We start from the raw sequence: 284,965 nt of genomic DNA on the forward strand, positions 1-284,965 counted from the left end.
TGGTAGGTCTTCTCAAGGTAGCTGAAGCAACCTGTAAAAAATAACATTTCCAAAACAAAAATGGTGGGTTAAATTAGATCTTTTGTTTGTTTGTTTGTTTGTTTCCCTTTCTTTCTTCTATTCTTACTGTTTATTTGATCAAACTGTACTGAATGGCAAAACATCCCTCTGATACGTCTGGCTCCTGCTGAGCATATTAGCTTATCTGGCTCTTAATCCCATCTTTTACAAAATTGAATGCTGTGACAAATCACAGCATTTCATACTGTTTTAAGTTCCTCAGTTCTAAATTACTTACTTTTATTTTACCTTTGTTAAAGGACACAAGTCTTAGAGAGGAGATAATGACAATGTCCAAATCTAGGAGAAATAATGACTGGTAAGAAACGGAACTTTAGTATGTGATTATAAGACAATGACAACACAATGTCAGGAGAAGCTTTCAGAAATGAAGGTGTAAATCACAGAATTAGCCAGGACTGACTTTATGCCTTGTCCAGCCTACAGCAGTGGAAGTGTAACTTCTAATGCTTTAGATCACTTCAGCCAAGTGCATATATGGAAAATAGCACTGCTTAAGTAACACAGATGTTCTTTTACCTATCAGATAGCCATGAAGGTGTTTTTGCCTAAAACTTTTAGAATAAAGAGAATAAATAAGAGACTATGTCATTGTTCTCTTAAGGAAAAGCAGTGCTAAGAGTAATACACACATGTGATCAGGCACTTTAGCAGGATATCCTCCAGCTATCATGAATTTAATATATTAACATTTTTCTTATTAAAAAAACATTGCATCATGAAACTGCAAGCTCCATATCAGCCCCAGAGTATAATACCAACACTAAGGCTAATACAGCAGCAACAACAACAACAACTACTTTCCTGAAGGTCATTCAAGCAAGCACTGTTACTGCAGTCATTGTTTCTGTTGCTGAAGCAATGAAAGAGACAGTGGAGGAGCTAATACACCTCTTTGAGTGAAAACAGTCTTGTCAAGGACCACCCCACCCCGGACAAGGCTGTTATGCTACTGGCTCCTCCAGAGAAATACCAGGTAGTATCACCTCAGGTAACCAACATGTTTCAGCAAGTGATTAAATGGATTATAGCCTCATATTACAAATAAGAGGGTCATTTACCCAACACTCTGTGACTGAAAGATTTAAGTTTCCACTCTGCTAGAAGCCCAGTGATTCTAAAATATAAGTTAGTACTGGAGATGATAGATCTATTTTCTTACATATTTAAATGTAAAAATCTTCCCAAGGCAATAAGTAATTACAGCATTTGCAACTGCCCTTTTAAAACTGGGTATGATATTTCACATATCACTTAAATGATAGCTCTCTCTGTGCAGGAAACTGGGAAGAAGCAGCAGATACCTTCAGTAAACTAGGTATGAACAGATAAAAAACATTAACCCCATGCTATGAACACTGGATATTTCCAAAGCAACAGAGATAGTAGTAACTGGATATAATTTTGAAAGGCTAACTCTCAAACTATTTTGGCAGTGAATGATTGACATGCTCTATTAAAACCCTGCTTGATGTCAGACAGCTCTGCTTCTCACTGTTGTTCCAAGTTTCCCATTTTCCTAGCTCACACCACTGTGCCCTGCCTGCCTGAGACAGAAAACTGCAGTAATTATTGGTGATTACTGTGATAAACTCAGCATTAATGATGTACGATGGTGTCAGCACTTACATTCATGTATCACCTACCTATAGTCCCTGCAACAATAGTGATTATGTTCATGATTGATACATTCACTTTGTATCCTTTTAGATCAATTCAAAAGGCAAACCCCTATTGGTCATCTTTATTATAAACCTGGCTCGTGAAAGCCTTGCTGGTGTTCTCAAATCGTAGTATCTCCTTATGCTGTTTTTATTTTTCCAGGTCTTTGAGCAACAGTTTTGCATTAGGCCATATATCCTACATACCAGGAAGAACGAACGTATGGGCATTACCACCTCTATATATTAACAGCAAGCTGAAATTCAAAACTCCTTCACTCAGTCCCCGTTCAATTTTTATACTACTGAAATTCTCATTAAATCAGTTGGAGTTTTACCTCAATGAGGACATGAGAGTGCACACAAGGATGATCTGGCCCCACGTGGGAGGTCATTTGGGTGAAGATTGTGTACATTAGGGTTACTGACGAAGGAGTGAAATAACTGGGTAGTTCAGGGACTGCTAATGTTTTGTTAAGGTTTCAGTTCTGGAGTACTGCTGTCTAGAATATGACCGATGGTGGTACCAGGTGACCGCTGTTCAGTGACCCATAAAAGATGAGCTTGTTGTAGATGTCAAGTCCTTGGGACCCAGATGTCCAAGCAGGAAAGGTGAGTGGTGATGGTAGCAAACCCATCGGAGTCCTGCTGAGGGAACACTGAGCGAACGCTGAGCCTGAACTCCCAAAGTGATCGCTTCACAAGGTTAGGAGGGCCCTGGCACTCCCCAAAGGAATTGCCCTGCTTGCAGTTACAACCTTTTATTTTCCAGTGCTGGTGGAAACCTGTGCTGTTAATTAACCTCTCATTTATAGCTGATGGAACTGCTCCTTTTTTGCTGTGGGGACATAGGTATGGGCACACTCTGTCCCTTCCTCGTGTGAAACCTGGTGAGGTAAAGCCAGCCACCTAAACCTTGGGATTACCTCCCTGTTGCACATGTGACCTGAAGTAGATTCTTCTGTTTCTTTTAAAATGAAATTGTTAGGGAGCAGGTTTAAAAAACAGTAGAAAGAAGCCTTCCCCCAGGGTATAACTGCACTCATTGCCATGGGTTTTTTGGGGGGTTACAGTAGTAAAAGTTGCTCCAAAAACAACTTGATAAAATCACAGTAAAAATGTTCCTCCAAGGACTGTGTCAGCAAAACAGAGCTGAATGCAAACTCAGCTTGTGAAATCCCTAAAATGCAGGTGGCAGGAAAACTGAAGCGCGTATCAGAAGTAGTAGTTTTCTATACTTGTCTTCTTTTCATATTTTCACTAAACGTGGAGAAATGACCACTCAGAGATATAATTTCTTTAACCTTAGAGCTGAACCAGTAGTTATATTCTTGTATTACCTCCCAAGAAAGACAAAAGTGGTCTTACGTCCTCTTTCTGCTGATGTGTAAAGGAGACCTGAATTATTTCTGGACACTGAATTTGTTTGAACTTTGAGATCTTATAAAAATATAGACTTTTTCTTTCTTTTATTTTTCCCTATCTTTGGAGGTTATCAAGGATGCTTCAAGAAAGATGTAGCATTTCGCATGAAAGTTATATTGATATATTTCCTGTATTTCCTCCAAAATGTTAGCCAGTAGATTTGATGTATTTATTATGGACTTCTTCCAAAATACTGACCAGCAGAGCTGCTGTATTTTCTACAGACTTTCTCCAAAGCATTAGCCAGCAGACATATGTAGGCGTTAGCAAACATAAGCAAATGTATGTAAAGATGTCTTCATTTTTAGTCTTCTGTTTCATTATCTAGCTCTTTGGAGCCACTGTTACTTTCTGGTTCATACTGTGGTTTTGCTAGGCAAATAGGATTTGAAATGTATATGAGTGTACATGTGTAGGACAGAACGGGAGCCTTTAAAGATAGTATCTTCTTTACAGATGGACAGTAAAAAATCACTTGATTTTCCTTTTTTATTTCAGTAACATTTTATTCGTAATTTCAGAGATTGTGCATTAACCGGCTCATTTTCATCTTACAAGCAACAAGTATTAGAAAGGTATGTTTCAATATCATCCTGATAAAGCCCCTCCAAAGAAATACAATTTAGTCTAGGTTACAAGTCCAGGTGTGAAACACTGTGCATCGTTAGTCGGGTTTCTTCTGGTATCTTGAGGTCCTTCATCAGGGAATGATGGGACAAGGCACAACCAAACTTGTGTATGGGACATATGACAGGTTTTGGCATGAGCGGAGTGACTGCTTTCTTTTTAATGAACAAGCCTGTGCTCGTGACTGTCAACTGCTCATCAAAACAGTTTAAATTCAAAGCTTGACACATGCACACCACAGCACTAGCATTTTCCTGTTGCAGTTCCATCTGAGAACCCAGGCAAGATTACCCGAATATTTTTCCTTAATACACAGAATACTCATTGCAGGCTAAATTTATAAATCAGTATCATTCAAACATATGGATTTAATCCCCTACTACAGAACCAGCTACAGTCTGATTTTGCCTCTCTCCAAAGATGGAAAAAATAGACAAAAAAATTAACATCTGAATCCCTTATGTCAGGTCCTAGGTATAATTACAATTTATATACATATATAAACAGAATTTAATTTCTCAGACTGTACTCTCCCAAAATGTATATTTAAAGCTCATTGCTGCATTATTGAAGCACATTTAATCTATACTTATTTTCTAGCTAACTTATCTTCCTTATTTTTCTTTGTTATAAATGTTTTACTACATTGTTTGGTTTGGGTTTTTTTTTTTCATTTTGCTAGGCACTTGCAAAATCAAAATCCCCTCAGGTAAGGACATAGGATGAGAATGTTAGCTCATGAAAATTCAAATGCTTCACCTACTCCTTTGCTACACTCATTTCTTCAGTGCCAATTTCTTTAAATACTTATCTGAATTTTCATCCAAAAGATTATTTTATTTCTTTTTATAATAAAAAGCTTCAAATGCAAGGATTTTAGTTTTGAAAACAGAATGAAACTGAACATAAATTACTGAAAGAAATTTTTATTTTCCCCTGAAATTTCCAGTAAAATAACACATAGATTGACACTGGATGTTAGTAAGCTGCTACTTCAGCTTACTGTGGCTAGTTGGCATCAAACATTAGATCCAGCAGCAACTATAAATGTGGAAGACACATATTAAATGCTATTTTTAGGCCATTAGTAGTTATTTCTTGTATGGTCTTTGCCAAAAAAACTTGCCTGCATTATTGTTAATCTGACAGCAATGAGCTGCAAAATACAACCAGAAAGGCTATAAAACCTGCTTTCTGATGAAACCACTAAGGTTTTTTGTGGTATTTAGATTACTTTCAGCAAAGCAATTGAGTAAAGAAAGTTTGAGATTCAGCGTTCTATAGTAAGCACTCAATAGGCCACAAAATAATGCTTTCACATTAATCAATTTGGCCTTAACAAACATGTTTTATTTTATATTAGGTTTGTAAGCCATGTTGCTTCTTTTCATACCCAGCAACCTTGGGATAAAGGTCCCAGGCAGTGAGAGATTTTGCTGTAGGCCTTGATATTGCAAAAAGACCCCAGCCTCTATGAGCAAACATAGATTTCTTGGCAATTAGACTAGCTGAACTAAATTCTTCTCTGACTTGATTTATAAATTCACCCAACTTAATTTGCTGATAGGAAGCTGAGCACTGTACCTAGGTCATTTGGTCTGATTTATATCAGAAAAGTGTACAAAAGAAAATGGAGCTTCTCTATCTTGCTCTTGTCCTTTCCTAGATTCCTGTTACTATATAACAGGCATCCTTTTCCTTTAATTACCTTTTTCACGGCTTGAGAGCTTTGATGACTTGATTAAGCCTTGCAGTGCAGTTCCAGTCCCTACCCATCTGATTAATTAGCCCAAACCTTATTAACTTCCTAATTCCAATCAATAATGTACTGATGCTGAACCGTGCAAGGGCAAACTAAGGATAGCAATTTTATCTGAAGACACAGAGCCATGTAAGGTTTGTTCTTTTACCTATACTTCTTCATAGCTGCAAAATTAAAACTACCTGTCAAAAATATATTTGTACAGGGATGCATTTTGTCACCACCTGTCGCACCTTAACTGCACCTGCAATAAAACTTATAGCGACAGAGGCATATTGGTGGCACCTCTGTGCTGACGTGCCTTTTTCCAAATACTTAGCAGTTGCTGGTGGAGAATGGTACCCAGGACATAGGGGTTGTAGTCTCCTGCACAAAATGCACAGACCCCTGCCCTCTCCGCAGCCTCCCTCAGCGTGTCTGGAGGCAGGGAGAGCCAGCTGGTGTATTTTACTTTATTGTAATGATGCCAGTGGAGATATTTAAATGCTGAAGGGTTATTTCAGCAACTGCCAGCACAGCCAAAACAGCACCCAGCTAAGTCAATGCAAGTTTAACTGCGGGTGGGTAAAACGGAGCTGGGATATCGTGGCACTTCTTCTGCAGCCCTCAGCTCCTGTGCTCCTAACTCTGTCACTGCACTGGTGCTGGAGGCCTAAACGCTACCCAAGTCTAGGCAAAAGCAAATCAGGGTTTTTTTCTTCACTGGCATCATCTGAATGTACTAGCAGAGAATTCAGCACAGCCAGAACAGCTGCAGAAAACATCAGGTAACTGTTTCTCAGGCTGCAACTTTCCCACTCAGGGATTGACCGTTGCCACCATTTCACATATTTTCATTACGAGTGTACATTAGACCTAACTTTCACAGTCAGTAGTTGGTATTTTGTTAAATTTTCTCTCAGCAGCATTGGCAGTGAAATGGCATTTGAAGATGCCCAAAAGTCTGACCGAGCAGAGATTGCACATTAAAGTATCTGTACCTGTTATTAAGACAAGCATTTCTCTTGTCTTTGTTCAGTTCCTTTGAGTTGGTTTAGCTTTCTTCAACTACTAAGAGGGGGGAGAAAAGACCGTTCTTCCACCTGTAGTAGATAGTCCTGGCAACAGCAAAGATGGTAAAAGGTACAGCTTACAGCACACTTCTCAGCAATGCAAACTACTTCACGTTTGCATCCTTGGAATTTAGGATAAGAGTTGGTACCTAATATTGATGCTTGCTGCTGACTATGCACCATTTATTCTCCAAGTAGAAACACACAACTTCCAGACCAAAAGCATCTGAATAACAGACCTTAAAAGCACTGTATTGTGCTAAGAATGTCTGCAAGAGAGGAGCTGCACAGGTAGGATAGCCGGTGGGAGGACACAAGGGCTTCTAATTAAATGTCATTGTTATTCTTATTTTACTGGGTTTTCATTTTCTGATCACATGAGCAGCTTTTTTCTTCTCAATAATGTCTGCCTTTCTAAACAATCTGTAGTACCAAGTACCTCCATTATGCTTTTCACAGGCCACTAACAACAAACCACAATTCTCTGTACAGTGCATTGTCTCCGAGGTAGTGGGTATCAAGGACTCTTAATAGTGCTGTGGTGAGGATCAATTGTTCAGTTCTACAGTGCAGGAGTGTCTCCTGGGCCTTTCAGTGCCTGCCTTGCCTGTCTTTGTGTATAGTATCGCTGATGGGGAGTGACATTTCTTTCTTAGGGAACCTTCCATTAGAGAGGCTGCTTCCAGGCAAATCCAATGGTGGAGTGTTTGGAAAACAAAGCATGGGCAGAAGTGGGCTTTTATCACGTTTGGTCATGTGATTGGTAAGGAATCAGACACTTTTTCTGGTACTTAATAGGAAACTCTACAAAAGCATTTTCAGTCCTGGAGTATTACTATTTCTCTGAAGTTTTAAACATAAATACCTGGCATCTCACTATCAGGGTGTGATGGGTTAACCCTGGCTGAACACCAGGTGCCCACCAAAGCCATTCTATCACTTCCCCATCCTCAGCTGGACAGGGGAGAGAAAATATAACAAAAGGCTTGTGGGTCGAGATAAGGACAGGAGAGATCATTCACTATTACCGTCACGGGCAAAACAGACTCAGTTTGGGAAAATTAACTCAATTTATTACAAATCAACCAGAGCAAGATAATGAGAAATAAAACGAAATCTCAGAACACCTTCCCACCACCCCTCCCTTCTTCCCGGGCACAACTTCACTCCCGGATTTCACCACCAAGCCCCCCCAGCGGCACAGGGGGACAGGGATGGGGTTTATGGTCATCACACGTTATTTTCTGCCGCTTCACCTCCTCAGGACGAGGGCTGATCACACTCTTCCCCTGCTCCAGCGTGGGGTCCCACCCACGGGAGACAGTCCTCCACGAACTCCTCCAACGTGGGCCATTCCCACGGGCTGCAGTTCTTCACGAACTGCTCCAGCGTGGGTCCCTTCCACGGCGTGCAGTCCTTCAGGAGCACACTGCTCCAGTGTGGGTCTCCCACGGGGTCACAAGTCCTGCCAGAAAACCTGCTCCGTGGGCTCCTCTCTCCACAGATCCGCAGGTCCTGCCAGGAACCTGCTCCAGCGCGGGGTTCCCGCGGGGTCACAGCCTCCTTCAGGCACCCACCTGCTCCGGCGTGGGGTCCTCCATGGGCTGCAGGTGGAGATCTGCTCCACCGTGGACCTCCATGGGCTGCAGGGGGACAGCCTGCCTCTCCAGGGTCTTCACCATGGGCTGCAGGGGAATCTTCGCTCCGGCACCTGGAGCATCTCCTCCCCCTCCTTCTTCACTGACCTTGGTGTCCGCAGGCTTGTTTCTCTTACATGTACTCACTCCTCACTCCGGCGGCTGTTTCTCCCCGTCCCAACTTTTTTCCTTCTTAAAAATGTTATCACAGAGGCGTTACCACTATCACTGATTGGCTCGGCCTTGGCTGGCGGCAGGTCTGTCTTAGAGCCGGCTGGTATGGGCTCGCTCTCTCTCGAACACAGGGGAAGCTTCCAGCAGCTTCTTACAGAAGCCACCCCTGTAACACACCCCACACCCCCCCCCCCCCCGCTACTAAAACCTTGCCAGACAAAACCAATATACAGGGTAAATTTCCTAATACAGAATTTAACAAAAATGCCTTCATGTCTCTGCCTTTGCTAGAAGGTTTACATTAGCAACTAGTATTTGGCGATCAATGGCTTCAAGCTACCTCTTACAGTTTCATAAAGGTATGAAATTATGGGCTTCATGTGTCTGTGCTGAGATTTATACAATAGGCAGAGTTAGGCCAGGGTAGTAATTGTGTAAGTGTTATCTTAAAACAAAGCTGTAGATGAAGTTTCTTCCCCATGCAAACCATATCTACCTGCAAGCAGATCTGATTTTGAACTCCCCCTTTTTGTACCTATGTAAAAATCCTTCTGTATGTGTGCTTGTGAGTTTTGAGTCAGCATCATGCTAGGGGTGTGAAGGAAAATACGAAGACTTCAGCTTTACTAATGATGGTGTTTACTGAAGAAGCAGAATGTGTTTTCTTTTTCCTTACATTAACACAGCCCTCCAAAGCCATCCCACAAATCTTTGGTTTTCAGCCTCTCTTGGGATATTAGGAGAAATCAAGCTGTAGCTGGGGACAGCAATGGATATGTGAGATATAGGACTGCTCATTTGTTAGTATTTTGAGTCACATCGCCCTGGAAGGAACCCATGAGGAGCTTAACATCACAGCCTTGGTGGCTAAGCACCAGGAGTTAGGAGGAAGCATCTGCAGGAGAGGCCATACAGCCTCACTGTGCCTCACCTTCCCATCTGCAAGCTGGAAAGGAGCGGTATGCTGATAAACCTGAACAGAGGACTATGAACTCCAAGGAGGTGAGCAACATGACCCAGTTTCACCGGCAGGCAGTTCTGCACAGCTAGGGAAGGTGTGAGGAAATTATATTGTTGCAGAGTTAAGGTGCAAGTCAAATTCCACATTAGCCCAAATTGTGAATGCTTTCTCCTTTCTGCTAAGGTTCACAAACACGTGGCCACAGGGCAGGGGCAGGGGGCAGGGGCAGGGGGCAGGCGTGCTTCCCTGGTTGAGATAAGCATTTTCAGCAGCTTGCAATAATCCTTTCATTCATTAAACCGCACTGAGCAGATCTGCGCAGTCTTTAAAATGAAGTCAAACCTGAGGAGAAAGGGAAGTGCACCTACCTAGACTGATCGCACAAAGGCAGCACGGGCCCTCGGCCTTCCTGTGGACCCAGGGCCGCCTGCCCCAGGACACGCACCGAGGCAGGAGGCTGGCTGCAGCAGCCAGCGTGTCCGTCCTTGAACGGGTCACCCGGGCTTAATGAAGGTCCATTCTCCCCCGTCAGCAAGGGGTGTTGAGAGGCAATGGGACTGCAGGGGTCTTGGCACCCACAGCTTATAGAGAAGCGCACAGCTCTCCAGACACTTCTGGCTTGTTGCGTTTCTACCGTGCTCAGGGTCAGTCAAGAACTGCAGGCAGCCAAGGCCCAACACCCATTGAGCCTCTGATCCGCCTCACCCCATTATTCCCACCGCCCCGTCTCCCTCCTCTTCTGTGAAACACACTCTTTGCCTTGTCTCTTCCCTCCTCTCCTCCTCTCGTATTATCTTCTGTCTTCTCCCCACCCTCCATTACTCCCTTGACCTTTACTTTGCTCTGATAAGACACCTAAAAAACCTGGCCTCGTTTTCACAGATATTCAGGTAGCAACTGATACCTTCTACCTGTCCTTTTCTTTTCATTACCTGTTCTTCTCCCTTTCCCATTACCCCTCACCCCACTCAGAAACATGCAAGCCAGATAACCCAGGACACACAGACAGCAATCCCGCCAGCAGATAGCACTGAAAGAACAATCAGCTCCTGCTGCCAAGCCCTTACATATGCTGCAAAGTGCTGTGGAGCTGAGCACAACTGCCTAGAGCAAGGGGAGAGGACAACATGGGTTTGGCCAGGCGTACAGAGACTGCCATTCCTTCCCCAGAGTCAGTGAGAGGCTGCTTCATCCTCTCCTTCCCTTCTGCGCAGGCACCAATTTGCAGGGATGCTCTCTTTGTCCCGATACTGTCCCGAGCATGGTGGCCACCACTTCTGACGTTGGGCCCTATTGCTTCTTAGGGGAGCCATGCCCTCGGGGACTATACAGTGAGGCTCTTCCTAATCGTTGGGTGGGGATATGCTCCTGACACCCTGAACGGCATTATCTGATCTGGTATGCATTTCCCTGCAATGCAGCCAGACTTGCCAGCTTCAAGTGATCACAGAAAGGGCCTTTTACGTTAGGTCATGTGGAAGATTTCTATCTAGTGCAATTGGGAAAGGAACAGCTCAGGAGAAGGCTTCAAGGACAGCCCGTTGCTCCCTGGGCCAGAGGAGTCAGGATGGCAGGAACCACAACATGGGGCTGATTCTGCCAGCCCAGACCTTCCTCTAGGCACCCCAGGACTGTACAACAATCTAAGTAATTACCAACAGTATTTATTTAGTAGTTACTCAGTAAAATGTGATATTACTATATTACATTTGTTTTCTCAATACTCTTATCACAAACTATATATCCCTTTTCAATCCATGTCATCCAGTTTCAATAGTAGTTGCTGAAATTCTTTCCTCATGTTCCTTGGAACTGCAACAAACCTGCCTGGACACCTAATACTAAAGCTCCTCCTCAAATTATACATTCTTATATCAGGTGGTTATTTACATGCCAAAGCATTCATAGCTTAAATGGAGTGAACCTGTTTATCAATTACGGTAGCACCATCATGTGTTAAAATATTTTTCACTCTTCAGGTGTGTCGGCGGGGGGGGAGGGATCCAATAGAACAAATTACAGAAGAGTAGGAAACTAGCTGGTTATAGATAAAAGAAAGGCAAAAAAAAAAAGTCTTGTATTTATTTTCCCTATGTTCTTTCCTTCAAGTATGTGGAAATGTTATTCTAAAATACATACAAGCAATGAGATATAAAAAAAAAAAAATTTGCAATAAGAAGGAAAGATCTGGTAAGCGTGGTATCACCCTAAAAACAAATGAAATATTTCAGGTTAGGCTTCATCTCACTTAGCATATATTTTAACAAATGGATTGCAGCATATAGAGGACAATGAAATTCCCCTGTTCCCTATATCCCAGGGGCCTGAGCTATAGCTTTCATTCTAGGATGTTAATGGAAGATTCCTAACCAGGCTGGGTTTACTAAAACAAAAACAACTCAAGGTCACACTTCTTAGGATGAGATATGTTCAATAGAATCACTGAAAAGGGCACATATGTTCCATGCAGATGTACTTGCAAATGTACTTACAGATGTCAATCATATATGTTCTTACTTTTTGAAACCTGAAGTGTAATGATGGTATATTTATGTTAAAAGGCATTAAAAAAATCAAGAAATCAATTTCTGGCAAGAAGCCTTCATATGAGGAAGAGCAAATGTTCTTTTCAGCTCTTTGGGTCCGTTTTTTTTTTTTTTTTTTTTTTTTGGCTTACAGACATTGTGGTAAAGTACAGCAGGGGCTTTGTAACAGTTTATTGATGAGGAGTAGCAAAGGACATCTGTGGTCTTGAAAACCCACTACCAAGGCAAAAAAAAAAAACCAACAAAAACAAACAACCTCAAAACCATGAAGTGAATTTTAAAAAGACCATAAAAAGCTCCCGTTCACCCCTCCTGGGGTCTCCCATGGGAATTCTTCAAAAAGTTGCCCTCTTTTTTTTCTGTTGGGATTTCCTGTATCAGTAGGAAACCAGTTGATCCTGTGGAGCCCAGAAGAATTCAGCCTATTCCTTAACAGGTAAAACATGTCATGACTGGAGGAAGCAAAATACCCAAGTGCTGTACCTGGAGCACTACACTTTTTCATAAGAAGAGTAAAATTTTTCTCATATGGTGATGCTGGTCTCTCATTTCTGTGCTGATCCACGACATTCCCAAGGCAAACTTCACAGACATTGGGAAGTCCAGTCATGGAGGACCAATTCTAGGATTTACCCTTCAAAGCCGTGTTTTTCTCCAAAAGAAACCTGCACTGTCCTGACCATGCTGGACAGAGAGAGGCAGTATTCTTGAATCGTTGATAGAAAAAATTCAGAAGCAGAAATGCTCAGTTAAAATAATGAAGATTAACAGAGGTCAGAATGGCAGTCTGAAGTCTGGCTAAAACATAAGAGACTTTGATCTCCAATGCTAGCAAAACAGTGATATTTCAAAAAAAAAAAAAAAAATTGTATGTGTATACACACATACACACACACACACACTTCTCCAGTCTTGTAACTACAGACTCATTATAACAGTGTCACAACAGCTTAAAAAGGCACTAGTATCACGGTTTTATTAGACTGTCTTTATTTTAACATAAAATTAATATAAAAATTCTGAAAATTAATGTGCTTACATTATCTTTAGTACTGTGAATTCACATATATAAAAATATTTGTTAAAAGCTATCAACGTGCCTATTTAACAAAGTAAGTCCTGTGTACGGCAAAATATGAAGGAAAACATGATGTTCGTTTCACTTCAGGTTTCATGTGCTTTATTATTCTGTTATTGCAAGTTTAGGCTTTTAAATCAGGTAGCACAAGAAGTTGTGTATTTTGTGCAGCTCTGGTGAACTGCAAACCTGAAAATATATGACATTCTCATTGTAGCTTATACATTTTTACTGTCCTTACCTCAACGTGCCTTTCTAAACACCCACACGTATCTTTACACACAAGAGGATTAAGAATCAAGATGGTCAGGAGCAAAGAAGAAAACAGTAATTTAAGAGCTTAGGTTCTAGCGTGACAAGTATTTAATACAGAAATAAAGAATGACATAATGAAGCTTTCCTCTTTTAAGAAATGCTATCTATGTACCTTATGCCATTGTTCTCAGGTGGGAAAGGAGTACTGACAAGGTTGTTGTCTCCCATTGCCCCATCCCTAGTTATCTTTTAATCCAATCCCATATATAAAATAAGGCTAAAACGTTGATGATACATTGGAATGAGAATTACTTGTTTAACTCTTCTGTTTAATCTCTTTGGATTCTTACAGTACATCCACTGTGATACAACCTGATCAATCTGTAATACAATTTTTTCTTCTATAGGAACCTCCCCTCACACCTGTGGAAGGTATTCATCAAGCCCATGTGTTCAGCAGTAAATATTGTAATAAAAATAATGTGAGAAGGTTGAAATGCAGGCCAAATATTAATTGGAATACCTTCATTCATCTTTGGTTTTCAGGCTTGTGTTGAATTTGTCATTCATTCAAAAGCTCCACCCTACCTCGAATGACTCAAGTTCTACTTGTCACATTTTTACATCAGAAATATATAAACCAATATATCTGAAGTAATAGCAACTAAAAATATTAGCACTCAGAGAAGAGTCTGAGCCCCTCTGCCCTAGGCTATTTTCTTTTCAGTGGCTGAGGTACAGAAAACTCAAGCAAGTGGTTTTGCAATGGCCCTTGAGTGTGAGTGGCATATGAAGGGAGTAGCTACTGAGTATTATGGAGGAAAAGAGGTGTAACAGGCCATAAGTATTTCAACAAAAATATTAGGGGTCTGGGTTTTTTTCTTTTTTAAGAACTGGCTAATAAAGGAGCAAATTCTAAGCAGCATAATTGAGTGACAGTAGGGTTTTAATCAAGCAATTCAGACATCTGTCCTTCTAAAGACCATGTATGTCTCAGACCTTTTCCCATATATGTGCTAATTATAATCTTGAAAGTTTAAGTAGGTACAAAGTTGTGTCAATTTGTTCACTATTTAAAATAACAAAAGGGCTTCATCTCCAAGGAGAAAGTCTGCACAAAAGGAAATTCAGCAATGCAGGAGAAGGACATTCCAAGTATAACTAGAAGCCTATAACAAATAACTTCATTAAAGAGGGGGAGAAATGCAACTGAAAGCAACCTGCCTGGGATATTCTGAACAGCTACTAGAGCCCCAGCTTCAATGGGGATAGATGCCCTCCACTGACCAATTCCAATGGAAGGAGAGTTATTAGCTTAGCAGACTATTAGCTGGGTTCCTGAGCATGGTTACAGAGGCACATATACAGTGATCCAGCAAAGGGCATCGCATGTAAATGCAAGCTCTGCCCTTGGAAAGCCAAAACGAACTGAACAAATGGGATTAGGAAGACATAGGCAGCAGGACAAAGACAAGGACCTGGCAGAGACTGGCACACCAAAATGTTCCTTGCTTTGGACTCAGCCAATGAAGAAATAGTAAACAGTGATTACAAATGTGTTGATTTGCTGCTTAGGACACTGAGATTTAGAACAGCTCACTCGCACTGTGATGTTCCTTTATTGCTCTTTTTCCCCCCCCCTTACACTGGGAGAAGCCATGTGTTGTGGAGCACGTAAAGCAACGGCTGGTCCCAAGCAGCCTGTAGGGCTGACGTGTGCTGCAGCTCCCCTCCAGGCCATGCACTGAGGTTCCTTACCTTGGAGAATATGCCATAATGGGAGAAGGAGGCAAAGCTGGCTGTGGGAAGTCTGTTTGTGTCTCACTTTTGTATAGTAATTTTTCAGAGGTCCATTGACACGGATTTGGCCTCTACTTTTGGCATCGGTCTCTGCAGTGCAAGGAAGAGAATCTAGCTGATCTGTGGCTCTATCTTCCATTTGGAAAAATAAGAATTGCTATCCTCATCTGTGTTTACAAAAGACTCTGAAGTTCTAAGGACAAAACGTGTGCATTGATATCACATTGGGACGTTAAAATATACCTATTCTAGCTTTCCCAAGTTTCTGACAGTGTCCATCAGCCCTGCTCCCACTTGTACTGCCTCGAGAAGAACGCTGTTTCAGAAGAGAAATCACCGAGTAACAGAAAGTCACCCAAATGGCTCCACCACCTCCCTCTGTTGCAGGCTTCCACCTTGTCCTGGCTGCTGTAACAGGGCCTTGGAGAAGGTGGCAGTCAGAAGTCAGGAAGAAAGAAGCCTGGAAGAGACCAACCTATACCAGAGCCTGCCCTACACAGCTGGGAGCCAGAGGTGCTGCCAAGACCAGCCCAGCCCGGCTAGAAACTCCAGGATTGGGGTCATTGTGCTGCAAAGGAGCCATTGTAGTGGAATCAATAGGGACGTTTTAAAATACCTTTACATGTCAATTCTAGTGTCAGAACAGAGTAGGTCAAAGAGGGTTGACCCTCATAGCAGGTTAAACTCCTGAGGGTGGAGATAATCTCACAGCAGGAAGGGAGGAAAGTGCTGTGCCCGCCTGGGCCAAGATGCTTTCACGTTCCCCATCACCAGCTGTAGGCTACAGAGCCGACCATTATCAGAGTCATTGTCATTATTATCTTTAAATCTGCTGCCTCGCATTCAGGCACCTATCAGGAAAAGACCCAAGACCCTATTAGTGCAGGCAATAAGTCCCCAGAAGGAGGGGAGGAAACTCGTTCATAGATAAATTCACGTTCCTGCTGGCTACATTCCTATCAGCTTTGTTAATTCTGAAGTGACATTTATTGGTAAATTAAAGTTTACCACCCTTTCCCATCAATCAGCTGGTCAAGTCTCCTACCAGAGGGGTTTTTTTTTATTGCCACACACAATAATTTGCCAGGCACAAACACGATCTGCTGGCCCGGGGGAAGCTGAGCATCAACCCTCTGTTCCTGTATGAAAACCGTGTGCCCAAAAGGCACCACTGCCAATGTGTCCTGGGTGGCTCTGTGATATCTGCCTTCCTGCTCTCAAGCTGCAGTTAAGGAAGTCAGCACTTTCCTATCAAACATATTAATAATCATTTGTGAAAGAATGTCACTCCCTCCTCAAATGATGCTTCCAAAGAACAGGATGCCTAAATAATAGAAAAATCCTTTACCTGGAGGAGAAGCTTACATTGCAAATGCACGTTGGAGATTTGAAAACAGTGGTTCAAAAAAACCTGTGTACTTTACTGATATAAAAAACGTGTTAGAAGAGCCACGAGTGTTCATCCCTCACCTCAGCAAGTCAAGTCCCTCTGAGAATTGAATTCCTCAAGCTGATTCAGAAATATTTCACCCTTGGTCTAGATGGCTGGTCACAAAAGACAATATCTGGAGGTTCTCATTTGTAATTTTAAGCTAATTGAATATTTTACCAGCAACTGCATAAAAGACAAAAAGAAGTAATAAATACATTGCTATCCAAATGAATGGCAAAGGGTGGAAGCTCACAATAGTCCTATAGCTGTTCGGGGCAGGGGGGCGGGGACGGAATGAATGTCTAAATTAGATGCAGCTTTAAGTAAAATAATCCAAACTCATGAAATTGAGTGTGAAGAGCACAGTCTTTAAGGTGATGAATAGTACTAAAAGACCTCCTCACCCCTCTGAAGGCAGTTAACTGAGCTGACTGCCTCAAGCTTTGACACCTTTAAATGTCATGTTTAGCAGGGGATAGATTGAATTTGTAAAATCTTTGCCCTTTTTCTCCAGCCATACATTAATCCACTAAACCGTGTAATTCTTTGATTTTCTTTTATTCCATACCCTGCAAGCGATGACAAAAAGAGAGCAGTGAAGAGAATGACATTGAACTAAAGTAAGTTTAACTCTGTCCCTTGGCAGGTGAGAGAGGTGGGCAGGGGGCTGCTGGGTGACAGCCTCGCATCAGAATAGTTACAATAGCGGGTTAAAAGCTCTTTCTTACAGCCCCCCGGGGACTGGTATGTATACAGCAACATGTAATGCTGCTGAAGCCCTGGCTGAGGAAGGGACCTGCCCAAAAGCAAGGAGAGGTGGACAACTGCACCGTGTTGGACTGTACATGCAGAAGGGTTTGGGGAGAGGCAGAGCTGTTGGCCTGGTCTCGTCAATGGCCGTGCTGACCCCATCACGGTGCCCAGGCTCTCACAGAGCCATCCAGCTTCGGCAGGACTCGACCGTGCTGCAGCTAAGGCACCGCAGGTTAACTCCGGCAGGTTAAACTTCTGATGAGCTTCTAATGACTGTAAAAACTCCCCTTTGGCCTTGGGTGTTATAACTGTTTATGAGGTTGACCTTTAATTACTCTCTCATGTAGAAATCTTTGATAACATGTCTTTGAAAGCTTGACAAATATGGACCTGCACAGCACAGATCAATACCAATATAGTAACACTACGAAGTAGAGCAGCTTCCACAAAAGCAGATGCTAAAATGTATTACCAGCAAATCTGCTTCAAAGGACTTACTTACCCCTTCAGCTGGGCACTGTCTGCTTTTTCACACTACAGAAGGGTGTAGAGAATGTAAAAAAGAAATAATGCAAGGGATGCTGAATATCAATGCAACATGAAGACTGGAACGGGTATGAACCACTATCCCTCTGGGGCCCCAGGGAACCACGGCTGTCATCAGCAGTAGGACAAGAAGAGTGGCTGCCATCTGCCATTGCTGTGAAGTCTTCTGCTCATCCTCCATTCAGATGGGGCTGGGAAATAAATTGATGTTGTTGAGTAACTAGTTTGAAAGTCACGGCATTTCTCGCAAAGAAGCTCTAGCAAATTCATTATTTTTTGCAACATGAATGCCATCCAAAGAAGTAACGATACTTGGAGTGGACAGTTATTGGTTCTATATTCAGTTTACTTGAATGTTCAGTATTGCTTGATTTTTCAAAAGGACATTTTTAATAGACATTATACATATGTATGGGCATACCTACATGTAAACAAATGCACATATATGTGCATATACATACACACAAATACAAAACAAAGAGTCAGTAATATTCTGTTGAGAATGGTGAATATGCCTGGAAAATACCTAGACAGTGTAGAGGAGGCGGTTATCAGTACAGCCATAGAGTTGTATAAAGCAGAAGCAAATAGGAATCTCATAATCCAGAATACTTCATTTTGATTTTAACCCACCTAGTATAACTCCATTATTATCATGCAAGTTTAATACCCCGTGTCATAAATATTATGGAAATAAGTTGTTTTTTTGGTATGACAATGATTAAAAGCACCGATCTGTATAAACACAATATGCATCATCTTTGGCCATCGCTATACGTTATACAGAACCGCCATTTGTTCTAACCTAATGAAATTCTGCTGTGAGGAGGTTGAGGCCCAAATGCATAGATTGAAGAAAAAGTAAAGATAAAATTTAAAAGTTTTTATAACAATTTTGATTTCCTTATTGCTGCTAGAAAAAGAAGTGATCCATCTACCAGACAGATATAATTGAAGTGTCACAGACCAAAAAGTTTCATGGATTTGGAGGAAGTTTTAAATGCTACCAGTCACTTCTTAAGTTTTTTTTGTGAATTTCCCCCAATTAAATTGTTTTCTCTTATTCAGAAGAACAACTGTTCTCCCTTAGGCCTCCCATAGAACCTTTTTGTCATAACAACATCCCAGCCAAAACAGCTCCCATGAGACAAAATCAGTCAAAGCCATAAAAGAAGAATGTTTTTGTCATGCCAGGCCCTACTGCTCATGTCTTACAGTTACAAAACCAACAGCAACTGAACTGGGTTAGACAGACCATCTGAATAGATCTGGCCAGTTACTCTAACCAAAATCAACATACCTTTTTAATTTGAATATTGCACAGTTACAAGCTATGTTAACATGGTGATCATGGTGTCATAAGGGGGTAGAAACACAAAACAAGCTTAAAAGCCCTAAATCTAGGTGCCTTCCCCACACAGTTAAGCTCAGAGTAGTTTTCTCTGAGGCTGCCGCCCTGCCTGCAGATCTGGCACCTCAACTCTCTCCTTGATGGAAAGAAACTCAAAAATAAACTACCTGAAAGGCTCACTCTCCATCCCTCCTTTCTCAAACATCACAAAATATTAGGCTGAGCACACCCTTGGGAAGGGGTCTGGGGGGACAGGTAAAGAACCCAGATGCTTGGGCAAATAACAAAATGCCTCTTTTCCAGGAAGTTTCCCTTTTGCTGACACGTTTTGTCATGCTGCATTTTGTTTTGTGTGTACTAGAGTGACTGGGTGTGGCAACCCTTTAGTTCCAAAACTAAGGGAAAAAGGCTTAGAAGAAGAGGCATGAGTTAAATAGAAACTTACTGTGGTAAAGTAGAGTGATAAATACAGTAATATCCATACAAGAGTTCATACCACCCTTGACTGTAGGGCCATTAAAGTCGAGAGAAAAACTCATTTTGACTAGCAAAGGTCTGGATCGGCCTTGTTACACTGTGTGGAGCAAAGACGCCCAGCAGAGGCCTGTCTCAGCTCCTCTGGCTTCAGAGCCATGCTGTGAAGCCTTCTTTTACCGCCAGCATGGGGAAGGAAGCCTTAGACAAGGTGGCTTTAGACACACTAAGAAAGCAAGATCCAAGCATTGCTGCCCTCCAGGGCAGGGCTGTCTCTTTCTCAGCAGTGCACATGGCTTACGGAGGGGAAAGCCCCCAGCCCCACCAGAGTCCTTCAGTGCTGCCATCTCCAGCACTCGCTGTTCCTGTCTTGCCTGTCCCCAGCAGCAGCAAGAGCAGGATGCTGCCAGCCTGCGTTCCCACTCGCTGCTCGCTGATGGGTACATCGGTGGGAAACAGCCATACATAAGGCTGCAAGGGGAGGTTCAAGAAAGTGAACGGATTCCCCTTTAGTTGTTTCCTTGGGGTTTTCGCATCCCTGAAAAAAAAAATTTTTTGAAAAAAAAAATCCACTTTTCATTAAGAGTCGTTTGAGTCTGTTGGTGAAACTGATACTGCAGAAATACACGTTCCTGTGTGCTGCCTTCCTGCTCCGTAATGGCTCTTGCATTAGGGACTGGGGGGTAGGGGCTTCTGTTGTCCATTTACTTTAGTAAAGATTGCTATTGAATGAAACCTTTAATGGGGCATTTATGCTCCCACTCAGCTAAGAGCTCCGAGCTTGTGGTAGAGTAGTCTTTCCCTCCACCTTGACAGCTATTAGAGAATCAATACAGGTAATCCCTCAGCTGGTCATCAGCACCCACCGGCTGGGGGGCTGCCCCGGCCAATGCCATGGGGTCACTTGCGGGAAAGCGAGACTTCTCTGGGGAATGGCCTGCCACCACATCCCCACCGCTGCCGCGCCGGGCCAGTGTCCTCCAAACCACGCGGAGTCCTACGGCCCCGGAGGGAACGCCACCAGCTTGGCTTGGATTAAGCCAAAGGATGGACTCAACCCTTTCTGCCTCAGAAGGAAGGGCTCCACAGCTTGATTTCGCTTCAGGGGTTATCTGTGAATGGCATTTTTTGGCCAGTATAACCCAATTCATCCCTTTCCCCTTCCTTGATAGGCAGAGGACGTTCTTTCTGCTCTGCATTTCTGCTAATGGACCAAGGTGTCTCCTACTGGTTCTGCTCAGGTCCTTGCTGTCAAAGGGAGAGAAACTGCATTTTCTCCACTGCTACTTTGCAGACTGATAATACCATAGTTTGCAGGACTGTGTGGCGTTCTCACACTAAGGCATGCAACAGTGCTCTCTGCACTACTAAGTTGCTGGGCTAGCCGGAGGTTAGTCGTGTGAATTTAAGCCTGGTTTGCCACTGCTGCAATGCAGCTAAGCTGGAGTTTCCAGGACAGTCCCTACAGCAAGAGCTGCTGCAGAGTGACCAGCTGGGGATGGGGATGGAGTAGAGCCGCTCGGGTCACGCTGTAGGACAGGCAGAGGGGCTGTGATAGTCTCCTCCGGCGCCCCTGCGCACCCCTGGCTGCCAAAACCCAACCCCACGCACCTTCGATGGACAGGCTTTGCAGAAAAGGCATTCACTGGTGGAGATTAAGCCTTTTTAAAGCTTGAGTTAAACACCATAAAAACATAGGCAGTTGCTGGTCCCACTGAAAATCTGGACCTTTGCATGAGGTGAAAAAAAAGGAAAGCAGAGAGCAAAGCCTGAGTCTCCCGCCACCCCTGGTGTGCCCAAGGCCCTGCACTACCTGCATTAAGGAGAGCCAGAAGGGAGAAGGTGCAAGGGGACGTGCATGTGTGAGGAGAGAAAGGGAAACGAAGGTGATGGTGACTGTGTCCGAAGGGGTGAAATAAACCCCAGCGCTTGCTGCGGAGGCACGTAGGAGGCTGGGGACCCTGAGAAACAGCTTTCTGAAGGAGGGCACAGGCAGTCAGGACTCCCCTGGTGAACAATCTCTCTTGTTTAATGGACAGTTTGGCACTAATCAATATTTGTTTGTGGCATTATCTTCAATTCACTAGGCTCTTTGCTGCTTTTTGCCTTCCCTCAGTGGTTAACCACCTCCCTGTCCCCTGAGTCCCCTGGGGAGCGCAGCAGGACGGGGGCAGCAGGGGGATGGGGACCAGGCGCTTGAATAGCAGGGAGATGTAGGAGATGCAGGGAGATGCCGGAGGCAGCAGATGTTGGTGGCCAGGCCTTTTGTTCTTCTCTCTCAAACTCGCCAGCCTGAGCTGAGCGCAGGGACCACCTTTTTTGTTTTTGTCTTGCCATTGTCATTCACCAAGGAGGGGCTTTTCAGGAGTTAGCCTCACACATCCTCAGCTCTCTCCCCACAAAACAGCGAGATTGCCCTCATCCTCTGGTTTCTATTTAGATCACTTTCCATTTAACATTTAAAAAACCCTGACAGTTAATGCAAAGCACTTAAAATCAGCTAGTGTCTTACAGGGCTGATTTCTCTCAACAACTTGACTTGCTGCTCCACTTGGCAGGCCCATTTTTAATCCTAGTTAGGAGAAAGAAGATCCAGGGTGCACACATCAGGTAGAGTTTCTTTAATCCTTTGCCTTGGGGAATGCAGGGAGAACGAGCCCCCAGCCAGGGAAGCCATGCTACAGCCACTGCTTAAGCCAACCTGAGTGGAAAACGTGGGTACCTATTACTATAGTTGCTGTCACGGAAAATGTCTTTTATATCCCATTTTGGTGATGCCAAGAAATGGGGGAGGTGGATCTAGTACAACATGCAAAGCCACAGCCTGGTCCTCCAGAGAGCTGCAGGGTTGTCCTGCTTTCTGCAGCCTCAGCTCAGAAATGGCCAGTAGGATCATCGAGTACCATGGTGTCTGCTCAGGGGGGACCTAGCAGCTGGGGCTTCCCCGTGAAAGGATCGAGCCTTTACAGTTGGCTTGGTCACGAATATTCTCCCTTCAATGGAACTTGCAGTGCAGCCTCCTCCACGCCCGTGGCTTTCTGCACCGTGCAGTCATCCTGGGAACCTGCCAGACGAAAAAGCGCAGTGTGCACACACACTCCCTCCCTCTCTCCACTCCTGATCTGTGTGTACAAATACCAAAACCCCACGGCTGGTTGAGCTGGCCAGAGCTGCTCATTCCCCAGGCCGTTGCCAGCATGGCCACAGAAGGTTCAAGAAAGTGTGCAAATCCCAGGGGAGGAAAACCTCAGCACACAGGGTACACGTACGCTACAGGGGCATTCCCTAATCTAAAGCTAATCTCTCCTAAACCCCGTCTGGCAAGGACAGCAATATGTTTGCACTAACAATCACTGCATTTCCTTGGCAGACTAAAATCTGCCGCAGGCTGGCAGGGCAGCTCAGCCTGCCCTCCCTCCTGCTCCCTGCTGCTTTATTTCTCCCCAGCCTGCTGTGAAGTGTGCTGCTGGCCAAGTGCCACCCCCACTGCGCCCCCCTAGCCCCAGCCCAGCTGGGACTCGCTATTCAATAGAGAAAGGACGATGCTATAGGGTAGTTAAATGCTATAGGGTAGTTAAATGCCTTTTTTAGTGCTCAATCCGGATCCATCATCTTGCTTGCAAGTGGGAGTGAACTCAATCCAGAACTGAATGGCCTCAGCTTCCATGAACTATTGGGACACTTACAGCCCAATCCATCAAGACACTGGGTGCCTTTGACTTCTAATGCAGTCAAGCTGCTACCCAGCAGGACAAGGACTAGAAAGCCCGGTAAGAGACAGTTTGACTCTATAATGACTTACAAATGATGCAGAAAACACCCTTCATCCATTTACTAGTACCTCAAATATACAACTCCGATGCATCTGGCAGAAAACGACCCATAGCCCTTTAGTGTCCACTATAGCCTCCAATAATTTATTTTCATCCTTTGCATGAATGTCATTGTAATAATCTCAATTAGCATCGAAATTTACGTACACAGGTTTAATGTGCAAGACAACCAGTACCTTCAATCACAAGTACAAGCGAAACCCTTCACATACTGTTTTACAGACAACTCAGCAAATACTGTAGAACAGTGCCAACATTTTAGTACAAGATATTTAGGGGTTCTTTAAGCAGAAGAAAATGTACACAACTAAAAACACTACAGAAGATGCACTGCTTAAATAAATAACCTTCATTCACAAAAAAAACAAGGAAATCACCTCCATGGGAAGCTAATAATCCATTTTGTTGCACTTCGAAGCCATTCCTAGTCATAACATTTATTTCATTACTAGGTAGCTGATTTCACCAAATCCTGAGATATTTATGGGACTGAACCAGCAAAGCCTTCACACACAGAATTCATATTTCTGTTGGCCAGGGTTCTGTACGCTTGGGGGAAAACACCTCCATACAGGCAGGCAGCTGGAAGCAAGATTCAGTTCCCCCACCTGTACTTCAGCATGGTTTGTAGACATGAACATTGTGATAACTTTCTGCTCAGGAATGAATTTTACTTATTTAGAGCTCACCAGTTCAGCCCTCAATATGTACAAAATTCAGCCTGCTGTATTACAGTAATATTTGATATCAAAATAAGAAAAAAAAAAAACCAGAAGAAAATGTGATCTTCACTCTACCCTAAACCCTACATGTATGTACAGTACTAATGGCTTGCTTATTTCAGATACTGCCTGGTGCTGGGCCTCAATATTTTACATACAAGTAAGTGGTTCTATAAATATTTAAATATTTTTACCATGAAAACAATGAGGACAGAGCAACTTCAGGTGCAATAAACCATATAAAAATTAGTGCAAATCAATATATTTATAGATACAGTATCTGCATGATATAATTAAATGTGCAGGTAAAGATTCTTTTTCTAGTTCGACGCTGTATTTAAGGAGATTGTTGATGTTGGCACAAAATAAAAACTTTTCTCTTATACTTCCGTGTAAAGTTCTTGTTAATCCTAGCCGATCTAGGATATTAAAAGAGAATCTTATCATCCCTGTAACCTCAAACTACCTGTGTTAATCAACCAGGCCCATCAAAGGCTTCCATTATCCCTCCTGAGTGCAACACACAGTTCCACTAACACAGGGAGCCCCTCCCAGATGCACAGCCCCCTGCCAATCATGCTGGCCACTCAAGTCATAAAAAACCCTTCTGCACTAATTACAGCACTCCCTATACCCAGTGGTCCTTCAGCACAGGCTTTTTGCTAAGCCTCCATCAAGTTGAGATTTTACATTGCCAGGGAATGCCATTATGTTAAGGATTCTTAAAAATTCTGAAAATACTTTGCAAAAATCAAGGTCTAATCATCTAAGGTTTTACACTGAAATTCCTTTACCCATTGTAATATGCACTTGAGACAGCTTTGATCTGGGTCAAAGTTTGTTGGTATGAAAGGCCAGGACATCTACAGTGTTATTCTGAGTCCTTCTGGTCAGAGTACAAAAGAAACAAAACCAGAGCTCTCAAGAAAAGGATCCCAGGGTACATCTTCTCACCCATAGCCAAATGAGCAGTTCTCTCTACAGCAAAAAAAACCCAGCATTTATGATCAAAGACTTCCCTTTTGCTAAAAAGAAAACCTCCACAAATCACTCCTGTACTTGCTTGGTCAGTGAGAAACGGAGGGCGACACCTTCTAGTCCTTCCATGGAGGCGAAGGCATTCCTGCAGGCTAGGGAGGGAATTTCACGTGCAGGGAGTTCTGGGGTCTGAGAAGTCCTGGTATCACCTATCCTACACTTTAAATCTTAAATTTAGGACAGGGGAATGGAGTGCCACTACAGCAGCCATCCTACGTGGAGCCAGGAGGAAACGGAGGGGCCCAACTTTCATCACAAAGGCCCACCTGGCCAGGACAAGAGACAAGTTCAGTGAAATTCAGACAGAAGAGCCCACTGGTGGGATCGTGCCTGCTCCCGAGACCACAAGACAATGCCTCTATGAGGCCACTTGACTGCTCAAGGCCATTTGATTGCTCGTGAGGCACCTGAGAGCTCACTGGTGCTTGGGAATATCTTCACATTTGGTCCTCTAAACTGTGAGATGGCAGAGCCAACCTCCATTATCTCCGCTATCTGGCAGGACAGACCTGCAGCTGACAGGCCTGCAGCTATCTCATCACACCCTGCTCCTCTCCCCTGGGCTAACCAGCATGCAGCATCCTCTGGAAGAGTTGATCTCACTGCCCTGGAGCTCCCTGTGTCCCAGCAGCTGAACAAAGGGATTTAAATACCCCTATGTTGGTCCAGCAGTCAATATATCTGAGGCTGTTCACATTTAAATAGAGCATCGTTGAAAGACTTGCATATTAAGGGGAAGTAGACCCCACACTTGGTCATGTGTCCAAACAAAACGAACAGGTTAAATCAGCTTTGGGAAATGCGCTTGATAAAAACAACCCTCACACAAGCTTTGGTACCAACCGCATGAGGCAGTCCATAGACGTGGTGCATTAAGAGATGCGGAAGCACTCCTCATGGTGATATTTGTGTACAAAAGGTTCAGGGCGGATGAAATTCCCTCCTGCCTGTGTTTTTCCCTTTTGTGAAAATTAGGGTACGGGAGGAGCGGAAGGGAAAGGTGGGGTAGCACATGTTCAACTTCAACCCAGTGTGGTATCAGGGTACCCAGGCGAGAAACTCCTGTCCCCTGGACTCAGAAATATGCCCAGGGTCCAGAGACTGGACATACCCAAAGTGTCTCTGTGAGGGTAAAAATCCACCTCTTGCGGCGTGCGCACAACCATGCAAAAACACATGCACATAGACCGATACACACATGAGCTAAGTCCAGGCCACTTCCACAGGGCTCTTGACTAATGAGCGGCATGAATCTTCATGTGGAAGTGGTAATCCTCCTGCTCCGCGAAGTGCTGGCCGCACACCGAGCAAGTGCAGCCCTTCTCCTTGCTGTGCGTGCGCCGCACGTGGCTGTCGTGGGCTGCGTGCGAGGCGAAGGCTTTGCCGCAGTGCTTGCACTTGAAGGGCTTCTCCCCCGAGTGCTGGCGGATGTGAGTGCGAAGGATGCTGGATGCCGTGAATGCCTGAAAGGGCAGGGATAGGAAAGGGGGGAGGAGTTGAAAGTAATCCGTTTTCACATATATAATCCCCAGGTTCAGCTAACCTGTCAGAAGCACCGTACCCTGAAAACAAGTTCTCAAATAGCTCACATCCTCAGGTAATTGGAGAAAAAACAAAAACTCCCAGTAATGAGGAACCAGAAACCAACAGCTATCGTTATACAGATGTGGCCAAGCCCATGGAGTTAGATGAAGCTCAGAGAAAGATTTCTGACCTGAGACACCAGTAAATACCTTCTACATGTCAAAGGATAAGAAGTCAATACTGTCCTAATTAGCTTTGCAGCTCCTTTGTGTTTGGGAAACATAATGCAGGTTTTCCTTTCAGTTTTCATTTTCAAAGTTAAACCCTTTCATGTTCACATACACTGGCTTGGGATTCAGCTGCCAGACTTCATCCATGCAGTCCAGCATCCGTCTTTTGGAATTTCATTTTCTCCGCTCCATCATACTCTGCTCTTCCTTCAGTCAGACCTTCCAGTCTGTTTCCCCACAGACACACACTTGAGTAGCAAAGTATGCACAATGACCCTCTGCCCCCTCGTAAAGACTCCTCCTCCATTTGGGGAGAAAACCCTCTCACCAAGACTTGAGCAGGAGTGTTGCAAAGTTGCCCACTTTTCCCCCATTTTTTCTTTTCCCAAGAGAGACACTATCAAGCCCTTCACTATTTGTAGACCCCACAAAATAAATCCTCTTTAGTACCATTACGTTGCTGAGTCATCACAAGTAAGTTTTCACAGCAAAGAGCAATACATCTCAGATACCCTTTCACTAGGAACCTTAGAGCACAACCGGATCCGAGATTCCTATAGGAAAGTCCCTGGAGGTGTATATCAAGAGACCCAACGTGTGTTTGAAGGCCTGAATGGTGGTCTTGGCCCAATACTTTTCCTTTAATCTCAGGATGTCATCCAGATAGTGAGCAAAGGGGCAGGGAAAGCAAAGGTCCCCTGGAGCCCAGCCACAGTTAGAGGTAGAAGAGCCAAAGAGGAATCATGACTGCATAGGAAGAGCAGGTGAGGACGCTTTAAAATAGCCCCTGGTTTCCCAGCCACAGAAGTGACGGCTGTGTCCCAGGATACCTGCAGCCTGAGGACCAATGTTTTAATCTGATCCAGTCTGCAACAGTCCTACCAGAATGGCTGGGGGCTGGCCAAGGGTCCCACATATCCTAGAGATCTGTTCAGAGAGCAACCTGTGAAGCTCTGACATCTCTTCCTGTGATCAGAAGATTTAACGGACGACATTTCGTCCTAAACTCTGCCTACAAGTGTTCAGGATGCCTGGGAGAGAAAAAAATATAACAGCCAAAAGGAGCTTCTTCTAAGGTTCTTTACTACAGGACACTTCAGCTCTGTGTTAGTCCAGCCAGTCATACACAAAACTTCTCTCTCTCCAAAAACAGGAGCACCTTACTACATGCTGACAGTGTTTCTGCATTGCAAGGACACCCCATAGCACCTGAACCCTACCGATATTCATCCAGCCGCAGCCTGTACATCTACCCTTTCTCTGCTGGGACAGCTGTCACTGCTTTCACAAGGAGAGCTCACCTGAATCATCCCTGCTGTGAAGGGTAGTAACAGCTGAGCACATTTTTGATCAGTGCTGTACAGCTCCATTCGTGTTCTTTTTCAAATGAAGCCTCCACGCCCAGTTGCACATCAATGGCCCTGTTACTTCAAGGTAAGCAGTCACAAAGTCATATTGTACAGGTTCAGCTTATGTGCCAAATCTGTTCACTGTACTCCAGAAGCAGTGTCAGTAATATCGAAAACTACCTATCTGATGGAAAAGGGGAATATTTGATCTAGCTATGTGCCTTGGATGGTATTTGAAATTCTCTCAAGCTTTCCTAGACCTTATCCTTGCAGCAGCTCCCTGGGCTGGGCCAAAACACAAATTCTACATCCAATGGAGACCAGACCAGACCAGACACTGTTTCTTCAGTGTCAGCCAGCCCTGTCACTTCAGCTCACAACTGTGCCCAGAATATATACTTGCTCATTTGGTTATTGACTTAAATAGAAGGCATTTTATTGAAAGAAAGCAGAAAAGAAACAGAAAAATTGAAAACAGAGCATGGAAAGAACCACCCCTTCCAGGTGCAGTGTGATGCCGAGCACAGCAGAGGACAGACAGTGGGACGGGGCTTTGCCTTACCTTGTTGCAGTAGACACATTTGTAGGGGCGCTCCCCGGAGTGAACCCTCATGTGTTTGTTCAGGCTAGAGGACTGAGAAAAGCTCTTCCCACACACAGAGCACTGGGGGGAAAAAAAGGGGATAAAGTTAAAAGGAAGCTCACAACAGCATAGCTAGAAAGAAAAATAAGGTATGTGGATGATGTGTGCCTGTATTTTCCTACATGTATTTATGTATGTACATATTTTATATACATATATTTACATATTTATGAATATACAAACACAGTAGTAATTTAAGCAGTAACAATTTGAAATACAGTCAGAATTTTAATCTGGTTTTAAGAACAGATTTTTTTTTTAAAAAGGACAATCATGCAAAGTTTCAAAGCTTTTTTGTGTGTGTGTCATTAGAATTGTTTCATTAAAAAGCGTTCCTCTTGAGAACATGAACATAAAACATTGACTTTCAGTAATCAAAATCTGAACATTCCTGTAAGATCATCACTTTTCTTCAAAATGTAAATCAAGCTCCAGTGGCTATCTTTAATTTTGCACAAAAGATACATTTCCCCCTACACTAATTTGAAATAAATTATCTTTCATAACTTAAAAATAAACTAAGCTATGACTGACCTTTTTTACTGATGCACTTTCCATCTTTGCTTTTTGAGTTGACCTGTTCTCATATAAATGCAATATATACACAACAAGTTTATCTTCCTGCTGTTCTAAAGTATTTCTTTCATATGCATTCCAAAATAAACGCGAGGAAAGGAAAGGAAAGGAAAGGAAAGGAAAGGAAAGGAAAGGAAAGGAAAGGAAAGGAAAGGAAAGGAAAAAGAATTACATGGTATTTAATACCTCATATTTAATAGAATGTTTTTCATCTGTTACTAAATCAATGCAAAATTCTGACATTGTATACTGCTGATTTAGTTATAAAAGTTTTCCTGAAAAATCCACATTATTGCAGGATGATTTATTTATAAAATAGTGATTTGGAGGATTTTCAGGACTGATTTAATTGTGCCATTTCAAGCACTGGAACTTGCCCTTCCCAAGCCTTCAGGAAAAGTCTGATTTTCTACTCTTGGCACTCCTAGAGAAAACTGATGCTACAGAGAGGTGTTTGGTGGAGATGAGGAAAGTTATCTCAGCAAAGGTTTGCTTCCATCAATTGAAAATCTGCTCCACCTTGAATGTAGAACTTTAAACTCCTGTTTTGTCCAACAGACACGGATGTCTGTCGGTTCTCAGCCTGAAGGGGGTGGGAGTGAGGGACGTGAGACATCGTCTCTCCCGATCCTGCACAAGCAGAGCATCTTCAAACACAAGTTAGCCCCACACTGTGTAAGAAAAGTAGCAAAACCCATATGCAAACATCCAAAAAGCCCAGGAGAAATACTGTTTCTTTTCAAACTCTCAACGAGGCTGTGGGGTTTATTTTCCCAGTTTAAATCCATTAGATTTCCAAACTCTCCCTGTGCGGGCAGAGCCGCCCCACCAGGCAACTGGAGGAGGGGGAACATCATCCTACCTCGGCCAAAAACCACTCCTTAATTAGCGTCCCTCCCCGCCCCGCGCCCCGAAAAGCTGGTGGCTGCAGAGACACCCGGGGGCAGGCTCACCTTGTGAGGTCTGTGCTTTTCGTGAACGTGGAGAATATGGATCCTCAGCCTGTCTCTTTTTTCAAAGGATCGGTTACAAAGGTGACAAGGAAATTTGCGGTTCCCCTGGTCCACGCAGCGAGTGTACTTGAGGTGCTTGTCCCGGTAGTACTTGTAGGCAAAAACCTTGCCGCAGTGCTCACACTTAAAGCTCTCCCCGGCTTCTGTACAGCAGAAGGGAAAGTGCCACCTCCCCGTTACACCACGGCAAAAGGGGCTCATCTCAAATCTACTGCCTCGCCAGAGCTGGTGCCCAGCTGGGAATTTTAAGTCTCCGGGTGGGTCAGAACGGTAGGTAAATGGATTTTGGCGATATCATTAACCAAATACACGCCGGATCTCTTAAGCGTTCGCACCGCTCCACTTGCCTTTCTAACGGAGGGGAACAAACTAGAGTCCACAGCCTGATCAAATCATTGGGTTTAGCTACCGACTTCAGCAAAGACAGGATTTCATCCTTGTATCTCCATAAACAGCGAGCGAATGTGTGAAAAACCAGCGCCGAGTCCCACATTAAAGCGTCTCCCCGCACGGAAACATTGCCAGGTATTTCTTATCAATATTGCCTGCAAGTTTTACCTCCCGTCCCAAAAAGAAACATAAATTTGCACGTCTTTTCTAGCGTTTCCAAAATACTATCGAACAGAAACACGTTTATTTGGTTTTCTTTTGTATTTCAAACTGTCCTTAACCGCTGAATTTAGGAACAACAGAGGAAATTTTTCAACGCTTACACATCCTTTTCTGCCTTTAATAAAAGTAACTTTGGCTCAAGCCTTAAAATGAAACGAACGATTTACCAACTGCCTGAACGAGGCACCTTAAGACAACAGATACAAAAACGTCCACGCCAAATTTCCATGCCAATTTGCTTCTGTCCCTTACTGCGGCGCCCAGCCGTTCCCATCCCACACCCGCTCCAGCTCTCCCTGCGTTGGCACAAATCCCTTTTCTCCATACAGAAGTTTTGCTTATAAGGACGGCATACTTTCTGCGCATTATAAGCAGAACGGGGTAATTGCATTTGGCATTTCCTCTGCAAGCAGCATCAGCATTATCGGATCGGAACGACTTCAGCCTGCCCCATTTACCGAGAGTGTTAACTGCATGAAAAATGTCATGAACTCAGGTACGTGCAATCGTAAGAGGAAACAGAACTAAAACAGGAACGCGCCCCCAAGCCCCTCTCCTCCCCAAACGGGACCCCCCCCACACACCCCTCCCCTGCCCCCCGCACCACGGCTCTGCGGAGCCGAGGCAGGCTCAGCCCAGCACCGCCAGACGTTTTACCGCGGCACCGGCTCACCGCAGGGACTGGGAAGCGTTCAAAGTAAAACACGGCCGGGAAAAGGCGCCGCCCGAGCTCCTCTCCCTCCCTCGTCGCGAACCTAGTCCCGGCCAGACAGGGGTCCGCGGGAATAAGAGGCAGTGCCCTTGGAGGGGTCGCCGGCAGGCTCACCTTCGGGTTGCTGCGGGGGTCTCTTGCCCTCCGGCATGCCCTTCAGGCTGATGGGGATGCCCAGGAACTGTACGTAGCAATCGCCGTACCACACCAGCAGCTCCTGCTTCGGCAAGATTTCCTTGCAGCTCTCGTAGAAGATTTGTCCCTGGCACTGGATAGCCGTCAGGTTTTGCTCCTGGGGGAAGCGGGCGCAGTTCACCAGGGACATCCAGTTGCCAGAGGCGCCCTTCCCGTCTATGAAGTGGCTCAGGCGGCCGTATTCAAAGATCTGGAGAGCGGGGAGAGCCGATCGCGTTGGCCCGACCCTTCCCGCACACGTCCCGCCCGCACCGGTCCCACCACCCACCCTGGGCCCAGCCCCCCTTGCAGGCCAGGGGACAGGGGCGGCCGAAACTAGACCCTCGCCCCGACCCCGGTCAGGGGGTGCAGGGGGAGCCCGGCGGCGCCTCCGCTACCTCCCACATCAGCGAGTTGTCGTCGTAAGTCTTGATCTCGCTGGTGTTGACCACTTTGCCTTGGAAAGGGCCGAAGCGGACTCCTTTGGGGATGGGGTCCATGCAGAAGACTCCGAGCTGGGACACGTCCCCGTACGCCACCCGCAGCACCGAGAGCCCTGGGGGGGACAGGGCGGGCTGAGCGCGGCGCGGCGGCGGCGGCGGCCGGGCGCAGCGCGGCGCGGCGCGGCGCGGCGCGGGGGGCGGGCGGCGCCGGGCCCCTACCTTCGGGCAGCTGCAGCGCGTCCCCGTCGAGCGGCGGAGCGGAGGAGGAGTCCGCGGCACCTGCACAAGAGGGACCCCTTCTTCAGCCCGGCGCCGGCCGGAGGGAGCGAGTCCTGCCGCCCCCGGCCGCAGCCCGGATTCTCCCTCCCGCCCCCGGCTCTCGCCCGGTGCGGGCTCGTAACGCAAGCAAACCGCGGGGAGAGGAAGCCCGACGTGCCCCCGGCCGTGGCCCGGGAGCCTGGCTGCCGCGGGACCGCCTGCACCCCTCCGGGGGCCGTCCCCAAACGCCGCCGCACACCCGGCCGCAAGAAGCGACCTGCCGCCCGCTGCCCCTCCTGCCGCCGCCGGCCGCCCCTTGCGCACACGCCGGAGACCCCCTTACCCGGGCTGGCGGGGGACACCCGCAGCCCCGAGATGGCGTGGAGGCTCCCGGCCAGCTGGCTGCTCCGGAGCGCCCCGTACAGCACCGCGTTGAGCTCCTCCTCGGTGAAGTGGTACCTGTAGCTCTGCCCCGCCGGCCCGCCGGCCCCCGGGCTGCGGGCGGCCCAGCGCGGGGGGCTCGGGAAGGACCGCGGGGGCGAGCCCGGGGCCCCCGCCCCGCCGGACGAGCCCTCCCGCGGGGGCAAGGGGGCCGGCGGCTTGAAGCAGAGGGGCAGGGGGAGGCCGGGGAAGGGCTCGGCGGGCGGGGGGGGCGGCTGGCTCAGGAAAGCGGGGACCCTGCTGAAGCTGAAGGGGGGCAGAGACGGGGAGGCGGGGACCAGCCCGCCCAGGGACTTCACGGGCTGGAAGAGGTCGGGGGCCGCCTCGAAGTACGGGGCTGGGGGGAGGAATGAGGGGTAGTAGGGAGCGAGGCCGGCGGGGCTCATCCCGAGCGCGTCTCCGCCGTCTCCGGGGACCAGCTCGCCGGCCAGGGACAGAGCCATGCCGGGCCGAGAAGGGACGGACGGACGGACGGACGGAGGGAGGGAGGGAGGGAGGGAGGTGCCGGGAAGCACACCCGGGTGCTGCCGGCGCGGGGTCCCCCTGCGGGTCGGGGGCGGGGGCGGGATGGAGGCGCGGGGGCCGCCGCTCCCTGCCCGCCGGCGCCGTCGGGGCGAGCCGGCCGGCCGCCGCCGGCCCCCCGCGGCTATATGGGCCCGGGGAGGGGAGGGAAGGCAGGCGGGGGCGGCCCGCCCCGGGGGTCGCGCAGCCCCGGGGGCGGGCTGCCCCCCGGTCAGAGCAGCCCCTACCCCGGGGCGGAGCCGCGGCTTCTCCCGGAGCGGCCGGGCCGCCCCTCTCCCCGTCCAGGCCGGCGGTGTCGGAGGGGGCGGCCGGGGACCCCCACACTCCCCCCCCCCCCCCCGCCTCCCGGACCCACCTCCCCTGCCGCCGGCTCTGCCCTCCGCCTCTCCAAGCCCCGGCCGATGGGTCCGGCCGCAGTCCGGTGGGCTCCGCTTCTCCCCCGAGCAGGAGGCCGGGGTGAGGGAGAGATGCTCCCCACGGGTGAGCGCCTACTGCAGTGGGTGAGCGCCCTGCCTGCGGGCCTCCATGCTCTCCAGCAGGACCCACGGCCCCCGCGCAGTGTCTCGGGGGTTGCAGGTGTGGGTTTGGGATGCAGAAAAGTCAAAAACCACCTCCCAGACCCCGGTGACCGGAACGCGCAGCAGCACTCTCTTCAGCCACTGTAGGTTTCACGGGCATCGCTGAGGTGGTTTTGCTTTAGCTTGGGGCTGCTTGTTGGGTGCCTGGCAGGACACTGGGCTCCTGCTGGGATTTCCCAGGCTCTGTGACCAAGACCTGCCTAGAATGGGACTGGGGGAAGACATCTATCCCTCGCCCCTTGCAGAGGTGCTGGGCCATCCCCTTCTGCAGGGTGTCATCCTGGTTTTTGTGGGGTTTCTCCTTCTTCTAATCTCCCCTTCCTCCCAGGTGGCTACGTGCTGCAATTGCTATAAAAAGGGGACCTGGAAGGGGCTGCAGGATCCCAGGGGCCCAGGTGCACACCTTGCCATTGGAGGATGTCATCCCTGCGGGTGCAGGGAGATGGAGAGACCTGTAGTCCAGGGCAAAACTCCGTGCAGGAGAATTTACTGCAGAGCCCCCCCCTCCTTGGGTACCTCATTCCCTGCCAGCGTCTGGCCTGGGTGACACGGCACGTGCAGGCGTGGAGGGAAGGGACAGGGTAGGCTGTGCTGCATTGCAGAGAGCTTGAGGACTTGCACCCATGGGTCCTTCTCACAGCAAGGCAGCATAGGGCTTCCCAGGGCACAGCACGGCACAGCACCAGCCAAACTGCACACAGGCACAGCTCAGGCAGGGAACAAACACAGCCAGGTCTGAATCCCGGAGGTTTAGATGCCATTTGAGTGGTTATGGTGTGCTATAAAAATTAATTAACATAGCTCCATGTGATCTTCTGTAAAACACTGCCTTCATCCCAAAGAAGGGATGTATCGGGAATCACTTGAAGCAGCCTCAGACAGAGAGATGGTGGCTCCAGACACAGTCGCTGACTGCACTTGACCAGAGGTGAAGCCATTCTTCCAGTGCTTGTTTCTTATCTGGCCTGAGTGAAATGCTCTGAAATAGAGAGTTTGGGAAGGAATCACTGGCTGCCTGGGGGAATGAGGATGTTCAGAGCATAGGACCTCAGGCACTGTAATTCCTCCCTACAAAAACCTTCGATTTGGAACTTCCCCTTATTTTTTTCACTCAGGACATATACAATAAGACAGTAAACACAAGCACACAGCATTACGGAGGGGGAGGGAGACCCAGAACTGATCCAGGCTCTCCCAGCTCCCAAGACCCCTGCTGTAGTCAGCCCAGGGCAGCTTTGTCCCCAAACTTGAGTTTGAACATTTATGTACTTTGCATTAAATGTATTGGGCTAATTATCCTACCTACAACCTCATTCTCCATCCTAACCTCCTTTTGCAAGACAAAAGTACTGAATCCACCAGGGATGACCAATATGCACAAGAGGCTTAGGGAGAAGGTAGGAATGCAGTCTTCTGAAACTTAGCTTAAACAGCCTGATTTTTTTTTTTTTTTTTTTTTTTTTTTTTTTTGTTATCAGTCTTTTTTTTACTTTCTCTGTGTTGTTCCAAACCTCTGTTATTTGAAGACAGAATTGATGGTGTATTGCTTCAGGAAACAGTTTCAGGCAAGCAGTTTAACATTACTTTATTGATGCAGCATCAGTAGCATAAAAGTAGTAGCAGAGTTAATCAGATTTACAGGAATAAGCCTTTGAGCTCTAATTTGCACGGAAAAGTTTGAGTTGCCCTTAGAAATTAAGAGTTGCCAGGCAATCTGGAATCCTTTGGCTATCCGATGTCCAGGTATCACAGCACAGGAAGAGACAAGGGGCTTGTGGAGGAGAGATGCTCACACTGGAGATTCAGGAGAAATGAAACAAACAAACACAACGTGAAATTTTTACATTCTGATCATTAGTTAAATTGTAGACATGCCCAGAAATAAAGATTTTCCTTTTTCTGGAAGCCTGATGACACAGAGCCCAGGAGAAGAAAAGGGCGCGAGGCACCGTTGTCACTGTGTTGCAGATGATAACCTCCAGAGGCTTTCATCCCCTAAGAGGTTAAGGGCATTTATTGCATTAAAAAACTCTCATCATCGGGGAGAGATGGGCTGGGGGAGCAGAAGTGCAGCCGTGCAGAGCCACCTCCAGCAGGCAGGCCAGCCCCGTGGCCAGCCCAGTCCCCGCGGCCCCCGGCTCTCCGGGGCTGCCCCTGCAGCCATCCCTGGGGGCTGCCGGGCAGGAGGGCGGACGGCGACCCTCCGGCGGACGGGATGCTCCGGCCCTTCCTTGGGAACGACTGGGAATTCGACCGCCAAAGCAAGCCGGGGGTTGGTTTTGCTGGCCGTGGCAGGGGAGCAGCTCTGTAAAAATAAAACCAGTTTTGAGGTGCTAGTCCCGACGTGCGTTTTCAGCCTGGCCAGGGAAACAGCTCGCCTCTTCTGCCTGTGAAGAAGAGGGGCAAAGAGAAACACCAATTCACTTTGAAGGGAAATCTCCAGCCCCCACACACTCGGCTCAGCCAGGCGCCCTTTGGTGCGGAGCAGCCCTGCTGCCAGCAGCGGGGGGAGCATCACGAGGAGGGAAAATTCACGCTGAAATTATGGCTACAAAAAGAGAAGCCTTAAAATGAGCCCTGGGGACTCCCTCACAGCCCCGGGCTGCCGGACCAGGAGTGGCTCCCAGGGCTGCTGGTATTTAGCACCTGGCTCAGTGGCACCTTACAGATGTCCCCCGGGCCAGAGCCCCCCACCCAGAGCACCGGGCTCTCGGCAGCCTCCTGTCTTCACCGCCCCCCCCCCCCCCCCTCCCTCAGAGCAGGGAGCCCTGACCAGCAATGTACCTGTGCCTGCAGCTTTTGGCTTTTTGGCTACTGAAGTGCTGCTCGGGTTTTCCTTTGGGACTTTGTTATGATTTTATGGCTTGTTACAAAGTAATCACAGCAGTCTATCAGCCTCCCTCCCCCGCTGAAGGATTTTAGAAGGTATTCCTCCTCCACAGTGATGTGGGAATGCATATTAAAGACAAGCACCGAGGGACATCCCTGCAGGCTGCTTGCATAGCATTCAGTCGCCTAAGTCACCTCCTTGGATTGATCCAGATTTCTTGATTCAAAAAATTGCATCCCAAGGCCTCCCATCCTCCTCTCAGTTTGGACACAAGCTCTTCATCATCACTCCCACTCTACACCTTCCTTACTCCAGACTTAAAGCGCTCCGCCTCCTACACATTCCCAAACACCCAGGTTACACCTACAAGCAGCCCTCTGATCCTCCAAAGACGGCAGTGCCACAGCAGACCCTGATGCCCAGCTTCCCACCTGTGGGCTCCCTGTGCCCTGGCACTTACGCTGGCAGCCAGCTGCAGCATGGAGGTGGGAATCCCAGTCACGGCACCAGATGCTGTCATGGAAATAACCTGAATTGCAATTTAGATCAGGTCAGAGCAGAAGCAGTTTATTGCTATGGCTATAGGAGAGAACAGGGAGCAGCAGACTGACAGCCTCTGCTGATGTGGACTATTAAAAAAGGGAAATCACATATTGAAGTGCTTCAACTTCACTGGTACTACTTGTATCTTTAAATACAGCAGCATTTTAATGATTTCGTCACTAGCTGAGTGACTTCACTAAAGCAATCCATTGCTCTCATCCCATTCCAAATACATTGGGAATAGAAGAGTAACTGAAAAATATGTGAGCAAGAAAAATTTGGAGCAAACCAATCCTGTTGTATAGATGCAATCCTCCCCCCTCAGCTGGGGTGGGCCACTGAGTGGGCACACAAGCAAAGGCAGGAGTATCTGTTCTTGTAGTCTCTCAAAGCCACTTTGCCTGCATTTTTCAGGGACCTGAGTAAATTATTCCAGCCAGGTTCACCATGGGTCCTTCCAGCCTCCTGAGTAGTTGTAGTGTGAAGCAATGAAGTGAACTATAGCCTGAAACTGGGGTGGGAGAGCAACAGGAGCAACATTTTTTGAGCAACAGGAGAGTCTCCCCACATCTCCCACACTACCTTCTCAGGAACATCTCCTAGGGAAAAATCCCTGGGCACATTGCAGGAGCCGGAGCAACTCTGCCTCCCCAGCAGCTGTTATGGGGCTGGGGGGGTGTCTCAGTGTCAGTTGATTGACCCCCCCACCTTCTTCATCCTTAAATATCTCAGACAGTGATGGTTGAGTAGTTCACTTAGAGTGTATTCACTGTGAACTGAAACATTTAAAGCAAAGTTCCTGCTGCCCCGGTGAATGAGGGTGACCTCTGGCTCTCTGGTGGAAGGAGGGTCTGAACATTATTTTGGCCCCTTCCCCTGTGTGGAGCGCCCATCGCCGCTGAGTGCTGCTGCTTTTAGTGCCCAACTTCAGGGGAGGTGGGGGGAACATGGTGTTGGATGGTGTTGAAGCTGTCACTTGGCCTGTCCTCTGTGCCCAAACTGTTGTTGTTCTTAAAGCCAGAGTCTTTTAATGATCCCCAGAAGGGTTCCAGCTCCTCAGGGGAGGAGAAAGTAAAAAACCCCATATATCCCATTGGACGAGGGATTTATCTGAGCATCCTTGGACCTCTTGTTCCACTGACAATCATACTGGCTGACCCTGGGTTGTCCTACCCATCCCGTGTGTGCAAGCGGGATGGTATGCATTTGTCCAATGACAGCAGCCATGAGATTTACATTTCCACTGCGTAGATTATTTGCAGAGTTAGAGGATTGTTCCCTCATAATTCACCAATTTCCTCTGTACCACTGGGTACTACTACTCACCTTTATCAGGTTTAAATCTCTGTAAGTTGAGACTATTCCTCTGCAACTGTGCATTTTCCTTTCTACCCAATTCTTCACAACTTTGAAAGTTCAAACTGCAGAGAGTTCGGCCATAGCCTGACTCTCAGTTTCCCTCCTGCTTTATAGCCAGCACTGTTTATTCATTTGATAGTTGGAAGTGACCTGTTACTTACAGGAGGAGGTTTTGTACATACTCTGGCAAACCTTTCTTTTCATCCATACACTACAACTTTGGATCACTAGGCCTTTAACTTCAGCCATTTACAACTCTTACTGCTCCTCTAATGTTCTACAAACACCTCTTTTCCAATCCACTTGTTCCAACTAACCTGAAGATTTACTAGCATTGGTCCTGTTTGGGTGCCCCCACAACGCTCTAGAAGTTTGCTTACAAACTTAACACTATGGGCACATTAGCAAAGGATCAGTCTCCCATCACAGGATTATATACATTTAATCTTGGAACACTCGCAACTCAGCCAGGCCCTGCTAGCTACAAAACTGTTAAGGGATGTTAGAAGTGGCCGCCTCCTCCAGCAGCCCCCGTCCAAGACCCTCCCGCCTGGCTGCTGGAGACCAGCCCAGCACCCGGGGACCCAGGGTCCCTGCCCAGGCTGGGGGATGTGGCTGCTGCTTTCCTCTTTGCAGGTTTGCCCAGTAGTGAAGCTGAGCACAAATCCCAGAGACATACAGACGCAGGACACATGCAGAGAGGACACTGACATGTCTGATCGCACAGACTGCCAGGGACAAGGTGCTGCCCTCAACAGCATCCACACGTGGTACCCATGAGAGACATAAATGCAGCCAGCCAAGTCTCTTCCTCCTCTCTGGCTGGTAGAGGTGTACGTTCACTGGTGAAAGCACGCACACCCCTCTCTAGGTTCACAAGCACATACACATTCATGGATGACCTGAGTATGGGCACAGCCTTTCTACACGCCTGGTAGCCCTGCCCACATCCCAGCCCTTGTACCCGCTTCACAGGTCCCTTACTTGCTGGCTGGTGCAGCTGGATGCACCAAACACAACCACTCATACACTCGTCCCTCAGGCACTCCACATTCCAGTCATAATCCAGTGTATGCTTGCCAGATTTTACCCTTTCAGGCAGAAGGTAAGCCATGCTCTGTTTCAGCCACAGTCAAGTGTTTTCCTAACTGTCCTTTAAGATGTTCTACTTGATCTTTCTTTTTTTTTTCTTTTTTTTTTTTTTTTTTTTCCTGAGAGTGTCTCAAAATTCTGGTGTGGGATTCTGTTTCTCTTCTGGTGGACTCCTCATGCCAATCAAAAAATACATCCCACTGAAATTGGTGTACCTTAGGTCCTCTGGACTCCAAGACACTCCTTAAAACTTAATCCCTTTGATGTAATCAACTGTGTTTTTTCATGCCCAAGGTAAGTATCCCGAACCAGAGGCTGAAGGGAAGGAGACAAGACACATGAAGGGTCCTTCCTGGTCACAACATCTGGTGTGAGCCCACCATGCTGGCTGAGGTCGGGGTCGTTAGCAGCAGTTCCAAAGAAGGCTCAGACTAGAACCAAAGACAGAGAAGGGTTAATGGGGTCTGTCACACCACCTGAGTCTTTAACTCCTGGGGTAATTTCTTTTGCAGCTGAGAGATGTCCCAAGAGTCTGTCCCTAAGTGGTGCAGACCTCAATGCCCAGCTCTGAAGGACCACTGCTCATACAGGTTCATTCACACGGTAACTCCAACATGGGCCTTTCCTGACCCACCTCTCCTAAGGACTTCATCAATTTGCAATCATTCTTCCCTCTTTTAGCCAAGTAAAGAGTGGGAACTCTTAGTGGAACTCTGGACTGACCTGTATTAATAGCTGGGATTCAGCAGCCCCTGCATGCCAGTGGAGCCCACATATGACCCTTGGCTGAAGCCCCAGCAGGGATTTCAAAAGGTCCTGTACCTTTCCGAGCAGCACTGGGGGTTCAGCAGGGAGCAGCCCGTGCTCCCCCCCGGTGAAGCAGGACGTGTGAATCCCAGTCATGGCACCACATTCTGTCACAGAAATAACCCGAATTGCAATTTGGCTCAGGTCAGAGCAGAAGCAGTTTATTGCTATGGCTATAGGAGAGGACAGGGAGCAGCAGAGTGACAGCCTCTGCTGATGTGAACTCTGTCCCTGTAGAGCAGGTCCACGGTGTACACGCACCTGGAGATGCCGTGTCACAGGCAGGTAAAAGGACCTAAATCATATGTACCTGTTACAAGCACAAGGCCCCAAAACCGCTCAAGGCTGCTCTGGGTTCAGTGCAAAGAGCCAATTTTGCTTTCTTCAGTGCGAGAACTAATTCCTTGTGAAGGTTTCGCCACAATTATTGTTTCAGGAGACAGGGCGAGAGTTCAGCCAAGAGGCCTGCTCAGGCTGTGCTTCGTGTCTCTACTTCCACACCACGGAGCCCAAGAGGCTGAGGCAGAGGGCAGATGGCCCCGGCTCCTCTCTCCCCTTGCTGGAGCCTGAGCCCAAGCACAGGACGACATGCGGCCCTCCTCCCGTACAACACGTGGAGAACCAGGATCGGCAGCAAGCAACAAGCTGGGGAATAATTCAAAGCCTCCAGGCATCCCTGTTCCATCCCCGTGAAAAGTCTGGTCTGCAAGACTCAGCATATGGTTTACCATGAGAAGGACCTTCAAAAGGCAGCGTCACTTTTTGTCTCTTTTGTCGTGACGTCAGGTTAGAAGAACTTGTCTGTATGTCACATGTGCTGGTCTCTGTCAACGAAGCCTGACCCAGAAAGTAAAAGGCAGCACTTCTCTTTTGTAAAGTCAGTTACATCAGAGGTCATCGTTAGCTCACCATATTTAGACTGATGCCAGGAGTTTTAGCCAAAACTGTTATAAAAAATAAATGGAAATTCTTGACATTAATAAATTATAAGGGGATAATCTTGCCTAAAGGCAAAATTTGAATAGGAAATATTTTTCCTCTTACTATGCAGATGTTTTCTCTACTTGTTTCTGACCTCGTATCGGGAAGAAACATCCTCCTTCCTTGCTTTCCTTAACGTGGCAGTATTTTCCTCATATCTAAGGATCACCAGTGTTTTGCTGAAGCCAAGTCAGGAAAACTGCAGGAGAAGCCTTGTTTTTTTAGTAGGAATGGTGAAAGGATAACAGTACCTGGAGGTCTTTAGAATAGTTTTAGCTTCTAAAATTTTTAATATAAAAAAATATAAAGCTTTTTTCCCTCATTAAGCTCCCAGACCAGCCGATCATTCTGATAAAGAAGCATTCTTGTAGCTGCCTTTATTTATTTATTTAGTTTTAATTGACCAGTCAAACATTGCCAACTATCTTATATTAACTGTTAGGCATAGCAAGGAGAACCAGCCCTTAACTCTACTCAGTCTCACTTCAGGCTATTCGAGGTCTGCTTCTGCTGAAACCATCACGAAAATGCCCATTTTGTGCTGACTGTGATATAAAAAAGTATGATTCTCATAATGAACGGTTTTCACATTAAGCTATGTGATAAACATTTTCAATTAATATAGTGCTATAAAGGTAAAAGGACTTGAGAGCAACTAGTTGGAATATATAAAAGCCTTCAACACGGAAAGCCTGTTGTCTTTTTAAAACCTGCCAATCCATCTACCCTCTAGTGCTTTAGTACTACATCTTACACCCTTCTATGAATAAATGAAGACACAACAGAAACACGTTGAAATCTCTAAAGCCATGTAAAACCCGAAGGCATTAAAATTTATTAAATGATGCAATAACAACAGAATTCTTTATTTACAATAGCATTATTTAACATCAAATAAGCAAATAGCATCAGCAAAGCAATATTAACTTGCATAAATGTATTTAAAATTTCTCTGAATATATCTACCTTTGCATAAACTGCTCACACTAGAAATACAAACATCAATGCAGGTGAACAAAGTGATGTTCAGAGTCAACTCCGTTTTGAAAATAAATCACAACCTGAAACACTGTAAGCTTTCTCCTGAAGAACCATAGTTTATATATTGCTTAATTTTACCCTTGTATAATCTTTTCATATACACACATCTCAGATGCAACTTCATGATGAACTGTACAAATAAAACCCACAAATGACATAAAGGGAAAAAATTAAATGACAGTAAATGTTTGAAGAAATGTGTCCATCATCTCTATTGAACAACATAAAGATTAAGTGATGATGCACTTATTCCAAAATTGTACACAATTCACTATACAAATATAATACATCAGACAGCTATGTAGGAATATACAAGACTTAAAAACAGATCTAAGGCATTATGCTAGATTTTAGCATTTTGAGGTTCTTGCACATAGCTTTTACCTGTAGTAAGAAACTTAAAAGATTTTGTTTTAGTCTACAAAGAAACACCAGGGAGAAAATTCTAATTAAAATCAAAGCCACTACAGTAAATTTTCTTTTGTGCAGAGAATGCTTTTGCTCTTAGGCAGCATACTACCATACAAATACTAGAAAACTTTTAAATTCACACCAACAATTAATGGCTTAAGTTGCATTTCAAAACTGATTGTGTATCTTTGGGTTCTGCAAGTGGAGCTGTGCCACCCATTTCATCTGTTAAGCCCATATGAATTCCACTTTTAAACAAAGATTAAAAAATGTATTGTATAAACTGCAAAAACATTGCTTTTAATTAATACAGGCCCAAAGGGATACCGGTGTGGGACAATAGTTTAAAGATTGAGTACAAATTAATTCATTGTAGCAAAACAGCTCACTTCACTTTTTAAACTTACCACATTACATGAACACTTAAACAGGTCGTACGACCGTGTATATATGCTTATTTTTCACACTATGCGCCTTTCACATTTAGTAATGTAAGTAGAACACTGATTAATTGTTCTTTTAACAAAATCCAAGTACTTTCTCCGACAAATTTACTGTATACAGGATGAAAAATACTGATAATGAAGGGAATTGATTTGGCTTTTTTGTTTCTATAGTGATCAATATGATCAGAAGATTCCTTCACTCACTTTTCTCTTTCATTAGTTAAAAGACGACTAAAGTCACGATGAACCCAAACGGAGCCAAAGTGATAGGTACAATCTCCTTTCTTTCAAAATGGCAATGGATGATGAAGTATCATAATCACTACAGATGGTAAGGGTTTGCAGGTCTGTCATGAAATGGGACAAATTTAAACTATTTTGTCCACTGTGAAAAAGAATAATCTATCTGCAGAGGTTACTGTTAACTGAAATTTTAAAACTCATTTACACTTTGTGGTGCAGGAAATGAATTCCTTCAAATTAATAAATTTCTTACATAAATATTTTTTGTCAGATATATAATGCAAGTTTAACACAACTGTTGTAGTAACGAGGCTGTGGAGCTCAGGGCTGACAGTTATTTTGGTTTCCCATCAGCAAGTGAGGATGGCTCAGCTGACTAAATACTCTTGAGTTCATTAACAGAATGGTGACAGCTGAAAAATGTTGCTTCTCCAGAACAGTGGCACTGCCCTCCTTAGGGAAAAACACAACCGTACATTTCCTGGGCTTTCATCAAAAGCCTTCTACAGAAACAGCCTATTTCGAACCACCTTTATCATATTTTCCTCAGCCTTAATATAGAATAGTGGCTATTTTATTTGAACTCCCACCTGAAAACCAAAACAAATTAAATGGCAGCAGAATAAACCTTCCACTCCCAAAAGGCATGGCTGATGAGATATTATAAAATGCATTGCATTTTACATGACATCAAAAAATTTGCGTTCAGGTTAGAAAGTTTGTGGATTAGGGGTCAGTGGAAAGAAAACAGAGGTCAAACCCATCAATTTCTTAATATTTCAAGTCCTCAGAAATTGATGTCAGTTTAATAAAAGATTATTCCAACCACAGTGGGCAAGAAAAAAACCCACCCCCTAACAGTGGCCTGCTTAGTAACAGTTTTTCTAAGATTTGTTACGAAAGGATATAAACATACAAAAATCAAGAATTGGTTCCTACAGTGGCTGCATATAATATAGTTTAGTTAAATGACGTTATGAGCAGAATCACAAGGTTTAGAAAATGAGAAGTCTCAAGCCTACAAATTAGGTCTAATCAAGGCATTGTGATCCTTTACAAAACACTTTTCCAGGAGACACACACGGCTAAGAAGTTATCTAATTTAATACTGAAGTACCTCATTTGGAATCAACTTCACAACATGTATATCTCACAAAAATTATACAAGTAAAACACTTAAGTTTTCAACTTAAATTATTGCTTGTTTACATATAAACTGGATTTTAGGTACCTTACAAAACGTCCTCGTAGTCCACACTGCTTTAAAATAATCAGAAACACATGATAGTGGTGAAGTCTGTAGTGATATCTGCTATAGGTGTTACAGGAATTGTTATTTTCCCAGCTAAGGGGATGGGAACCAGAAATTGTCATGCTTTAAAGCAAGTATCTGGAGCTCTTTGATATTATGCACCAATTCTGTCACTACCATAATCAGTACATGCATTACCATGGAACTTTGCTGTTCAGCATCCAGTAACCGGCCGTCCAGATTGCTGAAAACACACCTAGGGAAATAAAGGGGTAACCTGTTTTTTTATTCTATTAGAAAGAAGAGGAAGATGACAGAGGTCAGGAGAGCCAGGTAAAAAAATCAGGATTTGCTGATTGTTAGGAATTTAATTAAATAAGAATGTAACCAACTTGTATTTTTGGATTCATGACTTGCATTATAAACATTACCACAAAACCCAACCGAAACGCCCTTTATAAACAGCCCTCTCACAGGGTAATTGTCATCTGTTTTACAACTTTAACCCCATTCAAAATTGGTCTGTATAGTTTTCTGCATCGGTTCATCTTCTCTGACTTGTTGTCAGTGGAAAGCGCCCGTTGGAGGTCTCTATATGTACCAGACGTTGCTTCTACACCCTCCTCCACGCCTCCTCTCCGCCCCAAAATGCAGGCCTTAGTCTAAAACACCAGTTTTCAGATGGAACTGAATCCTTTGCACCAGACTGAGTAAGCCAGGGAAAACAAAGCAAAAAAACCAAACCCCCAAGGTCTAGAACTAAACAGAAACAGAACAAGAGCATGGTTGTTTTTCCTTAAATACATACATTTAAATACATTCAATCTGACATGGTTTATGAAAACTGCCTGTCAACATTTACTTCGCAGGAGAGATCTAAGTTGCACTAAGGTGAATGCAGTGAACAGACTGAGCAACTGTCTGTACGCTAGCTTCAGACTGTCAAAGAAGAGGCTGCTCTTCAGCAACGACTGCCCGGCTCCCCTCGGGAAGGCAGGGCTGAGTCCTGTCGGCAGCAGGCAGCCGGCGCTGGCAGCTCAGCTGGGTCACAACAAACAGACGCAGCTCTTCAAACCAGTAAGGATGTGGGGCCGCAAGCCCAGTCAGCTGAAGAAAGGAGCAACCGAACCACTCTCAGGGTCAGCAATATTTCTGCAAAAAAAGAGAAATTGGAGAAAAAGAAGTGAATTCTTCCTTCTGCGATAGTGAAGACGGGTAGGCCAATGAGAGCTGGATGATGGACTGCAGCATCCACTGCCAGCCATACATTGGTGCATTACTTTAAACCCGAAATTTAACTAGAATTTATAAAGCTAGACTATTCTTTGTGTACACTGATACAATTTACCTGAGATTTAATTCCAGTGATATCAGTGGGGGTTTAATTTCACTGCATTCTTAGGTCCTTAATTCATTCCAATTATCAGGGGTATTATAACAACTTGGGATCATCTACCTCTTGTAGACTCCAGCTAAAGGCACAGTAATATGGTTTAAGAGAAGACCCATTCCTGGAGTATGGGCAAAATCTCTCCGTGTTACTGCTGCATCACCCTCAAAGGAAACAACTCCCTTGGTTCACTTTCCCCTCCAAGAATTATAATAAAAAAAAAGGGAACAGAAGTAAAAAAAAGCTTCAGCTACTGATCCCTAGAGATGTTCTTTACTTTGTACTTACTACCCTTGCAGTGTCTTTACACAAACAGCGTACAAGCTGGTTTTGGCCGAGTTGATTATTTTGTACTTTCTTATTTAAAAAAACCCTCAGGATGTGGTTTTCACAGTTGTTTTAAGACTGTGCCTTCCAGTGACTGCAATCTGTGCCTCTCTGCCTTCTTCCCCCTGCAAACTCCTTCTCCCACGGGGCGCTGTGGTCAGTCAGGTCAGAGAGCTGATCCAGGCAAAACCCATTTTTCTCCTCCCCTGGGGCTGCTTCCCACTCATATCCCGTGGCTCCGGCAGCGGAGCAGCTCTTTTCTCGCAGCCTCCTGTCGTGCACAAGGAAGGCCCCATTTACTCAGGGACGGCGCTGGCTGTAGGCAGCTTTCTCGCCAGCCCACGTGCATGCCGCTGGGCTGCCTTCTGGAAGCTGTCTACACCATGCTTTGCGCTTTACCACGCCTTCCTCTGCAATCACACGAGGCCTAGAAATGTACCTCTACTGTCAAATAAAGTCAGTGTCAGGAACCATCCCACGATTCAGGGAAGCGAGGCCCTGTTTTGTACACCTGCTATTTATTCCCAGCCCAGCTGGTGCAGCTGGAGCTCCTCGGGGCTGACCAGCCACGAGCATGGTCCAGAGGCCAACACGGCAAGTCCTCCTGCTCCTGCTCCTCCTCGCTTCATCACAGCGCAGAGACACCACACTCACATCCCTCAAATCCTGGCTAATATGGACAAGCTAAACTTCGGCTCTTCTCCCTGACATGAGAAGGCAGGGCAGTTCAGCGACCCTGTTAGCGCTTTTTGATCGTAAAGTGGGAACAGAAGTGAAAATCCAAAGATGTCCTCGTTTTTAGAGTGGACATTTAGCAAACAGTATCTCTACAGAGACACTAAATAAATGCTTCCACTATACCAGTGACTTAAAAAAAAAAAATTCACATACTGCAAAGTTTTTTTTTAAGAATTTAACAAAGATTTGAGTCACAGGGTGATAAAATACATAAAGGAGGGAGTAAGACAAAGAAGGCACAAGTGTACCTCTAGAAAAACATTCCTCCACTCCTTTTTATTTAGATTTAAACAAAGTAAACAGGACTTTAAAGAAATATGTCAAAGTATTATTTCCAGGCTGATAGTGAATGGGGGAAAAATTGCACAGAATAACTTCCATGGCTGATATACGCAACTTCAGGGTAGAGAAGTAATCTGAACGCCCCAAAGATCATTGACTTATATAAGAGTCCAGCTATAGGGTACTAAGTTAAACTGGACACCCCTCAGCTACAAACAGTATTCTTCAGACATTTACTTTTACACAGGAGCAGGTTCAAGATTTTCTTTTACCGTGTGAAATTAGTTAATACAAATTTGTTCCAATAATGGCAAAAAAAAAATGTATTAAGCTGTTCCAGTTGCAACTGCCTTCAGCTCTACAAGTGAAGGGTACTTTGTGCCTTGAAATCGAGACAGAAAATTCTCTGTCTTCTAGTTACTTTAAAAACAGCCTCTCTGTTAGACATTAGTATCATCCTTGCAAGTCCTAAGCTGTAGAACTTTTATCCTTAACATGTTAAAGTGAAACAGTATTAAGCAAGCAAATTAAAACAGTAAATGTAGTAGAGATCTGACATCCGTAGCTGTACGGATTTCAGCAACAGCATGTTACTTCCTGGTTACTTGACTCTGAACAGAACCAATCCCTTTAAATGATACAGCTGTTGAGATCGATTTTATGAAACATTGAAGAAACCCTTAAGTTTGTCAGATGAGTTTCTCAGCTTTCGCACGTTAAAGCCGCAACCGCCAAGGGATGAAGCACGTTTATCCTCTCCTCGGCTTTCTGGTGACACAGCTTGTGCTTTAAAACAGGAAGTTACATAGGAGTAGTTTATAGCACAGACACTTGTAAACAGTAGCTACTTAACCTCTGTTGCAGTTCAAAGTTCAGTAAAAGGTATTTATAGTGCACATAAACCATCGACATTTTCCTTGGCAGTCAGAGCTACGTTAGTAGAACAAAAGTAAAGTCACAGAGCGCAGGCGGTTGTACCCTTACAAAATGATCCACGAGGCTGAAGAAGCTGCTTTTCTGCAGGTGAGACAGAACGGCTCTCCATGCACAGCCACTGTCTGTCTCACTGTTGTGGCACCGACCCCATTATTTTAATTTTAAACCCCTCAGACTCCCTTGCCCAAAGTCCTGCCACTCGTTTCCTTCCACCTGCACCCTCTTCCCTGGCTGGTCTCCACCCTCTCTCGTAGGTCTCCGGACCTCTTCCGTCACACCCACTCTCTCTCCCTTCGCTAAAGCAGACCAAATCGCATCTTTTCTATTCATCGTCAAAGCGACCGTGAGATGGCTGCGGAAAAGCCTCCCGCAACGCACAGACCCTCCGCTCCCGGAGACAGACGCTCGTCTTTTCATACGAGCCACAAAGGTGTGGAAAGAACTGGCCTGCGGGAAGTTTTAAACGCACCTGTGTGCAAAAAAAAAAAAACCCAGCCCGGGGGGGGAAGCAATGAAAGGCAGGTAGGGTTACGTCTTCCTCCGTCCTTCCACACTCGTCGTTCATCTGGAGACGCTTGCAGTCAAATTGTCTTAGTTTCCCCCATTATCCAAACGTCCTTCCTCTAGCAGTGGAAGACTTTTAAGTTTTGCTACTGGATTCGGCACAGGAGGAAAACCTGTGTACTTCATTCCTCCTTTCCGACTTCGGCACCGCGCGCAGGGAGAAGGAGAAGGAGAAGCCGCAGCCTCAGCCGCAGCCGGGGCAGCGCGGACGGCGGCGCAGGGGGCGGCGCCTCCCACGGCTCCTCCCGCCCGAGCCCCGGGGCGGACCCGCCTCGCCCGCCTGCAGCCGGGAGCTCGGGGCAGAGGGTCTCCCGAGCGAGCGCGCGAGCCTGCCCGCCCCGCGCCGCCCCGCCCCGCCCTCTCGAGCGGGCCCGCCCGCCGGCGGAGGCGCGGCGCGGGCGGAGGCGCGAGCGGCGGGCGGGGCCAGCGGCGGCCGCTAGGTGGCGCTTCCCCCCGCGCCGCTCGGCCCGCCGGCGGCGCGAGGGAGGGGCGAGCGCGGCGGGGTGCGCGCCCGCGCCCCAACGGCCGCCGCCTCGTGCCGGGGACGCGGCAGGTCCCCGCGCCCCGGGCCCGTCGCCCACGTCTCCGTGAAGCGAGCCCCAGCCCGCCTTCCGCTGAGGAGGGGCGCCCCAAAAACCGCCTGGCGCCCGCCAACCCCGCCATGCCGCCCGCCAACCCCGCCATGCCGCCTCTCCTTCGGCACCCGTGCCGTCTGCCATACAAATCGGGCTCGACCCGAGCAAACGCTCATTAATGACCCTGTCAGCTGGAAACGTGTCTGCGAACTAGTGCGGCCCTGCCGCTCTTCTCAGAAGCGGCGCTGTACAGAAGGGGATAAATTAAATAATTCATGAGACTTCTGCCCCAAGGATAATGCAATTGAGAAGCGGAAAAACCACTTAAGGCAGGACGAAACGTGGAATGGGTTAAGCGTGCGGCAGTGCAAATACGAAGCAACGCTAAGTCTCTCCCATCATCAGCAAACAGTCGTGCCATTGCTCTGTAAAAGGCAAATACAACTGTACTGCCGAACGTGACTTTGTTAATTCAATATAACGTAATGTATTCTGTTAATGTAAACGTATTCAGTATTACTCGCTTCAGTAATGCCAGTGGGATCGAAACAAGGAACTTAACACAGGTGTCACCAAAAGCGGAATGAAAAATATTAATTGCAAAAAACTTAATTACTATTACCCTGGGTACTTTTAACTTCGTAAGTAAAAAGAGACCGTATCCGTTCTAGACCACAGTACATTCACAGTTCCCTTGCCTTTGTATGCCTGTGTATATGCCATTTCTTACCCGTGTTGCATCTCCGTCCTGCTTTATCATATCCATCCCAGGCAGCTGGTTTGGAAAAAGATTGCCTCCCCTCATAGCAGGATCATTAACCTATTGGTAACAAGGTATTAAGGAGAATGAGTTAAAAAATACATTAGGAAGAGGGCTCAGAATTAACAAGAAGCGTTATAAACCACTATGCTACTCGCATATACCAACATCCACTTTTGAGGTGACGTTGCAGCCGGGGAAGTGACCACGTAGCTGAGCACCCTTCTTGCGCTGCATGTGTTTGACTCGTACTATTCTGCTTCCTGGTCAACAACAAAGACTTCATTCCTGATGCTATGATGACCCTCGTGCATATTTTACAAAGCAGGCTCCATAAATTAGGTCAGTATTATTTGAAGAGGACAGGCCTGCTATGTAAGTCCTGAAAACAGAAACGCGTAACTACTTTCCTCACCTCAGTAACACGCAGCTTTTCTGCTTGCAAACCACCACACAATTTTTTCAAAGCCTGATGAGATAAAACGCAGGCTGAATTATACCGACTACAGACTTAGTTTTAATGACACTTATTTTTCTGCTTGTAAGCAATGGCAGAAAGATAGCATTAAATGGGAAAATGTGCAGCGGCATGCCTTCCTAAAGCGATGCTCTCAACCATTTTCTGAACACAGCCACGGGAAAGTATCGAAGCTGTGTGTTTCTGCACAACCAAAGGGTCTGTCATGCTTAGTTATGTGGAAAGAGTGGCTTGCCAAATTTACAGCATTGCTTTCTTAATCAAAGGATTAATCTCACTGTGTAGGAACTGGTATAAAATACAAAACGCAGCCCTTCAGCAAGGTTCCGAAACATTAGAAAATCCAGCTTTCCTTAGAAGTTTTACAGGGAGAGAAACCTCTTCCTCTGGAGTCTTTTGCTGACTTGGTTCTCTCTGTTACTTCCCTCAGACTAGATGGATGTGATAATAGTGAAGATATGCCCCTCCAGATTTTGCTGGAAGGCAAAAGATGTTTTTCTGTGTCACCTGCCCTTTAGGAGACTCGTGTTGCCAAGGAGAGGAGATTCTGCCACGGCACTACCTCACTTCAGCTACGGCAACCTGCTGCAGCAAGGGGGGAAGACTGTCTTGAATTTATGACACCGAAGTCTTCTCATTTCAGGTCTTCCTGACTGTTGTTTCTGTTGCTAATTCACCGATTTTACAAAATGTCACAAAGCTAAATGCAATCACATGCAATCACCTAAAGACGTGGTTTCCAATGCTGCCAGAGAGACAAGACTGCAGTTCAATAGGAAAGGTTAAAAAAATATTTTTGCCGTAGGAATTTAGAATCTGAAGAAATTAAGTGGTGGAAGCCTCCTAGTGATGCTTTTTGCTTCTTAATACAAACGGGCAGATTTTTAACCCTGAATGTGAAAATTTAAATCAGAAGGGAAGAGAAACACACTGTTTTGTTTGGAAAGAAAGAAAGTAGACAGCTTTGCAGCTTTATCTATGTGCATTTGACTGAGCAACAGAATCCATGTTTGAAAAGTGTTTTCTGCTATTGATCAACATTCATCAGAATGCACAGCACAAATGCCTTTTCTGTTTGTTCAGTAGACAAAGGAAGGAAAGAAAAAAGCAGAAATAAAAAAATTGTATACTGAATCAACAGCAGCTTTGGAACAAAAAGATGACTGCATGATTTGCATCATGGCAGTTAGGACAGGTATGGAAAAGGAAGATGGTTCCAGGCTGCACGCCACAAAAGCAGCAAAGGCATCAGTGAATTTCCTATCACAGAATCTCTTTGCCAGTGATGATGCAAGAATCCTGACTGGCATGGTATCAGATACAAAAAAAAAAAATCTGCCATTTTGTTATTTGAATACATTTGCTTCAGAAGTCCTTGAAACGAAACACCCCACAATTCACACATCAACTTTTCTGACTGCAATAACAATACAATCAGAAAAAGTACGGAGAAGGACAAAGAAATGGAAGAGTTTTTATAATTTTCTGTAGACAGGTCAAGTGGTGTTATCAAATATGATATCTGACTAAAACAAGACAGAAGGTATTTTACAATTCCTTTGCAATTAAGCACATTAATACAGCCTCCTGCTAATAAGGCAGAATTATATACAAGGTGTCTTTCCTACCACTCCAGAGCTCCTTTCATCTAGCACACTGAACAAAATCAAAATACCATTTCAAGATAACTCTTTGTAGATGCCATGTTAACTTTGGCCTGGGGAGTACTGCCCTGTGCAGATTAATAAACATCAACTCTGAGTGGACATCTAGATAGGGGTTTATTTCATATACTGAAAAGCCTCTACTCTTGCATAGGTTTCAAATTGCTTCTCCGATAGCTCAGTAAATAACATGGATCCATGATGCAAAATAAGCAACAGCCAAAACATGGCAACAGTCCACTGTGCAAACAGGAAAATGAAGACAAGGACACAGTAAGTTGTGTGAATGGTGACTTTCTGGATGCCTGGGGAAGCTGTTTTGGACAGAAGGAACCTGCAGACCTGGCGTCTAGCGTTTCAGCATTCCTGGTAGCAGCCTCCTAGAAGACTCACTAGTAAGAGCAGCCTGAAAAGCTTTAATGTAATTATAAGGGAGTAGATGATAATGAAACAAGGTCTGATCCCTCAAGTACATAAAAGAGTCTCTAAGCATCATAAATAGCAAGGCCTTTTGGGCATAATCTTAATTTTTTACTTGGTGATGCTGGGAGCCTAGGTAGTAAACAAGAGAAGCTGGAGATATACCAGTATGAGCAGATAAACACCGAACTTCGTATTTCTGAGCTCTGGATATGTCTGTATGATACAGTATAGTGCCACAAAGTGACAGGAGACAGAGCCAAACAAGCCTGTTTGGTGCTAAAGGTAAAATACCTACTTCTCAGCAGTTAAATAAGACCAGGCACAGCTTTTTACTAACAGGTAATACATATTACTTCCAAACCCACCCAATAACATGTGAAGTGTTAAGTTTTTTTTCCAAAGCTGGAACACATTCATAGCATAACCACTGTTATTCACTGTGGTTAGAAAGAGATGAGCATGTGAAGTTAAAATTATGTATTATGGAACAAAAAATGGCATTGAATAAGTAAGTAGAAGTGTAGGGTGTAGGTGATAGTATTTAAAAAAAAAATTAAAAAAAATGAATGAAATGGCAACAGTCAGCAGAATTAAAGACAACGTAGTCATTTTGAAAACCACCAGTTACAAGAAAAAGTTCAGTACAGCCTAGGTCAATTGCTAAATAAAGATGCCGAATTGTACAACGCTATGCCCTGAAAACAGAAAAAAATATATCAATTTTAGTATTCAAATATACATTTTTATTTATTTGTGTCTCTCAAAAGAAAATGTGAAGCAGCACAGCAAACATTCCTGAGGACTAAAAAGTACTGTCTTGTGGCCCAGAAATGGCCCTCAGCTGTCAATTGGCCACCTCTGACCTAGATGAAACATAAAACATTTGCTTGCAGAGTTTGCAGATGACACAGTGCTGGGGTGGTAAATCAGGAGGAAAACAGGTTACTGTTACAGAACGAGCCACAGCACTTTGGTTAAACAGACTCAATCCAAGAAATGCAATTTGATGTAGACAAAAGGAAGGCAATACATTTGGGAACAAAGAATGCAGGTTTCATCTATGTAGAATGTGCTGAGGAGGATTTGGGGATCATGGTAAGGGTTTCAGTATGTGCTCTCCAGTGCAACATTGTCACCAATAGAGCCAAGGCAACCCATGGATTGAAAGAGAAATTACAAGCAGAACTTGACTTTACACAGGTTTGGTGCAGTCACTGTTAAATCACCATCTCCCGTTACTCTGTTCCTACTTCTAGAAGGAGGTTACAACAATGGAGTTTAAAGTAGATCCACAAAAGGGACTGATGGGCTGAAAAACAAAATGTTGAGATGGGTAAAGAATCTTAGCCTGTTCAGCTTACTGGAAGTTAGATAAATGCCATCTTGAAACAATATCTTGTAGTCTAACAGGAAGGAAAACCAGTGCGACAACTGTGCCAGTGGAAAGAGTAGTCTGCATGGAAATCTTTGAAATAAACGCAGATTTCTTTCTATAATGCATGTTTCTCAATTCAGGTTCCTGGGAAAATTATGTAGCATGGGCATGCTGAGAAATCAGACTGGGCTGTCACCTTCAAATCCCCACTTTTTTCTTTTTTGGTTTTACTATTGTTTTACTACATTAAATGTGTGCAACAGTCTGCACTTGGGAACTAATAATAATAATAAAAAAGTTGCTATAACTGGGCTTAGCAACTGGGAATATCAGAGAAGGTGACAGATCTGGGAGTATCAAAATTACTTCAGGTCACCAGTATGTGGCAGCTGTAAAAGACAAATGTGATCTGGGGCTATATCTGTCAGAGTATTCCAAGAGAAATGGGGAAGAACTAGTGTTATGCACATGGCTCTGGTGCTTAGGAAATACTGATTCAAACTGGAACAGGTGCAGAAAAGGAAAGGGAATTTAAAGCCTACAAGAAGAGACTGAAACACTGTTCCTTGTTTAACTTCAATCCCAAAACAAAAAAAAAAACAACTTGTCGAACGAATGGCTCTTTCTAAAATACAAGAAGAAAAAAGAGCTATTTAAGATAAAGGACAATATTGGAAAAGTAAATACTCTGTTATCAAATTTAGGCCAGAAAAAGGACGTACATTAACAAGCCAATAACATAACCAGCTTTAAACAGGAATGTTATGGTCTCAGAAAAAAGGTTTACGATATTGTCCACCATAGTAGGAGATGCTGCCTGAAGACACAAGAGGTACTTTCCTGCCAATATTTCTAAGAAAAGTCCATAATTTCAAGTCTGTGTTTGAACAAAATCGGGGTTCAGCTCTGAAACAAACATATGAACCTGTTAATTAAGAGGACTCGTTTGTCAAATACTTATTAATGTACTTGCAAGTTTAATTGCAGGTTGACAAACAGAAATGTTATTTACCTTATTTCAGATACCCTAACTAGCAGTCTCAAATAAAATCGGGTGTGTAAACTTCCTCTCAGCAGAAAAGAACAGGTTACTTACCTATTGATTCAGCAACCTATTTTATACACACCACATTACAAGAAGTGTGGATTTTGTGCTCATGACGGTACCAGACTGATAGCTCTTGAAGCTGACTGCCTATTGTCTGCTACTACAAACACAGTGGCAGTAGAAGCATCTTCCACCCACTGCCCACACCAGCATCTTTCACTCTTATCTCTAGGAAACAGCCGCCTGCCATTCAGTCCTAGCCTCCCACTGATGAGAAAATTAGCAAGGACACTGGTGACCTGCAACTGTGCTACGGGAACTTACCTACTGAAAACAGGAGCTAGATCAGCACGCGCTTTCCACGGAAGTCCAGGAACAATTACATGTGCTAGCTACAGTGGTGCTAGGCCAAAATGGGAAAACTAGATGCAAAAAGTGCTCTCTACCTCATCGGTCACCTTAGTTATCTGAGTGCAGAGCTAAAAACAAAGCCTTTTTAACATCATAATTTCTCAAGAAAACTAGTAAAAGAAACGTAATGGCTTACAGCAGTTACAGCCCAGTGAAGCGGACCTGAAAAACTACTGAAAGTCAAAGCAAATCCTCTAGCTGTCATCTCACATCCTTAAATTCTCACCTGCTCAGGACCCATGGAGGACAACCCTGATGTAGGCACAGAGGTCGCTGAGGTCATGCTGATCTGCCCTGTCATCTGGTTCATGTTGTTCATACCACTTGTGTTGGTTGCCATGGATACACTGATGTTCATGTTATTATTGTACATGCTGGTGCTTGCTTGCTGCCCAAAATGTGGTGGGGACTGTTGTGAAAACATGCTACAGCAAGGAATGGAAAAAGCAATGTGTCAGACTTAGAATGCTGAAGCCACTAAGAAACTACTCTCTTTTTAATATATCTTAAGCTAGAATTTGTATATACTGTAATTTATTCCAACTTCAAAGGAAAAACTAGTTTTCAGCTACATTAGTGTCAAAGGAATAGATTTTCAGAATTTAAGTTCCCATGTCTGTGCACAAAAATGCATGCCTTTGCGTGTGAAACTATGGCAAAGTACAAATCTGTTATGCGTGTGCAATAACAGCCAATTAGCTGTCTAAATGGGCTTTTCACTTATTTTGAATATGTTTGGGAAAGTAATTTTTGGAGGGAAAGGAAAACACCTTTTTCTCCCTCCAGTGTTAGCACAGCACAGGACTGTTGAGCTGAAATTGGATCTTGTCTAATAAGCTTTCTTTTCGCAAAAGAGGTTATTTGCACATATGAATACCAGATTTGCACATAAAATTATGGCAAGTGGGCTCACAAATATAGACATGCAATTGTGCAGAAATTTATTTACCACATCTTAGCATCAGGTTTTGAAAATGTGGCACTATAAGAAACAACATAAAGTCTAAGACAATTACCCTCTATGTTCCTTTAAGGCCATTTCAGAATAACTTAAGGAGGAGCAACTGTGGAAGATCTCATCCCAGATTTTATTCAAAGTCAAGTGCTTTCTGGATAGTATCTTGCTTCCCATTATGTCAGAAGTCATATGAGAGATTTTTTTTTTTACATTTCCTAAAATGCACTTCACTGTTTACATATCAGTTTTTTCTACTCTTTGAGCATAATCAGTCAGTGAAGGAATTACTCCTGACAATGTGTCTGTTTAGAGGATCTGCATTGGACTGAAATACTGTGGAAGGGCTGCTGTGTGTCAGATGGCACGCAGTAACAACCTCAGTATCAATGGCTGACTTTTACTTCCCTGTGAAGCACTGCTCCCACAGCTGAGGAAATCTTTCAGGGTTAACACTCAACCTTGCACTTGGGTACTCCCTCAGGCTGTTGCTGCACACTGTGAGACTTGGTGGAGTGCAATGGCATTCTGGGCACAGGACCAAACTCGGAAAATCCCACCATTCTTTTCCTTCCAATTCCATGTCTTTTCAGGCCACCTAACCACATTTTTAAGTTGTTATCTGGATGGCTGAAACAGTACACTACAGATCATTGTGAATACTCAGTGGGTTGTGTAAATGCATTTGACATGTCTCTGCTGTAGAGCTGCAGTTTAGCAAGCCAACCATTAGTCTTATCGAGCTGCCCCTGCTGCCGTTTCAGCAGAAGCCACAACTGCGGTAGCTATGCCTCCTGCAGATGCTTCAGGAAGACAGTGAGGAAGAGGCACAGACAAGGATGAGGATAAGGGATAAATCAGCTGCTTTAAGGGGAACTTCACCTGGATCAGCCTCATCACTGAATACTGGTGTGTTGGGTTTATTGAATCTTTGTCAACCAGCGGGAAAAAGATCTGTTGCTGGGCTGGGATAGTAAGAGCAGCCTGAGAACTTCAGGATGACAAGAGCGCTGTGCTAGAGACAACTGTGTGCACCCCAGTGTCAAGTGATACAGGCAGTACACCAACCTGATAGCTCCTCCTGTCTTCCAGTGAAAAGCACAGATCTTTGCCATCTGGAAGCTCGTTGCTGCCTACTGACAGCACTCAACGTCCGACCCATTCAATGTGGACAGACTTGATTATTAGAGCTATACTGACTGGGGCATGGGCCTCAACTGAAAAGGTGACTGCATGCATGAGGCATGCTACAACGCTCTCAGAGAATGACAGTTATATGCTGACCACCAGTATGTGCAAGCACTAATGGATTGAACCTGGTTGCACTCCATCCAGCATTTAAAGTGGGAGGTGATATCCAGTCACTGCAGTTCCAGAGCGGTAGGGAATGCATAGGCTCCAGCTCAGCTGATCCAGCCATGTGGAAAGCAGTGTGGGAGCACAACATGAAAATCATACGCAGAAGAAATGCATCCACACAAACGTTAGGGGCTGGAGTTCACTGTGCAGCAGAAGTGCTTCTTAAGGACACAGTGTTTTATCTGTTACCACAGACAAAGCAATGCATTGTATGGATGCAGGTCTTTAGCTATGAACTCACTTTGCCTTGTAGGAAGACAGAATTTAAACCAACTTGTCAAGCCAAATTGAAAAGAAATCTCTTTTAGGATAGATAGTTAACAACAAACAAAAAGCAAACAACTACATAAAACAACCCCGCAAATAAGCATAGACCATAAATGACGCTGTTACTCTGTGTGTTCATTTTCATTTTGTTCTGGATTTACCTGTTTCCACCCATATTCCCTTGTGCCCACCCATTCATCTCCGTAGAGGATTGATAGGCAGGATTAGCCTGAGACTGCTGAATCATGGGGCTTTGAGTATGAGCCAGTCTTGGGGACATCAGTGGACTCTGAGGAGTGGTGGCCCCTGTGAAGCCTGGATCGGGCTGCTGACTAATACCTGAATAAGAAAAGGAGAAATTTAGCCACTGTACATTCAAAGTTAAAACAAGCCAAGAGCTCATACCTGCAGACATGTCTTTGCACAGTCCTACTTATGTCATCTGGAACCTATAACCTTGTGTCTTAATGTGGGATCTAGATTAAAAGCAAGACATCATCAACTAATACTATATGTATAACTTTAAAAAAAATCATTTGGCCTAAGTATGTTGGCTACCCGTGTGTCCTAATCACACAAGTGGTCTCTCCCCTCTACAGACCAAGAGAAAAACACTGGTAAGTGACTTTCCCCCCACCCCCAGAAACTGCATTCAAAACAACAAATAAAACGTATTGCTTCTGTCTAGAAATCCATTTTGGTGAAAGTGATGGATGACCCGTTTACTGCATGGCACCACCTTTTAACATTCAGGCTATAATTTTCAATTTTTTTCTAGAGTTCCTAGAACCTTAGTATCTCTATTTCTGTGTCCCTGCAAAAACAGGTAATGCCATTTTGTGCAAGCATTTAATGATTTTTTAAAATAAAAAAATTACCTAGAGGCAAAGAAAACCTAATTTAAGCTGTAAAATGCCAACTGCGTGCAAAAATTTTGCTTTAAACACAGTCACTTTGGCCTTGTTTAAGTACATCACGAACAGCATACTCAACAGAAACAAGCCACTCTTAATGCTGGGGTAAGAGTCAGGTGGTGTGAAATCTATTCTTATATTCACCGTCTGCATGACTTAACTTCTCTGTATCTTTGTATCATAAAATGGGAATAACATAATGTCTCTTCATTTTCATAAAGCAATTACAAATACGTGGAGGGAAAGCACTATTATGATTTAGAAACTGGTGTGAAGGGTAACATCAGTAAGAGTAGGTAACAAATTTAGAATTGGATGAACATAGTTTGTTCTATCAGCAGAACTTGCACATAACATTATTTAATATAATAGTAATATAACTTATATAATACTTATAGATAAAGAAGCTGTAAAACAATAACCGTATGGAGGCAACTGCCCCATGCACACCCAGAACAAAGTGGTATGCAGCTTTGTAAAACATACAAAGAAAATGGTATTAATTACTGTATTACACACAGGTTTAAGGAGACGGAAGGGAATGCCTTATCTGAAGCTAATTTATATCATTTAAATTCAACAGTTAGTTGTTAATTTTACATTATAATGTAGACATGAAGAATTCTCTTTCTTGGGGAAGAATCTGATATTTAAGCAATATCTCATTATCAAAATTTAAAAAATTACATACAGCTTTGCTTCTGGTCACTTTATGCTGTTCGCCAACATCAGTTCACATCTTCTTCTTCATTTGCACTTTTATCGTGTATGTTGGTTTGGTTAGTTCAGTCAAAATTCAGAGTCCATCAAGGCAATACATACACATGTATGCGTTTGTGTGTGCATACACGCTTTTATCTGCATATATCTAAACAAACACACATTGCACTTCTGCTATTGCTCAAAAAAAGAGCGGTGCTTGGAGAATACGGGGTACTAGAGCTAGGAAAGTAGAAGGCACTACATTGCATTTAAGGACTCCCAAAGGGCCCAAACCTCCATGTATCCCATCGTTCCCAGGGAGCCAGGCAAGGGGCTGTGGGAGGGGGGCTTGGACCCAGCGCTTGGGGGAACACGGGGGAGTAAGGACTGCCAAAATGCACTGGGGCGTGGAACCAGTACCGTAGTTTGGAGGAAACGGAAACTGCTGTGCATTTGCCTGCGGGATCCGCGGATTGCTCATGGTTGCTGGTATGCCACCGGCGGCCACCATACTGGGGGTCATGCTCAATCCCTGCCCTCGCATCATCAGCGTCCGCTGCTGCACCTGCTGCTGCTGCTGCTGCTGCATCTGCCGCTGCCGCAGGTGCTGGCTCAGGATCTCCCGCTGCCTCTGCGCCAGCATCTGCGCGTTGATAGGGCCCTGCAGGGAAAACCACCGCCACCTATCAATAACCCCTTCTAAGGCAACCTGACCAGTGGAGGCATCTCCACTGGAGTAACCTGGAAGATTCCAGCTTTTTTTTTTTTCCGCACCACACAACTAACAATAATATTAAACAGGAGAAAATAATCCTATTAATACTTCTGCTGGAAAAGACTTCCAGCAGTGCAAGAGTCAGTAATTGAAATAATACCAGTGCTTAATGTTGCAGCGATTTGTAATTGCAAATAGAGTAGCTCATTAAGAAAATGCATCTTTCGGAAATGAGAAGCTTGGTTAAAAATGCAGTTATATCGTATCTCTAGTAAACAACCATCCACCCCACGTAAATATGAGAAAGACTCTCAGAAACAAAACAGCAAAATACTTTGTATTATACAGACTGCATTAGCTGTATTCAAGCTTTAGAATTTATTGTATGTATTTACCACATAGCATTAATACTGTATTTAACTGGGGGTGGGGGGGGAGAAGAAAAGAAAATGATTTTTTTTTTTTTTTTTTTTTTTTGAAAGTGCTATTTCTCTCACCTGCGTTGGCACTCCAGGTCTCAAAGACAGATTCATATTGGAGACACTGCTGATCTGATTTATCAGTGGCTGCCGATTCTAAAGAAAAAAAACCCAAACCCCAACACCAAACCCCGAAAGTTTTTAGAAGGAAAACAAGAAAAGGGAAATTTTCTGTACAGAGGTATATACATCTACTTCCCGATCAGGTAGCTTGAGGACCTAGTTTTACATATTCAAGCAGGGACTAGTTTTCCTGCTCAAGTCCTCTTATCATTTACTGAATCCTGTTTATTAAGGAGACAACACACCATACAAGTAACAACACAGGCGCTAAGCTGTTTACCAAACATGCTGCCTTTACAGTTCATGTCCTTTTTGGTTTTGGGACTGGACTGTTGATGTTTACTCTGAATTAGACCCTAACCTGACGTTCGAAGGCAGAAATGATCTTTCCCCTAGAAAAGCATTAATATCTTATTTATTGTACTATGAACCTATAGATTTAAAAACGAAACCAGAAACAACAACTCAAAAAAAGACCAAGGCCAAGGAAAAAAAAGGATGTAGGTAACAGGCAGCAATAAAAGCAATTAGATTGCTGAGAGAGTCAAGATACAACAAACAGAAAAAGACTTATAGAACAAGAAGCACCACGGTAGCCTTGCTCAAAGAATTAGCGAGACCTGGGCTTAAATACTAGGCACATTCTCGCACAGTATTATAGAATGAATGACGGGAAGGTGCAAAAAAAGAACAAGAGAGAGAAGGCGCAAGGTACTGTCTCGGCAAAACTTGTTACGGCCGGTGTTTTCAGTCTGAGAGCGGAATTAGGCCGTAACAAAACGGGGCACGCGCTCAAGACCCGGCCTGTTCGGAGCGAGCTGACGGCACGTGCTGCCTAGGAGAGGTGCCTGCGCTGCGGCGCACGGAACCGGGCACGGAGGGGGATGTACCTGCTGCGCCTGGAGCCTGTGCTGCAGCTGGAGCCGCAGCTGGTTCGGCTGGTTCTGCACGATGCCGGCAGGCCGGAGGCCCGGCCGCGGCTGCATGCGCAGGGCGGCGTACCCCGGGCGCTGCCCCATGGGGTGGAAGCTGGGGTCCTGCATGGGCGCGTAGCTGCCCTGCGCCATTTGAGCCTGCGCTGCGTACTGCTGGGAGAACACCGGCGCCTTCTGCTCCATCAGGATGCTCGACTCCTGGCTGGGGAAGGTCTCCGGGTCGACGGCTTGGCTCTGCAGACGTACGGGAACAATAGAAACAGTTGGCGGGATGTGGCTTTTACCAGGATTATACCAGACTAATTCGGTCACCTTGCAAAACCAACCTTCTAGGATGTGAATGTTTGTAAACAGAAAATTACATAGATTTTCTTTACCTAAATATAAAACTTAAACAGAATTGTGGTTTTGAGTGCCAAAACATATTCATGGAGACAAATTCCTCGTCTCTTTTATTTTTTCTTTCTTTTTTTTTTTTTTTTTTAAACAAGGACCCACAATGTTTGTCATGTTCTTAATACAGCCATTGTATCATTCTGCTAAGGAGTAAAAACCTGACATGCCAAATGCTATATGAAAATCTGTAAATGAAGTGATGCCAGCATATTTTTGCCATTGAATCTGAGATAAATCCAAAGATGTTACGAATGAATAAGGATAAGAAAGTAGATTTTTATCAGTATCTTTAAACAAAATAATGGCTTCCAATAATGATGCCTGAAACTATTACAAGAGTTAATGTGAACAGAGTGCCTAGTTCTTTCAGGGCACTTTTGCACAAACTGATTATCCGTTAGCATAAAAAAGCTAACATAATTCTAAACTGCATTCTAGATACTCCCCTAATATTTGCTCTAGCCAGAATAATTTTATAGCTTATTCCACATTGACCTTGGAAATCAAGTTAATATAAATTTTAGTGCCCTCATCAAAGAAAGACTTTAAGCTCCTATAAAATGTTTGATAGATATTTAAAAAACACGTTCTAAAATGCAACAGTTCTCTTATCTGCAAAATTCTTCAACTGTTTCCACTGAAATATTAATTAAATAGAAAGATATTTACCACTTAGTTTGAAACAAAACATTATTCATATTTTTTTCGTGGTGGTATTCCAAAAGCTATGTCATATTGCATGACAGTTTCACACTGCAAAACTGAAGTTCACCAATAAATTATATCTCCAGCTTAACACCTCACTGAGTTCTGTGTAGTACCAAATAGGCTTGGAGATGGTTTTTGCATGTCCAAAGCAGGACTTCATTGGTCCTATTTCATATCTAAAATGCAGAGCTAGTTCAGAAGTTATGCTCAGGATGCTGATGAGTGCTGGGAAATGAAATAGGTATTCTAGGTTTGTCTGAGAATATTAAATCATCATAGAGACGTACAGCTATTTTTGGAAATACAATTTTGATGCCAGAAACATCAAATGCTAACTTCCCCCCCCGCCCCTTTTTTTTAACCACACTTTTTTGCGTCATCTAAGACTAAAATGGACAAGAAGCAACTGGAAGCTAATAAAAAATAACAGGGGGTTGGGGGGGGTGGGTGGGTGGATGAAAAAGAATAGAACAAATTCATGCTGCAAAGTTTAGAAAGCACATTGGTAATTTTTAAAAAAACCCTACAGTTTTAAGTGCTTGGAATGCAATCAGCTGCTTCAGGTGAAACTCATCCCTTAACACATATTAATCAGCTAAGGGAAAACTACAGGTGAAATTACACATTACAGGTTTGCTCATGCAAAAGTTTGTTGCCCTCATCACACAAAGGTCTTGATCTTGCTCTTCTGCTCCTAGGTCTTCATATTCTTTTTTCTTCTTTCCTATACCTTGTTCCTGGCCGTGGTCTTACCTTTCTCCCACAGAGTTGTTCCTCTGACCACCAGATAAGCAGAAGCCTGTTAATTTTTTGGTTTTGGTCAGGTTAGTTGCATAAAGAGAAGTGGCTCAGCACAGGTCACAAGCAGGACAGCTAGACAAGCGTGCCATGGGAGAGGAAGGAAGACTAAACCTAGGGCTGAAGGAAGCTTTTCAGGTGACCCTGAGCTGTTAGATGGACTTCCACCAAAATATGTAACTCCATCCTAGCTTGCAAGAAGCGTTTTATAATCCCCTTTTTCAACAAACATTTTACCTCCACCTTGACAACATATCCTTTAAATGCAATACCTAATACATGCAATGCAATGTCCAGTATACCTGGCTAACTAGTTCTGGTATTCCTAGAGCCCTGTCGATTTCTTCTAAACCATCAAAATTCCTTAATGCCATGTAAAGCTGATCCAGGAGAGCCCCCTCATCACTTGGTGACTCTGATGAAGGATGATTACACAAGAGATCATCTGGTGAGCTGCCAAACGGTTGCCTGTCAAAACATGAACACAGCGTTGGTAAACAGCTGCTGAAAAACAAGGAATAATACCAGAGGATTAGTACTCAAATTGAACTAACAAGTGGAGACAGAAATTATTTTAATCACTGCCAATTTTGTTTAGAAAACTATTCTGGATTAAAGTTATGTTACACAAAGAAATAACTAAATAGCGTGATTAATGCCTGTCAAGACCCTACAAGCATGGTGTATCCGACAAGTAAGCAAGCAGACCAAAGGTATGCCTGAGTGCTGATTTCATATTACAGGGTCAACAGAGGAGTACAGAAATCAGTATAGAATATAGTCACTGAACACAGAAGACTAAATAACTTTTTTTAACTAACTGTAATTTTGAAATTTAGATGTTAGATTAAATATACTATCACAAGTAGAAAAAGACCTGATTTCCACAGACACTCTTCTTAATTGGTCTTCTATCAGACTAAGCAAGCTGAAGAGGTCATGGAAGGGTCCGAGGACTGTCTGAGCTCGCACAAACCGAACATCTGAAAGAGCTGGCCAGAAGCATGAGGGAGCAGGGGGAAAAGGACATTCCCCTTTTTGTTTGCAGCAAAACACTGCATCAGCTCAACCCATCTTATGGAATTGCACACTTGGGTACCCGTTTATGCACTTGGTTATATGCCTCAGAAGGGTGTCAGCAAGAATTTGGATACTGTCAGGCAGAGTGTGCTGGCTCTATAAATCCTGCTTACCTCACCCCTGAATTTGTATGCAAAGCACACTTACAGTTACAAAGGCAGAATAAAGGTTTGTTCCAAACCCAAAGGACAAAACTTACTAAGAAACAAACTAAATCTTAAGTAACACCTTATCTGCAGCCAAATGACATATTTTTGTTTTGCATTTCACACACGAGCCCTACTTCACACACAATACTACAAGACTACAATAGAAAACATAAAGAGCAAAGCATTCTGCAAGCAAGGGCAGCTACTATATGCACATCATGGCAGAGTCTCATCCCAGATAATTGCTCAGAGACAACAAAAGCTGTCACACATGGAGGGAGGAAACAGCACTATATGTGAACCCTTTTTACATGTCTGTTTGGAAAAACAAAGAAACATGTTTGTGTATTTAGTTTCCATAATGAGATATATGGTTGCCATGGAAGTCTAATCTCGATGTCAAAGCTAAGCAGAAGGAAAGAGCTGCATCGTCAGGCCATACGCCTAAAACCCCAAAGGATGGCATGCAGGAAAACTAACAAAAACATATTCTTTTTAATTAGATCCTGGACTGTAAAGAATAAAAATAAGGATATATAATGATGTACCTTTAAAACATCGCAAAGTATTAATCGTTCTCATATATAGAGGAATTTCTATAACTCTCACAGATGGAATTATAAATCAGTAAAAGGGAAGAGCAAAAAAAAGAAAAAAATCCTTTGAATCAAATTGCTTGCAAACTTTAAAGATGACTTACAAGAAGGGATCTATGACCTGGAAAAATAATCAATGAGGCTAGCCAAAAAAACTCCCTCAAATTGTAAATGGGCATGAATACATATGATAAGAAAAAGTTTAAAACATTTGTCAAATTCTGTATGTTAAATAATGACAATTACTTTGTTTCCCCCCCCTTTTTTTATATACCACAATGATAATGTTTAATTTTTCTCGAAAAGAATTATTTTTACTCACTATTTAACTTTTATCAAATTTAATAGTCATGACAATAATCAGATTATAAAAATACAAATCCCAGGGATTAGTAAAATAAGAAATGGCAGCACAGAGCAATTTGTCATCTCTTTTTGGGTGTAAATGATCAAAATATGGTAACTTTCAGATGCAACACAATTGGAATTTTTTTCACCATCTTCAGCTACAAGGAAATTATGAGAAAAACAAAGGTAACGAAATGGAATAATTATCTGCCTGGCTTGCTGAACAAACATGGCCCTGTATTTTATTTTATGGTGTCATTTTTTAAGTGAATAATTAAGTTATGCAAAAAGTGCTTTTGGCATATGGACACTCTAACTTGGGGAGAATTAGCACCAGGAAACATCTTGAAAAGCATGAAAAGTAACAGAGAAAATGCCACACTTAATTTTACAGAAAATATTTTCAGACATCCATTCATAATGAAAATTAAGACAACGTAGTCCAAAGATCAACCATTTTTCAAACACACTTTTTTCCAACCGCTTCCTCTTAATTTTCTTTTCAGTGCTCCCATTTACTACTGAAAAATATCGCAATTTATGCAATTCAAAATACTTCAACATTTTTCATTTACTTATTTATTCTGTATTACTTATACAGTCCATATATATATACGGTTTCTCCAATGTAAGCTGCAAACTTTTTGGAGAAGACATGGCTCTTTTTTTAAGAAGTGTAAACCGCTTTTCATAGTTTTGGCATTATTTAAGAGTCTTAATAATGAACAAAGTTATTACATTACAGATGAGTTAATGAGTTGTGATCCAACTGTAGTTCTGGTTACCTGAGAAGGAGCTAACTTCAGGGAAGAGGCAGTCTCCCTTTCACTTCATCTTTCCTTCCTCATCTTTCACAGAACTTAGATCAATTAAAAAACCCCAAACAAAACATAAGTTAACCATGTCCTGCACTACTTAAAATGCTACCCCGCTGCAGGAAAAAACAGCTATGTCATAACTGTAAAGGCTCTGGCATTTTCCCACATTTAGCATTAAGTAGAACTGTTAACAATAAGAACAGCAAAATCAGACAGAATGCACACATTAATGCTCGAGAGGCGAAAGTGGTGCCGCTACCCGAAACACTGACAGTATTCACTGTGATACAGAACTTCCAATTCTTCCAACACATGAAATGGCAAAAAGAGCATTTATAAGTATTACTGGAACATGTATACATGTCACGAGCGTAAAATACAGCAAGCATTAAATTGATGTACGTTTGGTGAATATTTTATACAGAACTTTGCTTCCATGAGGTGTATAAAACACGGGCCTGTGTTTTGATGTGACACTAAGACTCACCTGTTCTGATTACCAAAAGATGCCTGATCTATAGGCAAGATGCTGTCTGGCCATGGTGCAGTCTGATTGGGAGGCGCCTGTTGTTGGCTATACTGAGGTCCTCCTATGTTCATTTCCAACTCAGATGGCCCTAATCAAAGAAAATATAACCACATACCTCTTGTGAAAAGAATCTACTTTCATGTTAATTATTTCCATTGGATTATCTATGTTACAGTAAAAGCAAACAAAAACATTAAGACTTCAGTAACATTACACTTAAAAGCATCATGATTCTTTTGTTACAAATTGATTTTAAAATTTGAGTAAATAACATGAGAACCTGAAAGTGGTTTGAAACCATAAAATAGCAGATATGACATCACAGATGCAAAAATTAGTAAGATAAGCATAAAAAAAAAGATAGTATATAGTCAGTATCATAACATACTTGCTTTAAAAGTGACCAAGAGCAACTACAATGTTCACAGTGTTTCCTCTTAAAACCCCCTCCAGTCTTTAAAAATCAAGGGCAACTTCATATCCCCTTTCTTTGGCCACATCACTGTGGAGCTAAAGAGTAGCAGGAATTGTTCATATCCATCCATGTGTTAAAAGTTAGTGTTTTAAACAACTTCCTTCCAACTTTCACTGTGGAACACAGTTCTCGTCAAATCTATAACTGAGTCTTTTTTTTTTTTTTTTTTTTTTTTTTCTGCTTCATCTTTGACAATCCAGTGTACGCCAAAAGGCATGACTCTACGCGTGCCCTGACTTACCCATATTCATGACCTGAGATGGAAGCATCTGCCTCGGGCCAGGCTGGTTGCTGGGTCTCAAGGGGATGCTGGCCGTGGGGTTGCGAATCATGCCTGCTTGCACTGGCCTGTTCATGCCACTAGCTGTGGGCGCACAGGTCACCCTCACAGCAGGAGCCTGGCTTCCCCAATCTCCAGATGTCATGGCAGGCCGAGGGGCATTGCCACCGATCATTCCTGCACAAAAGCCAAACAGACTCAGGTGCCAGCACGTGATTCAGAACAGCTTTAGCATTACAACCGCCCGATAAGCTGCATTTTTAGCGACGAAAATGTGGTAGTTTCACTCAAAGAACATTGTACCACAACTGCCCGTCCAGATGTGCAAAGCTGCAGAACGATGCCTTACACTGCTTAGTCAAGGGACTGGAGATTATTATACATTTTACAAGAGGAAGATCCTTTTATCATTTCCGAAACGCTGTTCAGAGTGAGTGTTCCCACATGTAGTCTGCAACAGGTGCCGAGGGTGTGTGGATAGCCCTAACTTCCTTCCTCAGGAAATGAATCACGTTTGCTGATGTGTGTGTCAGTGCTTTACTTTCCAAGTGCTAAGTGAGAATGAAGACTTGAGTAACAACATGTTATTGCTACACACGCTTACAAATTAGAAGGATTGAATTTAAATTCGCATTCTGCAAACATCTTTGGTGAGTCCTTTCATTCGGAACCTAGAGCCTTCTTAGCTTCAAGGCTCACCCAGATAATCTTGAACCAATATATGGTGCAGGGAAATTACTCACAGGAACTTTCCGATAGATGCTGAAGTTCATTACCGTTATTTTAGGGGAAGTCCTCCTACATCTACTGTAAACAACTGATACAGTTTATTTACACTTGGAATATATAGAGTACTACACCCTGACAGTAGCCAAAAAACCCCAACCAAACCCCAACACAAAAACCCCCCAAGCCCAAAGATGTGCATTCATAGTATTTATACATTTCAGTTTTATACAGTTAAGACAGCAGATAAAACACCGATTTCAGACTGGACTACTGGTCTTTCCAGTTGCATTTTGCATCATCCTTAAATGAACACTAAAAGCCACACAAATAATGATTACTCCTCAGTTCAATTATTTGGTGACACATAAGCAAGGAGAAAAACCCTCTGAAAAGGGTCATTATTTCCGCTGCTGTACAAAATTCAGTGTTACATCCTCAGGTTTGTTCTATTTATGTACGTATTCCATCAGCTGAAATATGTGGTGTGCTAGAGCAAATGGCAGGAACACAGATAATACTCTCTAACTTGTATACACAAGATAAATATCACTCTCTAATATGTATACAGAACATGGAAGTAATAGGACACTTGAAAGACTACAAGTTGACCTCTAAACTGCTTAAATAGGATATTCCAGGGTCTGGCAGCATGTCTTTTTTAATACTGATGCAAACTATATATAAAATTTTGAGTGAATAGCCAGCTGAAAGGACTTACAATACCCATTTATTTACTCAGAGTTCTTAGTGGTTGTTAGTCTCAGGCTACGTACTAGTTGAAATAAGTCAATCAGCCAGACTTTTCTTGTGAAACCCTCTATGGTACCTTTGTACGATATTAGGGCAACAGGAAGAAATCAATGCACCACAGATCAGGCATAATCCATGACAAGAGGTAATACCACTGCAGCATCTGATGGTTCCCAGAAAGTTTATGTTTCAGAAAATAACGAAAACATTAGTATTTCTTTAATTTAAAATGAGAACCAAGGCTAGCAAATAAAGGATAAGCAAGGGCAAAACCAAGGTCTGTAGAGATACACATCATAAAGGCAACAGTATTACCCACAATTTTGTTCTGAAAGAACTACCTCTAGAGACAAGCGGTTCATTTATTTGCTTTTGCGAGGCAGAAAGATTGGATTTTTACCTATCTAAGCCTCAGCCGAATCTGGAACATTGATGTGAACAGCCTCTAATTGCCAATACACTGGGTTCATCTAGAAGTTTTCAGATAGGTGAAAAGCAGCGCATAAAGAACAGGACTTAAAATATGCAGAAACAGAAATTCAAAATAAATATGCCAATACATAACAGCCCACGAAACACAATTTTTTCCAGACTTTTTGGGAAGTACTTATAATAACCTGCACTTGCAATAACCCAATATCAAGTTACACACACTATAGTCTATTACTCAAGTATATTTGAAAAAATGGAAAGTCATCTTACCTGTGCTACTGTTGCCTAAAGTTCCTTGACTTCCTATCATCCCTTCATTCCTGCCCATCAGTCCCGGCTGAGGTATCACTGAATAGGGGCTACTCGTCCTTATGGGTGGGAAAGTTCCTGCACCTGTTGGGTTCTGCAGTGTGATGTCAAGTGGTAAATTCTGGTTTGGTAATAACCTGCCCAGTTGCCCTGCTCGTGGGTTATTAAAAGCTAGACAGGAGGAGCAAAGAAAAAAGCAAAGTTACAAGAATGGAAACTTTACTTGTTAAAAAAAACAAAAACGAACCCAAACACACTTTAAGCTCTTGGGCTGAGCTATTTAATGCTGCATAATTTACCCACTCCATATCTGTCTGAGAAACATCCCTTCTTGACATTTTTATGTAAATTTCAAAATGGAACATTCTGACACTAAAGCAGATATGACCTGTAGTTTTAGAACTTTAAATGGTGCAATTTAACTGACAGAACAGCCACTATAACAAAATATACCACTATGTGATGTGCATACTACTGCCAATTAATCTTATACCTAGTAGGACTGTAATTGCATGCAGATGTCATCTGGAGGCAGACTGTTAGGAATTATCTCAGTTTTGGAAGTTTTCCAGCATAAGCTGTGCCCCTGAAGAAGTTACCAAAATTAAGGACAGATTGAGTCTATATCAGATCCTGTAGCCCCATTTCTACATCTCCCTCTTAAGGTTTGTTTGTTGTTGTTTGTTTGTTTGGTTTTTTTTTTTTTTTTAACATATTTTGTCATCAATAAAAATAAATACTTCCATGATTCTGCACCAACAAATAAGCAGTCCAGAATTAGAGCTGTGCCGCCATAATATTCTGGTAAACAGAACCATGCTTGATGGTTACTGTCACCTTTATATAACTATTTTGTTCTGTTGAGGTGGTTTGTGCTCTTAAAATCAGCCTCTGCAAAGAAAACTGCAGACTGTCTCAGGAAAGTGAGCGTCAGATCATGACTGGCAAGCATCTGGCTCAGCTGGTCTTTAGGCAATGTTCCAGTGCATGAAAGCATCCCCTATGTGCACAACTAGTTCTCGAACATGAATCAAACACTGACCTTGTGCCTGTGATTCCGTTTCCAATCATACCAGCAAAATACATACAAATAAATTAACCATTTTTGTGAAATTATTATTTGCAATACTTCCTGACAGTTCCTCCTAGGAGAGTCTTGATATAATGGCATCCTTACAGCAACTTCTGCATTTTTATATTCACCACATTACAATGAAGTTAAAGAACTTCTTTCTTATTTTACCTCACAGTTGTGATACTTTCGAATTTGAGAACTTAGATGAGGTTTATTAAGCTTGTTAAAAAGTACAGAAACATCTTATGACAAAGGTCTATGACTTTTCTTCTTATTTTATAAAACCAGACTACAGGAACCCATTGTATATTTACTTTTTTTTAATGTGAGTTCTCTGCCAGGTGAATTTGCTTCTATGCATGCAGAGGAAATATATCCCATCACATACACCAAACGTCTAACTAAATTTTGTCTTGACTGTCTGTTCAAACAAGCAAACAAAACTTACTTATGAGACAAAAATGACCTTCCCAAGCTTAGGGGAATCATAAAGTCTAAGGATTGAAACTGAACTTCAGTGACAGTTTCAGAACAGTTTGCCCCAGAAGTCTGAAAAATCACATAGATGAGTAGTTTTGCCAGCACTCACTGATCCTACAAAAAGGAAAGCTGGAAATGCAGCACAAAATAACAACACAATTGATGAGATGTGATGGTGCTCAGATCACATATTCTATCTACTCTTGGTCAGGATGGGACTGAAGGAGATTCCCTGTCCCCCACACAACAAACTCTAGCAATCTGGCAAATCTAGCAGCTTTCAAGTCTTTTTTCTCCCCCCCCCCCAAAAAAAAAATATTTTAAGTATTTTCATTAAAAACCTGTAAAATGAGAGCTGGTTATTTCTTCAGAAAAAAAATTCTAAAAAACCCAAACTTCTTTTGGAATTGTATATTATTTGACATTCATTCTACATTGCTTTTCTGTGAGCATATAAGCCACTCACTATTTCTGTGCACCTGTTTTCTGTATGCTCTTTTACTGAAAACAAGGCAGAAGTTCCCTAGAGGAATCAGGCACAGACACAAGACTGAGCTGGGAGAAAAAGTTTTAGGGTTTTAATTTACATGGGAAACAGGATGCTGCTTTTACAGAACTGCTACTATAACCACCAAGACACTCTCATTTACAATCACACTGTTACTGTACCACCAGTAGCTCTGAAAGCAGCTTTAAAGCCAGGTTAATTCTGGAAAGCCAAAAGGCTACTGTGGCAGGAACCAGCAGACCTTGCTTCAGAAAGAAAACGCTGAAGATTTTGGATGCGCAGAGATTTCCTTCTGACTTACATGCTGCAGCTGTTAGTACCCTCGTACTTACAAAAGTGAGTACATTAAATCCAAGCATCTTTCTCTGAGCAACGCTGACAGCAAGTGATAATTTAAGGATCTGTCGTGGTTTTAATATGAATTTGAACGTTAATATTCATTACTAATATTAATACTAATATTTCTTTAGACATACCTAACCGATAATTTGAGTTCATTTGAAAGTGGCACGGTGTTATTTTAGTATCATGAGAATGGCTAACAACACCGTCTAGGCCCTATGTTTTATAAAAAACCCACCAGTGTACGTTTAAGGAAGTAAGCAGATGCTGCCACCCTAGCCAACAGGATCAAAAAATGAAGCAGCGGCTTTTTATGCCATTTTCTTCACCATTCATAGCGGGTAAGACTCCCGTCTCGCTCGCCTGCCATCATTACTCCACGGTGGCAGACCAACATCTCAACGCCGACTTGTAAGTTAACGAACAAAGCTAAGGAGCACCGCCAGCTGGAAGCGACTCAATTAAAAGCCACGGCTTCCAACGAAGCTTGGGCATTCCTCTTAATCGCAGGTCTTTCTGTTGGTCTCGCGGTTTTAGAAGCTGCCCCTCTCGGCCGGAGAGGAGCGACCCGCAGGGCGGCGACCCGCAGGGGTCCAGGGGTCCCGCTTGGTTCACGCCGAGGGCTCCCCCTTCCCTCCAAACCCCGCGGCGGGCGCGCGGCGTGGGCCAGGCGTGACCGACCCCCGGCCTCTGCGCCGCGCCGCGGGACGACCGCAGGTGGCGCCACGTCACCGCGCGAGACCGGGACCCGCGGCCAGGAGTGGCCGGCGCCCGCGGGTGGGTGAGTGGGTGGGTGGGGGGGGGGAGGCGCTGGCTTGTCCTACGCCCGCGCGGGGGGGGGGGAGGGGGGGGGCGACTCACTGCTCTGTGAAATCCTCATTGCTGGTTTCTGGGTGGCCACGGCCGCGCCGGGGCTGCTGTCACTGGTGAGCTGCATGAGGTCATTGATGATGGCTTGCTTGTCGACCGAGCCCGCTGGCGCGCCTGGGCGGCTGTCTGGGAAAAGCTGCGGTAACTGGCTGTTCTGCAGGTCATCCAGAATCTCCTCCAAGTTATCCAATTCACTGCCTGGCTGCAATAAGAAGAAACACAGCGCAAACCCACAGTACACGTTGCTGCTCGCCTGCTGTTGGCGTCCTGCTCGCACCGAGCCAGGCCGCCCGCCACCGCTGCGCCCGTGCCAGCTTCGGACGCTGCCGGCGCGAAGCCCGATGCGGAGCAAGCTCACGGTTGTCCCAGAGGGCTGCGCAGCCTTCCCGGGGCTTGTCTGCCCTGCGCTCGGGGAGCCCGACGTGGCACCGGCACCGGCGCCCCTTCAAAACCCCAAAAACGTCGGCACGTACGACTCCGCGCCGTGGTCCGTACCTCGGGCAAAGGGGAGATCCTCCCTGCGCGCTCTGCGATCGGTGCAGACAGCAGGGATCGTTTGGCGCGGGAAGAGGTCCCGCAGTGATGAAGATGGGGGTTTATGTAGGTATAACCAATATTCCTTTCAGCACAGTCATATTTCTAGTCTCTTTATGACTTGATTAAAAGCATACGATGGAAAAGTTGCTTCATGGCTAAAACAATTCCCCATACGCGTTTTCTTTGTTACATTCAAAAACCTTAACGCTGAATAACTCTATACAAGTTAACCGGCAAGAAACGTACATTTCAACAAAGTTCTGTAAATTAAAACCTGTCAACTAGTTACTAGATTTAGGAATTTATTTTGCTCAGAACGTCCCAAAACAGTGAAAATAACTTCTCTACCTTAAGGGGAAAAAAAGAGAAATCCAGTTACATTCAATTCAGTAGACACCATGAAATAAAGATGGGGAAAAAAAATAAAGTTCATCCTATACTAACATAAATACTGACCTGAATGTTTTCCTTAAAAATGTTGATTTTCACCAGTTTTTTGTTGGGGTTTTTTTTTTGGTCAGCTTCTCTGTCTTATAAAGCCTCAGAATGAAAAACTTTTTCTGGCTGTGATTTGGAAATTGTTACAAGTATATTCTCCAATCCTAAACCTTTAAATAGGGTAAAACTCTTTGGGCTAATAATTACCAACAGGCAGTCCAGTCTCAATTACCACCACGTTGCACAGGAAACATTTCATGACAGTATTTATAACAAAAACCTACTCAAAATCAGCGCCTTCATTAGGAAATGTGCAATGACGGAAGAAAGGCAGAGTGAGCAGCCAGCCGTGAAGGATGGGGAACTGAGAAATAAGACCACAAACATGCACACAACTGAAATACAATTCTTCCTGTTCTTTTTTGTCCTACTGCCACATCGTGAACTTGTTACTTATTGAGAGCAAGCTTATGCTGCAGATCACAGGATAACGAAGAAATAGCTGAGATGGCTTTAAACTACCTACCGAGGCGCTCTCAGCCTAGCTAGGAAGCAGCGCATGTTAGCTCTGTACTAAACTCCTGCTGCCACAGCTAACCTGCTCCCGGAAAGCCCTGCTATTTTACTCAAAGGTAGCTACGGTGCCTAGAGGTCACATCTCCACATACCTTTTTTGGATGACTGGCTACAGATACACATGGTATTACTCTTTGCTCCTTCCACATCACCTCCTAGTCTTACAGATTGGAATACATGGTGCAAAAGAGGAAGGAGTTTACTCCGTCAAAAGGCAGCATGTGGGTGATCTGGAGGCCGGTGTTAGTGGCAAAATGGTAGGAAATCACAGAATCGGAGGACTGGAAGAAATTTAAAGCCTCAAGGCAAAATCAGTGCATGCCATTCCCTACAGAAGTACATATAGCCTCTTGTTAAAGACATCCAGTGACAGTAAATCCACAGCTTCCCTGAGGAACTGGTTTCAGCCCTTTGCCATCCTTATTATTCGAGTTTTTTTCCTTAGTGTCAATGCAAAACCTCCCTTGCTGAAATTTAGGCTCTTTCTTCCTGTTGTATTCTGAACCTGGAGAACAAACTGTGTTCCCCTTTCTTTTTCTAACCTTTTCTGTATTTGAAACCATGTGCCTTTTGGCGTTTTAAGCTGAAGTTAATAAGCAATCTGAACTTGTTGAATTTTCTTCAGCATATAACCTGTTTTCTAGACCTCTCATTACTCCTGTTGCTCTGTGGACTGTCTTCAGTTGGTCCACACTTTTGCTGAAGTGCCATGGCCAGAACAGGACTTAAGATGAAGCCTTGCAACTGTTGAGTAAAGCAGAAAATTTACGTGTAGTATACTCTGATGGCACATTCCAAGAAAGCCTGTGATTTTTTAAATTACATGACATTACTGACTCTCACTCATCTTCTGCTCACTGTGATCCCTAGACACTGCTCTGAAAAAGTCCTATCTAGCCAGTTGTCCCCCTTTTTTTTTTTTTAATTTGTGACATTTTTCTTGGCTAATTATAATAAATAGCATTTGTTTATCCTGAATGTTCTCCTAAGATTTTTCCTCCATATCTCCTGTTTGCAGCTGAATTTGAATTCTGTTCTCCAGTGTATTTGCAGATTTTCAAGTCTCACACACATCTTCACCAAGCATACGCTCCATTCTCCCATCAGGTCATTTAGGTTAACTAAACCACTGAGCAACTCCAGATGCTGCACGAGCTCCTGCAGCACCTCCGTTCTGACAGTGAATCCTTAAATAACTACTTTGTGTGTAAGGATTTCCAAACAGCTTCCTACCCACTCACAGAAGTTTTGTCTTGACCGTGCAACTCTAATCTGCTTACGAGAATGCCATGTGTAAGAGCATCAAAGAGCACCAAAGGGCCTTACTCAAACCAAGACACATGGCAAACGCTGCTTCTCTTATGCTACCCTCTTGCAGAAGGGAAACAGATTGGTCTGATATCACCTGCTCTTGACAAATCCCCCTGCTGACTTGCTGCCCAGGCACTTACAAGCAGTTGGGTGGACCCAGCACACCCACAGAAAAGGTAGAGCCAGGAGGAATCAAATGTGATTATAAGAAGCCTACATCATGGTGTGGACAGGTGATAAGCAGATTCAAAAAGGTGCTCCGAGAGGCAGACGCGAGCGATGTTTATAGGAGCCGCATTTTGAGCACTGGGAGATCTGGTACAAGAAGACTGCATGAGCCAGTAGAGGAGACTGATGTAGAGTATCACAAACTATAGACAGATGAGTCAGCACTCTTTGCGGGAATTAAGACATATGGCCTTCATTAAACATATTTGAGACAACAGTGAAGGGAAGTTCTATATGTTGCAGGGGATTTTTGGTTTGGTTTTGTGTGGGACTTTGTGCCTTTTTTTCTTTTTCTTTTAACATTCTGGCTATTGCAATTCTTTGCTTAAACATTAGACATAAAAAAACCCCAAAACCAACCAACAACCCAAAACCCAAAACAAAGCCGGAGAATAACATATTGATCCAAATGTGTCAGAAAACTGCACTCCCTCAGATGCCTTTAATTCCTCTCAGGAAGTGCCATAGAAAGGCCAAATACAACAGGTGTATTGCAGCAACACAAATACATAACCTTCCTATTTTTTGCTTAACATAATCAATATCAAATATTTCATCTTTATGTTTTGATGAGGGTTCCAAATTGCTGCAAAAGCTCCAAGATAGGTTTAGAATTAACACCAAGCTATGATGTTAGCCTAAGTCTTTCCAGACTCACCCTCAAATGGCACCATATGGGCAGAAACTAGCATTAAAATTTTTACTTGGTTAGTTTAATTGGTTTTTTCTTTTAATTATAGTCTATAGTTATTTTTTTAATGATCTAAATTGAACTTCATGTAAATAGAAGTTTAATAGTGTTAACCTCCCGGTAAAACAATTATTTGTCATGAATTAAAAAAAAAGCCTGATAAAGTGCTAAGCATCACAAGAAAGTTCTTGGGCTCATATTTTCACTATCTCTAAGCAATGCAATTACAACAATCTCTGTAGAACTTTGACACTAAGTGCCAGAAAAGATAAGACAAATTATGCTTAGAAATATTTTTGCATTTGAGAAAGTACCTACTTTCAAAATACTTATCACTGTCATGTAGAGAACAGCAGGTTAAAGTGTTAATTGCTTACGGAATCTTTTCAGGTCTACTGAAAGGCAGTTACACCTCAACATGAAGTGTGGTTTACAAAGGTTGCTATGTCAAAGTCTAGCTTCCATGAATTGTAAAGGACTGGATAAGATCCTGAACTCTTTGGAGATCTCTTTTCCACCACAGGCAATGCCCATGGTTTGCACTGAGACCCTGTGTTCCAAATTTCATATAGGTATACATTTCCTTTACGACCATGTATGACAGAGGCATCTGGGACTTTTTCCTTACAACAGGATGTCTTTTGGTGGAGACACAACTTGAAACTCTACCTGCCTTCTATAAACCCCAAGTTAGCTCATTAGCTACCTCTGTAGCATGGGCAAAGCATTTGACCATAAAAGGTAAAAAACCCCAAACCCTTGCTCCAAACTGGTGATAAAGGATTATGAAAAGAAGGAAAAAGCAAATAAGAAGTCGAATCAATATAGTCTTTTTCTCCCCAGTAACTGCAATAAATATACAATTGGCTAGAAATCCCGTTACATTATCAGGCTAATCTACTAGTAACTTTTGGAAACAGAACTCTAATTGAAAGACATTCGGAAAATGGAATCCCCGTTCTAAGGTTCTGATAGAATTTCAAGAAGAAACTAATGTCCTTCATGAATTTAATGGATTCTGGACATCAAGAAATAGGTTTTTGGAAGATGAGTGGCATGTGGAAAGAAAATATGTTAGTATTGGGAAGATACTGGTTTCCACATAAAGCAAGAGGACAGCAGAGTTGATAAAGCATGAGGAACACCAGAATGGTTTCTGAGTTTTAGGACAAAAAGGTACATGCTTAAGATGATTGCTGGAACAGCACTGGTGGAGACTGTGGCATTGCAAAGTCCCTGTCAAACAGGCTGTCTATATTGTCTACTGGCTAAAAAAGGGGAGGGTACACTTACGAAGATAAGGATTTATTCCACACTACGCCAAATGCATTCTCAGAGAACAAGCTACTCCAAATTTCTACATCTTGGTTTCTTCATCTGTAATACGAATATAATAATCCACACCCAATTTTACAGAAGAATTTTGCAGTGCAAAACAATATGGCTAAACAAAACATTTCTTTAGTAAGGCAATACCTGACATTGTTCAGCACATGACATTTCTCTGACGTCCCCCTACACTTTCACTCTCCTTTCCCCGAGCTGTTAGCCAGTCCTTGTCGGATTTGACCATCTGCTGACCACTGCACAGGCAGCTCCCGACCAGCAGCAGCATGCGTTGGCCACAGCCAGAAGCACAACGAGGGGTTTTTTTGAAGGACAGCACAAGCAGCGGTGCCCAGGGAAGGAAGGTGCGGGATGAAGTCCCACCATGCAGCCCCGCAGTCGCTGGTGGGCCGGCTGGGAGAGCAGGAGAAGGCAGACTTACTGCTGAGAGACACCCTATAAAACAGATCCGTAGCAAACCAGGACTCGTGTTTCGACTGCCTTCCCTTTTTAATAGTGGAGAAAGGTACAAGCGCTCGTGGTGCTTGATATCAACAGTCCAACGACTGTTGGTGCTGTAGGAAAAGCTCCGCTGAGCCTCCCCGGCAGGTCTCTTTCATCCTCTCCCCCACAGCTGCCTTAACTGGAACAGCAATCAGCCTAATAGAGCTTGATAACCATCATCCCACCAAGGAAGGGAAAAAGGTACGGCAGCACTGGAAATAATTCTCTGCCATTTGAGAAAGGCTTCCTGTCAGTTGCTGCTCTCTGCAGAAGTGTATGTTTAAACACACTACCTAGAAGACTGCTATTTTTAGTACAGTGGAGCACTTCAAAGAATTTCCTGCTCAGAAAGTCACACCAAAAGTAAAAGGAGAAAACGTAATGGCTCTGCAGCCTCCCAACACCCCGATCCCCCTTGGAGAGGCCATCCCACTGCTGCTCCACTGCAGTTTCCAGAGAAACTGCACACTCCAGTGACTAATTACTTAAAAATACAACATTCCTCGGGGAGGAGAAGTTTTAAATAAACCTGCAAAATAGGTAACACAAGCACATGGCTAATTTTTACATAGGGGAGGAAGAAGGGGGGGGGGGGGGGAGGATGCAGGAGGATGGAAGAATTTAGCACAAGAATCTGTGTTCTAGTCTTGTACTAAATAGTTCCAGCTTTGATCTAAATTTAGGCAATGAGCACTTCCTGTGGGAGACCGTCTTCCAAAGCTGAAGAGTTTTTGATGCTAAATATTTTCAGTGATTTTATAATTGGGGTAAAGTGGTTATTTGTTTAAAGGCCTGGCCTTCAGCTAGATAAACGCTTACATTATTTTATATTCCCCACCATTTCCTCTCCTACTCCACATTGGACTTCTCCTGTTTATTCAGCTCCAGGTTTCACTGCATTTTAAGTAGGTTTTAAAACTCTATTTACAACCAATGGGAGCAACAAAAGCCCTTCTGTCATTATCCAGCAGTCTTCCATCACAGCTGCAGGACTGGCTTCTCACCTCGGCACTGAGGAAGCCCAAGCACTTCAGCCCTTACCACTTTATCATGACTCCCATACTACTTTGTGGTTTTCTGAACAGCCCCAACTCCTGGACCTTCTTGTACCTCTGGTTCCCTCTCTGCTGGGAGACAATCTCCGTCTTCAAATTTGAAGAAAAGGCAATACATCCATAGTCCATACTCCAACCCCCTCAAATCCCTCCCCCGACCTCAGAAACATGAAGCCTAAATATAAAAAATGAATAGACTATTCACTTTACAAAGTTCCTAACACTGGGGACCTGATTTTCAAATGCTTGAGGTTGGCAATGCTCGTAGACACTGAAGTCTCTTTCTTCAAAGTTAGTCTTATAGTTACATGTTTACATTTAGGGTGAGATGCAACTTGCCTATCTTGAGTCATGAAAAAGTAAGGCAGCTAGTTTAAGCTAGCCATCTAGGCTACCACTAGTCAATGGGAACATCATTAGAAAGCAGCTTACCTTCCCTATTTTAGACACACATTAGGATAAGATAAAAAAAAAATCCTGGAGTATTTTTCTGTTTTTCCACCAATGATAAAAGGAGGTTGTAGGACTACCTTGGACTAGACAGCTAACTTCTAGAGGGGACGAAACCTGCTCTTTGCGAATGGGTTGACAAGCTAAGCTGTTTCTTGTCTACTCCACAGAGATCATGAAAGAGGAAATTTTAATTCTTTTAGAAATTTAAATCTTGGGGAGTAAACCATCTGCAGGCCATAATTTTGATCTACTTAGAGGGCCATAATTTTTTTGGTGATTACCAAATTCTACGTTCTTGTCCAGTATCACATACTGAGGACTGAAGGATCTCTGCTTTCAATGCAGTATTGACTTCAAAGTGTAGGATCTGATCTAGGAATTGAAATCTATTACATATTTTAAAAATAGTTTATTCTTGCCAGTTTAGCTGTGAATTTCTTGATATCTGTGTTTTTCTAACCTAACAATGCATAAGTTCTCATGGAGAAGCTAAGCCCTCCCTCTACAGGCACTACAAAATAGCAGCTGTATTCAGAATTAAATGAACATCCAGGCTTGAGGATAAATCCCTGTAGAAATTAGTGTAATTTGGCTCAGTTTCCCTCTAAAGCATGGGCAGGATTGAAAAACCACAATTGCTCCTACATAATGGCAATAGCTGTCAAATTCTGTTGAAACAGAAGAAGTGAAGTAACCTTAGGAGACGCCTGGATAACTGAGATTTTAACAATGCTGCGTCCACACTCTAGTAGCATGTTTGGCCTCTACGTTTTGTGGTTATAACCACTGTTGAAAGAACTGTCTACTGGTTAGAGACTGCTGAAAGGGCAAAGTAAAAAACAAAACCCAATGCTGTGACTTAGGGCTAAGAAAATGTTGTCTATCCCTCCTCAGCCTCAACATACAATATAGAAAATATTAAAAATGATGTATTTATGTACACACCATAATAAAAATACAATAGATTCACAAAAATAAACAAAAGTGAAGGATATTGCTGTGAATGAGAGTCATGAATGTTTGCACAGTGTACAATCTGATCATGATTTACAAACTAAGGATTCATGCACAGGGCACTGCCCAGGGATTAATGACCACCTATGAGAGTTGATAGCGTAGGACAAAGCAAAGGATCATTAACTCCAGCTAGTTATAAACTCCACAGAAAATGCCTTATACCGAAACTGATACTGTAATTACCGATTTTATAAATAAACTAAACAGTAATATTGAAGGAGCAAATTGCTTTTGCTGCGTCCCTATTTCTTGCAAAGCTCTGAAAACCGGAGCATTCTGGGTGATGTAAACCTGGTGCTTTTTGAAAGTAAATTCTGCATGAAAGCCAGTGAAATAACACTTTTACCATAGGTCCTAACAACATACAGTTTATTAGTACGTTGGGCAGCAGTGCAACAAGCGATTTTGCACAGAATGAGAAAAAATTCTGAATGCAAAATTCAATGCAAATAACCTTGCACAGGGAGACATGATCTCTGCGCTGAACAATTACTCATCCATAGGAACTTGGGGCCGAGTATGAAAAAATTTTAGGTAAAAAAAACCCCAACAACAAAACCCCTCTAATTGGCACAGAAACAAGGGAAGCCTATTTGCCTTGATTTTAATTTGCAGATCAAGTATAGCACAAAGACCACTAATGCAAAGTTGGTATCAGTCCTTTCAAACAACTCCTGTCCTTGAGCGTGAACCCGCTTTACACGTAGGAGAAGTGTAGCGGCTACGCTGGGCTAGGTCAAGAGCCCATCTAGCCCACCAAAGTTCAACAACAGCCTATGGGAAAAGCTGTCAATAAGTTAGCATTAACTAACAGTTACAAGTATTATCTCTTTGTCTGATTATCATCCGGGAAAGGTTCCCCAGCGTTCAGTCTCTGTGTTACCCATCTCCTCCCAGGCAGAGTCTGTTCTTTTAGACAGTGACAATCGCATCTTAGTAACTCTCACTGGAAAACTGAGTGAAGACTGGATTTCAAAAGACAGGTAACAGCCTCCTGAAGTGTCAAGAAATTACTCTTGGAGGAAGTCAGATGGCAGGAATGCAGGCCTAGAACATCTCATTCACACGTAATGCAAAGATTTGCTTACCTGTTCATTAGGCTCAAAGCTTATCTCTTCTTTTTCCGTCCTCATAGCTATTAACTTTGTGCTACTGGAAGGGTCTGTCTTACTGTCCAACCGCTCCAGTTTTGGGGGTATGTCTGGTAAACCAATATCTTTAGTATCATCTTTATCTAGCAAGTAGCGAAGTAGTGCATTATTATTCTTCTTAGGACTCGCTGGCTCCTGTTTAACAGTCACCTCTGAACCAGGAGCTGTGCTACTGGACTCCTGGTTCAGTTCTTTGCCTGTGGCCTCTGCTGTGAGCTTGGCCAAATCTACAGGAGAACTACTGTCCTGCAATAGTCTGTGCAAAATTTTATGCTTCTCCTTGAGCGAGGTTCCGTGTGCTGAACCAGACCCAGGCAACCCTCCTGTGGAGTCCTTGCTAACGTCTCCCATGGTACTGGACAAAGGCGAAGGCTCCATCTGATCCGATTTGGTGGTCAGCAATTGCAAGAGCTTTGTCTGGCTTTTTCCATCGTGCAGTTTATTCTGTCCATCAGGTCTCTCGCCGCTGACAATCGGCGGCATGCTGCTATCGCTATTATCTTTCTGTTCTCCTGAATGGCAGCTGCTCTCTGTTTGTCCAGTTGTACCTTCCGATTGCTCCCCGTACAGTCCAAAGCAGTCTTTAGAGTCCAGGCTTCCCATCTTGCTTAGCTGGGGAGGATTCATATTCACAGGGGAATTTTGTAAATTTCCCATTTTTAGGTCAGGTGAAGCCAACGACGATCCTAGAGAAACGCCGTGGCCCTCGCTGAGGGCCTGAAGTGCGTTCAGGGAACTGTTGGTGTAGTTATGGCTATTTCCTGTGCTGCTGCAGACTCCCACGGGCGAATGCAAGCTTCCTGCAGGGGAGAACTGGCTGGGTGGGATGCGAGGACTTCCTGCCACTCCAGGGCTCACACGATGCCTTGGGGAAAGCATGGAGTTTGGCTGCCCTGGGTTCATGCCGGGGCTGCTTTGTGAGGGGCTATTCATTTTTAGTGCATAGTTACTACCCTGAGGAGCGGATGCTTGTATGCTTGACACATGGTTCATTCCCCCTGAACCACCAAACCTGCCTGCTGGCATGCCCATTTGTTCCTTTGGGCCATTTATGGCGAAATTTATATTGCTACTGATGGTCATATCCTGACCTGGGTTCCCACTGCACATGGCCTGATGGGCAGGGCTGCTGGAACTAATTGGGTTCAATATCTTCCCCATTCCTTGTCCAGTCAAATCCTGATTCATTCCACAGACATTCTGCTCTCTATGTGGCAAGGGGAAGAAAAACAACCCATTAGCTAAAATGACAGTGGCCAACTTGCAATTACATTACAGAAAAAGAAGCAAAACCCCAACCCTTGCTTTAAAATAACACAACAAACCTACAATTAAAAACAAATTGACAATTTGACAAAAGTGAAATGCAACTCTCGACATGGCTGCACATTAACAGTATGGTTCTTCAGTACCTCATCAACAAATCAGTGGAAGAGAGGAAAAACAAAATTATACCTCATTTAAATGACAGTCATTAGAAACGCAGATAGGTTACAATTTCAGACTCTCTCCCTTTAATGTATATCTCTTCTCTACAATTCGGCAAAAGCTAGAACTTTTCTAGAACTGACAGAAATCTCATCTGAAACATATGACACAAATACATGTTTTACAAGGCAGCTATGAACAGCTGTTTGCTGGAGTTTTGAATTTCTATGAGTTAGCCCCACCACAAGGCTGGAGTGGGCTATTTGCCCACCAAGTTCACTGTGAAAAGAAAGTTGAAAAAGTTGTATTTCTACACTGCCAGAGTATTTCGATACTGCTCCAAAACAGCATGTGAGCCAAGAGAACTACTGGATACTACTTCAGAATGGGAACAGTCTGTTAGCAATCCAGTACTGCACAGGCATTTAGGAAAAGAGAAGAAAGAAAAAACCCCACGCATATATAAGTTGCTGAAACTCGTATTTTAGAGATGTAGGCTGTATGACAGAGGAAACAGAGGAGCGACACACACACAGACACACACACACACACACACACAGAGAAAAAGCTCTTGTGAGAGCACCTGAAGGTCAATTCTGTTTTCCTCAGGAGATTTTAATTAGTTTATGGGAGGATGCGATATACTTTTTACTTCTGTGCTAAAACTTAAATATGAAAAATCAGACATATTCCCAAATGCTAAAAGCTGTAAAAGAGACAGAGTCAAGTAGATTAGGAAGAAAAAAAAAGAGGTTCTGAGAAAAATCAAATCAACTCTGGACTTCGAAAAACAAATACTAGTGGAACATTCCTAACATGTATTTTCGATGAGACGAAAAACATTTCTACTTCCACAAGGTAAGTGCAGACAAACCTTCGCATTTTGCTAAAGCGTGAGAAGACTGAAGCACACAGAGTAGTGAAGCTTGTTACTCTGCATTTGTTACCTTAGGTATAAAGGCAAAGGTGAACAACATTAGCTATAAAAAGAGAAGTGGATTTTTAAAACATTATCACAAATACAATAGTACCAGTGTTCTGCTAAAAAAAGCAAGTATATTTGCAAGCACCATTTTTAACTTAATGGTGTTTTTTTAAATTTAAAATTTAGCACTTCATGAAATACCAAGTATATTCAGCAATCCAAACAAAACAAATTTCAGACAGCTTTCAATCAGGTCAATTTCCAAAACTACAATCTCTGTAAAATGTTTTCAGTTTTAAATACGCTGTTTTCTTCCTGTCAAAATAGCAATACAGGGAAAACAGCATTGTAATTATAATCAACAGATAAAACCTGAAACAAAATCTGACACAAATATATGCAATGACTTAATTCAAATTTTATGTTGAAGATCTGAGGTCAGTGATTACTTATCCTTGACTTTAACATAGTATTGCCTGTGCCTTTTTTTAAAAAAAAAACCAACACCCTAACAGTGGTGGATTTCTCAGGAATGGACATGTGATAGCCACTACTCCAAGCACCAGAAAAGACAAGAGATGAAGAGAGACAAGGAGTTAAAAATATGCAGTTTGTCTAAAATGCAGTTCTAATAATCACAACATGTTCTTTAAAGAAGACCCAGGCCCAACATGTGACTGTGAACTACAGGAATTTAATCCTTCAAAGTTTTCTAGATTTAATTACATTTGGAAAGTTTCTTGTGTCTACTATGCAAAATACAGGAAATTAAAATACTGAAATTAAGAGCATGAGATTAAAGGAAATTTTGTATATTTAATGGAAGGTCTTGATGTGAAAATCCAGCACACCATTTGTAAGTCCTGAAATAATTTTAGTCTTTTCCTGCTGCAAGCATTGAATTAAAAAACTTATTTTGTTTTCATGCTATCAGTTCTAGGTCAACTGAATGTCTATCAGCCTTAAACAATCTATGTGGTTTGGCACCTTTGTACTTTCCCTGTCTCTCTGCAGAGTGTGGATGTAACAAACCAGTCAGGATTACCTGTGAAGCATATGCAAGGAGATTACAAGCTGAGGTTCACTAGTCGTCTGAGAACGGATGAGCTTGCTCTTCGTTTGGGCAGAAACGATAGTGCCGTCAGACAAGGAAAACCGATAAACAGGACTGAACGCCAGTCCCTGCCTCAGCACTGCAAGCAAGCAAAATGACAGAATTATAATAATGAGAAACTATAGTACAGGTAACTTAGCTGCTCAACGTCTGATGTTCTAAATCCACCAGCACTGATACCACAGACACTGTGTTAATAAAACAAACAAACAAACAAAAAACCAGAAGAAAAATTCTGAAAATAAATAGATGGGATGCATATAAAATAAAGGATCCCACATACTGTAGGGTGATCAAAAGAAAACTTACAAGGAGTGACAGCAATAACAGGACAGATACTATGAAATATAGAGTGTTTCAGGAGTGGACCAAGAAGTCCTCGACATCTATTTCACTTTTCATCAAATATGTGTCTAAGTTCTTTTGTTCCTCATACATTTTTTCATCTGTATCATATAGATCATGATGATTAATATAAATGCCTTTAGTTTCCAGATCACCTGTTTCCATTAGCCTGTATCTCTTCCTCCTTATTGCCTACTTAAATTATCTTCTAACAGTTACTCTCACTACTCCTTTAATTTTAAAAGTACATAAATCTCTTACATGGGAACAATTAAAAATACGAAGAACTGGAACAAGAAATTATTACTTTTTAAGGAACCAATACAAAAATATATAGCTCAAACAAATTACAATACAAATACCTAAACCAAAACTGGGGCTGTGCTATCCTTCCCCAGTGTTAGATATGACTGCATTTCAGGTTTGGGGTTTACTTCACTGCACATATTCTGCAGCCCTTAAGTTTTCAGTGTAAATCTGAACTTGAACAAATTCAGTTCTCTAACTTCTGTAGACCCCTGTGACACTTCTTTAAAAATGAAAATCATGTTATGGAAAAGCAAGTCTCCAAACAAGCATTCTACTGTTCACTCTTTGCCATCAATGAAACAAGTGTGATCATTTTCAATTCCTAGTCCAAAAGCTATTACGTTAGGATTGCAGATATGGCAGGAGGGAAATACTTCACTTCAGAATTTTCATATAATTGTTTAGGGGAAAAAAATAGGAATGAAGCACTACAAATACTTTTAATTTCCTATTTTCTCATACATACACATTTTCTGTGGTTTTGGTTTTCTTTCTTTTTTTTTCTTTTTTTTTTTTTAATTAAGAGTATCATCTGATCTTCATTTCATTGCTTGTCTTTCAATATTTCCTGTTGTAATGAAATGACACGGTTTTCCAAGTGTGGCTTTATTAAATAGTCTCCTCTACAGAGCTACCAGATTTTCAGCCTTGCAGGACTGGTTATGATTGCTTTCCTTCCCTGTCTCCCCCCACTGTTATATATTGTTCTGCAAGGTTTTAAGGTATTATTTAGGCAGTGAGAAAACAGGAAGCACAATTTAAACAACCAGAAGGGGATTTTCAGAGTAAAAATGTAAAGAAAAACAAAACCCTACAACTGTGAAACAATACAAAGCAAAATTTCACTGTTAGGTATGTCATTGTTTCAGTTTAACCTTTGGGCACCAGAAGGTCCAAAGCTCTTAACTTTAGCATATACCACATCAGGAAATTCCAGTATTCAATGCCAACAGGATACAAGTGAAATCTCTACTTAAATCATTTTCCAAACTAATTCTTTAAGCAAACAAGAATGTTTCCGTATTCCTCTTGAGGAAATGCTATTTTTCTGACTGTGGCCAATAAAAACTTACCATATATTTTGTACTTTATACTGAGAGTTAATTTGAAAGTTTTGCAGTTTTTATTGTTTATCAAGCTAATGCTGATGATTTTTTCACACTCTAACACTGAATTACACGTAGGAGACCATTCCTGTCTTTGCTTCTATTCTCAAACCATAATGACTTAAAAAAATGCAAGGGGTTCCTCAGTCAAGTGCAAAGATGCTACTGCCTAAGGTATGCCTTGTTTTTCTTCTCCATGCTGCAGAGCAGGGGAAGGAAACATTTCAGCCATTTTTCCTCTCTAGTGCTGGATCTTTTGCAGCAGAGCAATTCCACAGGTTTTTCCTCCTCCTCTCATCACTCACTTTCTTCACTTCCAGAAGAAGTAAAGAGCCATCTCGTTTAGACTAATTCTACAGTTTGTATGATGATCCTAAGCCTCTCCTGCAAAATGATACAGGGTAAATTCCAAAACACATATATTTTTATCACTTCACAGATAGCTTAGAGAGGACCCACTCAAACCTCGGCACCGGATGTCAGAGCTGCTAATTTGGTCAGGAATAATGTGAAGAGGACTGAAGTAACAAGTGGCTGGATGCCATAACAGAAACTCCTAAATCACCTAGGTCCTTGCCTGAAACTGCTCTGTACAGCCCTGCTGTAACTTTAATTGCATACTACTTTCTTCAGCTCTGTCTAAAATCACAGCGTAAGGCTGTGAACTTTTACCACTCCTACTGTATATATCCCAAAAGATGTTATCTAAAATATCACAGCATTTCTGTGCTCCCCCCATTCCCAAAATGAAACCTGAAGGTTTCATGAAAGCACAACATATTAAAAAATATTTAACTAATGCTACATGACTAAAGCTTTTCTTTTCTTTTTTTTGCTTTTCTTTTTTTTTTTGGTTTTGTTTTGTTTTGTTTTTGTTTTGTGTGTGTGTGTGTGTGTGTGTGTGTGTGTGTGTATCTAGTGAAATAATTTGAGATTCCAGTTACAATTTAGTTTCCAAGACAGCATGCCAGTTGTTTAATGACCATGCCAACTATTTGTTACAGGCCAGCTGTAAACCCTGTTCTACAAACATGAACCCAAAGAATGATGCTCCTGAACTGGAAATGTTCCAGTTATTCCCCACTGGTTTTGAACGGACTTTCCTGTGGACTAGAAAGGGTTATTTGCTTTTAGTAATTTGAATCTGTGTTACTAGCATTAGCAGTATCAGGGGTTTTAGAAAAGAAAAATCCTCACCCAGTCACTACCACAGAAACCTCATTGGGAACCTTTCACAGTGCAGTACTCTCCTGCATCTTACCTATCATAATCTTGACTGAGTAGATGTGCTTGTGGTGTAATCCTATAACACTTATCAGCCAGATATAGTACAACAATGTAGGTTTCCAGATAGTACGAGTGCTGTATCTTTGATAATCCACACTGAGTGTTTCTCACAGGAAATGTGACAGTGAAAGTCCATTATTTGTAGAGAAAAGGAATACAGGTCAATGAACTGCAATGTGTGAGATGAGGTTCTGAAGAATGATGGGTAGTGAATGTTTTGGTGGGCAACAAGCAAGGGTCTGTCTTTCTAAAGTAATTGTGACAATATGAAGATTTAAAGCACCCTGCAATATGGCAGTTATAACAAGCAGGCTAAAACAAACAGGGGGAAAGGTGCAAAACCTCTGTAGAGAGAGCCATCAGTGTGTTAGGCAAACCAGCTTGAAAAAGGGACTGTCAGTAGCCCTTGATTGTTCCATGTAAACATAACGAAGAGAACACAACCAAGAGATACAAATGACGAACAGTTTAAATATAGGAAGTGCTAAAAATACGAAACCTAACCTTCCTGGTGATGCCTCTTGGCAAAAGATACTTCTCCCTCGTGCTGCGAATGGAACCTCTGAATGCATCTTCTCACCAAATCCTCCCAGCCAGGTTTCATAGCTGCTCGCATGGTACTTGTGTCCAGTGAAGTTATTTTGCCTGATATTAGGTAAAACATTTGTTACAGCAACTTCCCCTTTGGGGAGGGGGGAGGAATATTAAAAAATCCTATTTCACAATACCTTGTAGATCCTGGCGAGTAGTAAAGCTCTCTGATGAAGGAAGAAGTGGTCTTTCCTTCATTGGAGCTCTTCTTGCAACACAAATCAAGCAAGACTGCAAATCTTAAAGAAAAATGTTACTTCAGTAATTTGTAAAGAGGAAGAAGATTTTCTTTCCATAAAGAATTCAGAAATATTTTTAAAAAGTTCTTCAAATGTTTTTGGACCAAAAAAATAGAACTTGTACCAATAAAAGGACAGACAGAACTCGGTGGGTTTACACCTTCATTATCTCCTACAACATAAAACAGTACATCAGAAGTGGGTTTGTTTTCTTTTTTAGAAGAAAAATTATCAAGGACTTCACCACAGCCCATAATTATTGGCACGTGTTTATGCATATACCTATAGAAGCTCAACCACTCAGGAGATTAAGTAATAAAAAAAAGAATATACTGCATGCACAGAGAGCACATTTTTTCAACACTCACCATTTCATACCTTCTAAGCCACATTTCTTAAACATGCTTGCTGTCCCTGAGAAAGCAGCTTCATAATAAGCCATTTTTTACTTATCTGAATACTTAAAATACAATCTGAGGAAATTTACCTGCTGAAGTAGGAAATGGTAAAGGAAATTGTGAACCATGATTGTCTTCAAATTCTAAGAACTCAAAAAATTGCCCACTGAAACTTTCCTCCGAATCAGCTACATTCCTCTTACACTTGCAGTAATATAAAACTAGGATACCTCTTTGTGCTGGTTTTGTCTGGGGTAGAGTTAATTTTCTTCACAGTAGCTGGTATGGGGCTGTGTTTTGGATTTGTGCTGAAAACAGCATTGATAACACAGGGATGTTTTCGTTCCTGCTGAGCAGCGCTTACACAGAGCCAAGGCCTTTTCTGCTCCTCACCCCACCCCACCAGCGAGGAGGCTGGGGGGGGGGGGGGGCACAAGGAGTTGGGAGGGGACACGGCTGGGACAGCTGACCCCAACGGACCCAAGGGATATTCCAGACCATAGGACGTCATGCTCAGCACATACATCTGGGGAAAGAAGGAGGGGGGGACATTCGGAGTGATGGCATTTGTCTTCCCAAGTCACCGTTACCCATGATGGAGCCCTGCTTTCCTGGAGATGGCTGAACACCTGCCTGCCCATGGGAAGTGGTGAATGAATTCCTTGTTTTGCTTTGCTTGCGTGCGCAGCTTTTGCTTTACCTATTCAACTGTCTTTATCTCAGCCAGCGAGTTTTCTCACTTTTATTCTTGCAATTCTCTGCCCCGTGCCACCTGCCGGGGAGTGAGCGAGCGGCTGGGTGGTGCTTAGTTGCCGGCTGGGGTTAAACCATGACACTCTTTAAGGTAAACAGAGTTTCTCTCAATTTCAATTACATTGGTTTAACAAACAGGTGCATGCAAGTGTATACAATCATAATCCAAGATGAAAGTACACTTCTATAGTTAAATAAAAAAGAAAAAAACTTACAATTTTTCCATTTTTCAATTTTTAGAAGCCACTTTATCAACTTTACTTCACTTCATCAACTGCACTGAAACTGCTGACCCACAACAGCATGGAAAGAGAAAATACTAACAGAAATTGAAAGCGGTAATTACCTTCACCGTCCTCCTTGAAGGAATTTGGTTGAGAAACAGCAAAGCACTGCATAGTTTCATATTTCTGATGTGCTTCCTGGTTATCATGGCCTTCTTCAGAATCAGCAAGAGGTTTTACCAGCATCCGACAATTAAAGGTATGGCTATTACGCCTAGGAGAGTCACCAGACCAAGATCCTCCGTTCACTGAGCAAAGCAAAGATCATATAGTGAGATAAATCCGGTAGCAGGCATTTCTGCTGCTTATCCACAGGAAATTAATCACGGTGCTTTGCAGACTGGTCGGGAAACAAGCTCATTTAACAACAACAATCTATTTTTAATATTAGAGCCCAAACCAGCACATAACAAGGTAATTTAAAAAATTCTCAGATTTTAAGAGCACTGCTGATTTGTTCAGCTATCATGTTTGTTTCAAGTGACTTATAATGACATAGTAGAAAAGCAGGATAAGAGTCTAAATATTGGTGCATGTAAAAGTTATACAGAACAGTGTAAAGCCTATGGGGTAGATCAAGTTAATTTATGTGCCTGGAAGGCATAAGGCAGTATGTAGGATCTGTCCAGTGAATTTAAAAATGATTAATACAAAAGAGGCGGCAGCATTGTATAAAAATCTGTGTCCAGATTATAAATAGAAAGAAAAGAAACTAATATGCATTTATAATAACAGGAAACAACACAATTGGGAATATATTGAAACTCATAGTCTCAGCTACAATGGGAAAGACTGAAGGGATGAGAATGACCTGGGTGCAGTGATGGATAAAACTAAAGCCTAACACAGTGCTTAAGACAAGTAAAAAAGGAAACAAAATCCTGAGATGCACAAATATAGGTACTGGACATCACTCAGAGCGAATTAATGTAACACCACATAAGGAAATAGCAGGGTCATATTTAAAATACTCTTCACTTGCCCTCTTCAGTCATAAAATGTAATAAAGGCAGTAATTTATGGAGCTTAGCCATTTACATTTTTGATTCTTCAGGGGTTTATAAGTAAAGTCATAAAATGCTAAAGTGAATTGCCTAATACTTTTTAAACTGCTGTGAGTAAATTAGGTGCCCAGTATTGACTTTCTCTTTCTTTTCATGTCCTCAAAAAACCAATGACATTAAAACCAATATTAATATGAATCAAAAAATGGCTGCAACTAACCAAAACAGTTTTTGAAAGATAGAGGTAAATATTGGTGAGACTAAAAGCACTGAAATAAGAATTGTAGCATAAGGAGTTTTCTGATTTTTCTCTTATATTCCGCCTTTCTTGGGCCATTCTTAGAATACCCAGCCTAGACAAAGAACTAACAGAGTTCATATAGCTAATTCTGTCTTTTAATGATTCACTCCAGAGATCCATTAAAAATATCAGCTAACATGAGTTACTAAGAGTAATTTTAACAAAGAAGAATCTGAAAAGAGTGGAGGATGCTTTTGAGAATAATATTAATCATTCATACAGCCTATATATACATTAAAAATAAATAGAGTGTATATGATGAAACTGTAAGTAGTGGAAGGACATTAACTTAAGTTATTGAAACGCTGATTTATGAAACCAAAGTTAAATAAGTAATGGTATGATATGAGGAAAAGATATATACCTAAAGATTTTGGCAGCAGGATTTTGACAAATTCATTGTGGTCCCCTACATGCAGGATGCTATATATGCTTGTGTTCATCAGCTCTTCTTGGTTGTACCTTAGGTACTGTGTCACATTCTCAGAAACAAACACAACATTACCTTCTGGGTTCACTACAAAGAAGAACCCATCTAGGGCCTAAAGGAAAAAAAAAAGGCAGAAAGAGAGAGAGAAAGAGAAAAAGAGAGAGAAAGAGAGAGAAACACAACACCAAACAATCAGATTAACAACAAGATACCCAGAAAATAAATATTCCCTTCAGAAGACATAGCTGAGTCTTTCTGCATCCATCTCAGTTCTTGTATTTTTGTCTGTAATAGCAAAGGACACATTTCAGACCGAGCATCTAATTTTACCTATATCAAACCAGTGTAAAAGCACAGAAAGGTGCACACCTTGCAAAATAATGAAACCCATACATGAAAACAACTCAAATCCCCCGCCCCAAGCAAACAAACAAAAATAATGGAAGAGGTTGCTACCTATCTGCCTGCCTGTGAAGGCAGAAACCTGGACCAGAAGCTCTTTCTGCTAAACCTAAAGCCTGTTCACTCCTCTATGCAGCACAGGGAGACTGATCCCAGGAAAACATCACAAGATGTGCTGGCATGAGGCAAGGAAAACACTGGCAGAAAGAAAGAGAAAGGCTCTCTCCCCATCCCCAGCAGTGCATCTTCATAGCAGTGAGGCCCCATGCAGCCAGGAACACGAGGGATTAAAAGCAGAGAAGGGCAAAGAGAGCTGAGAGTAGGCAGTCAGCAGCACAGATGGGGCAGCTTTAGTCCCTACTCCCAGAACTGCTTTCATTTTTTTTTAATTTGACATCAGTTTAATTCAGTCCACACATGATCCACACAGGGAACAGGAACCTGACTTTGACCTCTTCAACTCAGCTCCACGGTATTCCAAAGGACTTAAAAGTTTCTGCACGGAAGTGTCTAAATTAGTCATTTCTGCTGATTGGTTTCCCCCCTTACCTCTTGTGACGATGAAAACCTAGCTGCAGCATTCTTTCTGAGATATCTCCTGTGTGTTATCTGAAACCTAAGCCAAATACTACATCACTTCTGCCTGATGAGGATAAAGCAACAATTTGAGTATGAGTAAGAACTTCTCATGTAAACTTTCTTTTCCTTAAGATGCAAGCATGATTGTGGATGGTAGAAATATTTCAGAATACATCCCTCTAATTTTATGTCACGTGAGCACATAAAGGGGGATACTTTTAAACTTAAAGCACCAAAGCTTTTGGTCTAAGCATTCAATTAACAATTAACCCATACAGAGTTCTGCAGCTTTGCCTGATTTATTCACCTCTCTAAGGATTGGTGGGAAATCACTGGAACAGTTGTTAGTTATTGCATCTCCAGGGACAGAAATAAGTCAGAAAAACAGGCAATCCATGATTCATTATGGGTTAATTAAAAGCGCGTGGATCCATACTAAACGTGAACTTGCCTCACTGCAAAAGTCTAACAAGGAGGAGCTGCCTTAGCAAGCATATACAGGCATACAGGATTTTTGATATGACCAAACTTGGATACTGTACAACCTGCGTGTTGGTCTTAGCAGGCAGTTCTCAAGTCCTCAGGCTACAAATACGTATTAAAATATTGTACACTACTGAGCAGTTAGCAAATCAAGACACTACAAAAGAGAAGGCTAAGGAGGCGTCTTATTTCTGTCTTGAGCCACCTAGCAGAAGGCTGAAGAAAAGACAGAGCCAGGCTCTATTCAGAGGTTCACAAGGAAAGGACGAGATGCAACAGATACAGGTTGCAAGACAGGAAACTTCACAGAGATACAAGAAAAAAAATTGTTCACCATGAAGGTGGTCAGATATGGGAAGAGGCTGCCCAAAGAGGCTGTGAGATCTCTTCCCCAGAGATATTCAAACCCTGGCTGGACTCAGACCTGAGCCACCTGCTCTAGCCAGACCTGCTTGGAGTGGGAGGTGGGACTACACAAGCTCCAGGGGTCTTTCCCAAACTAAGTTAGTTAAGGAGTCTGCTAAAGGGGAGGGATAGTGAAAGCACAACGCACAAGCAGAGCGGCTGAGCCAACGGTTGCAAAATGCTTTGTTTGTTCTATTTTTAAATAAAAAAATGAAACAACCCACAAATAAATGTACAGGTATATACTTTTCCTGAGTGCCTCTAAATTAAGATAAACTAGGTCTTTTTTTCTCCTGTTAATTGTCACAAATTCTAATCTCTGGCTTTGTTTTTTATCATTGCCTTCTTTTTGTTTCTGATCATTCTTGATTCCTCCTCTTAATTTACATTCTTGGAGAGGCCCCTCCTTTCCATTTGCTTTCATAACATTCATGACATTTTCCTGCTGACTAGTATTTAGTTTAACTAACAACGATTTACAAGATTTAATTAATTGAGGCTTTAATACAATTTTGTATCAGCATCTCTGTTCTGGATTAATGTCTTAGGCTGCATTTCACCACTGCTTGAAGCCAATGTAAGCATGGTCTCTGGTTTAGTCCTTTCTACATCATGACAGCTCCCTGTACTGTTGGAGGATATGAAGAGCTAGACCACAGAACTGAGTTGGCTGAAAACTAATGCAAGTAAAAAAAAAAAAAAAAGAAAAAAAAAAAAGATGCTAGCCACATCAGTCCCCTGAACTGGTCCACCATGAAACCACATGGCATTCAGAGCTGGCAGAAGGGTGTGGGTTTGGCTGAACCATTCTGCATGGCAGCGGTCCACACTTACATCAATTCAAAGGGATTGCAAAACCAAAACCATAGCAGATGTTTATTGGAGAAAACTTTCAAAGGCAGAGATGGCAAGCAAGAGATTATGAGAGTTACTGGCATCCCACAATAATCTGCAGTTTTCCCTACTGTTTCCTACTATGGCAACTTCTTTGGCAAGTGCTCTGTGCTGTTTCCTCACAGCTGCTTCTTGGGTTGACCACAGAAGTGGTCATCTGAGCCTGGAGTAACACAGGGCCTTATATGCCAGTCTCCCATTTCTTTCTATTCTATTAACAAAATAATCTTGTAGGTAAGCAGCAGCAGGCTTTTGAGCAATTTGATGCACCAAGCCACTTATATCTTTTGGAAACTTCTACTTTTGCAATAATTTCTTAATTCTGTCCCCAGCTGTATGCCACCACAACAAACAACTTTTCTTCAGAGCTATTGGGACAATGGGGGAACAAATAATGGACAACATGCTGGAAGAGAAAACAAGAGAACAGATATTATTTTAGATGATACACTGGAACGGAAAATACATTTATGTTCTTTGAGATGTTGTCAGCTCTCTCGTGACTACTTTTTCACCCTCTCTTCTTATCTACTTTATGCTTTAACCAAGAAATCTGTTAAAATATTCCTCAGAGGCAGCTGTATGATGAATTTTACTCCCTTTCTTCAGCTGGAAACACTATTTTGGGGATTCTTCAGTTTTATTCTTTAATAAAAACAGACAATTATATTTCTAAACCAAATCAACTAATAAACTGTTCATCAGCATAGCCATTTTAATTATTATTCGGCAATGGAAAAGGGTGGGTTTTTGAAGAGGTTGTATAAAGGGGTTCTGTAAAGATGAAATAACTTAATTGCATTTCCTTAAGGAGATAAAGACACAAAGAAAGTATCTGTAGTCTTTTCAACACAAACGTATAACAACTTTCAGTCCTTTTAAGTTTCTTGGTGCAAAAGGACCATGGCTTATTAATTTAGTTCCACAATCTTTCATTGTTAATAAGCAATGGTTTTACTGCAAAGGAAAACTAAATTAAATGGAATAATGGAACACACGGGTGATTTTACATGCCATGTTTGCTGCAATAGCCAATCATGCAAGATAAGCCAGGAAAAAAAAAAAATCATCTTATCCTTATTTTCCCTGTGATTAAAACAGGTACTTACAATTAAATTAATAGGAAATTAAAGATAAATTTTAACATAGCAATGTAAGAAATGAATGTTTAACCTTGTTTGATAGCAAAACCAACAACATTCAATTCAGTGAACACATATAATAAACAGTAAATTAAATCAATTAATTTGTTACCCCCACTTTTCAAAGAAGAATGTTTTCACTCCAACCTGACTAATCTTCCTTATGTTTAGTGCTGTGATTTTGGAGTCTTTATTTCATATGTAGTACAGAAAACTATATTTTCATCTAACAAATCATGAAAAACAGTGCAAATACTTAAAACTGTTATAACATGCATCTTGTTCCTGCAACATTCAGAAATGATGGAATAATTATGCTTCTGTCAAAGTTGGTTCCTTTAGCTTGATTCAGAGTTTGTTTTGTTTCATCTAAAGTAACATTTATTCTTCCTTACAGGTTAGTCCACAGTTAGAACAGGAATAAACAGTTTGCAAGTGAGCTGAGGCAGATAAAGCAGTAGTGCCGAAGGACGGCCGGCAGCATATGACATTACGATACCAGATAACATACCTACCCAACATTACTATTAATACATTTAGAAGCTAGGTGTTAACCATGCAGCCTTTTGGGATATCAAAATAACAGCTAATATCAGACAAAAATCTTAACTGAACAAAATGAAATACATGTCTTGAAAGGCTCTCCTGGATTATTTTCTTATTCTTAGAGGGAAGAGTCATGCTGTCAGTGCTAAAATGACAAACCATTAGAAGAGTATAGCAACGACATGCAATTTCAGAAGAAGTATTATTCACGTGTATAGTACCGTATATGTAAGTCAATGTTTAGGTACAACAGGTCTTCCAAACCTGTCGTGGTTTAGAATGAATAAAACATGCACATGCAGACACCCAAGACTTGCTACCAGCTGAAGCCCCTCAAGTTGTCTGTGTTACAAAGCAGAATTACCTCTTTCTCTGCCTCTCCTCACCCCCAGTTAAAGAGTTTCATCACTGAATCCAATAGAAATATGCTGCCTGCTCTTAAATGACATAATCCTAAGTAGCCAGGATGGCTTGTCTCTCTTGACCATTCTTTTACAGCAACCTCTGACTGCACTTTTTCATTTCATTACATTGCTCTTCATTCTAGGGGGGAGCAGAACTGGCTTAAAGGAATTTTGTGCTCTTCACCTCAAGCATCATTGGTCCAAGTGCATCCTTGTCGATGACACTCTGACCCGTAGATGATACATCTGCTTTTTGCACTTCATCTTCATTAGCAGCTGCTGCTTTTTCTGCAATAAAGAAAACTATGTGTTAAATGACAGAGCAGTGCTAAGTGACACAGTAAGAGCCCACAGCGTATTGAGACTAGCTATGAAATGGTTGCAGTGCAACAATTCTGAAAGTGAGATTAAATAGTCTCCCATAATGATTCAACAGAAGCATAACTAGTATATTTGGTTCTCAGTTTTGAAGTTTTATGACACAAATGTTGTTTCTCTGCTAGACATTTTACTAAACTACAAAACATAACACTGTGCAAAGACAAGGGCTCTTTATGAAGGTGCAATGAGCAAAAGCCAGGACCAAGGTGTATTAAAAGACTGATCTAAAAGAGCATGCAAAGCTTACAGCTGCACAATTTTCCATGATTGCTATATTTAGAAGGAAAAACATAAGTGCGCAATCTACTGTTTCAGTACTGAGAAACAGCAGTCTCATTTCTGTTCCCATGCCTCCACCCACATTTTTACTATCACATAATTTTCATACTGCCTTATTTACCAGTATGTTATTAGAACTACATACAATTTCAAGTGCTGTATTTGAAAATCACAGGCAAGAAAATAATGATTTAAGGTTTCTGGAGCATAATGCCACACATATTACAATATGTTATATACAGTATCACAGATCATACCCAACTCTAAATGTAAGGCATATTCATACATACTGGAACTTTCAAATCAAGAGGGTTTATAATTCCTACCAAGTAATGGACTGTATTATTTTTTCTATTCCAAGAATGATATTGGTGTTTAAGGGAGAAGTAATACAAGTAATAAAACCACTATACAAAATAAATATTCTACATTGTACATTAATGAAACGAGTAATTTTTTGTTGCTAGTTCTATACTCAAAACATTCTTATTATTTTTCGAGCAATGATGTGAAAGCTAGGGCTATACTGCAATCTAGAATATTAAAAATAATTAAAGATCTTTTATTTTTAATATTATGCAATAGATTATTTAAATAAACATGAAAGCACACTGGAATTATGATAACAAGAATATATGCCTTCTACAACAATAAACCAGAACAGGATTCATTGTAGGAATTACTGAAAGTACCGTGTGCGGATGAAGCAAAGGGCCTGTGGAAAATCACCCTTAGTGAAAATTAAAGCATCAGTCATACAAATTGAAATGTATCTAAATGTACAGTATTTTCCACTATCTGTAGATCTGCAATACTGCAGCCAACGTTCCTCTGAACTCTCTCTTTAGCAGAGGTTATAAGGTCAGTGTGAATGTACGCTGCTTAGACATACAGTAAAGGAACTGCTTCTGAGAACTCCTGGGTGTCCTCCCACAAGCAATCACTTGCTGGCAGTAAGGCTTTCGTCACTCGGGCTGTCTCATCCTAGATTTCTACAGTTTCTTGCTTTCATGAAAAAGGAGTCAGGAAAATCTTAGCGGTCTTCTTAGGATACGTTCATACACAATGTAACACCATTGTGAATAATGATGAAACAAAATTGTTCTGAAAATGGACTGTTGCAACTAATGGAATACTTTTAAAATCGCTTTGATTAGCATAATCTGCTAGAAATAACAATTAACCCTTCCTCTGCCACTTAAACTCACCAGCATACAAATTCGTATTTCTGGCTTGGACTGTGGACTGCAGTGGGATTTTCTTTTTTTTCTTCTTCTTCTTTTGGCAAAAAGCAGACATTAGGTGTAATGGGAAAAAATTGAACAATCCTTCCCATACTACAATATAGCAGAGTTGGCAGCATATGACGGTACAATACTGAAAATATGTTCTCAAAATTGCGAAAGAATTCTAAAGATTCTAAAAATAGGGTTGAGCTTTTAATAAAGTTGGTGATGATATTTGTTTCCCATCTGTTCCTGGTAGCATAAAGTGATCCCTGGTTTCACACTGCAAAATATTATAATGGATATGGATAGCAGCTTCCTGCTTTCATCCCCTCGCTGCTTCAGCCATTGATACCATCTTGAGTATCGGGAGAACAAGGAATTACTCTCTATGCGCTAGAAATGGAGGGCTGCAGATACAGTCCAGCAACAGTATGCAAGCACGTTCATTACACGGTGTTTCCTCATTTCACCAATTTACAAAGACTACTTTTACTAATTATTATCACATAATACAAAACATTTGCTGAAGTTTTTTTTACTCTTAGAACCACGGAGTTCATATGAACGACCAATAACATGTCTATAAAAAATAACTGTTCCTTTTTATGCACACAGGTGAGGTTTTATAGAAAGAAAAAGGAGAAAGTTTTTAATTACTATAAAAGTTATCAACACAGAAGCTGCAATACCAGGTATGACCAAGGACCTCTCCAAGCCTCACATCCAGTCCCTCACAGCAGCTGCTTTCCCCTCTGGTTCCCCATTTCTCCATCTCGACCCTCTGATCCCTGACCGCTTCCATTCCATCATCAGCTGTCCCTCACAACCACTCAACCTCTCCATTTTCTTTCCCTTAGACACCTTTTTCCATAGAGGGCCCAACACCTTTGTGGGATCAATAAACACAGCACTTGTTCAAGGAAAAAGTGCAATGAATGGAGAAAATATGAAAATGCTGTTTAGACACAAACGTTGCCTACCTGCTTCTCTCAGTGATGGCGACAACGTACACTACACTACTCATGATGTTTGGTCAGGCATTCTGAAAAGCTTTATGAATCACAAGTGCTCCAAAATTATGGACTTCATAATTGGATCTGTAAGAAGTTAAGTGGTCGGAGAGCTTAGAAGAGGCTCCACATTCAGGCCACAGCTCCCTCTACATTTAAGTGGCATTGTATAGGAAACCATGGCCTCTGACAGCCTCTGAGTAGGACTAGCAGTAAATTATGTCAATGTTATAAACTGCAGCTACTGACAATGTTCAACTATGCAATAAATTATCCATTTCTGACTGAACTACAAAGCCCCTCGTGAAGACTCTATCAGCACATACAGGAAAAGTAAGTGCAAATCCTGTCAGCGGTGTCGTTCTGACAGCCAGGCACAGGGAACGTCTTGAAATGCAAATCTTTTCTTCAGTGATACAGCACACGGGGCTAACTGAGAACAAAAATTTGTTGCAGGAAGGTTGGAAAAACCCAACAACTGATACACAAATTTCTAGTGCCGACAACACTCACGCATTTATCACGAGTCAGTATTTTTTGTTTTTCTTAACAGTTCCAGTTTCTGGTGTTAAGTAGTGGTACAAAAACGTAAAGTTTACTTTTCCTTTTTTTACTTCTCCTATCTTTTTTAGGTTCACTGGGGGCCCTACAAACAAATCAAAAGCACAGAGAGTTTATTATTTCTACATTAGATTAATGATTTTTGAATGTTAGGGGTTAGGAAAATAGTTGCAGAGGGCCAACCTTGCAAAGCCTCTCAGAAGCCTTTTTTCCAGCCCCATGGGAATTGCTGGTATTACCCTGTGACTAACCACAGCCACTAGATTTTTCCACTGCAGCCACTAACACGGAGAGCGGGAGCCGGTTCCCTGATCTCGCTCACACCTTCCAGCGATGCTGCCTCCCAGAACAGCGATGCCCCTGTTCAAATGTAAAAACGCCAGGAAAGCGTTACCAGGCATCCTACAGGCACAGGGGCTAAAGCAGAGCGGAGGTTTAGTATTGAAAGAGAAATACAGCCTTGTGCTGGCAGAGGAAGTGAGCAGGGTGGAAAGGGGCTTCCCATGGCTTCACCCGCGCCCAGGGAATTCTCTGCTGGAGGCGGAGTGTTGAATTAGAAACTGGTCCCATCCTTATGAATATGGCTACCAGGGATCAAGCATATTTTGTCTAAATTACAGCAGAATAAACTTCACGCACATGAAATAATTATTAGCTCTACTCAATTAAGAGTTTAGCCTAGAGAGAGAAAAAAATTTAAATAAAATAGAAGTACTCCTGAGAGAGATACTACAAAGAATATATATACCCAATTATGTAGCATTTTAGTGACGTGTGTAATTTAGACTTTAAACTGCGGGTATCTTTACAACTTTATAAGCAGTAATATACTAAAATACATATTAATATTTTCAATTGGGCATCTTCCTAGTGATCATAAACTGTGTTTACTTTTCTGCGTTACTATACAGAAGAAAGAAGGAAAAAAAAAAACCCCTCACAAATATTTTCTGACAAATTTATCAGTGGGAAAGCCTCAAGCTTTATTTGAAGCTCATTCCATATTCTGAAAGCGAACCTTTGTGAAATCACATTAGTTTAACAGAAATTCCTAAGTCAGAGAAAGAGAAGCCAAAAGCAATAGTTTGAACTCTCCTGCCACATTTTAACTTAGGAAGCCTTCCTGGTTTTCCATCCTCCCAACTCAAGCTATGTCGGTGCTCTCTGGATTTCTGACAGTAGACTCAGAAGTGCTACTGACGGGCATCACCTTCTCTTGGTTGTGTTTCAAACCCTCCCTTCCTACAGATGGGCAGGCAGGTCCCACTGAACTACCAGAAAAGCTCTCTTTGTCTGTATTCAAGCTCTACTCCAACTTCCTTAATCATACTAGCTGCAGAAATACTTTCCCCTTGGTGCTCTCTGCAAAACCAAAATGCATTTTCCAAGTAAAGAACAAAACCATAGCCTCTGTAGGGACTGCAAAAAGATGAAGCATAACCTGAAAGAGGAAATTTGCATCAACACTCATTTAGTTTATTTTTCAGAGGAGAAACACCTAAGGTTCTTCACAGAACAAAAGGAGCAAAGAAGAGATGCTGACGAAACCCTGGACAGGCCAGCACCCGTGCTCTACAAACTGCTGAGGAAAGAGGTTGAGAGGGAAAAAACAACTGTAACAGGCAGAATCAAATTTATTATCTTATACTGTTTAAAACAGGTTTTCGCAGGTCCCCCATATAATTCCTGTTCTTCAAAACTTTCTGGAACTGCTATTGAAATGCCACACCCATCTCAAACCATATACCCTCGTTTATGTAACAACAGGTTAAAAATATAAGCAAAGAAATTTATTATAAGAGATACTATAAAGCTCAACTCTGCACATTAGAAAAATCACACAAATCAAGAAAGATTCTTATAACAGTAACAGCAACATCACTTGAAAGTGATTGTAAATGCTATATAATGTTTAAACATGCAATTAAATTTCACAGTGCAACTGTCTTGAAAACAACTTTATCTTCTCCATTTTTTTGTATGCATTAGCCAACTTCTTTTGTCTTGCCTCATTCATATTTGTGACTAAGTTTACCCTGTGTGGCCCTTCTGATCTCTCCTGAACTGCCATGCAAAACCAAAATCCAAACAATCAAGGAAACAGTAAAAGTATGTAACTGGCCAAAGATAAGGGTAGATACAATATTAAAAACTAATGTTAACATATATTAGAAAGTATACTTAGTAAACTGCTAAATTTTAGTGGACATTACAGTTTTAAATATTAGATTTAATAACATTTGAAATATTAGATTTAGTAACTATTGCTAAGTAATGATATTGACTGTGGTAGCAGACAGGAGGTTTTTAACATAAATAAGGCTATACAAAAAATACCTTCAAATATATCGACTTGAATAAAAACCAGAAAAAACAGCAAAAAAAGAAACCTTGTATTTGGTAACGTGAGTAGTTTTGGATCACTACACATGATGAAGCAAAGCAGTGAAGAACGTGTAAGTTATTTTGATGCTTGGTTAACCACAGGGAAAGCAGCTCTGCCTTGTAGCTGCGTAATTCAAAGCACTACGATCCATGGCTCACATGGAACTTGAGATCCACATGCACGTTTCTTACCCAGCTCCCATTGCCTCGACACAAGTTGGTTTTTCTCCCTGAAAGCAAGTAATTTTTCAAAAGACTGGTGCCTAAGAAACGGCAACTATTTCAGCAATCAATTTTAAGACCAGCTTATCCCATCCCTGTGAATAAAGTTAGCTACTATTTTAGGGAGGCGATTATGTAGTGAGGTTGCTCTTTCATCAAACTGCGTGCGTCTGTCCAGAGGAAAGAAGCTATTAGACTCTTGAATACATTTTTTCCCCCAGAAACTATAGATCAAGTCTTACAGGAAAAAACTATGCAACATCTCAGGAAGGTTTTAGGAGGTAAAACAAGGCAGAATTATGCATCTGCACCGAACTAAAATTAGAAAAGCTGCCATATGGCTCTGTGAAGCCAGCAGCACGTTCTTATTCATTAGGAAGCATTCTGCTAACATAAAAACACAAGGCCTTCCTGTGCTCTCCAAATGTGTTTATCTTTTCAACATTAATGCACGATATATCATCAGGCTGCTGAAATCTCCTGCAGTGCATATTAAAAAAGCACAGCTGCACTTTTTCTCAGCACGTTTATTCTCTGCGAGCAATCTGAGAGCACAGCGTTGCCCACCTCCCTGACATCCAGCCCTCTCGTTAGCACGGCTCGGCTCCCCTTCGGTTGGAAAGGGCCGCGCGCCCACCCGCCCGCACGCCAGCCCCACGCCTCCCCATGCCCCACTCCGCTCACCACACTCAGGTGGTTTAGCTTCATATTTACTACCGCTGCTGGAAGCACGCTTAAATGGTAAATGTCCCCAGAGCTTAAGCTAAAAGCCCTCAGAAAGCTGTAAGCTCAATTACTCGCTCAGGAGTAATAGCACCGGTAACACCACGATTTCTTCTTTGCAGTGTTTTCAACTTCCAGTTAGCACAGCCGCTCTCCCATCCCACACATACCTGCCCGACCTTCCCATGGTAAGGAAGCATCAGTAAGACACCAGCTCTACGACAAGCTTTGCATTCTCACAAAACCACCAAATACAGGTAAACTTTCATGGAGCTTTTCAAGCTTTGAGTGAAGTCTGCCCTTGGAAGATTAAGTAACAGCAGCCAGTGTATAAAATTTTCATGGACACGAAAGTAAAACAAGTGCTGAAAAACCATGATGGATTTAGGAACAGCAACAAACGGCGATAATAATACATAAAATTAATACTAGTTTCATTTCTCTTAATTTGACATTTCTCCATCATTCTTTTTTGTACGTCAGCATTTTTGTCACCCAATACAACTTCTGTAAGACAGAAGTACTGCCTGAGAAATAATTGCCCCCAGCTCAGTTAAGTTGGAGCAAGGACAAAAATCACGAAATTCAACACACCAAGAATAATATTTAACTGCTGCACAGAAAGAAGTCTAGTATCTCTGTATGTATTTTTTTGCCAAATACTTCAATATGCGTTTTACTACCTTTTCCTTGGCTGCTTCTCTTCCCCATTCTCATTTTGCCTGTCTTTTCTGTTGTCACATCTACGATCCCGTTTTTCTCTCATTATTACAGAAGTCAATGGTCTACTTCTTGGAAGTGAGGAAGAGGACAGGTGGCAGCAGTGGAAGTGCCCCCTCCTTCCTCCCTGCACCCCAGCAGCTGGTGGGCTCCAAGCCCTGTGAGCTGGGGTATTGCAGTGCCACGCTCCCAGCACACGGCTCCATTCAGTGCACTGAGCCCGAGTATCACCCTCTATAAATACACTTAAATAGCTTCTCTGAAGATTGGATTTAACAGCAGCAACTAAAAGTGGCAATGTCATTTACAGAAATAGCGTTATTTGCAGAAATATGTATGCACTATTCCCAGATTTATCTACTTAATGCAGTGGCAGAGATTATTCACACCTGAGATTACCTCAGAAAGTCACCAGGTTCTGCCAAGTTAAGGACTGGGGACTGAATTAAACCCCAGAATTACAACCCACTTGCTGCTGCTGAACTGCAGAATAAAGTGTCCTATCCAGGACCCCAAATGCTCAATGGCTTGACCCATTCCCAGCATACAATAAAAATACAAAAGAACATAGCAAGTAAAGTAATTTCCCTGCTGAGATTATTTCTAGTATTTTTTGTTTATCAGTAAAGACACAGAAGGACAACTGTCATCCTACCATTTAAGTGAAATCTAAACTAAGACTAAAAGCAACCCTGGATCCAGAAACTATTTCTTACTCCATACCTCATTTTAAACTGTGAGGATACGTCAGACTACAACATTGTGAGTGGAAAGTTGTTTTTCATCTCTTTAATGTGGAATTAAGCTTCCATCAAGACCATCACCTGTTGAACTCTTGGGCATGCTGCAACATGGACCTTCTCCACTAAATTTTCAAAAAAATCAAACGTGTGTGTATATATTCCTATGGTTTTAAGCTATATTCTTTCTCTTTTCTCCAAAAAGTTCACTAACACTATCTTTCCAGTGTATACTGACTGACTAGAGAAAGAGCATAAATAAATTAATCATCAAAGGTGCTGCCTGCCCAGGAGACTTCCTTATCAAAAGGCCAACCTCCAGGATGGTGGTGCTGAGAAGTTATAATTTTCACTGGTTTAAAATGCTTTTTTAAATCCTGGGAGTTTGGGGCTTTTTTTGCATTTACACTTCCTAGGAATGTGTTGTAACCAGTATAACCTCAAATCTCTGACTGGTTGTGGTGTAGTTTAGGTTATTTTATAAGAGCCTAAAATAGAGTACTTGGACAACAAAGGAGTACACATGGTAGATGAAGTACATTGGCTATCAGTGCCTTACCCAAAAATACCCTCAATTTAATCAGTCACTTATTATTCTATTCTGGAATCAGATAAGCAGGTTCAAATACAGGTATCTGTAGCTGCATACACACTTACATATCCAGGAAACAGTTTTGCCTCTGTTGGTATTTAGATGACTTCAAAACACTCACATAAACTACCCAACTGTACATGATAACAAACGCCACGCATCAGTGTTGACCTAAAATCTGTTACATTAACATGGCTGAATTTCAAAAGAAAGAGCCAAGCTAACTGACCTCTGCACTGAAATATTAGATACAAATATTTGGCATCCCTCAGTTTAACGAAGTAATTATTTTCTTTGGTATGTACTGAATTAGGACAGAAAATTTTACTGTATTTTTTGGCATTTACAATTTTATAAGTGTTAGATATTTACTTAATGAGTAACCTCATCTTGTTTTGATAATTCATCTCTAAAAACAGTATTAATACGAATGTCTAAATGGTGGGAGCCCGATGTTCTTTAACATTTTGGCTGAGCTGACGTTTCAAAGACAAGAAATATGGCAGGATCTGATAATTTCTTTCAAAACAGGGCTCCATCACTGTCTCAGAAATAATATATTGCTTTCACAAAAGTTAACAGCTCTCCAGTTGGTTTTCTGACGTGTAAAAACACAGGCAAGATTTTGAAAATAAGGATACAAGGGTTAACACTCTTTAGACTAGAATCTGCAGATGCAATTGCCAAGCTAATTAAACTTAGAGGTTTCCAAAACTTAGGCCAAAATAACATACTGGAAAGGAATATTAATCTAGCCAGACTCCATTTCTTGAAGCCTTACTCTTATGTACTCAACCAACTGTTAAAAGGAAACAGATGACTCCCTTTCTTCGAATGCCACATTGCCATGATTACAAAATATCTTCTTTATTTTAGGATGCTGATGATAAATCTTTGTGACACACCAGATCATTCACAACAACAGGCAAAGATCTTTTTGCTTTTATAAATTGCCATCGATGATTGCAAAAGTTTTCAAGAGACCTAATATGGTGCACCAAAAAGAAATATGATGGATCATGGGCTCCCTATGAGCCCATGAAAGAAAAAAGTTTCCATAATAAAGCATAGGCCAAAATAGAGCACAGATAATTGAAGACAGCTAAGGAAGAACAGAAACAAGTTTAATTTAATGTGTCCATGCTAACATGGATAACAGGGCTCCTACTGCTTCTAATAGTCCAGATTATAGTCGATAAATCTTTTACAAAAAAGCTCTAAATCATTAAGGACAAGTAAAGTTTTTCTTCCTATAATAGCCCAGTGTTCAGAAATAGAAGCTGGGGCCCCTCTTCTTCCTTGTCTAACCCACCATCACAGGCCTCAGCCAAATATTTAGGCCAATTTAGAAACAGAAATGTTCCTATTACTGCAAGGAAAGCAGAAGGAAACCCAAAAGCTTCCTAAAAGAACCTGTTTACTTCTGCATGTTAGTTACTAAAGGAATTTTTTAAACCAAATCCTTTATGAAACTGTGTTTAAGATTCATTTCATATACTTCCAACAGTGGCTACATTACTTCAGGTACATTATGAATACAGTATGGCTGTTGGAAGGATGGCAATGACTATTAACACGTATCGTTGAAGATATTCTGTAAAATTAGAAGATCTTTTTTCATTACCCTAGAAAAGTTTGGCTTATCTTGTTGCTAAGATTTACATCCAGACAAAGCCACTTTTAATCTCAATTACATTAATTTTTTGTCACATTTTAAAATGCCTGCTAATAGAACTGATAGGTACAAATGGGCTCCCTTCAATAGACTGAACCGTACTTACAGCTTAATTAATTACGCATTATCGTTTCTTGTTCTCTGAGTCATGAAGTAGGGATCAGTACCTAGTCTTAAATAAGTCAGTATAATCCATAAACAGAAAAATAATTAAACACAAACAGTATAGCTTTCTCTATTTTCTCAGGGAGCTTTACCAGTTCTCCTCTGAGAAGAAACTTTGATCTGCCTTAAAAACACATCCCTTAACCCACTAGCAGCTCACTGGAAAGGATGCTCCATGTCGTAGCGGCGGACGCTGCCATAGCAAGCTGTGTAGCCTTACTGCTCTTCCCCAGTCCCAAGCTCCTGATGCGGCACAGGCTGGGAGTGAGGTGCCCCCGTTTGGCAATCATCGCACTGAGTATGCTGAACGAATGTGGCTTTCACCAGGAAGTGCTGAAGATTAAGGTGTGACTCCAGTCATGTCCCTCCTCGGCACGAAGGCTGGTAATGCAGGTCTGCAGCCAAGCCCATGCGTCAGATCAGAAGTGATAATCCAGAACCTTTTCCTCCAGTCTGCAATTTACTTATTTGCTTGCAAAAAGGAACGTAGCTGCCTGCTCCTCACTTCACCCGTTAGAGAAACAATAGGCGAGACCTTTTAAATAATAGTTGTCATTTCCACAGGAGTATTTAGGCCTCAGCCTAAACATTTAAGGATACTGGGTTTTGAGGTAAGTAGCTAAATTCTAAGCCTTTTGTGGATCTGGGCCAAAGCCCTTATTAAAAAAGCAACAACAACAAAACCAAACAAAAATAACCCAACGAAAGAAACCAACCCCCCACCTTTGGAAAGGGTTTAAGCTATTGAGAAAGAGGCTATATGCCCCTTGTCTGAGCTTCAAAGAAAGAATGAATGACAACGCCCATGACCATCACAGAGCTCAGGGAAAGGAAGAGTATTCCTGCACCGTAACTCACGACGGCCCTGAGAAAGCCAATATCCTCCCTCAGTTATATTTAATAAAGATTTTATGGACTGGCTTCTCTGCCTGTATCACTGATACCAAAAAAGCAAGGGAAAAAAAAAAGCTTACTGGACATCTTTACATTTTAGATTGCTATTTGCAAACATGTAATTATATTTTGAACAGTGAGTACAATGGCCTGACAAGCTGTATTATAATGTCCAGTTAAAATCAGCGTCTCTAGCAGCTAGACAGATGGCGACTCAACTTTCAAGCTTAATATTAATCACAATAATCCTTGATATCGATCAGTGTAACACTCAACAATTCATTAGTAAGTTTTGTCGTATTCCCTAAAACTATTTGATCATTTCTTACTGCAGCTCCAAGAGAAAAAACAGTATCAGAGAGACAACAGTGAATGGAATAAAACTGTCACAGTTACAGTGATGCTGGTCCCTAAATTATGGCTAAAACCACACTGAAGGCAAGAGAGAGCATAACTGGGGAAGAAGTGAAAAACAAAACGCAGGACTGTCGTGGTTTAACCCCAGCCAGCAACTAAGCACCACACAGCTGCTCACTTACTTCCCCCTCACCCAGTGGGATGGGGGAGAAAATCAGGAAAAGAAGTAAAACTTGTGGGTTGAGATAAGAACGGTTTAATAGAACAGAAAAGAAGAAACGAATAATGATAACACTAATGAAATGACAATAGTAATAATGAAGGGATTATAATATACAAGTGATGCACAATGCAATTGCTCACCACCTGCAGATTGACGCCCACTTAGTCCCTGAGCAGCAATCCCCCACCCAGTTTACGTACTAGACATGCCGTCCCATGGTATGGAATACCCCGTTGACCAGTTTGGGTCAGCTGTGCTGGCTGTGTCCCCTCCCAGCTTCTTGTGCCCCTCCAGCCTTCTTGCTGGCTAGGCATGAGAAGCTGAAAAATCCTTGACTTTAGACTAAACGCTACTGAGCAACAACTGAAAATATCAGTGTGTTATCAACATTCTTCTCATACCTAGCTCAAAAACATAGCACTGTACCAGCTACTAGGAAGATAATTAACTCTATCCCAGCTGAAACCAGGACAAGGACAATTATTAAAAAGGAGAGAAAACAAAAAAGCAAAGGCTGAAAAACAAAGCCCTTCAAGAGAAAAGGGAAAAATAGGGAAATACAAAGAAAATCCATTCCACGTAAAATATCACTTTTGACAGCTAGTGACAGGGAGCATTGCATTGAGAAAAAAGTCAACAAGAATACTAAGAAATAACTAAAGACAGAAAAATAAACTCAAACATTCAAATATTTCCTCCAAGCTAAGGAGGTGAAAGGTTTTGTACAAAAGAAGGAAGACAGGAAGAATTTTATGTTATTGGCACAAAATACCTTGATATTTTTCCACCCAACACCAAAACAAACAAACCAAGAAAAATCTAAATGAGTGTCCCTCTGAGTTTTCCGATCTATATTTAGAATTTACAACCTTGATATCTCTTCCTCTTCTTTTTTTTCATTTCCAAGTGAATCAATTGTTATATTTAAGCACACTTCCTCTTCAATGTTGAACGTAGGCCCAGACCTAATTTGACATAGAATAACCTGTCTCTGGAAGACATCTTCCTCAGAAGGATCATGGGAACTGCAGGTTGTTCCAAGACTTTCTAGGAAATTGTGCCTCAGAAGAAAAAGTACCAGTAAAAGGACAGTAACTCTTCATGCTCACACATCTTAAGATGACAAGGGACCACTCTAACTGTCTAGCCGGACCTCTTTAACACATCCCCTAAGTGTTTTACCAAGTGACTCCTGCATCATGGCAAGAACCTCCACAGAATTACGATATATATTTTGAAGGGTGTTCAGATCTGTTTGGGAGGGCTGATAGAACCTACCAGTTTCTTCATTAAGTTGCTTTGAATTTCAATTAACTTTCCACTAAGAATCTGCACCTTATGTATGAGTTGGCTTTGGCCACAGATTCCAGCGCTTAGGCTGTATCCTGCCTTTGTGTGTTAAAGAGCCCTCTGTGGCAAGCACACCGCATAGTTCCATTTTGCTTTGTGTCACTAAGCAAAGCAAAGTTTGCAGGTACATGCCTTTCTGCTTCAAGATGAATAGAGCTTCAGTGAATAGAGGTACCACACTGCTGCTTCTTCCAAAGGAGCACGTGTATACTATTTCAGACAACAGGGCAATATCTGGAGCATCTCCAGTTATGAAGTATGTACTTTGAAAGTTTTCTACTTTATCAGAACTTCAATTTATGTACTTTTCTGTCTCCTTCTTCTGACATTTGCTCTGATCTTGTGCGAACTAAAGAAGAGTTAGCTTTCAGAAGGAAGAGGGAGAGTATGTGTGTGTTTAAGCATGTAGTGTGCACACTAGAGTACCCATTGTCTTGTAAAATACATACAGATGTGCCAACTCACTTTAACGATGAAAGGAAACAGAAGGCATATATGTCTTCGCTCTCTAACCATCTGTCTGAGGACATTCACTAGGAGCTCAACAATGTACATGACAGAGCAAGTAATTGATCATTTGCCACGTCATTCTTCAAACTTTAGTCTATGTTTTTTCCCCCAGTTGCACACTGTGGGTTTTCATAAAGGAAACGGAAAGCTGAAGTAGTAATTGTGTATTGGTTTTGTGTGGCAAGGTTTTTGGTAGCGGGGGCTGGTTACAGGGGTGGCTTCTGTGAGAAGCTGCTGGAAGCTTCCCCTGTGTCCAACAGAGCCAATGCCAGCCGGCTCCTAGATGGACCCACCGCCGGCCAAGGCCAAGCCCATCAGCGATAGTGGTAGCGCCTCTGTGATAACATATTTCAGAAGGAAAAAAAGTTGCTGGGACACAGAAACTGCAGCCGGAGAGAGGAGTGAGAACATGTGAGAGAAACAACCCTGCAGACCCCCAGGTCAGTGAAGAAGGAGGGGGAGGAGATGCTCCAGGCGCCAGAGCAGAGATTCCCCTGCAGCCCATGGGGAAGACCATGGTGAGGCAGGCTGCCCCCCTGCAGCCCAGGGAGGTCCATGGTGGAGCAGATATCCACCTGCAGCCTGGGGAGGGCCCCACACTGGAGCAGGTGGGTATCCAAAGGAGGCTGTGACCCCGTGGGAAGGCCGCGCTGGAGCAGTGTGCTCCTGAAGGACTGTGGCCCGTGGAAGGGACCCACGCTGGAGCAGTTCATGAAGAACTGCAGCCTGGGGGAATGACCCACATCGGAGAAGTTCATGGAGGACTGTGTCCCGTGGGAGGGACCCCACGCTGGAGCCGCAGAAGAGTGCAGGGAGTCCTGCCCCTGAGGAGGATGAAGCAGCAGAGATAACTTGTGATGAACTGACCATAAACCCCATTCCTCGTCCCCCTGCACCACTGGGGGGTAGAGAATCCAAGAGTTAAGTTGTGCCCAGGAAGAAGGGAGGGGTAGAGGGAAGGTGTTCTGAGATTTGGTTGTATTTCTCATTACCCTACTCTGGTTGATTGGTAACAAATTCAGTTAATTTTCCCCAAGTTGAGTCTGTTTTGCCCGTGACAGTATATGGTGAGTGATCTCTCCTGTCCTTATCTCGACCCATGAGCCCTTTGTTATATTTTTCTCTCCCCTGTCCAGCTGTGGAGGGGGAGTGATAGAGTGGCTTTGGTGGGCACCTGGCGTCCAGCCAGGGTCAACCCACCACAAATTGTTTCTCATACCCTCAGTCATTTCACATTCAAGGACCCCAATTTCTAACTGTCCATACACAGAATCTTTTACAGAAAAAACAAAATGCATGACTGTGCTGGTTTTAGCTGGGATAGAGTTAATTTTCTTCACAGTAGCTGGTAGGGGGTTATGTTTTGGATTTGTGCTGAAAACAGTGTTGATAACACAGAGATGTTTTCGTTCCTGCTGAGCAGTGCTTACACAGAGCCAAGGCCTTTTCTGCTCCTCACCCCACCCCACCAGCGAGGAGGCTGGGGGGGCACAAGGAGTTGGGAGGGGACACAGCTGGGACAGCTGACCCCAACGGACCACAGGGATATGCCACAGACCATAGGACGTCACGCTCAGCATATACATCTGGGGGAAGAAGAAGGAAAGGGGGATGTTCAACGTGATGGCATTTGTCTTCCCAAGTCACCATTGCGCATGATGGAGCCCTGCTTTCCTGGAGATGGCTGAACACCTGCCTGTCCATGGGAAGTGGTGAACGAATTCCTTGTTTTCTTTTGCTATCATGCGTGGCTTTTGCTTTGCCTATTCAACTGTCTTTATCTCAGCCAGCGAGTTTTCTCACTTTTATTCTTGCAATTCTCTGCCCTATGCCACCTGCCGGGGAGTGAGCGAGCGGCTGGGTGGTGCTTAGTTGCCGGCTGGGGTTAAACCATGACAATGACTTAGAACAGATGCAATTATCTTGGTTCTAGTTTGAACACAGAGGAGCCTTTGATCAATACGTCTTTAATGTGCTGTGAATCCACAGGTTTTCAGGATGGAAACATTGTATGAAAGGCATTGTACCCTATTGTGAGTAAATATTATATTATCACTTTTCAGGCTGCAGCCTTTAAAAAGAAAAGATAAAAGCTGTATAACAAAAGCTAGGTTCCTTATAATGGATGATCTTATTTTGACTTAAGTATCATCACTACTCTCAGTAAATTAATTTGCTATTCCACAAATTAAGCTCCACAGAGACAGTCAAGGTAACATGAAGTCTCCTTCTTCACTTACTTGCTTTACATGCTTCTGAGAATAGTATGTTGTATTCACTAATCTAAAGCACACAGCACACCCTGACATTCTATAGTCAGCATCTTTACACTGCATACCTTCCAGCAATAAGAGACTACAAACACAAAACATTTAAGACTTGAATCAGCAGCCCCCAATTCTTCTTTAGCACCTAAACTCAGTATTTATTCTTTAGCACTTAAACTCAGTATTTCTTATTGACCAGACACCTCTGAAGACAGAGCAGCTGGTGAGAAACACTAGACTCAAAAGCTTAGTTCATATTGTGGAGGGTTGGATGCCAGCCCATATTTCTGTATTTTATTTTTTTCCTAATTTAAAATGCTACATGTATTTATGATGTTTACAGTTCATAAGAGATTACATGACAAACTGCAAAAGAAAAACTGTATAGTTTTGAAGTTTAAAGTGCTCAGTGACAGTTTAAATGCAGCCTGAGAACAACAGACTATCTGCAAGGTGGCCTCCAAAATCCTAAATATGAGGAAGAGATGCCTCCATCTTTCTTATACAAGACATTTTTACTACACTTCCAGAAGTACATAGTCCACTCTATGATCATTAAATATTAAAGTAACACAACCAAAACTTTAATGAAAATATTCCTGCAAAGGGGGAACACTTGAGACATAGGCCCCAAAGCATGTTAAATATGGGAGAAGCAGCTAAATCCTTTACAGCGTTCCCCAACACTCGTATTCTAGACCTCTTAGATTGCAACCATCTTTGCAGCTACAGAACATAAAATAAACAACCATGCTCCACGAGTTTGAATTATTTTCTCTCTTCATCATTTAGAAGTTATGAAAGAAAACAAACTAAAGATCAAAGAAAAGCAAAATGCAAGTAGGATGCAAAACAAACAAGCAAGTCTTCCTGTAATACCTGCCAATAATTCCTATTTCTACCCATAAAAGACCACTTTAGGAGTGAACATCTAGTTTCTCTTCAACTTTGAGTCACAGCTTGGGAGTCAAAGCTTAGATTTCTGGTCAAGCAAATTATCTCTAGAACTGAAGTCATCCACCATCAACAAAGTTGAAGCCCGCAGACAAGAGACATGTCTTGTTAAGTGACAGTCATCGCCCGACACCCTGCAATACCCAACAGCACCAAGACAGCTGTAAGCGTCAGTCCATGGCCAGTCATTGCTGGCACGCTTGGACCTGTGTTGGAGGAGCCCCCACCAAGAACCCTTGGGGAGACAGATCCTCTCCTCCTGGTCAAATCAAAAATACTGCTTAGGCTCACCACACAACCGCACAAATGCTACAGTCAGGGTGAGGGAGGGAATGGAAACTCATGGCCAGAAGGAGGGCAGGGATGGTGGAACCAGGGCTTTCAACAGCTGCCTCATTTCCTGTAGGTTAGTCTGCAGCCTGCACATCAACATCTTTAGGACCACTCTATTATTGTTCTTAGTCAAAAGAAATAACAACAAAATTGACCTAAATCTACTAATTGGGTGATAAGTAAACAGTCTCATTAACTTTGGGAAACAAGGCTATATAGCAGATAGGACTTTAACCATGATTAGGAAGCAAAAACCAACAACAATCCACTAAATCCTACTAAGTGCATAGCTTTTACACCCGTTTCACAATTTTGATTACCCGTCTGATGATTATTTTTGTCCGTTTTCTTGAAGCAAGAGAATCACAGACTGGTTTTGGTTGGAAGGGAGCTTTAAAGACCATTTAGTCCCACTCCCCCTGCCATGGGCAGGGACATCTTTCACTAGACCAGGCTGCTTAAAGCCCCATCCAACCTGGCCTTGAACACTTCCAGGGATGGGGCATCCATGGCTTCTCTGGGCAACCTGTTCCAGTGTCTGACCACCACCATAGGAAAAATTTTCTTCCTTTTGTCCAATCTAAATCTATGCTTTTTCAGCTTAAAACCATTGTCCCTTATCCTGTCACTACAGGCCTCAGTAAAAAGTTTCTATCTGTCTTTCTTATAAGCCCCCTTTATATATAGAAAGGCTGCAATAAGGTCTCCCCAGAGCCTTCTCCTCTCCAGGCTGAACAATCCCAACTCTCTCAATGCTTTGAGCCCAGTGTAGACACAGATATATGACATAAAGGCATCTTCAGCTATTCTTTTCATAAGTCATATTAATTAAATTATAACACTGCTTCCAAAGAAAACTATTAGCATAGTTAAAATGCCATAACTTACATGTAGATAAGGCCTAAGCCAACTATTCTGCATGATACGCAACTCCAGTAAAATAAGCAAACCCCAGGAAATTTCCCACTTGATGGATCTGCTGGCTAATGACTACTTTTCATTAGAGCCAGAAAAGAAACTGATGGTCTGCATTACCTAAAACCAGTTTAAATTCTTCAGTGAATCAGTAGTCCTCTGGAGGCCTGCAAGTAGTAAAGTCAACATAACTGGATATTTAGCCAAAAAGCTTTACAGTGTACAGGGGAAGATCAAAGCCATTTTCAGTGCATCACTCAGCTGTAGGTAGAGGAGACAGCAAAGCAAATTCAGTAATAGATTTTTTTTGTAGATGTTCTGCATAAATTCCTTGACTTCACAGCACAAATTCCTCTGACACTTAATTCAGTCTTAAAATCCTATCAGGCTGAAAGTGCAGCACATAAATAATAATAGCTATGCAGAACTCTTTAAAAAAAAAAAGATTCAAAAATTGCCATCAATTTTAGATCTTCTGCCATCTCAAATACAATTAGCATAAAAAAATATAATTACAGTAAAATTGACTAACTTAAATATTTGCAAAACAAAACCCAACAAACAAAACCCGAGTCTGCATATGCTCTCTTGTCTTGAATATTCTGGTTTGGTAAGATATTTATGCACGTAACTTCAAACCTTTAAGTAGTTCCACCGACTTAACAGGGATTACTCATCTGCTTAAAGTTAGGCAGTTGCTTAAATACATTGTGAAATATGAATCTAAATTCAGATCTGAAAAATTTAAAGTAGCAGCAGCCAAAGTAACACCTCATTACAGCTTTAAGACCATGCTGTTTTCCTTTAGCAAGCAATTTTACTTGCACACTGGCACTGGAGGCAACAATAGACTATCTGCTGGAGTGACCCTGTGATGACAAAGCAATACTGCTACGGGGAAGTAAAACCTGGTTTTGCTGGCAAATGTGAAACCAGAAAAAGAAGATATGTATGATTAACAACAAGCCTTCTTTTTAAAATTCATACAGGTTCCATAGCTCGTGCATGTCTCTCTTCACCAAGTACTTTTCCTTCTCCCAACATTGTTCAGCCTTCACACGGTGATTCATTCTATCCAAGGTCTGTCTTGTAAGGCTATTCTGAAAACAAGATCTGACAACTCAAAACTGTACATTAAAAGCCACACTGATAATCACCACCCTGATATCCCTTCCCTGTACTACTGAAAAGCTGATCTGCAGAACACAAAACCTCTTCAGAAACTGGTGACACATGAAAGCAGGACTCTGCAGGAAAATGGAAATGAGACAGAAAATCACATTTGAGGATACTTTGGCACAGTAGGTTATATCTCACCTTCTGTGAATCTAAATAAGACAAGTGGATGCCATCCTAAAAAAAGGCATGGAGAGTAGAAGGAGAAAAATAAGAGATGCAGACCTGAGGTTTAAAATGAGGTACGCCGGGAACTTGAGAAAAAAAACCCATGTCTTGTACTTGATGTCAGGACATATTCTTCAGCATTCCTACTGAAGGGGCCAGAGGAGACTGCTTAGCTAGAGAAACTGCTGAAGAAGCTTAAGGTGATCTTCAGTATCCTCTGTACCTACTGCATTGCTGATACCCAGAGAAGGGGGTAAAAGCACAACTAGACAATGAAGAAAAGGAGGTTTCAAAGCCTGAAGCAGATGTTCAAGCAGTGAAATGTAACAAATAGTCTCTGCTTTAAAATGTGAGCTATTTATCTGCTGAGACTGAGGTTAGTTAGCATGATGGATAAAAAGAGCCTTAAACTAAGGGCAAAGGTTTAATTTTTATATCCTGCTTAATACCTAGAAGGAAAAATAATCACCTAAAGGGTGACAGAGTAACCAAAAACAATAATGAGAAAGAAAAATGCCAACATAATGAAAGGATCAGGCAGATGACAAGATTCAAGGAAAAGGACTGCTGTAGGTATGAAATCAAATGAGATTGATGTGAAGCAGTTCAACTGATTGTAAACTAAGGAAGAAGAGGACCCAGACTCCTTTTATTTGCTCTCAGAATTTTGTTGTCTTCAGATTATGAGAAAACATTTTCAGCAGTACTTATACAACTGAAATGAATCTGTCTTAAGTGCTGAAGTTGTTTCTTAAAATTAAGGTAGGATCCTAAAATCAATCAGACACTACTTTGCTAAATATATTTCTTAAGTACAATCAAATGGCTTTATAGCTTCTTGGTTGCCTAGCACATAAAAGAACATTTATCCCCAGTGGTCTTTACACTTGCCTAAACCAAGCTTTTTTAATTAAGCACGTGCAAATCGGAACTTACTGTGCTTGTACACATCTGTGTGTATTATGAACACATCTGCAACTTATATGACTATTACTCTTTCAAAGTAACTTAACATAGACTGCAAATAACAGGAGAGCTTACACTTTCATGAGCATGTAACACAACCATAAACCCACCATTTCACATCACTTTTATGCTATAAATAAAAAGCTGAATGAATTTTTTCTGCAGTGCTTGAAACACAAGTCTCAAATCCCCAGTAGAAATATCCACTTAAGATTTACATGAATATAACTTCTGTTTCATCTTCATGCTAAAAATCACAATTTTTCACCTCCTCTGGACATCCACAAATCTCTGTCCAATCACTGTAAGATAATATGGTAAAAGTCCTCAGTAGAAAATTAAGCTTTTGTAAAGAAACTTGTCTTCATTTTCCCCAGTACTAAAAACGTTTCAAAACCCAGATTAAAACTACATGCAATGGTTACATCTTTCAAATATCTTTAATTCTTTTAATTCAGTTACACGCATATATTTATAACATGCTTTCAAATTGTAATAAACCGAATCTCTAATATACCACAACTAAAGAATCTTTGAAGTATATACTGTGAGAAATGATAAAAAGATAACAGATAAGTGTATTGCAAATACATATTCGCATATAAAATAGATCAGCATAACATTATACTAAATTATATAGTATTACTACAGCAAAAAATCTATTACTTTTTCAGCTACCAGCCCAGCAAGCTTGACATGGGAAATGAATATCAATCTGTATTTCTTTCTTCATAATTTTCATTCCGAGAACCTAGAATAAGGTCGCCTTGTCAAATCTCAGTAGCAGCTATAAAACTTGTTGCTTTCAGTGGCTTTACAAGGTATTTGTAACTGACTGAGCTTTTGTAAGTAATTAGACCTTAATCTGCAATTCTATTTATAGATGAAGAAGAAAATTTGTGATGAATTTTTAGCATTCATTTCAAAAATCCAACCCCTTTACTAAAACTTCTGAATAATAAAACTGTAAAGTAAGTTTACACTAATTTAATCTAATCTGTCTTTGAAGAAATGCAGAGCAGACCCACTGCACAAAAGCTAAGCCATCTTAATTTGTCTGTGTTAGCGCAGAATCACTCAGAATTTCAGGATGTTCATTTAGTTTCCTCCTACAGGTATTTAGTGTAACACTAAAAATCAACGAAACATCTTAACTGTAAGAAAATGTGATTTTCAACCTGAGTCTCGTGGCACTTTGTGTAAGTATAGTATTATTTTCATGACTTTGTTTTAGAAATACGTATTGTTAAGATAATGCAAATGTTTCACCATCGTAAAGGTCTTCTAACACATCTTGGCACTGGAAAAGCAATCAGAAAGATTTGGACCAACTTAAAAGTTAACGCATTTAAACGATGAATATATATAAAGTGCAGGATTCCCAATGTGAGGTGGTAAACTACCTAAAAAACATGGGAAAGCAATAGTAATAGGCTCATTAGGTCTTCAATCTGTTTGCTTTGCTTAGGTCAGTTTTTTTGTGGCACTCAACAGAAATACAGGTGTACTGTACTGTTTGTGCAGTTTGAATGTTTACTATATGTGAGACCTATTTGTTAATAAAATGCCTGTTCCAAAACAATGTTGCATTTCAGACTATGTTGTCATTTGAATTTTTCTTAAAAGGAAGAGCCTTTTAAATTTGCTTTTACAACAAACAGATATAGCTTCTATGTAGAAATCGGTATCAAACTTTTCATTAGTTTAAAGCAGTAATTTCAAGTATTCCAATCTTTGTTTCTAGATCCCGAGATGCTACTGAGGACAGCTTTGAAGGTCTCAGTGATTTGCAATGCCCCTTAGAGATGCTTAAAGTCTAGTCTGTACCAGCTATGAGTTTTATGCAAAGACCCAAACAGTTATCAGACAATCTAATTGTTCTCAGCTGAAGAACCTTGTGCAACAAATCAACATTATAAAGAGTAATTTAGTATCTTTATTGCTCAAGGGTTGCAAAATACTTCTACTTGTTGAAATAAAAAACTACTTCTACTTGTCAAAATAAACAGTATTCATAGCATTTTACTCTGTCTTTAGAATTATATTTTCAGTTGTTTTTGCAATAAAACTTTATAAGCTTAGAAAATTAAGTGCACATTCAGCTTTGGTACAATTCTGGCCCATGATGGCTTAAATAATTTACATGCAACCTGGTCTGATAAGTGTGAACATTTTATAACAATATAGAAATTGTTTTTATGATATTGGTCCTGAACAACAAAACCCTGGATCTGCCAAAGTTGCCATTAGTTAGAACCAGATTTTTTTTACAAGATTTTCTAGAGCTGCTGAGAGAATTACCAAGTGGACTAACAGATTTTTCTCTGTGCACCCACTTTGCAAGAAAACACATTTTTTTTGTCCTTATCCCTTCTCAGGTAAGGATAAGGAGAATGTGTTTCTTGGTGCCAGCAAAACAAAAATCCAAAACCGAAAGTGAGAAAGGAAGAAGAAAAGAAAAAAAAGGAAAAAAAAAAGCCAAACTCAAAAGCCAACAAGGTGCAAAACGATGACGGACACTGTGCCTGGTTAAGAGTTCTGCTTCCTAATATGGGGCACAGCGACTTCACCAGAACATTCATGTAAAAAAATATGGCAACCTAATAGCAATAAGAAGAGAACAAGCTGAAAAATAGGAACATCCTGAAGATTAATCAATTCGAGCCACTTTGGAGGCAGTTGACACAATTTGACACTTCCCACTTTCCATTTAGCTTTGAATAGACTGATGTCTGAAACTGCAGATCTACTTACTTACTTGTTTAGAAATAAATCTGTACCTAAATTATACAACACGTAATCACCGCTTTTATAACTTCACACATACAGTATGGAAAAGGAAGCATTATTTTCACATAGAAATCACAGAATACTGAAAAAGTGAAAGATGTTAAGTGTTTGAAAACCAAAGAAATCACTCTAAACACAGTTTATAAAGAGACTGAAATCTTCTACATTAGAAGAAAAATGATACATACCTACTTTAAGAATTTGAATCTGCCCCAAACAACTGCAGTGCTATTCATGCCTGCCTAGATAGACCTGTGCCACAAAACCCACTTCCAAAAATTTAAAGTTTCTAAAATATTTGGGTTTTTTTCTTAAATAGGAAATATATCAAAACACAAGAAATACAAAACTAATCTTCTAGACAAATAACAGGAAGAAAACTGTCACGTTCTCTGGTTTACATTTATAACAGGACCCTATCTAGAGATTAGAATAGTTTCAAATCTATTGTAGTTGAGGATATGATGTCATCATTTAAGGGACGCAGATAATTTAGTCCACAATATCTATTCATACCAACACAAGAAAGCAGAAGGGGGGGATGCAGAATACTTTCATACCCCACTGTCCTAGATTATTCCTATTTTGCATGGATTCATCATACATGTAAAAGTGAGTAGTCTTCCCCCCCCCCCCAAAGCCATCTGCTAGTTTAACTTTTGTAAAAGCACAACTGATTTCAATTCCATTAGATGCACACATCTGACTGACCAATTTTTCCTCTCTCTCAGCAATTTCTTAATTTTCTGTCAAGCTTATTTTTAAAATACTGAATATGATACTTAACACACTCCGTTCATATGATGTTACAGCATTTTTCATTATTAATTAATGAAAAACCTGGGAGTTTGCTAAAGAAAAGCTGAAGAGACTATCGGGTTTGCCAAAAATAAAGTAAAAATCAACACAGAAAATATTCAAAGTCAATTAATTAGTCTTCTTACCTTGTTCTTTTATCTGACGAATTTGCTTCACAGTTTCTTTCAAGATTGCACATTTGTCAGGTTTAAAGTTAAAGTTGTCAATATCATTAAAATTTGCAAAAATCAGCTCTGCAAGTTCTTCTATGTATTTATTCTCTTGCTCACGATTGCGTTTCTCAGTGCTTCTTTTAGGGCTGAAAGAGGAGTTTATAAAAATGCATTTAATATCAGTTTGCTTGCCTTCTGGCCAGCTCAAAGATGATTTCAAATGGTTTGAGAGTCGTTTAACGAAAACAGAGAGAACTGCCCTCTCTCACTACAAAAATATAACTTGCAAGTTTCTCAAGCAGAAAGGTTTCCTCTGGAACAAGCAAAGGAAAATTAAAAAAGATGTTAGTTATTTTTTCCCAACAGTCATGTTTTTTGTTTCAGAAGAGGTTTGGGATTTGAAATTCAAAACAGAAGATTGACTGGGGGTAGTGGAGGGGGGATTTGAATGGATTTGAATGTTTACAAGTACCCCTCCACATGGCATTGAGAATCCAAGAAGTATCATATAGAGACAGTGTATGAAAAAATAAAACAGCTTAAAAAGTTAAACCAAACAATCCATACTCCCTGCCTCCTTGTGAAATTACAACAGGCAGTCGTAAGAAAAAAACGGTGAATTTGTGTTGGTAATGCAACTGCTTTAAAACTGAAAAATATTTTTCAAGTCCCTGATTATGACATACAAAAGAGGTGGTAAAAAAAATCTTAGATTGCCAGAATGAGTGACTGAAGACTCCTTGCAATAATTAGCCAAAAAAGATTTTTACATAGCTCCTATACTGTCACCAAAATTCTGTATTTTGGCACTACACTGGATTCAAAACAAACAAACAAATAATAATAAAAGACAATAGCCCCCACACCCCATCCCAAACCCACAACAACACAGAATTACTGCATCAGAGTAGTTTGGTACTGACTTCTCTTTGCAAGAATGGCAAGTTCGCCATTTTCTAACTGAAAAGTAAGTGCACGTGTAACTTTTTTTTTTTTTTTTTTTTAAGTCTGTTTCTTTCAGTGTCTTCAGATATAAATGGTCTAACCTGGGTCCAAGCTGGTCAGGATCCTTGCGCTTTCTTGACTCTGCTCTGGATGGGTCAGAGGTATTTTCTCCCATCCCACTCATCTTGAACACATATCAGCAACTAAAATGGAGAAAGTGCAGGAAAGGGTTATGGTGGAAAAGTCATGAGTTCCGTGTTCATATTTCCAAGTTTCTCATTCCATGCCCAACTCAGTTTTTATTCAGCAAATCTATAATTCAAAATAGAGTTTGCTTGAAAGGTACCAATAAAACCACTGTGTTTATGAAGCCACAAAATGCTACACAAATCTCATTCAGAAGAAAATCTGTGCTGGGCAGGCAAAGTGTTATCATCTCTTTGATTGTTACCAGTTATGTAAGAACAGATAAGTACGTTTTGTGCCTGTGTTGCTGAATTTTCATGGCAGTTTTGCAAGGCTGCATGAGGAAAGACAAAGGAAAAGCCATAGCGCCACACAACAAGAAAAATACAATAGAATTGAAATACATGAAATGAAACATGTATCCCAGCTACATTAAAAGGCAGCACATGCAGCTTTAGTTAAAAATTAGAAAATAATGCTTGCACAAGTACATGTACAATATCATAGAAACAAAACATCTGTCAACACTAGAGATCACTGAGGAACTGATAAATATTTTGTACATAAAATCTACCTCATAAAGAAAATAACTTGTCAAGCTATCATCTGTTAAAACAACAGAAGCTTATTGTAATTTGTGCAACAAACAGCCTGTGGAAATCCTGCCTTGCTCCTGGCCGTCTGTTGTCCTATGCACTGTAGGAGCACCTGAAACTCACCTGCCCCAGATTACATACTCCTCAGTAGGTACCAATATTCTGGAGGCAGAAATCACTATTTACAAAGGGCATAGGGAGATGATGTAAATGATCAAAAAGCTCACGCAAGACAGGGCAGTCCTAGCTCACCATCTGCCTAGTTGCTGCCAGTTTTGTAAGGATGATGGCAGAGAGATGCTGCCAGACATTTCAGAGAGCTCCTGTATTGTTTGAGATTAGCAGGAAAATAAACATGAGGGCCATGAAGGAGGCGAGTGTCTCCAGGAGGTGATTCATGCCATGTTAAAATAAGAGCTGGAGCCCATAATTCTATCATCACTTCAGACTGGCATAAAATGGAAATTGGGCGTCAAAACAAGGGGGTTCACCACCTCCTTCAAGCCCTTCATTTCTGCCCTACCAGTTCCCTTTCCTCTGCTGGCCCAGTCAGCCATGCACTGAACTTAATGAGAGAACTGCTATGGGTTAAAACCGTGGCCCCCTTCTCCTTTTCTTTTTCAACACTTTATAAATTCTAGCAGCCAGAGTATGTGTTGGAAATAGGATGTTCACACTGGAAGTCTTAGTTTTCCCAATGAACTGGCTGAATGAGGATACTGACAGAAACCGCCTGGAGACTAAGATCCAAGCAGTTCTGCAGGGATACTGAGAAAGGCTACTTATTGAAACTTGAGCAAGCAGATGAAGACTCGGAGACGTCTCAGATTCAGAACTGAACACCATCTAACATTTTTCTAAATTAAAAAAAAAAAAAAAATCAAAGAGGAATAAAAAAATCCTTTCTTTGTACTGAAAATACTTTTAAACCAGTTTGCGGAAAAAGCAGAGTCTTTTTCCTTTTTCTAGACACTGGTCAAGTTTCATGAAAAAGACTGGATCATGCCTGAAACATATAGCTCCCAGCTGTTCTTCGACATGGATGGTATCAGATTCTATTTGAAAAATGTCTGGATTATCTTTTTCTCTATTGAGTCTATACACACACATATATATCTACATGCACACACACACTGCCAATGTTTGGAGAACAACCCACTGTAAGAAGAGCAAGAAGGCCCTGGTTCTGCAGCGGAGCAGAGCTGAGCTCTCAAAGGGAAGATGTACCATCACAAACTCTATCATTCTGCACTTGCTGGAAAACTCTCAGTGACCCCAGTCAGGGCATTCAGAGCTCCACACCAATGCCAACCTTACTGCAGAGCATGAAACATCTGCCGCAGTCTCCCGCGTGGTCTGTGACACTGGCTGTTCCTTAACAGCTACAGAGCTTCACTGATTTCACATCATTCACATCCTAATTTATCTAAGTACAAAAGTAGAAATATACACTCGTCTGATTTGTTAGGAACTAAGCACTTTCTGGAAAATACACAGTTTCCTAAGTACCACAACTAGAGCTCCAACAAAGGAGCAAGATACTATTAAGAAAACTGTGACAATAATTAAAGAGAATTGGTGAGAAGACCACAGTTCCACATCTCTGTCAGTGGAAAGCTGGAACTGTCCTTGGGACTCTGTTCCAATGACTAAATTTTTCACTGACCAGGGTGAGAAAAAAATCATCAGCATGATGAAAGCTGTACATTCCTGAGATCATCTGATCTCCAAGCCAGACTCAGATGGTGACCTGAAGTTCAGAAGAAAAACTAGGCTGGGGAATTCCTTCATTTCTCACACTTCCCAAGTAATACCTGAGAAATATAAACCTGTTAACTATTTTTCTTCAGAAAAGCAAGCACGACAATTCACAAAAAACTGTCAAACATTCAGCTGTCGTCATCTCCCACTGGAGCAGTAAGAGTTAAAGTCAGAGGTAAGCATTTAGGGGGAACACCCCCTCTCCACTCTCCCTTCCTCCCTAAGAAAGCAAATAGGAACAGTTATTGACAGTTATTCTACCTACCCTGTCAGACTTACTTCAAAGGGAAGTTTATTTTTGCAGGAACCAAAGTTTCACCAGTACCCCCACCAATGCATAGCTCAATTCTTCTGGCACTCACTCTGATGCTATTCTGTAGGTACGTCACTAGGTCTACAGTATCAGCCTTCGGAGGACACATTAAAACTAACCTCCCACCACAAATAACTAAACTTCATCCTTCTGCATTTAAGGGAACAAAAGTGGTATCATTCTTAGGAAACTAGCACCTTCTTTTGTCCTTATTAAACACAGTAAAGGTTCTAAACAAACCGTTTATTTATTTATTTTTGTTTGCACTTTCAAGCTGTTACGTCTTTCTCTCAGCAGCATTTATCAGTCTTTTCTTAGAATGAGTTACCCATTTCTTTTTACTCATCATAAAGCTTTTCTGGAAATCTTCCACCTACTACCACGTTCGCTTTCTGCTCTCCCCTATGTCTTCATTAAAAATCACTTTCTATACCTCAAAGATCTGTATCGGCTCTGCAGCTCCTGTGTTGTTGGTGCCTGTGCTCCAGAGCAGAGTGCAAAATCCAGAGTTAGGTGCCTTGGAAAGTGGACAGTTAGACAGATCATATTAAGACAATCCAAAAAAGTCTCGCAGGCCAAAATGAAAGTCACTCAGCAGTATCTAGTACACAGTACTAAAATCAAAAGGTTGTGCCCTCAAACCCTATCTCCCTGGGGATTTAGGGGCTGATTGGGATAGGTAAAGTTCTGCTATTCTCTTGGGATTCAGAAACTAAAATCCTCTCCTGAGTTAGAAGAACTGAGCAAGAATCACCTTTTAGAAGCTGTGGATAGATAATCTGCTGTCCTGCTCTTCCATAATACTACATACCAACTAAACCAGCCAGAAACCAGACGATGGAGATTTAGTTCCCTCTTAGCAGAGGGGTTTCAAGCCTGTATTTTTCATCACACAGGACAGCGGTCCTAGGTGGTAGACTATCTGCTTCCCAAAACTGGACATTTATGAAGCAAAGAGGGCAAAGTTAATTAACTCTTCCAGTGCAGCAGGAATCTTTAGGTGTGTAGCCCATACCACTAAACTCACAGGTAAGTAGTTCAAACACTGCCTTATGACACAATGGATTGATCTTTGAATCCCTTAGACTGAGGAGGGTAGCAAACCTCTATCTCCCATTTCTCAGCAATGACTCTAACAAGTCAAATCAAAGAGCTGAGTACCCTCCCAGTTTCCTCATGTCTTTTAAAAAGAAAGCCATTTCAAATTTTTTCCATGAGCTAATTCACATTCAGGGAATGCATAGTACTAGATGAAGATCTCTGGAGGGTCTAGGTACCTCTACAAATTTAATGTAACATAAGGAAGGAACTAAAATCACATTTTTTGGAAGAAAGTACTTCTGGGCACATGTAGTACCAAAAAGCAGGCACCTAGGAAACTTTCAAGTGAGAAGGGGAAAACCTCATGAATTTAGATTGAATTGATAGATGAATGTTAGACATGCAAACAAACATTTGTGGGTCAGGAGCAGCTAAACTGCATAAAGCACTTTTTAGGTTCTGCCCTAACTGCCTTCATACACATTAATTTATCCATCTCAAAGTTTCTTGGTTATTCATTACTACTAATAGCTTTATAATACACAAAAATTCATAACATTAAATAAATTAGTATTTTTAACAAGATAATTTAGGAACTTTTAAAGCTGTACTAAATATTCTTAGGCTCCTGAACCATGTAGATAGTTTCTCAGAGCAGAAAATAAAACTCCTAACTTTGAAGCCTGAATTTTTCCAGGAAACATGACAATTCAAAACTGAAGCCACTGCAAGTAGAATGACAAGTCAGAGACTCAAAAGTTTTACTCCAATAAACCTCTCTTATAGGGAACTACCTTGGATTAGAAAGCAGCATTCATCCTGCTCCTCTGATCTTTTTATACATCTCTGCAGGAATTTCCAGAAAGAAGAAAGAAAAAGAAATTGAACAGTTCAGTTCATTTAGTGCTTTAGAAGAAATGGAAATGTAGTATCAGCTCTGCCATATGTCTTCTGAAACAAAAATCAAGAAAAAGAGGGTAAGACTTATTTCGCGTGGTATAGAATAGGAAAAGGATTAACCAAACTGGGAATCAGTAAAAACAAAACCAGCAGTAATCATTGCATTGAGGAGAGAGAGATGGAGACATATGTTTGTTAACGAAAAAAATAATGGTATGTCAGATGCTGAACTAAACCAATTTTTATTTAAAAGAAAATGTCTTACAAAGCTGAATTTGAATGTGTGTCTTCCAGAATGAACTGTCATGCAAGACCAGGCACTCCCTTTTTTATTGTGTAAGTTGTCTGGGAGCTGTACTGCACTTCAAAATACAAACATAATATACCACTGTGGGATTAGTATTTTGCCTTCAGTGGTGGTAGCAGATTTTTCTTTTCAATATATATTAAGATTTTTTTCTGTTTGTCCTACAAAAACCCCCTACAACAGTAACTAAGAGCCAAACTTTTAATGCTGACTCAGATGCCCCTCAATCTTCAATTCTACTGGGCATCAAGGAGGAGCAACGGAGCAATGGAAAGATAAATACACTCACCGCAGCATTTTCACATAAGGAAGGAGATAACTAGGGAAGCAGAATTACTATTACTAAGAATACCTAAAGAACTAATTTTAGGGTCCAACAGATGACCTGTACCAACAGAGCATCTCACGTAAGTAAATACTTTCTTTGTATTTACATTTAACATCATAAGTGTATTTTCCTGCTCTCTCTGTTTCGCTACCACAGGCCTAAGCATCCAAAATCCTAACAGGGAAAATCACTGCCTAATTTTTCCAATTGTTAAATGTAAATCACAAACACTGAAAAATTAAACTAATAAATTCTTGGACAGTGTATGCTAGTAATTACGGTCACTGAGACCTAACCAGTTTCTACCAGATGTTGGGAGACTGAAACGACAGAGCCTGAGAGAGGTTTAAATTCTTTTTTTCTCGTTATCAGTAATAAAACAATAGTTTCTGCTCTCATCGTGACAGCACATCCTCCTTCACATCCTCCACCAGCAACCGCTCTAAGTTAAGAGTACACAGACAGACTTAACCTAATTATAAAGCAATAGTAAACATATTTTTGCAGGACATTCATCTTTCAAAGGGAAAAAAAAATAAAACAATGTAAACCCCAAAATAAAACACACGAGAGAGAAAAAGAAAATCAGAGGCCCTGTGAAGGAGGAGACAGAAAAACATCTAGCACAAGTCAGTTGCATGAATTTGTAACATCTCCTCCATTCCTCAAATGCTGTGAAGGAACATGGTATGCAGACTAAACCTTCCAGCACTGATCCTCAGCATCAGTGAATCCAGTTAATCATCCAGACTCAATGTAGAAGAAGATAATGTGCATTTTATCTCTTATCAGGGCAGGCCATCTTCCAAACAAGGCCCGTTAAACTGTCAGATTTATTATAAGCCTAACAAATGCAGTTAAAGAATAAATGAGGATTACACCTTCAAAGCTGCTGTTTCAATCTGAAAAGTAGCAAACAAAAGGTAAACCACCATATAGCGGACAATCAGGTAGCAGGACTATACTACCACCCTTCCAGCACACCAATACATGCCTTTAGTGTACATACAACTGATAAATACAGAAGTGATTTAAAGTCACTGTCTTATTGAGTAACAAAACAGCAAAAATACTGTTTACTGACCCAAAATACTACAAGATGGTGAAAAGTTTGGCAAAAATTTTCTCTAACAGCCCAATTTAAAAATATAACCAGCTCATATTCCTGTGGTTAATTATAAACTCAAACATACATCCATTATAATTCATACTTTTTTCCTGTGAAGTTCTCATGACTAGAAGCTTTCAGTCTTGGTTTCAAAATTACTGATGTACTCCGTATAGCATTAATTCTGGTAGAAGCCAGAGGAAAGTTGGAAGTCACATGCAGCTTCTGATTCTTCACATTTTTTCCTGCTTATGAACTCTTTTTTCACTGGCTCCCTTTCTGAATCAGAAAATATCTAATATTGATACATACTGCAATCTTCAACCCTTTTGAAGAAGGCAATATTTGCTAGCCACTTTCCCCGGCCCCAAAGGAAATCGCTGTCAGAGGCAGGATAAGATGCTAGATCAGAGACTGGAGTCACTGGAGCCTAAGGCCAACCCTTTACTGGTGAGCCACAGCAGTTCAGAAGGCAGGGTTGCTTTGACTCCCAGTACTATTCATTGTAGCACCCATCAGCTAATCGAGCCTGCCCGCCCCACGCACCACACTGCGCTCGGAAAAGCTCAGCCTCCTCATGTGCAAACTTTCTCTTGCATGGGTATTTCGACAAATCCAGGGAGACATGGATAAGGGTTTGGAAAAGAGTAAAAAAATACAGGTAAAAATCAAGGGAAATTAAAGGAGCGGGGAAAAAAGACTGTATTGTCTGGTAAAATTAAATTAAAGCAAGAGATCCACCACTAAAAGGTTTGACAGAAAAGAAAGTTAAAGATACATTAAACCACCCTCCTGCATGCCTGGTATACAAAAGCCACATGTTCTATAACCAACTTACTATACTCATCTTTCATCACCAAACACCTAGAATTGGGACATACCCCAAACAAACCAATGCCAGTCTGCCAAAATAAGCAAGGTGTCCAACACATTAAAAATACAAATTAGTTTATTCAAGGGTATGCTTTTTTCCTGAAACAGCACTACCACTTTCACTATACATGAAACTGCCTAAAATTTTTGCCACCCTACAAGAGTCACGCAGTATAAAGCAAAAACAGAAAACAGAGTTTCTATACGGAAGGTGGTAGCAGCCAGCTGAAAAACTCTAGTCACCTTTAAAGGACTTGTACTAAAATCTGATGGGCACCTGCAGCCTTTCCCATCGGAAAATAACACTTGTTACTTAGAAGATACAATTTCATTTGAAAGACAGCCTGTTAGAGGTACCATTAATACAAGATTTATGGTAATATTTACTAAATTCTACTGTATTCTTGAACTCCACAAACTATAATTAAGAAAAGGAACATAATTTACTAGGAAATGCCACTGATCCTGTGTATGAAAGAACAAAAACTGGCTCCAACACCTACTACTCACATTTTTGCTCAGTCTACAAAAAGCCGTAACAGACTATAAACAAATGTTTAAGCCAAAGGCTCCTTCCTCAACAATATCTTTTCCCTCACTCCTGGGTAATGGCTTTAAGAGTGGTGTATTAGACAGTAAGAAGAAGACATATTCCATTTGCAGCCTGAAAGCCAATAATGCTCATGAATTTTTTACCTGAAAGACACTTCAAGATGCCACTGGGAAGACTGTCTAATAAACACATTAGGCTGCAAATGGGCAGCAGCAGCTCTTTAACACATGCTGTAACAATCAAATAAATGGCTAACATTAATGTTGAGTGTTACAGACTGGTATTTAATAGGACTTTCTTTAAAATCCACCTAAATCTTGAAGGAGAAAGAGGTTTTTCTCAGCTACTCAAAACCACAGGTTTGAGGAACCCCTGGTTCTGCTTGAGTCTTTGCAAAAACCCCTCCAGACTGACTCCAGCACTGTAAGATGGCTCCTACCTTCTGTATTCCCATAGGCTAAGGCTCTTAACAGAGCCACTCACTCAGCTGCTTACGGATTAGCCTACGTCAGCTACCTCTAATATGCCCAGGAATAGCAAGACTAGGCTTTAAAATAAGACAACAGAAAAAAAAAAATATCAGAGGAAGAAAGTACCATTCTTTATATAACATACATGAGGTCTGCTCCATTTCCAGTTTTAAAGAGGAAAAGGTCTGTTTTCACCAAAACATCATCAAAGAGGAGGCAGGTGGTACTACTGCAAAAAATTGTTCAAGACTCTATTGTAATTTCAGGTTTGGGATTCTACCTCTCTCTTGTTATCAAGAATTGTTTCTCATACTTAATACTCAAGGACAAAAGAAATGTAGCTTAATACCACTAAAGCTCCCCTTAAAACACCAGATTATAAAACAAAATACAATGCCAGAACATTATTTTTATCTATGCCAGTCACTCTTGCATCCATTTGTTTGTAACAGGTAGCTAAATTCAAAAAAAAAAAAAAAAAAAAAGAAAAAAGTCATTCAAAAACTATTTAACCATCTAGGTTGCATTTGATAAGTATCAAACCATGGCTGCAGAAAATTATTAAGCCTGCAAACATCTTCACTAGAAAAGGAGGAGTCCAAATCCCCATGTTTATTTAATCCAGAATTTTTCTTATAGTTCACATTATTAACAACTTTACTTATGAGACTGATTCAGAAGCCTAGTATTTCAAATCTACTGTGATTGAAAGTAAAACTTTGTGAATAGCATAGCTGACAAATGAAGCAAATCTAACAACATAGAAAAGGATATTATTATAGGAAACTCTATTTAAATAGCTTTCATTTCCAGTTGATGATACTTCTGGAACAGTGAGTTAAGCATATTTTAACTCCTACTGAGTCCTCTCTGCCAATCTCAGTTTCAAAACTGTTACTTGTCCACTGAAATTCCCACACCAACTTTCACCCCCCAGAAACCACCAAAGAGCAAGGGGAAAACCAGACCAGAGAGATGGGAAGAATGAAACAACTGCTCTCACAAGTGTAAGGCACCATGGAAAAACTCAAATCTGGGAACATTTTCTAATCTCATAAATATAACTGATACAAATGTATACATTACTTACAATACCAGTAAGCTTATACAGTTCAGTGTGATTTTCAAGATGCCTATCTTAGCAGTGAGAAAAATATGACAGATCACAATAGACAAGGGCATTTAAGCATCTCTGTGGTATGGGCATGCCTACATTAGGACTTAACTCCTGACAGTTAACTGCCTGTCAAATACCAGTCTGTTTACTTTAGATAAAACATATTCCATTAATAAAAAGCTCAGGAAACTGGGTTCCAAAAGGGTAAAAAGTAAAAAGCCGAGGGCAAGCCAGAGAGAACAGCACTGTGTTTCTGCATCAGTTGTATACAGTAAGTAATCCATAGACTTACTGAACCTATACACAGAAATATCAAACCTATCATATTTCAATTAGAGTTCCATCACTTATCAATCTCAGTTTCAATGACTTCACACAGCTAGAGAGGTGGTGGTCCTCCTGGTCACCAGTATCAACGTAGCATCTCTACACGCTCAGGTACAACGTAGCATCTCCACACTCTCAGGTACAACGTGATGTGCAACCCAAGCTTGCACTGAAGCCTCAGCAAGAAATGTTATGTTGCATGCCATCTTTCATAGCTCTAACCTGGTCATCAAAATAATGCTCCTTCAGTCCCAGAGTAGATACTGTTACTGAAAACACATGACCTGACTGAAATTTTTGTGGTAGTTCCAAAAGCCCACCTCTGTTCTCCTCTGGTGCCTAATCAAAAATTGAACTCATGTTACTGATTTACACATAACTGCCACACTAAGAGGGTTTATTTTTCTCTTCTACCAAACCACCTATTACTAGGAAGCATGTTGAAACTTCAGGCCATTCTTTCAAATGCCAAGCACTGCATTAAAACTCTGATTTGCAAGTGTACCTGAACATTACCTAAAGCATTTCTACACATTTTGACATTGTTATCATGGTGAACGAATAACATACTCCACACATACCTACCTACAAGTAACACCTATATACTCCACACTTCCTTCTAAAACATTGAGATGCTATCATAAGCATGCATATAAGTTAACAGTGTATAACAATAACGTTTCAATTTAAGAATCAAGAAGTCAAGCTGCTTTGTTCCAGAAGGCTGGAAGTTAACAACAGACCAAAGTCAAACGTACCTACGTCCAAGTTAAATAAATGCTAGCACTCAGCTCCACAAACAGCCACAGACAGTCATAGTAATGTTAACAGCTGGCTATGAGGTGAATTCGACTTCACGTTGACGTCCTCTGTCAGTCAGGGATGTGGCTGGTGCCCACATAGGATTCAGAACCCTGCATCACTTCTTGAAATTGCATACCCAAGTCATCTTCTTCAGTACAGTGCCTGGCTTACCCATCCTCTCTGCCTCTGAAATGCATTTAGAGCATCTCCCCTGGAAAACTCAGTGTCCTTCCTCAGCCTAAGGTGGTTTGCCTCAGCCCTGGTCCCAGATGGTGCCCTGGTGACAAGGACATGGTCCTGGATGCTATGGGAGAGACCAGAGGGAGTTTGGCCCCTATCCTGTATTTGCAAGAACAAGTAGTTCCCCTCAGCAGGTGCTTCCTGCTGATACTGGTACCCATGCCAGTATCATCCATTTGTACTGGAGCAGCAGTGTAAGAGCTGGGAAGTAAAAAAAAAAAACAAACTTATTACTCTTTTCTTATTGAAGTTGGAAGAACAACCAATTTAATACATGGTTTTTGAGACAGTACAGCTATACGCATAAAAGATTATACTTATATCATCTCCCAATATGCAGAATTACAGTTTTGTACTTAATACAGATGTATGTTAGATGTGTGTCAAACTCTTGGCAAAGCCATCGAGAGTACTAACTACACAAACTGTTACTAAGCACAAAAAATCAAAACTAATAGAATAAATTATGCTAGAGCCACCCACAAGTGTCTTGCAAACACTTATGAAGTACGATTAACTTGATAAAATTTATATGTCCATAGTAGCCTGTACACCCTAATCAAATACATTCTTAATACACCCATGAGTTTAAAAGCTGATCGATGAACACAAATAACAATTACTAATGACTTCAAATTTCATGTCGGTCTTCATTCTATTTGCTTTAGTAAAATACCTCAACCAGCAATAACAAAAGAAGATGAAAGTTTAATTGTCATTTTAAAGCATTTAAAAGGAAAACACGACTCAAAAATCTTGTTGCTTTAGTTAGTCAACTGCCAAGGATTAAACCTTGTGGACACAAGCTTTGTACCCACAAGTGTGCGTATATATATATACACACACACACACACTCACTTATATATGAATACAGACTATGACCAAATAAAACATACATAGGAATAGCTGTATAAGTCAAATGAAAGAGACATTTAGTTAGTGACTATTCTGTCATGGAAGTTAATAGCAGATGCCTCAGTAAAAAGTACAAGGCAGCTGCAGAATGATCCTTTCCCCTGGTGTCTCCTCTCTCTGTCTCTGACAATCAGATGTTCAAGCTTAGCTGTGGTGTTGCTGTCCCTCCTCCTCCCTCTGAACCTGTCTTCAGTTGTGCCTAATTCCTTCTTAAATCCATATATACCTTTGGCCTCCACAACACTTACAGGCAACACCTTATAAGCTTTACCACAACTCCCTTAACAGCAGAAACGATACTCTGGAAAAAACTGAGGAGTTCTAAGGGGATGCTATGACTCAATTGAAATAAATCAGCATTTTATCACTGACTTCACTGAAGCTTGGATTTTCCTCCTAGTCTACTAGAGAAAGATGTCAAACTTATTTCTCTCTTTTGTAGGACATAAATCACTCCATGGGTCTGACACAACTATGCTTGTATCCTGCAGCCCAAGGAAAACAAGGTTAGTCTACTATTAAAGCTGAATGTTCATTACCAGCCATTTAATTCTCTTTGTAAAAATAACCTGAAATTAATTTGTGTTAATAATGAGACCATTTACGGTAAAGAAGAACCACAAGTGCTAAGAATGAATTGGCATATATTCCAAGTATTTTTAATTTTGGAATATAATGAAATGTAATTACTAAAGAGGGGAAGAAACACCCACTACATTCAGAGAAGGAGTTGACCAGAAGCCCCAAAGTAAAAAATAATACACATTTAAAACTAGTTGGACTGAACACCTGGAAAAACTTCAGGAAAAGCAACAAAAATAATTTTATTACCATGCAGTTCTAACAGAAGTTTATTCATGAGAACCTTGTGTTAGATGGTTGCTGAATCACAACAGCCTATGCTATCAGGAATGGAAAATCAGAGCACTACAAAATCTTGATCAAGTTTGTTTAGGGACAGCGTGCATAGGAGAAAATTAAATGCGAACAGCAAAGAGGAGATTCAGGTACAACACACACTGCAAATTAAGTGCATTTACCATAAAAGTTTGGTTTGATTCTTCATTCAGGATTTTCATCAAATTCCTGCGGTCTTCCTTACACTCTGTATCCTCACATCCCAGCCAGCCCTTCCCAATCTCTCACTGTACAACTCCAGCTATCAGAGAAACTACCCGCATGGTCAGCCACAGTCTCCCAGGTATTGAGAGTAGCTCACTTCTGAAAGACACAGGCTTTCAAATCTTACCCCTCACCTTCAGAGACTAAAGCATTACTTGCTAATAATAATTTTTAGTCCAATTCAGGCATCCTTCTAGGCCTGCCACAGCTGAACGTAAGCGAGTAAGAAAAGCTAAGGAGGAATGCAGGCAGTAAGACGACTCCATTGGGATTTCCTTGCAGGTACAGTGATTATCAACTTACAGTCTTCTCGTTTACTCAGCTCAGACAGCTTGGCTTGTAGACCAGTCCTGAGTCCTTAACTCAGTTTTCTTCTTGCAATTATGCGGCTATTCTGTAGTAGTGTGCTAACAAATTTATTGCATTTATTAATGAAGTAGATTCTGAGAATCAAGGTTGTTTTCACACCTTTCCTCATTTTTTTCCCCCGTTCCTAGTCTAACTAACTAAATAAAATCACACTGAAAAATCTAACCAGCCAGCTGACTTCCTAATGACATTTGTTATTAAATATCGTGCTAAGAACTCTGGAGTGAAATGAAATATTTCAAAGTCCTCCTCTAGTTCAGACTTTCCAAGAAGGGGTTTTTTTCTTACAACATGGTGTATTTTGTAATGTAGTCACGTCCTCCCTCCTTCCTTGCACAAGAAATTTACCTTACAAAGATGACAACAACAAAGAAAAAAAAAAAAAAGGCGCAAAACTTTTTGAACACTACCAGTGTAACCTTTTTGACTACAGTAGCATACAGAATTTTGAAGAGTGGGCAAACAAAATGACTCTGGTCAAAGATAATCTTTGAAGTTTTATATATGCTACATACTATACTTCTGTAAGAAATTGCTTATGAAAGAAAACACCCAAACTTGAGTTTTGTGAGAACACGGAGCCACCTGATGAACACAGTCTACACAAAAGGTTGATTTTGTTCAAATTTCCCCCCTTAATACATCCTAAAAGGCATCAGGCAAATCAAAATGACCATACAAGCAACAAAAATCTTTTTTTCTACAAAACATAGGTGCCAACATTTTCAGTATGCACTACTCGGCCCCCGCTATCTTGTTAGATCTTCTGTAATGAAATAAAGGAAGAAAACACAAGAAGCAGAGAGGAAGTTTCATTGTTCTTGCAGCTTCGACATTTGGTGCCACAAACGTGACGGGCTCTCAAGCCTCTACTCAATGGCACCGCCTGCCTCAGGCCTCTGTATCAAGATGTAGGTATATTGCAATTAAAATAATCAAACCAAGACAAAAGAGAACAAGCAAATAAATAGCGCTAACTTGTTTATGTTTCTGGCTCTGCCCTCACAGTATGAAATAAAGTCTCTTCAAACACATACTACGTTAATTTGAAAAACAATAATATTTTCCTTCCCCCCCTCCTATCTCAAAGTAGCATGAGTTTTTCAAAGTCCTCAATAAAATAAACTAAGGCATTTCCTGTATGTATTTAGTTAATTATTGAACGGATTCTAAGCATGATAGTCACCACCACTATTTCAATATGAATCCGGGAAAACACACTTTTAGCAAACTGCCAGTGCACTGCAGTAATGACTAGTTATATGCACCCTCGCAATCCTGCCCTTAACTTCGGAGGCAAAGTTCCAGACAAGTGACAATCAGCACTCCTACGCAAATCCAAACACTTCATCTTATCTTTTTTTTGTGGTCCAGAATTAGTATTATTGCTGTGAGGTAAAGAGCAATGCTGGGCTTAATGCTGTGTACGACAGGAAAATAAAGCCAACAAGCCTGCAATAACTTCCCGAGCAGGGGAGACAGCATACTATCTTCACTTACTACAAGTAACCATCTATAACCTTTTTCAGGGGATATTATTATTTAATTAATCTGCAATATTAAATGTTGTTCTCCCAAGGTTAAAAGAAAGGTAAATACTGCCAAGATACTTAATGACATCAGCATGCATAACCATGAGATAAATATGAGGTCTGAAGATTAAATGAATGTCATTCTGTTTACGGGATCGCATACTTGTAAAGAAAACTATTAAGATTAGAGAGAAAGTTATATAACAACAACTATGAATGTTTTAGTGTGTTTTTTTCTACTGAAGCTCTTGGTCAGAAAGAGAAAGCTTTATTGCAAAAATGTCTCAGTCTGACTTACTCTGTACTTTTTTCATGTGCATAGAAATTACTGAATATTGAATAGTAATTACTGTAATGAAAAGACACTCTCAGGCTCCACCTCCTCGTGACAGTGGGAAAATATAGATGCGTTTGTGTATTATTCTGGATGCCAGAAAACTTGCTTACAAAAATATTTCCTGTGCAGTGACTAAGATATATTTAGCCTCATAAACCCATAAAACTGTCACAGGCAACCACAAGTACACCTGTAGCCGTTAAAAAGGGGGGAAACTACAGAAACTGGAGAATCAAATTTACATTATTTCTTTGTATTTGTTATTTAGAAACATTATCTTTAAACTCTCTTGCTCAAAAATAAATTAGCTCTTCCTCCCACCCCCCCAAACCAACACCTCCCTTGCCCGCTCCCCCCCAACATCCAGACACCTACAATGCTCACATTGGAGCACACGTACGTGCAAAAAGAGAGCACTAACAATGAAGTCACGGCACTTCAGAAACACACCTTGTCGTCTTCCAGCCTTTGCAGTTGAAGGCAGATCTCACTAGTATTTCTGCGTCTTCAGATCAAGATGTAGATAAATTCCCCATCCATCACACTGGCTTTTTATTAAAATCAGGAGGAGGGAAAAAAAAAGAAAAGGAAAAACAGTAATAAAAAAAAAAAAAAAAGGAGACAATTACCAGTAAATTTACAGCCTTAAAAATATCAGCTCTCCATTATCCCAAACCAGTGTTATGTCTTGATGTAAACCAAAGCACATGCTGAGTGAGGACGTGCGCACACAGCAGCTTATCATCTCTGTCATCTGCTTCTAATGACAGCTGACAAACTGGCCACGCTAATCCTTCCCTAACTGCTGATCAGAGAGATCCCCCTTTGACAATCCAGCATGGTGGAGTACTCGAAAATTCCTCCTGCTTCTGTTCTGTTGCTGCTCTAAAAAGCAGTTTCCTTTTCATTGAGATAATAGCCTTTTCTGCAGTCACGTGGCGCCCGGGCTACATTAGCAGAGCTTGATGATAATAGACAGAGTAACTCCCCTCCCTCCCTTCTGCTGATTTTAAGGGTACGACTCCAGGAGAAACCCAAACCTGGCACACTTGAAATCATTTTGCATCTTCTTCTATCGAAAAGCAAACTGTGCTGCTGGAGAAGAGGAATGCGTGCGCTCTCTCTACTTCTGGCATCAAACCTAATTAACGAATACGGTTTTAGGCAGTGCCTTCGTTGGGGCGCACACACTGGTCATAAACATGTCATATGAGACTAAACTGAATATTAAGCATGCTTAATACTAAATAGATGGCATGCCAGAATTGCTCTTTTTCCCCTAGAGTACTTTAATTTTTTGCTCTTAATTTTTGTTCTGCTGCAATAAATACTCTTCTCTCAGCAACATCGTACGGTTCAACTCCTCCCAGCACCCAACTCTCCTGCAAATACAAAAAAGCATAAATAACAAATGATCTGCACTACAACCTCCAGTGTGCTTCCCTTTTTCCTCTTTTTTTTTTTTTTTTAAAGTAACATCATTTATCTTGCTTCAGCTCAGTACCCTGACAAACATCTTAAGCATGTTTTAAATACACTGCCCAGTGGGGAAACCTACCTAAGCTTCAGCTTCAGAGTTCCCATCCCTCCTGAGTGCCAAGCCCCGGACGGGTTTGCACCTCACTGTTCAGAAGGTTTCCTGCTTGTAAAAGGCAAAGTATACAAGCAAACATACTGCTCTGTTCTACCTTCACTGAAATATTTCACAGGCTGAAAGCAGAACCTTTCCTCTTCTGCACTAGCACACTGTTTCCCTGTTACCTTGGCACACAGCATAAAGACATTCAATTTATTCCCCCCAGGTCTGTCCACCTCTGACAGCGCTGGGCAGTGCAAGAGGGCACGGACCAGCACAGCCTTTCAGCTGACATTTCAGTGTTGGGGTTTGCAAACTGTTTCAGAAAGCTGCGGATGAAGCATCTTAAAGTAATTTTCAAGCCCGCAAAACAATTTTTGCAGCTTTATACCTACTCTTTTCCAATCTGATTAGGAAACAGAATTATCTCCTTTTCTCCTTTTACTTCCATCTTTTCCCATTACACCAGATCATTCTCCTTAAAGACAACATTGCTCATAAACTTACAGTTTCTCCAGAAATTGAAAAGGTTAGTGCTAGAGACTGTGGTTGTACTTATAGGGAAATAAGGTGGAAATTGTGATGAAATAGCGGCTATCCCGTACGCACCATCTTTGGCACCGCTGCCCGTCACCTTTTCTGTTCAATCCTCTCCCCAGAGACAGCCTTCCTCAGGGAAGGGGCCCTGCCCACGGCTCTGGGGGATCCCTGCTCCTAGGCTACGATCAAAGCTGAGGTATAACCTTTCTGCAGCTGAGGAGCTGGAAACGAAATGGGAATGGGGTCCTTTCTGTAGCAGCATGAATCCTCTTTTCTACTCTTCCCTTTTCCATGCTTTAGAGAGAATCTGTGAGAAAGAGCCTCAGTCCAGGAGGAAATAATCTGGTTCCAAAAGGAGGCTATATAATACACTACATTCAGCAGAAAAACATATAAATACATACACTAAATTGAGAGGGGTTTTTTTGCCAGTGCTTTCTAAGTATGTCCTTCCATCTCAAAGCGCCACACTACATAGGGTAAGCAAAATGAACATTATTTGGAGCTACATGTAACTTTAAGCCCAATAGAACAAGAACTGCTTTGCAATCTTAACTTTCTTTCATTAAAACAAATTGTCACTTGCATTTTCCGTATTAATTCCTTAGCTGAAGGAAGATGCATCAAGCATGCTGGTTAAATTGGAAAATGGTACAAATGTGGGAAAAACTGTGAGGATTACAGAGAGCATCTCTGATATTCAGGAAAATATATTAATAGACAAGCACCAGAAGGAAAATGAGCTTTCACAAGAACACACACACACAAAAAAATACTTCACTTGTGAAGTACAAATCTAAGGAAAACAAAAATTGCAAGCCTACCAGTCAGATACCATAGGTAGAACTGTACTGCTGACATTTGCAGGAATTGTAAGAGAATAAATTCAAAGACAACACAATATGGTGAGCACAAACACAATCATCACAGTGTTAGGGAAGGAATTATGTGTAAATAAAAAGGAGGAGGTAACAGAAAAGGGTCGTTGTAGCAATAAAATACGAATTGAAGACTGAAAGCAGTGAAAGCATACAGATGTTGTTAAAAAGATTGCTTGGTGAAGAACAGAGTACAGATAAAGCAAATGGAGAAGAGGGAACCCATCACTGCAATGCACAGACTGATTCTAGACAAAAAGGGAAAGAAGAAATAAGTGAAAAAATATTCCGGTTAGAAAACACCGGTCTGAATATAAATAAGGAAACCTGCAACTGCAAAGGAGGAAAGGCTCTTTGGTTTTATCAGGCAGTGAATACACACTTCCAATGGAAATGACAGAATTGTTGCTTCCTTTCACATACAGTTTCACAGGAATCGTACGCATAATTTGGGAATGAGCAGGTGATCAGGATCAGACAGACATCTTACACAGCAGAAGGGGTTCATCTAAGTTTTCTCCAAGAAATATATTTCATTAATACTTCATTTTGTTTGCCCAGCCATAGGTGGCTTTGCAGTAGACACAGGGAAGCCGTACCTCCACTGAAACATTTACAATTTTTGTTTTAACATGATCAAATAATTGAAACTGATAAACAGAAAACTGCTTTCACTGCATGCATTTCACAGTTCTCATGAGTTTGTGCTTTCTTTTTCTTCCTTTATTTTCTCTTAAGAAAGAGTGAATTGGGCAGAGACAAGAACATACCACGACACAATCTGGTGTTGCTTGCCCTTCTTCTAACATACCTGCACCTGAGGCAAGGACTGGTAAAGCAATCCCAAAACATCTTTTCAGTCTTTTTAATCCCCAAACATGATTTTTTTAGTCCTTTCTCTCACAGTCTATACCACATCCAGGAGGATCCAATTCCACCTTCATAATCCTTTCAATCCTCTCAGTTTGGAGTACCCAAAGGGGCACCATAATTGCCAGCTATAGTGATGGCCCTTGTTTACACCACAGAATAAGAAGACACTTCAAAATGTGTTTGAAAGATTACAAAGCTGACTTGCTAGGCTTTATTCAAGGCAAGAGGCCACTGACTTTTAGGAAAGCTGACTAGGCAGCATTAAGTACTGCTTGTGAGAAAGACTGGAAGGGCAAAGCCCCGCACCAGCACAGAGAACGACAAGCAGAAACTACTAGGACTGACTGCCAAGAAGCACAATAAGGATATTACTGCTCAGGCCAGGAACAAAGACAGTACAAATATTTTTTTCATGTGTTACATTTCAGTAAATGTAGAAGCAAGCATCCAGTTTTCAAATATTAGGTCAATTTTTAAAATTCTTCTATTTGAGCACTAACAAAACCGTTATAGCTTCCTCATCAAAACTGGAAACGTGTTATTTATGTGTCACCGATATTAACATTTTACCAGTTCAGGAACACCTAATTCACCACTACTTGAAAACAAAGTAGATTTTTCTTTTTCCTTTTGCCAGCTGAAGAAAAATAAATAGGATACTGTAGATAAATCTAGTTTTTCTGAGCTTTTCATCTCCTCTTGAGGGACACAAGAATCATATCAAATGTATTTCCACTGGAATTTGGAGCACTTGGCATTTCTCATAGTCAGTCTCTGTATTAACAGTACATATACCTACAGTGCTAAGTACCTTGTGACTTCTGTCCATACGAGGGCAATGAAAAGACACTCCCTCCTCTCTCAACCTCTCAGATATTACTGTTGACTTCTCTTTGTAGTATGAAAATGTCTGTGCTTCTTGAATACAGCTTACCAAAGCTCTCATAACTTCATAAGCATGCACCCAGCCACCCACTCGGAGTATTCTGTGTGCAAGTTTCTGCAATATCTAACTGGAGAGTTCAATACTGCAGTGTGTGCTATATATAGCAATTAAGTTCTGTAGGGGCACGTCCATTGACAATTGTGCTCTTTTTTTTTCTTTTTTTTTTAATACAAGTTTGATGACTATGGTTAACTGAGATTTTTGAGTAATGGTTGGCTGGGATTTCGGTTTTTTGGGTTTTGTTTGTTTGTTTTTTTTTTAAAGTCTCTACTGCTTCACTTGCTTACCTTTAATTAAGAAGGCACATGAGACAAGAAAAAGGGGTTCTTTCAGTGCAACCTGGAAAATGGTCAACTGGCTCAGCTCTTTCTCCTTTTGTGAACTAAAAAAGGGTCAGAGTGTCTGCTTTGGGGTGCTTGCCAGTGCTCTCTAGGGGTTATACACAGCGAGGTGCTCTCTGGTGGAGATGGGCCTCAACCCACAGAGACCCAAGTTCAAGCCAGCGAGTTGCTTCCATCTGCACTGACAGCACACGAGAGGAACTCAGCACAGGAAGTTGAGCAAGCAGAGAAAACCAGAACTATAATGGAAATACTACAGCATAGAAATAAATGTTGTATTAACACGATATGTTAACATAAATGTAATAACATCTAGTGCTACCATCCGTTTTTAATGGAATGTAGCTAAATTATGAAGAGTCCAGGATTATTTTTTTTAAGGGAATGACTTTCAGCTCTACAGAATGTGCCTTTCACTAAATGTATTTTTTAAATCAGCTCAAACTCTTTATTTCACCTCACCCCAGAACAGAAGTACTTCTATGGGAAAAGACTTCTAATAATAAAAGGTTCCTGAAACCTGCAGACCAACAGCTGGTAAGATTCAATGGCTGAGATTTAAATTAGACAAAAGTTTAAATTAGACAAAAGTCAGACTAGAAAACCTTTGTTATTAATAGTGGAACAAAATTATACTAATTCACCCAAGGATAAGGTAGGTTTTCTTTAATGTTGTCTCAGCTAGAAACAAAGATACTTCTAAACGACATCATATGGCTCAATCAAGGTAGAGGATTAAGGAAGAAATCATTTGGTGAAATTTTATGGTCTATGATAACCAGGCAGGGCAGCACAGTGTAACGCTCCATCTGGCCATAACAGCAATGCTGTGTGAACTCAGCAAGATTTGATAACATTGCCTGTGGTTTTCCTTGAAACAGAAAATTGCTGTTGTGTTTAATGCAAGTGGGACCTCTACCTTCAGTTCAGGATACAGCAAATTACTCTGCCGTACCTGGTGATGAATATGTGGGTCTCTGCTCCTAGACCTCTCTCCAAAGAGAAAGTTAACATTTCCCAGTAAGTCATAAAAGTCTCGTGTCTCGTCTGTGTTCAGTAGTTGTCTTCTAACTGCTAGTGGTTTGCAGTCATTGCCATGCATTTGAGAAGCCAGTTCCCATGAGCAGCAAGGAGGAAACACACAGAGGCTATCTTGCAGACCCTGAAATTCTGGGCTTTCACATTCCTCCAGGAGACCTCACTGAAGAAGGGAGACTCCACCAATTACAACTGGATTCACATGGGAGAAACTGGAACACAGGGATGGTTGCTCTTTACAAATTTAAGAATAAATAATAAGACAATTTAATGCTGCATCACCCACTCTAGCCAAATCTTACAAACATGTCAAACAGCACTAAGGCAGTGTAAATGCTGAACAGTAAACAGTGATGAAGAGTAAACACTGAAAACTGACCTCTTGCTTCAACCTTAGGAATTTAATGCACAGTAAAGCAGGGTCATGCCCCAAATTTTGGTGTTATTAAACATCCAGAGTATAAGCCGGTTATACGAGGTACAGAAGAGAACCTAAAGAAAGTTAGCTTTTCTATTAAGAATTTTAAAGTGTTCTGGTGATACTTAGTATCAGACAGAATAATGAAAAAAAACCTGTTTAACCGAGCCCAAGCACAAATACTCCTGAAAACTACAAGGACTGTCAGAGATAACACTATTTGATGAGAAAACCAAGAGCCAGAGACTGCAGCCTACCAAGTAAAACAAAAGTGAAAGGAAAAGCAGCAGCAGCTGGAATTCATTTGATTTATAATCAAATAATGAAATACTCTCAACTTTAGGACAATTGGTCTGTGCTCCTTTTTATGATGTTGATGCACCAAAATTGAGATGTAACTGAAGTATTGCGAAAATTTAAGAACTTCAAATTTTACTTGTTGAGGGTAAAAGATAAAAAACCCCAAACCTTGTGCTAATACAACGGCAATCACTGAATGCAGAGTATTAAGAAATACTTAAAACAATCACAGTTACATATTCCAACAGAAATCGGATTCGTTCACTTCTCATCCGACAAAAGTGCAGGTTTGCTACTAGTGCCAGTAATAACAAGTGGCAGCTCTAAAACATGGAATACAATAGTAATTTCATCTAAATAAAGAAACAGCAAAATTTAGGCATGTTGGTAATTATTTGCAGTAGAAATGAGATGTAACATTCTAACAGAAACCTAATTCTAAGCAGAAATGCTACACAATTTCAAATAACCCCCAGTGTGGTTAGCATTGAATACTTAAGTCTATGATATGATAAGAGAGGAAACATGTCAGGACTTGGGTCTATTTCTAACTCCTAAGAGAAAAGTTCAACACACTGAATTCCAAAACAGAAATCTATTTTTCAACTTCAGTTTGTTCTTTTTTTCCCTCAAATTAACTGCAAAGTAGGTGCATTATGTATGACTGAAGGGTAAGGCTCAGAAACACCATACAGCTCAGTCATTTTAATCTGAAATATTTAGAACATACAGCAAAACCTGTCCCATTCTGAAAACTCCTACACACACATATTGATGTTATATTGTACATCAATATGAAAAATCAGACGCAATCCTTGAAAATAGATGTCAGGCACATTACAGCTGCTACCAACTGCAAATAGCAGGGCTGACGGATCTTCCCTCAATGTGAAATTAGTGGCCCCTACCATGTTTACACATTTTGAATTTTCCACAAAAGCAATCTCAAAAGCATTACTTTACTCTAACAAAAATATCAACAATATGGACGGCACGTTTCATTTTCTTAAAGGCTGTGCCTGAGCGTGTTGTACTGAAGCACGAGATGACACAAGGTCAGCTAAATGGGGAGAAAAGTCAAGTTTGGAAGAATACGTGGCTATTTCATTGCTTTGCTTTTAGCAAAGAGACTCCCATCTTTCAAACACATGGTTGTGATGACTCTCTCATCTTGAAACTGCAGTACTTCACAGTTCACAGGACTATTTCTTACGATCCTTAGCAAATCACCCTTAATATGAGATTTATGAGTTATTTAGATTTTTACAAATTGCCTGCCCCAGCTTCTTAAGAACCCACATTTTCTAAGCTTCAAGTTAATAATGTAATAATAAATAACACTGTATAAGCCATTTACCTTGAGTGAAAAGGGTATCCTTCTGAGAAGAGAACAGCCAAGTCCCTGAAATGAACTGTCCTTTCTCCTGTGCAATTTCTTTCCTAAAACTACAGAGAAAATAGGCAGGGCATGCAATGCATCAAGACAAAAATGCCTCACAGAGAACATTTTACTGGCAGTTTTAACAGCAGTATGGCAAAAGAAGACAGAGATGATCTGTGAAATAATCTGGATGTAAAGTCATATGTGGCTTTCAAAAGTCAGAAATTCAACCACAAGCCAACAGACAACCAAAGCAACTGTGAAAGACTTGATGAGCTTTGTGCTTCCAAACTATGCCTGAGAAGCAGGATGCCCCATGGGGCTACCTTCAACACCAAGTGTACAGCCAATGTCGTCCAAGGGTAATCCAGCCAGCCTTACTTGCTGAGCAACATTTCAAGACCATCTTGTGGTTTGTTGCATGACGTACATTTGTATCAACTGATTTACAGGTGATGCTGTGGTGCTAATTTTGACTGATAAGGCCATGTAGGGTTCTGGACATTGGAAGGCTGATTTTCTCTTTATTGCATATGATGGGATTTGTGGGTTTGGGATGCTGTTGTTTTGGAACATCTACACAGACACTCTGATAGCCACTCAGATTTTGGAGATTGCTTCTAACTTAGCTCAGCAGAGCCAAGGTTCAGGGACAGTGACTTGTTCTCCCAAACAATAGCCTAATAGGGGTGGATACAATATAATTTAAGTGAACTAAGACCATTAATGAATATTAAAGGGAGTTTTGCTCTCAATCTGGAGTTATTCTCTTAATAAGCATGTTTGACACTGCATGTGTTTGTTGATGTTACTGTTCAAAGAAAGTTAAGGTACTAGGGGGCAACTGAAGGATTTATTTTTTTTGTCTTGAAAGGCCTTTGAAAAAGAAACTTTTTCACTTTTTTGATCTTACATGGGAGTGGGTGTAACACAGTGATGACCATTCAGAAGTGTAAGCCCTTCCAGATCAGTAGGCAAAGATATCTAAAGTAAAAGAAATTTTAAAAAACATGGAAAGAAGCCAATAAAGAATGGCAAATCTATGTCCCTATTAGCCAAGAGAGATGCAATTTCTTAAATTACCTGCTGTCTGGAGACTTTGGATTTAACGCAATTCTGAATATGCTAGCTGTACATACTATATATAGGCATATACTAGTTGGCACTGAGGAAGGGTATACACGAGAACACTTTCTGAGAGGACCAACAGGGGAGAGCCCCCTGTGGAAGTGATGAGTGATGCGTTGGGAATTAAGTAACAGGGTCAATTAAAATCCCTCCATTTTAGAAAACCAGGCAAAATGAGATTACAGCTTCTGGCTGCAATGTTGTTCTTCTCTACTAAAGCAGGGTTTTAAAAAAAACTTCTGTGGTGGCAATATTATTTTATGAGTTTAAATATTTCATAATACAAGGGGAGAAAACAGCAAAGGGAACATTGCACTGGGTATACCCCTATATAACACTGACACTAACATTTGTATTTGCAATGAAGATTACTGATAAGGAGAAAAAGAGGAAGTGATAAAGTACCCATTTAGATCTTAGGTACTTGGGAAGCTTCCATGACACAGGATCCTTACAATCTTTAATAAATCAGACTCACTTAGTATCTCTGCTATATGTAAATTTATATAGATGAAGTACCTTTATTAATATATAGCCTGCAGTACCTCAGCCACTCTTAGAGTCAGAGCAGTGGGAAGATACGAAAAATCAGACTAGCAAAGTCCTCAGACTCTACAGCTGTGAAAAGGGCTAGATGAAAGTATCAAATAAATACAAAGAACAAGCAAAACCATGCCTAAAGCTTAATGGAAGAGAACCAAAATGGAAGGCAACAAGAAGGGAAATATTTCCAAGCAGATGGCTCCTTTTAACCAGTCAATTTACTATGGCCTAAAAGTACAGTCTTCTAAACCAACTGTATTAAGACATGTAGAAGTAATTTTTCTTTGAACAATTTTATCAAAAATCTCTTACTTGGGCATAGCACTGCTTCCCTTCTCCATCACAATTTTCTTTCTAGCAACATCTCCCCAGTCCTTCCAACTGGACGTGACTTCAGCTGTAAAACTGCACTTCATCCAATCGTGCAGTAGAGAGCCAAAGCTACCCAGGAGTCTGTTATCCCCAGGGGAGTTTTAAAATCTGTGCAAGAAGCCTCTTGCCTCTACTGTCAGTATTAGAAAGTCTGGGCCTATCCCAAATAGTTAAAGGCTCTTTTGGATTTAGCTGGATACAATTCTGACCTAATATTTGGACTTGGATTAAAGACCAAGCACTTCAAGTGTATGCTAATGTCACGGATCTCAGTGCTAGATAATTTAAGTGTGCTCTGCTGAAGACCATTCCTGAAACTCTTTCAGAGGCCAAAACTGATATAGAGAAACCCAATTATTAAAGTAGCATATCTCAGCAGGAACTTGTATACCAGTTCTTCAAAATCCATGCTAGTTGCCTACTGATTTCCAAATACATTTGAAGATGTTCACAATGAAGTGAAAAGCCCCAACAGGCTTGCAACATGCCTACTCTTGCTTTCCATACATTTTATACCTATATCTACCTACATATACGTGTATGTATAGCTCATCTTGAATAACACATACCTAAAATAATAAAATAAATAATATAAATAGCAGAGAACACAACTTTTTTCCCCTTTTATACTTTGATTACAAGTAGGCCCTACAAAGAACCCTAGGAAATATACTAAAAGAAAAATCAGTTTCTTTCAAAGCACACTGCTGGCAGGCATTTCAAACATTAGGAAATGGATAATGGCTACAGTATTGTTAATCACCTGGAAGGCAACTGATCTGTTACCCTGTAGTAACCCTACGACAGTTTTGATGCCATGAAATTCTAATTCCCTTACTTCAAATCCCAGTCTTCCCTGCACCTCTGACTATTCTTTCTAATCTTCTCATGTTCATTCTTTAGTTTTAAAATGTTTATTACTTTGAAAACTGCATTTGCACTTGTCAGAGAAAGCTGGGTATTATCACTTGAAACCAATTCCTTGGAGATACCAAAGTTTCAATATTACCACACACTCATAAAGATTATATTAGATTTCGTACAACAAATACTTCTTCTCTAAGCAAAGCTCTGAAGGTATGACTTCTCAGGGGAAAAAGTAACAGACAAGATTTCTGTAACTCTACAGTCTGCATGCTGTGTGTGTCATGTAGCAATAAATAATTCATATTTTGACCTTATGGGATACCTTTTACTCATGGATTTCAAAGAACTTTTGCAAAGGTGGATATATGTTTTATTATCTGCAGTTTATAGATCTTGGGATGAAGAGAGAAACAAAATGACCTATTCAAGGTCATTCAGTAAGCCAGGTATATTTAAGTGGGCAATACTAGGCATGATGCCTTTTTACTCAGGTTGCAACTTACAATGACGCTATGAAAACAGTCAGATACTGCCTTGAACTTCAACGCTACTCATGAGAATGCACAATGGATGTCAGCTCTTTTACAAATATAGAAGTCTAAACATATTCATGAGGGAAAAGGAGAAAAAATTACTAACTCTAGGAATGTGGACAAGGACAGTACAGAAATGCTCCAGAAGCACCTTGTACAAACACTCTGGAAATTGGAAATGGCACCAGCTCCACAGGCAGAGCTGTCAGGATCTGCTGAACAGGAATCAACAAAGCTGTCCTCTTCCACATTGAGAATTCCTTGGAGACCATATCAGATACCAGACTGAGCTTGAAGAAAGTAGTAGTAGTTGTAGTATACTATTATATGAATTGTACAAAGAGGTACTTCAGCAGATTATTTTCTGATATTGATTTTATGACACCTTGTGAACAGTCCAACCAGAAGATAATTCATTTTAGAAAGACTGATTCTACTTACAGCAACATGACCAGAAGAAGGTACACTACTAGAACTTATGTAAAACAGAAATGAGGCACATTTAAAATTCTAGGAAATCTAAGATACTCTTTTATATTTTCATAAGCTAAAAAGTGGTGTTTTCCCTGGTGTTAAATATTTAACTTCAACTTCTGAAAAATACTTTAAATAAAAAAATAAACATGCAAAAAGCTTTGTATAGAAAACTGTCTAATTGCAATCCCAAATTGATACATAAGTATGAGAATATTTATGAGAATGTACCACTGTAGGAAGACAGTTTATTTGCTAGTTAACTCCACAGCAATAATGCTTTGGATTAAATACTTAATCTTGCAATTCTCTGAACTGTCTTACCTAACGTTAAGTCCAAGGCTCCATTCATGTCCTTAACTGTAAAGATTATGTGTAAATGCTTTCTTGGAGTAAAATCAGAATGTTCTTTACTTTTCAGGATGGAGTCTTTATGTTGTCTCAGACTGCTGAGGACTTAGACGCATATAACATGCATAAATTATCTGTTCAGCTGCCCTCTGAAGTGCAGCAGTAGTAGGACCCAAGGTCCTTATGTGTTAGCCAAGAAAGATAACAAAGAAATAAGCCTTGGGTTGTTTCTTTGTTTTGCTTGTATTTGTTTCTTTTTCCCCAGAGAAAGAACATACTATAATCTGCCACAGAGGGAGCTTACTCTCCTCAAATAACATCATGCTTAAACAAACCAAAGATTCATATTTTACAGGGGGGGGAAATTATCACCACTGTTATCGCCATTGGCTTATAACAATTGGTAGTAAAACATTATTTCATAAAAGGTCAGCACTTCAAAGCTAGATTTAACTAACACCACCATTGGAATGTTTCCTTTACAGAAAACAAGCTTTTAAAAAGACAAAAAAAAAAAATCACAAACCACTCAGACTCCTTATTCTGCATGTGCTAAAATGAGGTAAACCCCAAACCTGGCTATTGACAAACGAAAGTATCATTGGGAAAAAACCCTGATTTTTGTCTATGTGATCAGAATGAAATGGAGTTAAAAGACATACAGCATGCACTAAGAAAAGACAGATTTGCCAGAATTTTCCTGGGATTAATTAAAGGGGAATCATTTTAAATCCCTCTCTTCTTCCCAAGCCTCTCCAAGCTAAATTTACTCCATTTAGGTAACAAATGCAAAGTAGGCAGGGAGGCATGTGTTATTTTCCAATCAAGTCATCCACAGCAAAGCAATCTGGTTTAGAGAAAAGAATTTTTTTAAGCTTTCAAAATATAAAATCATTTGGAAGACCAAATGAAATACATTTCTCTGTGCAAATGGAGTCCTCCAGACAGTAAAACAAAATGTGCATATATGTCATCAAAAAATTCCTGTGCAGGATTTACAAGAAGCTGTCGAAAGTCTTGATATTTATGCCTGACTGCAAAAATATTTTAATGTAATGGAGAGATAAGTAATGCGTTTTGGTGGAGCTCAGTCTCCGATTCCCCTACAGCTGACGTGTCAACAGGAATATTAGCATTGAGGACCGGGATGAACACAAGCCCCTATGTGAAAGGAGCCAGACAATTATGATTACCACACACAGCACATGTTTTACCACAATTCTCCCCATACCTTCTTCGTATTTAAGCTCCTTACTTTTTTTTTTTGCTACTACTTTCACCACCTGTGCTTACAGAAATTATTATAAGCTTATTAGCTGTTAGTGGTGACGTCTACAAACATGGTAAGAGCTGGTGCTTGGTGCCAATCAGCTTTCACTAATCTGCACCCTACCAGTGCTCCCACTGCCCCTTGGGATTGACTGTCAGGAGGTCAAAAACATCCCTTGACCCGATGGGGGGCACAAAAATCACATTCCTGTCTCCCTCTCTTCTGCTAAAGGCCAGTATCAACCTAATTCTCACGTCTATTGAAAATGAATGTGTCAAGTTACTTTGGTTTTTTTCATCTTCAAGGTATTTGTTACGTCATGTATGTTGTGCAAAGCCAGTTGATCTCCACAGCTTGTGTGGGGAGTTATTTGAAGAGAAAAATCTCTCTCAGAAGATCACACGCCTTGGGAACAGGGATCTTCTGAGTTCCCATCTCATTTACAAATGAAGAGAGCCAAGCTCAACACTTTCTTGTAATAAATATTTCATCTTAATTTTGGTGCCTTATGTTAAAAAAAAGGTCTAAATCTGCACCTTTTCTACTATTCCACTAGCAAATTAAATTTATCAGGAAAAACGGTTCTTTTAGCTAGATCTGTATGGGCAAATTACTACTTCTATTCTCCAGTTACACAGCCAGCACTTCGCTTGGTGAGCAGCACGCAACTGTGTTATCCTATATACTATAATTTATGTATTAATTTACTTGTAACAATTATACAATGGTTCAATGACAAGTTAAAAACATCTCAATATCCAGAACATTCCTGTGACAGTAATTAGCTTGTAGTAACCTAAATATTACTGGTATAGTGGTGATAGTGCTCTCTTGCCACACTAACTTCAAACACAAGTTAGACCAGGTAAGTATTGACACGAATGAGCAATGCTTTGATATATGGGACAACAAGGAAAGATTCCACCAGGTTTGGAAAGCTGTCTTCTGGGAGCAGAAAAAGCCCATCATGCTTTATTTGTATCTGTATGTGAGATGCAGTCAAAGAAATGATAGCTTTTGTCAGTTACTCTCTCAGAGCATGTACAAAGGAAAACTAAATTAGATATTTAGATAACACTGAAAGGAAACTAAGCTTACATGTATTGCACGCAGGCGTTTCACCTACTTACCAAAGGGTAGATAAGAACTTTTTGTGCAACTCATAATGGAAACCTTCGTACCTAGCTTTGAGCAATACTAGAAGAGTCACTTTAACTAGTTTATTTCCAGCAATTATTAGGAAACATGAGTGTCTCTGTCGCAAGAAAAAATAATCAGAATTAAAAGAAGAATACACAGGCACTATAAAACACATGTCACTGGTTTAATATATCAATCAGTTTGGTTGATGTGTTAACATGTTTTATGTTTTAAAGACGTACACAGGGTATTTTTTTAAGTAGCTGTAATTGTTGGAGGTACTTCAGTTACTGGAATACAAAATTAGTTAGTCCGTTATTTACAAAATAGTTATGAAAAGTACACATCCTTCAATTAGATTTCTATTTTCATCAGGGAAACTATGGGAATAATCCCATAATATTTCAATAATGCTTCAATAGTAACATTTCAGTAATAACATTTCAATACCTTTTTGTACTTCAAAAAGAACATGAAAGAACATAACTAGATAAAATCGCTTTCTTTCTCAAGTATGAAACCCATCTCTTTAATTCATTTTCCTTTCTACTCCATATATTAAGAACCTTTTTTCACTACCAAGTTGTTTTTGGTCTTTGCATCTCCCACTCAACAACAAATCCAGAATACCTCTATGAAGTTGGTACTGGCAATACTGGCAATAACTGCCCGTTTTCAGGTGGAATAGCTGTCATGCAAATAGCCCTAATTCATAGAAGTCATTAACACAACAGAGATAACCACCTCACGTTGAAGAATTACACTACTACCTTTAGATTAAGATTACTCAATTACATTTTAACAAGTTCTGCTGGGTAAATCTGCCAACCCCCTATCTCTGGCGGAGGCTGGCCATAAGCCCCAGAGCCCACCAGCCCTGGCGGGGAGCATGGGGCAGCACCATTGCTCATGAGCCTCCCCTGCAGAGCTGGGGCTTCAACAGGTCTAGGCAAATATCAAGTGCAGCTCAAACCTGGATATTTGAAGGCTGCTCATCAGTAAAAGAGGGGAATGCATGGGTGGTGTTCTTAAATGACTTAAAGTTTGTTTTGGTGATGGGGTTTTTTTTTGGTGTGAGAAGGGGTAGAAAACCGTAGAATGAATTAGTCTACAACAGTGTATGCTGTTTGGCATTTGAGAAGTGTAGTTTTCATTTCACTGTGTTTTAACAACCAGGAAAGTTTCAAAATCTTGTGACCAGATCAAACTCATGTGGTAGCAGTCACTGAGCCGTTTAAGTGCCTTAAAGCTTTCAGCAGCAGTTCTTTGCTGCAGGTACAGGCATGGCTAAAATGAATACAATTTGTCTCCAAAAAGAAATGGAATTAAACCCAGCAATCTATGTACAGTGCAAGCTTCAGCATGATTTAAGAAGAAAAAAACCCAACCAACCACTCTTTATTTTATCAGTATTTGAAAATTCTCCCTTCCTCCAAAAAGCATTTTTCAGTATCTTATTTAGCTTATTACCATATGCTTGCAATTTCTACACTCCGTAGAAGTAATTCTGGAAAACCAAAGGAAAATTTTTGTGAACCACAGATATAATAAAATATCCCCCTCCATGAAATGATCTAAAAGCTTGGATTGCTTCTGCTCCACCTCCCCACATCTGGCACACGCATCAGATTACAGGCCAGAAGGCAAAGTGGAGAGTCAGAAAGGGAGATAATAGCTGTATCACAACTATAAGGAAGCATGCCTTCTGTATTTCAGACTTTTTTCCCAAATGCTGGTATGTCAAAGCATGATAAATAAAACCAAACATGGGAGAACTCCACACACGTGCACGAACAGACACACAAACATCCCCCCTACTTCAATCAGTTCCCTGAAAGACAGTGAATTACACGAAATATGCCTGGATGACTTCAGAACTATTGTTCTGTGCCAAAAGTGCAAGTAGGCTTCTGATTTTGTTAACTGACAAAATTCACAGGAAAATGGCAATCAGTCATCTGTAATTCACAAGACTGTTTCACTTTTTCTAATTTGTGAAGTATTTCATAGGTATGAACAAAACCGAAAGCCACTGAATTGTCTAAATGCCACAATATTGTCAAATAAACACAGTTTATCAACTGGTCTTTTTGCTGTTCAACTTTTGCAACTTAAAACTCAACCAGGAAGATGCATGCATGTACAAAAGGATGTAAGGAGCCGGTTGTGAGCGTTGTTTCCCAGACCTCTCTCTGAAGCCACATTCTCCTCATCCCTTCAACCTCACATCAGCAGCACAATAGCATAACACTTTCACTGAGTCTTTCAAGCTTAGCAATAAATCTGCTGCAGTCCGAATTATCAAAATTATTCAGACTGTTCAAATGATTTTTTTGTTCCAAATGGACTTGGCACGCTGGTCAGGAACTCATCGAGTCAAACACGAGTAACAAAAGTGGAATTCTTCTTGCTAAGCTAATTGATGGTCCTACAAAAACGAAACATGCAACTGCATATTCAAAACTTTCAAAGACGCACTGTATTACAGTTACGGAGCGCCTTCCCCTCCGTGTCTGGTGTAATATGATCGTAATTGCTGTGAAAGGGCGAGAGACCGACTATATGTTAAATCCTGCCATCTGTAGGTGCTTTACACAGTTCCATTTGCTGCTGCCAGGTCAAAAGTTTACCCTATTTTCGCTTGTTCATAACCAATCACAAAAGTCTCTGCTATGTGTAATCTTTGACCCACTCTCAAAGCAATTTTTGTATTATACAGTCATATGATTAAACTGAAAAAACCCACACATTTTATTAAGAATACACTTCTTGTTGGTTGGCTTAATAATTATTATTATTTCCATATTCAGTAAGTGTACTGTACTGACCTTGTTCTTCTCAGTTAACTCCCTTGGAGCACAACCATAGTGCCATGAGTTCTCCCCACAAAATGCTCCAGCATTTCTGGCTAGTTGCAATCCAGAACCACATGCAAAACAGGGCTGGAAAGCATTCATAGTACCTGTCATTTTAAAAGCAGGGGGAAGCAACTGCTCAGTTTGTCCTAATAGGGAGAAAAGATGCTCTGTAAACATTTAAATTAATGTTCACAGTGAAAACAAAAATTCTCTCTGAAAATTAGGATTGTCATAAGAATATCCCTACATATTTACCTTAAAAATTACATATGCAAAAATATATTGCATGGAAACATTTATGCTATTATTATTATATCTAAGGAACAAGTAGTCCCATGAACAACAGAATTAATTAAGCCTCATCTCCCACAGATTTACGCCTTCTGGTTGGTTGACTTTGGTGTCTAGAAAGGTGAAAGCTTTGAATGAAGCTTTTCCCACAGTTGGGCCATTTGTGTAAAGTCTCTCTTTTCCCATCACTAGGATTCCCAGGCAACTAATAAGATTATTTCATGCTGTAACCTTTCCCTCTGTCAGGGCACCTTTAGGTGCTTCCACCTATACTCAGCTACTTATTTTTACAAAACTTGTAGGATCTGAATTTTGAGACCTCCACTGTGCCAAAAAATGTGATCAAAATCACCAATAGGTTCAAAAGCTACTGAGAGGAGATGAAGGGATGTGTGTGTATGTACACAAGTGCATGGTGTGACCTCATGAGCCTTGTTTCCATAGGAAATGAGGCTATAAATAAATGAAAATATTTGACCTTATTATAATTTCACAGAAAGCTAATTTAGATGGACCAAACTAAACAGCTGGCCATACTAACAGATCACCTAAAAGTAGTATCACAATACTTAAATCCATCTCGTAGATTTTGCTAGACAGTTTTCAAAGGAAAACAGACACACAGGCCCCACTTATATTCTAATAGGAGATATAGATAAAAAGATAGTTTTTCTATAGCAGCTGTTTTACTGTAATCTATGATTTGTGATAGATTTGCTATCTTTTAATTTTTTTATATCTAGCTTTTATGCGTGTTCTGTCTCCAAGGATATAAACACAAGTCAGCACTTACATGAACTGCTCCACTTCATGTTTGACTCTTAGATGCTAAATCCTTCATAGATGTAACAGAGAACAAAAGGAAGCACATGACACTGAGAAGATCAGTTAAGTAATATATACCAGAGAATAATCAAACAAGTAACAGCATTAAGCCATTTCTAAGCAGGTCATAAAATATGTTCCCATACAAAATTCAAATAGTTATGTAATCCAATCATTTTCTGAAAGACAGAATAAAAACTACCCCAAACAAATAAATCAAAATATAGATTCTGAGGCCAAAACAGTCCATCATCTCACTTCTTGTACAACAAAGACCATAGGATTTTACTTAGCAGCTCCTGAAGCAAGTCTGATACTCTGGCATTCACCAACAAAGTTTATTGGATTCGTGTGTTGTTACCAACAGCCTACCCATTTTAGACCTGATCACATCTGGACATACGTGTACTGTCAAAAGCAGAACAAACAAAATACGCACTTCTAAACCAACGCCTGTGCTTGGAGATACGTCCATGGCTCTGTTCTGCAAATACAGTTAGAAAAAAATTGTTCCATTCTCAATGAGCTGTCATTCATGTCTAAAAGTTTTAACAAACTTCCAGGCAAGGTAGACCTTTGATCTATATGCCTACCTAATATTTGAATAATTCTCCATGTGCCTGTGAAGATGCTGAATTTTTTCTCATTTTTGTGTCCCTTATTAACAACAGTGACAGAAGATTAATTTAAAATCCTGCAGAAACAAACAGAATTTTAAGGTGTCACAAGTTTACTTAACCCTGTAATTTTTCTTGCTGTACAAAAATGTAAGAACTCTATCTGAAATGGAAACCAGATTTGAAAGAACAACCAACCAACAAAAGTTGGGAGAAGCCCTGAGACCAGCTTTTAATTATTAAAGGTAAGAACTGGAACCTTAGAGAAATCTTCTAAATGAGAATATTGCTAAGTAGGAGTCCCACCAGAATAAAAATACACAGGAACTGAACCCTAGCTGTTACACACTCTTTAGTGAGGCACATCTCTTTAAAATGCTCTCCATCAAGTCATATACTACTTCCATAAACTGATCAGTCTCAGTCAATGCCTGATCTTTAGAAAGCTACTGGTAATGTTGTATTTCTCCTAAACAAACAAACAAAAAAAGGAAAATAGAAATCAACATTTTAAAGCTACGAAACAGATTTATCCAACTGGTAAACATGTTGGCAGATGTTAATTTTATACATAAATATAAAATTAATGCTATTTTATATATAAAATAATGAATTATAAAATGATTAATACTAGCAATCGTATACCAGACATCAGCTATTAGATACTACGTAAAATTATACGCAACACAGATGTTTATTTCGTGTGTGTGTGTGTGTATATATATATATATATATATATATGAAAAATGCGTGCACATATACACCCAGCATTCAGACATCTGCTAACAGGACTGGTGTCACCTATGATCCAGACCAGGAACAAGTGAATAGTCTTTTGTCCAGGGGAAAGCAAGATGGATGATGTTTTAGAGAAAACTCACTCCACTCAGCTTATCAGCAGCAAAATGGGCAAAGAACAGTGGAAAAAGCCTGGTATAAAAGAAGAAACAAAGAAAACAAGGCGACATAACTTACTCTTAAGAACACAAACAGGAAGTCTGAAGGTACCCAAAGGTATCTACATGTCTGAACACAGGGAAATTTTTTACCTTGGCAGAAAAGTTTGATCAAGAGCAGAGCTCAAACAACTGCAAGAGACGACAAGACTGAAGGAGTGAAGCTGAGAACTCAGGAAACCTGACTCAAACCCCAAGGTGATCCAGTAGCACAGAAACGCTATAAAGCCATTTGCTATTTTGTCTAAGTTTGTGCATCTCTTCTCATTTTTCTACAGTGCAAAAAGTGATTTTAGAAAGTTTGCAACGGAGCATGAATTTATACTGTTCTTTATATTACTGGGGCAATTAGCAGCTTGGTTAGCTGACTCATGCGGGCCCCATTCCTGATAAGGGGAAACAATCTGCCCCCAGCAGCAAACAGGTCTTTCATGCCAGACTCAGAAACCTTACAGGAGTCTGATGAGGCTCAGAGGAATTTACAAGTACCTGGATTTCATGTAGGTCCATAGAGCAATGACATGAGGGAACTGTGATGCAGGAGAATTGCTTTCGTTCAGTTTTATTTAAGAACAACAATTCTGCTATACATACTAGAGGCCAGGCTAATTGCAATAACTGTTTACAACAATGCATGTATTTCTCTATCTGACTGTATTTGAATTAAGTAATCCGGATTATTTGTATAAATACACATACACAAAAGTAACTTCAAAGTTTTTTCTACCGTCAGCTGAAAGAAATATAGTAAGTCGAGTTCTTAAATCTAGCACCCTCTTTGTACATGATTTTTCTATTATTTCATTTTCACCTAAGCCATCTTCATTATTACAAGAGCTTAATGGTTTTCTAAGCGTGAAAATTCTTATAACAGTGAATCTGAAAAAATACAAAGGATAAAAAATATAAATCATATAAAAACCTAAATCTTCACCTAGTATTTAACCTTATGATGATAAAAATACACAACCAAGTGTGGAGATAATTGTTAGAGGCATTTGTTTTGGATGACCTGCACAGATTAAAAAGGTATTCAGTGCTCTCATGTAATGGGTATGCCTATTACCTCAGGATAATAAAAACTTTATAGACTATCACTGCATGCCAGTGAAGAGTACACATACAATTATTTTTTTTAGATTTTTATTTCATATATATATACGGAGCTTTCCAGCTTCCCATGCTCTTTTCAAGTTTAATAGTTATGGTCTCAAATTAATTTCTAAATTCTCCTAAGAGGCAATATAAAACTATAATATCAAAATCCACTAAAAAATTAGTATGTGACTTCACAAATGGCAATTAGAAGTTTGACTCTGAATTACTTCATATGCAAATAAGATGCTTTTTATATGGCATGGTAGCTTGTAATTGATAAGGGCATTTTTAATGAACTGGTTTAAAGGATGTGGTTTTCTATTAGAAGAGGTTGCTTATTACAAGGGGTTTGCAATTATATTTTGATGGTTGGATACAGAACCTCCCACCAGCTAATTCTCACAGACCTCACTTCCTAGTCCTCAGGGTAGTCACCAACCTGACCAACCTGCACATGCCACAAGTAGCTATCCTAAAAATACTGTCAAGATGTCATCATGGAAATAAGACCGGACCACAAGAGAAGGGAGGCTCTTCTACCTGGCCCCTTCCACTCCACCTTCTTCCATTCCCCTGGAGGCAGCCCTCTAAATTGGATTGTGGCAAGCCTCCAATACAGTCCAGTTGCTGGGCAGTATTTGCTGCTGCAGAGCTGCTCTCCATCTCCTTTGGTAAAAAGCAGAGCAGATGGAAATTTCCCGTAGGCTGGTCTTGGCCCACAGACCACTGTTTGGACCATACTCCTTTACGAATAAGAGCAATCTATTCATTGCATCGAACTGACTGGCCCTACTGTCCTCTTTTACAGCACAACCCTATCCAGTCCCTTAACTCAGTGATAAAACACAGCGCAATGTGAACACATTTCATTGCCTGTGCTTGGGCTAGGAAGTAAGCCATGAAGGAAAATATGGCCATGTCACGCTAAGCAAAGAAACACATGAGTAATTCTGGCAAGCACCTAAGATAAGGCTCTTCTGAATAACTGAAGGTAATGTTATATTGATGTTATAATAATTACCTACACACACACAGACACAGAGTAAGCAGAAGCAGCAGCAGAAGCTGTGCAACCATTCTCTTCAGAGTGGCGGCTCTATGTTCTCTTAAAACATTGGAAGACAAGAATAGAAAGGAATCCTTTACACAATTAAAAATGCTATAGACCTTGTTGTGTTCTGAAAGTTTCCAGATTTCATTCAGAATGAAAGAAATACCTCAATATATCTAACAACCATAGATTTTCACAGGACGCAAACGAGTTCTCGCTTTCATTGGTCTTCCGTTGTCTCCCCTGCTAAATTACAGCTAAAAACACTAGGGAGCTTGAAGCAGAAATCTGTCCTGATTTCTGTTCTCTTTGCAATTGCTCTTAGATATATCTTGGTTTTTACACAGAGGCTATTAAGACTGCTTTTGCTTTTAAAACCCCATTCAGAAAGATGAGTCAAGGTTCTGGTCATCGATGTAGCTCTTCTGGTTGTTCCAGTGACAACAAAATGGGTTAGCCAGCTTTTCCTGAAGAAAGGAAAAACTTAGGCAGTACAGGATGAAATAGTCCTTTTAAGGACTATTAACTTTCTTGCATAAAGTCAAAAGATGGTCACTATGAATTTATATTTCATAAGGTCTTGAGTAAGTATTCTCCACTATTTATCTGATAGTTGAAGAGGACAGCTAGGAAAGGGAAGGGAAATGCTTCATATTATGTTTAGGACAGAGTAATGTTTGTCAAGCTCTGCCTAAAGGTTTCTCACAGGGCTTTGCAAAATGCAGAGCCACCTCTCACATGAAGAAAAGCCTCTCTCCAAAAATCCGTCACAAGAAGAAAAGGTCCACTGTCAATTACCATATGCAGCAAGTGCTGCAGCTTCAGTAACCTAGCAGAGCTTCCCTGGAGAAACTCTCCTGGGAGAAGTTCCTTTCCCTGGAAAGGCTCCTCACCAGCTCTTCCCAGCAAGCAGAGTACACGGGGAATATTCAGTAGGTATTTGCTGCTCAAGTGCCTGGTTTCACCAGAGACCGAGAAGTGATGACAGGCCCTTTCTGGATGAAAAGTTAGGGCTCTCCTCAAAGGCCCCCAGCAGCCTAAAACATATTTGAACCAACCCAACAGTACACAGGAGCAGACGAGGAACTCTCTTGTCCTTTTGTACTCACACTTTTCTGCCATACTAAGTGCATGAGCAGAGTCAAAGGCAGAATGGGTGAATTAACTCAGAAAAAAGCTGTCCAAAAAAGCTGAGCAATCAGTCCTCAAAAAATTAATGATAAAAGACTTTGAATAAAGCCAATTTGTAATGGAATGTAAGAAGGGAAGTCCCTAAAGAGAAAAACTGTCTACCAGCTCTGCAGCAGGTTTTGCTGCCCCATGCAGTTTACCATGGCAAGAAGCCAACTTGGCAAGGCTAGCTCTTCTCCGAGGAGCCTGGCAGCACGCCAGCCACACTCACAGGTCTCATTTCTGCTGCCAAGCTCGAGGGGCAATCGAAGATCCCGTTTTGTGAATCTCCAGATCTGGTTATGACCGAGAATATTTGTGTTTTAAAATGTTCTTAAGCAAGTCAAGTTCCCTCTGTTTATACAGTGACTGAACAGGCGAAACAGAATACTTAACCCAGCTAGAGAAAATGAGCCACAGATTGTTAATTATATGGCTGTTTGCACTTTGACTGGAAGAGGAAGTAAGCTGGTTATAACTACTTTGGGCTTTACTCCTGCAACTGCATTGAAACCACATTTATGACAGCTGAAACTATGCAATTTTATATAAATGTGGGCACTTCCTGTTTTTGAAACAAGTCCTCGGCTGCTCGCCCTTACCTCACAGTAACATTGCTGGAACCAGAATGTATTAAATGTGCTCAGTTTTGAAGACTGGTCTTAAGGTCTTCTTTTACTAACTATTGTTTAAAGTGTAGATAAAATGCATGTATTGGACTACTGCTGTCAAGCATCTCTGTTTCTAGGACCATACTCCTTAGGCATTAGGAAACATATGTTTTCCACGTGTGAGACTAAAACGCCCAGCTGTCACCCGGGCCATGCTCAGTCCCTGGTGACGTGGTCATGGTCACTCTCGGACAGGGAGGCAGGCGCGCTGCGTTCTCCCAAGCAGGCAGGCTGCGCTCTGAATTACACACGCTGGCAGATCTCTCGTTTTCCGCTCAATATGCAGTATTTCAAGTAACTTGTAATACCAGCTTTGTTGTTTTGCAGAGTACGGTATTAACCCTTTATTGTGGAAAGTATATGTTCAATTTTATAGACACTGAATATGGGGAGTGACACAGCTCGCCCAGCATAAATCGAAGAAAATCATTATTTGACTAGAAGATAGTTTTGAAAATACCATTTAACAACCCTAATAAGCAGCAGTATGTTTCCTGTGCCTTCTCTCTTACTTTGCTTATTTATGTTAATTGGATCTCACAAACTAAACTTCTGCAATGAGTACAATTACATAAATCAGCACTCTGCTTTTCCACTGACAGTCATTCTCCTAAGAGATTACAGCAGGAAGACTGATCATATTGTTCAATTGAAAAGCAAACGCATATCCAGTAATTCCCGATGATAAAATGTAATAATTCTCACTTACAAAAAAACCCTCACCCGCATTTAATTTACGATGTATTCCTCCAGATTTAGTTTGTGACATACTGCTTGAGAGCCAAGTACCCCATAAATGCAAGATATTTACAGTCAAGATCACCAAAATCCTTAACACAGAGAAGCATCAGCATTTCTAGTACCTTTGGTTTGCTCTCCAAGATCACAGCCTCTTAATTCTGACCATTAGGTCCCACCCTTTAACTATGAGAACTTGCCAGTTTTGTGGTGCTAACAGAGAGTGAACAATTACAGACCTCTTAGTCTCAAACTGGAAGAAGATTAAATAAAGATTCGGTTTTAAAGTCCTTATGCAAAAACCTCCACCTAAAAGAAACACTAAAGCTAAAATTTCTAATTCAATTACACCCGAGAGATTGATTTCTTTTCACTTCACTTTCAGAGTAAACACAGTACACAGTCTAACTCATGCACTTCTTTAAAAACACTTCCCTTGGTCGCGTTCTTCCTGCCTCAAGTCAAGGCACAGTTTCGAAGTGGCAGAAAAGCCAATTTGCAACTAGAAGGGGCTGGCCCTGCTGTCCCTCTTCCAGATCATCTTCAGCACAGACATTTGTCTAACTCTGCAGTCAGCAAGTTCAAAGAGTTAAAGAGTCAGCCAAGTAACCCAACCAAAAATGCAGTTAGCTGACCACTGTTTGTCTCCCTAAGCCAACTCACCCCAGAGCCGCAGCAGCAGCGGCGCTGGTGTGAGGGAGACGGGGTAATACCTCAGCACAGAGGGTGCAAACCACGCTGCTGGAAGCCGTTAGACCACGCTTAGCTACAATGATGACGCGTTTGTCACATCTCCACAAAAACTGGACCCACGTTCAACCCCTATCATCCAAAGAAGGGAGGACATAGAAAAACGCAATTCGTGGGCTGTAGTCTAGAGCTGCCCAATTACCTCAAAAGCCTCACTGAGCTACAGACTCAAACTCAAAGTCTCAACTCCTCTTTTGGCTCTTTTTTGACTGAAGCCTACTGTTTCTACACAGAAGCACTCAAGTCCAGATCTTTGCAAACTTATTCCCAAAAGTAATGCAAGCATTTCTAATAAGGAAAAGAAAAAAATACTTAATGAAGGCAACCCGGATTAGCTAAACGATACATCACAGTGGAACAATTCTGCTGTTAAAGATCATGCAGATGTTACAATGGAGTCAAAGAAAGCCTTTCTTTAGCTACAGCACAGCTGCTGCATACAACTTCAAAAAGACTTGGCACAGGACTTCAGCCACGCAACTTCCCCCTCACTTCATTTCATGCACGTCATCTGAAACTTCAGCGAGCTGCACCAAGGACAAAACTGACACAAGGGTTGTTTGGAACATCTTATCAACAGTGGGGCAGATCATTGCGCTGCCAATGCTCACATGCACCTTCACAAAACTCAACTATACCTCTCCATTCCTCCTCAACCCAGCAATCCCTCAAAAGCAATGCTATCCCACACTGCTGTCCCTCTTATTTATACTTGCATTATCTTCTAATTTAAAGACAACCGAATTACCACATAATTAACATATATTAAAGCTTCAAAAATAGCCATAATAAAAAGTAAAAGACATTATCTGTTAAAGTAACATTAGAAAGTATTATCAACTTCCGTTCACATCCTTCATACACTGAGCTACTCTCAAGTCAGACACCCTGACCACGAAGCTGAAATTGCCATAGCTTACAATCATACTGAATGTACATGCTTAATGTCAGTCTTATATTTTCCACATAATATATGCACTACAAAGAAAATATATATTCACTGTCTGAATTCAAAGTTCAGCTTTTCCTTTTAAATGTGTCAAAGTATTACAGCTAGTTACATGTAGTACACAAGAACTTGTGTTGATTTTACATATTTAACAGTAAAGCACACAGAACTTAATTTTATCTGCATACTAACATTACACTTGTGATTTCCTTTCAGTGATGATTTTGATAGGATATGTACCTGAGAAACCTAAACTGCTTTAAGATGTGTGCATGTCTATGAAATTAAATTAGAGCATTACTGATGCATAGGAACAGAATCTTACAAACTGTTTTTAATTTCTCCCTTTTTCTTCTTTTATTAATTCATATGACATCAGCTCATTCACTCTTAGGACATTCTTAGCTTCCACCATATGAAGCCATAAACTGATTTGTCACCTACAATATTCTTCTGACAACTGTGAAGTTACAGACAAAGAATAATTAGCCCAAACGAGAAAAGAGCAGTAGGAGCAACTAAAATTCTGTTAACATTCAAACTTTGTAAGTAAAGCAGAGTAGAAAAAACCTGCAGAAACAAGGAAATACAAGCTGAAATGCACCAAAAGAGTTTTTTTTTGAAAAGAATTACTCAGTTACTTCATTACTAAGAACTTGAAAAAAATCTGGAAACCCACTACTTTAAAGAATATTAGTAATGTTGATTAAAAACAGTGAAGAAAACTCATTAAAGCAAAGGTAAACCTTGAAATACTAGAAATATTAACCACAGTATTACTGTATTCATGAAAACATAACACTTCAAAATGACCTACTTTAATAATAGTAAAAAAAAAAAAAAAAGAAAAAAAAAAGAAAGAATATGGGCACTAAACCCCCAACTCTACTGGTTTTATAAAACACCATCTACTTCTCAGAATTAGTAACAGACTCATGAAACTGAACCAATTTGTTCAACAGATGTTTCAGTTAACCCAAAGGAATTTTACTTTTCTATTGTAGAAATAGAGTGCGCTGAATAAAATTCCACTATTATTAGCAGCTTTAAAAATATATTAGCTCAAAATTAGCTTCCATTTCCATTCTTTCTTTCTTTCACGTAACAGAAAACATTTTCCATACCGGATTAGACGTGCCACCGAAATAAAGTAGGCACATTGATAAAACAAGTCGCCCTCCTCCTCCCCCCGCCTCCCATTTTATGGGATACACAGAAACGGCAGAGTTTTTATTTTTCTTGGCGTTCCTCTCTCCACATTAGCCGATAATCTTCCCTGCATAGCTCTGCCAGTGCGCTGCCCCGCAGGCCCACAACACCCCTGCTGTTACAGTCCCGTGCTTTTCTCCAGCGGGCTCTGTGAACCGTGCGATCCTTTCGTAACGTGTGCTATTGCATCAGTCTAATTGCAACATAATTTTCAATGCTCTAGGTAAAGCAAATAATTTCATTTGTAACTTCTGCTCATAAAATACAGATTCTTTCCCTACCTTTTTTGTTTATGTTTAAAGATTTAAAGAACAACTTGCACTGCACAGCAGTAGTCAAACAAAAATACCTCAGGTTTTCTTAGAAAGCAGCACTTAAAACTATTGCTGTGCCTAAAGCATTACTGCAGCCTTTCACAGAGCCATATGTAGTAGATCCCCCATGAGCAGGCTGGAAGGGGAATGTGCACTCTTATTCTGTGTATTTAATATAATATTTAGCCATTATCAAAGCTTCATAGCTTTTACTGTCTCTCTCCTGCAACAGAGAGTTAACAGCTTATCTGGCAAGCACACTCACTACGTTTCTAGGCACCGAAGACACGCTCTTGGTTAATTCATAAAATCTGATCTAACGTTAGATATTTTGCATTCAGGTTAGCTAAGTTAAAACAATATTTAGCTTAACCATGCCTTGGCCAAAAAATTCTCTGTTATCTACTGATTACAACAGCATTGTAGCTATAGAAATCACACTGGGAAAATACAAATCCCGAGCCGGAAGAAATGCAGATGAAATTCTGACCTCAAGTCATTCTGATAGTGGGCATTACAAACACTGTCTGCTTTGTATCTGATACAATAACCAGGCACAAGGCATGTGCCTGCAAAGAATGATGAATTTATGTGTCATTTTGGTTTTCTGTACATATATTATCTGAGTTGACAGCATCAAAAAATGCTGTGCTTCTTGCACCCCAAATTGTATTATGTGATACAAACATCTATGCTAAAAACAATCTGCAGAGGCAAGCACTCACAGGAGGAAATGTCAAAAGTAAGTTTTAGAGAAACCTAAACTTTGCCTTTGTTTGCTTCTGTGGCATGGTATACACCACAGTTATGTCATACCATTTCCACAGCACCTCTGCTTCATTCAGCGTACAGAATTACCACTAATCAAAACAGTAATCTGTTTTACTCTTGGTATTTGGCATATGGTCCAATACCTTATTTACTGCATGCTACTCAAATTTTTTTTGGAAGACGGAACAAGTAATTTCTTTGTGAATTCAATGGTGCAGCTGAGTGCTTCATCAACATAATGGTTAGTCCTAGTGTTACTCTGTTACTCCTAACTTAGAATAACTGTTATTCCTAACTTCCTAACTACAAAGCAGTGACAGCTTTAAGGTCAAAATGATTCTCCAATTCTGAAGACAACTCTGTCTCCAGTTTGGCATAACTCTGACCTAATTTTTTCACAGCGCTTAGCATTACGTTGTGCTTTATACAGCACTTTCAAACCTCAGCCCCCACTGCCTCACTTGCCGTTATCAGTGCTCAGCACTTTTCCAAATCAGATCCAAAGATCTCAAGTCATCCACAAGAAAGCAAGACACGTACAGTTAGCAAGGACATGAGAAAAACCAAGATTGAGCAACTTACCTAGCATCACCTAGGAAGTCTGAGTCCCGTTCGCCAGGGCAGCATGCAGCTGCAGAGAGCACCAGAACGGCTTCTGCCTCCTGTGATCCCCTGCCTCGCCCGCCACGCACGTCCTGACTTCTGCTGGAAGTGAGGCAGGGGTACTACAGAGAACAGCCTTCTCCACTGCATCAACCAGATTCATTCCCAGAGCAAGTCCATCCTGCGCACCGAATGAAGCAGTGGTCCTGCAGAAAAAAACCAGCCTGTCAGCGCATGGTTAAATATCATTAGATTATAAGGCTTCCTCATGAGGGGCCAAACAAAAGAGCTTTGCAAAGATAAGCTCAGTTTTAACATTCCTTGACTTGAAAAAATGTTTGCATTCACCACTTCTAGAAAAAAAGAAAATCACACATCAGACCTTGTACGACGGGGTCACACTGACACCTACAAAAACCAGCAGTGGGGTCAAAATCCTTAGATTTACCATGCAGCTCTTGTGGCAAAGGAGTAAAACGGTTGCAAGCACAAAACAATTCTCTGCATGGGGACAAGCCATAAGTGATGGTTAAAAACTTATTCTCAAGGAGCTACTGAAATCAAAGAGTGTTTACTTATTCAAAGATCTCTATAGAAAAGGACCTTCCAGAACAAACTCCTCTGCCTGTTTTCCTCAAGCCATATCCTCTGGCCCATGTCGATTCAAGCCCTCGTCCTTCTTCGTTCCTACCTTCAATGCCCTTCCCAAGTCTCTCCTCACCCCCACTGCCCAAGGCTTTTCGTCTCTCCTGGCTCAGTCACTTCCAGGCTTGGCTGGCAGTGCCACGCTCTCCCCCTTGACTCCCCTCCTTCCTCCCCTCCTTTGTTCCCCAACATGCTGTCATATTAACACACGCTCTCACCATGGGTCTCTCCCTTCTGTTCACAGTCTACAATATTTTGGGGCCAGGACCACGCCAGGGCCCCGTGTGTGCCACTGCCCACGGGTCTACTTCTGGCTCTCAGGCGCTGGTGTACGAGGCACTGGTTTCATCCCCCAGCTCAGCCTCCCCCTCCCCTTACAGGCCATACAGCTCTCACATGCTCAAGACAGCATGTGAGAACTGTGATTTCTTTAAAAGGTTACAGTTTGGTTAGATCTGAGATTTTCGCAGTGCTGACAAAGGCAAAGCTGTGACTCATAAGCTGCTCTTCTTCCCCGGTGCCTATCACCAGCGCTTCCCACACTGCCATCTAACTCCTAGTATCTGCTTCAAAGGGAGGGACACGGAACATTTCCAAAAAAAAAGGTTCTTCAAAAAAAAAAAAAAAAAATCTACAATGAGAAATAACTTCTTCCACACATTCTTACAGATAGCTAAATAATTGTGGCAGACAAAAAAGATTAAGCTAGAGGCAACTGCCTAGTCCCAAAGGCTAATGTTTTGCAAAGTTATAAAAAACTCCAACCAGCATCCTATACTGGGAAGCATCAGACAGCCTTCCTTACTGCAATTCCTGGCACACCCCTTTCAGCCCTTAATAGCCTAAGTCATTCAGCTTGTTGAAATGGTAACTGTGCAAATATTAACACCTGAGACCAGTGATCAAACTGAGAGGAGTAGTGGTTGCAGGTGGACAGTGCCAGAGTGAACATCACACAAGTTGCCTTTGTCCTCACCACCAGTTTTGTTGCATGTCTACACGCAATGTTCAAACAGCATCATCAGATAACAGTGCACAGTCCAGCTAGTGTTTCTTCAGATGCCACTGTTTTCCTCCTAGAGGTACCAATGCTTGCCTGCAAAGCTGCAGCTGCTCACTAAAATACTTCTAGGCCATGAAAACCTGAAGTAAAATGGGTTAGCTTCATTCCTGAGGAAGGTCACACACAACTAACAGAGATAATTTAAGCAAATCCATTTTACTTCACATTTGCACTAAATTAGGAGCAGCCGTGTATCAGTTAAAGAGGAAGGGTAACTTCGTATAATACTATAGCTTGTGATCATCTGCCCCTGCCTGGAGGAAAAATAATGTTCTTGTACGAAACTCTGGGAAACTTTTTCTTGCCTTTTCTCTATTTAGCAGTTATTTATCTCAGCATGAAAAACAAATGCAGCATGCTGTCAGGTAATATACAGAAAGAGGAAAACCTCTCAAAACAGACAACACATTCTTTTAGAGCAAAATCCAATTTACAGATTTTTTTACTGAGCTCTTAATAGCAAACAAGACAACAATTTCGTGATGGCTCTTGTAAATACTTCTGTACAAACATGGTCCAGAAAAGCAGACCAAGAAAGAGAAAAACAGTGTCATATGCTCATGGATGGATGCAAATTATAGTATGGATTAAATGCATTAGGACATTTATTTTTCAATAAGAAATAATTATTTCCAAGGAATGACTAAATATTCCTGTGAGATTGTATTTAGTGTAGAGACATCCGATGTTCCTAATTTTCAAAAAGCACTTATTAACAATGGGAAAAAAAGTATGTGACCCACATGCACACTCCTAGAACATCCATGTTTATTCGTACAAAAATAAACTGAGAAGCTTCAACATCAGTGTGTAAAACATAATGAAGCATTAAAAGCACATTTCTGTTTTCAAAAATAAATAATAAATAATTTTATTATAGCTTGGATTCAATTCAATAATGAAACTGGCTATCAAACATCCATAATATTTTTTTTAAGGTCAGAATAATTATCTGATCACTAGTTACAGTTAAGATTAAAAATATAATTAGGTTGAAGGAAACTTCAGCACTTCAATGTACAATCATGGAAACTACACGAAACTTCTTCCTTAAAAAAGAGAGCAAAATTTCATGCACTATTTCATTTGGCAGAGTATAACATATTTGCTGTCAGCAAAGGACTTTTTTCAATGAAGAAAAAGGAAAAGAAAGTATTTCCATTCATACAGCACTGCCCAACTGATTAGAAGCATCGGGCACTGGTAGTTGTCTCTCAACTGTAAGCAACTGTAATAAATTTAGTACCTGCAGACCACTATATAGTGTTCCTAAAAACTCATCTGAAATCCACCAGAACTCCAAAAATGCTGTTTGTTTAACATAAACTAACCCAACTATTTTGTCATTGAAATCAATATTTATGGGCTAAAACACTACATCAAGTAGGAAAGCTTTAATGTAAAACAAATCATAAAACACTGATAATGGAAATGCTTGAAAAGCCTCTAGGACTACATGTATTTATATAAAATTTGTGAATATATAAACACACGGTTATATACGTCAAGAAAAAGGTGAGGCTCAGTGCAGTGCACTAATCATCAAAAAGACTAATCTTCCTTAGGACAAGTGTGTTCTTACAAGGACTTAAGCCAGCTGGCTGAAGTATATCGAACATCTTACCCAACAGCAAAGATTCATCCAAGACCATTAATTCATTGTAAGGTAAGATTCTTTTCTTTTTTTTTTTTTTTTTTTTAAGTACTTTCCAGCATTTTTAAAGTACAAGTTATTCCCTGACAACCTTCAGCAGCTTTTTGTTACTAATACAATTATCACAAAAGCCACGCTACAATGCAAACAGCGTATTTGCTATGATCAATGTACTGGCATTATTTGATGAGGGATTCTTCTCTACATTGTAAACTTAATTCTGTTATTATGTTTGTTTAGGGAAGCTGTTCTTTAAATCATCATAAGGAACATAATTTCCTACAACACCAGAACCTTCAGTCATCAAAATTCCCAAAATCATGCTTCCCTTTTTAATTTCAAGACATATCTCAAAGGATTGTAATATCCTATATAACTACTGCTACACTAGCATCAACACAAAAACTACTTCATGCATTGATCAATATGTATAGTGTAGTTTACTCTTTTATTTCAATCTGTTCAAATAACATGACACAATGAGCTCAGTATAAAACATTATGGTTCTTATGCAAATAAAGACTCCCACATTAAGGTTACTGCTCTACAATACATTGCACACAGCTGCTCACAGCTTGTCCTCACACTGAAATGTAGATTAAAATGGAATAGTACCTGTATTCCATTGATTTTATTGACTTATGGCATATTATTAAAAGAAATTAAAGAAATCCGAGTTACCAGTACTGACAACAGTACCTACAACTTCCCACTGCTGTGGCACAGCATCCTTAATTTTGTGGCTCATTGTCAAATGAAAAGACGACGATGTCTTGAAAGCCAAGCCTGACACAAGAAGCACCCACAACACCAACCCTCTACTGCTAACCCCATCCCCAGCACCATCGTGAGTTCAAGAGAATTTAGCTTCAGTTAAATATTTTCAAGGTCAAATGCCTTTTCCATTCTTTACCAACCATCCAGGAAAACATCAGGTGCAAAGTGAACCATAGTTTTATAGACATCAACTCATGTCCCCCACTGACTTTCTTAGGATCTTCAACAATTCCAGCACCTCAAGCACTGTTCTGACTAACTAAAGGTTTTACTTGGTCATTTCATAAGCACTTATTTTAGACCAATATTTAAGCTCACCTCACTTCATGTACTCCACAAAATAATTTGTTTTTCTTACTCTATGAATGACAGTGCCAAAAATAGCTACTGAGCAAATAGTAAAGCGTATATAGTAGTACGTTATCCATATGGTATCAACTAAAATAAATCTACTTATAGTCTGGTAAGTTTTCAAAATAATGCACTTGAGTCTCAGATTTGTAAAACTTGGAAGTTATATACGTATGTGTGATTTGACTTTTTTTTCTTTTTTTTTTTAAATTAAATCAGAGAGTTATAAAAGCAAAGCTGAGTAACAGCACAAACATGAGGATATCTTGGAATAGAATCATACAGTGTTTTGGGCTGGAAGGGACCATAAAGATCATCTCATTCCAACCCCTCTGCCATGGGCAGGGATACCTTCCACTAGACCAGGTTGCTCAAAGCCCCATCCAAACTGGCCTGGAACACTTCCAGGGATGGGGCATCCGTAACCTCTCTGGGCAGCCTGTTCCAGTGCCTCACCACCCTCGCAGTGAAAAACTTTTTTCCTAATATCTAATCTAAATCTGCCCTCTTTCAGTTTAAAACCGTTATCCCTCATCCTATCACTAAACTTCTTGATAAAGAGTCCCTCCCCTTCTTTCCTGTAGGCCCCCTTTAGGTACTGCAAGGCTGCTATAAGGTCTCCCCAGAGCCTTCTCTTCTCCAGGCTGCACAACCCCAACTCTCGCAGCCTGTCTTCACAGCAGAGGTGCTCCAGCCCTCTATTCATCTTCATGGCCCTCCTCTGGACTTGCTCCAGAGGTCCATGTCCTTCTTCTGTCGGGGGCCCCAGAGCTGAACGCAGTACTCCAGGTGAGGTCTCACAAGACTGGAGTAGAGGGGGAGAATCACATCCCTCGAACTGCTGGTCATGCTTCTTTTGATGCAGCCAGGATGCGATTGGCTTTCTGGGCTGTGAGCACACATCGCTAGCTCATATTCAGTTTTTCATCCACTAATACCCCCAAGTCCTTCTCCTCAGGGCTGCTCTCAATCCACTCATCACCTGACCTGTATTTGCGTTTGGGATTGTTCTGACCCACGTGCAGGACCTTGCACTCGGCCTTGTTGAACTTTGTGAGGTTCACACAGGCCCACCTCTCAAGCCTGTCAAGGTCCCTCTGGATGGCATCCCTTACCTCCAGTGTGTCAACTGCACCACACAGCTTGGTGGTGTTGGCAAACTTGCTGAGGGTGCACTCGATCTCACTGCCTGTGTCACCAGCAAAGAAGTTAAACAGCACCGGTCCAATACTAATCCCTGAGGAACGCCACTCGTCACGGGTTTCCACTTGGACATCGAGCCATTGACCGCAAGTCTTTGAGTGCGACCAGCCAGCCAGTTCCTCATCTGCTGAGTGGTCCATCTGTCAAATCCACTGTCATGTGGGACAGTGTCAAATGCTTTGCACAAGTCCAGGTAGATGACATCTGTTGCTCTTCCCTTATCCATTAACGCTGTAACACCATCGTAGAAGGCCACCAAATTTGTCAGGCACAATTTGCCCATAGTGAAGCTATGTTGGCTGTCACTAATCACCTCCTTATTTTCCATGTGCCCTAGCATAGTTTCCAGGAGGATCTGCTCTATAATCTTGCTGAGCACACAGGTGAGACTGACTGGCCTGTAGTTCCCCAGGTCTTCCTTTTTTCCCTTTTTAAAAATGGGGATTATGTTTCCCCTTTTCCCATCAGTGGGAACTTCCCCAGACTGCCACAACTTCTCAAGTATGATGCAGAGAAAGCTAACAGAAAGTCCTTAGAATAAATGCAAATACACCTGTAGTATTCTGTGGCCACTGAACTGGCTCTTAGGACATATCTCAGAGTGAAGATGGCTCCTGGCATGCATTTGGCAGTACTGTACTAAAGCAAACCTTTTAAAGTTATCCCCACTCTTATTATTGTGGCTTAGAACAGGAATACACTGTGACCTTTATTTTTCTGAGCAAACCCCCCTTTTTTGCTACAGGGTTTTATGACTATTTTTAACCTATGCTTTAGTTTTCACCTAGGTAACTTTCAGAAATTTGAAAACACATGATAATATTCATACATTTGCCAAAGACAAAAGAAAGTTCTCCATGGAGTAGAGAATAAAAAAATAGAAGAACTGAGAAATTTTATTGCTCCTAAACATACAAAAATGCATGTCATGCACAGGTTCCTTAATAGAACGATGATCATTAAACTCTATTATACTGTTTGTGCCTAATTTGTGAGATTCGTTGAATAAAATGTCCTTTTTTTACACCATCTTGCTATTCCAGTAGTGTGCTTATCTCCAGAAATTGTAGGTTTTGAGCCTGAAGTCCATGATGAGACGGAGCAGAGAATATTTTCTAACAGATACTCTGTGAGAAAATGGGGGTTTGGTGCCTCAAAGCTTGACAGCTGTGATCTAATATGCTGATTTCTCCTCTACCCCCTGGGCTACATTTGTAAAACTTAATAATCTCCTTTTCAAGATCTCTTATTTGAACCCACAAATCCTTCCTCTCATGGAAATACCCCAAACACCACCACATTATTCTGGACAGAAATGTTCAAAGTGTGCTGTTACACAAGGGTGCCGAGCCAACCTAACATCTAACTACTATTTAAAAAGTTCTTGTGTTCCTGTCCCTTTCCTTTCATTCATCCTATCCTTTAGTAAACCTGTTCAGCTCACTAATCTGGCATAAAATTCTTCACTTTTTATTTTTTTTGTAGATTAGTCAACTGAATCAGTTCATCAAGGGCTGAGACAAGTTTTACAGCCAGGAAGACAAGGGGGGACAACATGACAACCTGGCCAAGACTATGGAGAAGACGATGGGGAAAAGGACTTCATTTCCAGAAGTCACCAGTTTTTTGCCCCTACCAGATTAGCTCAATTTATCCTGCCATACCAAACCTTCTCACTCACCTGTTGATGCTTCTCCACTTTGCACAGATAGATTAACACTGGCCAGCCCAAAGACTAGAAATCAAGCATGCTTGCTGTCAGGTGAGTGCATCTGACCTAGCTAGACAACCCCGCTGAACCACGTACCTCTGCCTCTGCAGCCTGATGACTATCACCATTTCCTGTCTCTCTCCTGCTGAGGATGAAGAATCTCCGAATACCCCAAACAGTAGTTTCTGAACTGTAATCTATGGGCAATAGCCGTGGTAAGTGGTCTATTACTAGTCTGGCAGAACTGTATCGTATACCATAATTATAAATGCCTAAATTTCACAGGGTTATAGCAGTGACAAAATTTAGTAACGGGGAGAACACCCTCAAAAACTTATGATGATAAAGCTTGCCTGGCCTGGGTCCTTGTGCAAGAACTGAAGAAAGACGCCAGTACAGTCAATGGCCAAAGCAAGCCCCAATCTTAATCTACTGTCTCAGTGGTACTTCTGTCATCTTCAGCCAGTGTGGCTGGACACCATGAACACCACACATTTAGTACACTTCAAACTGGACAGTGCAGCAGTTATGGTAGTCTTTGTAAGCCTTTCAGCAAAGAGGAAAAAACCAACAACAGTAACTTCAGTATTTTGGTTCAAATTGAGCTGCCTGCTTTCTATTATTTTTTGATTTCTTGCCAAGCGTCTTTTTTTTTCTTTTTTCTTCCCTTTAAGCCAACTCACCAGCAACTCACTATGGAACCCAGATGAAGAAACAGCTTCTTTATCACATAATCTCCCCAAATGTGAAATGGTTTTAATACTTACCTCCAGTGGCAGTTACAACACAGAAACAAAGAATTATTATATATTAATCCCATTAATTTCTGAGTCAAAAAGAATGTACAGCATTAAAATACAAGTTTAAAATGAGATAATTCTACCCAATTTACTAAAAAAAAAATCAGATAACATTGTACATGCATATGTAGTTATATAGATATACACACATGTATACATAAAACTATAAAACATATATAATATATATAATTTGTAATGCTGGCTAAAAAAAAATGCCCCCCAAAATGCTACTTGGTTCTTCTAAATATCAAAACAGCTCAAGTTTTGTGACTAAATTTGATGACTCATTTTCTTTTTTGGTTCCAGGATCTTTCTACAGACACCCCCAAAAATGAGGAAACTGCTTTTGTTCCTGCTGAACACAAATGGAATAAGTGGCATCTCTCACAAAAAAAGAAAATATTTTAATTGCTTCAAGTATTCCTGAAGTGCAAGTGGAAGCAAATGGAAAAGCTGCCATATCTACAGCTCAGTGCAACTGCAGTCTACAGCTTTCACCAAGTTAAAGTAATGCTATCATGGAAGTCAGGGTGCAAAGAAATTCTGACTACATAGAAATTAAAGAAGGTAAAGAGAGCTTCACACTTTGCTACAACTGTCAGTCACGCTCATCGCACCTCTTTGGAGTGGCCCCGAACACCCCTGTGCCACGGTTCCATCCTCCTCTGTTTCACAGACTATTGATCCACCTCATCCGCTCCTTGAGTCACATGAGCACTACTCCTCCCTTCAGCCATTTTTGGGAAGCTAAGGGCCTTTTATATGATTGCTACCTGACTGGTTTCTAACTAGGCAGGCCAGTTTTACTGCTATCTTAATGACTGCAAAGGAGACAACTGAATTTTCCAGTTTTCCCAGTAGCCACTCCACCAGGGGGGGTGTGGAAACGCTGGTGCACACTCCTGGCCGTGTCCTTGCAGACTCCCAGCTCTTGCACCACATCTGTGCTGTACCCTTGGCATGGCTGGTACCACTGCACACACGCAGGGCATCTGAGCGTGCAAACCAATCATCTTTAGATGTTTTTTGGTTTTTTTAATAACTGGCCAGCTGGCATGCCTAACTTTTCCTCCTCTTGCATGTCAGCAGGACAGTCAGCCTCCCATTCCTACCAGTAGCCTGCAAAAGGTTTTGTAAATCATCCTTTGGTAACACCAGGGCTTCCCACCTCACATTTCTTCTACCTCCTCTTTCACCCCACTTCCCATACACCCCAAATCCTCATTCCCATCTATCTTCCTTCTGTTCAGGAGGTAGGTCTTTCGAAGTGCCAACTTTCTGCACTGCAGCAGGAGGATGGGCAGAGAGGGAGCTGGGAATATTATGCTGGAAGGTGTTAACGGCCACCATCAAATGGTTCTTTGATCTCCAGACAATTACAGAGCTGGGCCTGCTAACCAGATGCAAGGGGCTCCCTCTTTTCCCCCGCTTCTTCCTTCTGCATCCCAGACGGACAGAAATGCCATCAACTTGAGGGCAAGGCCCTGTAAACCAATTATAGGTTTATTTTTAATTTAGAAAGAAGAAAAGGGCTATTTTGCTTTCATAGGAGAAGATGTCAGAAAGAGTTTGCAAACCAACAGTTTAACTCTGAAAGAGACTCTTGTAACAACTCACGTCTGCTTAAGAGCTGTCTGAAAATATGCAATTTGATTGCTGAAGTTTAACAACACTTAAAGTTCTCAAAAGTTCTTATCACAGTCATACATAAGAGACAACTTTTTTAAAGTTTCAAATGCTAGACGAAAAGCATATGAGATTGTTTTAGTGCTGTCTACTAATTAGTACTGCTTTTATTATACAGGGCAAGAAAATGACAATTTTTTTCCTAAACTGGCAATGAACAGCCAATTCAGTAAGCTGCGTTTTTGTCTTCTGTGACAGGGCAGTGGAAAAATCTCTTTCATTTATTAGGTCTACAGAGACCAAAACTGGCCGGGTATCAAACCTGCTTTGTAAAAGCCCAGATCCATTCAGCCATGTGTAGATTCCATAATTCTTTACAACCTGTTATCAGTATCAACTTCACAAAAGATGAACCTTTGGTGTCTTCCAACGAGTGTTGCTGCAACCCTTTATAAAACAGAGCAAAAACTTGAACTGACAGTTCAACACAGAAAGACAAAAAACCCCTAATGGCAGTGCCAAATTATATTCTTATTAAAATCCAAGATAGATTTTTTTTTCGTAGATAAGCTTTGCATAAAGATATAAAACTAGATCTCCTACAATAGTGGATAAGCAAGCTGGGTAACTATTTAATTTTAATAACTCTGATTGCTCCAAGCCCTACTGTGTGCACCTATGCTACTTAAACTGCCAGTTTCATCACCTCACTCGTGATTGCAGGGTAGTCAGAACTTGTCATGGGGACAGACAGGGCAAGGCCTTAAGCTGAAAGGGTGCTGATGGCAACCTGAGATAGAAAAATGAACATTTCTTTAGAAGGATAGAGCTTTCAGGAAGGAAGAAAACTACCAGGGTGGAGTGACTGACTTGCTTTTAACTACAAGGAGAGATTCCTAGATGGCTTTGATGAACTGATTAAAATGTGCTGCCTTGTTAAAAAGGTACTTCTCACATTGAATCAGGTGCACACTATATTACATCCAGGGAAAAATATTAAACTTTGATTTTCAGTAAACACAGCCAACATCACATTCTTACATTTTCTATAGCAGAAGTTTATGAATAACAGCACCCACAACACATCTAAATCTCAGACTTTAAAACGGAAAGAATTAATCATTTTATTCAGCTCAAATATCCTTCCTATGCTGACTGCTCTGCATCTGTCTGTACTGACAGCATTTGCTTAAATTGTCCCATCTTTTTAGCAATGGATTCTATTGCATTCTTTAAGATAAAAAGAACTGCAAACTAACTCACAAGTGTTTCCTACATTATTAAGTACTGTAATTATTTTACAGTTAAAACAAGTAATTCTTGTGAAACATTCAGTACACTTCACATAAGCTAAAAGTCTAGTGTTCTCGTTCAGTACTAGGTTTACAATGCTGCAAACTTGCATGTGACACAAACGTGAACATTAGCAGTTTTAACAACACCCTTCCGTTCAAGTTACATATATTTATCAACACAGATAAACATGCAAACATGCACGTGATTTTCTTCAAAAAATTCTTCTTAATAAAATCTGCAGGCTCTTTAGGTCTCCTGAAACTATGTGTGATTTTTATCACCACCACATAAACAGTCCTCCTTAATACCTCTCTTGTCACTATGCAGTCTGCAGATCACAGGAGTGCACAGACTCTGAACCTAAGTTTTATTTGCACGAGAGTACAGGGAATGTTACACAGCACCATTCCTCACATGGAGAAGGAGTGAATCTGTACTCCTCACACACAGATTTGCCACAATGCAAACTTCAGCCATAATTTGCTGATAGCTTGAGGGTAAGGAGTAAAAATTTTGGAAGTAAACAAACTCAGCATTCAAGAATACAACACAGAAACAATTTAGCACTGTTTTAGGAGTACAATGTACAAATATGGCTCATCTACTTCCTAGAAATCTGCTGCAAAACTTCAAAACTCTCCTAATCTTTGTCCCTAGCTTGAAGCAAAACAGCTTTGTGTTGCCTCTAAAAGTAGGGAGGGAGTAGTGGGGGATGGGAAGGGGAGAGAATAAGAGGATAAGTGGGAGTGAGAACTGATACACCATACTGGCATTAATTTATAAAAAGACCGGTGAATAGTATTCTTAGACTATGGCTTTCCTAACAAAGTCAGGCACATTCTCAATTATCAAATAAACAAGGTCATCCTGTACTTTTTATTTTGTACATGCACATGCAAAGGAAAAAAGGAAAAGTTTTGTTTCATCTGTTACCAAAACCATCATTCTGCAGTCAACACTTCTAATGAAATACAGGCCAAAGGATTAGTCAGAGCAGATTCATGGAAAAACAAAGGAAATCTGTATGCAAATACAAGCCTACCACATAACTAAACCCAAGAATGAATCCTGGTCGAATACCTCCAAATACTGTCCTACAAGGCTCCCTGCAATGGCTTCCACTCACCCCAGCTCCACAGCAACTAGCAGCAACTTCAGTAGCCACGGCCCTGAAGACGACCAATGATACTAGTATCATCATTAAAGCACTAACTTAAGTATTCTACATAACAAATGCATCAGAAATATATTCCATATTTGTCAAAGGTCTGGAGAAGATTCTGTTCACCTTTTTAGGGAAGGAGGAGACAGGGACCTGGTGGGGAAGGCCATAGGGGAAGCTATAGAGGCTGTTGGGCCATAGGGAAGGCTGCAGCAGAGCTATTGCCCAGCTGGGAAGACAAGTTATTTGAAAGCTACAGTTTTACAAACAGGCAAAGAAAGTCGACCGATCGTGCTTGTCACAGGAAAACTCAGCTGTCGTGATGAGCCAGAGGGCGGCTGACGGACAGGCACGAGCACGGAGCACCACCAATGCAGTATTGCAGGCCTGGCCTGGGACAGGCAGAAGCGGCAACCCGGCGCTTTCCGTGGCTTAATGTTAGGCCGATCTCAGCTGGAGCTTTGCGCAAGTAAATACGACTCGAGGAGTTTTTCTCAGAGGGTTATTTTTAAATACCTGACCATATGAGCTTCCTTGGAATGGGAAAAAAGGGGAGGCAAAACTAAACAGTCATTACATATATGTTTAAATATAACATTAAAAAAACCACAAGATATTTAAACTGACTAGAAATGTTCACTTTCATTTTAATTTTAAAGTTGGCAATGGACCTGGACCAAAAAAAGGTTATATTCTGACCGAGATGCAGCAGCGTGGAGTTTCGAAAACCAGTCTTTAAAACAGTTCAGAAGGGGGTGGGGAGGGGGGAACCCTGCTCAAAACCTCTCACTTAGAAAAGTAGTAATTTGAGTTTCAGTCCTTATTCAGAGATGTGCTAAAGTCACTCAGAGCTAGAAAAGAAAGCTCAAGTACAAAAGGCAACAGTAGTTAAGTGCACAATGGGAATATGTGGTTGTACAGAGTTCGGTTAACGGCAGCAACATCAACAAATAAGGTCAGGAGGTTTGACCCTGAGTTTTCTCAATACTACTTTCCCTGCAAGAAGCATCTGCACTAATGCCAAAGAAACACTTGTAAGTCTTTATCTACTTCTGTTTCAAAATATAGACATAAACACATCTACGTCTATGTAAATCATCTCAAAAGATGCAGTGGGAGGCTCAGACGACACATGGTCACAAGCATCAAGCATTATCAAGAGAAAAGGCTGAGAGCCAGAAAGAAAACATTTACATCTAACAGCACATTTTGGGAATACTGATACTGTTTGGCTGCTGGAAATCTAATAACTGTATTTTTCCAGTAGTACCTATTAATATATTTAGAATCAAATTCTATAACTCTACCTAAAATTACAAAGCAAGCAACTGCTTGAAAACATGCTTTCAGTATATAAGAACCGTATTTTTGTTCATAGAGAAAAATATCTGTATATCAGTTAATCTCAAATCAACTATCCCTTTCTGTTTACTTGGGATTTTTTTGGCTGTCACTATCAATAACGCATGCAAAAACGTGCACAGCTTTGCCACAGTGCTGGTTAGTTATCCATGTACTAAAGTTCTTCTGAGCAAAATTTTTTTATTTGTCAAACAAAATTGCCTTTTTAATAGTGTTTTGACAGTGGAACAATAAAATTTGACAATGGAACAGCAAAATTTAAATATTCAAATTACATTATATTATCTCAATATATGACTGTATTAGCTATTGAGAGAATAGTACTTCTTCCAGTGTGCACATTACCTTTCACGGTTACTATAGTTGCTTACTCCCTCCCTCATCTTCTCTTGGCTTTCTAACTTTGGAATTTTATATCATTAGAGGAAACTGATTGTTTGGTTTCAAGAAAAATACATTCACCCCGTGTCTCAGAGTAGAAAACACAGAGATACTAAGCCTTCTTTCCAGTAATAATCCCCTACCCCCCCCACCCCCCAACCAACTCTCCCTTCCCCCAAACCCACCAACAGAAGAAAAGCACCAGAAAGACACAAGCCCAAGTAATACTGGTTAATACTTACAGGTTTACTCATTTTAATGTTTGGATATTCAATACATTTTAATTTACTATGTGTACATCTGGATTTCTGGAACTGCAGAGCTTCCCTTCACATGGCAGAGCACAAAAAATATTCTGTGCTATCTGTCCCAGACTTGTTTCCTTTCTGTTACATACACAGTATATATGTAAGATGATTTGATAACTCACTTTTGGTTGTGCACAAGTACTGCAGCTAATGGAAGTTTTGGTCATTTATTAGAGAGGGAAGGAAGAGGTATACTGACTTTTAACCAAACTCTGTGACGCTGTATGAATCTTTCCTACAGTGGCCATTCTTAAATGTTCATTTAAGTTCCAAAGCAGAAATTTTCTTTCTGAGCTTATAGGATTTCTCTCAAAGTAGACAACTTTAAAAAAAAAAAACCAACACCCCCCCCCAAATCAACACCCAAAACAAACAAAAACCCCGAAAAAGACCATGAGCATTCACACCACGTGTACCATGTGTGCACTAATCATCTATAGAGACAGAATAAACCCCTCTATTACATACACTTTTGAGTACCAGCAAGTTTTGTACTTACTCATATTTGCAATACCCCTACAGGTCCTAGTCATGTCCCAGAACCCTTCATCTCAGGCAATGCATTTTGGGTTCCCTCACCCCAAAGAGCTGACAAAAGGCTGAAGGCAACGAACTGAGACTGACAGGGGAATGAAACAAAACATTTAATATTTACAAGAGAAGATTTGGAGTTCCAACCATAAATTAGCTTTCTTTAGAGTCATTTTATCCCCTGGTATTTATAACCAGTTACAAGGTAATAGTTAATTTGGAGTGAGTGCAACTGAGTATCTGCAGGAGACTAAAGCCATTAAAACCACCTGCAGACAGCAAGTGGAAGTAAGTGATCCTAGAGCTACTTCTTTGTTCTATTACCTTAGTATCTTGAAGAGGACACTACTTCCTTTCCATCCATATAAAGCTTTTCAGCATTCAACAGAGTCAAGTTATAAAATCATGAGAAGAAAAAGCACCAAGAAAACCCTCACAAAATCCCTTAGCACCATCAAAACCAGGTTTCACGGGACAATAAGCGTTATCACCTCGTTCACTTTGTTTCCATATCCATGTACCCAAAAGAACCCCAAACAAATAGAGCACAGGAACAGAAAATCAAGCTCTTGAGTTAGGACCTCACTTAGTTTGCCTGAGCAAATCAGTCTCCTCACATGGATGAATTATAATGCATTTAACCACACACGTGGCCTTGTCCAACTGCGCTGCCCTCTGTACTTCACTACAATATTCACTCTATTCAATGTTTTGTCTTACTTTCATTACCCATTGCATGACTGTGCACACCATTTATTGCAGTATTCAGAAGAGTTCAGTGTCAAGTATTATTTTCATAAGAGAACTTTCTGTGAAGTTCATGAGTAAGTTGACCTGCTTCACTTACAGCCTCATTTGCATTTAGGATCAGCATTATGCCTGCTTCCAACATGAGCAACAGGCAGTATATAAATGTAGGTGGTTATTATGGAAACTTAGGCCCTTATTTTCCAAAGTACTTACAAAATATATTTATTTAAATATTCAAAGCACATCATTTCCTCACTCAAAGTACAGCTTCTCCTTGAGAAGACTGAGCACTCAGCATTTTTGCAAATCAGCCCAAAGCTGAGCACATGCAAGCAAGATGCATATTTAGTGCCAACCTCCTAAAAAGCTGAGTGACATGCGAGCATCACACAGGAAGCAGGTGGGAGAGCCCAGGGCAAAATTCAGTTCTTTACAGCTGCCTTGGTCAGGAGACTATTTTCTGACTGTGATCTTTGCCCTGTTCCATTCTCACCATCCATTTTTCTCCTACCAGTATGACAGCAATCCAACAGAACCCCTGTGAAGAATGGGTCCATGGTATGTGCTAAATAAAACAGGGGTCCAGTAGTAAAATTATATGCAGTGGCCAAACCAAAGCCTGTGGCATGATGCATACACAGCCAGAAAACTGAGGTACACTTGCACAAATAACCTGAATTTTGGCATTTCTAACTTCTGCACCATAGCTTTTGCACCATTAGTATTCTTTCAGTATTTTTGGTATGTTTGGAATAAGCAACAGAAACAATAACAAATCACCACTTGGCATCATGACTGCAAGCATGATGAAGACAGGGAGAGAGAATACCTCGCAGTCCCAGAAGAGATCTCCAGCACCTCAAGCTCACAGGGCAAGCAACAGCAAGACAGCCACCTTCTAATATGGGTTTATTTCACAGATATTATGAAGAGCAGAAAGACAGTAAGTCTCTAATCTTTGTTTTCATTATTACGTAAGACTATTTTCTGAATCTATATGCTCCCTGCCTCCTCCTCAGCACAGCATGCAGTACCAGCGTGGTCTGGGGGCATAATGCCTCTCTAGCTGCTCAACCCAATACGGTTCTCCTTCCCTTCCCAGCCCCAGCCACCAGCCTCCTGGCTAAGCACCACATCCCCATCTAGAATAAGAAATGTAAAGAAAAGAGGGCAGAGCTAGTCTGTGCAGATAATGCATTTATTTCACAAAAGAAGCTGAGCAAAGCGCAAGTATACTTGTTAAGGTCAACACCTTCTGATGTTTCATCTACTGACATTAAAGTATCTTAAAGCTTGTGTCCTGGCCAAGTTTGCTTGTCTTTTCATTGGGAGAGAAAAAAAATGTATAACTTTTTCTTTCCCCTAAAAAACAAACAAACAAAAAAATCTTTACTCCAAAGCATACCGTATACAGAACTGTTAAAAAAGGACACAATACAGTTTTAACTAGTCTCATTCACAAAAACAGCTTGAAATTTTCCACTGAAAAATATAGAACAAGTATTTATTAATTCAGCTTTAGGTAGACAGCTACCACAAAAACTTGGTAAAGATGGAAGCAACTGAAAATCAGATTTCATATTTATATTGAGATCTGTCAGCATAAGTTATAGATATTATACTAACAGTTTGGTTTAAAATATTGCCTTCTCCAACTCTTTGCCCCTTTTGTGTGGGTTGTCAGCTTTACAGGCCACAATTTTTTATGCATTGAGCTTTATTTTTTTATATATATGTATATGTTCCCACATGCTTATATATCTTTATATATAAATAGGTTTCTATGGTTTTTATACATATAAAAGACTACAGCCAAAATTTTATTTAAATATTAATAAATCAGACTTTGGGGAGGAGGGATAAGGGAAGACAATGGTTTATAATTTAAATAAATGAATTGTGGAAGAATAAAGCATCCATTTTAAAAAAATGGGCATTTGATGAAAAACTTGGCAACTAAATATGAAATACATTAAAAATACACTGCAAAGGCAACTCTGGTTCTTTGGCATCATATTTGTTGCTGAACTATTCATTTACGGACTACTAGCAGAAGATTGAATACAAATGTAATGTGTAAATTACACAGCCCCAATTCAAGATGTCTGTGAACTAAAAATAATAAACTAATTCAAGTCTCATATGAAGAGCCAGATGTTTATCATGCTGGGGAACTGGGGATTTCATATGATGACGTTTTCCACATTCCCTTTTGGGTTCCCATAGGAGACTTGCACTATTATGCGTGTAGTAAGCAAACACCTGATCACATTACAGAGCACAGATTAGTAAACCAGAAGATCTATTGTGATCTGACAATCTTACTACAGGTGATAAAACTAAATTAATTTTGGAATTAATCTTTGAAGTAGTGCTTTTCTTCATAGAAAGACATCCGATCTTGATTAGAAATTGCTGCAAAATCCACTCCCATATATGGCAATATAACATTCTGCTGTTATCCTTCCTATAAACTTGCACCTTTAGTTTTGAATTAAGTTTATCTAGCCTTCCTACCCCTGGATCTGTTTATAGATTTGTTTACTTTACTTATGGGCCTGCTATCACAGAACTGTTCATTGTGTAGGAACAGTGGCAGGCAAAGGTCATCTCTTCCAACTTCAGCCTTGTCTTTTTGAAGGGAAGCACCCTAGGTTCTCAGCTCTTACAGCTCTTTGCTGATTCTTTAATCAAAAGATCTGACTTGGAGCAGTTCCAATTTATGAACCCAACTTGTGGGTGCTAGCAAACTAAATCATTACAGTAGCTTAATTATACAATTATACAACATCCTGACTACTGCAATACATCTTCCCTCTGCTCTATGCTTTCTGTTTTCACAGCTACATTTGTATTAGTCCTTTTCACCAGATTATTTGGAAACTCAGCTGATTATTTGGATTCAGCTGATTATTCACCACCACCTTTCCAACAGACACCTTTTAAATTTTGTTTCTGGATGTAGAACTCCATATTTGACTGTATTCAAATGCACATTTTGTTAGCTTGCTACCACTTGTCAAGTGATCCATATGGCTCTGTAGTAGCTGCTTGTTCTCTTCACTGTTCATCACTTCAAACACTTCTGTATCATTTGCAGACTTTTTTCATATACAAAGTTCTATTTCATATCACAAGCATCAAAGGGCGCGTGACGAAATAAGTCAGTCTGTTTTCTGCTAAACTAGTCACTCAATGATTCCCCATTTAGAACATATTCATTAGCCAGTGTTAATGTAGTGGGTATGTATCACTGAGTTTGCCTTGCTCTAATTTCTTAAAATTCTGTGCAATACCAACTCAAATAGTGTGGTCCAGAGGGCCATCTAAATATTTATCCAGAATCAATGGCAGTCATTGTTCCAGTTATACCTTGAATCCCTGCAGTATCCAAATTCTCATCATTTGCTCTCTCTCTCTCTGTATAAGTACTTCACTGCACAGAATGACTGAAAGAAACATGGGCAAAATGTGATAGCAAATGTGATTTTTTTTTTTTTTTTTTTTTTTTTAGACAAGAGTTAGGGAGCTCTTAAGGAGAAAAAAGTCCCGATTCCTACTCTTTGTTCCCTGGTCTGTTTGTTTTGTTTTTCAATGGCTCTGGATTTAAAAAAAAAAAAAAAACAAAAAAAAAAAAACCCAACAAAAACCCACCAAAACCCCCCAAAACCAACCAAGAATATTTTTAAAAATGTTAAGGGAACATTGTACTGTCCTTGCACAGCTACTGCTGGGGAGAGGAAGGAGCTGGACAGCAACCTTTACACTTAGTCACCTAAAGTTTATCTAAGCTCTGTTTCAAGAACATATTGTATCTTAGCATATTACATGAAAACTACTAATTGTTCCTCCAGATAAACTCAGAGATGATCTTGTCAAATAAACTATATTGGCTATCATTAATTATACTGCTCTGTTTTATTTCCTGGTTAATCAAGTCCTTGGTCAGCCTTTTCAAGATTTTATCTAAGGTTGGAGTCAGACTGTCAAGTCTAGAATAAGCAGTTCATCCTGCCCAAGACAATATTAAACTTCTTCCAAGTATATCTAAATTTTCCACATGCAACACGTTTGGGGCGGGGGGGTGGGGTGTGTGGAATGAAAAAGAAAAATCAACATTATCAGTACAGATAGCTCTACAGATAATACCATGAAGTTATAGACAGAAGCTGGCAAACTAACCTAGTATGCCTAACTACTCTGCTGGTTCATAGCCTGCTGAGCTAGTACAGCAAAGGTGACTGTTTCATCATCAGCTCAGGATATCAAAACATAGTGAGGTTGGTTAGTTTTTTTTGGTTGGGGGGTGGGGGGGTGGGGGGTGGTGGTGGTGGTTGGTTTTTCAGGGTTTTTTTTCTTCGGTTTGTTTTTGGGGGGTGGTTTTTGTTGTTGTGTTGGGTTTTTTTTTTTTGTTTTTTTTTTTTGTTTTTTTTTTTTTTTTTACACATCCTTCATTTTCTCTATTGTTAATTGCTAAGTTACAGTTTTCTCCTTGCATTGCTTTGCATTTTCTTTTGTTCCTTTCTACAGTCACAAGCTTCTGATTTAGATTCATCTTCCCCACTCCCACCCCCCCGCCTTTGATTTGTTACACACCGTTCCCAAACTGCCTTAATTCTCTTTGTAATATTGAAGGGTTTTAAACCATCATTTTTCATCTGCAGAGTATTGGGTTGTTGGTGTGGGGTTTTTAAAAAGCAATTTTTTCAAATCAGGTGGCTTATCATTTGTGTATTTCACACTTTCTGCAATGTAAAATACACAAATATACACAAATTTATGTGCATCTAGCTTTACAGATGTCATTCCCCACCCCCAAATGGTTCAGACTTGGTCATGCCTTGAAACTTGCAGCAATCTTCTTTAATTGTGTGCTCAATCTTTGTTTCACACAATGGGATGTAATGCCTTTTTTCAGAGTAGGGTGCAAAACCTCTTCCGTAAGGAAGTTGCCATCTCTATATTTAGAACATCCAAAGTTATGGTACTACCAGAGGGAGACTTAGTATATAGTCCTCAGCTTGAAGTCTCCCACAATATCCTCCTCTCCCTCATCTCTTGGAGGGTCAACTGTTCTCATTGTACCACGAGTTTAGCACATCTTCACCTTATGCTCTGTCATAAACGTTTAAAATCATTTCCCTCAGGGTTGTCTGAAAAATCACAGATAATTAATGACACCATTTCTGACAGTCAGATGTCCGCAATACGCCTAGGTTTGTTTCAGTTTTCCAATCATAGATCTGCATGTGAAGGGTTTTTTTGGTGGTGGTGTTTGGGGTTTTTTCTTGTTTTGTTTTGGGTTTTTTTTCCAAATATTTACTTATGGAGTAGTTTTTTGGGTCAAACATTGTATTTTTGCTCACATTTTTCACACAAAAATATTCACTGAATTTGTAGTACTGCTCTTCCTTAGCACACTACGTTTAGATTTTCGTACACCAAGAAGTGAACCTTAAAAGTGTCCCTTCACCAAGAAACTGAAAAGAATGAGACAAAATCTCTAGTGGTCATGTTTTCTTTAACTACTGTAGCTTCCCCACCTAAAAAAAGCATCAGTCAATAATAAAACCAACAACAATAAAAAAAACCAAACCAAAAACCAAACACCCAAAACCAAAAAACACCAAACCAAACCAATCTCATCAAGTGGTTTTTGATCTTTGGAATATTTTTTGTGTTATACAAGTTGTTCACTTTGCTAACACAGGAAAAAACCTAATCAGTGTTTGTATACATACTTTTTTGTCTTTGCTATGTATTTATAACCTGGATCAGATGTCCATATACTGGAAACAGCACTCTAAATAGAGTCCACGATGATTCCTCAAGAGATGCTTGAACTTGATCCTTGGCTTATTTCATCTAGCTGCCTTTTGGGGAAGAAAGTTCACTACCTTTACCACCACCTCCATTTTATTGGAATAGAAAGTGAACCGAATGGAAACTGGAAGATTCCAACCACAACACAAAGAAAAAAAAAATCTTCTTCAAATAAGAAGCAGAAAGCAGTAAAACTGAGAACTACTTCACGTTTTTGCAGCACAAGTTAATCACAGCTGTACTCACATTAGCAGAGCTACAGAACTGCCAACTGCATACCAGCATGCAGGGCACGAGAACTCCATCACTTTGCTCAAATTAAGGGCCAGCATTACTAAAGCGCTCCAAAATAATTTTACTTTGTTTCTAAAGATACATTAAATCCCTAAATTTTGTCAACATTCTCTGTGGAATGTGGTCATGTTTCCATAAAAACGTGACTGGTTTGGTTTGCTCACAGCATCAGTTAGGAACAAAAGCACTTTGGGTTGGAATGGCTGGCACCCTGCATCTCTGCTCACCGACTCCAGTGTATCTTACCCACCCCTGTCTGTTTCCATCATTACTCTTCAGATGCATAAAGATCTGCCATGCATAAAAGGGGCATTATTAAATTAGTATCATAATCTGTCTTTGACCCACATAACTTTAAAAAAATAGCCAAAACCAAAAAACCCAACTTTATTTTCCTTATTAATGCAGTGAATAAAACAGCAAAGCAGGACAATGAAATAATCTCAGTCCACAGAAATGTAAACAACAGGAGCCATACTGATCCCAGTCATTAATTAAGCAGAGAGGAGAAACAAGGAAAAATGAAGCTATGCTCTCCTAGTAGAAAAAGACTAATTTTAAAAAGATGTTTTATTATAGCAGTTCTAAGACATTTTATAAAATTTTAATAAAATTAAAAATGTAACAAAATTGTAACTAAAAGCAATAAACATCAGTTTACCACCTTTGCATTTCCAACTGACATAAGAAATACTTTAAATTAAAACCTTTCCAAGGCAGTGACAATGTTAGAAACAGATATCAGATAGTTCTAGGATTTGCCAAAGAGGCTTCATCCCATCACACAATAAATGAGTTTCTGAATTAACAGAAAAGACAACACATTTGCAGGCAAAGAAAATTCCACTTCTTCCCGATTATCTAAACAAACAGATAACATTACAAATATGAAGCAGTATTCTTATGGGAAAAAGAAAACAAACTCCTCATTAAAAAATGCCCTTTGCTAAGCACTTGTACATACATCAGAAAAGTGACCAACCTACTGATGCCATTATGCAACCCTTACATACATATACATGTTGATTTTCATATACAGTGAAGAGTGATAAATCAACGATCTAATTGATGTCAAGAGTCAGAGAAAAGACTTATACATGTTTCCAAATAGAGAAAATCAAGACATCAAGTCACTCTGCAAAACAACAGGGATTTGAAAGACTTAGAGATGGTATATGAAGCTAGGCTAATCTAACTGTGATGATAGACTGATGCTTCCCAGAAAACTGAAGCACCTTTCCTCTACAATTGCACCTAAATATTTTTTCCACTATTATATATGGAAAGACAACCTCTCTGATCTGACACCTTGACACAAGTTACTTGAAAAGTCTTATTAGCAAAAAAATAACACCATTTATATGGAGGATTACACCCAAATAAGAGATGTTTCTATCATCCTACAGAATGGCTTTTAAAGAGTCTACAAAATAACATTAACAAATAAATGAATTTGCAAGCCTGTTCCAAATTAACTTTTGTTCTGACACAACTTTAGTCCATGATCTCAGACAAAGCTTTGACTTTATTAATGACAATGTAATGTATCTTGAATGCACCTTTGAAATCTAAAAATTAATTTATCAGTTAATTCAACATGCATACAAATTGCTGACTTCTAATAGCCATCTTGTTTAATACAGATTGCTTAAGGTAAAGCTATTTGTAAAATAAATACATGCTTGATAAACTTGATAAACAAAGTCATTCAACATGCACGGTGGCTAACAAAGCTTATTTTCCTACAGGTTTGTGCCATGTAGTTGATTGACTTTGGTCAAATTAAAGCTCTTCCCATGCCCGAGACATTTCTGAAATCACCCTAACCTATGCCAGTTCCTTTGGGTCTAACACTGTTTCTTCCTCAGTTCAGGTACTAATAAAGTCTGTCTCCTTTACTTGACTTTGTTGTTATAAATGTCTTCGAGACGTTTATTCCTCCTCCCCTTGAGATATTTGCCAATATTGATTGAAAAGAGCTAATAATTCAAAAATAACAAGTGATGAAACCTTAAGACAGGCAGACAGCCTAATCATAATCATTGCTTTTAATGCAAAACAAGTTTAAACATTGAACTTCCGAGTTTCAAATGGTCATTAAATCCTTTCTAAGGGAAATATACCTTGGTATACAGGGAAAGCACAGCACCTTTCATCACATTTGTGTTGTAGTACCCACAACTCTCAAAAGCTGATGAGAAAAGAGAAACTGCACTGAAACACAGAAAGCCTGAAATTCTGGAAGCACACAGTTAAGGCACTGCCTTGCCTGGAAATTAAGAATGATGTTGGATCTGTTACCTGTTTTGACCTAATTAACTCCTTGCTAAAACTCTACGAATACAAAGCAATTGTTCTTCAAAAAGTGCTAAACCTCATAAGTTAATGTTTAAGCTTCCCCCTAGGCTTTAACTCCATTAACTAGAAATGTTAATTAGATCAAGCTAGGTAAATCAATCAGGATCACACCTTGAAAGCCTGGACTGGACAAGGCCTAACCCTAATATGTACTGAGTGGATAAATTTATTAGCATGCTTATTAGCATAACTGCCTAGCAAATATCCCACTAGACTTGTAAGCAGCAACGCCTATAAGGTGCAATAATATGAACAGATTAAAGGTTTATTGTAACAAAGAAAAGTGGTGAATCTTACGTTGGGCTAAGTGAATACACGCCAGTTAAAGTCAACATACGCTTTTCCTTTAATTGGATACAGGCTACCATCTTCCAGCATTACTCAAACTGTAAAGGTCTAGCTCTAATATCGCTAGATGAAGCCTTCAGCAAGATATTATCTGTAACTGGGTTTGGTTCTGAACTCACGATGGCAATTCTGTAGTGGAGGCAAGGTCCCTGCCTGTGACCAGCATGAATGCAGTCCTGGTATATGGTATTATACTCACAGCACCTTGCATTCAGTAGTAGTCTACCTTTTTACTGAGGGTTAACCTATGCTGTACAGTTACCATAAATAATGGCAAAGGGGAATACATGTAACAGGGTAAGAGTATGCACAGAAAACTGAGGTTTAACTGACAAACAATAACTTGCTTGCACTGCGCCAACACGAGTTCCCTTACTTTAGACTAAGCAAGACTTTAATTCTAACTGAGAAAAAAGGGCACCTCATTACTCCTTAGACATTTTAGGAATATGAGTAGTTCTGGAAAGGGGCAGAGTACATGTCATGCAGGTATATTTTCTTTTTACTATGGCTTCAGGTGCAAAGATCCCAGAATAGCAGGACATAAGAGCATCCACAGTGTACAGGCTACTTCAGAGATTATTGCAAGAGGGATTTATTAATTTCACATGTCTATTCTTAAAGTTAGATAGAACAATTCCAGATTATTTTATGCACCAGGAGTTCTCCAGCTTTTTGAAGTTGAGCAGTCTTATTTGAGGTTATCACACAACTGGGAAATCTTGCTGCCTGAAGCTTTGAGCAGATTAAAATGCTGTGATTTTTCTAGAGCTATCTTGCTGGAAACAGTCCTTACATTCATATCCCTCCGTAGACGTTAAGCATGTGCCAAGTCTCCTATTTTAGGCTCATCTTCCATCCATCTCCCTTATAAGGGCAAAGTTTTCTAAGTTTGAATCACTCCAAAGCACTGATTACATATTTAAAATGTCATGCTAAAATCCTAATTAAATTATTGAACATTTATTCAACTATTTTCCCTTAACTTTTGCAAAATAATGTAGATTATTGGGGGGGGGGGGAGGGGGGGAAGGCAAGATCCCAATTTCAGTCTCTCAACCAGCACCACCACCTTTCAGAGTTTGAACACAGGACTAAATGCAACAGCCACACTACACAGAGCTTAACAAATACATACTTTAATAGTTTTCTAGTTTTTTCTCCTCATCTAACAAGTAGTCCAAATACACTACAGACTTTATAGAAGGAGAATTTTCAATGGACTATGGTAAAATTATGTCCTGATAGTTCTAAGCTACATTTTAGAACAATCAGTATATATAATAATTTTCCTTCAAAATTGCTTCAGCATTAGTCACATTAAACAGAAAAGACATAGTATTCTAGCCAAAAAGAAAGAGTATTTCTACAGACTGGCCTTCTCTTAGGTGAGTTATGGCAAGATACTCATTTTATGCATGTAGGTCCTCATGAATGATGTAACCAACAACAGAATTCCAGTCTTATCAGAGACTTGAATGTTTTCCCAAAGACAATGTACTCAGTTTTTCTTACTACTGAAACTTTCTTGCCTTGGTAAGTCATGAAACTTTGGCTCCAACCTCATGAATGCCTAGATTCGATAATATTTGAAAATAGCCAGATTTTCTAACATTGGCTATAACTTAATGATTCTTATTCATGAAGCAAAAAATAAAACAACATAAAAAGTAATGCAGAAAAGTGCAAAACAAAACCTTTAAAAGGCACTGTATTCACCACCTTGTTATTTCTTCACAGACTTAATATCATTCTAGAAAACTTAAGAAATGCTAGATATGCATATGTCATTCTATTAGGAGGAAGCACCTATTTGTAACTCCAATTTATAATCTGAAGCCTAGCACAGTTTTGGGGTTGGGACAAGGGGGTGTTGCTATTTTGGTTGGGTTTGTTTTTTTAATATATTGGTCTACAAAGTACAAAAACCAAAACACCACCCCAACACCCCCAAAAACTGAACTGAAAACAAGATCCTAAAACAGTAACCGTTTTCCATCCCTGCCTAGAGGTGAAATAGCCCACCCATATGCACTACTCTTCAACATACAGAAATTGTGGTTGTAGCTAAAAAAAAAATGCTTTAGTCAACTGAAAACAAAAGAAGCATTTTGCTGTATTTTTAATTTGGCCATATCTTTATGTCCAAACTTTGCTTGCAACCTTTACAAGTCAACTGTTTAAAGTAGATGGGAAACCAACATGGTATTCAATAGAAGGCAAAAAATGTTTTTTTTAAGGCAATAAAATGGAGAAAGCATTACTCTACTGAATCACAATTATGTTAGTGAGCGCTTTCTAAAGATCATATCAAAGATAACTAAAAGACTTAAAAACTGAATAAATGTAGACAGAAAGAAGGATAGGCAATTTGCCATTTTGTAGAACAATTAGGAATATTAATTTTCCAATCTACTTCCAAAAATCCAACTGTCATATTCTAACTCACCCACTTTTCCAGTGCTTATCTGTGATGAATTCACCCTTTCAACATTTGTAGCCTTCTCATGAAATAAGTCTACTTAACTGTTTAGTCCACTGCTTTTATATTCAAAATGTTGTTATATTTTTAATAAAAGAAAAAGTTTAAGTTAGGACACTAGGAGTTTCACTCCCTCCACAGGTGAATGTAATTGGGAGAGCTATAAATTCTAGGACTTTTGTGTCATTCTACAGGATCACAGCATGGAGGCAGGGTGGGAGATACTAAAGAAATTCCAGATTCCTTCTCATACTAAAAGTTTATTTGAAAAGTTATTTTAGAACCACTATATAATTCCTCAGATCTCACTACTGTCTAGTAAACCTGAAGAAAATGATGAAATTTTGCCATGTATCCCAAAAGCAGATAAGTACACATTCTGGTCTGTTCTCAGTTCTTTGCACAACTCCCTATTTCCAGGAAGGCCAGAGGATAGGTGTGCTACAAGGGGAAGGAAAACCTTGCTCATCTCTACTCCTTAGTACATTCTCTTTATATTTCAGTCTGCATGAAAACTAAAATCACCAGGCTTTCTCAGTAAGTTGATCCTGCTAAAACTAGATGACTTTTTCTTGTTAAGAAATGAGGAACGCACAAGAGGCATGCCACAGAATTGACTGTGTACGCACCATAACAACATCAATCTGTTCAGGCATGCTTGAAAACCTAAAGGTTTAGATCCTTCCATTTGCATTTTTGCACCAAAGGACATGGCTTAGAACATGGAGGTGCAGAACAACTACTTAAGAGTCAACATGGGGAGGCAGGAGTTAAACTGCAACGTCTATCATGCAAACAGCTATTGTGTCCTCGATCAGATGAAATTTGTTTCTGCAGAACTGAACTATCCACATTATCTTCTGTGACCGTGGTTGAGGACCTGGTCCTTAACACAGCTAGATAAAACAGGTCACTACATAATAAAGTTTCCAAAGGATGCAATGCTTAGTAGGGAGACCAGATATTGAAAAGAAGACTAAGTTATGCTCTCAAGCCAAGCAGCAGACCCAAGGGATACTTCAGCAGGGGCTGTATTTCCACAGACAACTTTTTTGTTTGGACAGAGAACGAGTAATCTAGGACCTTCCATGAACATCCAGCATATCACACAGGTATTTAATTCAGGAAGACATGTCAACATCACTTCAGTAAAATCATCTTACTTTTCATTAAACAATCAAAATGAAATTTCTAAGAAACACAAGGATCCCAATACTTCAGTTAAATGAATTGCAAATCCAGAAATCTTCCTCTAGTCCCCAATGCCAATTCTGCCCCACCCACACTTCACTGTAAACTTAGAAAAACAAGCCAAACGGGCAATAAAGTCTCAGAGCAAGAACATTTGAGCTTGGCATACATTAACTGCACTTTATGGCAAACATTCTATTATGTAAACATTTATGAATCATTTCTTTGTATTTAAATTAAAAATTTAAATGGAAATATAAGGCTGCATACCACAAGGGTTGTTTTAATTAGTATAATGAAATGAATTCATGTTAAATATCAGCCTATTTAACCAACCAGAACCTGTGTGTCCAATAGATTTTGAATAAAAATGCCATCAGACAGTACTGGTGACAGAAGTTAGACACCTACACCAAACACCCTGAGAAATATGAAGAAGTCTTTTTTTTTTTTTTTTTAATAAAAAGATATTTTTTAGAAGTAGCATTTTGGCATGGGTGGAAGTGAAACAGCACTACAGCAAGTGAGCAAATTAAGCTGAAAAGCAAAAACCACAGACATGTATTATTAGCTATGATACATACCAAGTTGTTCCAAGCAAGACCTTGCCATTTAGGACATATTTTCATACTCCAGCCACACAGATCCCAGAGGCTCAACCTACATTTCCTGATTTCTACAACAAAGTGTATCATTAGCTACCAGCATCATCAGGAATGCAGTGCTACAGTAACCATACTTAAAGAAACCTTTCATCTAGTTTGAGAAAAACAAAACTAGGGTGAGACTGGTATGACAAGTTAATCAACTTTTAAGCTATTAACCATTAGCTTCAAACAAGAAAGCTCAACTAGTAAGCAGTCTTACACGTACAGAACCTGTGCTGAACTCAAGTTAATACAAGTATTAAATGTTCAGTTTAGTCTGCTTATTCTAATTCTCTACTTCCTTTTGTTTTCATTTGATTCATATATCAAGTAATTCATCATTTTGTAAGATTTAGCTGCTAAACCAAAGTCTCAAAGGAGTCTTTCCTTGCTACACAACTCTACCACTGGATTCTTATTAAGACCACAGATTCAAAATTTATTTTACTAATATGCTGCTGCTCAAAAAAATATCTGTGCTATTGGGTTGGGGTTATGACTTTTCTAGGTCTTGTCTTTTTCTGCAAGTTGTGTTTTAACTGTTGATTTTAACAAAGCATTAAAATGTTCTTATATACTTAGACTCAGTTGAGTCTTATAACTCCTGGTAATCTTATGACTTTTAATTCCTTACATTCCTGTAAGTAATTTTGCTATGCCACAGCCAGTCTAGCTGCAATGGGAGCAAGACCTCTGTACACAGACCCTCTGACTCTGCCTCTTGTTGTTACATCCTTTGCCATCTTAGTATGCTCTACTAAAACAATACTACTGCTTATATTTTTACTTTAGCTTGTCCTTACATTGCCTTTTTCATAAGGTACATAGCTAGAATAATGTTCACAGATGAGGAACACATCTATATAATCAAAGTCCCTTAAGCTTCTCATGTAAAACACACAAAGTCTGTACAGTCTTTTAGAAAAAAATATGGGGGGGGGGACGGACGGGACGGACACCCAACATGCAGTTCCTGAAGAATATAATTCCTGCTTCACCTGACTGGATGCAACATAAGCTGGGGGATTCAAGAGATGTCTTCCAGCAACCCCACAGTCAACTTGCATGGAACAAACCTCCGCTTCCAACTCCACTCAGACAACTAACACTTCTCATTACATACCCAGTCTGGCTGTGGTACTCCCATTGATTTCTTGACAACACATGTGCACTGAACTTCTAGAGATCACAGGTTAAATATTAGAGATAATCCTGTTGCAGTTATCTGTAATTTGTTCACATAAATGTTGATTATATTGGCCAGCCTGGTGGAATAAAACCACTTGCTATTCTACTGTGTGACTGCGGAGCCCTGTGTGCAGTCCAGCTAAAAAAAGCACAAGGGTGGTATTGCAGGCAAAGAACTCAATTTTCTTTACCTGCAATTCCATCCTGTATTTTGTTTACCAATGGCATCGATATGCATGGCTGCATCAGTAAAATCTTCAGCCTTCAGGAATATTACCTTCCAAAAAGCTTTTGTTTAAGTAGTTAAGATTCATTACAAACATTTGTATCTCTGCTTATTTAACCTCACAAAAATATAAAGGAAAAAATTACCTGAAGGATAATTCATCTTAAGTATCATTTTCAGAAATCCAGATTATTTTCACTTTTTAAAAATATATTTTAAAATGAAAACTGGAAAGCTCCCCAGTCTTCAGTAGCACTCTTCTCATCACATTGCTTTTCATTAACTGTTTGATTCTTAGATCTCTGAACAGCAGCTCCAGAAGTCAAGCTACAATTAGTCACTAAAGGTGCTTGCTAGATGAGATCAAGACAGTTCCAGTCATATCCTGATTAAATCTACATACACCAAACAAATTAACTTTTATTACAAAGTTATCAAATATATTTGCCTTTTACAGTTTTAATAAACTCTTTGGTTTTCAGCATGGATACCTAGGGAAGCAACACATTCAAAATTGCAACGTCTGCCAGTTGCAAATTTTGACCCAACTGGCCATCAAGGCTCAAAAAGGCAGAAGAACATCCCATACATCTGAAGTTTAATGAAAATCAGGAGCGGGTGACTCAGACATCCTCAAACTTCCCCCTCCCCCCCCTTTTTTAAGCAAATATTTCAGTTGTTCTCAAAGACCCTATTTAGAATTAAAGCTTCACTTTTCTGTGAGCTGCACAAACATAAGGTGACAGCCTCTGTCTTTTAAGGTTTACTAGGAAAGTTAATGGCACCCTCCAGGGGCTTCCTATTATTCTCAAGACTGTTGTTTGCAGGGTAGTAAGAATCTGGTTAGAATTTCTGTAGATTTGGAAAAGACTATAATCTTCTAGTACACATCATAATAATTCTTTGTCCAACAGTTAAGTGCATAATACACATGCACTAGAATAAAGACATCTAGCTACCAACAAATGCATTATGCCCTGAAAACTTGAGAAACCATGATATGCAAACTCCTGTATTTGCAAGACTTGCTTTTAAAAGAATAAAGTTTCTAGTAATTTCAGGACATTTGTTTGCCAAAGTTGAATTTGGCCCAGTGTGAGCCAGGCCACTGAGATGAAAATGCCAGGCATACTGTGATTTGATGGTTTTGGGTATCTTTTCAACAGTCTCAAATGGCAAACAGCAACAATGAAAAAAGAAATAAAACAAAGACCTATTGAGGTCAATGGGAATTTCAAACAACACTGCCATGTACTTTGTAATGACACTTGTTAGTAGCCCTTGTACTTCAACTACTTAACTCCCTTCACCATAAAGGATCTTGAAACCTTTTCAAGCAGAAGTGCCTATACCTCAATGATTTACGGTATAGCTTTGATATCCAGCAGAAGTCCCCGTGGGCTATGTAACTGTTTTGTCCCATGGAATTCCGTTGACTTTTGGATTATGTATATAAGCTGTTGAAGTCAGATTTTTCTCCTCTTGCATTCCTGCAAAATTTTTGGTGGCATACCATAGTCATAACCAGCAGTTATAAAGCTGGGCTCACTTCAACACCAAAGCAGCAATGGAATTGCCAGAATCACTTTAACTGGTCAGCAGAAAACTCTTTCTCCCCACATCCTGTCAATTCGCCTTCTAAAAGTCACCATGCAGGTCAGAAGAGCCCTTACCTCTAACCATGACACAGTGATCCTAAAAAAACAGATTCAGCACACAGCTACAGCAGCTGATTTTCCACAAGGTGGTAACAAAGAAAATAGGTTTTTTAAGTCTTTGACAAGAGGAAAAAAAACCTGCACAAGCAGTCCTGAGCAGAAGTTTTCTTGCCCATCCAAACAACTTAAAACCTAAACTGAACTATCTATCCCACCAAAGACTGATGACAATTTTGTAGTTCAGTCAAATACTCTAAGGCATCACTGCTGCCGTTCAAAATTACCACCTTATTGTTTCCCACTAAGTAAGCCCAGGAATGTACCCGCACAAGTTATCAGAGAACATAATTTAGGTTACACACTGAAGACTTTGAAATACGGGAAATGGTAGCTTGACAGTCATCAGTGCTACTTTGGATATTATACAGTATCATGCAAATGCATTATCATTGAGGTTTTTTACTATGTAATACCGTTCTTTGATTAACTTTATCTTCTTTACTGTGAAGAAAAACAATGTACAAATGTCTAAAAAAGGCAAATGAGTACAGCAACCAAATACAAGCAGACCAGGACCCTCCCGTTGTAGCAACTTCCAGATGAAGAACATACTCTAATTCACATACTCTCAATTCATTGCCATAGGAAGATTTCTTCTGTTAATGTTATTCTTCCTCAAGATGCCAAATACTTTTTCAGTATTAATGAGAAAAAGCACCTTTGGTCTAGGGAACCTTGAACTCTGAATTCCCTTTTGCTTTGTTTTTTTCCCCTCCCACTTCAGAATAGAGAAGTGCAGAACAAAGGTTTATTCTACAAGAGTGTTCGCAAAGGACAGTACCACCAGAACAGAATGCAAACTACATCCCTCTGCCTCAGAAGGAAGGACATAGCTTCACAATACTCTGAACTAAGAACCGTTGCTAATTTCAGTTAGTGCCCCTAGTTCTTGGACTGGGGAAATAAATAAATAAAAATCAATTTACAATTATCCCACTTTTAATCTCTCCATGTCATTCATGATCTAGCAACCTCTATCCTATCCTTTCTGGCCATAGGATAGACAACTGTTTCTTCTCCAGACAGTAGAGGTCCATTTTCACACCCAAAAGAACAGCTGATCAAAAGGAAGAAAATAATAATAATGATAATAAAATGACATCAATGTTAATAATAAAAGAATTGGAATATACAAAACAAACGATGCACAATGCAATTGCTCACCACTCACTGACCGATGCCCAGTTAGTCCCCAAGCAGCAATCAACCCCCCCAGACGGCTTTTCCCCCAGTTTATCTACTGGGCATGACATCACATGGTATGGAATACCCGTTTGCCCAGTTTGGGCCAGCTGTCCTGGCTGTGTCCCCTCCTAACTTTTTGTGCCCCTCCAGCCTTCTTGCCGGCTGGGCGTGAGAAGCTGAAAAATCCTTGACTTAGTCTATACACTACTTAGCAACAACTGAAAACATCAGTGTGTTATCAACATTCTTCTCATACTGAACCCAAAACTATAGCAGTGTACCAGCTACTAGGAAGACAATTAACTCTATCCAGCTGAAACCAGGACAGGTAGGAAACAGCCACAGCCCTCATCCGCAGCTGCAGGTTTCAACTGATCCTACCTCGGGAAGGCTCAGAGCTGCAGGCATTACCCAACCAGAGATATAATCTCAAAGAGAGGCCAATACTGCCCCAAATTTTCTTCTTGTTGCTTCGAATTGCATGGACTTACCCCTGTCATCCCACCCTCCTCCCCAAACTGCGGAAATTTACACTGGAATCACTTTGACACTATCACAGAATCGCAGAATGGCTGAGGTTGAAAAGGACCTCTGGAGATCTAGTCCAACCTCCTGCTCAAAGAAGGGTCAGCTATAGAAGGCTGCACAGGACCATGTCCAAATGGGTCTTGAATATCTCCAAGGATGGAGACTCCAGACTCTCAAGGGAATGACCAAAGTCTATGTAGTTTTTCATTTACAATGAGCCATCCAAACACTGTATTTGGGCTTTCCTGCCCTGCTGCACTTCAGGACATGAAAGAGTCATCCAACTTTGGGAATATACATGTCTCAAAGCCACTTGAAAGAAACAGGCTTTCCTGAGCACAGTCACCAGACTCTCCACGCAAAACTTCTTCCCAACTCTATTTACATTCCCATAATCTATCTACAAGCTAGCGCTCAGTGGCTTTGTATGGCTTGATTAAAATGTTCAAAAAAGTATTTACACCTTTAAAGAAAAACTGATAACTGTTATCTGCCTTTCTGTGCAGTTCTAGAAGGGAGACAGAGACCTGCTACAGTTCATAGTATGCACATTAATGAAAATAGCTGAACAAGACTTGAGTAGCTCGGTAGCTCACTTGTGGAATATCAAAGAAAACTGAGATCTTCCCATATGATATCCATCGTATCTCAACAAGAACTTCAGAAAGCTTGAGGAAGTCCTAGCTAGAGCAATAAGAGACATAGCCTTAGCAAGCAAGAGGCTGGAATCTTCCTAGACCTTTCAAAGATGCCTGATTTTGCTTCAGATGGAACTAACCAAGAAGCCAAGGAGAAAGGGTGATCATTTTGCAAGGCAGACCTATTCAGTCCTGTGTTCCATCAGCACTTCTTATGCAGTAAGAGAGGAAAGCAGGAAGACTTCTCAAAGTAAAGAATCTTTTAACACAGAGATTTCTTCAAGGGATGCCTAAGTGAAGGAAGAAAACCACTAAGAGTAAAAAGTAATGCTTTTTTATTACTACAGAGACTTGAGATACCTGGAGAATAAAACTACCTTGGTGGAAGATTTCAGACCTGCATCAGACACCAAGCAGTCTTGGCAGAAGAAAATAACGCCTTTACCAAGAAGTACCCGTATGTCAACATTAACATTGCAGAAACAGTCGTACTTTGGTTCACTCAAAGATGAAGGATGCAGTACTGACTCCAAGGTATGTAATCATCCAGCCGTAACAACCTCACAGAACTGACGTGATTTTGACACAGGAGGTGTGCCTGCTTAGAGAAACCCTCATGAAATCTCTTATCCCCCTGCTTAGCCAGCCCTGTTAAAACAAATAATGCTGGGCCACACCTGGGAATCTTTGATCTTTCCTGCTTCAGGGAGAAGGAGTAACTGCCACCCCAGACAGATAGATGAAGTTGGTCAGAGCATTTCTTCATGGCATTAAGTTTCTGTCAATCAACAGACCTCCTGTCTCCTGGAGCTGGCTCTTGCAGCCAGAACGTGTGACAGAGCCAACTTCAAAGCAGGAGTCTGCTACTGAGACAGCATCTCAGGGTCACGCCAGCTCTTCATGAACTTTTCCATTAAGAATCATTTTAGACAGGTATCACAGACTTCTCAGAGAGCCTCACAAACTTCCCCAAAAGTCTCCATCAAGAGTTTAGAAAAGGAATGGAATTCTAGAAAGCAGGCCCTCCAAATGACTGTCATACAGCAAGAGGCATGTCAAAGACCAAATACTTTGGTTTTAACTACCCTGGTTCTTTAGGGCTACCCCAAGGCCACCAACAAGACAGGACCTGTTCGCTCTGCTGATAATGAGATACAAAAATCAGGTGCAGTCAGAGAGCACCCTCCAGCACAAACACAACCTGAAGCACTTCAGCGGCCTAGAACTTGCTTGGCACAGCAAGACATACGGCCTGGGCAGCTCACAAGACAGCGGTGCGCTAGAAAAGGGGAATCTGCAGGGCAAATTGTACATATGGACATTCTCAGGCTAAGGACCTACTGATTGCCAAACACAGACCTTGGTACTAAGAAACAAAATTAAAACCCAATGATTTATGCCTTACATAATGGTTAAAACCAAAGAGCTTAACTAGAACTTCCCTAGCAAAAGTAACTTCTAACTACTTTCAGGTAAAGAGAAGTATTTATAGTCTTCTCAATGGAAAACATGTAAGAAACTATCAACCAAAACCTGAAAGCATTCAGTATAAAAGCAGCTCAGATTTCATTCAACCCCTTTTCAGCCTGAACATGAGGATAAATTTAACCATATTAACTTTTTTCAGTTACTGTTTGCAATTTTGCAATTGTACTTTGATAATATCCAAGTTGATATGTCCATAATAATCAGCTACAAAAGCTGGGCTTGCTCACATTTCATAAAGACTGAATCAAGGAAAAAAAATTTAGCAATTTTAATTTCCAGCTCAGGAGATACCCCTATTTAACAAGGCGTATGTTACTCAGTTAAATGTTACGTAAATGTTTTCTCGAAAAAGAGCATGTATTTAATCGCTGTTCTGAAAGTCAGGGCCCATGCAAAGTCTGTATGTGGAAATGTATTTATTATTTTAAAATTATTCCACGTGTAGAGATACTCAAGTATAAAAACTTATATTTTCCAATACAGCAGATCAAACATGAAAAAACTGGAAAAATGCAGTAACGGTGGAAGATTTATCTAAGAAAATCATGACAGTCAGTGTTACGATTTTTCAGTACTAACACTATTAAAACATATGTTCATGCTGTGGCCAAAAGAATTATACTATAGGCTTACAAATAAATATTAAAAAGCAACAGTTTCCAAATGGTAGTCCAGAAGCCCATGGTTGGCACATGGTCCCATTTAGACTATTTTCCCTGTAAGTGTCTATTAGAAGTGCATGGTGGTCTTGAACGTACTGAAGGAGGAGAGCTGTTCCACTGCTAAAAAATTCTGGAAACCCTGGCCCAGTTTAAGTTTTTTTTTTTAAAAAAAAAGTATATTTAAGAAGTCAAATAGTTAACCTTTCCTTTCATACCTATTCAATACCTATTAGAGGTTCCATAGAAATAGTACCCAATTCAAAACTAGCAATTATTTAATAGTGTTTTCAAACATATCCAAGCTATTTTGGCAAATTGGTGTCTTTGGAGCTATGCTCCTTATTTATAGTCTGAAAGGCAGAGGCTGCTCACACTAATCAATTATATAACCCTTTTTTACACCTTATTACCTCTCAGGGTTTTTCAAGACCTAAAGGCCCTCTCATTAATTAGCTTTCTAAGCCAATTAAAAGATGTTTTTTTGAACATCACTCAGACAATGTTTTGTTTAAATAACCGCTTAGGAAACACCATTCTATTCAATATTTAAATGTATAGTTTCAATGACTCATTGGAATTCTAAAGCAGAATTTACTATCCTTGGTGAACAAATCAGAAGCACCATTTTATTCCTTAAGTAACCCTTAAACTCTGCACCAAAGTGAGAATGTAAAGTAAGACACTTGTCAGAAATGGACTGGTTTTAATTTACCTAAAGTCAAACATGACACACAAGCGCAGGAACCAAGTGGGAAGTTACCCCTTAGCTTCAGCCAAGCCCAAGCACAGGGGCAATTTCTGCCCACTGCAGAAATTGAGGAAACACCTAAATCTGTACCAGAACAGGTATTTTTGTGCTAAGCTGGCACACCAGCCTTTCAGGTAGACACAAAGCTCATCTGAATGTGGCACGGATCTCTCATACTCTAGAGTGTGTAGTGGACCACAGTTTTATGCACGGCTGATAAATAAACCCATGTTAAATGGTTCATCTTCAGAAATATTGAACCAAAAATACCCAAAATACAACATGTTCCACTACTATTTCATATTCAAAACCTATCAATGGCTAAAGACAACTCAGTTGCACATAAGGCAAGCTTGTTGCAAAGATACTCATAGAGCTATAAGGAGAGAAAAGGATGCTGTTTGTACAGTCTCACCCACCTCCAGATGGGCCTAAGGGATTTCAAATTGCTAACAATTTTAGTATTATTATTATTATTACTAAACTCACTATGGCCTCATAATAACTACATCCTGGCAATAATATATTGCTCCAGAATTGAACTGCTAGTCTTCCTGATACCTATTAAGTTTACTTTTTACTTTGTCCACCTGATAAAATGCCAATGCACTTTGCCAAAACGCACACATAAGATTGACAATAAGTAGGTATATACAATCCAGACTGTATTTTGTACGGAATAGTCAGATTTACATTGTACTGTCAAAATCTGATGTTTGTTCCTAACTCAGTTGTATTTTAAGCTAACTCTTTTTGCTGTTTATAACTTGATTGGCATTTATGTTGTTGTACTACATATAAAATGCTGCTGCTACCCACCACCCTGTATGGCCAACATCATTAACTATTATACTAAAGAGGAGGCAAAACCTTTGCACATGTGCACAGTTTATCCAGAAACAAAACCACAAAATAAAAAAGTATTCTTTTCCTAACAAGTTTCATAAAGTGTTTATTTAAGGTTAAATGATTATTTTCTTCCTGTAATAGCAACTTTTTCAAAGTTGGTTAAAATGTTTGCTGTTATAATCTCTACAGGTTGCTAAACACTTTCAGGGTACAAAGTCACAAGTTCTGTGGAATGCTGCTCTGTGTATTCTGTCACCACCAGCAAAACTTCCCTAGGTAACACATACACCATACAAACACTAGCTATAACTGGAGAGTTAGATGTCTGTGCTTTTAAGTTTTGTTAAGAACAGAACACACAGTAGGTTCTACTTTACCATGCAAAGCATCTTCTTCTGGGTTTCCTACAACCACAGCAAGTGCCAAGTCTGTGTGTCCTTTCCATGAAGCTAAAAAGGTTTAAAAGATAATCCAGGAAGTAAAAAAAACCACTGGATTTGTGCAGAATGTAATAAAAAAAAAAAAAACAGAACAGGGTTGCCCTACTCTGCAATATGGTAAAAAGACATGTCAGCAATCCCTCAGTTTTAGTGTTCATTATTTTTTTGTAAAGAATTAAAGAAGAGTTTGTTTCCCCAAAATGTTCTTCCAAGTAGTACTATTCTACATAAATATTGTGCTTCCATCAATTTATGCTGTTAGTAAACAAGTATCTACAGTAGCATATTTATTTCTATTCCTTGTCACACAAATGCAATAAATTTCAGTTCTTGAAACAAGTGTTCTTGTGAACTGGGATTTCAAATAACAGCTGGAAACATTCAGGTTTGTCTTATGTGTTAAAAAGCTAATATGACATATGTTAAAACTTAAGACAACTGAGATTACTGGCTGAGCATTCCTACAAAACTTAAATTGTGCTTCATAACATTTGGAAAAGCCCCAAATAGAAGAACACGCAGCCTCCTGACAAATGAGCCCTCTTCCAGGGCAAGATATCCCATGTGTGACAAATTCTGCTATGTAAACAGGGGAGACTCACAAAGATTGCTAAACATCCTGAAGATCAATACCTTTGCACAAGCAGCATGACCTAGGGAACTAAGCATGGAACTGGTATCCAGCAACTCTTCAGTTTAATGCTGGTGCAGAAACAAACATGTATCTTTCTGGTTTCTTAAATGAAAAACTGATGGTACTTAGTGATGCACAGTTATAGTTATACAAGCGTTGTAAAGTTCTCTGAAGAGATATATATGTCCCAGTAGAGCATGAAAGTTTCTCAAGTAACAAACCATTACTGCCTCCATTTTTAGGAGCCTTAGCAGTAAAGAAAAAAAAAATAAAAAAAAGAATTAAAATGTAATACTCTTACAAAAAAGAAAGCATTTCTCTAGTGCTTCTATTAGCTCAGCAAAGAGAGCACATCTCCAAAGGGAAATTCTTCAAAGAAAAAAAAATATGCATAAATGAGTAAGCCAAAATAAGTAAAAAACTCACACAAAACCAGATAGCATGATAGGGGCATTGGAAATCTGGACAACTGGAGTAACTGCTCTAACTGTTGCACTTGCCATTCTTATTAAAAAGATGGCATGATTTTGTTTTGCTTCTGTGAAACAACAATATAAAACATATACCAGAGTCCTCTAAACAGCCAAGTCCATAAGGCAAAATTTAAGAAGTTACAGACCATTATCAGATTTTTTTTCCTCTGGCTTATCTTAAAACAGCTAATGAGGGGTTTTAGGAAACACCATATAGAAACACTGTGAGAGAAGAACTATACAAACAAATTTTAAGAACATTTCTCCGTGCAGTCATTCAGAACACAAAAATGACAGATTACTAAATCAGGCCTAGGAAGGTCTTGCATACATACTAGAGATGCCCTTGGAATTCATTATTTCTTCTAATTTCCTCAATTTCAACCAGACTGAAAAAAAAAATCTTGTTTGGCTGACAAGTTTTATTTTTTGGTTTCTAGCCATAGTACAATATTTTAGTGTTGCAAAAATTTCAACTAATGCTTAAAAAAAACCCTCAAGCATATCCTTATGACAGTAGATCTGCTCAAAATGCCACCAGAAACAAACTCTATCACACCCACAATTTATAATTAAAGAAAACACTGTTCATATCTAATTCACATAAAGTTGTTAAAATACATAGTTCTGTTGCAAAGTTGAGGAGTACCCTGACCTTTCAACTCTAGAAGCCTCATTCATTGAAGGTTTTCTACATGAACATACAAAAAATAATAGTAATTTTAAAAAAAGCAGGGAGCAGGACAAAAAAGAAATAAAAAAAAAAAAGAGCAAGCATTCAAGGCTGCAGCCTTGAACCTAGTTTTAATGTGAAAACAAGGTAATATAATTCTGAAGTACTTCTCAGAGTAAGCAGAAAATGTTAGCCACCCCAACAGTTGGAATATAGACCTGGTTTGTCTGAGGTCTTTCCCCCCTCAGTATTGTTGACTTCTGCCCAAAAGTGAATTAAAATAAGCAGGTCACATGTATCAAAAATAGGTAACCATAGCTTAAGCTGAAGAAAGGTAAAATTGTATTGATTTACAGAAGTAGGTCTTCTTTTTAACACTGCAAGAAATTAAGTGTTCTAATCAGCAACTGAAGATAGATAATTCTGAAATCTGCATGTACCCAAACACACAAATGGTAAGAAAGGAGATGCAGTAAAACCTGTTCCAACACGCTGTATGTTAGAAATCTGACTCTCATATTTCATAGGAGCCAAACTAGAAGAAAGACACAATGAAAAGCAGGTTAAGAACAAGGTAGAACAAAGCTTCCATGCATCACAGTATTGAGGAAATCCATTAAAACACATTTTTGTAGTTTGAAAAGGTCAAAAAGAAAAAACCCAGAGGATTTATTCTTAATACTGTCTTTGAACACACACGCACAAGCCCTTTGCAAGTGTCCTTGGATCTTAAATTAAACATACCTTCCCTACAGATCATGAAATTGGCAGTATCAGACAAAAATGTTTGGCTAAAGCAAGAAAACTAAACCAAACATCCATAATTCAGCAGAAAACATTAAAATGTTAGAAAATAAATGTACTTAAGAGTACTAATAGTTTACCATAAGGATTTGAACTTTATGTATGGTAGCCTTCTGAAATTAAAGAGCCAAGAAACAACAGGTCAGTGAAAAATTCTGGCAAAAAGTAATTTCAAATACAACCAAAAATACACAGTTTAAATACCTTTTGTGTACAGCCCATTCAATGCTGGCTTTGCAACTGCAGCTCTGTTGGGCTATTTGTAGGATGGCAGATAATTATTTACGTACAACTTTTAGGAGCAAAGATGAACATAACATACAGTTAAGGCAGGCAAATGAAAGGCAGCTGAAGCCTGCACTGATACTCTCCCAAAGCACTCCCAATTTGGAAAGCTTCTTTCACAAGAATTCCCACTAATTTACAACAGCAGAGGAATCATCCCCAGACAGCTGGCCTGAGATTTTACTCTGCTATTGGTTATATTACATTCCTGGTGACAAAAGTTGTTGACATAAAGGTTGAATAGTAGAACTGGCACTAGAATAAAAACTGTCTTGCATATCCTTCCAACATTTTTTCACTACTGACAGCACTTGAATGGACCAAGAACTTTGTTTAAAAGTTTAAGTACAAGACAGATTTCATAAAATGCAATCAAGGAAATAAGTCTTATACTCTGCCTTACAGAAGGCTGATGTTTTATTTGCTTCTCATTGGCATAGGCCACTGGTACTTTGTCAATACCTTTAAGATAGTCCACCCATTTCTTCTTTTCTTTCCAGTTCCTAGGAAATGTATAAACTCCAGGCCCAAATGTTTCAGGACTCATTTTCCCTGAAGGCTGTTCCTTAACGGGACAAGTTCACACATGTGGCCAAATGCTATATTAAGGAACAGGCTTAGTATCTGAAAACCGATCAACATCTAAATCACCATTGAACAGAATAATTGAAGTTACGGCACCATCATTCATCAATAGGCCCGCAATCAGCTCCAAGCATCACTAGCGTGGTGCATGAGAACAAGAACAGGGCTTTAAAAACTCAGTTGTTTTCCTAACAGGGTTGTCACTGTTGCAAGACGTGACTTGGAAAGCTTATGAGGTGCAACTGAGTACTTACTCAGCTGGAAGTAATAGAGTGATACTTTCACAAGAGCCTTTAAAAACCAAGTGTGCAAGTGATGTAACACCAGTAGATAGAAAAAGGACAGGAAAACAACATGTAAAGGAGAGGAATAGAACGCATTTATGTGAAAAGTAAAATTGTTGCTCTGAAGTTTTTTTTCTTGTAACTCTTTCAACAGGTAATAACAGTGCATATTTTAGTAACATCCATTTGTGTATTACACTTGGGAGACAGCTAAACACTCAATTTGTAGAACAGCACTAGATACAATAGCCCAATCTTTCTGCTTCTGCCAGAGTTCATGACAATTTATTTATTTACTTGGTTATTTGAACCACAAGAGGCTGGACTTTCAAGTTGTTCTAGTGACCAAATCCTGAGATATATGGAAAGTATATAAACACTTAAGTCACATAATTATGTTGAAACAATGCCATACATGTTGTCCATACTAAAACAAACACAGAAATTCATGACTATTGAAATCACCATTTTAGCTCTCAATTTAAGAGATTTGGGAACAGAAACCGTAGAATACAGTTGTGCACGAAAAATAAGAGTATGTCCTAACTTAGAATTTCCTATTACTCAGGTAAACAGTGCAACAGAAATTTATGTACTTTAAGATTGTAATATCTTAAAATAAAATACATTCTTAAAGGATGGTTATAAAAATATCCATCATATTATTTGTAGTCAAATACATAAATTAATATATTTACAACTGAACTAACATGCCATAACAGTTTCTTTGCCAAAAACATTCGTCACCTGAGTAAAATAAACAAGTATCTTAAGTTTTTAAAGCCTTCTGCAGTTCAAATTTCTCATTTTATTGCCCTTCCACATCCACATGTTTATCTCAATGACTATGTTATATTAAAATGCAGATAAATTCTGCATTTGGTAAAGGGAGATGAGAGAAAAATTTTCATAAAACTAGAATTCTGAATGGTGTTCAAATGTATTCAGATAATGTTACCAGTTTTGTAATGCTGGCACAAATTAGGTCCTATTCATTTTTATGGTTTCTGTTACCAAAGGGAAACAAAGAATGAGAGTGGGCCATTCAGTTTCTTAAATGCAGAAAAAATGAAAAGTATCAGAAGTACAATTAAAAGTGGTGCTCATTTGAAAGCTGAGGAAAAATATTTTTCAAAAAGAGAAGTGTTAACATTTCAAACCATTATTTGAAAGTTCTTAAGGGAGAAGTTGAGGGAGGGAAGGACAGGATTACAGCACAATATTACACACAAACACAGAGTCTTGTAAAGTACAGTGGAGCAAAACAAGTGTGTGTGGGCGGGTGGGACATTATGTAAAAGGAAATACATAAAAGACTCAACAATTATATTTATTGTTTTAAAAATGCCCATGAAATTTTGTTCCATCACGTTCAGAAGACTTTAGTGTACTCCCTCATCATCTTATTGCTGTCACCACAGGTCTTTTTCCCACCATTTTGTTTTCTCCAGAATCAAAATCTCATTTAGAAGAAGATCATAAATTTGTTTGGGCAAAAGCGATGGCACCTGCTTTCCATTCCTTTCCATGTATCTTCCCACTGCAAGGAAGTAGGGAGAAGGGGGCACTGCTGGAATTGCAGACTCCTCAACTTCAGATTAGCAGCACTCAGATTTTCTAAAAGACAGCATTCACCAAAAAACCCCCACTAACTTACCAAAACCAGTTCCTTTGCAAGAACATTCCAGTTTTACAAGAGTCCTGTTAGAATAAGATTCAGGATGAACCTTCGAGTGAGGATGAAAGTATCACCCCAAGACAACCCACTGAACAGTCCTGGTGCTTACTACACATTTAAAACCCTAACTTGAATCAGACAAGTTGGCAATTTTACAACTCGAGTCCCTGTGACTGCAGGAAAGTGCCATAGTGCTGGCTATTTGTTATTTCAGAATCTCTCTTTCATCCACACAGTTGGTGAAAAATTCTGAAACCATAATCTCATACTTATATATAACAAGCATATATCAGATATCTCACTATTTTTGAGAAAAGGTAAATAAAAATCTGTCTTAGTCCTACCCTGTTTAGCTTCTGACACTTAAAGGCTTAAACCATGTTTCTTACCCTTCACTCCCATTTCCTAAGGTACTCGTGTAAAAACGGGGCTGACAGCTGGTGTGAATGTATAGCAGGAGCTATGGGACTATTGAGGGACTCCATTATGTTTAGTTCCTCCCTGGGAGACACCTCCCAGGCGCATTAGGAAACCAATTGGCAGGAGGGCCAAACCCAAGAGACAACTCAAGCTTCAGGGGTACTTCACTTTGTCAAGGATTCAGAGACTGCCATAAAATGACATATACCATCAGAATCCAGCTAAGTCAGTGCAAAAATTTAAGTTATACACTTTATTATGGATAACAGGACTCTGTCTGCTCCTTAAAGGAGCATCACAAGAGTTTCTCAAGGACCACCCCATAAGGCGATGAAAGGAAAAACACAGCGTTAAGCTCCTCAGGTGGTCAAAAGCTTCTGTATCAGAATAAGATGCTTTCAACTCCTTTTTCTAAAGCCTAAAGAATGGTTGAACCTTTTTAGGTCATCTTTTTGGTAAGCTTTTACTTTCTGCACAGCAATTTAAATTACAAGTACACTTTGTGGTAAAATTTTAATCTACTAAAATATAAATGTGCATAAAAAAGACAATTAAGCTTCATCTGCAAAAAAATTAAAGCTGCCAATATAAAGTGCACACATGAAAAATTAAGCCTATAAAAATATATAATGAAAGACATCTGGCACAAATGTCAGCCTTCGCATGCTTGTTTTGTCAGCTGTCAAATCATGGTAATATACGATGGTAAAAGGCACACTGACAGCAACATTCCTGGTATTTAAAGAATAATCATAAAATACATGCAGCTATATGAAAATATCTGCATTGCTACCAAAGTAACCGAACAGGGCTGGTGGTCTTTAGAAAAATATTAATGCTTAATGCTTCTGACTCTCAAATGGAAGTCTGTGCAGGACAGATCCCAGATTATTTCTTTCCCACACAAACCTTTTCCAAAAAGTTACCTGGAGTTCTGAGCAATTACACATGCAATCCTTTATAGAGTTACTGTAGGTAAATACTGTTCCTACGTGACAAATGACATAGGTCAAGAAATGCTATTCATTATATACTGACCTTTGTCAATAAAAAAAGGTCTTTTAAAAATACATGTAATAGGAAAAAAATCTTCCCAATAATTCCCTTCTTGATTTAATCTCAAAAATGGAATAATTTTGGTATGTTTTACTGATTTAAAAAGCCAATGTTTTTCCTTCATGTAAAACACAAGTTCCAGATACACTTTGTACTTGTGCATACAAAACACTAAAAACCAAAAAACCTCAGGATGTGGTTGCATTATCGTCCTCCTATGGTCCACCCAGACCAACAATAAGGAGTTAGAAAGAAAATGAAAACATTTTATTGATACAGCTTTTGAATTTAATACATTTCTTTATAAAATTAAGATTGAGCAGTAATACCATGGGACAAAAGAAAATTGTCTGAGATGATGCTGCATACCTGAAGATTTTATATAACATTATACTCATCATCTCCTGGAAACCAAGGGAGCAGTAGTAATAAGAGTTAGTCATAAAGACTGCAACCTAGTTTCCTGTTAAATATATAATCATGCTGCAACAAAAACACATTGCTTTTAAATAGCCATTCCTTAAAAAGCATGCCTGAATTTTTTTCTGCTGTAGTCAGGAAGCTAAATAAGGCTTGCATTTATTCACATATCAGGCACACCGGTGCCATTTTACTTTTAATTCTGAGGAAGGTGAATGAAGGAAGTTTTCACTAGAAAGTAAATTTATTTACAGTTTGATTGGGGATTTTTTTTTCCTTTGCAAAGTTAATTTCTGCCTTGATGTTATGAAGTAGAAAAGTTTTAGCCTTTCTTACACCGACTCTGCAGTAGGAAAGGGAGGGAAGACAGGTGAGACAAAAGGGATGAAACTAAGACTCCTGGCTAGCAGACATACTGCAGCAGGCTCTGGACTTGGTGAGTCCTGGTGGGAGCTGGCAAGTAATAGGCTTTTCTGGGGAAAACCCAGTACAAAAAGTTTTATCAGGTGTCATTTTGCAAGTTAAACTGAAGCAAAGCCATCCAACCACTGAATTTATGAATTAATGAAGCCTAGGCTAAAGCTGGCTTGCAATCATGCTGAAGAACCTCTGTTCAGGGCAAGTAAGAAGATACTGCATCTTCCAGTTTTCCTGAAGTACAGCTGGCCTCACCAGGGGCATCAGACCTGACCAAGGGCATCTTCTACCTCACAGAAATGTCTGATGAACACAAAGCTGGCCAGTAAAAGACTGAGTTTGTGACACTTGTGTATACCATGTTACCATTCAGAAAACTTTTTCCTCAACCTTTTTATTGAGTAACACTTAAAATACAGTAACTACATAAATCCTGCTGCTTTCACTCATCCAAATAGAAACTAAGCACATAAGAAAAAGTTCGCATAGTGGTTTATGTCTACAATCACTCATGCTAAAAGATATATATATACGTACATATACACATATATATCTCTCTACCTCACTCTTTTCAGTAAGTTTTTGTTATCACTAAGACTATTAAAAGGAAGCTTTCCACATGAGCAGTAGCTCAGTGAAATATCACTGCCATTTCAAATGCTTTCTGTATAATATCAAATACTGCCAAGATACTTAATCAGATTGATTATCTGAGGCTGAAACAAACAACTTGCAGCACTGACAGCCAAAATCATTATGTTAGACATGGGGAAGGACAAATGAAGGCCTGCACTGCCCCACTGCCAGAGAATACTGTATCTTTTCTTTCTGCCTCTACCTTGAAAATCAACAGAGACTTATAATGGATGTTAAGACATGGCATTATTGCTAGCCCATAGATGAAAAAATAAGGCTACAACTATCAGCAATAACTTTACTTTCGTACAATGAAAGGATCCATAATTTGTATATTCAACCTAAATTTCTCAGGGTACGTATGTAAAGCTGAATTTTCACACTTTTCTTTAAAGAAAGGGAGCTCTAAATTTTAATTACCCATATATCTCAGAAGATTATATTAATACTGTACATGACTTCTATCAATAGATTTTGAAGCACGTAAGACAGTGTCTTGATATAACATATCTTCTGATTTTTAATATAGAAGTCTCAAACCTCACAACTCCTCTGCATCAAAAGGTGTTTCAATCTCCAGCTGACAAGCAGAAAGAGCAAGGCACATGGAAATTTAGTTTGACAAACACACCAACACCTCTGCACTTGACCGGATTTGTGCCCTCAGCCATCTATTTTGCTCTTCCATAATGGTTTTCTGATGCCAAATCAGGGTTGTCAACAGGTAAGGTCCTTCTTTCACTAACAGGATGGCAATCATCTACCTGACCACATAGTTTCTTGCAACCTGTAGAAGCACAGTGTCTTTGGAGGAGAGGAAGGAAACAGCAAATACACACACTACCCCACAAACGCACATAAACACGTTTTGTCTCAGTCATGATCATATGAGTTTCATTTCCTTTAGAAAACAGACTAAAAATGAGGAGGGTAGAGAAGATGCATAAATATACAGCCATCAGATTAATTTATTCTCACAACTTTTTATCTCTCTCCTACTCACTTCCTCAGTAATTTTTGGTCAGCCTTCCCTGTTACATTGTACCAATCATCAAAGAGAAGCTTGGGAAACATTTTGGCATCCACGTAATTCTTGTAAAAACAGCAGGAAGTATAATCCTCTCAAAACAAGGATCCTAGGGAACTAGGGAAGCAGTATTTTGGCTTTTTACCAACCATTTTACAGCAAAGGTAATTAGTAAGTTACACACCATTGTAAGCAACACCCGCACAAATCCAGCTTCCCTCACCACTTGCTCTCTCTTCTAATGATGCCAAGATCGTGACAGGCTTACTTAGCATGGTTATTGTTTCCCATTTCAAACCCTTATACTTAATTAAGTTTCAGCTCTAGATGATCTATCTTAAACAGCCAAACAAATCAGAAATACTCCAACCCCATTACTTCACTCCCCCCCCACTATAGCAACAATGTGTCGGAAACACTTCAGGAGGATTTTGTTTGTGTTGAATAGCTGAGATTTGGCAAGTATGTGTGATAAGCTACTTTTGAAATAAATAACGCAGACTAACATACATTTCAGTAAGAGTAAGTATCCAGATCCTGATCAGTCTTTCAATATCAAGACAGAATTCTGTATATCAGGAGCAAAAGTCTGTGGCAGGAGTCATATTAAAAAAAAAAAAAAAAAAAAACAAACACAAAAAGATGACTAATCAGTTGCATTTCATGCACATTAGGTACAGTCTTCCATCATCTGACAAACTGGAAGAGCTGCCCCTTTGTCTCTTGTACAAAAACCTATTGCCTTTTTGGATCAAAAAGTATCAGACATTTGCAACTGCTTTTAAAGTTTTATATAATACATAATTACACATGTGTGTGCACACATACACACCCCACCCCCAGAATTCCAAGACTTCCATTCAAATGCAGAAAGAAGAGCTAAAAAGATTGTGACAGTGATCAGCATCTCAATACTCCTTTCAAGAACCAAAAGGAAATGATAACTAATGAAAAATTCCAAATATTATTAATACAGGAAAATATGTCCAGCTTTGACAACCAACACAGTCATGGAATAAACACTTCCATCTTCAGTAGCTGCTAAAACAAACACTCTTTTACAGGCTTTGACAGAGAACAGAATTCATTTCCCCTTTACAGCTGCACTGCTTCAAAGTCAGTTAAACATCAATGTGACAGCCTTACTTGCGAGAGCTTAGACATTTACTGTATTATCTTAGCCGGACATGAGCAGAAAGCAGAGACTGTGAAGGCAGAGAAGTAGGGGGGAGAGAGGGAAATCAAGATTGTTTTTCTTAAACACCTTATGAAGTGTTCGTCTTAGTTGTTGCCAGAGAGTTATTTTTCTTGTTCATTTATTCTGTATTTAAAGACCCAGCTAATATAAACATAGCACAGGTCTGAAGGGAAAAAGTTCACTAGGATAGAACTTATTTACACAGATACTACTCAGTTACCAACTTCTCACTCAACTCGACTGACCTATTATCCATGCTTACAAATTATCTTATTTGCAACTAGCCATCATCCTAGTCATTTTCTCATTAATATGTAGAAGACACACAGTTTAGTTTCTTACCCTAATTTCTGCCACCGACTTTCCTGTACCACCCCTACCTCACAAGACTGTCGTGAAGCTTAATACATATTAATTTCACACAGAGCAACAAGCACAATAAGTACTTAATAGTAAGCAGGAAGGACTATTGGCCAGATGTCAAACTGACCCTAACAATGTGTACAGGCCACTAAATTGAGTATCTTGAACAAAAAATAGACACCAGATAACTGTAGCAGACATTTGCAAAAAGCAGTCAAGAGTACTTCCTGAGATTCTGTAGAAAGCTGGCTCTTCACATGATGATGGTGCTGCTTACTTCCAGATGTTTAATTGCATTAAAGTAAAAATACATCAATCCATGTTCTTACTACTAGTTTCCCAAGAAAGCAGTTGTTGCCATTGGGGGAAGTGACATGATCACAAAGAGAAGATGTCTTATGAATTACCTACCAAAATACAGCCCAAACTACTAGCGGAAGTTTTGCCAAGTGACTAGTCCTTTCATGGTGAATGATCCCTCAAAACCATGACTCAGAAAAAATGCCCTACAATACTGAAGAAGTTTTCCATTAGGACTTCGAACATTTATTACTTCTCTATGCATGCTACAAGCAAGCTTGAAAAAAATTTTTATCTCTTGCTTTATTCTTAGAGGTATTTTGTACATAAATACAGAAGAGGAAGACTTATCTGAAATACGGCCTAAACTACCAATCTGCTATTAAAAAGAATAGAGACAAAACAGTAGCTAATAAAAGCAAAATGCTGTCACACGAAACTTTCTGTGTAAATTATGTTATTAAGTCCTATTCTTTTTTTCTTGAGTCCCAGCTTTGGGCCAAGTTGAAATTCTAGAGAAATCCTGATGACTTGCAGCCATACAACTCAGCAAAACATGGAAGTTTATATTCAGGAAATCTCCAGATCTCAACTAATAAGAATTTGAACCACCTTTCACCTTCTGAAGGGTTACCTCAGGGTTAAGGGAAAGATAAATCAAGATGCACTTCATCTACCAATAATAAAAATCACTCTTCTGCACACTTAACAGCAGCCCTGATCTAAAGATTTCTAATTATTTCACAATAATAATATTTTGTTTTTGAAGTTTCTGTCTGGAAGTTGTCTGTGTGAACTCCCATACTCCCCTAATACAGCTGGAGTCAGAAGACACTTCAGTTTGTATTTCCCTTCTAGTAAGAAGAAGAAGAGAAGCAAATCAAGCATTCCCTAGTCAAGCTTTTTTACCTGTGCATCTTGAATCCATCCTCTTTCCAAATAGCTCAAATGAATGACCTTCAGGGCATGCTGCAGAAGCTGGCCAGTCAGCCAGACTCTGGGGATAAGCTAGCCTGCAACTCTACCTACCATGGGGAGATGGTGTGTTTTGTTTAAGCATTTACTTGTTAAAATCCTAGGGTATGGAGGGTTGGGGAGGCTTTTTGGTGCTGTGCTGCTGTACCCTCCTTACTTCAGCACCACTATTTTTAGTAACCAACAAATGGGTAGCTGTAGGACCTCTCCTATCACCAGAGAGCTATCCAGCTTGAAGTGGCAAAGCAGCCCAACTCATGCATGCAAGCAATTCTTCAGATAGAGGCTTGCGAGCCCAGCCCTGCTTGCTTCTGCTGCAACTAGCACTTCATTCTATGTACTTTAATGCAGCAGACAGAGGAAGGGCTTTTTTGTCTTTGTAAACAAACCTTTGATAGAAGTATTGTAAAATAAACCTGCATATTTTTTATCTTTATAATCCTTAGTGCAGTATGGTATTTACATCTCTGTCAGCTCCTAGAAAGCACAGAAAAACTTTCACATCCTAAAAAAATTTCCCTCCCCTACATGTGCACAAAACTGTTGACTATGTTGTTTTACCCAGTATTTCCTCCCAAAATCACAAGTCCTCAGACCTGGTCAAGACTTGTATTTCCATAGCTACTACCAACTTCAAAAACATGCCACAACATGTTGATACACAAATTAAAAATTGATTACAAGTTGATATACATGGAACTGTACAAGAATAAATATACTTGTGTTCTTAAAAAGAACAAAACAAAATTCTCAGAAGCAATGGTAAGTAAATTCTGTTAAATATGCAATTCAAACGATGTATACCCACAATTATTCAAATCAGAAATCTTAGGTGAAATATAGGCACGTGGTACATGACAGACTGGCAATGGAAAGTTCTGCAGGACAGGCTACTCTCAGAGAAGCTCTGGAGCTGAGCCCATGACTCATTTCAAAACTGATGTCAAAAAGTCTTGCGAAATTTTTCAGTATATACACTGCACAGCTTGTGTCTATTCAATACTCCTGAAGAGACACTAAGTGCCATTAAAATGACGTATTAGGCTAAGCTTTTCATTATATTAATTTATACCCTATGACATCACAAACTATAGATGTTTAAAAATTCAATTTAATTTGTAAGACTGAGAAATATCTAACCTGCTAAAATATGACTAGGTATGTTATATGGCTTTTAAAAGCTAACTGCAGCTGAAAAAATTATAACAGCAATATGCATAGAATATCCAACATAGAGTGAAAAAGTAAAATGTTGGAGTGAATTCATTCCTAACTGAAATCCTGCCTTTACCCTCCCAAATTCAACTTACTAATTAACTGCCAAATACTCCCTTAATGCATGACACAGCATAAAACATTTGAGTACTTGTATTTCAATACTTTGCAAATTAATTTTAAAGGTTTCGGCAGGATAAACATTACATGCATGAACTTGCAAAATATTCAAGCTGCTGCTTTGTCTACTTATAAAAAGCAGAACCTCTCCCTTCAGTTCCACAGTCATATGAATGTCATTTAATAATCAATTTTATTATTAAGCAATGACTCTTCTTGTTGGGGTACAAAACATTTATGCAAGTAAACACAGAAGAAAAACTACTCCATGCGTAAATAACACTGAAGACAAAACAAATACTAAAACCCTAACCCCATCCCCCCCTCAGGTAAAGACAGTGTTTTCCCTTTATCCCTCAATTATATCAATCTCCAATTATACAGCTGATGGTAAGTAAAAGAAGAAAAAAAATTTACAACTTTCAACCTCAGGATAGATCTGAAAAATAAGCCCTATTCATATAATCCCTTAGTCATCAGGTGACAATCCTAATTTAAAACAACAAATTTTCCCATGTGGCTCCATTATAAGGTGATAGCTAGCACCTCTAGTAATTTAAAGACATCCCATTTTCCTTGAGGTTAACCAGACAGCAAATCAAATAATCCCACAGAGGATTCAGAGCAGGCTTGACCCATTACTGAAGTGTTAAATTAGAATTTCAAAGAGTAACTCCATAGTCACCCTTCACAGAGATAATTTTTAATTCTTCCTCTGTGAAATGTGAAGTCGATACTCGATGTTTTATCTCATGACATAAGCAGACAAAACCACTGCTAACTCAAAACAATGTAGGTTGATTCTTGTTTAATAAAATAGCAAAAGACCATTGCTTCTACGTTTTAATAGGCAGGTTCTCTCTAGTGTTTTTTACAATTTCAGTATTAACTCACAACATAGGTAGACAAAAGCAGGCATTTTATGTACATTTAAGGAAATTAAATACTTGAATGTATTTTTATTTATTTTCCCTACACAATCCACAAACATCAATGAATCTGAATTCTGTATACAGAGAAAATAATGAGGGCTGACCCCATTTTACAGCTAATAAAGTGAGGGACTTGTGGCTCAAATGACTTGTTTAGTACACATCTGGCAAATCTGGCACTGACTGGCTCTCTAGCACAAGGACTAGCTCCATCTCTGTTGTTACCCATATAAGATCATTCCTGTGGGCACAATTATAGGGGAATTTTCATCACATGCAGGGGCAAACATTGTAAGTCCCCAAATTCTACAAATGGTTCCTGCCACCTTATCTAAATTAGTTGTTGATTGAAAAAAAAAAAAAAGTTGTCCAAGGTAGCTAACTATATGTTCAATTTTTGTAGCTGACCCGCAGCCAGCCTGAATAAGTCATTTTAACTGCCTGTTCAACACAACACAAGAACAGGAGAAGCTTGGCACAATAAAAGCCACAGACCCCATCACTGGCATGGCATAAGAATGGCTGATATTACCCAGTACCCTGAACAAAGCAATAAGACAGAACTAAAAACTGATAATACAATCAGTACAAATTACAACATAGAAAAAACCATACACACACAGAAAAACCCACACACATTTTCAATTATTAAAATACTAAATTAAAAAATTCTCATGTTGCAGGTATGCACTTTCACAGAAAACCATGTTGCATTAATTTATTCTGCTCCTCAAGACATTGTCTGTGTAAGAAAACACCAGTTCCCTTTTACTGACTTCCTTCTCTGCCAGTGGTAAGCAAAATCAGTCAAAACCAGTAAAATACAGTGTTGTCTTTACATTCAGCTAATGCAAGTGAGAAATATTTTCAATTAGCAGAAAAAGGTTTGACCCAATATTGGATTTTATATTTTTCATCTTTCCTGTATTGCTAGTTAGCTCCACCTTTCTGCAAGAAACCCTCCTGTTTCCCTTCTCAGAATCTCATCTCTCTAAAAAAGTCCCTCCTCCCCCGAGGAAATTCTACGGGCAGGCTCACCATTTTCCTTTCTCAGTTTCTGCAATACAACTTGAGTAAAAATTATTTACACTAGTGTAACAGAACAGAGTACAGCTCATTATGAAAAAGTTACCACTATGCTTGTACAACGGTATTTCCACAAAATTAGAACATTAAGAACAGTCCCCAAATCATGTCAACAGCAAGAAAAGTTATGGCATATGGCTCTTCCCACCATAGCACAAAATACTCACTACTGGTTTTAAATTTTTAAGGGTTTATTTCTACCTTTGCCAGACACGCTATACACAGTTCACATTTTAACTTCTCATTTGCTATGAGAGATCTAAATATGTCTCATTTTGATCTTTTCAGGTTGTCAAGAATTCATTAGTTTTACATGGTAAAATACTTCACACTGACCTTATCAAAGGATTTTGAAAGAAGATGGCATATGCATGTGAAACTTTTAATTTGTATTATATCTTTGTAGTCAAATGCATCCATCTAACTATGGACAATGATACCTCTGATACAAGGAACAGAGCTGTGCCTATAATGGATTTCTCATTTCTGCCACTGGACAGGAAAAAAAATAGCATATTTTAAAACTGTTTCAAGTTGTGCAAATACTCAATTCACCAGGAAAAATGCCTTTGTTTCAGATAGCTAACTTCATGTCAAAGTAGGGTAAGCTATCTCAAAGCATTAAGAGCATCCACGAGGGGATTTAATTGCTAAATATATCTGTGAATGTATACCTTAGCTTCCTTTGCAGCACCTTGGCTGAGAAGACAACCTTACAGGTAGCAGATAAATAAATTAAATCCATAAAAGTGAGCAAATGAAGAAACTACTGTCCTTTACCGTAGGGCGCGCACAAGAGATAGGACACCCACCGCCGATGTAGGAAATTCGGTTCTCTGACAAAGTATTTACACACCAATAAAAAGCAGAGCTGTCTGAGGCAGCAAAGCTCCACTCAAAAACATTCAGCAGCCCAGAGACAGCAGCAATCCCCTAAGAGGCAGGGGACCCAAAGGCAAACCTCTGCTCTGAATCAGGAGCGTTGCGATTCCCTCCTCCATCTTGTTGCGCCCCCCGCGTCCCAGTCTTCAGAAGGAGGCGGCGTGTGGCAATCTGCCCTCCCGCCTCTAGCCTCTGCAGCAACCCAAAACGGGCATATCCCCCTTTCCATGAGTGCCGGTGCCCCCGTGGGTACAGGGAAGGGCTCCCCAGCCCTTGCAGTCATCCCAGGTGAAGCGGGTGACCTTGGGAGCTGCTCTCCGCCACCGCTGTAAAACACTGGCAACCTGCCGGTCCCCGGCTAGCCCGGTGCAGTTGTGAGAGGCAGGGCCACCCTGCAGCCGGGAGCAGCAGGGTAAACTGCAGCTCTTGGGGAGCAAGACCAGACACCAGCAAGCAGACGAGCCATCCGACCGGTCACAAGCTGTCCCTCTACCTGGGGCGCGGGCTGTGCCACTGAAACCGTAGCCAGCGAGAGCCCTCACCTCATGCCCCCGCAGCCGCTTCCCGCTCAGAGCTGTACCCCGTAGCCAGGCTGTTTCCCCACAGCTCATTGACGATCAAGTCTTCCTGTGAATCTAGCCTCAAAAATCCAAAACTTTTAATTTCAGAATTTCCTAAGTAAGCCACTGTAGCATTTCTGACTGGTAGGGACTTTTCCCCCTTCCTCAACAAAGCTACCTACGAAATTCAAGCCAACTCATTAATAGCTTCAAGCTAGCCAAAAGCACATTTTCACTAAGTAATTCCCCCCCAAAATACACACATACCCAAATACGTCCAAGTCATATTACAGCGTCTCACAACCATGGATCAAGCTGTCCTGACCCAAGACACTGCTCCTCCTATGTTGCTGCCTGGGAGCTTTGACTGATGGCAAAGGTGGAAGACAATGGACTATCCCAAAGCTTTATCAGATTGTATCAGAAGACCACAACACACAAAAAACTTCTCCTGGAAGCTGGGGGCGGAAGGAAATAGCTCAGAAATGGAGTGATGAAGCAAATAAGATGAAGACTAAGTAGGAGGCAGCTTCGATAACTGCTGTTACTGGAATCAAGTTCACCATCAGCAGGCTGTTACTTTTTTTTTTTTTTCCCTTTTATCAAGTGCCCACAGTACCTAAAACAGGACCAGAGCACCATATGCATGGTTCCGTGTTGATATTCAAAAATAAATACATACTGCTGTGAATATGATGTGCTATACACACACTACATTAGACACTAACCAACAAAAGCAGACAATTAAAAGAACAATATCATTTTAACCTTTTAGATTGTAGCACGTAGCCTGTGGTGCACAGTAGCGGTGGTAGTGTGCTTGGGGTGCGATAGCAGTAGAACAGCATGTGATATATTTCACTGTTGATCAAGAGTCTAGAACTTGGATAATGACAAAAGAGTGAGCTTATGAGGAAGGAAAGACTAAAATCATAGTTAGGGACAAGGAACTACTTTAAACATCAGTAGTCATACATCAAGCTTCATGTAACATCAGCTGCACATAAACCCTATTCCACTGCAGGATACATTCTGGAAGTTACATACTGTAACTCCAGACAGAAAAAGTTTTACATGAGTCTGTTCAGCAGGACTGAGCAATAAAAACACAGTTAACCAGGATTTGTGAAGAGAAGCCAAGCAAAAAACCACAACTGAAAACTGAAAGGCCATAAAAATTAGCCCAAGTGAAATTTCATATGTGTTGGCCACCTACTTTTAGAGTAATGTAGATGTTTTAATCCCATTTTAAAATACTACTAAACTGTGGCACCACACAGTAGAGTTTCAAGCTTACAACCTGAACAAAGAAACGTCAGAGACATCTCACTCTCTTGTAGCAGTAAAGCAGATACCTAGAGATTGAAGGACAAAGGAATCCATTGCAAAAAGGGATCTTCAGTTCCATGTGTTACTTTTAAGGACGATGATTCAAAGTTTAAGTGAGAATATCAAAAAATAAGCAAAAGAAAAACATGCTGAAAAAACATGAATGGAAACATTTTAACTCCCTCTGACACTACTACAGTTTCCCTCAAGGATGAACTGATTTGCAATACCTACCATAAAACTAACTCCTTTCTCAATTCTAATTTTAAAAATTGCTAGATTTTCTATTGCTGTCATTTTGAAAGATACAGTTTGGTGTATACAGAACACTGTAGTGTATTGAACTGCAATTACTGAAGGAATAAAAGTACTAATAATGAAAAAAGGGAAGAATCTGGACAATAGAACAGAACATATTCTTCATTTCTTCATTTATCACGGCCACAGCTATAAACAGTTTTACCAAAGCATTTAAACACTAACAAATATTGTGTACGCAGGAGTGTCAGTACCCCTTTGTGCTTATGGTGAGATGACTAGAGGAGGATTTTGTAAAACATTTTGAATATACAGAGCCCTTCTCAACGATAATGTAATATTTCTAAATCATTTTAATTATACTTAACTTCTTGACATCTGTAATTTATCTAAGACCTTTAATCTGAATTTTTCAACATCCAAAGTTTGTTTTAAAAAGGAAACCTGTAATTTCTTGCCAGTCCAGCTAATATAAAGGTAAATTAATCAGATGGAAACACACTGTGCCACACTTTATATTAATCAGCTGCAAATTCACTTACTATTCTAGTCACATAAGTCTTCTGAGCCTAACATCCCAGTATTGTGACATTATAAAAATTCACCCACTTTAATGTAGAGAAATATCCATGAACCTGAAATTATTGTACTATAATGCTGTCAAATAAACAGACTACTGGAATTCAATTTCCAGAAAGCCAAGGCAAAAATCTACTGGCCTTAATCTGAAATACCAGTGTCATTTTCAAGCCCTGTATTTAATTAATACTATTTACTGTCAAGAGCCAAGCCAGGTAAATATTTCACTCTTCCCAATTCAGGGGCTAAAGGCAGGCCCAGAGGAAAATCTGCCCAAGTAAATGCGTCTCATCTTCTTTGATGATGCAAGTGCTCAGTTGTCCTGTTCTTGACCCCTCTAGAATTCCCAGGCTCCAATACTGGTGGTACAATATCATCAATCTATATTTAAAATACATATTGATTTTCCATGGATGATAATGACAGCTATTTCTTCTGCGAATGCATATATACTATACCTTTGCCCATATAAAGAGGTTCCTATCAAGGTAAGAAGTGAAAAAGTCTTAGCAAAGCCCATTACTAAGTCAAAACCAATATTTAAGAAATGAATAAAATCAAGTTAGCAATCTCATTTCCTAAATATTTTTTATGTCACTGAAACTGAAATGTTAAAAATAACTTCCAGGATATAGCTACATAAAAAAAAGGCAAGCTTCAATCAATTGAATGACAGTGTTTTCAACAGTCCTGGATATATTTGAAGCTTGGTTCCATCAATTCGGTAACAAGTTCACTGACAGAGCACTCCGTTTAGATCCATTCAGAGTAATTAATGAGTTTTACATATTTAAGAATGGTTTACTCCAGATTTATAATGAATTTGAACATTGTGCCCTCAAAACTATGAAAGTACTCTAAAACTGCTTTCATTATTAAAAAATCTAGTTCTGCTAGTTGCAAGCATGATGAGATTTCTCTCTACAATACTCTCAAATTTCATCAACTTTAAAGGAAATGCAATATATTACATTTGTGTAAATTTCAGCTTTTCCACGAAATAAAGCCCAAACATTTCCATAAGCTCCCATTTCCAATTCTAGGGAGAAAAAAAAAAGTATCTGTGGGGTGCAATTGTATAAATCTTAATAGATGCTCATTTCTCAATACCTCTGTTCTCATTGTACCACCCACACAGAACTTCACTCTCAGATTAGCAGTATCATTTTAACACTGATTGCATTAAATTCACTATAATCAAGCATCCGCTTTTACAGGCATCTTTATAGGCAATTCACATTAACTAATGTCACTACTGAACAAGAGTGACTGAAAACAGAAAAATCTGATCATATTTCATGCAAAACGCAACTCCCCAATTTCGAGGTCTAGAAATTGGAACACATTCCCTTTTTTTATCACAAACCAATTCAATGTAGTTTAAATATCCCTCACAGACCCCTCCACAAATGAGAAAACCCGATTCAGTAAAGATTATCCATACCTGTGATTGATACCTACATTTTATTTCAGGTATTTCAGAAACACAGCTCCTGTGGGAATTAAGGTGCTCTGAACTGACCCTTGATAGAAATGAGGTCCCTCTTATTCAGATTTGATACTTGGAACCTACTGCAGATTCCTCACTTGCATTCTTAAACTAATACTGAACGCTCTTAAAACTCGCTTCAATGTAAGGCACTCTATTTTCAGTATTGCGCTTTATTTTCTGACAGCATTCCCTTTACACACACATGAATTAGGACGACAGTCAAAAATGAGACATCTGTCAGAATTTTCTTTATCTACTCCTGCTGTAAACAACAATAAGGAGTACTATAACTCAGAACAGACACACAATATTTTCTATCACACTTGACACTAACTACAACACAAACACCAATGAAATCACTACAAAGTTAGATTGAAACAGACTCTCCAGATCAAGAGTGACAGAAAACAGATTTCTCTAATCTATGTTCTTTTTTTGCTGAGAAATGTTCCTTGCAAAGTAAACCATTTCATGCAAAAAGAAAAGAAGAAAGAAAAAAAATGTTTTCTGACTGAAAACTTTTAGACTAGAAACTAAAGTTAGTCTTTTTATCTGTTTGGGTTTTTTTCTTTAAACTAAAGTCTAAACTTCTCACCATCTTCAATTGCATGACTTTTTGGTAGCATGCAGCAGCTACTTCCCACCACCCCAACTACCAGCATTCCAAGGGAGGAGCCACAAATTCTGTCATCTACATTATTTCTTATCAGTTCATACACACATGTTCTAAAGCCATTTAACCAGTCCAAGATTCACACTCTTCTCCATTATATCATATAAAAGTAGACCCAGTAAGTATTAAGCAGTAGTTTCACTTTCAAAAAAAACTTAATACAATGGTAGACAGGCTGAACGCACATAATTTCAGTCACAGTGGTGGTAGTCTTACGACACACAGTCAAACCCAACATCTATTCCACAAGCAACTCCAGCCAAAAGCCAAGGCTGAACTATCGCGTGAACTATGGTATGAACACATGGATAACTACCCCCTTTAGAGCAAAAGGATATTTTGCGTGGAGAACTACCTCTCTGCCTCATCCTTGCCCTCTAAATCCTTTCATGACACCTATTTTTTACAGTGGTTTCTTCCTCACTGTCATCACCATTGACTTCATATACAAATATTTATCTCCTATTTGTTCTTATTAAAGGTTTTTAACTTTTGAAACACAGCAACTATGTTTTAGTCAATATCTATCAAGGTACCAGATTACTTTCTGGCACAGTAACAACCAAATTTATAATTTTGGTGCAGAATGTAGCAACACTAAGAAAGAGAGAGAGTGTTTTTTCGCCACATATATTAATCTGGAAAAAAAGCGCAATTATATGCAAATTGCTTTTTATTTGAATATTTACCTTTTCAGTCTTTACCTAATGCATTCCTTTTTTAATGGAAAACTACAATTGAGACAACTGAAAACAAACATACTATCAACTTGGCAACAAAATTTCATGTTCTCTTTGGAGAATTTTGGCAGTGACATTTTTCTCTTTCTTCATTACACATACCCAACTCATTATGAGTCCTATTCACTAGAAAAAAAAAATTAGACTCTTACTATTTCCTTTTTTTTAAAACTTTGATTAAATGATCACAAAAGCAGCTTATTATTGAGAAGACCTGCACATGCACATTATGATCATTATGCAGCCCAGATAAGTAGTGTAAATAAATAATAAGTAATACAGTGTAAGTAATAAGTGTAAATAAGTAATAACATCTATGTGGCTGAGCGTTTTCAAGTTAATATAATACATAAACAAACTATTAACCACTATTATAAACTTCATTGAACGCAGTGAACTACAAAGTGTTTTATCAGAATAGCCAAGGGAAAAGGCAGGGGAAAAACCCAAGCACTGGAAAGCTTCTTAATCTGTTTTTATTCACTGATGCTAGAAAATTCAGTAAGTTTAAAGAAAATCATTGTTAGTTTGCAAAAATTGCTCAACATAATTAACAAAAGAGGAAATGATACTTGATGTGGACATACATAATTTTACCCATAAACGGGTAGCATTTTATAAAGTTATCCCCCGAACAACTGAAAACCTTTTCAGCAAGCTCATTTCCCACCTCTGTATTTGGTGTGCAAGCCTCAAAAATACATATTTCTGACCTTAATAAGTCACTCTACATGTTAAAAGTCAACACTTATTCATGAGTACCCCGAAAAGGTTCTCACATAAAATTACAAATATGCATCTGAGAAAGATTTATACCAAGTGAGCACATTGATATATTAAACGCACCTAAAATAAAACCACAGCATTTATATTCTACTTACTTTCACTGCACTACCAAACTATTATTAGTCTGCATCTAAACAATCTGCAGGGGTCCCTTTTTCTATTTCTCAGCAGTATTATCCCTTCTTGTGAGCAGAGTTAAACAGGCACAGCACTGCTTGATGGAGTCATCAGACAGTAATTCTTGAGCAACAAGCAGTTTAAGTCATCAGTGTCATTATACCGATTTCAACCCTCAATTTAAGTAATTTATTAGTGCAGATAGTTGGATGGAAAGGCTTGTATTATTTCATACTCAACCTTTGCCGTAAGACAGACCATAATCAGCACATTTGAAAAATGTCAATTCTTTAGTTACAGTATAAAATATCAAACAAACTTAATGTGAAAGAACATGCTATGTTGATCTCTTCAGCCTGCCTCAGCAGAGAGTCCCATTCCTGGTCCTGGCACTACAGCAAGGTCCCTGCTTCCATAACCAGCCTGGGCATTATTTTTGAAAGTGTCTAAAATGTTTGTATTTCAACTCACTGAATAATATCACACATTACTCAGAATCAAGGCTTGTTCTGCTGTATTCACACAATCAACTTAAGACATCTCACATCAATTCCCCAGTGAAGAAGATAAAACTGTAACACAATCCAATTAAATGCAATAGGATATAGACAACTCACCAAGGCTCAGCAAGGCAGGCAACGATTTCTAGGGACTGTGCATGCAGAGGGCCTCACTACTCAGATACATCTCAAGCACGCTAGGAACAAAATTGAGAGAAAAATATTAGTCTTTTTCTGGAGACAGGCATAGAAAAATAATACGATGCTTCGCACATAGCAGTTTTAAGCATAACACAACGAGGGAAACAAAGTTTGCAGAGCACTATCTGCTTTTCCAGACATAACTACAACCCCCTTCCAGTTGCACAATCACTCCAGGCACACAACTTCCTCTCTACCTGCTGCCTACTGCAAATTCACAGTGATAGCAACTAAGATGTTTACATTAACTTACACAGTACACAGCCTTTATTTTCACAAAAGAATCTGTGGGAACTCTCTGTGAAAGTGGTTGGTTCCTTTTCTGGTTAACTGCTTGGCTGGTTGACTTTATAACACGTTAGTTTCAAATCTCTAAAAAGGAGAAACTGGTGTTCTTATAAAATTTCTTTCAACCGTTTTTAGAAGTTGTACATACAGAAGCACGTTTCTTCTCTGAATCTCCATTTACAATACTCCTGACCCGAGTGACAAGTATCAGCGGACAAATAAACAGAAAGCTCTTAATTAGTATAGGGCTTAAGAGCCCAGTAGAGCAGAGGACATACATTGCACAGCAATACACATTCCTTCAGGGAAGAGGAGAATGCCACTAGCCACATAAATATTGTATCTGCATTTCTGTCTGTAAGTCAAACAGTACTTTATGTCAAATGTATCCAAGCAAGCTACCAGAGTTTTCTGCCTTCTTATTCTGACAAACAGAAAGGCAGAACATAAAGAAAATGAAAGATACACTGTAAGAGTCATCAACAGAAAAAAAAAAAAGGCACACTAATTATGCATCAAGAGAAATGGAATTTAGAAACAACTTCATTCTTTCTGTCATTTCTGCCATCTCACATAAACCTTTTTCAAACAAACTCTGCTTAAGTTCTTTCAGTCACAGGCAGGATACCACTACAGTAACAGGCTATTCAGGGGTGCCACTAACAAAGAAGTATTCTTCTACAAAATATACACACTGAAGATATGACTACATTATTTCCTCAGGAATGTCCAAAAAGCTTACAAGCTCTACAGATCACAAACATGGGGCTTCAAGTGGGTCCTCACTGACAGAAAACATCATCTTGTCTTAGAATAAAATTTTAAGTAAAACACTAATAGATCTTTTCTGTGATTTGGCGAGACTCCCAGTGCTTGTTAGACAGACCTGCAGTTCAGAGAGACCCACCAAAGGGAAGCCACTGTCTCACCAGCCCGTGGTGGGGAGACCTTTCCCACAGAGGAGCACTAATGACGAGAGTGCTTGTGCAGATAGAAGCATTTCCCACTCATCTCCTGTCTTTCAGCTGCTGCACACCAGTGAATGACTACTACCACTTTGTTTCTTGCCAACTAGCATGGCTGCTCACTGGTATTTTCCTACTGCCAATTTATTTTGGGGTCCCACCTCCTGATCCACGTGCCCTCCAGTACTGCAGCTCAGAGTCCACACAGGAGTAACGTGGCTCCTGACCATTACGCTGGGGCCCACGGAGCACCACATGGCAACAATGGAAATGACAAGCTGCTGATTTTCATTTGTTCTATTCATAGAACATTTAATAATAACACTGTCTGAAAACAAAGACAATACATTGTAGTCACAGTAGAAGAACTACCTTCAAAATACTGCTGAGATCTTTCTTTCCAAATAAAACCCTTGAATTATACAGCAACTAGTGACAAGTTTATGTACCTGAATAGATGTATAATCTGGTATATTCCAGATTTATTCCTCTAACTAAACTGGACTGTCAATGAAGAAAAGTGATGAACGTGAAGTGATGGACACTGAAATTACCTATTAGTCCTTTGCCTTCCCTTCTCAAGCCCTTTCTGAGGCTTGAAATAAAGGAAAGCCAACTCTGCAGCAACAGGCAATGCTAGTACCCATGCAAATTCCCACCCATCCCCACAAGAATCAGGAGGTTCTTGGGATGTCCCTCAAAACTCAAGAGAAACCACTCTCGCATACAAGCCAGCCTTCACAATAGCATAACGCTGTTAATGGTGGTGCTCAAAGGCCTCTAGGTAGGCCTCATGCAAAGGCCTACATGAAGAACGGGTCTCTGCCTCAAACGGTACACAAATTGTCAGCATTAGCTATGATATAAAAATGGAATAACACCATAGCCACCAGTCTTCACACTTGCCATTTTCCAACACCATCATTCAATCCTCCATCCCACAAAGAGTAAAAGGACACTTTTTAAAGGTCAAATGATAACTAAAAGCAACCGATATGGCCCCAGAAGAGTACGCCATCCTCTGACTTCAGAGTGGTTTATGTCTTTATTTTCCATTCATGCAGTCATTTCTTTTCCAGTGCAAAGGGACACCTGTATTCCAGATACCCAAGATGTGTTACCTCCTCACCCCATAAAAACTCTAAGTTGTGAACAAAATACACAATATCAACTCTACAAACTACAGTTCAGCTAAAAGGGAGTGAATGACTACCACTTTCAGACATACTTGGAAGAAATTATCATCTACAGTGTGCAAGCTTAGTGAAGGTATTTTTTCATCTACATACAGTCTTGAGGTTCCCTCATTCTTATACTAAGAAGAAAACGTGCCACAAGTGATCTCACCATTGTGCAGTTAACGCTAATTTCACACAGAACTGTAGCACAAAAATAGTTTGAGGCTTCATTAAAAATTCAGTATCTTTGTATCAAAGTAAGCCATGATTCTTAAAAACAACAGCAAAACAAGCAAACATATGTTTGCAATGCAAACAGCAACACAAATTGGCGAGCAATTTTAAAAAAGCTTTAAACTATGTACATTAGAGCTACATTTTGTAGCCAGTAAATTATCAATAGGTTGACTTTTTCTTTTAAGATAAAGGCAACAAGTATTCTGGCCACATTGAAACAAAATAGTATATTCCTAGCTGTAAATTTTTATTTTGGAAAAAATATGAAGATTTAGACTTGAAGAAGAGCTTTTCTCCTTGAGAATATAATTGAAATCTGTTAAAATAAAAGATGTATTTAACTGTATACATTCATAATCTTCCTCCACAAAGCATCTATTATAGGAAATTCACAGAACAGGAGGAGGGCATTGCTGAAATCTCTGGAGATCAAGGTACAAATTTGTGTAAGGATAGCAAGTGAAATTAGTTGACAATAATTGCATTTATTTCTGGAAATAACTTAAGTGGTTGGTCAGCAAGTCCTGACATTAATTTTGAAATAGTAAAGAATAATAACTGAAGAGCTACCTTGTGAACTCACAGCGTGGTGAAAGAAGTATGAAGAAAAGTAATCTCCACTGTAGATCAGGTAACATCTGAACTCTCCCTTCCACAAGTATTAAAACATATGACCTTGGGTTTTGGCTTTTTTTTTTTTTTTTTTTCTTTTTTTTAAATTTGATTGTCACACAGGCATATGATGAATCTCTAAGTTCATAAAAATATCTGTAATAAAAGTGTCAGTATATACTATCAAATTTATTCATAGGCAGACTTTCCTCCATCCTCATAAAGTTTTCTTTTTAAACGCAATTTAGTACCTCCTACATAATCTGTGAGGTACAAACAGGTGACATACTGCATTGTTTTTAATTGAAGTGATTTTCTTCAAAATCCATGGGCAAGGCTCATTAGAGATCAATACTGACAGCAATGAAAAACTAAATCTGTTCACACACAGTTGAATTACAACATGGGCAGAGTAAGAGTAAAATTCCATAGTAATTCTGACCTAACAAGTAAAATGTTATTTCACTTTCCATGCCCATTCTTCAATCCCAGACCTTTCCACTGAGGCAGTCAATAAAGCAGACAATTGTGATATGCCCACTATAAATCCTACCAAAGAGCAACAATATGTCTTACATAGCTCACTAAAAAAAGGCATCAAACTAGCAACTCTCAGTCATCACTACATCAGATGTACATTCTCACTATGTCCCAGGATCCTCCCCCCCTCCCCCCCCCCCCCCAAGAAGCTCATGGGATCCATACAGCTTAAGATTTATGGATAAATCAACACATTCAGTAGATATTTTAATTAATTTGTCACCTATACTCTCTGCCCTTTCATTAATAGATTAGTGGTTTCCGTACAATGTGGACTATTTTAGCAAAATACAAGTTATTCTTTCCAAACAGCAAGTAACTTCTTGAAGTTTAAAAACAAACAGAAAAATGTAATTGGACTTTATAGATGGCATTGCATCTTAGCTGCAAAAAGCAAATGCACATTACAAAGAGGCTTCTGAATATCTAAGTAATGGGAGCACACTCACAGAAAGAGTGAGATTTACTATCAGTTATAACTGCTAAAATGAGAGCAAAGCAAGAATAATATCTGCCAGTAACTGTATTAATGGGAGATTGTTATGGAAGTCATTTAAGGAAATGCAAGACTTGGAATGGTATAATGATGCAGCTGCAGAAGAAAAAAATGTGTGTATTGTTAATATGTTGTTGTATAGCTTTAGACATTTAAATTAATGAACTAATTTCAAACTTCAAAAATGCCGAGCACCCCAGTGACCATACACTTTCCATAGGAATTGTGCCTATTTTATTTCCATAAAACGCTTAAGCAAAATTTCCATTAGTCTTTAACTTGAATAACATGCAATTTCCACAGAACAAGATTGAAAAATCATAAACAGTAACAAAACGCAATGCAGTAAATCCACCACATTCAAAATCTATTTCTCAAACTATTCATCAACTCAAAATAATTGTATAAAATCAGTAGTATTCCAAATGCTCAGGAGAGGAAATGTTGGTCTAGGTAATAGGTAAATGCAAGACTGAATAAAAGAAAACTAATTTCTTCCACTTGTTTTTTTTCATCATGTAAATACTATTTCTGAATACTCACAATACAGACAATATAGCATTGTTTTAAAACCCTGTTTAAAAAATACCCTGGTTTGCATTTTTTGTTTGTTTTAATTCTGTATCCTAAATTGATTAAACTATACAAGCTGTCATTTTTCACGTCACATTTCTACTTGATATGTTTTGAAAAGGCTAAGCTACTGAATCATTAAAAATAGGGAGTGTTTGCATAATGTAAATACTGCTGACAAACTACTAACTGTAGATCTGGTAAGATGCCTTAGTAATACGTAACCACTGATGTAATATTACAAATTATTCTTACTACTGAAAGTTGCCATTTCACCAATACGTATGCCTGTTCAAAATGTTATTCCAGCACAGAGAAGGAATCCTGGCAACCGTATGTATTCCCTAAAATCTTAAAATATTATCAAAATATTATCTATAATAAATAAGTGAAATATATGTTATCTAAGCTCGATTATCCTGATGGGTAGAAGCCAAAGAATACTTCTGTAAGGTTTAAATTCCCAAGAGAAGAAGAGCTCAGATCCCGTCTGCAAGCACACAATGGAATCACAGCTGACGATGCACATCTTTTTCTGGATGTCTCCATATGCTCAGGAGGGCTCCCCCCCCCCCCCCCCATTTCTCCCTCTCCACCTCCCTTGCTCCCAGCATTACATTGAAGAATTTGTCATTATCTGCTGCCAGGAGTACAAGAATGTTTTAACAACTAACAAAAATAAAGTAGTGCAGTGAACTTCACCTCATTTAAAAATAAAAAGAAGGGATCCTGTCAGAGTAGCCATCTGTAACTAAAATAACTAACAGTAGAGAATGGGTGGATGAATGGATGCTGTAATATAGCTTCTACAAAGTAAATATAAATGTTACTCTGTTCTTAGTTTAAAATGTTGTGTCACACAGAAGAGTATATACTGTAACAACACACCTAACCTCTGACCTCCAAAGCCAAACACAGAAATAAATGAATACTGAGCATTTTAATGTCTATAAGAATACTGAAGAAACATGTGGAGTTTGTTAAATACTTTATACCTACCTGCATACAAACTGCGTTGTTTGGAGAGGCCAACTGTGGCAAACATATGAAAAATGAACATGGCAAGAACAGTTTTAGTTTAGTGTTCCTTTTCTTCAATGCACAGTCTATTTGCACTTGGCAGACAAAGAGAGTTACATTTACACTTGAATTTGGTACCAGGCTTTAGTTTGGCTTTTTCTTTCAAATGAACCAACAGCATCCTCAAAGCTTAGACCTCACAAGCCTCTGCAATTCTGATGTCAGGTGCTAGAGAAACTCCAGCTGAGCAAGAAGCCCAGATTTTGCCAATGAGACAGTGACAGCAGCAACAAAGGCAAGAAGCAGAAGACAGTGGGCATTGTAACAGCAGCTGGCTCCCTCACTGACTTTGTTCTTCCTGCTGCAAAACCTGGGCTCCCTGCAGATGGGCTAGCTCTTACTGGGGTTGTTTGGGGGTTTTTTGAGGACTGAGGGAAAAAGTTGGGAATGTCAACAATACAGACTGCTTACATGCCTCTTTCGACAGAGCCTTTCACCCTTATAATAAGGAAACTACATCCTAAATGATAATAAAAACATAAATATTATTCTTAAATAATCAATTTTTACTTCAGAGCTTCAGTTTAATGCAATACAGTGCAATATATGTAAATCCCTAGTATTTTCTAATTTTTCCACCATAAATGATCTTTATTTTCTCTCCCAAATAACATAGTTCCAGTTTAAAAACTTAAATTCATCAGTCTTATTCCAAAAGTATCATTCTTGAGAGCAATAAAGTATTCCTTCCTCAAATGTCTCAAGTTTCAAATTTAGCACTGACACCACCAGGACACACAACAAGGAACACAAGGAGATTTTCACTTTTAGTAAAGAAGTGCCTTCAGACATTGCAGAGATACTGATGAAGTACGTCTCATACATGGATCCTGTCCCCAGTAAAGACCACGAGCCTGAGAAAATACAAAGCTGAGAAATCTTCAGGTTTTATGTGAAATAAAACAGTACGGTGGCTGAAAAAAATGCAATGACTACACCACCTTTGTCAGGCATTTACTGCATAATGCTCACCAAAACAATACAAACATATGAAAAATTACATGATTCTTCAAGTATTTGCATGATGTTAAAAAGATCAACCTTTCTTCTTAAAGTTGTTCTCAATATTTCTGAAGGTTGAGTCCATGACAAAGTACTTTCAAGACCACAGATGACTAAGACTGACTATGAACATTAAGCTTATCACAGCACTTCTCATAAACTTGACGATTAACCATTTGGGGGCAATTTACATCTTTCTTTATCTCATGTGGCACAGAAGAGCTGACTTCTATGTTCCAGTCCCCAAGTAGCTGTACCACAAATGCCAAAATAAGGGACACGAATGCATGAGCATCCATACATGCCTGCATGCACGTCTGTACATGCAAATATGCACAAGCCTGGTATATCCTATTTGTGACACTGACGTAAACAAGCAAATGTCCTGAAAAATACGTAGGAGGCGCAGTACGTACACTGACTGCGATAAAACAACTGGTTTCCATTCACAGCGGTCTTAAGCTGCATGTAAGCAAACAAGAGCCCTGCTTTGGGGAATAATAGTTTCGGTATGACATTAACAACAGTGTGAAACATTGTCATTTCTCTGAGAGCATCCAACACAGCGGACCAGCAGCTCCCTCCCTTTCGGCGCTCGCAGAGGATTCCCCCATGAGAGGAGCCCACCAGGTGGCCCAACGCCGCTATCGGGTTGTAAAGAGCCAGGAAATTAACTGGCTAGAGTTGATTTTATAGTTCAGTACATAAAAACCCAAAGGGATAAAAACCAAATGACTGTCTTCAGCCACAATGGCAGCAAACTAAGAACAAAACAGAACAAAAAAAGCTTTAAGTAAAAAGACTGGCAGTCTTAAACTGCTTACTTATTTACAGCAGCAATAGATCTGTAACTGTCATAGCCAGACACTATATGCTTAGCTCAAACTATACTCAAATACCATAAAAATATTACCTCTTCAGTTCTAAAGCCTATTCACCTGCTTCCTACTACTCTGAAAGAAAAAAACAAACAAACAAAAAAAAAACAAAAAAAAACCACAACACAAAAAAACCCAAGAGATACAAACCCAATTTGATTATTACTGAACAAGCAGGCTGCCCTCCTTTCACAAGGAGACTCCTTCCTGGTTAAATTACAAGTGCATTTAGACAGCGGGCTCCTGCATATGCACACTTCAGACAGAAGTACAGAGGCTAACACGAACTAAGATTCAGATACCATTATTTCCCGGTGACTACCAGCAACCTCCCTGCCTCCCCCCAACCTTTTCTAGCCAGGCTCTCGGGCAGGTTTCCCGCAGACAAACTACACGGCCTGAATGCCCCGCTCTGGAAGGAGAAGCGTGCGATTCCCGGGCTGGGGGAAAAACGCTCAGGACCAGGCGGAGGCGAAGGAGCGAGGGGCAGCGAGGGAGAGGGGACGGGGCTCCAGTTACGCCTCGCCCCGGAGCCTCCGACGAGCGCGGCGGCCCCGCGGTCCCCGCGGAGGCGGGGAGGGGTTGAGCACTCGCCCTCCGCGGAGGTGGCGGGCATCTCCCCGCCCCTCCCCCGCTCCCTACGCGCGTGGGGCGGGAGGGGACGGGGGGACGGAAGCCCGCTGCCGGCAGGGGCGGCCGCGGAGCTGCCCGCCTGCAGCCACCGCCGCCGCCGCCGCCTTGCGCGCAGCCCCGCGGCCGGGAAGCGGGAGCGAGCGCCGCCGCCCGCCCCGCCAGCGGCACCCGCCCAGGGACCCCGGCCCCGCGCCCAGCCGGCTGCCATCCCCTCCTCCTCCTCCTCCTCCTCCTCCTCCTGCCGCCGCTCCCCGCCCCGCGCACACACACACGCAGACACACGGCACTGCGGCGGCCGGGCCCCCACCCCTCCCCGGGCCGCGGGGAGGCGGCGGCGGCCGGGCGCCCCGGGCTGCGCTCGCACGCAGCTGTGCCGCCGCGGCCTGGCTGCGCGGCTGCGGCGCCCCGCCGCCCGCCCCCGCGGCTCGGCGCGGCGCTGCGCGGCGCGCACACGCAGGCGCAACCCCCGCGCAGAAAGTTAGAGAAGTTGCCCGCTTTGCCCCCTCCTTCCCCGCGCGTCTCCTGCGGGCGCGGAGCGGCGGCGGGGCGCCCCGGCCCCAGCGCAGGGGGAAGGGGAGAGGGCACCGGGCGCCGCGGCCCCTGCCCGGCTCGGCCCCGCGGAGGGAATCGGAGCGGCCCGCACCCTTGCGCACCAAGTCGTTGTCAGCCGGGGAAGGGGGGGGTGGGGGGGGGGAACACCGCCCAGCTCCCCAGATCACCCCTTTTGTCGCCGGGGAGAGACCCTCCCTCAAGTTTCCTTGTCGGCGTGTGCTCGGGGTGAGGGAGGACTCTCCTAAACAATCCCTTGAAAATCCACCACCACCACCCCCCCCTCGCACCCCGGCTGCCCCATCCTCCCCCAGCACGGGCAGGGCAGCCCCCTGCCCCCCTCCGGATCAGCCGCAGCACCCCTGGCCTCCCCGGCTCCTCGCACTTTCTCCCCCTGCCGCCCCCAACCAGGGGCGCGCAGAGGCGGCACCCGACCTCCGCCTGGCGTGGGAGCAGGAAACCAGCCCCCTCGGCCCGGCAGGGTGGGGTGCCGTATACCACACCACCACCAACCCCCCCGCCGAAACGGGGGACGTCCCGGGGAAGTAAACCCGCGCCGCCGCCGCCGCCTCCCCCCCCCCCCGCCGCCGGGCCCCGGGGGCGCGAGCACGATGCCCCGGCGAGGGGCGGCCCCGCGGTCCCCTGCCCCCGGCTCCCCTGCGGTTCCCCACGGAGGGGGCCACGGCCCCCGCCCCGCTCCCCGCCGCCGGCGCGGGGGAAGCCGCCTCACCGCGGCCGCGGTGCCGCCCGCCAACACCGCCCCTCCGCGCACCGGCGCGGCCCCGGGCGTCCCCCCGGCGTTACACAAGGCGGCCGGGGAGGCGCGGGGGGCTCGGGCACACCCCCCGCCGCGCCGGGGCCGAGGGGGCGTGCGGGAGCCGTTACCGGGGTCAGTGCCGTCTCCCGCCGCTGCCGCCGCGGCTGCCGCCGGCGCTGACCTTCGCTTTGTAAGATGAAGCTGAAGCTGGGGCTGCGGCCGCCATGTTCCCGTTTTAATAACTGCCTGCTTGTTTATTTCAATGGAGACCCTCCCACCACTCGCCCTCCTCCTCCTCCCCTTCTACCCAGAGGAGGGCTGGACGGGGAGGAGGCGGGGGGAGGCACAAGTCACTCCCCCCTGCCCCCGGGCACGGCGGCAGCGGCCGGGCCCCGGGCTGGGGGAGGCCGGGCCGGGCCGAGCCGAGCCGAGCCGGGCCGGGCCGGGCCGGGCCGGGAGGGCGGCACCGCGGCGCGGCCCGGGGCGCCGCCGCCCCTGGCTGATGCCGCCCGCCGGAGCACGGGGCTGCCCCGCTCCCCGCCCGCAGGGACAATGGCAGCCGCCCCGCTCCCTCGCAGCCCTGCGCCGCGCTCCCGGGAGCCTCCTCCTCGGCACCCGAGCCGGGGCGGGGGGGGGGGGGGAAGTCCTTCGCCCTCGGAGGGCGAGACTTTAAATGTGGCCCTTCGCCGTCCGCCCTGGGAGGAACCTCGCTCTCGAGCGGGACCCGAGCAAGCAGCCCCGAGAGGGCTTTCGGTGGCCCATGTTCCCAAAAACAGGGAGACAGAGGCGGGGGGGGGGGGGGGACGGACGGGACACAGTCTTATTTCCTTTCTTTGCCCCCCCCCCCCCCGGGGGGGGGAAAAAAAAAAAAAAAAAAAAAAGAGAAAGAAAGGACACACATGCTGAAAATCATGTCACAAATACACAGCATCAACTGTATCTCACTCGCGGGAGCGAAGGGATGAAGATGCAGGCTTTTCCTGGGCTGGAGGAGTGAATGCATGAGTTAAAAATTATTAAGGGCCGGAGGGTGATTGTTAAACATTGCCCTTTAGTTCAAGAAGCAATCCACGACGCAGAAATCCTATCTTAAAAGAAAAGCTTTACATTTTCACGTGTCGATAATGGCGAGCCGTACTCTACGCACTGTAACAATTGTTATTTTTGACATTTTGTCACATGGGTGTGCAGCCCCAAGTTTTTCTGCAGCTAGCCACAGATTGTACATTGCTCCTGGTTGCGTGCCTAACTCTGCTTGCAATTAGGCTTGTCCAACACTTTTTTGATCATAATCCTGGTTTTTCAGATGGTTACGTTTTGCCCTACTGTGCTGCACGCAATTTCCCATACTTACATCTGACTCAAGTTTTTTTAAGCTTTTTTTCTTTCATTGGGCAAAAATAGTTCAATTGTTTCTCCAAACAAATTGAAGGAAAACTGCCTTTCCCACTATCCTTCCCCATGCTAAAAAAGTCTTTGCGACCAAGTCGCTGAAAACCTCTAATATTTTCCTCTTCTGGAGAAAGAACTCCAGTATGGGAGGGCCGGCCATTGGAAATCTATTTGAATTTAGCCCCCATTAGGAAATGGGAGTGGAGGGATTGTAGTTCGTATATGCTCAATTAGAGCTTTGCTGCTAAATTAACCAGAGATCCTACCTACATTAAATCCCACTGTTTCAGGGGGAGTACTTCTGGCATCATCTCCAGAAGACAAGTGGGCATGCTCCAGCACTGGGCTGCAGCAGCTGGAGAGGACAACCTTTCTCAGTGTCCCTCCCCATCAGTCGTAATCGGCAGAGAAATTACTCCGTCTTCAGGAAGCTCTTCCACTCTGCCCGTACACAGGCAGGCACCAAAGAGATTCAAGGTTAATTCTGTCTGGAGAGCAGAGAAATCAGAATATTACCTTGAAATAACATGGCAAATGAGAGTAGCTCATATGTGAAAAAAACCTGGGGCAAAGAGTTCTGGAGAGACAGAGCTTTCCCTCTGGCCTCATTTGTTATATCTGTGCAAATCTCTGTAGCAAATAAGCTAACAGTTATACAGGCAATAATCTCATTTACCTCACAGTCATGATTCATTTGTTCTCCTATGCTAAGTGAAACAGTGGTCCGCCGGAGAAAAAAAAAAAAAAAAGTATGCCTTTAATTTTATGACCATAAGCAGCCCAATTTGGAATTGCACAGGTAATTTTAATTCCAGCATTTCTTATTTATGGAAGCTTGATTTTTTCCAACTCCACACTTCCTTTAATGTAACCAAAAGTCTTTATTAAACTAGTACCTAAATCCACCAGGAAAAGCAAGGAAGACCTTTTAACTTGCTGCAGTACAAACATAAAAGATAGCCCATGCAACACAAAGTTTATGGTCTCAACATTGACAAAACCCCCTGAGTCTGATGTGGCTGAGTGTCCTTGTCAAACTGGGTGAGAGAGGGGATTTATCTACATATATATGCCCAGATCCACTGAAATTTGTTACCAGCTCCTAACTCATGAGCAAATACATTTTGTCATCTAAGGCCAAAACCCAAACCCCTGGTTACAAATATCACTGTGTGCAAAGGCCAGTAATTATGTTATTCCTAACTGCTATTCTTTAAAGAGAAAGCACCATCTTCCAGATGGGAAACAGATTTGATAAACACACTTCAGTGCCGGATTTTATTCAGCATTACAGCTCTTCTCTGAACCTTCTCCAGTGTCACCATTGCTGCATTGTGCTGACTAGACCTGGGCTTATTTTTTCAACAGAAGCTTCATCCGTTCTAAACAAGAGTAATATAAGTTTTCTGTCATCCTCTCATATTCATCCTCCTCCCATTTATACTTCTGCTGGCTATTTTGTTCACAGCATCACTTTATGTATTCCCTTGATTATTCACTGTGATCTGCAAACCTTTCCTGGTGTGAAATTTAACACAGAGAGAAGTTTTTAATTATTTTGAATTTTCAGTGACGTTTGGTTAAGTTTCCTCTCATAACTTTTTTTTTCTAAATATTTTTTTTTTCCCCTAAATCAACAGGAAAAGAACCAGAATCTGAATGCAAGCATGTCTTCCCGATCAGTATAGCCAGATGTTGTCAATGTTCTTTTTTCGTACTTACTTTTCCTACGCAACATATTTCTTAAAAAATTTGTACATGGGATACTGTGAGTAAAACTAACGTTTGCAGGTGTGTTTCTAACTGATTTTCAATTAAATTAAAGTTATTCTTCCATAAGGTGAAAGGTTATGAACAAATTGTTGAATGCTTATGAACTTGGTGGGCCACTAAGGTATGGCTGCTGTCTCATAAACCTCTATCTGCAGCTTTAACACGTAAGGAAGAAGGGTTTATGTGCACCTGCTGACACCAGGACTATATGTAATGCAGCTGTTGGTGCACAAAGCCTTTTTCATGAGCAGCTGCATTTACCCTGTAGAATTTCTCTGCCCACCTTTATGGGGAATTGAGTCCCCACTTACTCATTAACCTCCCCAAGTGGGTTTAAATATGGTCTTTATGAAACCAGTAAGATTTTTTTTGACACAGTATATACCTAACTGAAACCCACAAAGAAAACAAAATTAAATTTAATACCATTTAAACCTACTATACCATCTTCAGCCTCTTAGGGATGTGGGGGATCTGTTGAAGTCTTCTGGCTGAGCCCTCAGCTCCAAGTAGGGCCAATTTTGAAGTTATGCCAGGTTTCCCAGGGTCATATCCAGCTCATTTTTTACTGTCTACAAGGATGAAGAGTCCTCAACCTCTCTGGATGACCCATTCCAGTGTTTGACCACATTTGTGAATTTTTCTTTTCCCCTGATATTTAGTAGGTCTGTTCCAGCTTGTTCCTGTTGCCTCTCACAGTGAAAAGGCCACTGTGGACCTCAAAGAATGCTCCATCTTCTCTACACCTGCCCATTAGGTAGCTGAAGAGAACAATAAAATTCACACCACCTTCTCTTCTTAAGACTAACAGCCTGACCTTCTCAGCCTTTTCTTGTACATCATGTGTACAGCACCCTCACCATCCTGAAGGCCCTCCTCTGGATTTGCTTTTGCATGCCCACATCTTTCATGCACTGGGGTGCTCAAAACTGCACATAGTAACCCAGATGCAATCTCACAAGTACTCCATGGATGGGAATAACCACTTTTCTCGACCTCCTGACTATTCTTTTGCTATTGTGGCCCAGGATGCTGTTGACCTTCTTTGTTGCAAGGTCACTGCTGATTTCCTTGTTGCTCACCAGGACCCCCAAGTTCTTTTTTGCAAAGCTCTTTTCTATCCACTTGGGCCCCAGCTCATAAAGTGGGTGGCTGTTCTGTCCCAGATGCAGGATGCTGCACTACCATTCACTAAACTTCCTGAGGTTTCTGCCAGCCCATTTCGCCAGCCTGCTGAGGTCCCTCCAGCGCACTGATCACTCCTTCCCAATTTGCTGTCATCTGCACTTCATCTTATCACTGAGGTCACTAGTAAAGGTGTTACGCAGTGTCAGTCCCAGTACCCACCCTTGAAGTATACTGGCCACCAGGAGACCTGCTACTGCTGATCACAGCGCTTGAGCCCAATGGGCCAGCCAGTTTTCCACCTAACTTCTACTTAACCTAGCTCATACCTCTCCAATGCGGTTAAAGGAGGTCTACGGGTGATTGCGTCGAAAGCTTTGCTAAAATCAAAGTAAACGACATCTGCTGCTCTCCCCTTCTCTGCAGGCTCAGTTATCTCGTTATAAAAAGCAGTCACATTGGTCAGGCAGAATATGTCCTTTGTAAACCCTTGCTGCCTGTCCCCGGTCACCTTCTTGTCTTTCAAACACCTGGACATGGTATCCAGGAGGATTTACTAAATCCTCCCACAGACTGAGGTCAGGCTGGCTTGTCTGTAGTTCCCTGGATCGCCATTCTTGAAGATGGACACAACATTTGTCTTTTTTCAGCCACCCAGCACTTCCCCCAGTCACCACCACCTTTACACAATACACACACACCTGTCATGATACGCATACCCTACCACTACTACAATTACCGTGCCCCTCTGACCTCACATGACATCTCCAAACTATTGCTGATTATCCTCCTTCCATTAGCCTTTTACCATGTTCTGCCCTGTCAAAATAACACATGGCGCTGTGTTCTTTTAAAGTATCTAGGATCTGGCTCAGCTTCTTCAATGGCACTTTGGCTTTATTGCCATTTGATACAGTGATACAGCAGACTCATTAAGAGCTTGCAGTGAAGAGCATATCCTAGGCACATAGTGCTTATGTGCTAAAACTAAAAATAAGAATTTTATTTTGTCCTAGAAAAACTTCAGACATAAAAAAAATATTTTTTGTGCCTCAAATAACAAACTTGTAAATTAGAAAGTGTCTAATCAAACATCTTATTGTATGTTGATGACTTATTAATTCAATAATTTGCCTCACATTCACTTTTTTAAAATCAGATAAGCTTGAGAAGCTCCATACCTTTTTCATACAAGAAATCAATGAAGATCAATTTCACCTTATAAAATGTTTTGAAGAAAGTTATAAATGCATAGGGTAAGAATTAGAATTTTAATCAATATTTGTGCAAATATTTTTATACTAGAAGAAATGACTCATTTTACTCATGCTACTTTAGTAGCAGTTCATGCTAAGACAAAATAATGTTCAACTGAGGGAAATACACCTGTAGAGCTGAAGCACAACTGCTAGGCTGGTACTAGAAGTGTATATATTTTTCTTATATTGTAATTATCGTACCAAACACCTTGCATTTTTACTTTGCTGGATCTGCACCTCCATTTACCCAGCCCACTTGCTTCTCCCCTTTCCTTGTGACCGCATGAAGTGCTGGATCAGACAAAAAATATCTGCCCCTAAAGTTCTTCCCACACACTGTGATGGGACGGCTGAGGAGGTAGCACCAAATTCCAACCATGAGAAAAGGGGTAGTGCCTGCTGGGCACTCCTGGGCGGCCTGCTGGGGATGACCCTGCCTGAGCAGGGGGGTTGGGCCAGATGACCTCCAGAGTTCCCTTCCGACCTCAGGAATTGTGTGGCTCTGTGATACTTCTCGTGGAAAACAAAATTCTTTCTGCTACTCTGCTTTACTTCACACTGCTCTCCCAACTTCTCCAATAGTTATTCTCTTTAGCCATATTTTTTCTTTTTCCCTTATTTCCCCTTTTCTCTTTATTTTTGCTAGTCTTTTATGCTCAGTCTCTCCCATATTCTCATCCTGCAGCATGTGCTCAACAAGAGCTATGCTATGACATATTCTGTATAATCATGCAGCCTATTCAAAAAAGACATTGCCGTTCCTCCTACTGAGGATGAAAAAAGCCCAGCTCACCCCTATACTCTGACTTTAACAAAAAATGTAAACAGCCCTCAAGCATACACATTAAGGAGTATAACTGAGCTACATACAAGAAACAGGGCTAGAATTGTTTCATTATGGTTTTGCTGTTTAAAGAGCAATGTTGTCTTCCCCTTGTAATTACATTGTTGAATATGTTAACTTACCTTTTGTTTAGAACTGTGTAACACCATCTTCTTCCCTTGATTTCTTGCACTTGAAATCAAAAATTTTGGTACCTTCACAAGAATTTCATAATAAAAAGCATTGCTGAGGAAGGTCAGAATTAAAAGCCGTCCCACCATTAGCAAGTGGAGATGTACAGTTTAACAAGCCCCCTAGACACATCCTTTGTGCTGCTCTCTTTGGGATGTCCTCTGAAAAATTGTTCTAAGGCAGCTTTATTAATTCATATTTAACAATTACTTCTCATCACTGACCACATACATTAGGATGCTTTCCTCCTAAATCGTAATGGTTGTGCAACCCTCAGCCTAAGTGACCCTACATCTTTTATGTTGAACGTACTTTCTAAATTCACTATTAGGCTGATTACACCCTGAGGATGATCAATCTGTGTTCTCCATTGGCCACTTACCATGCAAATTTTAGAGTTATGTACACATGTAAATTTACTAGCTCATGTAATTAGAGCACAGAAGATATAACAAAAATCAGAGTGGTGGTGAAGCATGTTTTCAACTGGCAAAAACTCAGCATGTCTGTACAAGTAGCACATTTCATGCAGCAGACTTAAGATCTGCCTCTCTCTGTTGCAGCTTTTAATGCCATTATGAAAGAGATGAAATCAAGATGGAAGGATGACAGTGATTTAGTCACAGAACCAGTTAAATGGCTTTCCAAACTTGAGGCCACAGATAGCTTTCTGATTTACAGATAGCACAGAAGCTTGATCTTACAAACCTTTAACTGAACTAAATGAAGTCCAGAAAGTATGAAGAAGGAAATATATGAGTTTGGCTTCATTTCAGGATAGAGTTAAGAGTTTTAAGTTCAAGTTCTGTGAATTCAGCTACTTAATGGCTTTTTTAAAATTATTGCTTTAATTTAATTAATTTTTATTATTAAAACAATTACATTTTCATCAGAGTTTCTTAAGCTCATATTTTTGGTTTGACTTCCAACCCTAGACTCTAGAATAACCAAATTTTTGTATGGAATTATTTTAATCTGACAAATATTAGAAAAAATTATTGTGCCTGAGCTTTTTGGACTATGTAGGAGGAGAGAGGTTTTCCATCCCCTGAGACTACCTCCATTTCACCCTAATGGCATGTCCTCTGAAAGCTCCTTAGCGTCAGCTACATCTGACTCACCAGACAAAGGCATCAGGGATGGGGAACACACACCTTCGAAGACTGAGCCAGAGAGTGCAGAGCAACCAGAAGAGCTGAAGATTTCCCTCATCAGTTTTGGACATCTGCCCTTTCCTCCCCCAAGCAGCTCCTTGGATTTTCAGACTCTGGTGGTCTCCTTGAACTGGCTTCCCCCACTTTTGGGCTTTAGGAGCAGATACTATTACCACAGGAACCTCCATATGTAGGATCCAAATGACACATTGCTCACAACACAGCAAGAATTTCTATGGTTTTCTTTCTCCTCTTGTATCAGGAAGGAAAGGTGATGGTGTTGAATTTTAAATAATCACTGGGCATCAGAATTAGCACCTCACCAAAGTGAGTCTCTGCTCCAGCCTCCTTGCATGCTCAAGGAGACAGCTCTATATCAGCAAAAGATACTTAATGTTTCTGAAGTTGCGATCCTACCATAGTACATTCTCACATCTCTGGTTTTTGTGGACAGAGATTTTGCTTTTGGTTTTACTATATGTTATATATCCATTAAATATAGCTCATCAGGAAATAGCAAGGTTAGCAAAGCCAAGGCTGAAGGAGGAAGAGGCTACAATTGGATTAAACTTTGATATTTTTTCTTATGCCATCCCAATCCAGCCGTTCCACTTCTAACTTCTAAAATACATTTGTAATAATTATCACGATGTTTGAAAAAACAAATACTAAACAGTAAAGCTGTTTCATAAAAACAATAAATTAAAAAGAGGAAAGGAACTGAAAGAGAAATGGATAAACTAACTTAGGGCTTGTATTTGCAGTAAGATAATACCCCGTGAATAGGTGCTTGAAAGATGATGCAAATGCACTGAATCGTTTGGAAAAGCACAATTTGTAACCATGGTGTACTTACACGTAACTTAACCAATTCAACCTTACCATTGCCTGGTGACTCCAACCTGACAGCTAAGGTAATGGATTTGTCAATAGTTCTGCTTGCACTGTTTAAATCAACAAGTGTTTTGCAAGAGCCACTGTAGCCCTAAGGTTTGGAAGACAAGTGGTATAAAGCTACATCTCCCTCCCAGCCCCCCCCGCCTCTTTGCAGTCCTTTCTATGCTGTCCCTCTCAGAAGTAAAGTTGCAGCCTAAGCTTTCCCTTCCCCATTTTAACCCTTATAATTACGAAAGATCCTGCGTCAGACAATTCAAGTATATTTGATGAGATGGTTACAGACACTGTGCTTGCTGGGATGCAGGCTTCCAAAACCATTCGTCCTTTGTATACTCCTCTATCCACAGTCTCAGCCTTATACTTCCCAAAGGGAAAACTAGTCCTATGAAGGACAGACTGAGCTGAGACAAAGGTGTCCATTTTTTACATCAGAGAGTGCCAAAGCATGAGGAGGAATTTAATTTCTATGTAGAAAACTATCACGCTCCTTCTTCGTTTAAATACAGATGCGTTGGTTAAATATATACCCTGAATCCAGAAAAAAAAGAAACAACAAGATCATGAGGCTGAAAGAGGTCAAGAGGCCATCTGTGTCCACCCCCTTCCTCTAAGGCAGGATGATCAACACCTATCTCACTCCTAATGCATTGGTCTAACCTGTTCTTAATGACCTGTGGTGAAGACATCTCAGCCTCCCAGGCTACTGCATTGCTCTCCTCTCCTCACCATTCATTTTTCCAGTGCTTCAACATGGTTTCTTTTGCTGCGTTTTAGACCTTTATCTTCTCCTCAAATCTACCATCGATATGGAGGGGGTTTTTTTTCCCCTCTCTCTCTGCCGGTTCTCACCCCTGTGCAGAGCAGCTGCGGTTTTTGTCCTCAGTCTTTTTCTAGCCTGAGCAAGCCCAGTTCCTTCCAGCTCTTCTTTTAGGGCACGTTACACCGGTCCCTGCTCATCCGAGCTTCTAGGGACTTTCTCCAGCCGGTGCAGAGAAAAGGATGCATTTTTGATACTGAGCATGCTGCTTAGTTTGAGGCCTTACTGATGCTGAAAGCATTACTTCATTTGCCACGCAGGCTGTATGTCCCTTTCCACATCCTAATAAGCATTTTATTCCTCGCCCACCCCTCCAACAACATGGAATTGCTCACTGTTGTTCAGAGATCGGATCTACCAACCTAACTTCAGGACCCTCAAATTTAAAAATGCAGTTTAATGCATTATTACAGACATAATATTGATATAAAGACATACGCCACTTCAACCAAAGACCTCACCCAGTCATTGTTTTTAAAAAAATATAAAAGACAGACAGCTAACAGAGGTGCTCAGAGCACTAATGTTTGTACGTTTTGGCAAAATCCAAACTCTAAATCAAAGTGTAATAAACAAATACTGCTACTGCTTGTATATAGGTCTGCCTGATTTTTTTCACGCACTTTATTTTCTGTACTGGTAGTACCTCTGCAAATCAGGATCAGGAATATCAGAGAACCACTCTTTTAACTACAGAAAAGTATTAACAACATCTCATTATAGTCTTAAGCCAAACAGCCTGATTTGTAGAAAAAACCCTCCAAGAATGGAGAAAGATACTATTTATGTCTATGAAATGGAGATGATCACATTTGCCCAGGTATTCTATTCATACCTATATATTTTTTGAAAGAGGTGACCTAACTATAGGTTCAGACAGGGAACTACACTTTGGCTGTTGCAGTGATTAGTTGTTAAATGGGATCCCATTTTGCTAAGGACTGTACAAGTTTATTGCAAAAAGATTTTCCCTGGCTAAACATTACAAGCTAAATACCAGGTAAGGAATGGGTAGATTGAAAAAAACCCACAAACAAACAAAAAAACCCCCCAGCCTACAACCCCCATCCCCACCTTGCACCTAGAGACTGGAGTTAAAAGGAACAAAGCAAAATTAGCCAAGTATAGGGTTTGGTATGATAGAGAGGTGTCCTACTCCAGCAGCTGCTTAACTGTTGTTGAGTCACTCTTGGTAGAAACTAGAGCAGGGTAAACAATGCAACAATTCAAAAAATTCAGGAGACACCCTTAGGTAAGTGATTTGGCAAATATATTTAGCTTTGCTGGGGATACTCACTGAGACTACTTACATGCCTAAGTACCTTGCTAATCAGGAGGCTATTTAAGCTATTTGGAGTCAGAAATTGAAATGTGTTTGTTTGTGTGAAGCTGGTGGGCCTGGTTTTAGCTAGTTCTTGCAAGACAGAATGATGCATAATACAACATGCCTTCCAAACATGCCTTTAGTTGAATTTATTTGCTACTTATATATTTTTTAAAGATAATTTTTTCATCCTCATTATTGTAGATCCATGTATTCTTTTTTCTGCTAAAATGAAATCAATGAAAGAAATTAATCAATTCAACACTTCAGTATTCATAAAATACTTATAATTTTGAGGCAAAGCATGTTTGCAAACAGAAAAGGCTTTTTTAGAAATTACTTAAATCTCATCCCCTACTGCTTTGATAAAATCTTTCATTTTCTTTTAATAACAATGATAAAGAAGGAAGCCTGGATTGTAACATGTAGAATGAGTACTATTCAAGGAAAGCAATGTATCATTGTGTATAACTTGTGTATAATTTTGAATGTGTCAATATTCATAAATATAATACATTTTGTTTTGTTCTATAACAAAACACATGGTTTGCTTTTCCATGCTGACTGTCTTGCATGCAATTTTATGACAAAATGCATTTTAGTATATAGTCGACCTGTAAGAACCGAGTAAAATATTACACATTCCTATTAAAAGGATTATATCCATTTTCTCTGGAGAAGCTGCCTCTGATATTATTCAAGAATTTTATTTGATTCATTACTTTAAAGTGTGTTCAATTCCTCAGTGCCTGTTTCCTAGCATCCTCTTCAATGACATATTGCTTGTGAATACGTGCAAATTTTGGTGGAGTAAGAAAACGCGTTGGTTAGAGAAGTCATGTATTGTATTTCTATTTAACCATCAGATGGCCTATGCAACTATGTATTAATAAATTGCAATTTAGTCACTGTGTGAGCTTATGTCTCAAGTACTTTCTCACTATTCTGTCAAAAACTAGAAAAAAGTAAATTACGACCACGGATACAAGGGAGAGCATGAGCAAGGAGTAGCAGGCTTGACTTCATCGAGTAAGCCTTCCTAATTCACATGACTCAAACAAGAAAATCAAGTGAGCTGGCAAACCCCAAACAATGGAATGAAGAAGTAATGCAAGAGTAATTCCTAATTAATGCTGTTTATTTTGTAGAAGCAGAGTATTTAAACATTTGGAATCTCATCTGAACACCACCATTCAGAATATGTTGCTTTTAAGACCTATATTTATCATTTATAGTATAATGCATTATATCGCGAAATGTACCTATATACACATTATAGGCATAAAATGCCGTCTATAAAATCACCAGCTCTAATTATTCATACTCATTGTAATTAAACATGCTGAAGTCAAAGCAAAGAGACAAAGTAATAGAAGCTAAAAGAGGAAAAGATGAAACTATGCGTATTTCTGGGCAGATAAAATTCTAATAAACAAGAATGCTTTCAAGAGATAATTTCTCCTCTTTACATGCAAAATGCCAGTTTGGTGACTGGAGTAAGAAATTCTGGAAATTAAATGCAAATTAAGGTGAAACTGAAAATCAAGTTGTTTCTTAAACAAGGAAGTGTGCATACATATTAGATATCCCATAATCCATAACCAAATCATGACTGAATTACTACTTCAGAGCAAGTGAAAAAGTTGGGGGGGGGGGGGGGGGGGGGGAGACATTCCTGAATAGTCAAGGTATGGAAATGTCTCTTTATTTATAAGTGCAGCAATGCCAAACTTCATATGTTCCTCTAAGACCTACCTACCTATAATCCAGATAGGAAAAACATGAGAAAACACTGTACAGATTGCAATAAGGATAGAATCTACATTAAATACAGCATGATTTGATTGAAAAGAGCTGCCGAGAGAGAAGGAGAAGATTCAACCCTGTGCTGTGTTTTGTAAATGCAAGTATTATTCTAAATACAAGCAGAAAGGAACCTCGCCCTACCTCAAATCATAGTGTCTGCAACCACCACTTCCTAAAAAAAAAAAAAAAAAAAAAAAAAAAAAAAAAAAAAAAGAGCACTTTGTACTTCTTGTGTAACTGGTTCACACACAGGTAGGCAGAAGTCTGCATCAAACCCCTGCATCAGCTCTTTTTTAGATGAGTGCCTTGTGTTACCCTTACCTTGCCCCATGCATCGGGATGGAACTGCAGCACTGACATCACTTACATAAAGCCAAATAAGTTGTACAGCATTAAAACCAGACCACAGACAACCTTTCTCCAGCTATAACCCACGCTTTTTTTCCAGCCGGTAGCAGTCCTCTCTCTGCATTGCAAGGTCTTCCTATTGATACTGCTACTTATGGCCTGTTTTAAGTACAAATAATACCCTGGAGAAAACACTCCTACGAGCAGAGCAATGGAAGCCAAACAGCTTGCAGCGCACCAGCTCCAAACTGAGGACTTAAAATTCCCTGAACATACTATGTTTTTAACTCTATTAAAAACCACAGTACAGCTGTACTATTTCACAGTTGATTGCATAGTGTGTTTTATACATCAGAAAATAAGCTCTACCCTCACACCCAAACGCCGGCGTGTTTGGGGGTTCCAGATGCAGGAGGTGCTCAGGCATTGTAAGTCAGGAAAATCTTTAGGCACTGAAGAACGTACTTGTGAAACTTCTGAACAAAACCACTATGGAAGCCAAATTTTCAAAGCTGACATCAACTAGTAATCCCAGCATGGTTTAAATGGTAAAAAAAAAGCAATTCAAGCATCTGACTTTTAGAAAACAAATCAACTACTTTTTGAACTTTTCAGCCAGAATAATGATATATTATTTACCAGTCGGGCAAAGGGGCCCATTTTGGTACAAGCCAGGACCGAGGCACAAATTTACACCGCTTGGATTTGCACCAGTACAGTTTCTAGCGGCGTGCTCCTTCTGCCCCAGCTGCACACCTTTAAAACAATTGTCACCTCCATCATATCTTCCCTCGGACTTTACTTCCTCTTTCACGGAGAGTGTTAAAAAAGGGGGGTGTTGGGGGGGAAGGATGTGCTGCCAGGGGTGGCTGGGGCCGGGGGGCTCCTGCCCCGCTGAGCACTGGCAAGAGCAATGTGGTCTTGCAGCCCTCCAAAGCCAGTGCTCAACCTCGATGGTCCCTCACAGGCACCAGAGAAAAAAAAATAAATTCATTCCACTACTGGCAATTCGAAGCAATAGTTTGGTGAAGAAACAATACAAAAATAATAAAAATTCTGAGGTTTGTTTGTTTCTTGCTTTTTAAAAAAAAAAAAACAACGAAATGGTGCTTCTCTGTGGAACTTCTTTTCTTGAAACCTGGCCATCAGGCAGATGTGGGGAAAATAGAATAGAATAGAATAGAATAGAATAGAATAGAATAGAATAGAATAAAATAAAATAAAATAAATAAAACCCCTACAAGATGGTAACAAAAGGATACCTCCCCCCTTCCACTTCCCATAGGCAGTGCATCTCATCAGAAGCTGCATGGCTTCGGGTACCAGGCAGCACGCCCGGGAAGAGCAGCCTCAGAAGTCAGTACCAACAGGCCCCCGCTTTGACTTTTCATACAAAAAGAGAACAGGCCTAAATGAGCATAAGAAAAACGGGTCTGCTGCCGACAGGCCTGAGGCACAGGGATGGAGCCCATTTTGTAATTTCCTTGTATCTCAATAGAATAGCTTCCATAAGCAATTAATTCACTTACAAACTAATTAGAAGAGGTTCAGCACCTTTAAAAATTAGGCCCTCATTGTTCTAAAAAATTAACAAAATACTAATTCTGTTTGTGGAAGTGATATTCCTACAAAGTAATAACTGTTTTCTCTGGATTTCAATTCCTTAGTTAATTTGATTGCATAATTAAGGCATAGAAGCTTCACCAAAAATATAGTTAAGTCTCTTCAGTTTTTTTAAGGGATACAAAAATTTGTGTTTATACAGCTTTGCTTGGGAACCTAACATTTACTAAGATAAGTGGTAAGGTAATTATATTCAATGTTACTAAAAGAAAATGACAGAGAACCTTATGTAATCGTTCTATTTCTGCAAATCCACGTTTTTTAGCTGCTAGTCTGCAATCTGTATTTTACCCAGTCATATCCCAATTTCCTCCCTAAGACAAGCTGCAAATTGAGTTTATAGTTTATTTTAATATTTCCTGCCATCAAATTATATGGATAAGAAATCCTGTATACTCGTGCCATAATCCCATTTCTGATGAAGAAAAGAATATACAGGCCTGTAGTATAATATTGTCATGCAAACAGATTTGTGTCTCCCTATCTTAGCTTGCCCAGACTTTGAATTCTTTTAAAGTAAACAACATATTTTTCTTAGGTTAGCTGGAGAAGGACCATAGAACCTTCACATGGAAAACCGAGATATCATCTTTCAAAATGAACAAAATAATGGACAGCAAAAAAACCCTCCGTGTAACAAGGGTTTGCTTACAGTTCCATTAAGAAATGAAGAACAGTTCTCTGAGCCCTTCATTGAAATACTACAGTATAACTTAAGACACAAAACAGATCTTTGTTTTTTACTGAGTGCAACTTTTGTGACATGCGTGTTTAATCTCATTAGAAAGTAAACAAGAAGCCACATCTCTGAGGATGAAAGTCAAAGAAAGAATTATACCTGCATTAAGTAAATTTCAAAAGAAAAAAAAACAAACCACAAATAGCCACTGTGCAGAAAGCAGAGTATAGTATAGCAGAGCAAGGTATCTTTAGGACATCAGTGGAAGTACTTTTACTTCCTTAGAAAAAAAAAGTTGATATGAACAAATGAATGCAAGGGGAAACACAGTGGGACCATCATAACTCCAGTTTCTCCACAGGAATACCAAGCAAATTATAAAAACAAAGTGAAAAATACTCAATTATATGATAAATAGGAAAGATAAAATCAATTGAGGGAGGGGTTTTAAATTGGTATTTACATATTTTTAAGGCAGTTGAAATTGTTATTGTAAATCCAGTAAAGCACAGGAATTATACATCCGTTAGCAAGACAAAATGCTCATTATTTTTATGCTAGATGATATGCAAAGCACAGAGTACAATCTGGGGAAATGAATGCAGTAATGGCCAAAATTTAACAGTTGGTAATTTCAGGGTACTTCAAACTTTAATGTGGTCTGTTCTCCCGTCCTCAATGCTTTCTGAAAATCAGGTCCCTTCTGATGTTTCCACAAAAACTAGGGCACACAGAATAACTAGCAATTTGTTAAAACTGCGGCCTGAAAGTACCTTCAGGAAATAGATAACCTCACAAAGTCTGATGAATATTCTGACTGACTCCAGATAAAATTTTGGGCAAACACAGAATATAGCGCAATGTCCAAAAATGAGTATTGACACATAAGTCACACCTCCTCAAAAGAAAAACTAAGATGCAGCATCCTATCTGATAAGGTTATGAAGAAAAAAAAAAAAAATCCAACTTATTTACGAGAAGGAGAAACAACCTTCCCAGCGCATCAGCTGGCAGAATAATCAAAACCAAGCAAACCAATATCAGACGTATTTAAATGTTTTTGGAAAGTACCAAACTAAAAGCCAGGAATGGCCAATACCTCTCAGTCTCACAACCTAACCACACTGCTGTGTGATGCTGAGGAAGTTCTCTCTTACCACATTACCATGATAAGGTGCAATTAATACTAATAGCACAGGGTGCAGTGGTGCTCTAATTTCTATAGAACACTATAAAGTGATACATGTTGTATTTTTATTACTACTTTTACAATGCTCTTTATTTTCCAGCCAGAAAACTGTAGGTAAGTCTTCGAGAAGGTTTTAACATACCCAAGTGTATAGGATATCCACAATAAGAAACTAGTTCAAGCATGATGATACAACAAAAAATACCAATGCATTTCAAGACTGTTGTCCAGAAAAACTAAGATACAGTTGTTCAAAGATATTTGAATATGTACTGGAGAAAGTTAAGATCAGACAAAAAATTATATAAGGCCTTATATTTGGGTCTACTTAAAATCTTCCTTTTCCCTCATCCTTGCATCAAGTGGATTTTATAGACCGCAGTCTGGATCTGTAGTCACATGGGTGCCTATTTTCTAAATTACAAGTCAGGAATTACTGATGAGTATTCTGGAGAACATTTGGCCCTCAGCATACCTTTTCAGTACTCGTCACGAATAACCCGACAAAGAAAATGCTCAAGTGCTTTGATTTTTATTGCAAGGCAGCAGTTTGGAAGAGAAAATGCTTGTTCCAAATAAGGTGCAGCAAGTACACCTGAAAGAAATATCAACTGCTTAAACAAAATTGATGGTTGAATTTTATTTAAAATGCTTTACAAATGGAAGTAACACCTGTAGTTCCCAACCAGGTTGTCCTCATGAAATAGCAGAGCCTGCTTCACAGATTTGCATGAGGGTCGGTGATGTGTCTTCTTAATCTTCCATAAAGAGTGACTTCAAGCTGGCTTATATGGCTTGAAAACCATTTAAAGCCATCTTTAAAAACCAGAAAGGTAAGCAGTGAGTATTTGCGTTTATTTAGCTCTCTATGAGCTTAAGGAGGTTTATAAATTGGTTTCATCTCATTTAGCATCTTCATTAATAAAATGGTAGAGCGTGTTGTAAACAACATGCTAATCACATCACATAATGCTAAAATAAGGGGCTCTGATGGCATTAGTGAGAATGGAGATAATACAAAAGACAGAGAGGATGGAAACACTATAAGAAAATACAATAACAAGCTTTGAAAATTATGACAGGGAGAGCACAGGCGAAGTCTGTGAAGGGAAGGCTGAGCAGGTGAGAGCAGGCATGCCAGAGCAGCCCTGCAGGTGACACTAGACAGCAGTTTGGAGGAGGTTTCACAATGTGTTAGAGTAGCACAAAAAGTACATAAAATTCAGGCTGCTGCTGTGGCGTTTCTCTTCTAATACAGCAGAGAAAGCCACCTGAGCTAGCTAAATCTGGTTCAGTTTTCATTCCCAGAAGACATGCAGCACGCTGGCATAGATTGGAATGAACTGAAACGAAGGGTAGAAAGAGAGAAAAGGGCTTAAAGGTTGCAAGGAAAACATTGAACTGTTAAGAGGTTTTGAATTTTCCCTTTTACAAATGTTACGAGAGCAAAAGTTTGGAAACATTAAATAAAACATGACGGAGAAAAATGAAGGAGGGGTTGGCAATGGGTGTGTTTCTTGATGGAGTCAATTCATTCCGGCCAGAAACCATTCAGTCTCTTGCAGAAGAATGGTGGCAAACTTAGAAATGAGTTGTGGTTCTCTCCACTAGTCCCAGGGAGACTGGCTTCCTTTTGCAAAGGCCTCCTGCCAAATGGTATCTCCATCAGTCACAACAAAAGAGGCGAGGTCTGGAAGGAGAAGACAGGCATCTTCCTTTCAGAAGCACGTGCTCTCAGTAATTCTCAAATTATATCATGAACAGTATTCATCATGAGGACCGGGGCCTCATTATCTACATTTTTCACAAGAATTCTGACCAACGTTTTAAAAATGTGTCAGTCAGAAAGCTGACACTCAAATCATGTTCAGTCAGCTGAAGTGGAAAGCCACAAACTTCACTGTTCAGCAGAGAGCACCGCTGCCATTAGACTTTGTTACTTCCTCATCCCACCAAAGCTTCCTTTAAATCATGTTGTCCCTGAGTCTATTTCAAGGCTTTCCAGCTCCTCTCTCTCAACCAGTGCTTAAGGTAATGGCTGCTACTGACAACTGCCTTGATGACGGACAATTTCTAGCCTAGTTTCTAACAACTATAACAACAACTACTATAGCCCCAGTAGGGTCTGTGTGCACTTTTTCCTCACTGCTGCTGATCTCTGAAACTTTGGAGTAGTCGTGTTGTAATATGAACCACTCTATGTAGAGCGAGAAATAGAAAACTTCATTAATAACTGATTCCCCCCCCCCCCTCCCCCTTTCTGAAGTGCTAAAACTAAACCAACATACTTCTCATTCTTAATTTTATGCACTCAGATTTGAAAAGGGTGAATCACAAGAATTAAAAGGCAATGCAACTCTGCCTTTTGAGCCAAGACAGAAAGCCTCGTATGCTCCATAAATCTTGGGATCCAAGTAGAAAACAAAGTTTAAGTGGGACTGGGTGTGCTCAATCCAGCCAGCACAGAGTACAGTATGAGAGAAGGTTCACCATCATGTATCCAGGATCCCCTACTCCTTAAAGCCTCTTCCTCCGGCAGTTACCCCTGGCATTTGGAATAAGCGCATGTACTCGGTTCATCCTTGCATTGCAATCAGACTGCCTCCTGCATGGCACCTCCAGCTTTTGCTCGGCACCGGGTAGCGTGTCCAGAACCCCTCCCTGCCAGGCTGTAGCCCGCAGGATTTCTTCTGTGCTCTGTTTTCTGACTGTGTCTAGCGGGTACAGCCCAAATACAGCAGTAGGAAAACGAGAGCTCCAGCGCCGTGGGCATCGGCGTGGTCCGCTGAGTCTGAAAGAGCGCAAAGGCCATGAGCCATGAGCCATCCCGCCGCCGGGCGACCCCCTGAGAGCTGAGCACGCACCCAGGCGTTCACATCCCTGCGTGCATGACAGCCGTTCAAAGCCACAAAAAGAGGTGATGGATGGGTGTTGCTGGTTCTGATTGCTTTCCTCTCAAAAAAAGGACCATTTTGTGCACTGTTCTAGGTCCTACGTCGACAGAATCGATGGTAAGATTCATCCTCTTTATAAAGCGAAACAAGATTGTTTTCCTAATTACATTTACGTCACTGGGTTTTTTAAATTTTCATCACAAACAGGGCACATATTCTGGAATGACATCAAGGACTCTCTGATGACGTAGAAAATAGGCAGATATTTTTGCAGCAATATTGACTTTTGTTGCTGGTGTGCAATAAAAAAAAAAAAGCCGTTTTCATCAGGCCTCTGAACATAGGAGATTCCAAAACACCCCAGATAGCAACAAGAAATTGTTTATGAACTATAACTGTATATTCATAATCAGAAAAAAAAGACAGAAAAGTAAATAAAATCCATTTTTAATTACTGATCTTTACTTTTCTTCCAAGCGTTTCTGACACTGGCTCAGCCTCCCCCACTCTGCCTCTCCTTGCACTGAATGCTGCCTGATCACATGGCCACAAGTCAAAATGAGACCAAATGACGCAGAAAACTAAAATTGAACTTTAACCCCACCTCCTCTCCCCAGTTATTCCCCCCCCTGCACTGGCAGGGAGAAAAAAAAAAAAAAAAAAGAAAAAAAATCCAAATATGAAGCAGAAGTCATTCCCCCACAAATACTGAAGTCAAACAAAAAAATGAAAAAAAAAAAAAAAAAAGCACGTTTAATTTGACACAAAGACTTTTCTTTTTGCAGAGTTCTGCCAGGCAGATTATCTGCAACTAGAAGAGCATTTAGAATGAAGAGCAGAAATAGAAATGTAGGGGTGGGGACTGCTAGCTCAGAAGAGCCTTTTGTCTGGCGATACTGTGACTAAAGATAATCTTTGTTTATCTTGTATGTTTAACTTGTGTCTTGTATATCCAAAGTGTTAGAAAAAAATGTGGAATTACAAGTGAGTAACTGAACAAACCCATAACACAGGGTATAATTTCTAGGAATGGCGAAGGCAGGAAAAACAAACTCAGCGGTTGTTATACCTTTTTTTTTTTGCTTTATAATCTCTCCCAGACTTGTGATACAATAATGTTACAATTAAAGTACACTTTGACTAACAATTTCACAGCAGAATGAAATGAAATTATGTCACATTACTAATACAGAAAAGCAGAGCTGCGATGCACCCTGGCTATGCAAGTACAGCTTAAAGACAAAACTTTACAGAGACGAAGGAGTAAGCTCAAGGCTGCTGAAAACTGAATAGGATTTAAGTATTTAGTGTCACCCAATCAGTGAAATATGATTAATGAGTCTGGAGGAGTACACTGCTTTTTAGTCTCCAAAGCAAGGCGGGCATGGGGGGAAATGTATGTGAGCTCTTCAGCAATAAAAGCCGCAGCAAAATTCTGCACAGCTAAACTACACGTTCAATCGCAGCTGCTTATTTCTCCTCTGTGTGATTAGAGCCTCCCATTTCCCTCATTACAGGCTTGATATTATTGAAGCAAAGCCAACAGCAAGTTAGCAAGCCAGCAGGGGAGCAAATTGATTATACAGTTAGCTGTAGAAAAACTGAAATTCTTTATTAAGGGGAAATGAAATACAGTTAATTTATGCTTCAGCTGAACCCCTCCCACACTACACTTACTCTGCTGGTACTCTGAATTTTCTCTGAAGCTACAAGACAGCCAAGAAATTACAGAAGCTTTATTGATATAAAAATAAGTCAGGCCTTCAGTATTTTTTTTTTAAAGGATTTTTCTATTACTAATTACCATAACTCACTCACTATATAGGACAACACGGCATTAAAGCTGGAAAGAAAGCAAGGTGGAAAGCATTTGGGTTTATGTAGACTAGAAGACTTTGCTATCTGTCTTTAACTGGTGTTACGGAGACAGTCCACAAATAAATGTAAACATCGCCTTATCTGTAAAGCAACAACTCAATTTTTGTGGTATTTCAATTATAAATATCTTTCCCAAAATGAAGAAAATAATCCTTTAGGACCAGAAGTCGTTTTCAGAGAATAACAACAGGCCTGTTACTTTATTTCTGAGAACAGTAAGTTAAGCAGACTGTGAGATAAAGTTTGTTTCTAAAATAAGACCTTGAAGAAGACACCACCCGGCATTACACTTGCCCCATCCCAAGCGATTAGATCCGAGTAGTTCAGATCTTCCCTACAGAGCTGAGAAGCACTGAGAGCTCACAAGCAGAAAATTCCTCCTGCCCTGCAGCCCTTTGCTCTCCAGCCCCAAATGCTTGCCCTTGGCAAAGCCCTGAAAAATAGGGCTCTGGCTAGGACCCCGCTGAGGAACGTCCCCTCTCCAAAGGGCTGTCGCCTCCCATTGCTCTCAGTGGGTCCCAGGCCACTGGTCGCCCTTCCCAAAGACAGTTGCTGCTTCTTTTAATCTATTTTTCACTGTCCCTTTCCATCCCCTGGCAGGACAAGGGATACATCCTTTTCAGAGGGCACCTTGGCTTCTGTCCCACAGGGCATGAAGGATGCAGTAAGTTGTGGAAGATTAGCATCTTAACGCAAGAGAGCCCACACAAGAGGGAAGCACTTAATGATACTGCTCCGCAGGAAGGGAAAATACCATACAGCATGTCTTTAATAAAAAGCGTAACTTAGTCAGGATTCACAACCTTAATCAACCCGCAAGGAGGAGCAGCCCTCTAATTGCTGGTGTGCCTCAGGTAGACCTTCCTGCGTTTCATCAGCCTTTCTTCTGCCTTCTCTGCATTTCTGATGCTTTGTTCCTGATGTAACATCCCTGTAATATATTTTTTCTCCCAATTACTTATGAGTGCTTTGAGATTTCTCTCTGGTTTTCAGACAAAACTTCTACTAATTTCTATACCTGACAGTGTCTTTTTGGCTGAAAACATTGTGCTGATTTCGGCTGGGATAGAGTTAATTTTCTTCACAGTAGCTGGTATGGGGCTGTGTTTTGGATTTGTGCTGAAAACAGTGTTGATAACACAGGGATGTTTTCGTTCCTGCTGAGCAGCGCTTACACAGAGCCAAGGCCTTTTCTGCTCCTCACCCCACCCCACCAGCGAGGAGGCTGGGGGGGCACAAGGAGTTGGGGGGGGGACACAGCTGGGACAGCTGACCCCAACTGACCCAAGGCATATTCCAGACCACAGGATGTCATGCTCAGCATATACAGAGGGGGGGGAGAAGAAAGAAGGGGGGGGATGTTCAGAGTGATGGTGTTCGTCTTCCCCAGTAAGCGTTGCTCATGACGGAGCCCTGCTTTCCTGGAGATGGCTGAACACCTGCCTGCCCGTGGGAAGTGGTGAATGAATTCCTTGTTTTGCTTTGCTTGCACGCGTGGCTTTTGCTTTACCTGTTAAACTGTCTTTATGTCAACCCTCGAGTTTTCTCGCTTTTACTCTTCCGATTCTCTTCCCTATCCCGACACGGGGGGAGTGAGTGAGCAGCTGGGTGGGGCTTAGTTGCCCCTTGGGATTAAACCACGACAAACATTCAATGGTCTTATTAGAATAAAAGCAATCAAGCTTGATTTGCACTACCCACTTCAGCAACATTAATACTTAAAAGAGAAGCAAAAATACATGTTATGCTTTTATTTCCTGTTACCGTCCTCCCCCAAGAATTGGAGGAAATGTCTTCTTTTTCACTTGCTGCTATAATATCCACTGACTAATCCAAGGAAGTGATAATAAATGCAAGTGAAAGTTTGCACAAAACTTAAAATGCAGAAGACCTTATTTCACTGAAGAGTCGTTGTTTACCAGGAAACGAGATGTGCGCAAATGGCCCTTGTGACTGCTTGAGACATATACTCATTAAAGATACCATTGAAGTAATATGGAGGAGGAAATAAATTGTTTGAAAGGATAGTGCCAAGACTGGCAAATCTAAAATTTACTACACAGTCATATGGTAGCTATTCTGGGAGCCACAATCACCTCTTGGAAAAATAAACACATTTCCACAGAACAGCAATCCCGCATGTTGCACTTGGCCATCTTGACTGAAGCCAATGGGGTAATGGCTTTACAAGTGGCAAAAAACAGTCCCTTGGCAAAAGCGATCCCTAGCCTCATGAAATATGGAACTATTTTGTTAAAGGAAAAAAAAAGTTATTGAAATGTGTTTTACCTAAATCTATACCTAAACATCTATACATGCATCCATTGCTTGTAAGAAAGTTTCTACAAGGAGAAGGACAGTAGATCTATAGTACACAAACTCTGACATAATCATCAACATAAAAATGCTGCTTTTGTGGTGACAGGTGGTTTTCAAAAAGAAATCAAACCTAACTGCTTCACAAAAAATTGAGACAGAGTTCCAAGAAATTCTCAACATCATTCTGAACAAATTCTTTCCTGATTTATAGCAGCTATCTACTTTAAATGGTATCGTTCATATATGATGCAAAAGCAGCATAAAGAAACCAAACAACCTAAACTCACAGAATACATCATAGCTGTGACCAGGATGTATCCAGAAAGCCATGTGTGTATGGGTATACACATACACACACAGAGCCTTTTGATATACTTTCACCAGCATTTTGTTGTGTTTCCTTTTGCTTTTAATTTGTTTTGTGGCTGTTTTTAACATTTGTTAATACACATATTAAAATTATGGTTTTTTACAGAAGCTTTCCACTTTGCAAAAGGAGTATGGCAAAAGACTGTAGAAGAGCTATGGCTCTTCTCAGTAATCTAAGGTAAGGGCCATGGAAAATTCCTTTTGTGAAAATTAGCTCTCACTTGGCTATGTAGGCTCTTTAGCCAAGTGGTACCATCTTAAGGAGAGGGCTCGGTGGAATCTAGAGCCCGAGCACCAGTTTGGAGAACCCCCACAAGTTGCAGTAGGGCTAGAAGACATAACAAATACTACGTGATTTCATGGTATATGACCAAAAAAACCCAAACATGGCATGCGAAAAACACAGGGGACTCAGCTCTTCTGTTGGGAACACATTGTTTTTCTGGGGATAGGGCTGGATACAAGTAAGAGAATTGCATTACAAAATGGATCTGTCCACGTGCAACAACTCTTGACGCTGGTCTCTCTGAACAGTGTGAATCTTCATCCTCAGTATGATGAAGACAACCTGATCCACTCACAGTGCACGTGCCATTTAACCATCTGTAGATGCCCCCAGACTGCGATCAAGAATTTGGAGGTCCAAGGTCTGTAAAGTCCTTTGGGTGACCCCGTTACTGGTCTTAAATATGAAATAAAGTGCAGTTCTTATACCTTGAAGGTGGGAAAAATCTCTTTTGTACAGTAGGCAACAAAGAAAGGTGGATGACAGCATACAACGAGTGAATGGCACAGCTAGAGCCTCTGTCCTAGCCAAATGCTTTGTGTGTTACACCATATCGTTTCCTAATATTCTCACAGTTGCTTCTAATGCTTTTCTGCTAATGAGCTCCAAATGCTTCACAAAGTTTCAGACATTTCAAAACATCATTACTGTTTTTGAGCGTATTTTTCTGTGAACCCAAATTGAAATCCTAAAAGGAGCATTTAAGAAGTTGGCCTGGCAGTTAGTGAACAGACAGACATCTCAAAGGCAGCTGGCCTCAAGAAGAGCAACAAAAATGAAGGCATGCAAAAGTCCTCAGCAAGTTTCAGAAATCTGTGGCCTGTGAGTCCCATTTCCTGCATCTTTAACAGATAACATGTCATCGTTCCGCATCAGGGAGCATCTGACTGCAGCTGGGAGCAACAGGCAGCACTGATACCAACTACTGCTTTGCCAGGTGTATGAATCCGTAGTTAAATAATTTTATCCCTAGGTCATTCTCCAAGTCAGTTGCAGTGCAGAGGAGAGGTGCCTTTCTATCACCTTGCTGACAGCTAGGCCCTCATCAGATGCAAGGCACAAGGGATTTCCTTACTGTGACAAAACTGGACCATCTTTTTTCCCCAGTTCACTACAGTTTGAAAGGTCCTATCAGTCTACTTTTCTGAATATTCTTAACATAATCTGGCCTGTAAGCTGATCGCCACAAATTAAAAGCACTCTCAAAATGAAAGAGAGAGATGGAGAATAATGCTTTACCATTGTAACAATATTTTATTAACATCACCTCTTGAGTGAGGCTGATGCACTGCACAGGAATGTGGGCTGTTTTGCTCTAAGTGGAAGGTTACCTAAGTAGGGTGTCTCTGCAGAGATGAAGGATGCAGCAAGGAGGTGGAGATTTAAAAAGCTAGATCTGGTTGTCAGAAAGAATCCAGTAATGTAAGAACAGGTATAGGAATTTGGAGACTTTTTTTAGCTTCACACTATGTGCTTTTAGCCACTTTGATTTTGTAGCTGTTATACCCTGTATAGAATCAACTCTTCAGCATTTAGAGCACTAGAAGACCTGGGAAACCTTAGACGACTGGAAAACTAAACAAACAAACAAAAAAACCAACCCCCAACCAAAAAACCCCCCACGCCCCCTGAAGAAGTACAGCTATGTTGATTCACTTGGAATCCTAGGTAATAAATCCCATCAAATCTAAGATCTTATATGGGGACCCAAATTGGGACCCAACAAGGAAGCGAAGAAAGGTAAAAGGAAAGACAAGAGACATAAGAAAGTTTAATGTAGTGATAAAACAAAGGTCTGTGTTAAATTCCCAGATCTACTCTGGGCAAGATGTATTTTGAGACACTATAGGTTCATCCATGTAAGAGGTGTTATGAGGCTTAACACCAGTTTGTTCCATTGGTGTAACTGTAAAAAGTATGATTATATACTTGGAAACAAGGAAGACTCAAACGAAACAGGCAAAACTATCAAAGATCATACAATTTCTATAAGCTTTTGCTTGCCTAGGACTAGAGCCGAGGGCAACTCTGCTCAGTGTGCTTTTGAACAGCAACTGGAAATCAGCTAAGATAGTCACAGTAGTAAAGCAGATAAATAATGAAGTGGGCAAATCATCCAGCTGACACTTGAACAACATGTCTAAAATGAGCATATCCAGAAGTACCTAGTGGCTGGAGGAAAAAAATTCCCTGCTTTTGCATTACAAGTCCTATTTTTAGATCACTGGTGTTTTAAAAAGATTTTCATGTAGAGCATTTTTTAAAAAACAGTCAGGATTTACAGAACGAGACCAAAACGTGAAGTGCTGGGTGACTTTGGGTGAAGGGAAAGGCTTTGGCACAGACGTCTCGGCAAGACAGCCTAGCCCAGACTCCTGGCCAGGCTCCAGATTTGGAAGCTGTCCTCAGCCTCCTCCGAGATGACTATTGGCTCCTCTTCCTGCTCGAAGCTGTTGAGCAATAAAGCTCTGAGTTGTCAAACTGATACTGCTCTTTCAAGCAGAAGTGGCTGTGATTCAGTCATTGGTGAAATAACCCTCCTGATACTAAAACTCCCTGAGCTCTACTGGAATTAAAAGTGCAATTAGAAATACAAAGAATTTGTTTTGCTAAGCTTTTTGGTGAATATTGGTGTGTCATTATCTTTATGTTTGTGATGTCTCATTAGTAACGACTGACTACACACTACTGGAAATCTTTCACTACAAACAGGAATAAGGTTGTGCACTTCACAGCTGCATTTTAGTAGCATGATCAATATTATGAAATATGGTTTTATTCCTTCATTGTGCCATCTCACTAACACAAGAGAAAAGAGGATGTCCAAGCACAACAGAAGCATGTAATGTCATGGGACTGGCAAAGCTGAACTTGAAAGATCCCTCCTCCCCCCACAGAAGTTCTGCGCTGATTGTGCTAACATTTCTTCTTCAGCATCCCTAAAAGTGAACCAGGATATCCTTTGAGTATGAAACTAACTCTCTCTTGCCAGGGACCCACTGTTTTTTGTTGGGTTTTTTTGTTGTTGTTTTGGGGTGCGTTTTTTGTGGCTGGTGGGTTTTTTCAGTTGTTTTGTTTTGTTTTTTTTAATTTGTTTATTTTCCAGGGGGCCCAAAATGTTGCACCTATAATGTTTTATTTTTCAAACCAAATTCAAACTTCTGGTCACCAGCACCTGTACCTAGTGATTTCTTCTGGCTGTCTTTCTTGATTTTTTCACTATAAAGAGTTGCCCCTCCATAACACTTCCAAAATTGCTAAAACATTCCTACAACAGCATTACTCCTTTCCACATTCTCCAGGTGATGCTGCCAGGAACTTTCTAGTGGTGTGTTTGTGAATCAAAGCTAGTATTTTATAGAGAAAAGCAAACAGTGAAGGACTAGCTTGCCTCTGCCTCTTTAGAAACAAGCATATTCACACAATGAGCATGACTATAACAGGACATGTGCTCCTATTCTCTTTTTTTTTCTTCTTAGCACTGCCCTCACTATGAGAATGAAAGCCACACTATGATGCCTGCCACAGTATCAAAGCAACCGAGGACACAGCTCACCGGGTCCAGTGGTGCTGGAGGGGATCCATGTTTTCAGAAAAAATCTGAGGCATTACAAACTACCATGATAATTTAGTTTCCTACAAATGGACTGTAAAAAGAAAGAACGGCAACTGAACTAGCCATGTATCTGTTAGTGAAGTAAACACATACCTTTTAAGCAACCAAGCTTCCATGAGAAATGAGACAGAAAAATAATTAATCAGCAAAACAGCTAGAAGATATAAAAACTAGCTTTTGTACAAAGGATTTTCTGACTAAGACCAAGTTTCTCTACTATATCTGTGTAAAGAAAAGCAGATCAAAACTACCCAGTCTTTCTGTCCTAAAGCATATTTCTGGCTGGATTACAAAACAGCCTTCTTCAGGATACACCCAGCGGGAAGTTCCAACATTTTTGGTGATGTTGGCTGTCAAATACGCACATAGAGCTTTGTTCATAGGAAGGACCATTTTCTGTTTCTAGGCTCAGACTCTTATTATAGCTTAGATCAAACCCTGCAATAAAACAGTCTAACAGTTGCCAATTCTATCATACGCAAATACTTCTACTGAATCCCCAAGCCTAACTGACCATCCACAGCCTTACTTACTCTGAGAACTTTGCCACAGGTGCATTTGTTCCTCATCATTTCATATTTTAGGCATGGCCAAAGTGTAAAATCCAGTTGTCGTGTTCATCTTACAGCAGGAAAAGAACTGCCTTAACATCACAAGCAACAAATTCAGATATGTTATTAGTTGAAACCCCAGTTTTCAGACAACAGACCTACACGGTTTTGTTAGACAGTGCCTGTGAAGTCTTGGAAAAAGCATGGAGCACTGCTAGGTGCCCTTGTAAGATCCCAGAAAACAAAACCCTGTAGACCAAGCTGCCCATGGCCTTTCCCTTTACCACCCCCCCCACCCCGAAAAAAAAAAAAAGACACAAGATCCTCCAGAGGGAGAGGACACTGCTGGGTGTCCGGAGGCTGCACCAGGATAGCAGGGGCTGCCGCAGCTATGCTGCTGCAAATACCTGTCATTTCTCATTTTTGCCAGAGAAGAGAACCCATGAACAGTGACAAGGCTGCTATTAAGAGAGCAATGTCTAAGTATTACAGACTAGCTCTCTAGTCTGCAATCAACAAGAAAGTACATCCAAAAAAAAAAAAAAAAACCACAAGGGAGAGCCATTGCATGAAAACAAAATGCTAAATCGCATGTAAAGAAAAATGAAACATGAGAATGGCAGTGTCTTTCATTTGTAACACCACTTTTAAACTTTACTTAAGCCTTATTCATTTGGTAAGTCAAGAAAGCACATGTAAAGTCTTTAGGTGGAGCTGGGAGTAATACATAATGACAATATGAGGTTTCTGTTAAACTATATCGCTATCTGCTGCCAGATCACTGAGATTTTTTTATTTAGGGACTAAATATGGAGGCAGCAGATGGTCATCTAACCCAGACCTGTATCCACCACGTGGATACATGTAGCAGCCATTTGGTCATACCTACAAGATCTGAGGATTTTTAGGACTGGCTTGAGGCCACTTCCCAGTCTCAGCCTCCCCAGCCCTTACACCTCTTCTCCTCCGGAGAGCCACTGCCTTCCCTGCAGCAGCCAGGGACACCGGCCCTCCCTACCACGTTCTCACCACAGGACCTCCAGCTGAACAGCAGAAGACTTCTCCTTCCCACCCCTTAGCAGTTCCCTGACCAGTTGCCAAGTCTCCTTGCTCCTCACCCCTCCTTGCCACACTGCTGTTGCTTTTCTTTTTCAAGCTTTTTATCTCCAATACCTCCCCGCAGCAACTAACTGCTTTCCACCTACCCCCCTGTTTTGCTTTGTTTTATGACTGCTATTGTACAACTGGATGCATGTTCATTAGCCTATAGCTGGTGGAGGTAACCCAGACGCCCTTCTTAGCCCTTTCGGCTTTCCCTCTGCAGGTGTTTGTACCCCAGCTCAAGAATCACATAATAAGGTGGCCAGTCTCAAGGACTTAAACTTCTTAATAGATTAACTAGAATATTTTAGGTGTAAAAAAACCCAACAAACCCACCAAACCAAAACAAAAAAACCACCAACTGCCAAAAAAACCCACCACCCAAAACCAAATGGAAAAAATGTACCAGCAGCCTGCAGCAGTAAGAGACAGTTGTTTGCTTTCTGAACTCAAGTAAATTATGAAATAAAATTATCCTTCCAATTGTTGCCTCCAAGGGAACAGAAGCAAACTGGAGAGAAAGGCATAGCTCTGGAGAATCAGGAGATGCAGCTACAACTGTCAACTCTGCTAGAGAAATCCTCTGACATAAGTAATATCTCACCCAGGCTGTAGGTTCAGCCTTAGTTAACCAGGGTACAGTGGATAAACTGTTCAAAACCACTTTGCAATTTTCAGGTGAAAGTTGATGCAGTTGAAGGTTTGTAATCAACTATGTTGCACTTTACACTTTTTACTTAACGTTCTCTTTATCATGTGCTTCGCGTAGAGACATAGAAAAACGAAGACAGAAGAGCGATAAGAACGGAGAATAAAGACTTCTAACCTTGTAAATAAGTGCTAAGCCTTTCTAGTGACAGCAATGGTCCCAGTGACGATAAACATCGCTCCCTCTTGTGGCTAAAACTAACCATTGCCAACTTAGCGGTACTTCAAATCTTTTCATGAAAATTCAGTGAAGAAAGTATTATTCGCCTAAATATGCATCTCAATGCGCAGTCACATACATATTCGCACACGCAAAAGTATGACTATAATAATGCACCAGGCAACAGAGTTCACATTGCATATATTTTCACCTAGTATCTCTGTGTTGAAAGGCTAAAAAACCCCCAAACGTATCTCCCTCAAAAGGCTGATAAAACCAGAAAAAAACCACAAAACTTACCAGTGATCTGATGTACAGAAATCTACAACTCCATACAAAAGAGGCTGTAAGTGATTGAGTTTTTCCACATACAAACACTGACTGAACTGTTGCCCCCTAGATAGTGAAGAGTTAAACTCACAGGCTAGCTTGGAAATTAAAGATGTGAAACTACTGGATTCCTTCACAGGATTAACACACACCCTTAAATCTCTTCTCAGGGTGCGCAGAATCCTCTACAAGACTTCCTGCGAGCATGTCAAGACTTTGGTGGGTCCAGAGACCTCAACAATTTATTTAATTCTCCTGAATAGCCATTATAAAAGTTCAACATACAGTGTGAAGACACAGTCCCTTACCATGTGTAAGTATATACGAGATGTATTATTAATGCTGTTTAACAGAGCTGTACCAATGCACTCGAATGGCTTGAAGGCCCCTCCCTCACCCTGGTTTCCAATTTGATAGCAAAACAGAGGATGCCTCTCATTTTGTCTCAAAGCAGTGGACCCTTCTTTATGCAGATTTGCATAACAAACTTTCAAAAACAGGTCCCCAAAGGCAAAAAATAAAATAAACAGTACTACTTTCAGTCAAGCTGCAATTTAATCAACAGAACAATGGATTATTTTCTATACTTTCATCGCCAACAAATCACAGTTTATACAAAAAGCCAAGTATATTGGAATTTTTATATGAAATATCATTGTACAATAAATTCCTCCCCCAAAACACTGCAGTATGAAGATGGGAATAGAAGACTATGGAGTTACTGAAATTTGTGTTCTCTTAACTCAATAGCAAGTTATTTGTACATGAAAGCATTATTTCAATATATGAGTAATATGCTTATTCAGAGGAGTAACAGCTAACTCGGGCATTTCCAGCTGATAACAGGAAACGTTCAAATTTATCTAAAATACATAGCTACTGTTATTTGTTGCAAAGAATGGTCCGAGGCCAAGAATTAAAATACCTTGAACGTAGGACAGACAATGTCATTTAATCCCAGACAAAAAAGCAAATGTGCACTCTGGGATTTTTCCACCCCACCTTCTGTAAATCTCTTTCAAAAGGTTTGTTGCATTCAAGGTGCGAATGTCCTTGAAAGAGAAAAGTAAAGAGAGCGTAAAGGTGATATTTTGTGAGCAAACTGCAACTACGTATGTCCACGCTTTCCAGGAACTTGCAGCTGCTTTTTTTCCTCAGTAGTGGCTGCAGCTGATCTCGCTCTTTTAAGAAAACTAAACTCATCCCTACAGGAGTTTCCCCTCAGACAGCCTCCCCACCCTCCCCCATCATTAAGGAACCGTAATTCAAGCTTAAATACTTAGGAAAGGAATTCATTTTCCTGCAGAAAAAGAAGACTGATGCACAAACATTAGAGCAATCTAATTTTAGATCATTCAGACAATACGCTGGATCCTTACGTGCATTTATTTAGGGCTATTTATAGTCCTCCAGACACTGCTGGAAGTATAGTCATCCATTGTGGAGCCACTCTGCTGTACTCCAGTTTGGGAGGGAGGGAGGGAGGAGGCAATCAAGAGTCTGATTGTTCTGGGGAACACAGGTATGGAGGTGTTAGATGAAATGTTCATTTACAGTCTGAACGGAGACCAAAAGGTTCAGCCGCTTAGCAACTTCGCTGCTGCCAAAAACCGTAAGGGCACTGTAGAACTTGGAAGTCCCAAACCACACCAAATTACAGGCCCAGATACAACCGTTGCTCATAGCTGCAGGCATGGAAAAGGGACCGTGTGCCAGAGCGGGGAAAGAAGCCCTGAAAAAAGTTTTCAATGCCCTGGGGATGCTTCTGGAGCTGTATAAATGGCTATACTGTACCTCTCAGCCGGAGCGTTGAAGTCAGCAGCTCCCTCATAGGCATGTGACTTCCAGAACAAAGTTGTTCTTCTTGTAGGCGCTTCGCAAGCTCGTCTAAACGTTGGCACTCCACAGTCTTGAGGGCTGGGCTATCAGAAGGCCTCTCAAACCCCAGTCTTTCTTCAGCTCTTTTTTTTAACAAATATAAAAATCAGCACATCTTCTGGCTTCAGATGAATTTTAACAATGCATCTAGGGCAGTACTTCCAATGCACACATCCAGCAGTGAACTGTAATCCAGGCTTGGTTCCCCATGGTACCACAGAAGCCTTTGGACCATCAGCTCCAGTTCTCCTGCTCTAAAATGAGAGCATATTGCTTCTCCGGTTCTCCTTGTTGGATACACAGATCACCTTCTATCACCTTTAGATGCAAGTCCTGCGGCCATTAGCTATTCTAGAGCAGACATGCTATTTTAACTCATAGTGTCATTCAGATATCCAGGTCAAAGGACTCTGAGTTGAACGTATGGAAAATCCAAAGTGCTACATTACAGCACCTTGTTTTCATCATAGTGTGTCTTCAGTAGGAAAATCTTCTTTTGAAGTTATTGGTGATTTTTGACAACCTTTCCCATGAAGCTGAATCACCTGGCCATACAGAAACCAATGCATTACTATTTTTCTTTAAAGAAGCAACTGCAAGGCACAGCAGATTAAATGTATTTGTAGGTCACAGATCCTTAAGTCAGTGTCCTAGTATCTACGTGAGCTAAACATGATCCACTATTTAAAAACAGGTAGAAAGCTTAAAATAACTAGTCCAAGGTTCACAAAAAGACTGAAACAGATTCAGAAACAGAATTTAACTCATCATGGTTTTCAAGTTAACGTCTTAACCATACTATGCAGCAACTCAGTTTGGCATCAGACCTAAATCTGCCCTTGGAAGTATTAGCAGGCTGATGTTGGGGTGATCAAACCATACTGCTCTGAACTCCAAAAGATAGCTCCTCATTGGAAGAGAACAACTTCACACTTTATGAAATTACCATGAACAAAGATAAGTAACTAATAAAATGGGAAAAGGGCAAAAAGACTAATAAGGTAGCTCTATCTTGAAGATTTTTGTTTCTAAAAGTATGTCTTGTGATCAGTTATGACCCTTTAAGGACTAGCTGGTCTCCAGTGAAAGAAATACTCCTAGCAATGAGGGTAGGCCAGCAACACTCCTGCCAAAAGGGGTTAATTTGTTCTGCTGCCTTTTTTCAAGACCTCATGATCCCAGACCTTTGAAACATCTAGTGTTTGTTGTTGAAATACTGCAGAACTAAGGTATTATGGCCAGTTCAGGCCATACGTTTGCATACAAATACTACTGTTGAAAAGCATTTTCCTGAATCATTTGAAAAATGTTTTAACAGCATCAGCAGGAACGACAACAGAGAACAACCACTCCACGGGCACTAGGTTACAAACAAACCCAGCAGGCCGCTAGAGAGTGACCACGGCCAAGGAAGATCAGGCTGTGTTCAAGATAAAGCCTTTTGCTTCCATGTTGGCAAGTTACTGTTTATTTTCCTTGTAAGGAACTATTGTATCACTGATCAATGTCCTAAAATTGATAATATCTCAATATCTCACTCTTCTGGGAATAAAGTTATGCAACTCAACTAACAGGTAAACACATGCAGCAAAACCAGCTAAGACAACATGAAATGCGTAACAGAAAAATGCAGTTTAAGATTTAAAAAAAAAAAAATCAGATCTTGAAGTCAACAAACTGTTATCAGCTACTTCCCAATAAACTTAAATAACATAGAAGCTCAAAGATGAAGCATTTCAGTGAACTAGAAAAGGTACATACAAGATAGCACAGACAATCAGATGTACAGAACAGTTTCTGCACAAGAAAATACTAAATAGACTGGGAACCCTCAGGCTTGAAACAGAGAGGTCTATGAGAGAGATGAAGAGGGAATGATTATTCACTGCTTGAGACTCACACAAGGAAATCATCAGGTTTAAAACACAAGCCAAAGGAAATACTTTTTCCAAACAAGGCATACTTAAATTGTGTAACTTATTGAGTGTTGAAGATGCCAAGTATTTAAATGGGTTCAAGAGGGATTATACAAATGCATGTAGAATACTTCCATTGGTGGCTATAAAAAAAAACCAACAAAAAAACAAAAACCCAACCAACAAAAGTTTTGATGCAACCAGATGCTTCAGAAGTCTCTAAGCTGATGACTGCCAGAAACTGGGTGGATGAAACAGGATGACACTTCTCTCAGTGTCGCGTCCTTTCCCTAAAGGGCCACGAAGGCAAGACACAGGAGCATGTGGTCTTCTGGGTTTGCCCAGGACAGCAGCTCTTTGCGTAGGAGCCTTACAGTGGCAGAGACAAGAAGTCTGCCAGGCTCCTCTGTAAGAGGAACCCCCAGGGTTAACCATCGTTTCTCTCAGCCTTCACTGCAGCACATTCTCGTGACTTCACTGACTTGCGGGGCAGAGAAGGGGAAGAGGAGAGAGCTAGAGAGCAGGAGCACAGACGGTCAAGAGAACTATGGCACCATTCACGCTGCATCTAGAAACTACACCAACGTTTCCTTCATCCTCTAAAAAATTTTCCTCTAGAAAGCTTCTGAGAGTTTTCTTGACAGCACAGACAGTTTACAATGTCTGAAAGTTTTTTTATGGCATGCTATGAACAAAATTTAAATACCAGTGCCAAGAATTAGAATGATTTACATCATTCTCTCCAGGGTGGGGCATACTCTATCCTCTATTCGGTTAGAGGCTCCTAATATTCCCCATGCTGCTGAGCTGCTTTTATCACTATAAATTAAAAGATTTCCACTTCAAATCTCCTAAGTTCTTGAAGCAGGGCAGGCTTGGTGGTGGCAAAACAGGGGTACATATTTGAGTCCTGAGGGAATCAACTGCTCCCAGCACAACCACAGCTCCTGGCTCCTGCTGAATTCCTGCAGGTCTCGAGGCAGCTGTTCACCTCAAAAGCAATAGCCGGAGCAAGAGGAGAGTGCTCGACATTGTACCTTCTCAGTGTAAGTACTGCAAGTCCTGTGACCTGTTTTCAAATGCATTTCCATAGACGCGGAGTCACACAAATTGACTTTTTGCATAACGTCCGTCTCGGAGGTCAGCATAGCAATACTGAGTCAGTGATTGGGCCAGTCAGACACTCAACCTGTCGCCAGCAATTTCATGAATTACAAATCAAAGTACATTCACAGCTCATAACATGATTCAGCTAGTTTGCCATCTCTTACCAGGACCACCCAAATCCAGATGTTCAGGAAAATTTTGCCCACACTCCACCAAAGTCCCAAGACATTCCTGAAGGAGAGCCACATTTCTTATTATTCTTCCAAAGCTAGATTACCCTGCACTGCAATGCCTTCCAGCAGCAAAAGCAATCCTACTGGGGCCCAGAACAGCTAAAGCCAGTGCACAATGTTGTTTTTTTTTCCTGGGCAGACCAGGGTAAAATTACCCCAAAGACAACAACAAAAACTAGCATATCACACACTGTTTTCCAGTGTCACCCCCAAACTTTCTTCTATATAAAAAGGGGCATATGCTAAAAGGAACAAGACGTTTCCTCACTGAAGACAAAAAAAATCTATAAGCTACAAATTTTAATTTATATTTTCTGAGAAGGTGCTTTAACTGCTGCAGGTAGTTTTCATACAGCTCCTGCAGCATCTAAAGGAAGATGGCCACAAGCAATTCTCCCACAAAATAAGGGTGTCCTATCGGCAGATAAAAGCTGAAATTTCTTTTCAGTGCAGGAAACAATTTTATAAGCTTCTCTAACAATAACTTTGTTTTGAAAGCATAAAGAAATTGGTGGAAATACAGAGAGATTTTCCATACTTCCCCCTGTCCCAAGGATTAAGCAAAGAAATCGGCATCTGCCACAGCACTGCGTACTTGCCTACAAAACAGAACGCAGCCAGTAGATGTAATCTGAGGCTTACTTTGCATTCTCAACACTGTTTTTAATCCAAGATGTTGCACTTTTGCATTAAGCTAAAGCTTTAATACTGGAAGTCTATATCCTGCTCTCTCAACCAGAAGCGAGGAAGTAGCTTCTGGCCAAATAAGTACATCTTCCAAGGCCCGCAGAATACAACATGGGTTTTATTACTACGCTACCACCAAGATCCAAAACTACAAGTTGTGTCTAATTTAATTCAATTCTCTGTTTTCTGAGTTATAGCAGAGATGCTACTTAAAAGGAAACAAGTCATTTTTGCTGAAAGTGCAGCAAAAACATGGGCCTCTGGATATATTTTTGCTGGCTACCAGACACCCAAATTCAAACACAGCTGACGCAGACTGTGATGGCCTCTAGTGGCTGTTTTTCCAACATCCCAAACTCATCACATGATTTGGCTCACAAGACTGCAATCTGCTCCACTTCCCATCAGTATTTGCTAGATCATTCTGAAAGTGGCAGCAGGGCGAGATGATGATTTTGAGAGGTGCAGCAGAAAGATAAGGCATGATTTGTTACAATCGTCCTAGATGCCACTTATGTATCAGTATCTGCCTGTCCTCACCAGCTATGGTTAAGTCACCTGACAGGAATACCCATTGGTAAGATAGCTCTGGTTCTTAAAATTATGTGTTTTCCATTGATCTTCTAACACAATTTCTTTTTAAGCTACAGTTTAAGCTACATTGTGTAACAACAAAGCCAAGAACTAGCTGCGTCTTCATGTAAGAATAATCTTCACTTAACATTTTCTTTCGATTAATTTGAGGATTTACAAGTTACAAGTGCAGGTTTTAAGAATGGTTAAGTAGTTCAATAGTTCTTCAAAAGTAACAAATCTGATGTATCGTGAGCTGAACTGAATACCGAGATCCTCAGATCTCTAGTCAACCTCTCTGCCTTGCAGTAAATCAACCCATGGGAAGGTAACTGTCGTGGTTTAACCCCAGCCAGCAACTAAGCACCATGCAGCTGCTCACTCACTCTCCCCCACCCAGTGGGATGGGGGAGAAAATCGGGAAAAAGAAGTAAAACTCGTGAGTTGAGATAAGAACAGTTTAATAGAACAGAAAAGAAGAAACTAATAATGATAACACTAATAAAATTACAACAGCAGTAATAAAAGGATTGGAATGTACAAATGATGCGCAGGGCAATTGCTCACCACCCGCCGACTGACACCCCGCCAGTCCCCGAGCGGTGATCCTCCACCCCCACTTCCCAGTTCCTATACTAGATGTGACATCCCATGGTATGGAATACACCGTTGGCCAGTTTGGGTCAGGTGCCCTGGCTGTGTCCTGTGCCAACTTCTTGTGCCCCTTCAGATTTCTCGCTGGCTGGGGACGAGAAGCTGAAAAATCCTTGACTTTAGTCTAAACACTACTGAGCAACAACTGAAAACATCAGTGTGTTATCAACGTACTTCGCATACTGAACTCAAAACACAGCACTGTACCAGCTACTAGGAAGACAGTTAACTCTATCCCAGCTGAAACCAGGACAGTAACATTCATGGCAAAAGTTTCCCCCAAACAGTCTAACTTTCCCTAACTCAGGTGACTGTCCCCAGCTCCCTACCATCTTGCCTACATTACCGATGGATCAGTGTAGTTGTTCAATTTCAAATTCGATGAAATTTTACTCTTCCATATCAGTGAAGCTGAAGCCTACGAAGGCTTTAAAAGGTGCTTAGCGGAAGAGAGTGGAGACACTTAAATTTGAATAGTAAGCTCCCAGGCCATACCAGACACTGCCCAGTGCAGTTTTTGGTATTCTCCAAGTTCATGGTTACCCTCTCAAGCTTGAAAGCGCTATTCAAAGTATACGAAACACTGTACAAGCATTACAGCAAAAAAGCCCCACTTTCCTGAGAAGGAGGATCCATGCAGTTTCTCAAGTTGACAGAAGGCGAGAAACTCAGAATTCCTGATAATTTTGTGCAAGCTCCAGCTCCAGCCTGAGTTACAAGGCATTGCTCTTCACTGTAAGATTTCCTGGCTCTGTGTTTACTGGTTCAAGTGAATATCCCCAAACAAAACACTGTATTTGTCTTTGACCAGTATCTCCTGCTAGTGATGCTGCTGGACTGTAAGCAAGGCCAGATGCAATTTACGTGCCTCCATTTTTGTAACAGACTATTCAAGCACAGTTTTAATTTGATGCTCTTTATTATGATATCCAGGAAAACAATAACAAGGTGATTGCTTATTACAGCTTCCACAGACTGGGGCTCCAGGCCTAATTGTCCTGGGTACACGCACGCACACACACACACACACACACACAGAGAGAAGACAACCCTTGCCACAAAGAACTTACAATCTAAATAAAGAAAACAAAGATTATGATTAATCAAGAAACAAACAGGAGAAATCACCTGCGTGAGAACACAGGATAGTCTTGAACTCCAGACCAGAAGTCAAGCCATGACTTGAAATTCCTACCCCGTTACAGTATTCTTATCTCCATGGGCTGAATTTTCATCTGTTAATCACAACGCAAGATACATTCTTCAACATTTGTAATCGACATAAGGAGACACAAAGCTGAAGTTCTAGACCATAATTTGTCAAGCTGTATACAGCAAAACTACAGTCTAGAGATTCAAATATCTTAAGTGCTCAGTTTCCTAAATGAGAAAGGCAGTAATAGTGAACTGCAATATGGAAAACAAAACCATCCAGGAACACAAATTTCTGCTAAACCAGTCAACACTTACATTTTTTCACTTCAGTATATCAAATTGCCTAACATGCTTGCATTTGGAATGAAGAAGTGACAACTGAGTTGTGCTGCATGACAATGCCTGACCTTTAATGTTAACCACAATAAATAAGGAGAAAGAATGAATACTGAAAAAGCTATCAAATTATAAAGCTACACTTCAGCTGTTCTGATTCTGCAAAAAGTTTCAAACACAAAAAAAGAAAAAGGAGTTGTCATTTCTGGCACTTGCATCACAGATTTGCCATTCTTGAGTCGGATAAAAGTAAAGTATTTGCGGAAACCTAAAATAAAAGTGACAGGATGCATAGAAAGAGATCAAGAGCAAGTGTATTGGATTCAAAACTAGGTAGCATGTTTTATTTTTTTTAAACCTGAAATAAGAGTTGTTGCCTTTTGTCTTGTCAACATCAAAAGAACTTCTCTAAAAGGCAGAAAGAAGCCACTGCAGCTGCAGCCCAGCACTCCTCATCAATCATTCACAGAAGGGGAACGGATGGTTGTAGATGCTAACAGTAGTTCCATTTCACCGACAGAAAGGCACCTGCTCTCTGGATGCGAGCTATATCCAAACACTACATTGCAATACGAGTTGTATCGTAACGTATTCATCCTAGAGTTTCAGTTCCCATTAAGTGGGTTCTGATGACACCTGGCATATGGATGCACTTACTTCTTGCACGTCTGATCCAGAAACACTCCAACACTACTTCTATTTTAGTTCTGAAGAGCGTGCCAAATTCCTTAATGTGTACAGAACTAGGCTTATCAGATCCTGAACTGAGTAGTTCGGGAAGCAATGAGAAGAGGGGATAACCATCAGACGCCCACCACAACAACCTACAGTATAGAAAAAAACCAAACAGAAACCAAGCATGGGCTAATCAGTGCTCTAAAGATAATCCACAACTAACAACATGAGAAATTCAGATACGATGAACAGATGATAACCAATGTCAGTCCTTTGTAGAGTCTTATTCTTTTTAAAGGATCTCCTAAATTTTCCCCAAGACTTAATTTTGTAGGGCATTCTTACACTCTGCACAAAAAGTAACCCAAGTATTTGCATACCAAGATGACTATTACTACAGCCTCCAGGCATTAAATCACAGGACCCTGGAACGCAGTATCTCTGCATGCAGGCTCTCATCGGCCTGTAAACGTTACAAATATCACGACCGTCTCTACTTAGTGTTCAAGCCCCTTCAATACTGACATTTTCCACAGAGAACAATTAGAACAGCAATGACCAACACTGCATAGGGAGCCTATTGAAGCTGCCAGTCTCCATCTTCTACAACACAGGCCCAAAGGGCTGAGTCACAAATGGAACCAAACCCAAGTATGACCTAGTCATCAGCTGGTGAACTTCCTGAAAACAGAAAAACAAAATAAGAGAAACCAAGCAATCCTCTCCTCCACACACCTAGACAGGCATACAGTGCAATTCTTACAAAGCTCTCTGAAAGACCTACTTCAATGCATAAAGGGGTTGTGTGGAAAAAAAAAAGCGCCACACCAAAAAAGCCGTAGTTTCTTTGCTGTTAAGGAAAGTAATCTTGGTTTTTTGATCCAAGAGAAACTACATTTTCAGAATTCCTATTTCTATAACATCAGTATCATCTTGCACTGCTTGGAAACCCCAAAACTATGACAGATAAAAGGTATCTCAGTACAGTAAAGCACATTCAGTATTTCCCCTTTCCCAACAATATCTGACAAAAATCCATTAACACTTACAACAGTTTGGCATGTAGGAGCTATCAGAGAGACCAGCTCCCTTCTGGTATTGATGACTGGAAGCCCCTTCAATGGTCTCCCAGCTCATACTGTAATCTAGTGTAATTTTCAACCAAACGCGCAGTTGAACGGGGTAGCTGCCTTAGAGCTTAATTCACCTTTTCCCCTCCATCTTTTCTTGTCTCTTATACATAAATGCTCGTGTACCTCCAGGATTACTCTTGGGCAACTAATCCAGCAGTAAAACAAGTAAGCAAACAAGCCAGTTTTCAGCTGCACCAGCTCCCTGATCTAGCTCACCATGCAACCAAAAAGGCTTGTGCTAGACAAGGCAAGGGACAGAACCCCAATTTTGGCAGCAACCTACATTAAGTTCAGCTTAGCATGACCATAAACATGCTCTCTTCCCTTTAATATCAAGTCTTTCCCCCAACAACATCACCTCAGGTGCAGTTAGTCAGAAATCTGCAAGGAACAAAAGGACTGCAGATGTCTATTAAGCCTTTTAACAGAAGCCCGATGACTTGTACCAAAGCACCACACTTGCTTATAACAATTCTGGGTAATGTAACTCCATAAACACAACTCAAATTTTCATGAAAAAAGTATTTAGATAAATATCAAATGCTTACCAGTAACTACTGATTTTTCTGAATGCGTTATCCCAACATATTTATTTACTTTCAGCATATTCTTGTGTCAGTAGAAATAGCCTATGCATTTTCTCTGCACAGCAAGTCCCTTGATCATTCCTAAGTTTTGGCCTGGGATCACCCAAAAAGCAGTATTTCCAAAGAGCCACAGTCATGAGTAATTCACGCAGCAGAAATCAATCTTTGCAACTAGTCAAAAGGAGAAAGTGTCCAGATAAAAACAAAAACTCTGAAAATTAATTTCAGCTGCTCTGCATTCCTTGTTTGTACTTTAAAGTTACATATAATTACTTAGTAAAATACTGGTTTTGATAGTAGATTCTGGCACATAAACCAAACATAGATGGGGGGAGAGAGAAAGGCTTGAAATCATCTGTAGTAAGTCTTGAAAAGTTCTGACAAGATGGGGCAGGGAAGAGGGGTTTTAAGAAAACAAACAAACAAACCCAACAAACCTTACCCACAGTCTGTATGAATTACTCAATTCGAATCCATCTACACAGACAAAGCCTTCTCTTTCTGGGACCTGGTAATTAACCAGGATAAATTACTACAGCCTAAGCAAAAATTATTTTATTAGGCATAGGAATACCGCAATGAGCTCTTCAGGCATTTCCATTTCTGATTTTCCTGCTTCCATAATTAAGAAAACATGATTAGACAACTAATCTTCTTCCAGCTTACTGAATCCCAGATTACAAACAAAGAGCCAAAATGCAGTAACATTTGAAAATCAGTTTTAAGCAATTAAAAAGAAGTTATCCAGGCAAACAATAATCTTATGCCAAAACAAGTAATATCAAACTGAAAATAGAAGTCTCAAAATCTTCTAAATTCATGGGGGTTTCCACCCCAAGGAAGAAAAATAACAAATTACTGCTTTTGCCTCATTCAAAATGATAAATATGTATTTTTACTTATGACACAAGAAACAAAAGATACTGGCTTCTAATACTCTATCCAGATTCTAGAACAATTGAAATTATTCTGTTACTTGGCAGAAAGCAACAACTCCTATAAGGCAAGGATGAAGATTAAGCCATTGTGAAAACAAAAGTGCTTTTAAAAAAAAGTCCAAAGGCGAAGAATGTCCATAAGGCCAAAAGGGGACAAAAAGCAATGTTAGTTTCTTCACTGACATTAGCAAGCAAGAATATATACTCTTCTGAAGTTTTTGGAAGTGAACCTGAAGTTTACATTTCAAGACTACTGCGCCAAAGAATGAGGTTTACAAGAAAGTGTTTGCCTTGGGGAACAACTACTACAATCCTCAGACTCCCGTAAGTCTTGAAGATCTCAAGAAGTACCTTAAATATTCCCTTCATAATTTGTTCCTCCACCCCTTATGATTTTGACAGCCCCAGTATAACCAGGTATCACAAACAAACTGATTTAGAGTCAAAGTACCAAACTAGAAACTTCAAAAATTTGTCCCTTTTGGCTTAAGGTACAACTTGAGAGCAAGGCACACAGAATCTGTGAAGGTCTTTCTAGAAACATCAGACATGAAACATGATTTTTTGCAGCGAGTATTCAATGTATGCAATTCCCTCAAAATTTCTGAGTTCCAATTTTCCAGTTTCATGGTCAGATCAGATAGATTCACAGTTTCACCACTTGAGTTTTATTCCTTCAAACCAAGACATGGTATAGCTACTTCCACTGAAGCAGACTGGGCATATTACAGGGTGTGCTGCCCCAGAGTACTCGAAAGTCAAGCACGTTCAAGTTTGTCAAGTCCACTTCAGGAGCTGTGAAGCAAGTACAGGAACTGTGACTGAAATTAGCTGAAACATATAATAAATTATACTGCAATAACTCTAAATAGCACTAAACGATTGAAGAATGGATAGTTACTTGTAGTCAGATTTTGTACTAGAAATGTTTATTCTGTATAGTAAGCAACTGAACTGTAGAAGATACAGAATGCAGATTTATTATTTTGTTGGGTATAAACTCAACTATAATAACAGTTTTTAATTAAAACTATTTTATTTATCA

The 284,965-nt window shown here is 40.6% G+C and overlaps 2 protein-coding genes across 7 annotated transcripts; both read right to left on the minus strand.

Moving 5' to 3' along the window:
* Window positions 1–26,443: 26,443 nt before the first annotated feature.
* On the minus strand, window positions 26,444–33,626 carry PRDM14 (PR/SET domain 14). Its single transcript, XM_049825300.1, is given in 8 exon segments — window positions 26,444–26,671; window positions 28,874–28,975; window positions 30,484–30,686; window positions 31,982–32,252; window positions 32,440–32,690; window positions 32,693–32,843; window positions 33,069–33,237; window positions 33,310–33,626. Coding segments are annotated over 8 exon segments (1,692 nt in total).
* Window positions 33,627–42,693: 9,067 nt separating this feature from the next.
* NCOA2 (nuclear receptor coactivator 2) lies at window positions 42,694–241,837 on the minus strand. 6 transcript variants are annotated; one of them, XM_049818250.1, is made up of 25 exons: window positions 241,564–241,837; window positions 231,901–232,019; window positions 231,564–231,643; window positions 169,496–169,722; window positions 124,579–124,680; window positions 123,506–123,678; window positions 99,161–99,264; window positions 94,056–94,233; window positions 92,449–92,634; window positions 90,850–90,951; window positions 90,626–90,766; window positions 87,006–87,153; window positions 83,545–84,814; window positions 74,312–74,522; window positions 71,007–71,216; window positions 68,787–69,002; window positions 68,029–68,158; window positions 64,853–65,018; window positions 62,604–62,882; window positions 61,669–61,746; window positions 60,877–61,117; window positions 59,002–59,179; window positions 56,486–56,684; window positions 50,831–50,920; window positions 42,694–46,440 (listed from the first exon to the last, which is right to left on the minus strand). In XM_049818250.1, the coding sequence occupies exons 5-25, from the start codon at window positions 124,659–124,661 to the stop codon at window positions 46,429–46,431; spliced, it is 4,395 nt and encodes a 1,464-aa protein (XP_049674207.1). In that variant the 5' UTR covers window positions 124,662–124,680; window positions 169,496–169,722; window positions 231,564–231,643; window positions 231,901–232,019; window positions 241,564–241,837; the 3' UTR covers window positions 42,694–46,428. The 6 variants fall into 6 exon arrangements, with proteins under 6 accessions (XP_049674207.1, XP_049674215.1, XP_049674197.1 ...); XM_049818258.1 differs by lacking the exon at window positions 231,901–232,019 and having other exon boundaries at window positions 241,617–241,837; XM_049818240.1 differs by lacking the exon at window positions 231,901–232,019.
* Window positions 241,838–284,965: the final 43,128 nt, after the last annotated feature.

Source organism: Accipiter gentilis, chromosome 2 (genome assembly GCF_929443795.1).
Source record: "Accipiter gentilis chromosome 2, bAccGen1.1, whole genome shotgun sequence".
In the NCBI taxonomy this organism is placed as follows: Eukaryota; Metazoa; Chordata; class Aves; order Accipitriformes; family Accipitridae; genus Astur; species Astur gentilis.

What these genes read in the sequence shown, in the direction of transcription:
- NCOA2 (XM_049818258.1), bottom strand. Translation starts at nt 124,661, where the DNA reads ATGAGTGGGATGGGAGAAAATACCTCTGACCCATCCAGAGCAGAGTCA. An exon ending in TCGTCAGATAAAAGAACAAG is followed by an intron (nt 99,265 to 123,505) that starts GTAAGAAGACTA and finishes TCTTTATTGCAG; the next exon opens with AAAAAGCAGCAGCTGCTAAT. An exon ending in TTGGACCAATGATGCTTGAG is followed by an intron (nt 94,234 to 99,160) that starts GTGAAGAGCACA and finishes TTTTTCCTTTAG; the next exon opens with GCCCTAGATGGGTTCTTCTT.